Here is a 266,077-nt window from a genome sequence, read left to right as displayed (position 1 = left end):
TGGGTTGCAAGAACTCTCTACCTGTTTTTAAGCACCTAAACACAATGGCTGTTTTCTTGACAGTGCTCTTCACAGCTGAAGAGTGACTAGTAACTGAAAAAGACATACTTTAAAATCTGCTAGAGTCCCATTCAGGTAACCCAAGCATTCTCTTCCTTGTCTCTTGCTATCCAGTCTGAGGCTGTTATTTAACTGATGACATGCCCATCTCAACTATAATGAATTGCTTTAAATGTTGGCTAAAAAAGTGCTGCTTCTATAAGGCAATATTAAAAAATCCCAACTCTAGAGAGCTGTGGTTTGGGCTGAGTTTAAGAAAAGCATTCTGCAGCGAGATGTCTCCCAGTGCCTGCTCAGGTAACTGCATCTCCTGACCTTACCTTGCTGCTGGGGGACCTGCAGAGCTGAAGACTGTGTTGCGGGAGAGCAATTTGCAGTGGCAATTTTCTGGCTTCTCGTTGTCGGTACTTGTGTGCGAACCAGGCTGCTTTGCAGTTCAAATCCCTTGCCGGTCTGTTCTTGGGAGGGAAGGAAGTACTTGAGGGAAAGGCTGCCTGCTTGCCTGTGATGTAAGTGAGCTCCGGTTTTAATAGGAACCATTTGCTAAACCTGGTAGCTGAACTTGCAGTGTCAGGAGGAACAACCTGGGATTTCCCTGTCTGTGACAAGCCAGCTTCACCTGGGCTTTGCTTTTGTGCAGAACAGCACTTGGCCGCACTCACCCACAGCCCTGTGGAGTCCAGAACTCTGCTCCATTTCCAGAGTCCTCTTCCCATCACAGAATTTAAAAAAAATCATGTAAATTTGAAAATAACGTGGTGATTTTCTATCTCTAAAATTCAATGTACATTTGTTACAATGTACAGTGCTTTTTAACTACACTTGTATATTAAATTATTTAATAGTTTTTGCTTTTCAGTATCTTTTGTATGTAGCAGAGATTAAAACAAGGACCTCATAACTGAAGTTCTTCCTAATTTTCAAATGCCTATGTAAAGTTGAACAGAAAACTAGAAGTTTACAGTTTACAAATAATGTTCTGTTAAGTGCTTGGTCTGTCTAACTTGATTTGAACAACATATTTCTAATCTTTCTTGTCCAATCATTTAATTCTCTATAGAAACAAACATGAAGTCTTTTATGAACTTCTAAAAAAATTATTCTTCTAAAGATGTAATTTAGAGAACTGTACAGTTTTTTCTCTAGTATTTTTAAATGAGTAGCAAGAACTTACACAGAAGCATCTAATCACTGTTTTGTAGATAGTGTAAAAACTTATATATGTATAGAGAATGCAGTCTGAAGAAGTGTTTGCCTGTTGTATTTCATTTCCTACAGTATGAACATCAGAAAGGCCCACACACACAGGAAATCTAGATCAATCTGGCGGCTGGGGAATTTAAAATAAAATAAAAATCATGAACTTCATCCCCTGTCATCCCATATGTGCACTCACTGTGACACCACGAGCAAAAATTGGCATTGATAAAATGTTAGGGCCTTAAGTTGCTATGCTGTCTGTGGACACATGGAGTTCAGCACAACATATTCTGTGTTACTTCACTGCTTTAATTTTATTTAGTTTTTCCAAATTCTCCAGCAAGTAAAATTATGATAGGAGGAGTTCGGTAATGTCCCATTTTATTTTTGAGATTACTGACCTCTCCAAATGATGCTGAATAAACCCGTTTCCGTAATGTACGGCAGTTCTTGCCACAGTGGTGGTGAGTGAGTGAGAAGGAAATCATGTCGGTAGTTTAGGCTGTACAGAACACTTGGAGAAATCAGGATGAAATAACACCTGTCTGTGCTCTTCTACTGTCTGTCTTAGCAAGTGTATTTAATTGTTTCCCGCAGTGAACCTTTAAATGTTATGTCAGGTTTGTACAATGTATTGTTAAGTGTTTGTAGTTCTCCATAAGTAGCAGGACGTGTACCTTCTGCCAGTGCTCCTTCCTGAAGCTGTAAATACAGTAACTCATGTAATGAGATGGAACTGGGGGCATTCCTTTGTTGCCTTTGTTTCCTCTCGTTTTCTATATTAGAAGAATTTTTAAATAAAGTTTAATTTTACTTCTTCTAGCAGTTTGTAGAATACTAATTCCTTTAGTTGAGCTGCAGGCAATCCTGGCTACAAAGGAAGCATTTTATGTGGCAACAGTGACTTACCCCATCGCCCAGCCCAGCGTTAGAAGTTGTTTAAGGCCCTGTCCTGGCTGTGGGACAGGAGGGCAGGGAGCAACAGACGGTGCGTGCTAGTTGGTGCATGAACAGAGCACTGCGGCTGCCTGCGGAGGGGTGCCGGGGGGCACGTGGGGAGCGGGGATAGATCGCTGCTCTGCCTGCAGTTGGGCTGAAGGCTCCTGCCTGGAACGAGAACCAGAATTTCCTGCTTGAAAATGTCCACCTGACTGCTCGCCTTAGCACGCTGGAGGTGGCTGAGGGTGGCTGTGAACCTGCTCTGGAGATGTCTGGAACACCGGCATGTGTCTGGGATAAAACAAGACTTCTGTGGATTGGTCAAATACCTGGAATTCTTCTTACTTGGTATAGGACAGAAGTATTTTTCACTGCAGTTGTGCAGTCAAGAAGGATGCTGACTACATTTCATCTTCACAAATGGGATCTGGTTTAATGGAAGATTGCTTTTTTGTCTTTTTATCCCAAAATTTGAATGGTTCTGGCAGGTATTTTTACATTTTGAGTTTCAATTTAAAAGGAAGAAAACTGCTGAATTTATTTGTCTGCAAGTAAAACTTCGAAGAAACTAAAAACTTGAAAACTTGCTGCATACTGTCCCTTTCCAAAACGTCATCTGAGCTGCTAAGCTAGTCCCTTGAATTTCATCATAGAAGCCGAGTAGGTTCTGTTCCAACAAGTTACTCACTATATGAAAATTTTAACCCCAATGGCAGCTTCCTTTCTGTTGAAAAGAAGACTCAGCTATGCTGACACTCCAGTCTCCTTACCCTGGTTATGTGCAGTTCCTTCCTCAGAAAAATATTGCATCTGCCATAAACTGAGCTATCGTCACCTTCTCCTCTCCGTTCTGCCTTGTTCGTCTGCTGTCGGGGCCGACTCTGGAATCACCTCCGAAGCAGCTCCTTGCAGAGGATGTACCTAGTGGCAAAAGTCCACGTGAAATGCATCTAAAATACATTAGCAAGAGGTACAAAAGTTTGGTACTTGCCTAACAGATCCGGAGATGCATCCAGAGTAGATCCTCTTTGCGTTTTACTGTGTAGAGGCTTGTCATGAGCTGACAATGCAAAATTAAGATGCCAGCCTGCTGCAGAACAAGCGACTGTCTGTTTTCTTTTGTCGAGTATTTTTGCTCTTATTTAGCTTGTTCCACGTAACCCCTTAGCATGGTTGAAACATAAAGGAGAAAACAGATCTTCCAGTGTTTGCTAGGACTGACTGCTGGATACTGCCTTTGCAGATGGCAAAGCTTGCTATCACCTCGGTAAAATTCTGCCCAACCAGGACAAGGAAAAAGTTATTGAAGAGATTTCTGGAAATAACTTCACCTAGCTTCTCAGTCATAAAATGCATCTTGTGCTAGACCTGTTTTGAAACTCTCCTGATGACACAGCAAGTGAAGCAAGTTGAGATGCATGCATCCGTGTGGATTAAAGCATCTTCAGAAGGATCGAGCCCTTAGTAGTTAGCCATGAGGTTTTGAATGGCCTGAGGTGAAGCCCGTGGCTTTTAGTGCTTTGGGAGAAGTCATTAACCAGAGTAACAACTGGTTGTGAGCTGTGCTATTAACCCTTAGTTATTTGTAGCTAAAACTGTCTTGTACAAAAAAAGGGTGGAGGAAGGTACTTTGTAACAAGAAAAATGGTGTTCAGTCTTACCTAAAGGATGTTGAGCACAAAGTTGTTAACAGAAATGGTGAATCTTTGATCTAGAGTGGAAAACAGATCTGAAAAGTTGAACTTTCCTGACCATAGGCTGAATACAGCTCAGGAGCAGGAGTGCTGGAGAGGGAGGGGTGAGGCCTGGATGCTAGCTCTGGTTCTACTGCTTGTTTCTTGCAAAAGCCTTGATTATGTGCCTTCTGCCTTCCCTACCTGAGTAAAAGGGGAAGCATACCGGTTTATGCTTATTAACGATTATGGATGAAAATAATGAGCATTATCTCACTTTTACTTTTTTGAAACAAGCACCTAAATAACCTGATAGGAAGCTGCATCTAATGCTATAATAAGCTGTATGTAGAAAATGATTGAGGAAAGATTGGTGCTGGCATTATAAAGTGTGGTTCCTGTCACTTTATTTACCCTTGATTATAAACTTGCTTCACCCGAGATTTTTTTTTTTTTTTTCCTTCTAAGAACAAGCTCACTTGCAGGTGTCTAAAAATGCTGAATAAGAAGTCCTGAGGCTCATGTCAGAAACAGCGAAGGTAGGTTGCAAGCTGGCAGCTCAGAAGATGTTTTTTGTATGAATACAGTTGCTCAGAGAGTCTCATGCGGAAAGTTAATTTATTAATTCCTTTGTTCCCGTTTCTACGTGTTGGCTTGACCAGGTGGATTTAGATAATCCCACCCGCCGTGATGCCAAGCACCACGTACACCCCCAACACGCCGAGGGACCCCCACACACACACCTCTCCCGGGGCCCGTCTCGCAGCGAAAGGGTTAACACCCCCTTCGCCAGCTCCTGCGGGAACGATCGTATCGGCCCCCCCCCCGCCCCGAGGTACGGCCGGAGAACGTCTCCGCACCCCTGACCCAGATCGCCGGAGGAAGCGGGGATGAGTCACCGCAACCGCGCTCTCCTCCCGCGGGCTGCGCGGACCCCCCGGGGGGGGGGGGCCTTCCTGCCCCGCGGGGACGGGGTCCGCGATGCTCGAGCGGCTCGGGGACCGCCAGAGCCCTTCCCCCCGGTGGAGGCCACGGAGCCCCCGCCGAGACGCGGCCTACCTTCCCCTCCCGCCCCCCCCCCGCCTCACGGAGCGAACGACCCCGCCGCCGGCCCCTATCTGAGGCCCCAGGCCGGCCTGCGCGGGCGGATAAGGGCCGCCGACGGGGCCTCTCAGCGCGGCCGGCGGCTCCGGCCCCTCCCCGCGGGCAGCGCATCACCTCAGTCGGCCTCGGCGCGGTGCCGGGCTTGGGAGAGAGCGGGGCGGGGGGGGGGGGCGGCGAGCCCTGCCCCGCCGCGGTGCCCGGGTCGCGGGGAGGGGGGGGGCGGCCGAGCTCCGCGCCTCACAGCCCGGCCCGGCCGCCGGCCACGCCCCCTCCCCGTGCGCCGGGCCGCGCATTGGCTTCCGTTCCTCCACCCACCGAGCGTCGCGCGGCGCTTACTGGTTAAGGCTGCCCGTCAATCAAGAGGCCGCCCCGCCTCTTTTCCTCACCGCTTAGTACGGGGGGGGCGGGGCCGAAGGAGGGCGATTGGCTAGCGGAGTGGGCAACCCCAGGTTTTCATTGGGCGTCGCGGCCGTCCGTATCTCGTTTAAAAAAAAAAAAAAAAAAAAGAGGAAAAAACCCCACACCACACCACCCCCCCCCCCCCCCAAAAAGCCTGAGCAGGAGGCGGGGCGAGGCGCGCGGAGGCGCAAGTTTGTCCAAATCTGCCTAGCAACCGGGGTGGGCGGGAAAAGCGTCCCGAGGAGGTGACGGTTGGTGGCGCGCGCGCCACCCCGGGAGTCCCGCGCCGCCGGGCGGCACGGGGAGGGGAGGGGGAGGGGAGGGGAAGGAGGGAGGGGGGAAAGAGAGGGAGGGAGGGAGGGAGGGAGCCCGGCGCGAGGCGGGTCTCCCTGCGCGCGCAGCCCCCTCCTCCCTCCCTCCCTCCCTCCTCCTGTCAGTGGCCACCTGAGGGAGCCGCCTCCCCTCCCCCCACGGCCCCAGTCCGGCCCGGGCCCCGCTGAGGAGGAGGAGGCGGCTCTGAGGGGGCTGAGGAGAGTGAGTGACATCCCCACACCCCCCCGTAGCCCCTGGGGACCGGGGGGGGACGGGACGCTCGGGGAGGGAGGGGGGGGGACACACCCCGAAGGGGCGAGGGGAAGGGGGCAGCGGGGCTGAGGGGAAGGGGCGAGTGAGGAGGCGAGGAAGGAGGGCGGGGGGGAGGGGAGAAGGCGAGGAGGAGGAGGAGGAGGGGGGGGAGGACGGGGGTCGCTACGCGGGTGGGGGGGTCGCGGACCGGCGGAGGAGGAGGAGGAGGAGGGAGGGGTGGTTGTGAGGTACGGCCGCCCCCCCCCCCCGGGGGTACGGGCGCCCCGCGGGCGGCGGGGACGGGGCGGGTAGGGCCCGGGCAGGGCGGGGGAGGGGAAGGCCCGGAGGGACGCTGGGGAATTGGCCTGAGGAAGACCGGGCCTGGGAGGGGCGCTCACCAACCGGGGACGGAGGGGGGGGGGGGAAGGGGGAGGGAAAAAGGGGGGGGGGGGGTTAAAAAAAAAAAAAAAAGGGGGGTTGGGGAAGTACCAGCGGAGGGTGGGCAAGGCTGAGGGGGTGCCAGGGAGGAGCGAAGAGTGCATCCTGGGAGTTGCCCGATAGGCACAGCTACCAGAGCATGTCAGCAAAGCCAGATTATTAGTCCCAGAGACTTGGGAAGGCGGGGGAGGGGAAGTGGGGGAGGGGAGGGAACTACCGATGCTAAAGATGGGGCATCCGGGAAAGAACTTGGGGCCACCGGGCCGGGCTGGGTGTAGCCAGCTGCGGAGCAGGCGGGGAAGGGGGCATGCCGGGGGGAGAGGCCGGCGGCTGGCGAGGGAAGGGTGCTGCTAGGAACGGAGGGCAGCTTTTTTGGTAATGAAGGTACCAGGACTCCTGAGAGAAGCCTCAGTGGTGCGTGCTTCGGGGGGAACGAGACGTCCACTGCAAGAGAAAGTGGTACTCCAGAAATGGACAAAGTTCTGTCACGGGGCAGCAAAAAAACGAGGGTCTGCCGTGGATGAGGCGTCCCTGGGAAGAAAGGGTGAATGCAGGCAGGGTGAGGCCACTTACGGAGGGGACCTGCTAAGCAGGAACAAAAAAACTGGTTGCTTGCTGGAGAGTGCCAGATGGGTTGAATTCACGACAGGACTTAAGATGGAGGTGTTTTGTGGGGCTGATGCCAAAGAGGAGTCCTTATACCCCTGTGTCTAGATGTGTGGAGGTTATGTGCGCAAAGATTGAGAACCAGGCTCATTTTCCCGAATTTGAAAACACGACTATTGCGTTTGCCTCGATCGCTTTCTTTTTCTGGCGGTGTTTTATCTCTGTACTACTTTGGGGGGGGATTTAGTTTGTACGCAAGACAAGCTCTATTCAAAATAAAGTTATATCCTGTCTGTGGTCTACCACCTTCTACTCACCCCCAGCTATCTGCCATGTTTCACAGAACATATCTAGAGGGCTTCTTAAAAATCTAATTAATTATTAATTTTCTATCTGTCTTCCACTTTTTTCCCCGTCTTTGTGATAAGTGTGGTGAAAAGCTAGAGAGAGTGTAAGGGAGTATACGTACGAGCTGCGTACTCTGTGGCAGTTGCTATAGGTAGAAGAATATTGTCAGTTTAAGTATTTAGAAGTAACTAACTTTACAAATCTTGACTTTTCACAGCATTTTAGGAGCAAATTCCAAACAGCAAAAAAGTGTAAGGGAAGAAAAAGCTTTTTTTTTTGCCTTAACTTGAGAAGGACCCTTATAAGTTCTAAACAACTTAGAAATCGGTGGTACAAATACTTATTTGAACTAGCTGAGTACAAAGCACTATTAAATGCAAAGAAAATTCTGTGAAATACTTGAGTATTTTTCATGACTGTACCAAGCACGAAGTTTTAAGAAAGAAAACGTGTTTTTAGTGAGCAGTCTTCTTTTAAGCTGTAGATTGAGCTTTTCTTCTAATCTCAATGGTACAGATGACTTCTTTTTTTTTCAGACTTTCTCAGGAGTTTAGTGACATCTCTTACATGAACCTGACTATGCATACTGTTCAAACAGTGACTAAATCTTCCAGAGAGTAGAACAGATGATGTTACCACACAAATACAGCTGAAATTACGCCTGTGTACCAGTGGCCCCTAAATCCTGCTGTCCAATGGGCTACTATCTGAAGCAAGCAAAATGCTGCAGGCTATTTCATGTTCTCCCAGTTGGCTTCATTTTAAACATCTTAATTTCCTGTTGCCATGAGCAATTTCAGAGGGTCTTGCAGGAAGAAACTTGTCTGTAAGCAACGAGTTGGGGACTACAAAAAAAAAAATTTGTTTAAAAAAAGTACACAAACACACTAGCTTTGCTTTTGAAAGCTACTTGAAGAATGTGAATTAGCTTTCATCCAAAGTTAATTACCCAGTTTCTATCATGGCAGACTTGAGTGCTTCAAGGATTGTGTCTAAGAGGCAGAACCGCTGAATGTTCACCTTACTGCAGCGAAAAATAAAAGGCCATTGCTAGATTTAGGTCTTTTATCTTGATAAGAGTTCAGCTGTTTGGGCCGAAGGGAGATCGACTGCTTTCCAACCCGGTATCTTCAGCATGAATTTAAGGGAGTCTGTTGAGTCTCTAGAGAAACTGGCTTGCGTGTTGTCACAGTTTCCCAAAGGCAGGTAGGGAATTTAAAAGTAATGGTGGCGACTTACTCAGTGGGTCACAGCCACATTTTTAGCAGCACTCCTGAGGGAACAGGAGAGACAACCCTAAAATGTCTCGTAGTAGTGTAATGCTGTGGAATGAGGACTCAGAGCTTTTTTACTGCTAAGGCTGGAATGAACTGGAACAGTGAATTACAAATTACAGTTTTCAAAACTTTTGGACCACTTGCATCCCTTGACATACACATTTCCACTTCAGGAACTGAGCAGTATCAGTGAGCCACAGCCATAGTCTGAAATATCTCTATGGCATTCTTGCTCAGAAGAAAACTCTTCAGGAAGATATGTGAAAAGTATTAACCTGTTCTGGCTTGCTGGTTGGTCCTCTGTTCCTTGCAGAACGCTGGGGTTCGATCTCACCTAGGTTTCTGGGCTGACTCAAGAGTACCTAGTTTCACAGTTTTGGTGTGCAACCAAAAATATCAATGGATGTTGCAGCCAAAGAACAATGAGAGAAGACACACTGTAAGACTACCCCTTTTGCTGACTAATTCCCTTTTCTTTGGAGCAAGCTGGCATGTATATTTTTTGAATACTTACCAGTGCGGTTAGTAGCCCAGGTCTGAAAACTGATGGCATTTGAGCTGCCATACTATGTACATACAGGCAGGCTGGCCATTGAAGAGCATCAGAGTATCTCCAGAGGCCAGCGGTCTTACCTGTTTGGTTGGTTACCTGTAGAGATGCCCTAAGTTACTTTCAGAATAGGATAATAAATATTTTTAACCCAGACAAATAAATCGCATCAACCAAATCCATTGACCCATCTTAAGCACAGGAGAAAATACTACTCTTTGGGTCTTCAGCAGAGTTAGAAGGGAAAGCTCAAAATCAGCATGGAGAGGAGGATGAGAACCACTACTGTATGAGTGAATCCTCCCTGCCTTTTCACTTGAGTCGTTACTTTTAATCAAATAGGTTTTTAGATTTGCAAAATAAGCAAATGAATGCGGCTGTGAAGGATACTCTGGAAAACACAATTTCCCTAGAAACAGGTACATGGACGTGTATGAGCTATTGTGTCTTTATCATAGTTTCATTTTACAACAGGTTCATTATGTCAGCCGTGACATCAGTTCACCCTTTAGCTTCCGTGGTTTAGGACAGATCTATACCTTGCTGCAAATGAATAATCAGGGTGTTAGTGCCAAGCCAAAATATTGGAACAGTACCTGCAGCGTTTGCTTTTTGGTTGCCTGGCATAGTAAAGCAGTGGCCTTATGCTCACGGAGCTACCAGAGGTATTCTCAGGATTTTTCCATCTTTTTATTGTTGTTTTTGCAGCCTGTGGTGCAACTTTCTCTTTGCCAGAAAACTCCATCTTCTAATCCACTGCCCCTGCTAATAGTCTCCTTTAAGTTTATGCAACTGAACCCACTTGCCCAGCTGGTACGACATGGATGTTCCAAGGAGGCTGGAGAAAATGTGAGGAGGATGGTTGTTGGTATTTGGTGACAGTATCTAGGCTTTGCGTCCAGAGGACCCTGACCAAACAGCTTCACAGTCGGGGAACAAACAGACTTGGCATCATGACTGCCAGTATAAAATCAGGCAGTCTTTTTTCCTAGCTATTAGATTTCACCATTTTTTCAATGTACATGCATATAATTACTGATAAATTACAAAACATTATAATTTTAATTTATAAATAAGTATCTCTAAAGAGCATCTGAGCCCAAGTGCAGTTGCCTTGGTTCCGATGCGCAGACCAGTTAAACTATCCTTCAACAATTGATTTATATAACTGAAATAGCTAGGGAAGTGAGAAACTTCCTTCCTTTTAGGATACAATGCCAAGGATGTCAAATCTCCAGGGAGCCTGATGATAAGAATTGGGCTGTCCTTTTTTTGCAGTTATTAAACAAGTATATGATTATTCATTAGAGCACTGAAACCGTGGAATGCGGTTCTGTGGCACTCTCTCTCCTCCCTCTTGGTTGCTTGTGCCTCTGCACCCGGCAGACCCAGAGCAAGGCTCGGTAAGTGGTGATGGAGGACCAGCCTCCTCTTCAAAGGAAAACAAAGGGTGCTTCAGCTTTTGGTGACACAGATGTGATTTTCTCCCCGAGAGCCTTCTCTTAGCAGTGCATTGGGAGCGGCACGTAACCAGTAGCAGTGTCTGATGTAACCAGTAGCAGTATCTGATGGCTGTGAGGGATCTCCCCCACTGCCTTTTCTCAGTGGAAGTATTTGGATTTATTGTCCAGGACAGATTTCAGATTGGAAAACAGCTTACCGAAGTCTGCCCGTTGGCACAACTAAGCGTTCTTCTCTTCTTCCTCAACTGATTCTTGTTCCTATTGGACAGCCTGTATTTTCTAACATAAAGACTAGAGGACACCACATATGCAATTTGTGAAGTACTATTAAAATAGAAGATTATTTTGGAAGAAGAAAACCCCTAATCTTGGTCTTCCAATAAAAGCTCTATGTTAATTCTCTGAAGGTGGTCTCAGCAACTAACGCAACGAACGCACTGAGATTTATAGTTTAGGACTTCCGTAAACTGTAAGCAAGAAGCGGTAGTTGCTTTATGAATACTTTTCCCTTGAAATCTGCCTGAAGAAATAAGACCAGTCATGACTGATCCCATCAATCCTAAATTTAGAAATGAATCTAATTTATAAGCCTTGCTTTTCAGCAGGAAAGCAGGTTATGGAACTGACCTAGTATAGTGCTGTTGGGGGAAGAAAGGCAACTTCATAGAACTGAAGTTAGAATTAGCAGTCGGTTAGGGGAAAAGACTGGCGTTTTTTATGTGCTGATAATAAACATCTTATTACCACAAGGAACAATGTTAATAAATGCTTACAGTAAACATGGTATAAGACTCTTACAATCCTTGTGAAACTACAGAGGTTTTCAAAACGCAACGTACTCCAATAACAATCTGCCTAGTCGACTTTATTTAGATCGGTAAAACCGGGCTGTGCTTTCTCAGACCTTTGGCTTTACATCAATGTGCCCGTGATTGCTTGTAACCTAACTTTATGGCAAGGCTCTGCTGGCATCTTACAAATAACACAGTCAAGTCCTTGAGAATTACAGGTAACAAAGGACTCAGAGTATTCATCTTTTACAAATAACAACATGAGTTACAGCAAACTGAGGTCATGTTGAACTGTCACACTTTCATTCACCAATGAAAGTTTAAAAGAAAGTTGTTCAAGAGGTACAGATAACTTGCTTGGCATGCTACATGATTTTAATAAATTTAATTATAATCAAGGAGATGATTTTGAAGTGAAATTGCACAGTTGTCTTTGGATGCAATGCAAGTTTCAATGCAATGCTGATCTCTGGGTGGATGCCTTGAGAAACCAGGAACAACTGGGCACTCCCTTTCACAGCTCTAAGTAGAATGCTCAATTTTATTGAAGGCACAGTATTCTGCATGTATTTTGCTCCAAGTTCCTACTTTTTGCTCTTTATCTACCTTTTATTGCAGTCCCTTTTAAACCAGGATTGTACTAAGTTCATTTCTTCTCTGTTGCAAGATTTCTGCATTTGATTTCAGTTCTCTGCCTGGCTCCCTCCAAGTCTACCTTGATTTTGGTCCTGGAGATAATCGGCGTGCTAAGGTTAATCACAGCCTGAAATTTAACCTCTCATGCTGATCACCTCGCTCGATGCTTTTGTCTTGTAGCCAACCAGTAGTCCCACTCTTTGGGGTAAGAAGGGCTTTACTTGCAGTAAAAAAAGAAGTTAAACCTGAAGCTAATTCAGTTAAAAGATGATTTTATACACAACCAGCCTCAGTGTTCGTACACAGTATGGGTTTTAGCAACAGGGAGAGCATGAATCCTTTGCCTGTCTGCATATTTAAAGGAAGAGTAACCTGACAATGTTTTGGAGGATCTCATACCCATTTTCATCAAAACCGTATCACCATCAACTCTTTATTTCTCAGTTACCCCATCCTTAAGGATCTTTAAGTCAGAACTCGTCTGTTAAACCGCAGAGAACTGTCAATGTCATGGCATCCACAGAGACAGATATCTGATTGTGTGAGCATTAATCTCCGTTAGGAATCTAGTCTGATGCTGGATTGAGAGAATAAACTACTGGGAATTGCTCAAATACAGCTGTGGAATTTAGGTGGAGTTCTTCAGGCTGCAACTACAAACCCGTTTACCTTGTGAAAGACATTCCCTACACGCTCTGAAACCCTTAGTTTGCAGGGTCTGAACTGTAAAAACAAATCCTTCCTGAATCAGGCTTTTCTGTGTCCAGTTTGCCAACTGGTAAACACTGACTGGGGGGTTGTTCAAATCTGATTAATAACGATGTATTATTAACAATGACAACCCGGAGTCAGTAACAACCACCTCCTGCAATTTTCAGGACATTTTGGCAGATAAACACAAATCCTACTTGAAAATACTTTTGAACCCTTTCAGTTTTAAGTTTGATAACCTGAAAATTCACAACTTGGCTGAGCAGCACAATCTGGCTTTCAAAATCAAAATCTTTGGTTCCTGAAAATGGCACCGTAGCCCTGTGCAGGGGCATCTCACATGTGTCAGAGAGAGAGAGCATAGTTTTAATCATGGCATCTACGATACTGTACGACTTTCAGATCTGCTGCTTAATCTTCTTGAGAAAGGAACCATTTCAGCCCAAAGTATACCAGGCAGCCTAGTTGGTCCCCTCAAGGATAGAAGCTGGTTTTCTAGAAAATGGGGTAGGTACAAATAGAGCTTTTGGTCGCTTCTCTTCCACAATTGGTAAAAACTATTAGTTATTGAGGTCATATTTATATTTCCCCCATTACCTCTAATTTGGAGGGCAGTAAGGACCGAAACACTCTCCACGCCAGAGGAAATGCCGAACACGTTTTAATTCTAAGAGTACTTCATAACAACTGTGGTGCGTCAGCTCTCTTTTCTCCCGCCTTCGCTGCTTAGGGTTTCAGCGTATATGGACACAGATACTAGTGTGAATTAGTAATTTAAATTTTTTTTTTAATCAGGAGTCAACAAAATTATACACAACTGGAAGTGTTCGTTACTGCACTCGGGAAGCAGTTCATGCTTAAAATTACACAGTTTAATAGCACAGCGGTCCTGCAGCACTCGGAGTGCCCCCACCCTGAGAAGCTTACCCGATAGAGGCGGCAAAATGCAGTGTGCGTGTGTGTAAGATGAGAGGAAATTAGCAGATAATAATAAAATCATCTGATTGCATATGCGGACCGTGGCACAACCCTGTTTTCATTTAAAAAGGACAGTGTTAAGTGATCAGCAGTCCAGCTGATGCAGAACAAGCCGCTGCTGGTTGGCAGACTTCTCGTAAGCAGATTCCCCCAGTGCCGAGTATCCCATAGTCTGTTCTGGAAAAGGATTCCACGCTAGAGAAGAGACTCACAGGCCGAGCCTTATGTCTTGCACAAAATGATGAAAACAGTGAGGTTCATGAGGGCCCTGGTTTTCTTTTGGTGTATCACACTTACAGGCTGCAGATGTGAGAGTTAAAAATAGGCTGGCAGGTCCAGATGAAAAAGATTCTTGGGAATATTCAGTGATTGATAAAATCAGCAGGAAGGGAGCCTGAGGTCTTTTTGTAGGTGTGCACCCGCTGATTTGAGCTCCTGCTTCTCATAGTACTGTTTGTGGCAGTTAAAACTTACAGAAAGTCCAATTATACAGGAACTCTGTAGAGTTTTCTGCAACTAGATAATTCTTCTTTTAATTAGGGACAAGTACTGATGAGCCACGTGACAATGATCAGTAAACAAAGCAAGAGGTGCTTGTTTACAGCCATTCCCTCAAGTAATGGCTCTGTGGGTCTGACTCAGTGTTTGCCAAGCAAAACATTTGTGTCCGAAGTTGCAGATCACAAGATGAACTGAAGTGATCTGAGACAGTCTGTGGTGGACCAGTTTTCATTGCAGGAGGTTGAGATGTTCTTTGGCAGATCTTTAAATAACAGCAATGCTGGGTGAACTTTGTTCTCTCCCACTTCCGAGCAAAATCGATAGTCCATGAAGCGCTTGTTGAATTGGAGCAAAGCTCCTAATGTATCCTCTTCCAACCATAAAAGTGCTTATTAGAGACAAGGTCAGATAATATCACACTGAAGGCACCATCTTGGGCCAAGCACTATTTGCATACATCTGCTGCTTTCCCCATTTCCTCAGTAACTTACAGATCTTTAATTTCTTTCAGTTCCAGAAAGATTAATTTTCATTTCTATTTAGGGTCATTCACCTCACTGTTTAGATCATGGAATTTTGACTGTTTCCAATCTCATGTCCTGCTTTGCTGCAGAAAACGTTTCACATTTAAGTGTTACTCCCAGTGGGTGGGAGACAGGCAAACAGACCCGGCGGTACAGATTATATAGTGACCCTGAAGTGCCTGAGTCTTCTTGTCAAAAAGCACCAGTTTACCATCTCATTCTATTCCTGAACTACTTAGCAGAAATTCTGTCTCGAGCAGCTGGTGGGAGCTGCAACTTGCACTTGCATGAAAATAGTTCACCAGAAAATAAGTAAAGGACCATCTCTTGGTCTCAAGCCTGTGGAATTCCTTTCATCCTTAGCATAAGCCATCTTAAAATTGTATTATTAAGATTTTAAGCACTATTGCAGCATGCTTACAGTTTTATCCTTTTAACTATTTAAGGATGTAGTCTGTTAATTTCAAACTCATAGGCAGCGGAGTAAAAGATTAAAAAAACCCCATCTTTTACAAGGTGCTGGGGTATGATTTTTTTAAAAAATAGAGGATTGCAGTGTCAGACTCCAGGTCAACACAGCAGTAGCCCTAGCTTATCTTCTGAACAGCGGAAATTGGGTGAACATGACCCATACAGACGCTCATCTGAAGCAGCTTTCAGAAATATCTGTGCTCCTGATTTCTTGGTCCTCTAAGACCATCAAGTGACTTTAGAGTCGTGCTCTCTACCTCTACTAAAACACATATCGGCTATTGAGCTTAAGAACTTGTTTAGCCTGTTTAGTATGCCAATATTAGCATGTTCCCATGCGTCTTACCTCTGACATCTGCTGTTGGTTGCAGGAGGATGACCAAGTCTACCAGATCTGGCTTGAGCTTTACTTCTTGTTCTTTGACCTACATTCTCATGTGCATTGAGAAAAGGCTTAATCTAATTTTTCATTCTTCCTTTAGGGACACTTGTGAATTTTGCCTGAATTGTTGGGTTTTTTTCTCACAACCCAATACCAAATTCTGCTATTGTTGCAACAAAATTAATGTCCTAGTGTATGCTATATTGGGTGGTATTTTTATGAAGAGTGTAGATAGTGTAGTATTAAAATATACAGAAAGGATGAAGTATTTGATCCATATTATCTATGGACTTCACATTTGGAATGCGGGAAATACTCTGGGGGAAGAACTTAATAGTTGGACTTTGTGGCTCCAGCAAAATTTTGCTTCTGTGGTGAGATGTTCAGCTTTAAAGTAGAATCTAGGCTACGTAACATCAGTTTTGGTTATCAGAACAAATATTTACACAGCTTTCTGGGTTTATGCCACATTCTTAAATGAAAATCATGCGCAAGTAAGTATTCAAGGCAATTTGCTAGGTTGGATCTCTGTAATACACCTTTACAAAAATGGAAAAGACTGATACAAACAAACGAAGTGGGTGCCTGCTGCGCAAAGGCTGATGGGGACGGCTTCCCTCCGGAGCCACCCAGGCAGAGCCAGTCCAGGCACCAAGGCACCAGGGAGTGTCATTAGCACCGTGCAGCTGATGCCCTCCGCTGAACAGTGTCACCTTAGTGACACACCCAAGACAGCCAGCTGAATTCCAGCTTTTCTTCTCCCATTTGGCCACGCAGGCACGGTGCTCTGCTTTGCGCTTAATTGAGTAGCTTTAGTCAAGGCCCAGGTGAGAAATGGTGAGGTAATACTGTTCTGGTATTGCTTTACTTACTGTGCATCATCTGATTCATAACAAGGAAAAGATCTGCAAAAGTATAGCTGTTTGCTTACATAAATGGCTTCTCTAATTTTGAACTATTGGATTTTAATTTAAATGTAGTATTTAATTCAGATTAAAATCCAATAATGTTAATAATATAATGTTGCCTATTTTAATAAAGGTGTAATATGGTGATGCGTAGCACCCAAGTATTTAGTTAGAAGGTACAGAGTCCCAAAAAAGAGAATATTCAGATTAAGGGAATATACTGACACTTGGCTGTGAAAATTTTAGGTGCTATTTTAAATACTGGCAAATAGTCTCTAACTGGCAAAGATGTATATATATTAAAACAGGGATAAGATACCATTTATTAATTACTGTTTCAGATGTCTGGTTTGCCTTGTTTGGACCAAAGTAGTGTCAGTTTCATTTTCTTTCTGAACACAAGATGGAACATACCCACAGAATTCTTCCCCAAATCCCAACTCTTTCAAAGCCTGACAGATACAGGTAGATTAATTAGCTTTTTTCCTTAATTTGCTGCGGTTTCATGGAACTTTCCTCCTGCAAGCAGCTTAGGACTAGTTTCACTTCAGCAGTTGACATAAACATGTTGTGAACAAGTTACTTCACGGCACATATGTATTTCTAGGAATACACAATTCTGTGGTATCGGTGTTTCTCTTGCTGATAGAGCCACTGACTTGCCACACTTGATTGTCATTGAAATAACATCAGCTTGTGTCTCTGTTAAGCAATTACAAGACTAATGTGCCTTCCAGGTGACTCAGTCCCTCTTGATGCTACACCTGGACCATCCCCCAGCAAGATCTTGTTGCTAAAATTTGAACTGTGCCCTCAGAGAGAAGCCAGTCTTTATTAAAAAATAAAAAAATCAGTTACTGGTCTTAAACCACACACAGTTCTAAAGTAATTACTAAATAATCACTCACTTGGATGTTTTCAGTAAGCTGATGAAACAGAAAAAAGCATTCTCTTCAGTCTGCGGTAGTATTTCTGTGCATCACGTTTGAAGGACTGTAGACGGGTGGTTTGGTTTTCTAGGCTTATGGTTACCTGCCCCGTAACACCTAAAACTGAATTTTCCCTGGTAGTCTTCTTGTGAAAAGGGACTGGAGGGAGGTTTGCCGCTTGGTCTCACTGCTGGCTTCCAGTGGGAAGGCGGAGAGCATGCTAGCCGTCGTGGTGACGACATGGCCTTCCCTTCCTATGCCGGCTCTCCCTCTGCATTTCTTTGAGAGGGCACCTGCAGTCTTTGACAAGGGGTTGTCTGTCATTTTTAATGTAAAAAAAATAATAGGCAAGACTCTGGATGATGTGCTGACTGGGAGGCAAAGTAATGGTGCAGACGAGTGAGCCGTCAATGCTGGAAATCCTTTGTGCTTGAATATGGGGTATGATTAGGGGATGTAACCCACAAAAAGGCAGAAGAGGGCCCCTGTCTTTTCACAGGACCTATAAAGTAACTTTCAGCCTCAGAATTAAGCGATCAAAATGTGGGGAAAAAGCCCCAAACCACCATCGCTAATTATTCTGCTTCTAAATCGCTTTTAATAAGTATCGTGCTTGGAAGCGTGTTGTCAGGGAGCATTCACACACCAGGTCGGGCAGAATATTGCTTTTGGGGTAACTTTCTTCCCTAACTCCTTGTGACATCCCTCCCGTTTTTAACTTCATGCTTCAGCTAGGTTTTAGAAAACGTGTCAGAAATATGACTGCAGGAGCCAGAAGCTTCCTCCTCTTAGGGAGGAAGGAGGACCCTGAAGTACGGGGTATGGCCCTAGTGAAAATTATTAACCTGAGACTGACTTACTGGGCTGAGTGAAGATGATGTAGTCAGGCTGGTGGCTTAGGAGCCAACAGACCACATCCAAAAAATAACCTGTCTCCAGAAACGTGGCAAACTGGAGGTCTTAAGGCTTGTTGGCATTAGTCCGCTACACAAAATCTAGAAGAATTTGGATCTTTTGGTAACTTGGAAAGGTTATTCATATACCACCCCCCCGCCCTTAGGCAGACCTGCACGGGGATTACAGCCCAGTGAGAATACTTAACAGACCAAAGAAATACGAGGGCGAGAACGGCGTTCAATGAGCTGCCTCTGCTGAAGGACAGGAGAAAAACGGCAGTTAGTTGGAAAACCACACCAGAGATCAGGAAAGTGTGTTAAAGGGATCGGTAATAAAAAAAACCAAACAGTTCAGACTTTCTTCTGCTATTAATTTGGTCTCAAATAAGTTACCTGCTGGATTTAAGATCTGGTGAACGTGGCTTCAGAAAGCCCTTCTAAAGTATTCCTACAAGAAGATGGACAGGAGGAGAGCAGGACTACTCCACAAATGCTGGTCTCCCATCCCACCGGCAGCTCTGCCCTCCGTGCCAGGGAGGTAGCAGGGCTCGCTGCGCTGCCTCATGCCCTCGGGTTTGGTCTACGCCTCGGGAATCGCGCTCCTCGTGCACGCCACGGCTAAGAGTTGGGTTTCTGAGTACTTCCAGATATTTTCAGGCTGCTTTCTGCTACTCACTGACCCACTGTGAGCTATCGGCAGCACTGGTAGGAGCTACCCTGAGGCTCTCCGGTGTAAGAAAATAGCTATTTCTAGCGTTGGCTGCTTAGAGCGTCTCTCTCCCGAATCTGTGAAGCTCAGACCGTCTCAATCAGACTTTGCTGTCTTCAAGACAGATTTCAGAAACGAGCCGAGTCCGTGCCTCCCCGCCGCCCGTCCGCACTCGCTAGCAAGGCCTCCGAGTATCGGTAGCCCTGCCCGGAATACGCGATCTGCCCCTCGGTTCGCTCCCGCAGCCGTCGTACTGCTCTTTGCCCGGTATCCTTCAGCAGGCTGGAGCGGCCGAGCCCGGGCAGCCGCGGGAGCTGCGCGCCGCTATCCGTTTCCTTCATCAGCGCCTGCAGACGCTCAGGAAGGAAAAAGATAAGCGGCCCCGAGAACGATCCGTGTCAGCGGAGGTCCTGCCGTCGGACCGGACCGCAGGGCCTCCCGGCAGCTCCCCTGCGCCCGGCCCGGGAGGCGGCGCCGCGCCGAGAACAATACCCGCCCGGCTCGGGGCACGGAGGCCGCGGCGGGGCCGCCGCCGCTTCTGCCGCTACCGCCACCGCCGCCGCCGCCGCTCCACGTGGCCCCGGGCGCCGCGGCGGGACCCGCGCACCCCGCGGCGGCGCCCCCAGCCCGCGCCGCAACCAATCCCCGCCCGCCTGCCATGTGCCGCGACCCCCTCCGGCCAATGGTGCCCCGGGTCACAGACCTGCTCCACCATTGCCCGGAAGCGGCGCCGGGCCCCCGCGCGGCGCGGTGTGGCCGCCGCTGCTGCTGCTGCTCCTCCCGCCGCCGCCGCTGTCCCCGCGGCGCCGCGCCAGCCGCCGCCGCCGCTGCGGCGCAGGACGGGCCGCCCTGTGTTTCGGGGACCGCCGCGCGCATGCTCCGCCGAGTGACGCCGCGACTCCATGTGTGAGAAGCGCATTATTTGGCAAGGGGAGCCGCGGCGGAGAGGATTAGCCGGGGATCCCTGGCGGCGCGGAAAAGGGGGCGGCGAGGAGCGGGGGAAGCGAACCGGCGGCCGGGGAGCGGGAGCGGCGGCGTCCGGATGCGCGGGGACCGGCGGGGAGGTGCCGCGGCGTGTGAGTTCCCAGATGAAAAGTTCTCGTTGGGTTTATTGTCTTGGGGAGGGAGAGGCGGCGGCGGAGTTATTTGCGGGAGGCGGCCGCGGGGGATGCGTGTGCGCTCCCGGGGAAGTTCCGGGAGAGCCCGGCCGTGCGGGGACGGCGGGCAGCCCTCGCTAAGCCGGGAAAAGTGCAAAGTCCCGCTCTCCGGCCGCCGGGCTCCAGCCGTCGGGCGGACTGATTGATTAATGCCTGCCGGCGAAGGAGTCCGTGCCCCTGCCTGCGGCGGGTAGGAGAGGGGCAGCGGGGCTCCCGGGCTGCATCCTCGCCGGTAAACGAAAAGTTTGGCGGCGCGGCGCGCCCCCCGAGCCCGGGGCCGAGCGCCCCGGGTCGCCGCCGGCTTTTGTTCGGCGCTGGGACGGCAGCCTGCGAGGCGTTTGTTTCGGAAAGTTGTTACGAGCTTTCCGCCGTGCCTGCTTCCTCTTCCTCCTCCTCCTCCTCCGTCGCCGCTCGGGCCGGCTCGGGGCGAGGGCGCGGGGCTGGGAGCGCCCCGGACCCCGTTGCCCCCCGCGCAGGGCGGCACCGCCGACCCGGGGGCACCGGCCCCGCGGGGGCCGCGGCGGGGGAGGGGGGGGGGGTGTGGGGTGTGCGTGGGGGGGCGAGCGGCCGCCCCGGGCAGCCCCCGCCCCGGGCAGCCCCCGCCGTGGCACTGGCCCGGCTGGCGGCCGGGCTGCGGCCCGTGTCACAATAAGAGTCCCCGCCCGCCCTTCCTTCCTGCGGCTCAAGGTGCACCGGGCTGTGCCCCCACGACCCACCCCCCCCCGAGGGGGTGCGAGGCAACCGCCGCCTCCCCCCGGGTGTCGTGTCGGTAACGGGGTGGTCGGCGGGGGCTGCGGGTGAAGGTCTCGCTGGGCGCCGTGCCCAGCTGCCCCGGTTTCTCCATTACTGCACGTTCCCGGTGACTGCGGGAGGGGCCGGGCAGGATTTGGCCCCGGTGGGGATAGTCCTCGCGAAGTGGCACTGCCCAAGCGCACGAACGCGTCGAGCTCCCGAGAGTCGAGGAATCGCTGCTCTCGTTTGTGGAGGAGCGGGGGGTCGGTCACTGAAAACTGTCCGGCATCGGTTACTGCTTTTGAACGACGAAGCCAGGGAAGCCTGCAAGTCGGGATGCACACACTTCTCTAGAGCATCTGCTTACTTTTTTTTTTTTTTTTTTATTTTACACTCTCTATACGTCTGAGGTTTTACTTTCACTTGTCTTTTTTCTGGCTGCCCCACACTCTTCTATTTTTATACTTTTTGCCATAAACCCCCTTACCCAGGACAGAGGTTCCTAAGCTGATGCATAGAGCGGTGACTGTCACGGAGCACTAATTTGCAGGCATGGCCCTAATCCTCCTTTCCAGCTTCTTTTGCAGGTGTTTGACTTTCATGTTTCTCTCTTGCTTGCCCGTCTGTGAATGCAGCTGGAAGCAGAGGTAGCAGAGCTGCTTGTAGAGGCAGTCACACAGGAAGTGAAACGAAGAGGGGCCTTTGGGAATAAGAGACATGCCAGTAGGCTGGAAGCTGCCATACATCAGCGGGAGAAGAGAACGAAACCCTGCTTTCTTCCAGACAAACTATTGACCAGTGTCTCAAGTGGAAGGAGATGTGGGTAGGAAGAAGCAGGGGCGTGAGAGATGTGCTAGTGGAGAGGATGAGGTGGTAGGGGACCAGAGGCAGGAGATGGCAGAAGAAAGTAAGAAATCAAGGGATATGTAGCATGTGGAAAGCTTTTTGTGTAAGTGAACTGAGTGATGGCTTTCTGGGCATTGTGTTGCTACACATGCACTCCGCGGGCCAGGCTCTGGTGACAAATGGTCGGTCCCACCAGATCTTGGGATGGTACCTGCTGGGATGTGGCGATGATACCGCACTGATGCCTGCTGGCATTTGGGCCATGGGGAGGCTGATAGGCCCTCGAGGGCTATAAGCAGGGACCATGCTGTATGTGGGGAGGCAGAGCTGGCTCTCGGGGGGGGTGTGTGCGTGTGTTACCCCCGAGTGCCACCTCACAGCCATCTGAGATTGCGACACGTACAGAACGGCATATTCCTGTACATCACGCTCCATTACTCGCTGCTGGCGTAGCCTTCAGTGCGCCTGGATTGTCAAGCTCTGGACAGAAAAAAAAGGGTGTGATATCCTGGAGGCAGCGAGGCTCTGTGGTTAAGTATCTCAGATAGGATCGCAAAAGACACTGGTTTCAGGGCTGGGGACTGTTTAGTTTGGTTTTTTCTTCCCCCCAACTATCTGGTTTTGAAAATGAGGAGGGCTGTGCAGCTTGGCATGTGACATTGAGGCTGTAAAAGCTCACCCCTTTATGCACTGTGTTTAGGTAAGCAACAGGCTGATGCTCTTCTAACTTTTACTTGGAAAAACAGTGAATATATTGCCTGTTAGCATGCTCTGGCTGAACTTCATGTGAGTGTAAAAAGGACCGAGTTCTGTGCTTGCAGTAAAAACCGCCTTGCTGAGTTTCACTGGGAGAGAGAGAGAGTTGTATCTCTGTGGTCACTCGGTATCCAGCAGTGGAGCAGGATGGAGGTAGCCAAATCTATTTCTCTTCCCTCAGAGGTGGAAGCACAGAGGAGTAGCTAATACCATCCCTAACAGCGTTACATAGTCATGAGGTTGCATCAATGGGTGATGATGCAACACTGTTGGCATATGATGCAGTGTCAGTATGCTAATACTGTAACTTAATATAGCTGCGTTACGACTTTTTTGTAGTAATTACAGGCCGGTAGTCATATGTGGAGCTGTTTAAAATCATTGGTTCAGATTCAGACAGTGCTGGTGTATTGTGTGATGTTTGTGAGGCTTATGCAAGGCAAGATGAAGGATTTGGATCGCTTTTTGAGCCTGACAGCAGCACACGTACATAGGTACGTTTGGCCCTTTTAGGGACCTCTCTGGACAGCCTCGGGTTTGAACTGGAATTATCCCTGTGCTGTCAAAGGAACTATAACTGTGGAAGGAACTCTGGGCTTACTGTCTTATGGTCTTACACTTCTATTTCTGGGTGTGCTCTTCGTTAGCCCTACCCATCTGTAGGGGCTATAAGCATTCTTACTTTCTTACTGAATCGCTCCTGCTATGCTACTTTAAGGAGGGAAGAAGAAGGAATGATGCTTGGGATAAAGGAAGTCAACTTCTGACATCTTTTGGATAGTGCTGGAAGTATTTTAAAAATGAAGTCTAAAATTCATTCAGATGTGATGAGGCCACGTTTCAGATCATCTTACGTTTTCAGTGGTACCACTTGAAACAGTGTCCGTGTTGTGAAATCCCTGGCCGGTCACCAACCAATGAAAAGTCATTGGTACAAGAAATGGGGAAGGACAGAATCGACAACGTGCTGTAGCGGTCAGCAAAGCTCAGGTTTTCTGCTTTGATGGAGCACTTGCTTTATGTGTAACTTCGAGTGGAAAATGCTGTTTTGATGACTAAATTTAGAATGTTTTGAACCATAAACTTCTACATGCAGTATTTAGATGTTACTTGCTGATAGTAGGTATTAAGTGTACTTATGCATTTAAAATTTCAAATCTTTGGGCATCAGAACTTTTTTTTTTTGATACTTACTGTGCACGTATGAACTGTGAGCTCTTCCCCAGGCTTTAATACTTTGGTTTCTTACTGCCATATTCTGAGGGGAGTAGTCGTGTGCTTATTTTGCTCGTGTTTCACAAAGCGCCGTGTCTCCCTTTTATGTGTCTTGTGAGGTAGGAAGTTGTGTGCTCTGTACAGAGTTCATGTGTGTGATAATGTACCTGTGCAGGTACCGGCTTTTATCCTGAGTATAGGTACTGCTCAGATAGGTCGCAAGAAAAAAATTGGAAAGAAAACAGGCAGTGTGTGCATTCCCCTTCTGAATTAAAATACACATGCTGAGCTCTCGTTAAAAAATAAAAGGAAAAATGAACTGTGCTGTGGAGGGTTTTTTTTTATTCCTCCTCTTAGAATGACCAACAGTACAGCCCTGTTCCAGGCACTTCTTGACTTACAATTTGTATCTCTTTCAATAATAATTTAAGTAACGTAGAACTGTGTAGTAGGTTTGGTTTTTTCCCCCCCTCCAAATGTTCTGGGAGACTGTGGTATCTGAAAATATGGTAGACTTATTTTTAGACTTGGGGAAGTAGCGTTTGCTTTTGTGTAATGCTATTCATGTTTGAGGTATCACAGCACACGGTCTGTAGACCAGTATGTGAAGTGCAATGTAGTTAGCATATTTTGTTGACTGGAGGGGGGGAAATGGTACGTGAGCACTCTTTCCTCTTCTGGCATTAAACAAAATAAATGTTAAGAGAAGAACGTGCCACTGATGGACTAGAAAACTCCAGGACAGCCTTTCAGTTGTGTTCTTCTTTGAAAGTCTGTTCTTGATAGTTTCATCAGGCTGTCCCTGCTCTCCCTGTGCTACCCATGCCGCTTGTTTTAGATTTGTGCCCTTAAAACTTAACAAGCTAGAATTTGGCACTTTATATATAGACATTGTGCTTATTTATGCATTCATACTATGATTGATTGGTGCAAAGACTTGCTTGGGATCCCTTGTTTTTTTAGGGTTTTCTAGCCTTCTTCCCCCTCCTTTTGTCTCTGCATTTCTGTGGCATCCCTTCACCTGGGGAACTGGACATCTGTTGAATATGTTGACCCTTGCTAGGTTAGCGGTTCTTGCTTTATTTCTTATGCACCACCTGGAATTTCTGAGGTTATTCATTTCTTTGTGATATTTTCTATATGCTTAGCACTGCTCAGTCTGAATGACCTGTGTACGTCAGTGAACCTCAGTGTCAGATGAATCATATGTCCATTGTCAGGTGGGGAAAAGGAGAGTGAATTGCCCGAAGCAAGCATTATAGGACAGGGACAGAACAAAGGTTAAGGTTTATTAATATGCAGTTTCCTATGTTGGCTTTTTGCTGTTCAGCACTTCTCCTCTTCCTTCCCCAACTGCTGAAGGTACCGGCATTTCTACCTTTCATTGCCTTTAATTGCGTTCTTTGGTATTTGACTTCTTGGTGTGTCAGGTCTCGGGACTCTCCAGCGGGGCACCAGTAAACAGCTGGTGTTTACCTGTGAGCATTTGTGTGTGTGTCTGTGTGACCTGTTTGGCATCACCTCGGGAGACTGCGGCTTCCACAGGGCAGGGAGGAATTGTCCTGTACAGCTTTCCTATGTCTTAATTACAGAGCACCTCTTCATTGTGCTGGGGCTTTTTAACCTGTGGTCCGCTATGCTCCTCTGTTTCTAGTGCAAGTGAGGCTGGAAAGCAGCGTCGTGACTCTTGCTTCATGAGCACAGCTTACTCTCTTGGAGTGACAAGGGCATTTGGAGGGAAAAAGAAAAATTCTGATTAGGCCCTTTGGACTGTATGGGAGAAAATCAAAGTTTAGCAAGAAAGTTTTGTCCGCTTTTGATGTGTTGACTCTGAAGCAAAAATGTTTGAATGTATTGCTGCTTCAACATACTGAAGTAAGGCAGAAAGTGGAAAACCTTTGCTATGTGCAGCTGTAGCAATGCCCTTTTCTCTCCTCCTTGTCCTTATTACCAGTAGGGTTTGACACAGTTCAGCGCTGCAGCTTGAGTGCAGAATGGTGCTGGTCAGCAGCGGGTCAGTGTCTGGCTGGAGCTGTTGGATCCAGTGCAGCTTGGAGGTGGGGTAGGCAATGCCAGGTGTTTGTCCCTGTTATTGCATCTTGAAATCACACTGCTCAGGACAGCTGATGTCCTGTGTGCTGTGGTAGCTTGTTCTCACCATTACGTTTGCCTCCCCATCCTCCCTGGAGGAGAAGTTTTATATTGCATTGGGTAAGTCACTTAAACCTCTCTATGCCTTGGCTATCCCATCTGCAAAATGGGTATAAACGTGTGTTACAAAGGAAGCATGCAAAACGTGGCTTATAACAACAGTTCCTTTTATTTTAGTCTTCATCTTCTTTAGCTTTTATCTCTGAGATTGTTTAACCCATGCCATCTTGTTTTTCAAATGGGAATTGCTGGTAGGACTTAAGATGAAAAGAGGGTGAAAAGGGTCGTCAGGTTTACCTCATGATCTGCAATGCCAGTTTGTTGTATTAGGAAATCCAAACATTTGAAAGGTCTAGGAGAGTAAAATTTAACAGCCAGCCACAGATGCTGAAGGCCAGACAAATACGGGGAAGGAGTGTCACATGTCTAATGGGGAGTTGGCAAACCCTAGACTGAGGGAAGCAGGGAGTTCGCCCCTGACTCTCATGTTCAGGATTTTGTGTGTTTGTAGGTGACATACACAAGTTGGGTGAGTTTTCAAGCTCTGCAGAATTTCTTCCTCTACATCCCTTATAACTGGTGGGTCTCTCCTGGCAGCAGGGTCAAGTCTGTGTGCCTTTAACTAAGACATGCGGAAGCTTGTGATCAGGCATGTTTATTTTGTCTTTTATTTTTAAGAAGGCTCAATTTCGGCAGGCTGTTTCTCCTCCCACCGCTGTCCTTCCTGGAGAGCCCTTGGGCATCGACTGGACTCCTTGAGTCCTCACTCCGACTCCTGGTTTGTGCACAAAACAAACTGATCTGCTGACCCAGACCTGATGGGGGTCCTTTCCCATTTAGAAGTCTTCTGTGACTCAATCTGGTGCTGCTCACATTAAGCAGAATATATCAAATGGTCTGTATCATGGAAATGATTGGAGTGTTAAAGCGTTCCAGGAGTTTCAAGTCTTGTTTAGGTATCAAAGAGCTATTTAACATGCACATCTCTGAGTTTATATCAATCTGTTCTGTTTGTATTCATTCTTACTAAATTCTGGGTTTGACTTTATTTTTTTACTCTTAAGAGTGAGTTAAGCATTTCAGCCTCTATTCATTTTCCTACTTCTTTGTTTCTTTTCCTTCTCTTTCCCCTCCCTCCCCCCTTTTTCTCTCCCAAAGGAAAACCAAACCAAAAAAAAAAAAAAAAAATCAGTGTTTGCAAGAGTAAAGGAGTTTTCATGACTGTTTTTGGGTGACTCTCTAGGTGAGGTAGTTTGGCCGTGACTTGCCTCTTTGGAGATGTTGGCAAGTTTGGTATTCCAGATGATCTGGCATTAAGTTAAAGCTCTACCGGAAAGGCTTTACTCCTGCCATGTTTGGAAGAAGAGTTGGTCTCCAATTCCTTTAACAATTATGAGGTGACTAATAACTTGAATGCAGTTTCCCTGCTAATTTGCAGTGCCCTGTAGTGAACTCTGCTGCAGCATGAAAGGGATCAGTGTGTGAGCTCTTCGTCTTCTGGTTTTGGTGTCTTATGCGTCACCTTCTGACTTGGGCTTATTCCTGTATAAACACGAATCAAACTAAATTAAAAAGTTATACCCAAATCACTCTGGACCCAGTAGCCCAAGCTGCATGGATCCACAGTCGGGAGGCAGTCCACTGCACTTCCAGTCATCCATAACAATATGCGCTTTTTGTTACCCTCACTCCAGCTGTGTGAATGGGAGCTAGAGGGATGGGAACAAAAAAAAATGAAGCCTATAAAAGAGCACTCCCCCAAGGCAGGAGATAAGCCCTGACATGAAGTAAACACCATTCCTCCCCCTCTCCCCCCACTTCCAGTATCTTCAGCTGAATATAAATGGATATTTAAAAAGTCAGGTACCTGAAGAAGTTTCTAAAACACCTAGTAGCAAGTGACACTGTATGATATGTTCTTATTTTTGCACACCATGAAGTGAAAAATAACTCATCGCTGTTTCACTGTGTAAGTAATGTGGGTAGTTCCAGCAGAGAGTATGGAAATAGATATTCTGCCTTGCCTGCCGGGAAGAGGTTCCGCTAACTCTTTTTATCATAATTACTAATTCTTTAACAGTAAATGTTGTTACTCAAAGTTCTGACAAAAGTGGGTAAGAACAACTAAGAATGTTAGATGGCATCTCAAAAGGGTGGCTTTTTTTTAATCGTATTTGATGGGAGACCAGATGAACATGGTCATAGGTATATAGGTAAGAGTGAGCTGATCTCAAGGCAGTCTGGTTTGATGGGGTTTTTCCCCTTCTTTGTTAAATATCAAAATAAGTAGGAGTTTATGATGGGGTCTTTGCATTAAAGTGGCAGATTGCTGGAGTTGAGGGAATAAAGGCTTATTTTGTAGCTTTTCAATGGAAGAAAAAAAATGAAGCCTTGATTGAGTTTTCAGTTAGTCTTGAAATTGATTTTGACATGACCTGTCTCATTCACTTTGGGGTATAAATACCCAATTTTACTACCTATAAGACTATAGGAGTTGGCATTCAAGCAAGCTTTTCTTTTTTTTTTCCTTGTGTTTTTTTTAAATGCAATAGAACGCTTCCAATTGAGTGATGCTGGTTAACTTGTTTCTTGTTTCCTAACTTCACCTAGATGGAGAGACTTTTGTCAATGTTGGCTGCTGAAACTACATCTCCTGCACACCAGACAATTACCCCATGGCTGAGACAGGTGTTAGCAGCAGGTTTTCTTAAAACAGTTTTGTAAATGCCCAGAGCGTGGCTGGACTAAACGGAGCCCAGCACCAGTGTGGGATGCCATTGAAGCAGGGCAAGCCTCATTGCAGCAACAGAGTCACTTTTGTGACTCTTTCATAGGGAAAGTATTGCTGAAGATGGTCAGTAATGGCTTTTCTCTTAGTCTGTTTTATACTACAAATACTGAAGACTTTCCAGGTACTAAAATGAGTCAGAAAATGGAATCATTAGATCTCATGCTAATACTGATTTACCTATTGCTCTAAGTAGGAGCAACTTCCTTGCCATAGCCTGTGAGCTATGCCCACTATGTTCATTTGCTGAAATAGCCATGTGATCACGAGCTTTGAAATGCTTGCAAGAATTAGAGGAAGTAAACTGAAGGCATTCATATTTAATAGGATCTTAGAAAATCCTGTCTCCAACAGAATTAGGTACTGCAGTTGTGCATGTGTCCCTAGTGTTGTGGTATGTACAAACACGCTGAACCACCTATTGAGATTTGTACACAATATAAATCTAAAATTTTCAGGTTTTCATTGTAAAATAGTGAAATTACATATGTGCCAGTTGCAGGTACGGTGCTAGCATTATGCTCTGTAGGATGCTGTGGAGTGTGGAGTTCCAATTTTGCTTTCTGCTGGCTTGCTTGTTTGTTTTTAAGGATTGAGATGTAGTCTTTGAAAGCAAGCGCTTAGTTATTTCGGTAGTGGAAGAACTCTTGCCTCATAGTAAAGCTGCTTGCTTTTGTTTGGTATCTATGGAGGGTATCCAGTGCAGCTTTGCTCCATCTGTGCGTTGTGCTCATGAAGAGCTGAGGATGCTCTGTGGGCAGTATCCTTCCTTTCTGGGCCATGCATGCACCAGGGAGAAGTGTGCCTTTAATGCCTTGATTAACTCTATAAATGTGACAGGAATTTGATGTCATAGGCCTTTTTAAAATTCAAATTCACTTTTGCAGTTGCGGGGGGGAAAGGAAGATGACATTTGTAACAGCTTTTCTATACCTGTTCCTGAAAGCAGATGATACTGCAAGAAGACTGTGGCTCATGGTGTAGCTTTTTCTGAGAGGAAAGATCCCAGCAAGGAGATGACATTCTCCATAAAACTTGAAAAGTAATCCTTGCATAACTTTCAGAAGCTCAGCTCGAGACTAATCTGGGTTGGCTACACATAATAATTCTTATTTTCATTAAAGTTATGCTCCAAGATAGTAGGTAGCCCTTACGGTTAAGGCTAGCACTAAATTAATGTCTTGCAGTTCATGAAAGATTGCTAATATGTAGGTACTGTTACTGCTGGCAGGATCGAATAGGAGGATCACCAAGAGGAACTTCTTGGTTATTATATTAATAGGTTGTAATATATTTTGCAAATACTGTTTGTGGGAAAGTTTATTAACAGTCAAAAAGGAAGCAAAACTAATCAGTAAGGTAGAATAGGAGGTGGAAAGCACAGTGTCTTTGGGGGTGGTCTGGTATATGGCACATACGTAAGGTATTCTGTGGCGGGAAAAGCTCTATAATTCTTAAATTTTGAAGAAGGTAAACTTGTTATGTGACATCTTTAAATAAATACTGCAAACTTTGTGATTGTGACTGTACACTTCTCTGCTCTGCAGGAAAGCTGGGATCTGGGAGGCAGAGTACACCTCCAAACTTGTTACCTGCAATCTTTATTCCATTAGTTTCTGTTGAAGGTCTTTAAGATTCCTCTGCTGCTTCTCCTTCCTTTAGCAAAGGTATCCAGAGAGGGATGTATTAATTCCTTTTGCTACCAAAAAGTGTTTTTAAACCTGAAGATGATGGTTTAACAAGCAGCCAGGACCTTTAAGTGATAGAAGTGGCTTGGGGAACGAAAGCATGTGAATCCTGTCAGTTAAGACCTGATGGGTAACTTATTTCTGTGAGGTGCCTGAGAATTATGATGATGAAGACTATAGAAGTAATTAAATAAGACTCATTTTAATATTGCGCATGTTATTGATCCCTTAGGACATTTAGATATGCAAACCAGATAAGATCATCTCCTTTGCAAAATGTGGTTTGGTGTAATTGTGACACCTCTGGTTGTTTTCTACCCAAAATGCCCTCATGTTTTTGTGGAAGTTAGATGTTGTTTTACATAAAGCCACTTGAAGTAACCGAGAGTCTAAATCTTGTCTTGCTCATCTTCGGTATCCGTTTGCCTACTGCTTGTTCTGGGTTGAGGGACCCTTACAGGTTTCTTACCAGTAGTTAGGCTTGCTCAAGATTAAAAATCCCCCTAGATCCCATGGGTGATAATGACAATTTTTGTTTCCTTTTCCCTTCTAACTGCAGGACCAGGGGCTAAACATCAGCCCCACAGCCTTCCTTGTTTTTATGTGGACATGGCTGTGTGCAAGCATGGCTTATGATGTTCAGCGTGCAGTGCTCCCTTTTGATCTCAGGTGGGGGATGCAGTGTGCATCCAGATCAAGTTTTGTGTGCCGAGGCTTCTGAATTAATTAATGATGGTGGCTGTGCTCGGCTTCCCCTGTAAATAGGTGTGGCCACTGGGTCCCTGCCAAGCTGCCATTTCATTCCCTTATTTGGATTTCTGAACGGTGTCATTCTCTACACACACCCTCGGTTAGGTTTTTAAATAATATAGTTGGGGAAACTAAAATTGCTGCTACAAAATTATTAGCTTATGGGTTATTACTGTACTCCTACAACTGAGATCAAGAATGTGTCATTAGTGGAGGATGGTATCTTGAGCTCCCCCCAAAAAATTTAAAAAAAAAAAAAAAAAAAAAAGGTTACTACTGTGTTTCCAGTAGCTGATGCTAAAGCCAGGTAGGCACAAACCAAATTATTCAGGAGGAATCAAGTTATGTTTTAGTTGATGCCAGGTTGCCCAATTAAAGTCACTGGCACTTGGTGAGCACAAACTGCCTGCAGAGCACAGCAAAGCCTCATTGCAGCAGTGAGCATCAGTGAAGTAGATGAAAGCAAGCCCCCAAATATGGCATTCCTGAGCAAATATGATGCATGCAAAAAGCACATCTTACTTGATGATGAAAGTAGAACCGATTTTTATTTTTTTTTCACCAGAGCTAGAAATAACAATTTGCCACCTGCTTTTTTTTTTTTTTTTTTTTTTTTAAATTGAACATTGCCACTCATTTCCGTCTCTATGTCTCCTAAGGAGAGATCCAGAGCTTTCCAGTCTTCTTCCTTGGGGTTGTTGGACACTCAGTGAAGGAGGTGATAAATTCATGCACACATCCCTCTTACCCTGTTTAATATTCTGCCAAACAGTTCTGCAAATGCATTTCATAATGCTGCCTCTTTGCATAGAAAAGAGACACCCCCTTCCTCTGTCAAAAATATATTCTACATCTGAAAACAGAAGATAGTAATTCCAGTTCTTGAAAAACATGTTTATACAACAATCCACAGAGACCGGCACCATTAGGTGATTAGATTGCACTTTGATTAAAACCAGTCCGTTGCAACTACTCGCTGTGGATGAAGGATAGTTGGACAGGCTCAGTCATCTTGAAGGAAATGTCTGTCCTGCAGTGTCAGAGTCGCAGAGCTGGCATTGTTGATCTGGATGATGAATATTCCGGTGGTAGGAACCCTTCGTGCTCACCCCGTGAATCCAATAGATCTTGGCGCTGGGTGAGGATCAACATAATTGGCCATAAATACGGAGTAACTGAAAAACAGTTCAAACTGGGCTATGTATAAAACAAAGAACCCCCAAACCAAAACACTTGAATCTATTTTTAGCTCTTCTTGGTGTTCTCTCCTTTTGCTTAACAGTAGATACTATAGTTCCTCTTCTTGAAACGGGCACTGCTGCTTTGTTCATGTCTGCTGCTTGGCTGCCGTCTCTGACATGCAGGGTGTTTTTTGTTGTTCCTGCAAGTCAGCTTCTTGCAAAGATTTTGATTTAATGAGTCAGGTCTACCCATATAGTAATTACAAAGATTAACTTGGATAGATGTGAAACAGATGTATAAAACTGTTTGGACCTGGCTCCAATGCAGCCTCTTAATCAGTGGTTTCATCCTTTCTCTGACTTAACTCCTGTTTCACAGTTTAAACTACTAATTGTAAAATTAATGAAAAAAATAATATTTTTCTCTCTGTTTCACTCATGGACTTCCCTAATTCTTTATCATACATCTTTGTTCCTTTGAGTGAGGACATTGCTTAAATGCTTCTGTACAAGGGAATATCGCTCTCAAAACCAAAGCAAAACAAAACTGGTCTACCCAAAGGGTTGCTCTAAGGTTAACTTTATCTAGAAAGATCAGCTTTTGTAGCTCACTTTATAATACATTGTTCTTACCTTTATGAAACTCAAGAGTCTTAGAGCTGTTTCCTGTGGACTTTTTGAGGAATAACTGTTTTTTCAGAGGTTTGCTGGGGAACCTGCCCCCCCCCGCCCCCATTTGAAGACATAAATTGTATTATGAGTGAAAAGCAAGCTGCATGCTTGTGTCTGCTAGAGCCCGTAGTGGTGCAACCCTAGACAATCATGGGTGTTTCTATTCATGAGTAGCCAACCAAATCGTGATCTGGGTATTTTGAGCCTGCCTGATCTTCTGAATCAACCTGCAGAGAAATGCACTCCATTTTGTGCTGACTTGGGACTCCGCGCAGGGCTAGCCAGTGTTGCATTTTCCACGTAGCATCTGTAAACTGTTGCATTTGCTGTGGGCGCTTCGCTTCGGTGTTGTGAACTGCTGACCAGGACAGCAGTAATTGGGTACTCCAGGCTCTGGTTACAGAAAGCCAGATTTGCAAGGTCTTGAATAGCAAGGCTTCCTGGAAGAAAAAAAATTGCAGTTAGTGTTGATTTTTCCTTCTGAACTGCATTATTGGAGCCTCTTTATCTTTGCATCTTCCAGGTATCCACACTTGACTGAATTCTGGCTAATCTCAGTAAAAGCACAGGTAGATCATGGGGCTTGTTTGGGGAGGAAGGAGTTTGCTAATGTAATTACCACTGAGATACTCTAGACTAAGGAACGAGAGAAGTCGAAATGCACTTGCACTTTGGTCTCAAAACAGTAAGTTTTGATTGCAAGAGGTTAGATTATACCAGTGTTTTTCAAAAGGTTCAGGCTGGATTTTCTGGAGAAAATTTACTCCAAGATTTCCTGTTTTCCTGCACACTGGTGTATGTGAATGGCAGGGTTTGAGAGGGCAGAGTAAAGCTGAACTCTAGTTCTGCTAAATTGGTGTCAAGATCTGTATGGAGTGCAGTGCAGCTAGCATAATTAGTAGATCATACTCTCCCAGATCCAGAAGTAAAGGCAGGGCTTCTCCTTGAAGGCCTGTGTGCACTTCCATGTGATTTGGCAGCCCATGGTATCCACTTGGTATCCAGTAGAGAACAAATGCTGGAAAATAAGCGTTCTCCAAAAGAAGGACGTGCTGGGGTGACATGCTTGAAGAACAGCTGTTGCCAGTAAGTAGTTTTTCTATATCTGACTTTCTGCTGCTGTCTCAAACGATGCCCTCGCCGGCTGGCGCAGCGTGTGATCCCCGTCTGCGGACCGGCTTAACTAAAGGGTTACTACAGGCCCTGGTTTCCCTGCCCTGCAAACGCAAGCATTGATCTGAAGGGTGTAATTATAAATGCTGTCGATGGCCCAGGAGGGGAGTCGTATGTTTTATCTCTGGCACAGGAATTCAGGAGTGAGTGGGAGAGACTCTTAATTTGTAACAGGTTTTATTTGCAATCTGACTTGTACACAATAAACGGGTAGCGGTGGTATTAATGAGCATCTGAAAGGAGCTTTTTTTCCTTCCTACAAGGTGGTACTTCACTGTAGAGAGGCTAAAACTGAAGAGCGGGTATGCAGGGTGTTTCAGCAGCTTTCACCTGAATCTTTAGGCACACAGGAGTTAAAAAGCAATGCTTGAATATTTGGAGAAATACCAACGGTTAAACCACGACAGTATGCCAGGTACAGAATGGATCGGCACATTCGTAAAAAGCCGGAGAAGAGCTTTTCCACTCCATGATGGTTGCTTACACTGTAGTGAAAATGTGCACCATGACTATTATTTCTATACAATGGCTCTTCCTATAATTCTGTTGAGATGCGTGCAGGGAGGAGCCTGTGTTTTTGGAGCATACAAAAATGCTTTCAACTGATACTTAGGTGCTTAAAAAAAACTAATTTGATACTTCGAGTTTTCCTTCTAGACCAGTAAAGTCTTTGAAGACTTTACTCTTGTATTCAAAAATGTTCATGGAAGTAAAGCCTGAACACATGAGACAGAAGCTAGCCCCTTGACTGTCAATATTTAAATTGAAATGTGACTCCTTTTTTTTTTTTCCTGCTGACCACTTCACTCAGCCTTCCAAAAAGTACAAAAGTTTTCTTATCTCGGTTGTTTGAGGAGGTATGTACAGCAGTAATGCTAAACTGTGGTACCTGTGTCATAGTTTCCATGCCTTAATCTTCTTAGAGAATCCATAGCCTGTCTTATTCTGAAAATGTAATGTTTTTAAAACCCTGTTTTGCGGGCTAAATCTCTCTTGAATTTTACTGGATCATAATTTTTCTAGGTAGTGTTGATGGGATTCAGTAATGTTGGTAAAAATGTGGTCCCTAGTATTCTGATCTACAACTTTCATCATCATTTCATAGAGAAGAAAAACTTCATGAGTGACAAAGTAGGCTCTGAGCAAATAAATCTGATTTCTGTTCTGGCGAGTTAGCAAGAGATACTGTTCAGTCCAGTGCCTGTTTAATTTCTTGAACATTTCACTTACTAGTTTTAAAAAGTTGCTACATCAGAATGAGAGCCAGGGTTCTTTTTAAATGAAACATGCAACCTTTGAAAGAAATTGCAGAGTGATAGGATACTAAAGACTTAGTTTTCTTGGACAGTGGAGGAGCCGATGCAGGACTGACAAGACAGGTAGTGTGTGGTGTCCCCAAGTGCTGGCAGAGCCCTGTTGGTGTCCTTGGACGACAGCAGCGTTGCACCAAGCACACCGTACCTGCGGCTCGGGTGCCCAGCTACGCACTCTGCTTCTTCTGCGGTGACTTTTTCTTTCTGATGGAAGTGCTGTCAAAACTTTAGAGCTGCTGCTTGGACAGAGTTTCACTTCCGAGTTTTAACTGTTTATTGCCTGCTTCCTAGGAGGTTCTGTGAACAGATGCTTTAAAAATTAATCTTTCAAAATATTTTTATAAGCGTTTTAACCTTTTTTCCTTAGTGGCGTGTGCCACATAAAGCGAACTTCCCATCTTGGAGATGCAGGAGAATGCTAAGCCGTGGATGGAGCCGGCCGCGGAGCGACAGAGAGTGGGAGCCGGAGCAGGATCTGGGGCCGTGGCGCCTGCTGCATCCCTGGGCAGCTCGTTGCCGGCGGTCTGTTGGGTTTCAGTGGAAACTTCCACGTGCTGAATGTGGGTCAGCATGAGAAGTGGCCCTGGTCCTGCGCCGCCAGCGTCCCGTGGCAGTGAAGCGGTTAAACTGCTCTTCTGGTGTCCTTGCAAGATGAAAACTATTTTAGTCCCATGACACGAGCACTATGGGAGTTTAATGCTACAGTTCATTAAAAATGGAGGCTGGCCAGAGCCTCAGAAATACGATTCGGTAGCTTAGGCTTCCCACGTCCAGAGCACGTCGGAAGGAGCGATCTCTGCTGAACTCCTCCAAAACACGGGGAGCACTCTGATGTGAGGTTGCTGCCAAGCTCATTCACGTACCTCTTTTTTGGGGAAAACTTTTTGTAAAACGCAGGCTTCTTCTGTGCTGGAGGTGCCTTGTGGGCTATCCTCCTGGCAGAGCTGAGCCAGCTTCAGATGGAGCCGGTGCAGAGCTGATACCTGGAGGATCCTCCCCTCCCACTGGGACCTTTACCAGTCCTGTTCAGCAATTATCTCTACCAGGCAGAATAATTTTTTTTTTTTTTTAATTTATTTCCCCCCCCCCAGCAGTGTTACAACTTGTGGCTTCCTGCTTGCTGCAATAGTGTCCTAACTACCAATTACCGTGGTTGTGCCATAGTGCTTGTCACGACCCGGTACGCGGTGTGTGTTGTGTGTGTTGCTTTTTGTCATCTTCGGCGATGAAGAACTGTTTGTTTGTGTCCAGGCCAGATGCATGAGGAGCAGCATGGAAGTCCTGCTGTATCGGTCGAGTTTTATAGCACTGTTGAAGATACAGAAGTAGCTATTGCAGTGGTTTTCAATGGGCTTCTAATTAGAAAAGCATTGGACTAATAGGATGAGCTATAATTAGTAAGACCTGCCCTCTAGATAGCTAATCAGGGACCAGAATACAGTTGCATATCCATTCATTAAGTTTCTATATCTGCACTTTTGTAGCAATTTGTTTAACCTATTGGAACCTTTTGGGGTGCTTAAAATAGTAAAACAGAGAAGATGGACTGGGCACAATCTCCCAGCTTTTGGGACAAGATGACCTCTGAGCTTGCTGGAGTTTGGTTGAGGCAGGGACAGTTTGATCCTCGGGTGGGTGTCAGAGGGGTGACCCTTTATAGCCCTTTTCCCCTGTCCAGAGAGGAGGACTAGAAGTCAGTGAGCTATTGTCCTGCCTTCTGGACAAAACAAAATAACTCTGCAACTTTTTGAGGAGGGAAATGACTCAGTTCTTGGTGGCTTAGCAGAAATAAGAGGCCGAGCTTCCAAGGAGTTGTCTTGGCAGCTAGTGTGCATCAATTACTGTGCTCCACCTACAGCCCAGCGCCTCTTGCCATCTGCCCCGAGAGCTGACACGACGTTGTGTCAGTGTGCAGCCCTGTGCAAGACCCGCTGCTAAAATTGTGGCTGTCAACTGATTATTTGCTATGTGCTGTGTAAAAGCAGGCTGTGATAAGAGGCATTTGACTCGGCATGTGCTGCTGGTGCAGGTACCTACCAATCCACTAGTATGGCAAAACTAGTTGATTTTTCTAACTGACCAGCGTGCGCTGGCTGTGGGTTTCTTCCCTCAGTGTTTCCCTAGAGAGGGAGAAGGAAGGTTTGGATATCACACACTGTATGTACAGGCTCATAAAAGGATTTTTGTAAAGCATAAACAAGCATCGGCTGTCAGAACTCTTTCTGGAGTAAGAAGCAGATAAAACACATGAGCATGTTCTTTTAGAATTATTTTTATATGCTGTCCTACAGGACAAAAACTTCTCTAAAAAGTTGTTTCCCCCTTCATTCTCTGCTTATGTGCAACTTCATGGAAGCTTCTGCAGCGAATGGTGATGTGGTCTCAAGTGGGACCAGGAACAGGGGTACAACTGACTTCATCTGTGTTATGGGGTGCCGGTGGTGGTGTACCCCAGCAAAACCTCCGACTGTATTTAGCCAGTGAATCCAGCTTGGCGGTAAAACTTGCTCTGATGTCCCTTAAGTGAAAATATCAAATTGTCACTAAACTGCTGAACTGAGCCCATGTGTGAGCGTGCGTGTGACTGCGGTGTCACTTCCAAAGATGACTCTCTTTGTTTGCATCTCTTAATGTTCCTGCTGCTTAAGTAATATTACTTTCATGTAGGTAACATTGGACAAATACTGCCTTGTTGGCTGCATCTTACTAGCTATTAAAATGCTTGTCCAGGGGCCTGCTGGCTTGTTGGACAAATTAAAAGCAGCAAGTTTCTTTCTGAAGATGTGTCTTCAAGTGGCATTGTCCTGCATGCACGCATGGACCCGTGCTGCTTTTGTCCAAGAAGTAAAATGGGGAGGCGGCACAGTGACTGCTTTAAGACTCGCCTGGAGCAAGCTCCTGTGGTACCGGCCATTAGGACAAATGCAGGTCTTGTAGATCTCTTCCTCCTTGAGGGAAACTGTCAGTTAGAAATGGGAACGCTGGTTCCAGCAGGTGTTTGGGTCAAACCAGAAATATCAAGAAGCAGTTGGTTTCCCCCTAGAGTTTTAATGTAAGAAGTAAAGACTAAAGAAATACGCAGTAAGAAAAGCAGTAACTTTAAAATATTTTTGTGTGTGCTTTTGTTTTTAATCTGAAAGCATTTGAACACAAGCCTGACTTGCACTTCCTTTCCTTAAAATAATAGGATGTAGTCTTCTCATCTTTCACATGCGCGCCAATGTTTAAGGACGACTGTCTCATCCACGAGCATGTTTTGGGTGAAGGTGGTGGGCATGTCACCAGGTATACTAACCAGCTTGTCTCTTCCCTCAGGATCCTCGCTGCAGTCACTTTCAGCCACTCGGCCTGGTCGGGATCCCACCTGGAACCCATGAACTTCACTGACAGGTAGGAGTTGTGTATAAGATAGAGGACGAGTCTCTAATATTGCACAGAGACCCCCTCTCCCTCCATTCAGTACTGCAGATGGGGAGGTGGGCTGGGAGGGTGGAATTGTCCTCTGGTCTTTTGCACCATCAGCTCCTGCCTTGTCCAGGAGGACAAGGAAGAGCTGTAGAGGGGCTCTGAGTTTAAACTTGGATCAGAATTCGGTTTCTGTGCCTTAACCAAAAGTGGCCTTTCACTTGACACTTAATCCACGCTCTGAAGTAGGTAAATCTCCCTAGCTTACTAAGGGACAAAGAAGTTTCACTTCTTTTAACTGGGCAGTCACAACAGCTGCACCATATTGTTGGTCTTGAACAAGAGGAGAAGCAAAAGCAAGCACACAGAAATTCCTTCCTTGAGACTTTCTGTATATTTTGATCATTTGTGCACAGAAGAAAAACTCTGAATGGAAGTGAAATTTCTGTAGATATTTTGTAGCTCTGGCAATGCTCAGTGGTGTAGCTAAAGTAAAGCTATCTTGATCAGCTGTCGTGTGTGTGATGGTGCTCACCTGTCGCACTGTATTGTCAAGTGAAGAATTTTATAAATAGCAATTTCAGGATTTATCCTCTCCCTGCCTCCCCCCCCCCCCCCCCCTCCCCAGCATGTATTGCCAAGGCTCTGGTGATCAATTTTAAGCATTTCTGGTCTTCGCTTTTCTTCCAGTCTCAGTTTTCCTGGTGTAGGTGTTGATGTCTCTGCTCATAGATTTACTCATTTGATGTACTGTGTTTTACCAGAGTCAGCATCAGAACTAATGTTGTGCAAGCGATGAGCACCACTGATTTTTCTTTTTTTGCTATTTGTTACATAAGTTCCCAAATCTTGCAAAGTAGTGCCATCTTTCATGAGACCAAGAAGCTAAATGAAATCATAAAAACACCTTTCAGAGGTGAAGGAGTAGGCATGACAGTGAGAGTAGCAGAGAGTGTCACACTTGGACATCTTGACCATAGTCATGGAAATTTCTTAATCTGCTTTCTTGTTCAGTGAGTTACCACCATAAAACACCTGAAAAACATAGCTCTGTGCAGTTGTAGAGCAGTGTGCATAAATACTATCTTATTTTGCCAATTCAACTTGTTATCCAAATAGTGCATTTTGAACCATAATTGAAACTGGTATTTAACGGGTATCCTGCACTGAGGAATCTCCGTGACTTCTTTGGTAATACAAAGCCCAGACATAGTCATTAGCAGACTTCCTGCCCAGTAGTTTTAAGACAAAAATAGATCCATAAAACTTGGGGGAGAATTCAGGTCAAAAAAATCCCTTGTGTAGTAGCTGTACCCTCTAAAAACACCTCTTTAAACCCAAAGCAGTGGACCTTAGAATTAATACAATTTTAGCGTTCTCTTTAAAAGAATTAGAATATTGATTGGTAAACAAGAAAATTCCTTAGTTGTTTTGATCTTTCTTTTGGTACCTTGTCCTTTGTATCCACTTACACCAATTCCCTCTATAATTATACTGAGGCTGTATTAAATAACTTGTATTGGGTTGAACATGAATCCAGAGCACAGCACTTCTTGGAGAGGAGTGATGCTGAAGCCAGTTTGGATGGTCTGTGTGCACAGAGAGCCTCCCTTCTCTTTAAGTTTTTAAAATGCAGAAAAAAACCCAAGGAATTGCCTGTATTATAATATGCACAGCATGTGGTGCTGGAAAAGCTGATTGTTGTTGTGACTGAGTATTTAAAGATGCTAATTTTGCTGCTCTTGCATTAAAATAAATGAACCAACCTAGATCCCTCCTCTAATAAGAAGCATACATTAAATGGGGACGGGGGTAGAAGAAGGGGAGAGGATCTGCTTGCAATCTGTGGTGCCGTTACTTAATATTTAAATCTGTTCCCATCAAATAAAAGTTTAAATCAAGTTGTAGTCCTTTAAGTGGAAGGTTTTATTTTTGAGTCAAACACTAGATAAACAGTTTTTAATGATTAGTTAATATCTGTGAGAATCAATGTGCCTAGAGAATCCACACCTTGAAGAAAGGCAGGCTTTCTCACCGAGGCGGAGTCAGACCATGCGCTTCTGATAATAGCTGGTGTCTTTTAACAAAATGACTTTGATTTCATTCTTCTTCTTTGACTGCCTCGTGTGAGGGTGGTTGAATTCCCCCAATAAGCTCAGGGATGACAGTGAACCAACTCCATACTGAACTGTGCAGTTCATTCCTGAAAACTACAGCTATGAATCACGATCACAGAGCATGCGAAAAACTGGCATCGCTTTGCAGAGCGAACCAGGGAATCTGTGTCATTGTGGCAGGACTGAGAAGGGAGGGTTGGGGTTTGTGTTTTTTGGTTTTTTTTGTTTTGTTTTTTTTTTTTTTTTTTTTTTTTTTTGTTAGGCTGGATGCTCCAAGTAAAGAATAGCAACACTAGTAAAAGGTATTTGGAAAAAACCCTGATATTTTTATGCAGTCTTTTTAGTTGCTTTATTATAATTTTTTCTAAGATCACCTTGATAGTGAACAGTTCTCTGAAGTTCTTACAAAAAAATTAGCAAATTACTAGATTGATTTTTACAGGCAGCAGCTATTTGCCATTTACACAGCTACAGGTTTAATAGAATCTGTGGCACATTGAGCTTTGTGTTAAGAGCTGTGAATGCTTCTCTCTCTCTGTTACGCAGAGCCCTTAGATGGTTGTTAGACTCCACATTAATAAATGGAGCCAAACTCAGCCCTGATAGGGATTTTTAAGGTGAGTTGACACAAATACCATGGAAAGCAGAAGGGTGACTCCTAGTGCAGTGGGACTTCAGCTACTGAAGTCCCGTTTCTGGCCAAATACAGAACTTCATGTTTGTGGTGCTCCAAGCTTGACTTCAGCGCCTTTCTACAAATGTTTATCTGTTCATTTTAGTAAATATTTAGTCAAACCCAGGCTGAATTGCTTCCTACTGCACTATAATGACCGCGAGCAGTTGCAACATGGGCACGGCGTGTGTCTTAGTGCCTGGTCACTCGGATGGAAATAAAAGCAGCTTCTGCAGGGCTTGAGGTGCAGAAGGAGCTGCTGCAGGTGCTCCCCTCTGAAGCCGGCCGCTGGGAGCAGCCGTGGGGATGTCGTGGCTGTTTTCAGGGCAGCGTAGGATTCTGGTACCCCACATTTTGGCTGTTTTCCTTCAGTGATTTGTTGGGCTGGTGTCCCTGAAATGATGCTTTCCTGCTGGTGGACCGCTTTGCTGCTGTCCCCTGGCCAGCGGAGAACTTTCCTCTGCTGCCTCCAGATGCCCGACACTCGTGGCACGGAGGAAACTTCTGTGGGGCTCCGTCTCCTTTTAATTGCAAGTACTTAACAGTCCTAAGCGAGCTCATTTATTTTTCCCTGAATGCTTAAAGAAGGGGGAAATAATAATAATAGTAAAAAAGAGAAGCAGGACTGCACAGCCGGGAGGTGCTGTGGTGGCCGGCTGGCGTGAGCACATGCAGCTGAGCAGCGTGGGAGCCCGGCGAGGGAAGGGTTAAGGGCTGCCATTTTGTTATGTAACACCCTTAATGGACATATCAGTGAATGGCACCAAAATGGCAGGGCTTAACCCTTGGTGGGCTGCAGTGCTCAGCCAGCCAGGGGCTGGGAGCCTCTCCCCGCTGGGAGCAGCGAGTGGGCTGCAGAGCAGGTACCCTCCTCTTGTCCCTTCTGCTGAAGGAGGCTTCAGCACTTGCAGTTGTTCTTCTTTTTAGGTCTCGTGGTGTGGAAGTAATGGCTGAGATAGCAAAATGATCAACCCACCTCTGGCTGCTGTCATGCTTTTTGTTGCCTTCACCAGGGAAGGGATGGATTTTTGGTTGCCCAGTTGAATTCGGGTGCGGGATGATTTTTTTTTTCCCCCCAAACCTACAAAATAACCAGTGTTCTTGTCCTACTGCTGTTGCATTAGTTTAGTCTTTAAAAAAATGAAAACTAGTTCTTACTTTGGTTTTCTAAAGTTTATTTTTCTAAACATCTACATGATAAGGTCATGAACTTCTGTGTGTGTGCATGTGTATGCACGTTTATATGCATGCACACGTGAATACACAGGCACACAGTAGTACACAGGCACACACACACATATGTAAAAATTTTGATGACTTTTTCCAGGACATCTTACTTATGGCTTCGTGATCAGTGTATACATAGGAAAAAACCCCACTTACGGCATAACAAGAAAATAAGCTCAGTTGAAACAGTGGCTTCTCATTGAAACTTTTTACATCCTGCTATGAGAAACTGATTTCTAGGCATTGTGGGCAGGGTGCGTGGATGATTCAAGGTGACTGCATGGGCTATGCTTGCAGGAGGCCTGTCTGGTGTGCACATCAGATCCATGCTGGGTGCGAGTGACTGTTCAGAGTCAGTAAGTTTTTGATCAACTACCTTTAGAAAATACTCACCGAGGGGCATTGAATGTGTCTTAACCTCCCTGTTTCCTTCTCTGTAACCTTGTCGTCTTTTTTTTTTTTTTTTTTTTTTTTTTCCCCCTCTTTTGCTGTAAAAGTTTCCAGATCACGCTGGGGAAGAAGGCTGTTGATACTTGCTTTTGGTTTCCAAAAAGAGCAAGTATTGCATAGCTGGATGGGTTAGTGTGCGGCTGCAGTGGGATTCGAGCCTGTTTGCAGATGGTCTGCGCTGAACCCGTATCTGCTGCTGGCACTCGCCAGCACTGCTGATGACTCTAGCATAGCGTCAGGATGTAATTTTAACTTCAGTCCTTTTAACTTCAAACCACCGAGTTGTGCTAAACGGTGAAAAGTAAGCAGAACTACTTCTCTGTGAAGGAATTGCTTGGAGTTTGTATGAGGAAGTTGTAAATCACAAACAGGAGAGGAGGTGATATGGATAACTCTGAATGTGATGTGGGGAAAAGTGGAAGTGTACATTACAAACAGCAAGCAAAGTGTGCTTTTTTTTTTTTATTTTATTGTTGTTTTGTCTTTGTGTACCATGTTGGTGTTCTCTGTGTGCTTGTGCATCCAACCTGTTCCGGCTGCTGCCCCAGTTGCCTGTTCGTGCCCTGGTCGGGCAGCAGCCGGGTGAGCCGGGCATGGCTTCTGCAGCTGCTTGGGTTTATTCTGGACTGGACTGCACATCTGGAAAAATCAGCATAAAGTAATTCATTTCCCAAGTCTTAAACTGGAACTTTGTGAGTTTTTTCCTCTTCTGTAACTTTTCCCTGCAGCAGCAAAAGCAAGCAAGAGCAGGTGATTGCTGCAGCACCCCCAGCCCTTTGCAAGGGATTGGGCGGTATGTCACGGTGTCCTACACATCCCTGCTGGCAAAAACACTGGCTGAGTTAAACCAGGTTTGTCTTCTTGGTCTTGCTGCTCTGCTCTTTGGAGGGAGGAAGGGTTTGGAAAATGGCAAGAGAGCTCTCTTGACCCTTTTCCCAATGGTAAGCATCAGGTGGCATCGCAAGCATACACGATGTTTACCAGGCTAGCATAAATAGGTGGTGAACTCAAGAGGTTTTGGGTTTTTCCTGTTGTCAGTGCGCTCAGAGGGCAGTGGAGCTGCATGGAGGAGTTTTTGGCAAGGCTTCAGGGTGACCAATGTAATGGCCTGCAGTCCAAGGAGTTTACTGCATTTTATATGGTATACTAAACTGCCTTTTGAATTGATTGTAGTAGTTAATCTGTTACAGTGATAGCACTTACCACTGAGTATTTGCTGCTTCGGTCCCGAGCGTTCCGCCCCAAGCTATGCCATTCCTTGTAATAAAAAGCAGAACCTTCCATAAAACTTAAAATTTACTGTGTCATCCCTACTTTGTCTTCCTTCTTTCAAATAAAAGGTATAGTCAAGTTGAACCAAAGCTGTTTACTGTTCATGTTCATCGGTTCCTTTTGCTGTTGACAGTGGGGAAGCAGAAGTGGGGATTTTGGGAGTAGCTTCCGAAGTTATAGGTTTTCCTGGAAACAGCCTGAATGTTCTGAAACATCTAGCTGATCTATTCTCATCTAGTGGAACCAACTGATGAAGGGGTGATCTCAATAAATCCAGCAGACTTAAGGGCTGGTCACAGAGTGTACTGGTAAGGTGCTGTTTAATAGTGCTGGGAAAGTCTCATGTGAGGACCGGCATGCCATCCTCGGGTGCTGGGGATTGCCAGATCTGCCATCAGGAGAGCTTTCTTCCCAGGTGGTTTTGGGTTTCTCTTACCTCCTCCTGTCACACAAGGAGCTGCTCGCGTCCTCTCCGTGAACGAGGACACCGTCCCTGCTGGTGCAGGTCTCTGCAGGTACCCTCTTCCTCCTCCTCTCTTCCAGGGCACCTGTCTGGTTTTAACCTTTTCCTACAGACCTTGAGTTTAGGCTGCTTTGGGAAGCGTTTTCTAGTCTGCTGTGTGAAACGGATCCTGCCAGGGACTCGCCTAAACTGTGCACTTGCTTCTGGATGCCCTCTGACTTGCAGGAGATAGGGCCCAGTAACCCAGGTGATTCCCATAAAAGACTCTGATGTTACCAGTTTTCATCTTTTTTCCTGAAAAGAGAGGCAGAATAGGCTTTTTAAAGAAATCCTCCTCATTATTTTCTTCCCCTTCTCTCAGTGCCACATTAATTTGCCTTTATTTCTCTCTGCATCTGTATCCATGTTAGCAAATTGTTTTCCAGTACTATTTCCTGAAAGGGTTAAAACTGTTTTAGGGAGCTTGGTTTTAGGGCTCATCTACAATAAATATGATTTAATCACTGTTGTGGTGGGGGAACTGTGCAACCAGATCTCTCTATTACAGTGAGCCTGCGCTTGCAATTTTCAGATTTAGCTGTAAAAATCTTAGTGCAATCTCATCCCAAGGTCTTGCCAGTAACGTAGATCTTCACAACACACTGTTTCGGTTGTGCTACAGATACTCTTCTTCTCTCTAGCAATCGCTGTCCCCAGTTGCTGCTTTCCAGCCTACATCGTTGCGACAAGACACTGTGAATTTTTAACAAAAACTTGGACTGAATTGTGATTTGCAGAAAAGTTGTTGTAGCAGCAGCACTGTTCATCAAAGGAAAACGGAGATGTCGCTTTCTGACTGTGTGAGTAGGGAGTGCACAGGGAAGCTGAGGCCATTTCCAAGTAAAGTTTGTTGCTAGTGTCTGATAAGGGGACGATGGTGGCGTTACAAGGAGAAATGGCTGCTGCTAGTTCGTAAAGGAACTGCAGGGTGCAAGACACGATGTCCTTGAGAATTTGTAATAGGAGAGGGTTTTGTTGGAAAGGGACATTGTGCATTTTCATCAAGGTTGTTAATCTGTTCAGTCTGACCTTTGTAAGGAGTTTGTGTTCAAAGGGTTTGCCCCTGGAAATGCTCTGAGTGGGGTGCTTAGTGCCTGCCTGCCTCCATCACTCCAAGATGAGCTGTCTTGGTTAGCTAGAAAACAGCTGCTTCGTGAAGTATTCAGCATGCATAACCCGTTTCTACGTTAGGATTTTGACTGCATTAATTTTTAAAATAAAACTTAGTGTCGATACGAGATTTAGATCATTTCCACTGCTTGTGATGTTTATTCAGGTAAGCAAGATTCCACCATGAGCGCGCAGAGTTCTGCCTGGCAGCTCTGTGTGTGGTGTATGAAATATCCCAGTACATCTGAAGATACTGCCTTTCCCTATCCCAGTCAAAACTGGGAAAACGAAGGAGTAGAAATACAGTGTCATGTAAACGTTCTTAAAGTTTGGAGCCTGAGTGCCTGAAGGGCCACTGTAGCTCTTGGATCAGCACAGGCTTCTGGAGTTGCTGCTTCTCATCACTGCGAGGTTGGAGAATATGAAGATACTGAAAATAAACCCAGATCAGGGTTTTAAGGAGGTTTCCTACTGACTAAGCAGTCTTGCTTCAAGAAAGTCATTGTGATTAATAGCGCATCTCTGTATTCGTAAGCTGGGCGGTAGCTGGCCGGTCCTTTGTTTTAGCCCTGGGTTCAGATGCATTTGCACCAAGTTAATAGGAATAAGATTTGTGATTCCTGGTCAGGCTGCCTGATCGGCTCGTTCAGGGGGAGAAGCAGTTGACATGCTGCCGTATTGTCAGTAGAGATACTTAAACTGAGGTGCTATTGCAGTTAAAAGCTGTGCTTTCAGAGGACTGTCTGAGGCAGAGTGGGGTTTGGAAAAGGCTGCTGCCTGTCAGCTGGGGTACGCTGAGCTGCGCCGAAAATCTCCGTGCTGCTGGCTGCCTGCCTGGGCTGTGCGCTGTTTACTTGCTTTCATAAATACCAAAATTAACTTAGCCTTTCTGTAAAACACACCTTTCTTCCATTATTGTAAGTTCAAGTGTGGTCACACTGTAAATGCAGATCAGCCGAGGGGAGCCACTTTGTGTATTGACTATGATTTTAATTCCCCCCCCCCCCTAAAAAAAAAAAAAACACCATAGATTTCATCGAACACCGTGCAAAGAAACTTGTGGTCACTTGTGTGGGGCTTACACTATCAAAATGGCAATTTCACATAATGCTTATGTGACATTGTTGAATAACGGGGTGGTGGGGGTGAGCAGAGGTTACTTATGTTGCATAATTATGTTAATCTCTCGCTGCTAAAAACATTTCAAAGACTTTGTTCAACTACTGTGTGTTGGCCTTACTCTTGAAATCCATTTTAAAAGGAGGAGGAAAAAAAAAAAACTGGGATGGGAGGAACACTTAAAATTAATTAATTAATTAAAAAGATGAAGGGGGTGTGTGTGGTGTGTCTTTCTCTCCCTCTTCCCCCATGCCACCCCCTTGGTGCCTGGTGTCCCCAAGCACCCAGAGGGGAGCAGTGGGTGCCCGAGGAGGCGGAGGAGGGATGCTCCGGGGTGCCTGGCCGGCGGCAGGGTTAGCCCCGCTGCGGGTTGCCTGCCGCCGGCTCAGACTGGTTTCTGGAAAGTGCTTTGTCTCGCAGGCTGCATCCTGGGAAGGGTCATGTGGAGCCCAGTGATGTCATGGGATCAAAGCCTGACTCAGCTCCGCGTCTGATGGATGGGTGTCCGCAGGTACCGAAGTGCGGGCTGAGATGTCAGAGCCCACCAGGAGCAGAACTTCCTGCGCCTCTGGCAGGCGAGGAGTTAAGCCTGGTTCCCCTGAGCCCGGCGCTTCCTCTGCCGCCTGGAAAAGCCTGGCTCCTTCACCAGGAGGGGAGAAAGTCTCAACTTGAGTATTACAATGGCAGTGCCTTAGCGCCTGGCGGCAGGCTGTCAAGAAATATGGAAGCCTCTCTTCACGCAGGGTGTGGTGGTCCTTTTCCCCATAGTGTCTGATTCCCGAAACTTGCAATCAGGCTTAGGTCCTCAGAAAGACATGGCAGCAGTCCCAGGGAGATCCTAATCTAGAATTTAGTAATTGCATTTATTTGCATGTGAGGCAAATACATACATTCTTCCTGCCTTTTGGTAAAGAGCCAAACTTTTTTCGTCGTGGGGGTTTGTATATTCTCCTGTGCTCTAATGCAGGGGTTTTTGGGTGGTTTTTTTTTTTTTTTTCCTCCTTGGTGATTCTAGTTTATGCTTAGTGAGGTTTGTGTGTGTGTTCTTGTTTTGGTTTGGTTTTTTGTTTGTTTTTGCGTAACATAAAAAAGTGTAAGTACAGTGATGCTGGGTGCTTAATAGCTTCAGACTGAGATGTATTTTGGAGATAGGGTAAGTGAGCATACTGGCAAAACTTTTATTGCTCTTTCTGAACTTCTTTTGCAGTAACCGCTGTACTTTGCCCTGTTTTGAAATTAAGGTGTTTTGTCCAACTTACTTTTTTTCCAGTGTACTTAACTCGTTTGTGTCTCCTCTCTCCCCAGAGCCTCACAATGACAGAGGAAGCATGCAGGACACGAAGTCAGAAACGAGCATTAGAACGTGAGATAACGCATAACGATGTGGACAGTAAAAAAATAAAAATGGAGAAAGGACTATTAGGAACAGATATAAATGCTGAAGGTGACATGAAAATAAAAACAGATCCTGGAGCTGGAAAAGTGCAAGGATTATTAAAAAGTGGAGAGGTGAAAGCAACCATTAAAGTGGAGGTTCAGACGGGAGATGAGCCTGTGGACATGAGCACCTCCAAAAGGTGAGTTACGACCTACGTGCTGCAGTTGCACTGTAACATTTGGGATACCAGCACAGTAAAATGTGGTTAGATGGCACTAAGAAGTTGTTCTCTGCATCTTCAAGGTAGAGAGAATTAAAATTTTACGTGTCTGTTGCAGCTCTGGCTCTTCACGTGAGATTCAACAGCTACTTCTGTATAACTTCCTTACTGATTTTTCTTCCACAAGCTTTGACAGCAGTGGCAGCTGTGATGAGCAGCTGAGTAAAGAAATGCAGTCTTGAATAGAAAAACATACAAGTTATAAAGAGGATGCACCTTGAGCTACTGATTGAGATTTATGTGAGGAAGAGTGGTTTGGATTTTTTTTTAATTGAGCTGTGATATAGGAAAAATAATAGATTATAATTGTCTAAACAGAGGAGTTTTAATTGCAACTTGATTCTTCCTGACAGAGCAGTTTGTATGGGTAAGTCTGACTTTCTTTTCAAAGTAACTTGTGGATTTTGACACTAGAAGTGTTATGAAAAGACAGCACCTGTCTGCAGCAATTCTCTGTAGGACAAGGTCTTAATACTTTTTTTAAAGTCCAGCCTTCTTAAGATGTCTGAATTTTGACATCTGAAAGCATGAATTCAAAGGTCCTTATCACTTTGGAGATTTTTATTCCTACAAAAATGTAAAGCTTTTCCTTTGACTTGTATATGAGATACACACATGAATTGGGTGGTTCTGACATACAGATTTATGGGCATCACTTTAAAGCCAGATTCCAAATATTCTACCATATTTCTAACCACGGATTCTGGCTGTACCAGCATAAAAATTCTGTGGCCCTGATGTTGGCCCTTCAAGGTCTTGCTTTTTTCTCTATAGTGCAGTAAGATGCAATACATTGAGCAGGAAGTTAGAAGCCTCGTTTATTCCTGGTTCTGACACCAGCTGATGCTGGAGTGGTAATACGTAAGAACTGAGACCTGCCTGTCTGTGCAAAATGGCTTAAACAGCTCTCGGAGTAGTAAATCTGTGTTCGCTTGGATGTCAGGTATTACAGCAGTGCAGATTTGAGGTGTGAAACTGAAAACATGAGATCCTTATCACCTGCGCGGGAATTATTGGGAGGAGGGGCGCTTATGGGTGCTACTAAGCAAATGGGTATCTTTGATGTTTAATGGCAATTCATCTGTAAACTTTTCCAAACTTTTGATGCTTTTTTAAAGAAAAATTTAGACTGCAAGAGCCTGATTACTTTATCCAAATACTGCTTTAGTAAATGTAAAACAAGACCTCTTCCATCAGCGTGACTGAGGGAAGGTGATAGTTTTCAGCTTTCTCCATAAACGTTCTGCCAAAGGGACAATTATCTAAGTTGCTCAATTTGATATTTAGGAGGGTACTTATGTCTTGCACAGAAGCAGTTAATTGGGGTAATGGATGACTTCCATGTCAAGCAGTTGTATTGTGCTGACTAGGTGTAAATCTCTAAAGGTGTCTTTTGGTGTAATCGCTGCCTGCTAATTAACACAGGTATGCGTGCTCTTTTTTTGAAGAATATCTAAAAAGATTGCTCATACCAAAAATTGAATAAATTAGAATCAGGTATTCTAACTCTTTTGTTGCAGTACTTGCCCCCACATGCATGTGCTCTCTGTGAATTTATAGTATTTTTGAAATGTGTGCCAGTGTTTCTGCTCTGTTGGTGTCCGTTTCTGTTGCAAGATGCACAAACAGGATGATGAACAAGGGGCTGTACACTGAACTTCCCAGAGAGCATCTGGAACAATAACACCTATTTACATGAGATGAGAGAACATCCTCTCTCCGTACAGCGTTCTTATTTCAGGTGGTAATATGATATTGTTGTATTCAGTTTCGGCAAGGAGGGAGAAGAGGCTTCCCCATACAAAAAAGATGCTTGCATAAGGAGGCAGTCTGATATCAAGTCTGCTGAAGTCTATCATAATAAGTATAATTAAGAATTTCATGAGGCTTTGGATAAGCTCTTTGGATACTGTTTGTAAGCTGGAACACCTTTAATAACACGTGTTTGTATAAAACTCTTAATAGAGAGGAATTAAACCTTGGGTCATCTCAAATGACAAAAATGAGCCTGAATGATTCTACAAACTTCTGGAAGTAAGGCAGCAGCTTCCCAGGCTCTGGGGCTCTGCTCCTGTGTCATGGCGGTGCCCGTGGTCCGTGCGTGGCTCCGCTCCCGGAGCATAAACGTGGCGCTGAGCAGCTGACCGGCCTCAGGATGCAAATATCTCCAAGCAAATGCAATCTGAGTCTGGAGATGCCTGTGATACAGAGGAAGCTTGTCTCTGGATGAGTCTGATCCCTTGCATGTATAAGAATACAATCAGCATTTGTAGGGAAGGTGGATCTTAATTTCATAAGGATTTTTTTTTTTTTTTTTTTTTTTTTTTTTTTTTTTTTTTTTTTGGTTAAGTGTAGGACTTACCTTTCCGGACCTTTGATCTCTAGAGGAATTTAGCTCGCAGCTTTCATTAAGACCTGTGTCTTTAAAGCAGTAGAGCTGATTTTCTGAGGAGATGAAAAAAGAGCTGTTGCTTAAAATGACTGAACTGCTACAAACTTTTTTGGTAAAATTCATGCTTAGTGATGTGTGGTGTTTTGGCTTTTAAACTTCCTTAATGCTTTTAGAATTGAAAACATAATATTTTCCTTGGAAAAGGTGGCCCAGCAATAATCACAGTTTAGCTGACATAAAGCTGATTGAATGGATTATCTTTCTGAAATCAGTTGATTTTCAAGATTTGAAATATAAACCTGGCAATATCTCTGTGTTAAACTTAAAAATGTATTTCCTTTAATATTTTTTTTTTTTTCCTAAACCTTGAAGTTAAATTTAAAAATAGGATCTGGTTTGAGCACATTTTCTGATGCCAGAAGAAACAGGAGAAAGTCTGTAGTGGTAGAAGAAGTCTTTGATGAGAGGTCACACAAGGCCAAACCAAAATCTTGCTCCTCTGCCTGGCGTTTTTGCAGCACTGGGAGCTAGCTACACTGGTGTGTAATTATCCTAGACCTACTGCGGAGAGGGAATGGGAGGAAGGAGAGTCCTCCCCCCTTGATAAGGACATGTCTCGTTTGCGGTGGGATGGTAAAATAGTGTAACATAAATCGCTTTGCTTGTGAGTACCCTGATTTACATGAGTATGGGTGCTGGAGGGAAAGAACATTTGTCAGACCTGGTTGAATCCTGACATCTTACTGTGCTTTCAAGCTCTGCTTTCCCTTTCCTCTGTTCTTCATCTCTCCTCATTTCTTTCCATCCCCTTAAATGCATGAGTTTCCTACCACATTTGCCCTGTGTTGAGCATCAGTTGCTTCCAGCTGAGGCTGGGGCTTTCTCCTGGAGCCGTTCTTGGATCATACTGCCTGCTGCATCACGTTGCATTTACTGTACTCCAGATGCAGCTCCCTTCATCTATGGTATATGTTCTGACCATCTTCCAGGTTGTTTTTTTTTTCTAGTACTATTTCTTGAATCATACAAAATGAACTAGTTGCATACACAGTACTGGTTAAGCTCATGATTTCTTGTGTACTCACAGTTAAGGTTTGGCAGAGACCACAAGTGATCTTTCTGGACACAGTCGTGTAACTGGCTGTCTGGATGGGAGCTGCTGTCCTCAGACAGGTCTACGAGGACAAATTGTCCTCTCTTCTGGACCAAAAGTGTGAGGATCCTTCAGGAGCAGCATACTGTTATCCCAATTGTAGGAAAACCTTGCTCATAAATAGAGGTGTGGGGTGTTTACGGGCAAGGATACTACTTGACCCTGTAAGCAGCTGTGTTGTGCTTGGTTGTTGAACTGTGCTATCTTAAATCCTCAAAATTATAGTAACTCTCCAAATAGATAACCTCAAAATATGTTTCACTTTAGAATTCCAAAAAGCGAGGCTTCTCAGTCATACCAGGAAAGCAAGTGAGAGAGAGAAAATGGTTTTGTCACAGCACACAAGTGTGATGGCAGTGGTGAGGGTGATACTGTTAATAAAACACAAATATAAGAATTGGCTTCTATCTATCTATCCCCGGTTCTTACTTAGTCTTGATAGCAATCTTGGGATGAACTTGTCCTTTGTAAAGCAAACTGGAAAACTTTTTAGGCAGTTGAACATCTTGCAATTTTTCCTGTCTTTTCTCTATTTGCCAAGAGTGATAAACTAGCATATTGTGGCTTGATCAAAAACAGTTTAAGGCTGGCTGATAAACGAAATTATTCCTACAGATTTTGTATCATTTGGGGTCTTATTTAAAAAAAAAACAACAACCAAAAAAACCAACAACAAACAAACAAAAAGCCCTGCATTCCAAACCACTATATGTATTGTGTCATCTTCTCACATTAAGCTACAGAGTCTGGATTTTCCTTCCAATTGAAATAAAAGTCTGGATAAGCCAGAAAGTCTGTATTTGATACGTTTGGTTTATTTTCCACAAAAATTGCTTGCACCCATCTATTGTCTCCTGATGTGTGGTATGCGCAAGTATCAAATATACCCACAGGTTTAAGATCTTGCTTCTTGAAATTACAAGTGAGCTGGCCTGACTTAAGCCACTGCTTGTTTGCTTAAATGAAAACTGTCAGGAAGGATGAGAGTGAAGAGTTTGTAGGCATCCCTATAGTTAGTGCTCTCAGACAAATAATCTATCTGAACTCCTTAGTTCCTTTAATTTTAGGTCTTGCTGGTTATGATTTGTGTGCTTGACAAATAATGCACTGCTCTGGAACCCCAGAATCATCATATTCTCCTTTTGTTACACGGGATAATTAAAAATAACATCTAATAGAAATTGTTCTGAAATTGTATGAAAGTTGGCCTAATGGCTGTGCTCTGAATGTTCGTGTTAGGGTTTTGATGCTAAATTTTGGTGCTTTGAAGGATTTTAGGTTGGTTTGGGTTTTTTTGTTTTGTTGGGTTTTTTTATTAATCTGGCCAAATCACATTGAAACCTTACTAAATGAATATATTTGACTCTGAAATTCTAACATGTTCCGAAGCACATCAGGATGCAGCCTGTGTTGGCTGCCCAAACTCTCCACTTTACTGGAATTTACTGGGAACAGCTTTCACAGCAGCACCAGTGAAGAGCAACAGGCTCCTCTCTTGCCATTAGTAAGCCTGGAAATATGGCACAGCCCCATGCTCAAAATCTCCTTTTCAGCTTATGTACGTTGTGTCTATGCCTCCTGGTATGTGTTGTACTAAAGGATATTGTGACAAAATTGATGGCAAAGTTTCTTGGGGAATTTTAATGTTTTATTTTAAATGCAGACATAGTTTGATTAAAGTTTCCTTCCTTTATGTTCAGAGGAAGGGATGAAGTTTGTTTTGCTTCAGTTTTGCACCACAGTCACTAGATCCATTGCAACTTCTTTAATTCATGTAGATAAAACATCTCCAGGAAAAAAAAAATTCCCCACTGCATTGCTTTTTCTTTCCTTGTTTGTCTTCCTTCCTTGCCAAATATTTTTGGATGAGAGTATACAAGAGATTGTTAATGGACTGAGGCAAAACTGTTGCATATTTGCTAATGCAGATTAAGCTTTAGTTTGAGTAACAGTTGTGATGTTTCCTTCGGTTACCTGCAGATGGGCAGAATACTTTGGGATACCAGAGGATGGGGCTATATAGGTCTCTCTTGCTCTGCAGTGGGGGATTTCATATTTTGGGTCAGTAGTTCTGTAACTTTAACCAAGTGAGCAGCATTGCATTGGTGGCTTTTTTTGGTGTTTTTGTTTTGGTTTTTGTTTTTTGGGTTTTTTTTTCTGGAAGAGTGATCAAAAGGGCATTTTAGAGCATGGGTAAGATCTGGTCTGTAAAAGGAAGAGTATTTTTTGTGTAATGCTTCTGGATCAGTATGAATGAATGCAAAGGCTGCTTGCTGAGATACAGGAGCTCTTCTGTTAATGTCGTGAAGCTCTCTGTAAGCTGCAGCACGAGTCCTCTGAAATTAAACCCTCCACCAGAGCCAGTAGTTCCTGGGTGTCTGTTTTTCTCTTACTAGTGTTAAGTTTAAACTTTGTCTTCCTTGGTCATACTTCATTGAAACTTCTGTCTCGCAGGAGGGTGAATCTGTTAGAAAAGTTTTAGTCCATCTCAAGATACCTCAGACCTCAGATGTATCATCTTCACAACAAAAATTTAATTAATCTTCCTCTGGCTCAGCTAAGTGGAAGCAGACCTCCAAGGCTGGATTCAGCCACCTGACCCTCTTTTCTTCAACAAATAAATACACAGTGTCCCCATGGGAAAGTGGCTTTTTTGTTTGGTTTGGTTTTTTCTGGAATAGTTGTGCTCTGAATTGCTACAGGATGCTCCAAGACACTAAGGAAAACTCTTGAGTAGCGTGACGCGTCTGTCCTTATGCTTTGAGATTTTAAAAGAGGATATTGGAGGAAGCATGGCCTTTTTCTTAGGGTACTTAGGAGGCCTGCATTTGATTCCTTACACAAACTATCTGCAAGGTCTCTGTTGAATTGTGTTTTATTGCTGTGGATGCTTAAATGGGTGTACGTAACTGGGCAGCAACCCTGCTTTCATCTTCTAGCGTAGAGTCCAAATGATTGAGACAGCAACACTTAGGAAAGCTGAAGGGAGAATAATGGAACTATGTCTTTATTTAGCTAAAGGATATGCCTGATGGCTTCAGAGGATAAAGGTCATAGTATCGGGGCAGTTATCCCAAATTATTAACTGCTGGTGGCAGTATTTTTCTGAAAGTGGTGATATTTCCATTGTCTTTCTTATTTTGAAACATCTGCTTTGAATTTTTTGCTTTACACACAGGCTAACAAAAGAGTAAAGCAAACTCCTTTTTGAAGGAAGATTGTTTTGCAGAATTCTGGTCTACATTTCTGGAGTTCAGTCTTGTGCCGCCTCATTCACTATGCAGTTGGTCGTGCTGCTGAGGATCTAAATCCTGTAATACTGAATATGAGTCAACTTGGTTGCTGTGGTCAGTATGTGTTGCCTCAAAAAATATATAGTCTGTCCCTGCTGCAAGAAGGGTTTTCCTCTGTGAGGTTGCATGTCAACAGACTCGAGGTTGGTTAGATAGATGGTCCTAAATAGATATGGCTAATGCTTTTGTGAAAATACATGATTTTAAAACTCTGAAGTTAGTGGTTTCTAATGCAGCTTTTATTAGATCAGCATCTTATAACATAGCTGTATGGAGTATCATAATGTATCTTGCAAAATGGAGAAATTGCACGGGTTCGGGGAAGCCCTTAGATGAAGTACCGTCAGGCTAGCGACCGGCGATCCTGGTCTTGTCACCTCCTGCTTCACACCCTGAGTAAAAGATGGGTTTTACTGCAGAGCTGTTACGGGCAAGGTTGTATTTCCTAGTTCCAGATTTCATATTGTGGTCCTACAAAATGCCCTAGGCAGCTTTTTTTTTTTTTTTTTTTTTTTTTTTTTTTTTGTGAAAGCAGTGGTATCTCGCACAAGTGCAAGGAGGTAACTAGGGGTACCCCCTGCAGCAGAGGGGATCCCTGATCCAGGCTGCAATAGCTCCTTATTGGAGGTGCTGTTAGTCCATCTCGGGAAGGGCCTTGGGGGAAGGTGCGTGTGGTATCATGGCTTGGCCAAGCAGCCGCTGTTCGCCTTGGCTGGGCAGACAGACCTCCATCCCGAGCTCCCGGTGCCCTGGCCGAGGTCTGTGGGCTGACGAGAAGCGTTTGGAGCAGCTGCTGGTGCTTGGTCCTGCATCAAGAGCGTGAGCGGCCGCTCTTCCTCCACGCTGCCCGGCTCCCCGGCCGAGCGATCCCAGGCTTGGATGGCGGGCTGCGATGTGCGCTCCCCCTCCTCCTAAATTTTGGTGTGGTTTTTTTTTTCAAAGATCAAGAGTATTCAGATTGCTGACGAATGCAAACTGGTGTTGATCGCACGTTGCTGCAGATGCCTTGTCATTCTGTTCTCGGCATGCGTCGTTGGAACTACTTCAGGATTAAGATTTTCCTCCTTGCCGTATCCTGGGAAAGCCCGGGGGCTGGCAGGCGTCGTCTCTCAGCCTGGCCTTCCTCGTCCAGCCTGAAAATAAACCGAGGAGGACTCCACGACGCAGTCCAGTGACTCTCCTGGGGCTGCTTTCTGATTATTTTTTCCAGCCCCCCCCCCCCCCCCCCCCCCCCGCCCCGTTTCCCACTTATTTTCTTGAAGAATGCCAAGCGACCCTCGGCGCGGGTGCCCGTGGCGGGTAGGCGGCGGGGACCCCAGGGGCGAGGGGGGGACCCCCGGGCACGGCCGCTCCATTTTCTCTGCCGGCACCTGAGCCCGACCTCACCTCACAAAATGAAGGCCGGGCAGCACCGGCTGGGACCGGCCGTTGCCATGGTTTTCGCCGTGGCGGGTCACGTGCCCGGCGTGTCACGTGACCCGGCGGTGGCCCCCGCTCGGTGCGGGAGGGGAGAGCCCCGGTGCCGACATCCGAAGCGGGTTCAGACGCTGCCGCTTCGCCCGGTGAAAAGCCGGCCGGAGCGTGGCGGCCGTGGCTCCGGCGTGGCCCCGTTGGCAGCTCCCGGGTTCCGCCAACCTCCCTGCGGAGGACGGCCCGGTATCGGCCGGGCTGCCCTCGCCGCTGCTTGGAGAGGGGGGCGAAGCGTCGCCGATGGTAGAGTCGTCACCTGCAGCCGAATAAAATCCTTCACGCCGCCTTGTATTTGCGGATGCGTTCGGGTTGTAACGTGCCTACCCCGTAGCTCTTTGCAGCTTCCCTGCCTGCAGTCGTCTGGGCTGGTTCAAGGGTGGAGCTGGTGAGAAGAGCCCCTGTGATTTGGGAGTGGGCTGGTTCGGGTCGCGAACACTGGCTGCTCCAATCCCCGTGTTTATGCAATTCTCAGCTTTTTAGGTAACTTAACTGTCCATGCTTTTCATGAGGGATTTCACCTTAAAGTTTGAGGAGGAACAGCCAGCGCCTGACTCCAGTTGAGTCTCAGTCTTTCACGTGGAGCTGCTCCAGCTGTCACCTGAAAAGGGCTCAGCAGTGATGAGCTCAACACGTCGGTGCGTTCGTGCATGCCTGCTGTTCACCGCTGTCGGGAGAAGTGTACCGAGCCAGTTAGAGCTTGGCCCGACCCAGTTACTACCCTGCTAAGAGTGACCTGAGCCAGCTTGGTGCATTTGGATACAGGAAAAAGCTGGAAATACTTCACCTGTGCCACTGTTAATTTTGAAACAACCCCAGAGTTTAAACGACTCCAGTTTACTGGCTTGCTGTGCCCTCTAGAGGACACTCTACTTTTTTCTTTATTTTTTCCACTAACATGGAAATTGTATTTTAAAAGCTGTTTTTTCAGTATGAGGCTGGTTTTGCAGTATCCATAATACCGTTTGACCTGCCCTCAGCGTTTACTGAAGGTGTGTGTTTCACAAAGCTTATTAGGGTACACAGCTTTTCAGTGCTGTTATTTGGTGTGAATATTCTTTGCATCACTAAATAAGATAATAAGGATTAATTTCTGTTAGATCATTGAATTCCCAATAAATGTGGCATATCAGTTAAGTCTAGAAATTGTTGTTTAATCTAAAAGGTAATTGCCTGATACTTGAAAGTACAAAGCTCATATGCCACATCTCTTACTTGTAAAGTTGCTTCATCTTGCTTGATACAAATTCTTCGTGCATTTTGTCTAATGCATAACTGTAAGCCAGAAGGTTCTCACTGTAAATTTTAACTGTTCCTGCTTCTGGCTTTGGGTTACAAGAAAACCAAAACCATTGCTTGTGTTACATTCCCCTAAAATTCTTGCTGTTGGCCCTTTCTCAAGTACTGTCGTTGTTTCCTGGGCAGTGCAGAAGACTTTGCTGTCCTGTTCCTGTGAAGCTCCTGCTAAACCTCGCTCCTGCTAAACCTCTCGGCAATCACGTGCCACAAACGTTGCTCTGAAATACTTACGCTTTGTATTTTGAAATCCCAAATCCTGGTACCAAGGGTGATCTGCCAGTTACCAGCTTGTGCTGGCACTGGCATCTGTTGTCGTGTCACATCACCTCTGTCCCTTTTGGTTCACATAGTTTTAAGTTTTTGTTCTCGTATGATAATCGTAGGTAATGGAGCTGAGAGGTGATTTATTGTCAGGAATTCAGGTGGAAGGTGCAGCCATCACTCAAGACACTGAATGTTAAAGCCAAATAAAGAGTTAAAATCAGTGTAAGTCTAGACATGTTTCAGTGGTTTCCAGTGAAGTTGTGTGGATCTGTCCATCTGTGTTGAGACTGTTACGGGTTTCCACTGTTAATAGCAGAAAAGAATTTAGTAGTGTTGGTGTAGAAAGAAAATAATGCCATGAAGTGCTTAAACTTAGGTAAGTGAATAGGTGTGAATTGTTTTGTGCTGGGTTTCCTTCAGATTCAGTATCTTGAGTGATGAAAAGCCACAACTTACAATATTTGCATTAGGAAAGGAGAAGGAAAAGGGGAGTACGGTTTTGCCTTTCAGCCCATTAAAGAGAAGCAGCAAGAGACCTGTTTGTTCCTGGATTAGGGTTGGATGTGGTCTTCCCGCGGTGCAAGCAGAGCCCTGGAGAGACTCTGTGTCTTCTAAGGGGGGGTGAAGTGGCTGATGGAAAAGCTTCTAATTTGAAGGAATTCACCATTGGTATGTGTTGTGGCTGAATCTTGCCTCATGGCATGCTTTTGTACTGGGAAGCTTGATATCCCCAAGGAGAACAGAAATTGATTGAGCTCGTCCATGTTGCATTTATTCAGAATTTGAGAGATTTGGGATTAATCTAGCACAAGGTTGTAAATAACATTACTTTGCAGCATGAAGTAGTTGTTTGCTTATTTTTATTGACTGGTTCTCTGTCTTTTTCTTTTGATTGGCAGTGAAATAAAGAGAGAAAAGAGAGTCCCCTCACCGGATGTTATAGTGTTATCCGACAATGAACCTTCTAGCCCTAGAATGAATGGTTTAACAAAAATAGCATTAAAAGAGACCAACACAGAGGCACTCATGGTGAGTAGTCTTGTCTTGACACACTTAAGTTGTGCCATCTAGAAAGAAGAAAACACACCACTTGTTCCCACAGAGGCACCTGCGATTACAGGGTCAGGTGGATACGTGGTTTTATAAAGATGGACTTGCAAGCAGGGAATCCTGAAGCTGTTAAAGACTGATGTCTTTTTTTTTATTTTTTTCAGGCTCTTAACTCCTTGATTTTTATATGCTCAAAAAGTGCACCTTTTTCAGAATTGGCTTTTTAGTAGACACAATGTCCCTTACTCAGCATGGCATAACACAGATTTGTTGCAGGACTCTTCATTTGACTTTGTTTACTTGTTTTGCTAATGAAAATACCTCAAAAACTTTTTGCCTTTGAGTTCTTTCTCCGTACTCAGTGTGTGTCCATATACTGCAGGCATGTTGATGATATCAAGACATACATGACAATTATAACGCTGTAAGTTCTTGCTGTAACTTGTATGGTATCTATTTTTTCCCTTTCCCCCCTCCCTGTTTTCCCACCCTCTATTGCCTTACCTGTCCCTACAGAAAAGCAGTCCAGAAGAGCGTGAGAGAATGATTAAACAACTAAAAGAAGAGTTACGGTTAGAAGAAGCAAAGCTTGTTTTATTGAAAAAGTTACGGCAAAGTCAAATCCAGAAGGAGACCACTACTCAGAAGGTATTTATTTTCCTACAGATACTTACCATCTCATCTTTTGAAATGGAGCGGAAAAAATGTAAAGAACTGTGGCAGTTGCCTTAACCTATGGAACATAAGATAGCTTTCAAATAAAGCATATCTCGCTTCTCATAAAATCTTTATGAAGTTTATGGTGGTTTTCCTGTTAACCATTCCTTTTTGTGGAATTCCTTTTTTTGTCTTGCCAAGACCAAACAACAAGACAGTTTATCCTGTCAGCCATTTTCAAAAGCTGGAGGCCTTTTTGTTAAAACTCAGATGCATTTATGAGGGTAGTATACTTCCAATTATTAAACACTCCGTCCAGTCCTTAATGCTGTGTAGAGATTGCTGAAATACATTTGGAGGAGGTTCTTGCGCATAACAGATGTGCTGACAGGTAGAGTTAAAAGTGTTTGAACCCCAGGCTCTGGGAGCTGGCGGCCAAGGGCTGCGTTTTGTGCTGCGTGGCAGAAGCCCAGGTCTGGATTCCAGGTCTTACCAGGTGAAGTAAGTCTGCGGTTAGCTGCATGCTTTCATCGTCTAAAAAATCCAGGCAGCCCCTGGAAGGAGTGGTTCAGCCCTCCCACCCTGAACTCCTTTCCCTTCCTCCTCTCCCCACCCCTCATCTCACACAACCACGCGCAATATCCAGAGTCCTGGGAGGAGAGCTGTTTTCTTCAGAAACCAACCCAGCAAAAAAAAAAAAATCTACCTTTTTGTCAGAGCGGTTGCCCGTTCTGCTCGCTATGTGTGCTGTTCATGCTGGCACTGAAGGGTAGAGGTGGAGGGTGGCAGGAGAAGAGCAGAGGAGATTGGGAGGCGAGGGGGCGTGCGAACACCCCACGCGCTGCTATCAAGGCACAGGCTAAATTTCAAGTATCTGTAACAATAGCAACTAAACAATTTTATTTTACAGCGTGTGATGCTGACTTGATGGATTTTGTGATGGGGGCGATGTGTAGATTTAAGTGCACTTCACGGTGCAGATGGATGTTAATACAGCTCTCTTGGCTGGTTTTGGTTGTTTTATTGGCATCTTTCTCCCGGACTTCTGAGTGCTTCAGTAGATGGGATTAAAACTAATGCAAGTACCTGCATCGCTGAACTCGCTGCTGAATGCTGAGCAAATGACCTCTGGATGTTTGAACTAACTAGGGTGAAATGGCATATCCTAAACTTTAAACTTCTTAATATTTGAAGTCCTTTTCCTAAACGTTTTTTCACTTTGCATTATGCTTGAACCTAGTTAGTTGAGACTAGTAGTAATGGTGGATAAGACTGAAGTGGGCTCTAAGCTGAGACTGTTAAAATAGATTTCCCTATTGCTCTGCTTTTGGTGTATAGAATCTTTTATTTTCCTGGTATCTATACTTACCTAATAATTTCTTCATTTAAATACGCATGTTGAGATGCTTGGAGGAAGAAAGGGATGGGGGAGGGGGGGGAAGAGTGCAGTCTTTGAAGATTCTCTTACTGAGGCGCAAGGAGGTAAACGCTTTTATTCCCTTAGCTTCTGTAATTCTGCTTACACCCTTACACTCGTCTGCTTTCTTTCTGGTTTTTCCTCTTCCAGCCTGCTGGTTCCTCTGGGAGTGCTGTGGCCACCCCTCCGCCCTTGGTGCGGGGACCGCAGAGTGTTCCTGCTGGCAAGCCGTCCCTCCAGGTCAGTGGGGTGGGCCAGGCTGCCAGGTTCAGGGCATGGAGCAGAGAAGAAGGTGCACAACACAGGAAAGACAGTCCCATCACATTAATGGCTTGGAGCCAGGTGGAATTTTTTTTTTTTTTTTTTTTAACTCCCAAAACCCCACTATAAGCTTTTTAAGAACGATTGGGGTGGGAGATAAAAGTAGGATGTCACATGGAGATAACTCTCATAAGCTTATTTTTCAGTGGCTGATCATCCTGATCCACTCTGCTGACAAATACATCCATACTAGTACTAACGACCTTTGGCGAAAGAGGATGCCATGGAGTTATGTCATAGAAATATTGTGGCGGCGTGTTGCCGTACCCTCAAGAGACTTAATTGTGCCCTCAGTATGATTAATTGTAAGAGCTGAGTGAATCATGTGATTTTCTCTTTTGGCTTGGTGACTGAATGGCACATGATGGTAGGAAAGATCTTGGTTTAGACTAAATTAAAACGAAATGTTGGAAAGCCTTGGGGAATAAAAAAAAAAAAAAAAAGAGCAGAGGCAATTGACATCTGTCAACCTAATCTTCCTCTTGAGTCTAGTGTCTTGTTTTGCTTTTGGATTTAAAACATTTCTGGTTATTTACCTTGGGCTAATTCAAAACAAATTTCAAAACTGCTTCAGCACAAAATGCTTTCACTTGGAAAATGGCAACTCTTCATTTCAAAATCCCCTAGAATGCTATACTTGATGGAAGGAGTAAATTTGCTACCCATTTAGGAAACATTCACAAAACCTAAAGCAATATGTCAGTTGGAGTAATCTCTTCCTTGAGGCAAGTTGCCTTCACTGAAGACAGCACTTTCAGAGGAACTGGACCACAAGTTAAATCAACAGCGATCAGACAGTGAAACTTCGGTTGGACAGAGCAGAGAGCTGGGAGCTAAGAATCCAGAACTGAAGTTATTCTCTCTAATTTGCAGTGTTTGGGCAAATTAACCTAACCTCCATCTGCTTTTGCTTGACTGTAAAAACTACTAATTCCTGTGTGTAGGAGTTGAGTTAACATTTGGTCTTCACTTGAAAGGCATAACAGAAGTGGATAAAACTTCCCACCTACCTAAATATGTATGTGTGTGTACACGTGGTAACTCATGAAAATGGGCGCTTCAGTGTTTTTAGAAGTCTTAATTCACAGATGATGGTCAGTTTGGGGCTTGAGTGAGGGAAGTGGCAAGGTGTGTAAAGCCACATGAATAGGATGATAGGTTTGTTGCTCTGGAGCCGTGAGTGCTTCTCAGGCTTGATTGCCTAGCATTAGTGGTCCGCAGGAATGTAAGTGATGCATGAAACTGTATCACCTTTTTCTCATGACAATATAACTTTGAGGATTTAATGCAGTCTGCAGCCCAAAAAGCATGGGCAGCAATTTTTCAAATTTCTTTAGCCTGACTCCTTTTCTCTTTCATTTTTTCTAAAGCTTTCCCCTTTTCCTGTCTCTTTTTTTTCTTTCCCACATACATGTACATGCCCAGTCTGCTCACCTCCCCAAGTTCTTGCATCGCCAACTTCTGTCTGCCCCGTGCCTCTCCTTGAAGACAGCAGTTTGTATTTCCCCATTCTCTGACTCCCCCTGCAAAATACACTCTTTTTTTTTTTTTTTTTTTTTAACATTTAACTGCACCAAAGCCAGCCTGGCCATCTCTTGTCCTACAGTCTTTCCATTGGCTCGAGACAGATACTGCATCCGTCATACCAGCCAGAGAGGAGAGCTGCGCTCGTGTACCCCTACTCTTGTACTCGGGTTATGGCGTGCCTCTTTGGTGCTTTGGTGTGTCTCAGTACAGCAGTTCTTGAGCTATTGTCTTTCAACGGTGGGAGGGCAGATGAAACTGTTGTTCAGGACTGCTCTTTACCTTTCAAATTCTGTGCAGGATGAGAGAGAACAATCCCCGAGTGTGTAGCCAGACTGCCATCGCGTCCTTACGTATGTCCGTATTGCTGTGTAAGATTTCAGATACTGCTTTATTGGCACACTAAGCAGCAGAAGAGAGCGGGCATATAAATACACCAGAGCAAAACAATGCGAGTAAACTATTTTCTGTTTTGCAGACCTCTTCTACACGTATACCAGGCACTGTTATTCCTCCTCCCTTGGTCCGTGGAGGGCAGCAGACTTCTTCAAAATTAGGAACTCAGCAAAACACGCAGATAGTAATGCCACCTCTTGTCAGAGGAGCACAGGTAAGTATTTACCTTGTGGTAGATTGACTCCGTTTTTCCTTAATGCATCTTAACTATTTTCTTAGTCATCTTTGTGCTTGTCTGGAGGGAACCTATGAAGCTCTTGCTGAAATTTCTTAGTACGGCTAGATGTATTGCTACTGAAAGGTCCTGCATCATTCCAGTTTTGCATATTGTGCTCTCCAGTAACGCTTCCAGTGAAGCATGAGAAAGTCCTGTGATGATGCAAGATACTGCCTTACCTGTGTAGCTGCTTCCCTTAGCTGCGCCAAAGCAGTTTGTTTGCCTTTATTATGAAAGTTAATTTACAGGCTTCCAGCTTCACCCGCTTTTTAGGAGAGCGGCAGCAGAGGAAATGAAACACAATCCCTCGTTCTTCCATTTTTTTCCCCTCATTATTCTTCCTGTCATATCAATTTCACCTTTTCAAATGCTAAAATTCAGGGTTTCTTTCCTCATTGTGTCTGTCTTGCAATTGAATAAGAGCTGCTGAAATGAGATAGTTGACTGGAAGTCTGAAAGTGCTGCTTTGCAGGGTCTTTATCACCTATAACAGAAAATAGTGGTGTCACTAAAGGAGTAGGAAAGCAATGTTCAATTTGATATGGTCTTCTAAAATTATGACTTCCGTAGGATACCAGGAAAAAAATATTTCCTTGTTAAATGAGGATTTATTTTGCAGTGAAAGGTCTGCTTTTATTTGTTGCATAGCCAGCATTAAGGAGGAAGGTAGAGATTTGGTATTTCATTTTCTTTCTATTCTGGTTATGGAGAAAACCTCATTCTGAGAAATAACTTTCCTAATGCCTTTAAAATGAAACAGGCTTAACAACTATACATTTTGAAAGAAATTTGACTCAGAAACTTAGATTTTTGGCACAGCTGTTTTGGCCGTAATGCGATGGCCTCGCATAGAAGCATCTCTTCACATTGCCTTCTACTTGTTTCATTTTGACAGAGGGAAAGGGAAAAACATCACATTTTGGCGTGGATGTTAATTATCACGCTTTCTTTGCGTTCCCTGCCTTGCCTCATTTCCACTGTCTCATGTCATCCCATTCGACTCCACCACTTACTTCCTGCTATCTAATCCTCCCCATTGTTCATGGCACCATTGCATCAGCCCATTTCTGTGTCTTCCCAGCAAATCCACAACATCCGACAGCACTCCAGCACGGGGCCGCCTCCGCTGCTGCTGGCACCGCGAGCATCGGTCCCCAGCGTACAAATTCAGGGGCAGCGAATTATCCAGCAGGGTCTGATCCGCGTCGCCAACGTCCCCAACACCAGCCTGCTTGTCAATATCCCGCAGGTGAGTTCCATAAGATTCTGTGCCAAACATAATATTCAGAGGAACAGAGATGAACAGTTGTAATTAATGATCATTGGGTTACTGTATCTAATTGGTGTGGCCTGCTGTCATCTAACTGATGTGGTCGCTTATTACTGCTCCTTGTTCTTCCTATGCAGTCCCTTTCTCTGTTCACATTCACCTCCTGTACATAGGAATGAAGAAAAACATTACAGAATATTGGAAAGAAATACATGTTTCAGTGAACTGAATGTTGCTGTCCATTAGGATATCTTTTTTTCTTTCTTCCTTAAGAAGCGTAAATGAGTGTTCTTGTAAACAGAGCTGAGAATGGGCTAGTGCTCCTATTTGAAACACCAAGAGATACTGAAGCAGCAACTTAACATCTAACACTGATATTGCCATACAAGCGCTGTAGATAAAGGAAACAATTTAAAGTCAGTGCTTTGACAAAATCATAAGGAAAAGGACTCCTTTTTGTTTTTTTCTTTAGAATTTCTAAAAAAATTATAAGAATAATCAGTAAAGAAAAGTGAAGGTTTTTAGAAAAAGAATTAGTGTTAGATGACAGGTAATATTTGTAACAGGAGGTACAAAGTCGCAGTAAACATATGTATTGTGATCTGTTTGGTCACATGCGAAAATGAGATTTAGAAGCAGACGGTTCAGTCTAGTCCCAAGCAGCCAGCCTTCATTGCACACAAACACCCCACGCAGCGTTGGAGCCAACGCTGCTTCCCTCCCTCTCGTCCCTCTTGGTGGAGAGAAGCACGTGTCTCAAAAGTGCCAAACCATCTGGCACTTGTCACTAAGCTGTGTCGTGTTTCCTCCCAGGCTTCACCAACTTCAATCAAAGGTACAACCGTGACATCCGCTCAGGCTAATGCTACTACGACCAGCGCCGCTTCCATCGTCAACTCCAACGACTCGCCGGCTAGCCGGCAAGCCGCTGCCAAGCTCGCCTTGCGGAAGCAGCTGGAGAAGACGCTGTTGGAGATCCCTCCTCCCAAGCCACCTGCACCAGAGATGAACTTCCTGCCAAGTGCAGCTAATAACGAATTTATTTACTTAGTCGGGTTGGAAGAAGTTGTGCAGAATTTGCTGGAAACTCAAGGTGAGATAGCGTTAAAAATGTTCCTCAAAGGCAAGGAGAGCATCTTTTCCATCTGGACTTTACCTCAATAGCAGGCAGCAGTGAGTTTCAGGTGTCGCAGGATTAAATTGTCATACTCTGTCAAATCTAAGACTCACTTCCTTTAATAATTTTCAAACTTTTATTTAAAATTGTAAAAAAGGTCTAAAAAAATTCTAAAAGAAATGTTACGATTTCTCATGGGCTCGACACTGGTTGAAAAGATTTCTCTAAAATGCATCCAGTTCTCCCCAGAGCTGTTCAATTCCTATCACTTGTTTGTCTATCACCACTAAATTCTCTAACCAGAGTCTAAAGAAGTATCTGCTGGATACCTACGCACACATTCTCAGAAGTAAAGAGTTTAAAGATTTAGTAATGCAAAAGGCTTCGGACTGAGAAGAGTTAAGGGTGGAGGGTTTGCTTTGGGTTTTTTTTTTTTTATGCTGTAATATTCCTGAGGTTTCTCAAGTATTATTCATTCATGGAAGCCACAGGTGGAGCTGAGCTAAGCTGGTTGTGTTCTCCAGGTAAAGTTTCGGTTGCTGTATCGTCTCGCGAGCCCTATATGTGTGCTCAGTGTAAGACTGACTTCACCTGCCGTTGGAGGGAGGAGAAGAATGGAACCATTATGTGTGAAACCTGCATGACATCGAATCAGAAAAAGGCCTTGAAAGCTGAGCACACTAACCGACTGAAGGCTGCCTTCGTAAAAGCACTGCAGCAAGAGCAGGAGATTGAGCAAAGGATACTGCAGCAGACTGCGTCTCCTGTACAGACCAAGTCAGACCCTATAGTGCAGCACCACTCGCTCAAGCAGGTAAGGCTTCGTCCACCAGAAGCCAGATCTTGGTGATGATGGGGCAAGGGTCCCGTGGCTCCAAGCGCAAGTGTTTGATATCCTGACATGAAACATGGACTTGCTTTATTTAAGCTCCACAGTGTGTGTGTTTGAGTGTAAGCTTAAAACCGGGCTGGTGAAAGTGTTTTTTGTCATGTGGGGACCTGATACTCGAATTACGTTCTCTATACCTGAAGAACAGAAGAGAGTGGTGTTTCTCTGCAGTCATTGTAATTATCCAGAGTTTTTAACTCCTATCCTGCAAAGTCTGTTCCTGAATTTTTTTTAGGATGTACCAAATGGAAAGAGGTGCTCCAGCACCAAAGGCAGAAGAGTAAATTGACCTAAGATAGAAAAAAAAATTGGCTTGAGCCAGGAACACGTAATGTTGCTTGTAAAGTTTAAAGGTGATGGTAGCAGCCAAGGTCTCTCACACCTTGTAAAACCACCTTTCAGTTGGAGGAAGACAGAAGCTGCTTAAGTGCTGCTTTGAGTTGAAATAATCGAGGTACTGGTTATTTAGGTCAGGGAAGTAGTGTTGCCTGTGTATGGAGATGCTTACACCGCACATTTTTTTGCTGCTTTGCAGTTATTATAATCTCTCATCCTTACAGGTGCTTTCAGAAGTAGAAAGCTGATTCTTATTTTGTTGTAGAGATGTCTTGGAAGTTTTCAGCCCTGAAACTATAGTAATGCATTCTAGGCTTGGCAGACGAAGCCAAGAAAGGAGAGAAGAGCAGTAAAGATTCATCAAGGCTATTGTACTTGAGAGACAGAAAACTGCTACACCTGTCTTACCGTTTGCTCTCTTGCCAGACTTCTAGCCAGATGTCTCGAGGTCCTCCTGGAGCTCCACGAGGAGTGTTGCATGCATTTAGCCAGTCACCCAAGTTGCAGAATGCATCGTCTGCAGCAGCACTTGGGAGTAGGCCAGGTAAGCATGCTGAGAGACCTGTCAGCAAGGGCAGCGCTGCCGCCTGGAAGAAGACTCCCATCAATACAGGTAGATTTTTCTCTAAAGTTTCTTTTCTTTGTACTTACTAGCTGCACTCTGTCCAACAATCATAGTTCTTTGGGTAAGGATGCTTTCTCTTTGACACTTCCTGCATGAAAGCCCGACGATAGCGAGGCTTTGCTCTTAGTATTGGTGTTGGCACTTGCTTTTGGTGTGGTTTATGCTTGTCAAAAGGGGCAATCAGGTGGTGCTACCAAATAAAAACTACTGCTTTACACATTTATAAATAGACTAAATAGATGTAATGTCAGACTGTTCATCACTGAGTCCGTATGCACAGCCAGTACCATGCTGCAGGAGTTTGTCATTCATTTCTGGGAGTTTTAGTTCAGTTGTTTAATTTTGACTGGTGTTTTCTCTTGCTGAAAGCAACATACAGTAAATAAATGTTTTTGCTCTAGGTAAGGCTACAGTGCACACTCCCAGCGTTCCTCAGGTTTTGAAGTGATAAAAGCTGTTGCTTTGGATAAATGGAAATTATAAATTCTAATCTAATTTTTTTTATATATAAGAATCTGACTGGAGAAGTGTCATTTGTTTTCTTAAATGATAATTAGGATCTCCAGGAGGGAAACACTGTAGCAACTAGCTCTTCTGTGATCTACTTTCTTGCCCAGTACTGAATGGATTTCTTTTGATTTTTTGTATTCCTGACAGATTAATTTATCATTTAAAATGTAATTTCATTGTAGAGAGCTCTATCTAGCCTGCTCAAATCTTCATTTCTGGTACAAAATCTTGCTCCTGTTTGTTCAGATGGTTTTGGAAGCTTTCATCTTCTGAAGGTGTCTGACTTCTGTGGCCAGTAGTGCCCCATATTTAGATGATCCATGCTTAGATGATCCGTTTTCACGTGGGTGAAACGCGAATAGTGTGTTTTTGCCACTGTTTTGTCTCCTGTTTGTGTCATGCTGTGACACTTGTTCTCTCTTCTCTTTTATATCTCGTCAGGTGGGGCTTTACCTTTTGTTAATCCTAGTTTAGCTGTGCACAAGTCATCTTCAGCAGTAGACCGCCAGCGTGAATATCTCCTGGATATGATTCCCCCACGGTCCATCCCACAGTCCGCCACGTGGAAATAATGCAGAGGAATGCCCGAGAGGAAGACTTTCCTGTTTCTGCCATCCTTTTTATACCACAGTACAGTGGAATCTGCTTTAATCCCAGCTGGATATGCCCCAGGCTTTATAGGATGCAAGAAGACCACTCCTCATCCCATCGAGTGCTGCTGTCCCTGCTATGAGAAAATGACACCACGTGGGTGGGAAAGACTTAAGCTCATTTGGTTCTCAGATTCTTATGATTGACTGATGATGAAGGCTGTCAGGGAAGGGGAAGAATTCTTATTTTTTTTGGCTTTATGTATTTAGTTTGGATTTTTTTGTCACCAGCACAAAAGGAGGACTAAATGACTCTCTGCCTTCGGTTTCTTTATTAATAACTACCCGTTCACCAGGAACACGGTGTTCGTTTGCGATCGAGCATGGATGTCAGTTCAAGGAGAGAGGAATTTCAACCTGATCTTGCAGATGCATTTAGTGAGCCAAGTTCATGTTTGCTTTTCTTCCCTGCCCCTCCTCTAGCCAGGAAGGCAGTCTACAGATTATAATGTTTCAAAATCTTCTGATGATGAGCTAATGATAAATAAGTGCAAACTCAAATTCCAGTTGAGTATGGTTTGGTTTTTTTTTTTTTTCCTAAGGGACTGGCTGCCACCAAAACTTGTCTGGCAGGTGGGAACCAGTGCAGGAGTCTCTCACTTTTGTTGGATTCTGTTTTGAATAGACTTTGAACTGTTGGTAGTCTAAAATCTAATTTACTGAATAGACAAACACCTTTGTTCAGTCTTTCTAATTCAGCGAAGAGCAGTTGGGCCTTTCATATGTTCCCAGAGACTTAAAAGTGAAACTGTTTTTGATTATTTTCTTTTTGGAGGGTTTTTGTTGTTGTTGTTGTTTTGAGCAATTTTACTCAAAAAAAAAAAAAAAAAAAAATAGGAATTCCAGAAGCTGCACGCAATCAGAACGGGCAAGTGGAGGGAGCAGAGGACCAGGAAGCTGCTGTCAGGTCGCAGGCTCCTTCCTCTGCCGATACCCGCCGAGAAGCAGCCGTTCCCGGTCTGTGCTGCGGTGGCCCGATGACCGTGCCAGCACGTGTTGGGCATGTTGGGGGCAGGACTGCCTACCTTGATCCCTCTAGAGCTCCGTTCTTCCAGGCGTACCAAGCATGCTCCTCTGTCCATCACTTCAGTATTTCATTTTTGATAGAGCTTTAGGTAACCCTGCTTTAAGGACAGGTTTCTACGTGGTTTTAATATATTTTGGGGATTCCACAGGTTAAACCCAAATCCATCAGGTCCAGTTTGATTTTTTTTCTTCTGTCATCTTCCCTCCCTCTTCCCTGTGCTTCTCCCAAATTAAAGTTGAATTCAAGTGGCAGAAATACATGCCTTACTACTTGTGTTGCATATCAGTACTAGAAGTAGTGCTGATAAGAATTATTTGCAAAATTATATATATATATCTATATATCTATATATAAAAGAAAAGGGGGGGAGGGGTTACTATTCAGTCTATGCTGAATCTATTTTCTTAGCAGTTGCTGTTAGATCTAACTTTAAACCAATAACTGTATAGGGTTGTCCCCCTTCAGATCTAACTATTGCATAGTGGAAAAAAAAACTCGTTCATTTTAGCCCCTCTTCTGTTGTGTGAATATCAGTATTTAGATACTTTGAAAACTGTTCAGTAGTATAGAAAACCTAGTTTTGCAAAATGGTATTTGTTGCTGTATAAAGCCCTAGAATTTCAATTTGACTTTGTTTTTTGTTTGTTTTACAAATGTATATTAAGAGCTAAATGGGGATGAGAGGAATTGGTTTGAGTTTTTAATTTTTCTTTTCATTCCAAGATATTGTGGATTGGGAGATGTGGAGAGAGAAATTGAGTGCATTTTATTTTTGCACTTTGAAATACTATGAAAAAGTTTCAGTTCCCTACCTGTGTGGAGTTTTTTGGGTTTTTGGTTTTTTTTTTTTTTTTTTCTCTCTTCTGACAAATTGCCTGCGTTATCTTATCATTGATGCAAATGTCTGGCACTGTTAAATCACCTGAGGGGAGTGCATTTGTTTAAAAAACACGCAAAACTTCTCAAACTAAAATGGAAATGCCTTTTTGGAGAGCCTGGACAGCGTCACAGTTTCTTTCCAGTGTTGGAGTAGCTTTAGCTTCAGCTGATGCTGGAAAAAAGGGGAATGGAAAGAGAAGCAGAAGTATTAAACCTGCCTGTTTTAAAAGCTATGTCAAAACCTTTTTGGATACCGCCAGTTCAGTACAGCAGCTTGTAAATTTTAATTTCAGCACAATGGATAGGGGAGACTTCAGATAAGCCTTAAAATAATCGAGAAGACTTATTTCAAGATTTGGAACTGAAAATAAAAATGAGGCTGCACATACTGTCTTACAAACGTTGCTCCCTCAGCAATGCTAGACCGCGATCTGTTCTCGTTTAATGTAGAACAAAATCACGCAAATACTACCTTACATATTGGGGTAGAATTATTTTGAAGGCTTTGTAACTGAACAGAGAATACTACATGGATATTAGGCTGTCGGGATTCAAACCAGTTTTGACATTGTTTTTAATCTCTGGTTCTTGGAGTGTTGCAGGTAACTTAGAGGATATATTTATTCCATATGTGTTTCTGCAAAGTTTTAGATAAATGCACCAGGGAAATATTTCAGTGGTATACATGTGTTAAATGCCAGAAGAATTGCTTCTTCCTTTGTAGTCAAAACTGCGTATTCAGCTGAGTAGTGTTGAACTGGGCTAGTTAAGGTACCATGCCATGTTTAGATAGTCCTTAAAACACTTGCTACAGTCTTTCCAAATCTCCTCCTCCCCATCTGTATGTTCCCCTTCTTGCAGAAAAAAAACCCCTAAAAAAAACAACAAACAGAAAAGCTCAGTTAGATGGAATATTCACATAATGGTGTTACACCCTAAAGGTTAAATAATTTGGGATTTGTGAAGGAGGGGGGTTTAGACGACGCTCTTAAGAACAAATCTTTGGTTTATTTCTACTGCTGTCATGTTTGGGATTCCTGCCTCCGTAAGGGCTATTAGTTCTGCCGCAGAGCTGTCTGAAAGTCACCTCATCAGCCCTCTCCTGGAAAAAGACCATTTTACTTAAAGCTCCCTCAGAACAAGAGACTGAACGTGCTGCTCAACAGTCTAACCTGTAAATCGGTATCATTCAGGTGGAGTATCTGGCATCGTGTCCTGTTTCCCCGACCCTCCACTGCTTCGCTGCAAACTGCTGCATGAGCTGGTTTGACATTGCTCAGATGCTGCTTGCTTCCCCCCTCTCCTGGGGAGAGGGTTAGAGCAGCGTTGGTTCTTGCAAGCCATATAACCTTTCTTTGAGACGTTGCGACTACAAGATTTTATAATACAGTAATAATGAAAATGACTATTGTACTTAGATTTTAGCAACTTGTGAAATAAACCCCGGATTTTCATTTGAAACCCGTGTTGCAATTTGGGAGCTGTGTGGTTTTTTTAATTTTATTTTTTTATAACCTAATTTATTATCTGTTTGATTTCTGAGTGTTGGCGAGGTTGCAGTCCTTCGCTCAGAAACACGACGAGTGGCCTGGTTGAACCTTTTATTTTTATAGCGCAAATGACTTGGACAGTGTTTCCAGTTCCTGTAAAGGGTGACTTTGCTAATTTTTGTATTCTAGGGATTCCTGTACATGGCATTCCAGCTCTAATAGTGAGGAAGGCTCTTGGTTAATCTTAAATTTGAGATAGTTTGGGGTTGGTTTTTTACTGTAGATATTTTTATCATAGTTTTAGGGAACCATTCATTTACCTCTGAATTCTCAGACCTAGTTGTCACTTTTTTTTGCTTACAAAGGAAAAACAAAAAAAAAATTACCAAAGTACAGTTCAGAATGGAATGTGGGGGGCTTGGGCTGCAGGAGTAGAGCAGAGCAGGCTTAGGCAGGTCTCATCAGAAACCCTATTTGGCTCATTTCTCACTTTCTCCTTTTGGAAGGAGGGGGCACAGAAGGCTTTTTTTTTTTTTTTAATAATAAATATATAAATATATAAATATATATATAATGCAAAAAGACCTCAAGGAACCGCAGTAGTGTTTGTCTGCTTAAGGCAGAGTTATGCTGTATATTGCATTTAGCGAAATAACTTGCTTTGTGCTTTTTTTAAAACAAGAAAAAAGAAAAGAATTTATAATCATCTAACAAAGGAGTGTAACAGAGTAACGTTACGCCAGCGCAGGGTATGTTTTTGTCACTCGTATTTATTGTGACTCTAAATCTTTGATAATAAAACAAAAATTTAAAAAAAAAAATTCCCACTAAAACCTGATAGTCTCAATGGCGGAAGAATCTGAAATCAATAACTGTACATTGTATTGTGAGGGATTTTTAGTATTTGAATGACAATAAACAAATGGACAAACTCTTGGGTCTGCCTTTTATTTCAAGTATATCTGTTTTGAGATACCTTTTGTTTCGCACCACTCGCTAACAGGTGAGGATGCTTGAGATGAGGTTGCGGTCCGCTCCTTTCCTCTGGCAAGGGCACAGTTTCTTCCCCCAAAAAACAGGTTGATGGGAGAACAGGAAAGGAAGAAGAGAAGATGAAGTCTACATGGAATTTCGTGGATTGAAATTAAAAGCCACAAATGGATTAAATGTCTTCACAGATGCCATCTCTGGACGGGGCACACATGTTCTCCAGGCCGAAAAGAGACACAAACACCTCTTCAGCCCTTTTCACCCTGGAATTGCTGCTCTCTGCCACTCGGTTACCCTTTGATTTTTATCCGTTGTACGTGTCCTGTCGTAAAAACCTCACCTCCCAAGTAAGCAAGCCAGAGAAGATGAAATAAGCTGCCTGTGTTCTGCCTGTGTGCCCTGGAGCGGGCTGGGAGCTGGAGAGCTGCAGTTGTGGTTGTTCTGCAATTCCAAAACTAGAAATTGAACCCTGTGTTCCTCAAGTTTATTTAAATACTGGAGGATAGCTGAAGAAGCTGGTGGATCGCTACCTCCTGGGAGGAGAAAGGAGATTTAGATTCCAAACTTGAACAAGAACGTTGCCAGAATATTTTTGGCCCCAATTCTGGATAAAAAAAGCCTTTGGGGCATTGCACAGCAGCCTGGGAAGTGCTGCAGACGCGGTGTGTAGCAAGTCCCATCACACCTTACTCTCTCGTGGTACCGGCAGTTCCCCGAAGCCATGCATTGTTGTCTTTCGGCTCACGGTGATTTGCAGCAAGGCGAAACGTGGCTTTGCCAACAGCCTGTGCTCCAGAGTCGCTGGTTTGGGAGGAGAGAGGAAAGAAGGGACATGGTTCCTGCTCTAGAATGAAGGCCAGCTTGAAGGCAGGGGAAAAAAAATAGGTGGGGTGGGGTTTTTTTCGGCTCATGTTTCCATATGCAGTGTGTGCATTTGTGTTGTCAAGGGCAAGACCACAGCGGTAACTCGGGATTTGTGCATGTGTTGGATCAAGCCCTGGGCTTTTGTCTGTCTCTGTAACTCGTAACTCCTCGTCCCTGGGCAAAGCTGGAAACTCATCGAGCATCCCAGCCTCATCCTGCCAGAAATACTCAATCACCATTTCCAGACCTGGTCCTCTGCTGCAGGCTGAGCCGCTGTCCTATGGTAAGTGGGAAGATGGAGTTTCAAAGTGATGGTTGCTGTCTGGCTGTGCTCTGGCGAGCCTTCCTGATGGAAACGCCTGAAATTGCTGAGGATGAAAAGTGGTTTAGCCTGCGTGAAAGCAGGAACGACTCGTTTTGGCGTCTTAAAACCTGGTTTTGGAACTGCAAGCACCGACGGGATGGGAGGAGTGTTCTGCGGGTCCTGCTGACAGCGTGCGGTGGCAGAGCAGTGAGGAGGAGGTTACAGCGAGGGGCAAAGCCCCTTCCCTGCAAGAGCAGCCTTGTTTTACGAGCAGATCTGCACCGACAGCCGAGAGCAGCGTGGGCAGACCCAGGTGCCCCCCAGTCCACCTCTCCCGGCACTGCTGGATGTAACTGGGTCAGCTTTGACCTGAACCCTCCTCAGTGTTGTTCACAGATGGTTTAAATGTTTGGGCTTTTTTGGGTCCTTTACAAGCTGCTTCTGACCTTCTAGAATTGGAAGAATCTCTAAATTTCTGAATATGCAAGTTCAGGAACCGGTTTAATTCAGGCTATTTCATTTTCCTCAAAGCTATTTAATTGCTGTGCTGGTGAAGGCTCTTCTCGAGAAAGTCTTTTTATGCAAAACTGCTGAAGTGAAAGCTATTAACGCTAGGCTATTTTGGTACCAAAGACTTGAAGCTACTGTGGATTGAAGTGGTAGAAGAAGATGGCAATACCTGAACCTGGCAGGCTCCGGGGGGCAGCTGAACCAGAGAACGTTGTAGAGGGGTCCTGTACTGCAGGTTAGCATCTCAAAAGTCACAGAGGTAATTCTATTGTGCTAATTGTGTGTGCTAATTTAGATATTGCTGGCATCTGAAGGGTTAAGTCCACTACACTCCACCCTGAAAAACTCCCAGTTTAGGGGCTGTGTTAGGTAATATAGCCACTGGAAATTACAGGTCTGCTGCTCCCAGCAGCCTGGGCAGGGGCTGAGCCCCTTGGGAGGACAAGGAGGAGGAAGAGGAGGAGGAGGCAGCCCTGTGGGTGTCGGCGAAACCCATCACCTCCAGAGCCCTAACAGAGCCGGGAGGATTTGAACCACTCCTGATAACCATTGCAATTCTGTCCACAACCTCTTTTATTCCCATTTCTCATCAGCTACAGCAGAGCCTTCCCTCCTCTTTGTCGGGGCTGCCCCATGGCTTGACCGGCCCTGAACCCCCAGCTCAGCTCCCCACCGAGGGGATCCCCTCGGGAGCAAAGAGGCTTCGAGGTTCGTTTTGATCTTACAAATACTTGGCCCCGACCCAAAAGCGGGAGCGTGATGCGGCAGCCGCGTAACAGCGGGGCGGGATTGCATCAGCTCCTGCGGGCTCCCCTCTTCGGAACCGGCTGGGGGGGGTCTCGCCTTGCTTGGGAAGGTGGGAGCTGCTCCGTCCTGTCCTGCACCATGATGTGCTGGCCTCGGCCACAGGGAAAAAAAGAAAAAGCTTAGGCTGTGATTAATACGGTCAAAGAAGGGAAAGTTTGGCTCTTTAAATACCTTCTTTGCTGTAAATTATAAATGATGAACAAGGGAGCCCCTCTTCATCATTACAGCCGCAGTAGGTTTCAGGTGTACCAGGGAAAGACGTATAAAAACCCTTTTAAATACAAGTAAAATATTAAAAAGCTGGTTTTCATGTCAGTCCCCCACTCCCCTCTCCGGACTTCGGTGGTGTTGGGGAAATGAGGCAGTTTTAGGCCACCCCAGACTGGAACAAAAGGGATGGTTCGGTTCAGGGCAGGGAGCGGGTGGGCGAGCAGATGCTGGAACCAGCCAAGCTCTCTCCCTCCAGGTGAATCAGATGGGAATATTGAGCTATTGCTTAGCAAAAGCCTTAATAATTGCCTTAATAATGAGTATTTGAATAAGGAATTCCACTCCTAAGGATAAAGGTTATTTATTAAAAAGGAAATTTGTCAGACAACCCAAGCTGTGAAACAATGACTTCTGAAGAACAGACCAACTTTTCTTTGTTCCCTTTTTGCAGTAATAAAGCCTCGCTTTTAAGTCGGGCTTAAGAGCAGGAGAGCGCTCGGCACCCCAGCCCTCAGGTGCTTTTCCCGGTGGCCATTGAAAGGACCGACTCCTTGAAGTCTGCTGCTAAAATTAGGGCCAGGTCTGAGCCTCCTGCTCTGCTAATTACAGGTCTGGGAGATCAGTGGGTTGGGGGCATGCTACGAAACCGGCTTTGCCCGTGTTTCAGAATGGCTGGGTGGAGCTGTTTGATGGGATTTATGAGGTTTTGAGCTGACAGCCCTAGAGAAGGGTAAATCAAGGTTTTGGGGCTCAGGTGGTACCAGAAACCTCATCAAATGTGTTCCTTCCCCCTACGACGCAGAAATAATCCCATTTATGCAACCCTCAGTCCCGGCACTCGGCACTGCGCCCATCGCCTGAGCTCGGGGTGGGAGCCGCCGTGCTGACCCTCGCCGCGGTGGGGCAGCCCTGGGGACTTGGTCCCCCGCTCGGTCTGCTCCAGAGACCCCAGCCCCACTCGTGCCCAGTCCTCGGCGTCAGCCAGCTCCTCCTGAAGAGGATGCCTGCGTGGTACCCGCATCACCGCAGGCTCTCGGGATTCGGGGGGATTATGACCCCCCGTGGGTGTAAGCCCCCAACCCGAGGCAGCCCCTCTGTGCTGGGCAGCTCTTTCCTTGCTATCACGGAACATTATTCCCAGCAGTTCCCATATCACGGTGCTGTTCCTGCCTGTGCTGCCTGGACCAGAGACGTGGCTTTTCGAGTGAGCTGCCCGTGCCACAGCGATGCATCTTGCAGGTAGGGTGATGGCATCATGGATTTTGGGGGTTTTGTCGGTGCACCAAGTTTGTAATGCCGGGGTGTTGCTCCAGCCCGTCCCCCAACTCCCTGCTGCAGAGGAGGCAGCAGAACAAGACCCGATGGGTTTTGCATCTTCTGGTAATTAGCAGGTAGCATGAAATATCCCGGGATGCCTTTGCACAGAGCTAGCGGCCGGACAGGGCTCTGGCCTCAGAGTTCCCTGTGGATGGAATCTCAGCCTTGAGCTCCCCAACCCGGAGGGTCTCAGGGTCCTGCAAAGCCACCAGACCCGGTCAGAGTTAAACAGAAATTTGGCTTCCAAGGTGGAAGGGAGCTGGAGGCTTTGGGCTGCTCAGGGACGGGGATTTCTCTCTGTACACGAGCTGACTGATCTCTCCTGCTTTTCTTCCTCCCCCTCCCTGCGCACAACCAGGCTGGATCAGGGAATGCACGTAGGTGTCCTGCCAAAGTCACGCCGGCTTCGTTAGGATAATTTGCCAGCAGAAAAATCCACAGGTAAGAGTTAAACACTCCAAACCCAGGAACAAAGCCCTGCCTGCTGGGAAATGAGGCTGAATTTCTTCCTCTTCCCCTCGTCTGGTGTGTTTAATTCAGCCCCTGAATCATAAGCCCTTGTCCCCGAGACGTGGCTTTGGGGGTTTGCTCCAGCCTTTCCCTGGTGCGTGTAGTGGGGCTGGAGTATCTGCAGAGTCCGGAGCCGGTCCAAGCCGTGCCCTTGGTGATTTCCTGCTTACGTTATGTCCTCCCCCACCAAAAAAGAAAAAAAAAAAACCCTGCTGCCTCCCCATCCCCTCCACACCTTCATTTTTCTGGCTTATTAGCTCAGTGAGCTTAATCATGAGCCACCGATGGCTTTCTATCTTCTCAGAGCTGGGAAAACAAAGGGAACGGGAGGTTTACATCAGCCCAGGCATGATGGGGAGCAGCTGCCGCAGGGGTGGCCCCCCCCCCGGGGGTGTAGCCTCTTCTCTGGAGCATCCTCAAAGGGAAAAACCTCAGAGTCCTGGGGGAGCTCGGTGCCTGACCCTGGAGCACACAGGGCCCGTGGAGGTGATGAAGGGACCACATGGGAAGTGGGGAAACAGCTCCTGGCGTGGGAATGTGGCCGGGGAGCGGGAACCCCCCCAGGGAAGCTGCAGCTCGAACTGTGGCAGCGGAGGGGGATGAGGTTTGACTGTGCTCTGGCCGGGCTCCCTGCCCCAAGCGTGAGCGAAACGAACAGCGAGGGAATGGTTTTGTTTTCTCAATGGGCCAAGTAGCTGCTGGAGACCTGGATCTGTGGTTGTGCCCAAAGGTGCAGCTTATTCCAGGGGCACCCACCGGGAAAGCACTTGGATGGGGAGAAAACACCCGTGTTTTCCCCTCCAGAGGCGCTTTCCCGAGGGATGTCGGTGAGAATCATGGGTTGCCGTCGGGTTTAACTCCCATCTCTGCCAAAAGTGGGGCAGGAGGACGAGGCCCGGGGGCAGCGAGCAGGTCAGGGGGGGCTGCTCATTCCACCGCAAGGGTCTTTGCCCACCTCTCAGCTCGGTTCTCCTGCAAATTCGGTTGGAATGAAATGATTCGGTACTGGGGAAGCCAACCAAGTTAGTCTTCTCCTATAAAGGCTGAACGAGCTGCAGTGGATGCAGAGGACGACCCTGGTTCTGGGTGCTGGTGCTAACGAACCCACGGGGTCGCTCAGGATGGGGCAAAGAGCAGGAGCCTTCCCCGTGTCCGCCGGTGCATCCCGTAAGGACCACGAGCATCCCTGGGCTCACCCGTCCCCATGTCCTCCCTGTTCCCCTCACCCAGCCGGGCAGGCAGCCCCCGGCTCTCCCGCCTGCAGCGGGGCCAAGCCTCCACGGACAGGATTTGGGCCAGGAGGCAGCGATCCTTCCCCCATCCCACGGCTCCCACGGGTGGCCGGGAGCAAAGCGATGCTGGAGAAAGCAGGGAGCTGCTGCCCGTGGGGCTCAGCCCAAGTGTCCCCCCTCCCTGGGGTGTCCTTTCCCCCCACCCAGCACCCCGGTGGGCGCCTGCCCGGCGGCCTCGGCCGTGCCATCTGCAAAGTTATTAAGTCCCTGCGGCAGCAGAGGGATTACGGCCGCCGATTAGAGCTTAAGACAAGAGTGACCTTGATTTGAAGCGTCCGAGGGCTTACAGAGCCGGGGGGGGTGCAGGGGAAAACCATCGCGGGGGGTGCAGGGTGCTGTGGGGGTCCTCGGTGCTGGGGCGGTACAATTGGGACCCCCAGGGCTGGGGTGAGGGGGGGGTTGCACAGATAAAATGGTGGGTGCTGGCTGTGTTGCCACCCAGAGCTGGGGGGGGACAGCACGCAGCCAGGGTTGGGGTGCGAGGGGCTGGGGGAGGGTGGGCATGCTGCCAGGGGCCTCTTCACGGGTGGGTGCACGCTCCAGCATGAGCACGCTTTTTGGTGCACGCTTGCACGGTTTTTTGCTGCATGCTTGCTGGCAGGTGCACGCTTTTTAGCGCACACTTGCCAGTGCGTGCTCACCTGTGTCCGCACTCTTGGTGCACGCTTTCCAGTGGGTGCACGCTTGCTGGTGCACGCTTAACCGTGGCTGCGCTCTTGGTGCACGCTTTCCAGTGGGTGCACGCTTGCTGGCGCACGCTTAACCGTGGCTGCGCTCTTGGTGCACGCTTTCCAGTGGGTGCACACTTGCTGGCGCACGCTTAACCGTGGCTGCGCTCTCGGTGCACGCTTTGCAGTGGGTGCACGCTTGCTGGCGCATGTTTGCAAGTGGGTGCACGCTCGCTGGTGGGTGCACGCTCGCTGGTGGGTGCACGCTTGCTGGTGGGTGCATGCTTTTTCGTGCACGCTTGCTGGTGGGTGCACACAGCTGGGGGCTGCCTGCCATGGGTGCACCCCCCCCCCCTTCCATCCCCCCTCCGCCCCGTAGCTCCCGCCGCCGCTCCCCACCGGGGGTTTGGTCCCCGGTGCAGGTGGGGGGGGCGCACCGGAACGGAGTGTGCAAAGGGGGGGGGGGGGGGGGGGGCTGCATGCACCGATACGGCCGTGCACCGGGAGGAGGGGGGGGTGGTGCAGGAGCCCTGCCCCGGTACCGGCCGTGCACGGAGGGGCTGAGCACCCCCGGGTGCAGGATCTGTGCACCGGGAGCGCAGCAGGTGTCCCCGCCCTCACCTCCTGCCCGGTTGCTCGGCGATTCCTCGCAGCCCCAGCCGCCTCGCGGCGGGAGGGAGGGCGGGCGGGCGGGCGGGCGGGCTGGCTGTCCGTCCGTCCGTCCGTCCGTCCGCCGGGCTTCCCCCGCCGCACCGGGACCGGCGGAGGTGGGACCCACCTCTGCCCTCCCCCTGCGTTGCCCCTTTAAGGCGCGGCCGGCGGGGCGGAGCTGTCACGTGGTGTCCCCTAGCCGAGCGCTTCCTGCGAGCGCGGCGGAAGTGACGTGGGGGCGGCCGCCGGGATGGCGGCACCGAAGGTGAAGCAGGACATGGCTCCGCCGGGCGGGTACGGACCCATCGACTACAAACGGCACCTCCCGCGCCGCGGCATCTCAGGTGGGCGGCGGACGGCGAGCGGAGCCCGGACGGGCCCGGGAGGCTCCGCGGGGGAGGCCCGGCCCGGCCCGGCCCCTGCCCCTGCCCCTACTCGCCCCCCTCCCCGGTGTCTCCGGTGCCGCCCCTCATCCGTCCCCCCCCCCGCAGGTTACAGCCTCTTCGCGCTCGGTATCGGCAGCCTCTTGCTGGGCTACTACACTCTCATCAAGTGGAACCGGGAACGCAGGTGCCGACCCCCCCCCCCCCCCCCGGTCCCTCCCCGGGACTCTCCGCTCCCCCCGCCCCCGGTTCTCCCGTTTCACCTCCCCGCGATCCGCCTCCTCCGCGTCCGCTGTCCGGGACTCACCCTGCTCTCCCACCCGGGGGCTCACCGGTTCTGGCACCCCGGGATTCCCCCCCCCCGCCCCTCAGTGCTCCCCTGAAGCGCAGGACACCCCCCCGGTGCCCCGCTGAGCTCTGACCCGCCCCCCCGCCCCGTTCCCGGTGCAGGCGGCTGCTCATCGAGGACCTGGAGGCGCGGATCGCCCTGATGCCGCTGCTGCAGGCGGAGTCGGACCGCAGGTAACGGGAGGGGGGACGGACGGACACCCACCGGGCATCACGTCCCCAGGCGTGGGGGCTCAGCCTTCCCCCCCCCCCCGCCTTGCAGAACCCTCCGCCTGCTGCGGCAGAACCTGGACGAAGAGGCCAAAATCATGAAGGACGTTCCCGGCTGGAAGGTTTGTGACTCTCAGATGCCGCCCGGGGGGGGGGGGGTTAGGGGGGGCCATGCCGGAGGTTGCCCCTCGGTTTATCCCCGACCTGGTGGGTTTGGGTCCGTGTCGGATCTCTTGGAAAGCTCGGATCGCCTGGGTTTGAAGAAGCTCCCCCCCAGGAGCCAGCAGCGTGGGGGGGCTACACTGAGGGGTAAAAGCTCGTGTGTTGTCATCGTCGTCGTCCCCCCGTCAGGGCTTAGAGCCGGGGAGGGGGGGGGACACACGCCGATCCCCCTCCAGCGCTCTCTCCCCGTCCAGGTTGGCGAGTCCCTGTTCCACACCGACCGCTGGGTCCCCCCGACGTTGGACGAGCTCTACTACCTGCGCCCCACCAGCGAGTTGGACAACGAGAAGTTCGGGCTGCAGTACTACGTCTGACGCACCGGCACGGCACTTCCCGGCCTGCCGGCTTCCCCCGGCGCTGCGGGGTTTGGGGGGGGGGACCAGCGTGGGGGCGGCTGTTGTCAGGTGCTGCCTGTTCCAGTGTCTGTTATTAAAACCACTCGGATCCGCAGTGTTGGACACGGTGTCGTGCCTGTTCCTGTACGGTTCTGTATCCCCCGGTGGGAAATGAGGTTGTTCTCGGGGTGCTTGTTGCTTTTTCCCTGCTCCTGCTTCTCTGGGGGTCCCAACTTTTGCTCCCCGGGGCTTCGGATCAGGGTGGGAGCACGGGATGGACCACGAGATGTGGCCGGTCACCGCGGGGCTGAGCCGGGCCCCGTTCCAGCTGCCAAAAGTGCCGGAACAGGGCCGAGTACCTGCCTGTCCCCTGCGGTGGGGACCGGTCCCTCGGTATCGCGGTTGGGGGGCTGGCGGGGGGTGGGGGTTTGGGGGGGGGCAGTTTGGGGGTAGACTCTGAGCTCACCCTGTGGTCGCTGATGCCACAGGTGCCAGGGCAGGACAAAACCCACCGATTTGGGGTCTTTGACATGTTCCCGTTGCTCAGGGGAGGGAAGGGGCTTCCTGGGGTCGCTGCGGGGTGCAGGCAGCTGCCCCCCCCCCCCCCCGCTGCCTGCGGGGCCGGGGGGGGGGGTGGGGGGCGTGTCACAGACCCGATTTGCCCGTGTGCCGGTCCCCGGCGGCAGCACCGCCCGCGGGAGGGGGGGGGGGGGCGCGGGGCGGGCCGGGGGCCGGTGCGATGCTCCCGGGGGGGGGGCCGGGCGGGGCGGGGGCAGCCGGAGCCGCCTCCCCCGGGCGGCACCGAGAAGCGCCGGGGTTTGGGGGGGGGGGGGGGGGTAGTAGGGGGTCGAGCCGCCGCCGTTCCCGCAGGGCTCCGCCGTCCCGCTGCCCGGTATGAGCTCCGCCACCGGCGCCGGCCGGGAGCCGCCCCGGTACCTCAGGTAAGTCCCGGCCAGCCCCCCCCGGAGCCCCCCCACCACCCCGGACCACGCGTTGGGAGAACCGGGAGCCCCGAGGGGGAGCTGGGGTCCCGCCGCGCCTGTGCCCATCACCGTGCGCCCGCACCGGGGCTGCCGGGGTTTGCCTCCGGAACGGCCGGGACCCCCCAGCCGCTGCCTTGCCCCCCCCCCCGCCACCACCGGTTCACCCTGGGCTGGTCCCCGCTGCCCGCAGGGACGTGGCCGGTGCCGGGTCCCCGTGGGACGTGGTGAGGACCCCGGGAGGGTCCTGGGGGTTCCCGCGACCCCGGTGGTGCGGAGGGACCGCCCCCCCCCCGCCGCTGACCCGGGACCCCCCCCCCCCCGGGTCTGCTGGGAAGCTCCCGGGCTCCTCCGGGCAGGGACACGGCGTCTCCGGTCCCCACGCGTGTCCCCCGGGACAGTCGGTCCCCCGGGGCAATCCCACCCCGGGCTTCTCGCACCCCCCGAGCCGCGGGGGCGGGGGGGGGGGTTGGTACCCAAATAGCCTCGGTTGCCAGAGCAACTGCATCCCGGGTCTCCATGGCTGCGGCAGGGATGTCTCCGGCAGACGCGTCCCCAGCGCGGGGAGCGGAGCTGGGGGGTCCCACGGGGTGGGGGGGACACCCCAATCCCGAGCAGGGCTGGTGCCTCCGGTGTGTCCCCCCCCCCGCCCCGGCTTGCACCCCGGTGGGGGTGGTCCCGTAGCCGAGCTGTGCCGGGGAGGGACGAGCGGTGGGCACGGAGCTGGGATGTGGAGCCGGGATGCAGAGCGGGGAACACGGAGCTGGGATGTGGAGCCGGGATGCAGAGGGGGGGACACAGAGCTGGGATGCGGAGTTGGGGTGCAGAGCCCGGGGTGCGGGAGGGGGCGCAGGAGGGACCCTCTCGAGCCCCTCGGCCCTTGGCCCCTCTCCCTCCCGCTCCCCGTAAGGTCTCTGCCCTGTCAGCGCAGCAGCGGCCCCGGCCATCCACCATCCCCTCTGGGAGAAACCAGTAACTGGGTTGAACTGGGTCAGACTGGGCTTTGCTGGCTCTCCCCTGGGCGCTGAGGGGGACAGGAGCCCCATTTCCCCCACTCCGCCGCATCCCCAGGCCCCATAGCAAAGCCAAACTGCAAAGCCCGGGGAGGGCTGGTAGCGAACGTGCACCCCGGAGCATTTTGGGGAGGGGGGGACACACTGCTCCCTGGGTGGGCAGCGAGCCAGGACCCAGGGAGCTCCGTGCTGTGTCCCCCCCCTGCCCGGGGACGATGCCAGGACAACGGGAGCCAGCCCGGGCCGGGGCCCAGGTTTCCCTGCCAGCAGTGATTACGGGCAATGTTCTCCCCTGGAGCAGACGTGGGGAATTTTGTCAGAGCCGAAATGCGCCTTTTGTTGGGTGACCGACAACACAGCTGCGCTGGGGCCCGCTCGGCTCTGCCAGCCCTGGCACGGCAAGGGGGGGACCGGGGGCTGGATTTGGCCCTTTTTCCCCTCTATTTGCCCCCAGGATCCTGCTGTGGGGCTGGGGCCGGGCTGGGACTCACTAGAGGGCACCAAAGGATTGGGGACTGGGATGGGATGGGCTGGGGATGGATGGGATGGGAAAAGATGGGATGGGGCAGGATGAAGTTTTTCTGGGGGTCTGCCAGGATGGCCAGGGCACGGGGCTCTTGCGGGATCAGCCAGGACATGCAGGGGGCAAGGGGGGTGTCTATGGGATCAGCCAGGCCAGCCAGAGGACGTGGGGTCAATGGGATCTGTCGGCACGGCCAGGGGATGGGGTCTGTAGGGTCTTTGGGATCTGCCAGAGTGACAAGGGCATGGCAGGTCTGCGGCCAGACATGGGGGACATGTCCCCCAGACACCAGGGGATGTGGCCGGTCCGTGGGGTCAGCCTGGACGGTGCGGGGCCACCCCACAGGCAGGGACCCGGCAGGACCCCGGCCCAGTAACGCCTCCAGTTCCCGGGGCCGGTAGCACCACACCATTCCTGCACGTGGCAGTGGGCCAGCGGGTCCCCATCCCTGCGGCTGGGACCTGACGAGGTGTGAGTGTGCGCCCCCAAACCGGGAGCATGGCCCAGTTGCCCCCACAGGGCCACGAGTTTTCATCCCCGGGCCGCCGGGATCCCGACTCCGGCCTCTCCCCGGAGCCAGATTTCACCGTCCCTTCCATAACAAGCGCGGCGGCACGCTGGAGCCGGCACACGCTGTTCCCATCCGCGGCGCAGGTGAGCCAACAGATGTGAGCAATTATTGTCCAATTTGGAGGCTCCCCGGCCCTGCCAACTTCTGGGCTCGGCAGCGAAGGAACAACCGCAGCATTGTTTGCCTTTATATAACAGCCCGATCCCCACGAGCCGGGGGACGCTGCCAGGGCCCTGCCTCGCATGAAATACAGCCCCCACCCCGCAGTGCCGGGCCCCCGAATGTGCCGGCCGTGCACGTCCCCAGCCCCCAGCTGCTGGCCGTGCCCACCCCCAGCCCTGCAAGCCCCCAGCCCGCTCGCCCGGTGCCCCCGAGCATCCCTTGCCCCGCAGCCTGGGGACGGAGCGGGGTCACGGTGCTGGGGGTGGGGGGGGACACGTCCCCATCCTCACTGCTGTCTGCTCCCCCCCCCCACCACAGCAAGGCGGAGGCAGAGGCCATCGAGAAGGAGCTGCTGGAGGATTACCGGTTTGGGCGGCAGCAGCTGATCGAGATCTGGGGACATGCCTGTGCCATGGCCGTGACCAAGGTGAGGCGGCCAGTGGGGCCGGGGACACCCCACCGGGGCCGGGGGCTTCGCTGCCGGCTGCTTTCCCACCCTCGTCCTGTCCCCCTGCGTGGCTTTTCCCACCCCGGGCTGCGGTTTCCCTCCTGCCCCAGACCAAGGCATGGGGACGGGGGACAGCCAGGGCTCGTGGCAGAGCCGAGCGGGAAGCGATGCTCTGGCCGTGCCAAGGCTGCAGCCTCTCCCTGGGTGGGTTTGGGGTTTTTTTTGGTTTTTTTTTTTGCATTCCTCAGCCACCCTTCATTATTTCCCCTGGGGTGAACTGGGCTCACCTGGGGCCATGGGTTACACCGTCCACGGGAGGGGGATGCTCAGCCCTTCCTGGGGTGTTGGCACTGCCGGGTACCGGCTGCCCTTGCCCAGTGTGGGCAGGAGGGTGCTGGGGGGGATCCCCGGGGCTCCCCATGCCCTGGCAGTGCTCTCCTGTTGCTGGGAGCCCTGGGCACTCGTGCTGGATGTGAGGAGGAGGAGGAGGAGGAGAAGGCAGCAGCCGGGCTCTGGGCAGCGCGAGCGGAGGTGCAGCATCAAGGGCAGCTTTGTGCCTCGGAGTCCGGCGAGCTCCGCGCCCGCCTGTCTCAGCTTTTCCGTTGGAGGTGTCTGGACCGTGCTCTGCCATCCCCTTCCCTAAGGGCAGAGGAGTTGCCTGAGGAGGGGAGATATTTGGGTGTTGGAGCCTCTCTGGATCCCGGGGCTGCCTCGGGGCTGCTCCTGGTCCCATGGCACGGGGCTGCCCACCCCTCCAGGGACCCCCGTACCGCAGCATCCCTGGCTCCAGCGCCAGCCCCAGCTGGGGAGAACGGAGCTGAGCATTCTCCTCATGGGGCCGAGCATCCTCCTTTTCCTCATGGGGCTGAGCTAGGGAGAGCATCCGCGGACCCCAGCTCAGGCATCCCCCCCACCCAGCCAGGGTCCCCAGCATCGTCCCCTCCCGGCACGTCCCCGGGAGCCACAAGGCAGCTGGCAGCGTGGCAGGTTCTGGGGCAGGGCCAGGGCCAGGCAAGCGCGGCTTTGTCCAGTGCCCCGGCGGCTGCGAGCAGGCCGTGCCGCTCGGGTCTCTGGTGGTTGGATGGGACCAGGAGCCAGGCTCCGTGAGCAGGAAAAAATCCGTCAATGGATAAACAGAGCCTCCCTTTGCAGGCTGCTGGTATGTGGAGCTCGTGGCCGCCTCCCTGCAGGCTGGCGGGGAGCCCCGTCCCACCGCGGGCATCGTCCCTCTCCTGGGCATCATCCTCAACCCACCTTGGGCATCTTCATCCCACTGTGGGAGCTGTCGGCATCCAACCGCGGGCATCGTCCGCATCCCACCGTGGGAACCATCTGCATCCCACCGTGGGCATCATCCGCATCCCACTACGGGCCCTCTTCTGCCCTGGGTGCCATCCAAGTCCTGCCACGTGTGCCATCCTCATCCTGCTTTGGGCATTGTCCCCATCCCACCACGCACCGCGCTGCCCACCCAGCAGCACATCCCCACCGTGGGTCCATCTGCCCCTCGAGCCCTGTCCCTGTCCCTGGGTGCCATCCCCAGGGCCAACCCGGGGGGGGGGGGACGGGGCTCGGCGGTGCCACGACGTCCCCGTCTCCTCTCGGCAGGCCTTCCCGCTGCCGTCCCTGCCGCGGAAGCAGCCCACGGTGCTGGTGGTGTGCGGCCCGGCGCAGAATGGGGCCATCGGGCTGGTGTGCGCCCGGCACCTGCGCATCTTTGTAGGTATCTTCCTCCCTTCCTCCTCCTCCTCCTCCTCCTCCTCCTCCTCTTCATCCCCGAGCGGTGCCGGGCTCCAAAGCCGCATCCCCGCTCTCCGCCGCGCAGGACTACGAGCCCACCATCTTCTACCCCAAACGCTCCCCGGACCCCCTGTACCGGGATTTCACGACGCAGTGTGAGAAGATGGACATCCCCTTCCTCTCCTACCTCCCCACCGAGGTAAGCCCCCCCTGGAGCCGCTGCCGCCGCGCTCACCGGCTGACGTGGTTGAGTTTATTATTCTTTTTTTTATTCCTTCCCCCCCCCGTCCCCCCCCGTCCCCGCTCCCGCCCCCGGCTCTGCTGGGAGCCCGGGGATGCCATGAAATCCAGCGGCGGCTGCCGCGGCCCCGCCAGCCACCGGCTCTGTTGTTGTTGGAAGCGCCGGGCTCAGCGAGAGGAATGTGACCCGAAAACGTTGCCCTGGCCGGGGCTGCGCGTCTCGGCGTGCCGGGTTCTGCCCCGCCATCGGGGCCTTGTGTGTCCCCCCCCCCCCGCTCCCTGCCTCGGCTGGGACGGGGAAGGGGGGGCATTTTTTGGCACTAGTTGCTGGGTGAGCCTATTTATGCAGGAAGACGGGATCCCTGCGTGGGGCTCGGTGCCTGTCCCATGGAGGGGGTGGCCAGGGGACGCCCCCCCCCACACACCGTGTCCCGTTTCCCCCCCCCCCCACAAGGTGCAGCTGATCAACGATGCCTACAACGCCGTGGTGGACGCCGTGCTGGGAGCCGAGGCGGAGGCGGGCGAGGGGAGGGAGCCCTGTGCCGCCATCCTGGCCACCCTGAAGCATGTCCGCATCCCCATCGTCAGCCTGGATGTGCCCTCAGGTCCGGCGCCATGCTCAGCACCCCCTTCCCGGGCAGGATGGGATCCCCTCCCTCCAGTCTGGTGCTCCCCATACCCCGGGCTTGTCACGCTGCCCACCATGGCATCACCCTGGGCTCAGTGCCTGGGTGTCCGGGGAGCCCCCGCGGTGCCCTCCCAGGGTGGGGACAGCCCTGGGGAGCCCCCACTTTGCCCCCCCCCCCCCCCCAAGCCTGGCAGCATCCCCGCCAGGAGCCAGGGCTGGCGGCCGCTCTCTGTGGATGCGTTCAGGGCATCCACGATAAATAACAAACTCCCTGAACTGAGACATGATGTAATTTGAAAACACCCGGGTGTCTGGTGGCCAGGCCTGGAATTGCCATCACACACACCCCCCCCCCGCTGCGTGTCCCCCCCCCCCCCCCGCCCCGCCACAGGAGCAAACAGGAGCCCTCGGCACGGCTGCCGGTGAATCCCCACTAAGAAAAACCCCACGCGGTGCCAGGACGCGGCCAGAGCCGCACAGGGCGGCAATACCGGTGGGGGGGGACATGCACCCCATCCTCCCTGTGCCCTCCCCATCTCCGTCACCCCAGAGCATCCTCCGCCGGCGCACCAGCTCGGAGCTGCCGGCAGCACCGCGTCCCCTGGGGTCACCCCCTGACCCTCTCCCCGTGGTTTTTTTTGCCGTCGCAGGGTGGGACGTGGAGGCTGGGAGCAGCGGTGGGATCAGCCCCGATGTCCTGGTGTCGCTGTCGGCGCCCAAGCAGTGTGCCCGTCGCTTTTTGGGCCGCCAGCACTTCGTGGCCGGTCGATTCCTTCCCTACGACGTGCAGAAGAAGTTTGAGCTCAACCCACCCAAGTACCCCGGCACCGAGTGCGTGGTGGCCCTGTGAGCCCCCCCAGGAATAAAGCGCTTGGTGGCTCTTCCTTGGGGTCGGTGTCTTCCTGGGGACACGGGGCGAGGGGACGGTGGTCTCCCGGCAGGGTTTGGGCTGGGGGATTGTGCCGGGACTTGGCCCCACACTCCATCCATGCCAGGGGACTCGGCCCCCTGCACGGCTCAACCCCCCCCCCATGCTGCATCCCCTGGGACCTGTCACCAACCTGCTTTTGGGGACAGACCCGGCGTGACCTCCTCTATCACCCACCCCATGGGGACGTAGGCAACTGCCAGGGTCCCGTGGGTGGCTGCGGGGTCCCCGGTGCTGCCACATCCCCCCATAGCCTGAAACCCTCAAATGTGCCGGGGAAGGGCTGCAGGAGCAGCCCCCTCGTTATGGGGTGTTTAATTAACAGGGAGGGCAGTGACAAGTCACCGCTGCGGACCGTCCCCACCTGTCCCAGCAGAGAGGGTGTTCTTGACCCTGCAAGAGCGCTGGGAGCTACTTCCCCCCCCACCCCCGCCGGGGAGCTCCGTGCAGCCGGAGTTTTGGGGAATGCAGGGAATGCGCCGGGATTTCTGCCGGCTGGGCTGCGGGAGGGGGCTGTGGTCTCCAACTGTGGGCTGCTGCAGTTTGGGGGTGCCCCTGGGGGGGGGTCCCCACCCGCCATCACACACCAGCACCACTGGGCGCTTTGCATCCTGCAGCCCCGGGGTGGCAGTTGGGGCCATGGGTGCACCGAGCTCTGCCCGGCCTCAGCTCCAGCTCGGCATCGGGACACGGGCGGCTCCGGCACACCCACGTGGGCCAGGTCACGGCACGGGCGCCCACCGGCCCCCGCCAGCCCGCCGTGCCCCAAGGCAACGGGTGCCAAGGGAGTGCTGGCACCCCGACCCCAACCGCAGGAGCGCCGAGGCCGGGCTCGCTCGGCTTTTTCCCTTCCCTCCCCTCCGCATTCCCAAGCGCATCCAATTTTAGCAGCTCCTGCAAAAACAAACCCTCAAGTTTCCCGGGCTGGAGCGGCGAGCGGCAGCGTGCGGCCGGCTCGCTGGGGAGGGCTCCTTCCCGCTTCCCTCTTGACACCGATCCAGCCCCGGCAGAGCCGACGGCCCCGAGTGCCAGGAGCCGATTGCTGCTGTCTGCCGGCGCGAGGGGGAAAGGCCTCATATATAGACCCACGGTGCCGCCACGCTCGCAGTCGCCGGCCGACCTGCCGCCGCGCGGGCAGCCATGGGGGAGCTGGTGCTGGCCCTCCTGGCTCTCGCCGCCCTGCACGGTGCCGGGGCGTCAGGTAAGGCCGGCTCTGCCGTCTAACCGTGGCACGGCGAACCCATCCGTGCCGCCCTCCCGGGGGCTGGCGGCGGCGATACGGGGCAGGATGGGGATGGGGCTGAGCGCTCGCCAGATGTGCGCCGGGGCCAGATGTGTGCCAGGGTCAGAGGTGCGCCAGGGTCGTGGCCGTGGCCGGGAGCGTTCCCTCTGGCATCGGATGGTGGGAGGATGCATCGGCGAGGCGCAGGGCAGCTTTGCCCTCCCTGTGGCCGTGTCACCCGAGGGACGGGGACGTGTCCTGCGCTGTGTCCCCGTCAGCCCTGCCTGCTCCGGCGCTGGATGGCCGAGCACCTGCGGGAAGCCCTGGCTGGCTCAGCAACGCCAGCTGCTCCATGGGGCTTTTGCCTCCCGGTGCTGAGCCCCCTCCAGCCCCGTGGGGGTCTCTGCAAGGTGCCAAGGGCAGCGTCGGTGCCAGACTGAGCCAGGAACATCCCTGGACTGGGGACAAAATTCATCCACCTGCAGAAGAGGGGCTGCGAGGGGTCCGGCTGTCCCCCAGCTCCCTGCCACCTGGGGAAGGGACAGGAGGTGGCAGGGTCGAGGCTCCCCTTTGCCGTGGGATTGCTGCTGGTGGAGGGATGGTGCCCACTGCATGCCCGTGGGGTACTCACAGTGGTCCAGGCTGCACAGGGGTGTCTTGAGTGTTCGGCAGCATCCCGTCCAGTGCCTGTCAGTGTCAGGGCACCAGGGGCCAGGTTTCTCTCCAGGGACCAGATTTCTTTCCGGGGACCTGCTCCCCGCATCCATCCCCTCCAGCACGGCTGAACCCTCCCGTCTCAGCACCCCGGATCACCCGCACGAGGGGCAGGCAGGGCTGCCCTTAGAGACCCCGGCTCACCGGGGTACACTCCGGTGGGACGTGGCCAGCCGGGCTCGGTGGGAGCTGCCGGGGGGACACCCTCCAGCTGGGATGCACGGCGAGCCCCGCTGCACTGGCCACTGCCGCGGCAGCGGCTCCGCTCGCCCGGCTGCGGTTTTACAGCCCGATATCCTCCCGCCTCCCGGTTTGGCTGGTGGGGCTCGGTGTGACGCCAGGTTCGTGCCGTGGCCTCGGGATGGCGGGTGCGTGCGTGGGCACCCTGGCTCCTCTCCCCATCCCGTATCACCCCTGGGGCCGAGCTCACCCCAGGGCAGCCGGGAGCTCGCGGGCAGCATTTCCCCGGTGTGCAGCCTGTGGACACAGCGTGGGCCCCGGCGTGGCCGGACTCGCCACACGGCACCACCTCGGCTGCCCCTCGGTCCATCCCTGGCCAGCCAGGAGGCTGCAGCCTGTCCTCGGCCACCTTGGGTGGTGACACCACCAGCCTGGTCCCGTGGAGCCGGTAAATCCTGCCCTGAGCCCCTCGCCCGGCTGATGATGCGGGGCTGGGGGGGCTCAGGGTGGGGGGGTCCCCATCCCCGCTGGGACACGGAATGTCCCAGCGCTGGCTGAGCTTTCCTTTGGTGCCCGCAGCTTAGCAAGGGACCAGCTGGGCACCGCTGGGTGCCCTGGGGAGAGGGTGCCCCAGCGCCAGGTGCTCTCACCCTGTGCTTCCCCCAGAGCCCCTGGAGAACGACTCGGAGCCGGGCAAGAGCAGCACGGCGGGGAAGCCCTGGAAAGCAGCTCCCAGCCTGGAAGACCTCGACCTGGACACGGCAGGTACGGCTGTCCCTGAGCCCCCCGTGTCATCGGGTCCTGCAGTTGGGACACCCCAAAGGGGCTGCACGGGGCAATGCCCACCATGCCAGCCCGGGAGGTGTCATCTCCCCCCCGTGGCAGTGTCCCCACGGGACCCTCGCAGCAGGGACGTGGTGTCCACCCTGCGCTCCCCAAAGCTCCGCATCACCCGGTGCCCTCCACCCCCACGTGCTTTCATCCGTTCGTCCTTCTCCTGTGCAGCCCTCAATGTCCCCGAGCTGTCCCCAGCCCTGGTGACCCCCCGGGGTGCTCAGGGACCGCAGGGCTGCTCCCCACCCGCACGCTCAGGGCTCTCTCCGTCCCAGGCAAAGGAGCCGAGTGGACGTCCTGGTTCAACATCGACCACCCTGGGGGGGACGGGGACTACGAGAGCTTAGAGGCCATTCGCTTCTACTACCGTGGACGCGTCTGCGAGCGGCCGGTGGCCATCCAGGCCCGCACCACCGAGTGGGAGCTGCCCGAGGACGTGGGCGAGGTGGTGCACGTCAGCCCCAAGAAGGGTTTTCGCTGCATCAACAAGGAGCAGCCGCAGGGCAAGACCTGCTCCAACTATCACATCCGATTCCTCTGCCCGCTGGGTGAGTGCCCGTCCCCGCTGCGTCCCACCTCACCCCCCTGGACCCCGCTGGCATGTTGAGGGGGGGGGCCATACCCATTGCTTGCTCGTCATCCCCCTGCTGCCGCATCCCACCGGGTGCTGCCGGAGCTGCGGCTACACCAGACCCACCCGCTCCAGCAGTCACCCCTCGGGTGCATCGTCCCGGGGGCAACGTGTCCCTTACAGAGCTGGGTGCGAGCGCTGGATTCCCAGTTAATGCCTTTGTCCCACCACCCCCAGAGCACATCTACTGGTCGCACTGGTCCTCCTGGAGCCCCTGCTCGCGCAGCGCCTGCGGCAGCAGCGGCACCCAGACCCGCACCCGCCGATGCGTCAATGCCCGGCTGGTGGCCGCGCTCAAGGAGCTCAAGTGCAAGGGCAAAGCCGTGGAGCGCCGGCCGTGCAGCGCCGGCCCCTGCCCAGGTAGGGACCCCGGCATCCCTGCCGGCACCCACTTGCCCCCCGGCCACCACTCGCTGCCTGGTGCCGGTCACCTCCGGCTCCTCTCCCGGTCCCTGTTGCCAGCGGCACGAGGGGTCCCAAGGGGCCGTTGGCGTGCAGCGGCTGCCCCCCGCGCCGACGCGGCAGCTCCGCGGGCGAAGCAGCCTCCGCCTGCGCATCATCAGCTTAATCGCAATAACAGAGGCCGTGTTGGTAAAAATAGCTTGGCAGGGGTGCGCGGGGGTGAGCCGGGGCTGGCCGGGCACGGGTGACTGGATGGAGCCTCCCCGGTTGGGGACCCCCTCATGTCCCCGTGGTGGGGGACCACCCCGGGCTGGGGGCTGGGGTGGAGCGGGGTGCCCGATCCCTGCCCGGCGTCTCCCCCGCAGAGCCGGCATGGATGGAGTGGGGGACCTGGGGCCCCTGTTCTCGCAGCTGCGGCAGTGCCGGGACGCGTGTCCGGCGCCGGAGCTGCAAGAAAGCCAAGAAGGTGCCGTGCGCCGGCCGCCCCACCGAGGTGCAGAAATGTCCCCCCTCGCCGTGCCCAGGTACCTGCCCTCGGGGACGCGGGAACCCCCTCCCCGGTGTGTCCCCCCCCCCGACCCGCGTGGCCCCACCCGCCGGCCGTGGCCACGGGGTCTGAGCGCCGTGCCACCCCGCAGCCTGCCCTGAGCGCACGCTGCAGGGCACCGTCGTCTCCGCCACCGGCGCGGCACTGCCAGATGCCCGCATCTACCTGGAGGGCCGCCCGCCGGTGCTGCTGGCCCGCAGCGATGCCGACGGGCGCTTCGCCGCGGCGGGGCTGTGCGAGGGCACCGCCGCCAACGTCAGCGCCCACCGCGAGGGCTTCGCCCCGGGACTGGCACCCATCGTCTCCGACGGCTCCGGCGTGGCGGTGGCGAACGTGACGCTGCAGAGACTGGGTGAGCATCGCGGCGCGGGGCACGGGCCGAGCCGTGCACCCCTCGAGGGATTTCCCCGAAGGATGCGTGGTGGGGGGGAGCGGTCCGGGGTTGGGGGGGCAGCCACGGCTCGTTGCACCCTCTGCCGCCTTCCTCCCCTGCAGAGAAACCCTACATGGTGCTGCACCCCAAGGCAAAGGTGCGGGTGGCCGGGCAGGAGGTGACCTTCTGCTGCAAAGCCTCGGGCACCCCAGTGCCCAAGAAATACTACTGGTGAGCAGGGTCCGGGCGGCAGAAAGCCACGGCTGGGGACGGTGGGGAAAGGCAGCGCCGGCCACGTCCCCGCTGAGCCCGTCCGATGTCCCCACAGGTACCACAACGGGACGCTGCTGGAGAGGAAGGTGCACCGGTATGGCAGCCACCTGGTGCTGCGGGGGCTGGCACCGGAGCAGGCTGGCACCTACCACTGCAAAGCCAGCACTGAGGCGGGCGCCATCAAATCGGCGCCGGCGCAGCTCACCGTGCTGGGTGAGAACGGGACGGGCTTCGTTAGCGGCAGCATCGTGCCGGGATGGGGTGTGCGGTGGGGAGGGTCACCCTAACCGCCTGTCTCCCCTCGTCCCCCCCAGCCCAGGGCCAGCAGAGCTGCAAGCCAGAGCCCGAGCCGAGCCTCGTGGAGCTGCCCAGCGAGTGCCCGCAGGATGCCGCCGGCTCCCGCTACTACAACGTGGGTCGCTGCGCGCCCACCCTGTGTGCCGGCGGCTCGGCCGACCGGTCGGGGTGCGGAGCGGACACGGGGCACTGCTGCGGGGTGCGGAGGATGGAGATGCGGGAGATCCCCTGTGCCGGCTTCATGCTGCCCATCAAGGTGGTGGCCGAGTGCGGTTGCGGACCCTGCACCCAGCCCCGCATCCTGGTGCAGGGACGGGTGACGGCGGCCGACACCGGTGAGCCCCTGCGCTTCGGGCAGATCTTCCTGGGTGGGAGGAAGGTCGGCTTCACCGGCTACAAGGGCTCCTTCACCATCGAGGTGCCACCGGACACGCAGCGCTTGGTGGTTCGTTTCGTGGACCGGCAGCAGAGGTTCGTGGATGCCGTCAAGGTCCTGCCCTTCAACCGCCGTGGCGGTGCCGTCTACCAGGAGGTCAAGATGCTGCGGAAGAAGGAGCCGGTGGATCTGGACGGCAGCCGGAGCAACGCCATCCCGCTGGGGGAGGCGAGCGGCCAGGAGCCCGTCGGGGAGCTTGTCCTTCCCGCCGGCGTCTTCCTCCGTCCCTCTGGGGAGGTCTTCAGGGGCACAGTCAAAGCCAGCGTCACCTTCCTGGACCCCAGGGACATGGCAACAGCCAGCGCCGCCTCCAGCGACCTCAGCTTTGCCAACGCCGAGGGGGAGATCGTTCCCTTGCGGACCTACGGCATGTTCGCTGTAGATTTTCTGGAAGGGGAGAGCGGCGCGGCGCTGCAGACGGGGCCGGTGGAGGTGCGGATGGATGCGGGGCAGGTCCGGATGCCGGAGCACCTGCAGAAGATGAAGTTGTGGTCCTTGAACCCTGAGACAGGCTTGTGGGAGGAGGAGGGCGTCCTCCGGCCGGCCGGGGGGAACCGGGGAAAGAGGGAGGAGAGGACCTTCTTGGTGGGGAACCTGGAGATCCGGGAGCGGCGTCTTTTCAACCTGGACGTGCCGGAGGACCGCCGCTGCTTCGTCAAGGTCAGAGCTTACAGCAATGAGAAGTTCAACCCCTACGAGCAATTGGAAGGGGTGGTCATCAGCCTCATCAACCTGGAGCCCCAGCCCGGCTATCCTGCCAACCCCCGGGCGTGGGGTCGCTTCGACAGCGTGGTGACAGGTCCCAACGGCGCCTGCCTGCCCGCTTTCTGTGACGGCCAGCGCCCCGACGCCTACTCGGCGTATGTCACTGCCACGCTGGGTGGGGAGGAGCTGGAAGCCGTGGCCTCCAGCCCCAAGCTCAACCCCAATGCCATCGGGGTGTCCCAGCCCTACCTGGGCAAGCTGGGCTACCGTCGGTTGGACCACGATGACCCCAACTTGAAGAAGACGGCTTTCCAAATCAACGTGGCCAAGCCCGACCCCAACAACGTTGACGAGACCAACGGTCCCATCTACCCTTACCGCAGCCTCGAGGAGTGCGAGGAGGCGCCGGTCAGCGCCAACCACCTCCGCTTCTACCGCGTGGAGGTGGACAAGTATGAGTACAATGTGGTGCCCTTCAAGGAGAGCGACCTGACCTCCTGGACCGGCGACTACCTCTCGTGGTGGCCCAACCCTCAGGAGTTCAGGGCTTGTTTCATCAAGGTGCAGATTGAGGGGCCGCAGGAGTACATGGTGAGGTCCCGTAACGTGGGGGGCAGCCACCCCCGCACCCGGGGGCAGCTCTATGGGCTGCGTGACACCCGTAGCGTGCGGGATACGCTGCTGGAGAACACCTCAGGTGCCTGCGTGGAGTTTAAGTGCAGCGGGATGCTCTTCGACCAGAGCCTGGTGGATCGCACCTTGGTCTCCATCGTCCCCCAAGGCAGCTGCCACCGCACGGCCGTCAACAGCCTCCTCCGGGACTACCTGAGCCGTCACCCGCCCGTGGCGGACAACAACCACACGGCCGCCTTCACCATGCTGGCACCGGTCGACCCGTTGGGTCACAACTACGGCATCTACACGGTGACGGACCAGAACCCGCGGTTGGCCAAGGAGATCGCCATCGGCCGTTGCTTCGACGGCACCTCCGACGGCTTCTCGCGGGAGATGAAGGCGGATGCGGGTACGGCCGTCACCTTCACCTGCCAGGAGCGGCCGCCGGGGCGGGAGAGCTTCTTCCAGCGCCTGCTGACGGCCCCGGCCGAGGCGCTGGCCGAGATCCGGCGGGAGATGGGGGCCAGTGAGATGCGCCGGGCTCCCCCCGAGGTGATGGACTTCGCCTCCGGCGCCCGAGCCCCGGGCCCCACGGCCACCCGCCGGACCCCCAGCAGCCGCCGGAGGATGGGCCAGATCCGGGGGCAGCCGTGAGTGCCACAGCCCCCCCCCCCAGCGCCCCCTCCCCGGCTCAGCTCTGCCCTCCCTTTCCCCGTCGCTTTTACCCGCGCTCATTTATAACGACCAAGGGGGGGGGACACGCACGCACGGGACACGTGAAGTGGGACCCACCCGCCATGCCCCCGGGGGACAGTGGGGCAGGGGACCACTGGGACGCGGGGAGGGGGGGTGACAGTGGGTAGCCCCCACCGGCCTCGTCAGCCCCCCCCGGTGCTGCCCCTGCCCTCGCCCCCAGCCCCGCGCGGGGCAGCTCTTGGTGCTCAGCCCCGGGGACCGCGGTGCCGGTGGTGCCGGCAGCGGGGCCGCGGCCCCACGGGGGTTATTTAAATAAAAAAGAATAAAAGAGGGGGTGGAAGCAAATAGGGGAAGGGGCTGGGATGGGAAGGGGTCCCCTGCCCGGCGCTCCATCCCGTGCCCAGCGGCAGGGCTCCCGTGTGCCTGTGCCGGGGCCGGCGTTGGCTGAGGGTGCTGGGAGCACCCGCTGCATCCCTGCCCTGTACCCCACAAGGAAACATGGGTTTTTTTGGGGGGGAAAAAGCCCAAGGACGTGGAGAAAAAGCCCTCCCTGCGCTCTCTGCCCCGGCATGGTGCGGTGCCAGCAATGTGACCACAGTGCCAGCTCTCCGGCCGGGTGCGGGGGCTCGGCGGTGGGCGGCGTGCCTGGGATGCCGAGCTCAGTCCCCGCGCCCTTCATCCGAGCTCAGCACAGAGCCCGGCCGGGCCTGATCCTGCACCCATCCTGCTGCCACCAACCCGGCTATTTTGCCCTTGGGGAGCGTTTTGCCCCAACTACCTTTATCGCAGGCAAAAAAAAAAAAACCCAAAACAGGCACTTCTTAACCCCCTTCCCCAGCACAGGGAACCCCTCTCAACTCCTGGGGTGCGCCGGGGCCAGGGAAGCGAGCGAGAGGCGATGGCAGGATGCGACCCAGTGGCAGCGGTGCCGGCACGCACCGAGGGCACGTGCGGATTTGTACATTATTTATTACAAAATATAAGGTTGTGTGTACACCTGCCTGGCTGCTGGGCTTCTCCGGGGGTGCCCAGACCCGTGTTCCCCCCCCCAACTCCTGTCCCATCGCCTCCCGCCCTGCACGGTAGCACCGTCCCGGCGGCTCCTGTTTGCCTTGGGCCCGGTTCAGCCGGCTGGCGGCGGTGCGGGGGGAACCGCGCCAGCTCCCCGTGGCTGGGGGACGTGGCAGCTGGGGGGGGGGACACACACATCCATCCAGCCCCTCAGCCCCCTCGGCACAGGGATGCGCCCAGCACGGGAGCTGGGCACCCACTGGGTGACCCCAGCCAGGGTGAAGGGCAGCGAGTCCGTTTTTGACGTCTGTCTGTCCCCCCCGGCTTGCAGTACTGGGTGGGTTTCGCAGGCATCCCCCCCCCACACCCCACACCCCATCCCACCCGTGGCTCCCGGCGGATGCTGTAATGGAACAGGCTGCATTTACGGGGCCAAACCCCCCCCCCTGCTCCCGGGACAACGTTTCCCTTTTACAACATGGTTTGGCCGTGACGCGGCATTTTTTCACCCTTATACTGGCTGCGGCCGCTTGCGAGATCAAATGGGACACAGGGCACCCAGGGGGGCGGGGGGGGGGGGGGAAACGCGTTTGCCAAACCAGCTGCCAAACCCCAACCCCTCCTCTCATCCCGCCTGGACGAGAACCCACCGACGCCGGCACGTTGGGTGGGCGACGCCGCGGCACAGCACGGGAGGAGGCGCTGGAAAGGATGGGACCCCATCGCGGGGCTCCCACCCCCAGAAAACCTGGGTGCTGCCCGTCCCTGGGTGCTGGGAGCCGCCGCACCGGGAGCCGCGTCCGTCTTCGCGGGGGAAGGCCGGCGGATGCTCCCCCGCGGGCACCGCTGGCAGTGCCGGGGGGCCGGGGGGGGGGAATGCCAGCGGGCAGGATTGTTTTCCACCATCTGGTTGGCTTGGTCGGAGGCAGCTGCGCAGGCAGGGCAGATGGAAGCGGCTCCTGCAGCTCTGCTGCTATTTATGGCGTCGGGAAGAAAAATGGGGCGAAAAAAGACAAAAAGCAGCCACGCAAAAGGGCCGGTCGGACGCCCCCGTTTGCAGCCCCTTACGGTCACAGCTGCGCCCTGCTCCGTCTTGCCGGATTCCATCCCAGCGCCGGCTGGGACCTCCGGCATTGTGCCACGGGGTTCTCCCGGGCACTGGGGGCTGGAGGGGGATGGAAGCTGGGGAGAGCCAAAGGGGTGGCCGGGAGCTCCCCCCACTCCCACAGACACAGAGAAGGAGCCAGGGGCACACGCGGAGGGATGTGCCAGGGTTGCGGGAGGTCCGTGCTGGGTGTCCGGCCCAGCCCCGCATTCCCGAGGGCTGGAAACCTGCCCGGGGTCAGGGGCTGGGCTGGGGGCTGCAGCCAAAATCCTCCTGCTGCTCCCCCCCAGGTGTGGGACTCTCAGCTCAGGAGCCGAAGCCGCGGTCCCCGTCCCAAGGGTCCTGCACCCTCCAGCCCCAGGGACGAGGAGCCCCCTGGTCCCAATCCCGGCCCCAAATGCCCCCTGCGCTGGCCAGGGCCGGCTGGACCCTCAGCCCATCCGTGTGCTGCGGAGCATCTTTGGGTACCAAAATAACCCCCCGGCCCCTCCCAGCTTCCAGGCGATGCTGAGCCTGGCAGTCCAGCCCAGGGCTGATTACACGGCTGAGCGTCCAAGGCTGCCAGCTGGGATGCTTTTGTCTGTAATTCTCGTAATCGTTAGCAGAAACCACCGGCACGCGGCTCCGCGTGACCCATGGCGGCTCCGGAGGGGGGGTACCCGGCGGGGGGAGCCCCGTGGGGACCCCACACCGGACCCACAGGCTGCAGGATGGAGAACCCAGAGGTGGTTTCTGCAATACAACAGCTTTGGGGTCAAAACCACTGTTTTTTTGCCTTCTCAGCCCCTTGGCACGGGCGATGCCCCCAGCTCAGCTCCGTGATGGGCAGGTGGGAGGCTGGGGCTGGAGCGAGGATCCCCTTGGGTCCCCCACGGCTTTGGGCAAGCGATGGGGTGCGGTGGGTCCCGGCCGTGGGTTTTGGGGGGGGTGATGTGTGGGTGCTGGCGGGGCCATCCGGCTCCGACAATGCCTGGGAAGCAGAGACAGGGATGGAAGAGGGAAACATCCCGGGAGAGCTCCTGGATGGCAGGACCATGGGATGCAGGTGAGGGGGCACGGCGAGACCCCGTCTCCGTGCGGGATGCATATCCCCGTGGTGATGAGAAAGGCAGGTGGGGGCAGCCGGCGGGGCCAGGCTCAGCTGCTTCTTGTTACCCCCGGACCCCGGCCAAAAGGGAATAGCAAAGCAGGGAAGGGAAAAAGGAGCCCAGGAGCCGGCAGCTCCTGTCCCGCCCCGCCAGCAATTAAGGATGGCCGGAGCCCAACGTAAATGAGCAGGACGGTGCGCCGACGCATCGGCACGTCCTTCGGTGCTGCCGGGGCCCCCACAGCAGGGATGGGGCTGCCGTTTGCTCGGCTCCCCACCCGACAGCATCCCCACATCGGGCTGCATCCCTCAAAACCCCCACCAGCCCCACAGGGAGGAGGGAGCCAGGGTACGGGCAGTGGGAAGGGGGTGCAGCTGTGCTGCACCCCACAAGCACGTCCTGGCACTGGCCGGGAACAAAAGCTGCTCTGAACAGCAGCCGGGAGCTGGAAAGTGCCTTGGGAAGCTGCTCGCTTTCTTTTCTTTTCTTTTTTTTTTTTTTTTTTTAAATAATGGAAAATATAATGACAGTGCCTAAATTAAAATAATAAAAGAAAGCAACCAAGAAGCCAACTGAAAATAGGAGAGAAACCAATGTTTCAGGCTGAAAGGGAACAGGCGCAGGCAAGGGATGAAAGGGAAAAGCTGAGGCGCTGCACCCTCCTGGGACCCTCCTCTCAGCGCCCCCCGAGGGGCTGGGGGGGCCATGCTACCCCACCACCTCCCTGGGGCCAAGCCATGGGGTGAGCAGGGTGCAGAGCATTGCTGCCACGGCAGGAGCTTCTCCTGTATGCCGGCCCTGGCCCCTGGCAGCCCAAAATGTGCCCCTGCATACCCCATCCTCGCTGGCTTTGCACCGTGGTCAGCACTGCTGCTTCAGGGGCCGCATCCTGCCCAGGGCTCCAGCCCCAGGGGATGCAGAGGTGTCTGCTCCATCCCCTGCCCTGAACCGGAGCATCCCTTTGGGCCCCAAACCAGAGCATCCCTGGGGATCCCAAACTGGAGCATCCCTGGGCATTCAGAGCATCCCTGGGCACCCGGAGCATCTCCAGGCATCCAGCCGTGGGGGGACACGGGAGGTGCCAGCTCCCCGTCTCTGCCACGATGGCAGGGCCAGGCCAGATCCAGCTGCCGAATTCCAGGCCGTCTGGCCAAGAGACGCTGCTCTGTTCCCGCCGGTCCCTCCGGACAACCTGCCGGAGGAGGAAAACAAATGGTCCTCGAACACGGAGGAGCTGGAGGCAAAAGACCCCAACCCCTTCCAGAGCGGGGGCACCAGGGTGGGTATCGCTGTATGGCTCCCAGGAAAGGGGCCACTGGAAGTCAGGATTTGGGGGAAAACAGTGGAAAGAGGGAGAGGGGCTGCTTGGAGCACTAACACTTGCTTTGCAAAGCAAGCCTGAGCCGGGACGCCGCGGGGACGGCCGAGCTCCACCGCGCCAGGGCGGCTTCGGGGCAGCCCTTGACAATGCACATTCCTCTCCCAGTTGCTTTTTAGATATATTTTTTAAGAGTTGCATCTCAATATCTCGCTGTTCAAAGTGAGCTGGTTCTGGAAAAAACATCCATTCCCGTTTTTCAAGCTATTTTTGAAACCTTTGGCCTTCATTCCTCTTCAGGCTCCAGACCATAAATAATAATAACAACATACTTAAAGCCTTTACGCTGACAGCTCACCGAATCTGCCAGAGCCTTTTAATTCTCCAGATGTTGAAAATCTGACTCAAAAACTTGAAGTTTGGTAAATATTTTGTGTGTTTTTCATTTTACAGCCATTGCTTTTTCTATCACATGAAGCAGCAGAATAAAAATACTAAAAGTGGAACAACTATTTCTGGAGCTGGGGGGGAGGAAAGGTGAGGCGGTGGCCGCTGTGTCTGCGTGCCAGGATGCAGCCGGAGCATCCCTGGGGTTGGGCTGCCCGTGCCAGGGCTCTGTGCCAGGGGTCTCGCCTTCCTGGCACAGTTGCGGTGGCAGGAGCAGTGGCACCAGCAGCTGGCTGTGGACACACGGTGACTGCAGGAACTCCCCCAGCCCCCTCAGCCCCCCAGCTCCAACCTGGCCTGGGCTGCTCCTGGTAGGCACCACCTTGGCTGGACTTGGATTTATTTGGGTGATCATCTCTGGTGCGAAGGGCGGTGACATCCCCAGCTGCAGAGTGTCACCCCAGTCCTGCATCCCTCACTCTGCATCCCACTTCCCCTATCCCACATCCTGCATCCCATAGTCCATATCCCACATCCAGCATCCTATATCCCGTATTTCATAATCCCATATCCCCATATGTGCATTCCACATCCCATATCCTAGATTCTGCATCCCATATCCCATACTCTGCCTCCTATACCTCACATCCTACAGCTAGCATCCCATATCCTATATCACGTATCCCATATCCAAATATCGCATCCCACATCCCATACCCTATATCCCCACATCCCGTGTCCCCCATCTCCTCCCAGCCCCACAGAGTGGCAGGGAGAGGACCCGGCAAGGCAGTCGTCCCGGTCCCCCCAAGTGCTTCGGGGTCCTTCGGGGCCACGATGGACCGGCTGGCATTGCCTTTTCTCAGAGGACATTTCCCTGCTGAGAAACACCAGCAGGAAAAGCATTAAAAAAACCCCAGGATTTTAGCACAACTCCTGGAAAAAAGAGCGTTTCGAATTTCTCCCCAGTGCTGGCTTAGCCCCACTCCCGGCCTCCCAAAAACCAGCCCATGCAGTGGCTGGACCACGACGCTGCTCCCTAAGGATGGGAGCGGAGGGCTCGCAGCCCTTCCTCCCCCTTTAACCCTCCTCCTTCCCTCGCCAGCTCTCCCCCCACACAAAAACCCTCCCGAACAGCAGCAGCCAGGAGCATTCTGGACGGGGATGTCCCGTGAAAGCCTGAACTGGCACGGACATCACAGGGCCAAGCGCTTGCCAGAAGCCAGGGCTGGATCCTGGCCCCAGAAGAGCCCCTTTGCCCAGGCAGAGCCAGGGCAGCCGTGCTGGGCAGAACTGGGCTGGGGGGGGAGGCTGCGCTGCAGAGGTGTTTGCAGACTGGTACCACCTACCCCAGTAACCCCACACCCAGTTACCCCACACCCTGGGTACCCCTGTAGCCCAGGTACCCCACACACCAGGTAACCCATAACCTGGTTACCCCAAACTCCAGTCATGCTCTACCTAAGGTAGCCCTGAGCCCAGGCACCCCAAACTCCAGTTACTTTATACCCCAGGGACCCCATACCCCCATTTCTCCATACCCCAAGTACCCCATACCCCTAATTCTCCATACCCCCAGTACCTCATACCCTGTGTACCCCACACCCCTATTTCTCCATACCCCTGGTACCCCACACCCTGTGTACCCCAAATCCCTAATTCTCCATACCCCCAGTACCCCACACCCTGTGTACCCCAAATCCCTAATTCTCCATACCCCCAGTACCCCCCACCCTGAGTACCGCTGTTGTGGTTGAACCCCCGCCAGCAGCTCAGCTCCACGCAGCCGCTCGCTCACTTCCCCCCGGTGGAATGGGGGAAAGAATCGGAAGAGTAAAAGCAAGAAAACTCATGGGTTGAGGTAAGGACAGTTTAACAGGTAAAGCAAAAGCTGCGCATGCAAGCAAAGCAAAACAAGGAATTCATACACCACTTCCCATCGGCAGGCGGGTGTTCAGCCATCTCCAGGAAAGCAGGGCTCCATCACATGTAACGGTGACTTGGGAAGACAAACGCCATCACTCTGAACGTCCCCCCCTTCCTTCTTCTTCCCCCAGCTTTATATGCTGAGCATGACGTCGTATAGGATGGAATATCCCGTGGGTCAGTTGGGGTCAGCTGTCCCGGCTGGGTCCCCTCCAACTCCTTGTGCCCCCCCCAGCCTGCTTGCCGGTGGGGTGAGAAGCAGAAAAGGCCTTGACTCTGTGCAAGCACTGCTCCGCAATAAGGAAAACATCTCTGTATTATCAACACTGTTTTCAGCACAGATCCAAAACATAGCCTCATACCAGCTACTATGAAGAAAATTAACTCTATCCCAGTCAAAACCAGCACAACCCCGTACCCCTAATTCTCCACACTCCCAGTAACCCATACCCTGAGTACCCCCTATCCCTAATCCCCCATACCCCAGGCACCCCACGTTCCGGGTATCCCATACCCCATTTACACCTCCTACACCCCCATTACCCCTTGCCCTGGGGGACGCTCTGCCGTGTCGTCCCCCCCCCATGGGCACTGACCCCACTGGCAGTTCCATGGGGCTGCATGCATGCCCACAGCCCCCCAGCTCTGCCCCCCAACTCGCTGGGACACAGGGCTGGGGTCACCCCCCCCTGCAGTGGCGGGGTCCCCCACAGCATCTGCCCGAGCCCTGCCTGTACCAGCCCCGGTGCAGGCAGGGGCACAGCACCAGCCCCACGAGAGACCTCGGCAGCCCAGCAGCCATTTAGCTCCCCCGGATGCTGCCCTGTCACAAACCACATGATTTCCTGGAAAGTCCCACTCTTTGAGAAATGAAACTGTTTGATTTTAGAGCAAAACTCAAGCTCACTCCCAGCCCGGTGTGTTTTTGCCTGGACAGGGCAGCACAGGCAGGATGGAGGGCTGCAGCTCACACCGGTTGCCCCGAGCCAGGCAAGCTTGGAAGATATACATGGCCGTGGTCTTCTGCGTGGTCGTTGTGGTGCCGGCGGTAGTCCTCACCACCATGTTCTGCCAGCCCACCGCAGACTCCGCGATGGCGGGGAATTGCTCGGTGAGGCTGGAGTGGCTGGAGGAGGCGCTGGCTGTCACCAACCGGTCCCTCACCGAAGCCCACCAGCAGTGGGAAGTCTGCAGGAATAAGCTGGTAGGTGCTGGGGTTCTGCTGGCAGGTGGGGGACTGGGACCCTACGGGGAAACCTGCAGCCCCCCACCTTGAACTGGGTGCTGTTGGCTGGTGCGAGGGAGCGCCCGAGCCGGAGCCTCCAGCCCCTTCCCTCTGCCGATGCTCAGGGTGAGCTGGAGGGGCAAGCCTCGGAGCTGGAGCAGGTGCTCGCCAGGGTAACCCAGCTGCAAGGTGAGTCCTGGGCAGGGTGAGGGGTCCGGGGGGTGGGCGTGGGCACAGACAACAGCCCCTGGGCTACCCTGACCCCCACCCCTGGGTGACCCTCATCCCCATCCCCTGAGATACCCGGATCCCTGTCCCCTGGGTCACCTTGATCCTCATCCCATGAGACACCTTGATCCCCGTCCCCTGGGTCATCCTGATCCCCATCCCCTGGGCCACCCTCATCCCCATCCCAAGACACTCTGATCCCCATCCCCTCAAGTCACCCTCATCCCTGTCCCCTGGGACACCCTGATCCCGGTCTGCCGTCACCTCCCTGCAGAGGAGAACGGGAAGCTCAAGGCAGAGGTGGCCCAACAGCAGAATCAGTTGCAGGACCTGGAGAGCATCAGGTGAGCCCCACGCTCCCCCTCACCACCCCCAGCCCCACGCTCTGTCACCGACTCTCCCTGTCCTCCCCCCCCAGGAACGAGCTCCAGCTGCAGAACGAGCACCTGCAGAAGGAGCTCCAGGACATGAGGAGCCAGCACTCGGGTGGGAACAGGTTCCCGGCCGCGTCCCTCAGCCTCCTGGTTCTCCTCCTCCCTGGGATGCTCCTCCTATGAGCCCAAAGCAGCAGGAACATGGACCTCCGTGATTCCTCGTCCCCTGACGTGGGGCGAGGAGGGACCATCCTCATCCAGCCTGGCGGGGTCTGGGGGTGGCAGCGGGTGCAGTGTCTGCTGCAGGAGCCCGGTGCCCGCTCAGCCCTGTCCCGGGACCGCCTATACCTCCTTTCATGCTCTGCTCACCAAATTCACCGTGGGGAGATGATTTCCCTCCAGCCACCAAGGACTGTGCCCAGGGCAAGAGAAGGGGACTGGGGCATGTGTTGGAGGGCACAGAGACATGGCAGGGCTGCCCTGAGTCGAGGGGTCCACAGGCACCTCACGGTTAAGTGATTTTTTAATAAAAATTTAAAAAAACCTTGTGGAAATCCAGCATTTTGTTGCTCCAGCACCTCTTGGGGACCCAGAGCCCTGACCCTGCTGCACGGTGGGGGTAAGGGGGTGCTGCAGATAACCCTCAGGTAGACTGCAGCCTCAGCATTCCCAACGTCCACCGGACCCCAACTGCATCCCTGCTTGTCCCTGCAGCTGTGACCTACGGCCGGGCGCCGGGGCAGAGCATCCTCCCACCTCCAGCACAAACAAAGTCTATTCTGGGCCGTGACCTGCAAGAAACCACAGCCCAAAGCCGTGTTTGGTGAGAAAAACCCACACGCGGTAATTACGGCAACCCAGGGAGCGACCTGCCCTGGGGATGCTGGCACATCCCGGGCAGCCGCCGCCGGAGCGGGCGAGCATTCCCATGTCCCCCTCCGGCATGGACCCTGCGGTGCCCAAGGCCACCCTGAAGGTGCTGGGACTGTGCGTGATGCTGCTGGTGCTGGTGGCGGCGGTGACGGTCTCGGTGGCGGTGATGGTGTGGCGCTCAGAGGCGGTGGGGAAGCTACGGGGCTGCCGGGAACGGGCGGCCAACGAGAGCCGGGAACTGGGGAACCGCGTGGCCGAGCTGGAGCGGGAGCGAAGCCGGCTGCAGCGGGCGGCGGCGGCGGCCGCGCGGGAGGAGGATGCTCTGCGGCGGGAGCTCGCCCAGGCCCGCGGTGACGGCAAGAAGCTCAATGTTAGCCTGGCGTCCTGCCGGGAGCGGGCGGTAGGTGCTGGCAGGGATGGGGGACAAGGGGGGTCCTCGGCCAGCCGGCTGCATGCACAGAGGAGGGGGGGAGCGACGTTGGGGCGGAGAGGGGGATTTCTGGGAGAGCTCAGTAGCCAAGACCAGGGTGATGCTTCATCCCTTGGGGGATTTTGACCAGGGTCGTGGAAAGCCCCGGCACTGACGGGAAGGATGCTGCAGATGCGCAGTCCCCGGAGAGCAAAGGCTGGATGCAAAGATGAGCCGGGAAGGGGGAGAAGCAGCCCTGGGATGGGTGGACCGGCAGCACCCCAGGGGTGCATGGCCACCTTCCCGCAAGGGACACCCCAAGAGGGGACCCCCGGCTGCTCCCGGTCCCTCGGCACAGCCCGGGTCCTGCCGTCCCCCTGCCCGGGTGCCCGTGCCCAGCCAGGGGCAGCTATTCTTAGCTGTGACCAAGCTGCTCCACGCACATATAATTACCCCGTCCCAAAGCAGCAGCGGAGGCCGGAGCCGGTGCGGAGCTGCCATTTCTCTCCTCCCAGGTATTTTTAGCTGCGGCCCTGGCTGGGAAAAGACCTGGCCCCAGCACCGCGGCCGCAGCCCGGAGGAAGAGCCGGGTCCCACCGCCCCTCCGGGGCTCATCCGGCTGAACAATGGCCCAGAGAGGCTGGAAAAGTGCTCCCACTTCCCGGGGCTGGCGCCGGGATTGGGGTTGGGCTGTGCAGCCTCTTGGGGACCCGACTGGGGGGGAGCCCCATCCCCTCTCAGGCACTGGGGATGCCATTCACGGGGCGCTTGGGTGACCTGGGGCTCCTGTGACATCCCTGGTGCGCCAGCATCCTCACCGAGCTCAGGCTGAGCCATCCCTCCAAGGAAGAGGGATTTTCCCCAAATCCATGTCCCTACCCCTTCGAGAAACATAACAGGGGGACCTAAGGCCACCAGGAGCATGGGGCACAGCTTGGGGACATGGGGCCGTGGTGAGGAGGGTCGGACCTCCAGCAGCAGACGAAGAGACGGGAGAACGCTTCCCACCCCTGTCCCCACGCCGCCGTGTCCCCTCTCCCCAGGCCAGGCTGGAGGCCAACGTGACGGCGCTGGGGAACGAGGTGCTGGCCCTGCGGCGTGAGCGGGCTGAACTGGCCCACGGCAAAGCGGCTCTGCAAGGTGAGCTCCATCCCCCCCGGGAGCGGCGGCGTGGGGCGCAGGTCCCCCCGTCACCCCGCTCAAGCAGCTCACCCGGGGGTCCCCCAGCCCTTTGGGCAACGCCTGGCAGAACGGGCTCGGGTTTGGGGTGCGCGGGTGACCCCCCCCCCCCGCCGTCCCCTTCGTCCCGCAGAGGAGTTGGCGCAGGGCAAGGAGAAGGCGCTGGGGCTGCGGCAGCGGCTGGAGGCGGCGGTGGAGCAGCAGCGAGCGCTGCGGGCGCGCGGGGAGCAATGCGAGGCCCGGCAGAGAGAGCTCGAAGCCACCCTGTAAGGTCCTTGTGTCCCCCCCCCCCTCCATGGGCCGGGCACCCCCTCCATCCTCCTCAAACCTCCAAGGGATGGTTTCCCCCAGAGCACCCACCCTCCCAAACCAACCCAGCCCCACACCCAGCCCCTCCGCCACCCTGCCCTGTCCCTCTCTGCCCATGGGGACCCTCCGTCCCCCCATCCCGGGGACAGGGACACCCCCTCACGCGACTCCGCTCTCCCCACAGACGGGACTACGCGGCCGAGGTCGACGCGCTGCGGCGGCGGCGGGCGAGGGACCGAGCGACCGGGCGCAGGTGCCCCCCGTCCCGGTACTTTCTGGGGGTGCTGGCCTACCTGCAGGGCTTGGAAAGGGGGGGGGACGACCCAAGCATTGGTTTGGGGAGGGGGCTTCGCCGGTGCGGCCAGCCTGGCTGCTCATGGCCACTCTTCCCGGCAGGTGCCATCGTCACCGGTGTCCCCAGGGGAGCAGGACCCGGGGGCTGTGTGGGGACTCACTCATTCCCTGCTCTCTCCTCTTTTGCAGGAAGGGCTGAAGCCCCACAAGCCCCCCGACCCCCTCCCTGCTGGGGGCTGGGGGCCGGGCACCCCCCCCCCCAACCCCAACGTCGAGCCCATCATTCCCAGTCCCACAGCGCCCCTTAGCACTGGGACCCAGCAGCGGCTCAGCCCTGACTGGAGCCAGCGTGTCCAGATGAACGATGCTGGTGGTCACCGTGTGCCTTCATGCCACCCTGTGTCCCGATGGCACCCTGTATCCCGATACCACCACGTGTCCCGATCCTGTCGCCTATCGTGATGCTGCCGTGTGTCCCGATGCCACCGCCGGAGCAGGACGGCAGGACCGGAGGGGTCGGTTGTCCGGCTTTTGGGCAGAGTTTTAGCTCAACCGAGGGATGGTTTCCCCCACCAACTGCTTGGAGCTGCTCCTTCATCAGCTCCAGGGTTCAATGCCACGCTCCCAGCACGCTCCAGAAACTGGGAACACTGGGCAGAGGTGTTCGGGCAATAAAGGCTGCTCTGCTCACCGGGACGTCTCCCTGTGCCACCAGCTCAGCCATCCCCAGAGCCCTGCTCGGTCACCACACACCCCCCAGGACTTTAACCGCGCTCTGCCACCGCGGTGCCAGCGGCTGCCAGGACAGGACCCGGCTCTGCCAGGGACCCCACAGGCACCCTGGGGCGGGGGGGGAGCCCAGCCAGGGATACGGGGCCGAGGCGGGGAAGAGGGGAACGGGGATCATCAGCTGCTGCTGTTTTGCAGTCGCTTCCCGGCATCTTTGATCCGCTTTGAAGAAAGTTTCCAGGAAAGTTGCAGATTTTCCTGCCGTCGCGGTATCCTGTGCAGAGGGCAGGCAGGCTGCACGCAGGCATCCGGCCTCCTCCTGCCTGCACTTTCCATGGGACATTGCCCCCCGTGCCCCTCACTGCCCCCCGTCCTGGCTTGGGGGCCAGGGAAGGTGCTGGCAGGCGGTTTTCCAGGTGAAAGTGCCTCTGCGAGATGACCCCCGGTTGTGTCGGGGGGTCCCCGGGCTGCAGAGCCCATGGAGGGGGGACAAGCCCCATTCCCACACCCCAAACCCGGTGGTCCCAAAGTGGAGACCCCAGTCCCCCAGCAACTTGGGACAGGGAGGGGAACCGGGTAGAGCCATTCCCATGGCCCGACCTCAACGCAGCACCAGCCCTCAGCATGGGAAAGCTTAATTATAGCCGGGGGGAAAATGGGACAGAGGCAGGGTCTGCAGCCCGGGGCGGGGGCGGATACCCCGTCGGGATGCCCGGTGACCCCGGGAGGCTGCGGGGAGCCCATGGGGTGAGATGCCAGAGGGAGCATCTGACCAGTAAAGCCACTGGCATGTCGGGGTCCTGGGGTCAGGGGTCCGGCAGAGCCCCGGCAGTGTCCCTGCTGTGGGGCCAGGGGGGGGCCGGGGGGTGACTCACCGTTATTTGCAGCTCAGGAAGGAAACGGCAGTAGCTGAGAATGGATTCAGGACCGACACCATCCCGACCATCGCAGACACTTCCCGGTCCCCAGGGACCACGGCACAGCCAGAAGGCAGGAAACAGCAAGCGGCTCGGGGTCAGCGCCTGGCGTGGCCCCACACCTCGGCCCCCCCCCAGCCAGCCCCCCCCCCCAGCCCTGGCTGGGCATCCTGCAGAGCTGGGGGGTGTCCCGGGCACAGCCAGCCCCTCCACCGCAGCCCAGGGCTCCCACGGGATGGGGACGGGGTGGCGATGGCCACGGCTGAGATCCGAACACGGTCCGTCTGCGGTCACCAGTACGGAGGGTCGGATGGGCACCGTTCCCCCTCCCTCCGGTCCCTGCCATGGTGCTGCCCGCTCCCGCTGTGACCCCTTTTCCCTGCACTGAGGAGCCCCCTCCATGTCCCCAGCCTGTCCCCAAGCCAGCCCTCACCCCCAGGCTCCCCCCTCAGCCCAGTGTGGGACCCAGGGGACCCCAGACCTGGAGCGGGAAGGGGGAGATGGCTGCAAACCCACGGCTCTTTCCATCCGTGCCCGGCTGGGCTGAGCCACCACGGCAGCGATGGTGGCACGGCTGGCCGTCCTCGCACGGGGCCAGGGCCACCCGCGCTCCATGTGCTCGGCCGGGGCTTCCTTGGCAGCCTGGGGATGTGGCAGTGCCGCAGGTGGGCACAGAAATGTCTGGATTTGCCCCTTGCTCCCTTCCACCGGCTGCTCTCTGCCCAGCAGAGATGTCCCCGGCAGGGAACAGAGACCAGGAGCGGCTCCCCGGGCCCCGTGGCAGGATGGTGGCTCTGTGGGGTGACAGCACCCACGGGAGCCGCAGCCACAGGTTCCCACCAGTGGCTTCACCCCACGGCCCCACGTCACCCACCCCAGCCCACTGCCAACCCTACTTGCAAGCCAGGGCCTGGCCGCATCCTTCCCCTGCCTGCAAGCTGCAGGAGAGCAGGCGTGGAGCATCAGTCCCTGCGTGCCACCAACCCGGCGAGCAGCGGGGTCCGCTGGTGACTCGCGTGCCACCATCCCACCACGAGGACGCGGTGCCAGGACCAACCCCGGGGTACCCGGAGCAGGCGGTGGGATCCTCCTCCATCACCCCACCAGCGAGCGCAGGCAGCCGCAGCCCACCCTGCCTGCCCCTGGGGACTCATTCCCTGGGCATCCCCAGTGCCTGCCGTGGCGGGGGCTGTTTTGGGGTGAGAGCTGGTCCCCGGGGAGCGCTGAGCCCCGGCACAGGGAGGGGGAGCAGGGTCCCACGCTTCACCCGCCTCTGTTAGCAATCGGGAACAATAGTCCTCCCGCAAACAGAAGCTGCATCGTGATAACCCGGGAGGTCTGAGGCATCCGGAGAGGCAGGAAGGAGCCCAGCAGAAGGAAATATTAAATACAGCAATATAAACACGGCGGCGGGAGCAAGCTCCACCCCGGCGCGGCCCCGTTGAAAGGGGCTGTCGCGGGGTGGGGTGCGCAGAGCATCGGTGGGATGGAGAAGAGCAGCTACGCCATGGCCAAGTTTGGTCTGGAAGCCAAGGAAGCGATGCCCAAGCGGGACTGTGGTTTTTATGTGAAGTATATCTTTCTCTTCACCTCCCTCATCCAATTCCTCATCATCCTGGGGCTGGTGCTGTTCATGGTGTACGGCAACGCGCAGGCGGGCACCGACACGCACCTTCGGCTGCTGGAGGAGCAGCTGCAGGATCGCTACAACAAGATCATCACCCTCAGCGGGAGGAACATGAACCTGACACGCACCCTCAACGCCACCCTCAAGGAGAAGCAAGGGCTGCAGGTCCTCGCCCAGAAGGTGCAACGGGACCTGGATAAGTGCAATAGCACCCAGGGTACCAACCCCATCCCCAAGGTGAGCCCCCCGCCCTTCCCCGGGGAAGGAAGGAAAAGCCCCCCGGGAACTGGGGGCAGCAGCCCACCCATGGGTGCTGGGGGCTGTGGGGAGCTGGGACCTTGCTTCAGCCCCGCAAGCTTCAGCAGGGATGGATGGGGGGGGGGGGGGCAGAGCCTGCTGGCCACGCTGACATGCCCCCCCAGCCCTGGGGGGGCTCTCAGCCCTGGCATTCCAGAGGCAGCCACTGGCCGAGGGGGTTCCATTCTCACAGCCCCCCTCCTCATCCTCCTCAACCCCCTGCCTTCACCAGCCCCCAGCGCTCTCACCACCGCCTGGGGGGAATGAGGCGATGCCGGCGGGGGGGGGCCCTTGCGGGACGCTCTGACTCCCCCTCCTCTTCCTCCCCTTACCTCAGCTGCAGGAGATGATGAAGATCATCTTCTACCAGAAGATAAAGCTGGACGAGTGCCACATGACCATCAGCGTCATCAATGCCAGCTGCAGTGGTAAGGGACCCCCCCCCGGGCTGTCCCCCCACCCTGGGCATCCCCCTCCCAGCCCCCTGGGGACCCCCAGCACCCCTTGGGGACCCACCGCAGGCTGTACAGGGGGTCTGCCCCCTCCCCGGGCCAGGCAGGGGTGTCACCCCATGATACAGGGTGGGAGTTAGTGTTGGTGGGGGGAAACCATGCACCCCAACCCTGTGCCTCCCCCCCCTCCAGCCGAGAAGGCGCTGCTGCGGAACCAGCTGGACCAGACAGCCCTGGCCAAGAAGGAGCTGGAGGAAAACTGCCGCAAAGCAGGTGCCACGCTGACCAAAGCCACCCAGGAGCAGGAGAGCTGCCAGCGGGACCTGCTCAACACCAGGATCGCCTGCGAGCCCATCAAATCCAACCTGGACCTGCTGAAGCACGAGTGCAGATCCTTGAGGTCCGACATGAACTACTACTTCCAGCGCATCAAGGGCTTGGCCGCCCCATACAGCTGCAGCGACATCAACGAGCAGGTCACCAGGTTGACGCAGCAGATGGAGGGGCTTTTCCTCTGGCAGCAGGAACGGGAGACCAAATACATGGGGAAAAGCGTCTGTGACATGAACATGCTCCAATGTCGCATCAACTGCTCCAGGGAGAAGCAGGACTTGGACAAGCGGCTGCAGGACGCTGAGAAACAGGTCAAGGGCAACCAGGAGGAAAAGAAGAAGCTGCTGGTGGAGAAGGAGCAGCTCAGCAAGGAGCTGGAGGAGAAGAGCAAAGCCGCCGCGCAGGCTGGGTACTTCAAGGACCAGCTCAACATCTGCATGGGCTCCAAGGTGAGGGAGCTGCCGGGGCATGGGGACATCCCTGGGCACCCTCCGTGGCCGTGCCGGGAGCACACGAGGCTGGGTACATATCTTTTTCTTTTGCATGCGCCCTTCTGCAAACGCACCTCGGCACGGGCGTTTTCTTTTGCGCGTGCACTTTCTTTTGCGCGTGCACTTTTGCACACGCATACTTTCTTTTGCAAACACACTTCTGCACGGCTGCGAGTACACCCCAGGCACGGACAAGCCGCTGCAGCACCCTCGGGCCCCTTTTGCCCAGAGGTGCGGTGCCGCGGGGGCCAGCGGTGCCGGCACTGACCACCACCGTCCGCTCTCCTCCGCAGATGGACACCTTCTTCGACATCACGGGCTCACGGGTGCTGGGCAGCAGCGGGCGGCCGGGACCCTTTGCCAGCACCGGGTCCTACGCAGATGCTCTGAGGAACCAGGGCATCTTCGGGAATATGGGTGAGTCCTGGGGAGGGGGGTGGGGGGACTCGCTGGGAGCCACTGTCCCCCCCCACACCGGTGCCCAGCCCAGCTCAGGGCCCGCTCCTCCGTCCCACCAGGCAAAATCAACGTGGAGGAGATCCAGCGGACGGTGCAGAAGATCATGGAGCAGTACACGTCCACCCTGAAGAACGCCAGGTGAGGGGGGCCAGCGCGGGAGCCTGCGGGCTTTGGGGGGGGGGGGCTGAAGGCGGCTGGGGGCACTGGGGGCCTGATCCTGCCCTCTCCGCAGCGGCTAACGGCCGAGCGGCGTACAGAAAACGGCGGCGAGGGGCTCGAGGACAAGCCCAGGAGGTGCTTCCCACGGCATGGATGGCAAAACCCGACCGGGAGCGAGTGGCCGGCGCCACTGCCATCCTCCCCCCGCCCCCGGGGGGGCCACCAGCATGGCAGGAGCCAGGGCCACCCTCCCCTGTCCCCTTCCCCGAGCCCCCACGTACGTCCTCTCCCATACGCTCGCCTCCCCCGCGCATGTACCTGTATGCTTGGAGACGGGGCGGTCGGCAGCTGTAAATAGAGCCGGCCCTGAGCACCGACACAGCTCACCGCATGTGTGTCTAAATGCCTATGGGGGGGATGCAGAGGCCACGGCCGGGATGGGGAGCGGGAACATCCCGTCCCGGCTTCACGCGCCCCTCCGGGGCGGGAAGCGTGCGAGGCCGAGCGAGCGGGAAGCCCTTGGCCGCCGAACCCTGGCAGCCGCATCCTGCCACCGAGGCCCCTCCGCATGCCGGGACATGGGGCCGGGGTGCAGCGGCGGGCACAGGACGCGCCGAGTGAGGTGATTAATCACCAGCTGCCGCTTGCTGATTTATAGCCGTGCTTCCCACTCCTTCCTGTTGAAAGAGCTTTTCCTGCCTGCCGGGCTGCCCGCACGCCATCCCCTGCCAGCACCCCATCGGCGGCACATAGTGCTCCAGGGACATCCCCGTCCCCATCCCCATCCAGCGCCCCCAGATCTCACGTGGGTCCCCCCAAGTCCCATTCGGGTCCCCCAGGCTGCATCCCTCCCGGGATACAGGCAGCCACATGCTCCTGCCACCCTCCACTGCCGGAGGACGGGAATGCCACCCGGTCTCTGCCCAGCCCCTGGAAGAGCACGGTGCCGGTGTGGGATGGGGGGTGACAGAGGGACTCCCCCGCTGTCCCAGCTGCCCCCACGCAGCCTGGCTGTGGGACCGGGGAGACCCGCTCGCTGCCAGAGGATTTCCTGGAGCTCCGCTATAAATAATCTCGGAGCACCAGGCGCTTCCAGAGCCTGGGAGAACCAACTGGGGGGCGGTGGGGGGGGCAGGGAGCGGTCCCTGGGGAGCCCCCACCTTTGGGGTTGCAGTGCCCAAAGCTGCCAAGTGGGTGCAAGAGCCGGGGGGAATCCCATGGCTCCCCAGACTGGGGCTGTGCCCAAGGGGTCCCAAGACCCCCACCGGGGCCGGGGGTGCACTCGGGGTGCCAGGACGGACCCACCAGGATGCTGAGCCCCACATCCCCCACGCCACGGCATGGGAAGGGATGCCCCAGGGGGGAAGCCCGGGGTGGCTTTTCCCTTCCAGACACTCCAGTTCCTTGTTTGTCCTCCTGGCCAGGAAACGGGGCCTCTCCCAGTGTTTTTTTCCATGCCTGGGGCTCGGGACACGCTCCCCCCCCCCGCGGCCAGGAAAACACTGCAGCCCGGCACAGGGACGCCGAGCCCCGCAGCACCGGGGACCAGGGAGGGGGAAGGACGCCAGAGCCGCCGAAGGCACCACGGTTTAATACCAGGACGGAGCCAAAAGCTCCCCTGCTCGCAGTCCTCTCAACGCCGGTGGCACCGCAGCCGGGGGACCCCCCCCGCCCCGTCGCTGCGCCCCTCACTTGCCAACGCAGAAGTCCCTGAAGATGATGTCGAGGACATCCTCGGCGCCCACGTGGCCGGTGATCCGGCCCAGATGCCGCCGCGCCAACCGCAGCTGCTCGGCCGCCAGCCCCAGGTCCTGCCGGCGTTCCCGGCCGTAACGCGCCAGCGCCGTCACGCAGTCGCCCAAGTGGAGGCTGTGCCGGCTCTGCGTCAGGCTGGGAGAGCCTGCCAGGGGGTCTCCGCACCTGGGGGCCGGGGAGGAGGGAGAAACCAGCCTGGAGCACCCCTCCGAGCCGGGACGGGGCGGCCGACGTCCCCGCGCCTTCTCCGTGCCCCCGCACACTCACAGCCGCGCCAGCTGCCGCGCCAGCAGCTCCAGGAGGTGGTCGAGCCCCTCGCCCGTCTTGCAGGAGAGGAGGGCGGCGGGGGGCAGGGGGTCTCCCTGGGTGCAGGCGTCGCGTAGGGTCCCCCCGCCCCCCTGCAGCAGGTCGGCCTTGTTGAGCACCAGGATGCAGGGGGGGGGCAGTGGGGGGCAGCAGGGACCCCAGGGCAGCCCCCAGCCCGGCCGGCTCGGCGGGCACCGCCGCGGCGTCCAGCACGGCCAGCACCAGGTCTGCTTGCCGCAGCCTGAGGGGGAGGGAGGGCGGCAGGGTAGGGCAAGGGGCCGCATCCTGCCACCTCCCAGTCATCCCAGCCCCTGCGGTGGGGGGGTACCCCCAGCCCGTCCTCCCCCAGCCTCACCGGTCTCGTGCGCGGCTGACCCCCTCCTGCTCGACGGGGTCGGTGGCATCGCGGAGCCCGGCCGTGTCGCTCAGCACCAAGGGGTAACCGCCGACGTTCAGCGCCACCTCCACCACGTCCCGCGTCGTCCCCGCCACCGGCGACACGATGGCTGCCGGACGCTGGCCTGGGGGGGAAGCAACACGACACAGGGCTCAGGGGACGATGCCAGGGACCCCCCCTGCCCTCTTGGCATCGGGGACGGTGGCTGCCGTCCCCGGGGAGGGGGAACCTCGTCCAGGCTGCGCGCGGCCCCCCTGCGCCCCACTCACACAGCAGGTTGAGCAGGCTGCTCTTGCCCACGTTGGGGGGGCCGGCGATGACGGCGTGAACCCCACCGCGGAGCAGCTCCCCGCGGCGCCCGTCCCGCAGGTGGGCACCGACCTCCCGCTCCAGCTCCCGCACGGTGGCATCCACTGCGGGGAGAGAGCCGGGGGGGGACGTGGTGGTGGTGGGGGGACAGGAGGGACAGGGTGTCCGACTCCCACCCCCGACCCTGCCAGCCCTCACCTTGGGACAAGACCTCTTCCTCCACGTTGTCATCTTCACTGAAGTCGATGTAGGCTTCAAGGTGGGCAAGAGCCTGGGCGGTGCGGGGGGTCGGTGGGGACAGCCCAGCCCCATGTCCCCAAGCCACCGGGCACCAGCGGAGGAACCGAGGCGGCCGGATCCGAGCCCACACCCCGACGCCCTTACCCGGGTGAGGGTCTCGCTCCAGCGCTGGTAGAGCCGTCCCAGCTCGCCCTCCATCTGCCGCAGCGCCTGCCGCCGCTGGGCCTCCGTCTCTGCCCGGATCAGGTCCCCCAGCCCCTCGGCCGCCGTCAGGTCCAGCTTCCCGCGGCGGAAGGCTCGGCGCGTGAACTCCCCGGGCTCGGCGGGACGCAACCCGGGCAAGCGCCCTGCCAGCCGCGGGGTGAGCCCCTTTCCCTGAGCTGGGGGTGCCCTCCGGTAGGACCCCGGGGAGCAGGAGCGAAGGGGGAGGCGGGGGGGGGGGGAGAGGGATGGGGGGAGCCTCACCCAGCGCCCGCAGCACCCCGCTCACCACCGCCGGCCCGCCGTGCACGTGCAGCTCGGCGCAGTCCTCCCCGGTGAAGCTCTGGGGACCTGCAGAGCCGGGGGCACGGCGTGGGATGGGCACCGGCTGATCCCACCGCCGCGAGCTGCCCCCCCGGCCGGATCCGGCGTACCCCATCCCTTCCCCTCCCGTGGCAGCATGCATGCCTCTGACCCCCAGGGGTTTTTGGGGGGGGGCTCGGTAGAGACCCCCTGCTAGCAGCTGTACTGCAGCTATATACTATCGGTGCACGGGGGCCAGCGTCGACCCAGGACCATCCCCACCGGCATCCGCACTCAGCCGGCTTCACGGTGCCGGGGAAGCCGAGAGGGGCTGTGCCGGGCACCGAGCCCCCCACCGGGCACCGAGCCACGATGTCACCCCTACCTGCGAACCAGACGACGAGGCCGCGGTCCAGGGGCTCGGCGGTGGCGGGGTCTCGGATGCGTCGCAGGGCCAGGACGCGGGGTGGGGGCAGCTCGGGGCGCCCGGTGAGGCTCTGCAGGGCCCCGCGGCTGCCCGGTCCGCTGGTACGGATAACGGCCACCCCACAGCGCCCGTGTCCCGAGGAGAGGGCGAAGATGGTGTCCCCCCCCGCCGCGGTGCACAGGCGCTGCGCCCACCTGCGAGGGGGCAGGCAGCCCGGAGAAGGGGTGCCGGGGTCCCCTCTCCACACCCCCCAGATGGGCCAGAGAGGGTGCAGGGATTTGCAACCCCCCATTTACCCCCCGGGACCCCTCCCCCTGCACCCCACAGACCCAAGGGGGCTCCCACTGGGCTCTGGGGTGCAGACCCCTCCTGCCTATGCCCCCCCCCACCTCAAGGGCCAGGGGTGCAGCCCTTCTTTCTACACTCCCCCACCCCAGCTTGCACCCCTCCCCGCGCACCCCACCAGGCCCAGGGCGGGCAGGCAGGGTGCAGGGGTGCACCCCTCTCCCCCCGCAGCCCCCCCTTCTCCCCCCGCAGCCCCCCCCCCGCGGGCAGGCAGGGTGCAGGGGTGCACCTCTCTCCCCCCGCAGCCCCCCCCCCCCGCATCTCCCCCCCCACTCCTGAAAGTGCAGCCCCCCCCTCCCTGCACACCCCCTCCCCATGCGCACCCCCCTCCCCTCTGGGGTGCATCCCCACCCCACACACCCCCAAAAGCATCAGGGTGCACCCCCCTTTCCCTCTGCACCCCCCCCCCCCCCCCAAAATAAGGGTGCAGCCCCTCCCCAAGCGCTCCCCCTCCCCGTGCACCGCGGCTACCCCACGGTACCTCCACCCCCAGGCGCACCCCGTCCCGTGGACCCCCTCCCCAGAGCCCGGGGCACCCCCACCCCGGGGTACCCCCACCCCTGGGTGCTCCCACCTGCGTCCCGCCGCGCTCAGCGCCCTCCGCAGCGCCATGAGCCCCCGGCGGCCTCAGCGTAGGCGCCTCGCCCCGCCCACCCTCGCGCGTCGATTGGCCAGCGCTCCGACGGGGGGCGGGCTTCATGGGGGAGATCCCGTTTCTGATTGGTCAGTGCCCCAGGAGGGACGTCGCGGCGCTTGAAGCTGGGTAGGAGCCGAGCGCTTCCGCCCGGCTCGATCGTGGGGGTCCATGTGCCCGTCCCCGTGTCCCCCCCCCGGGCTCCCTCCCTATCCCCCCCCCCCCCCCGCGGGGTTCCCCCAGGTATTGCGGTGCAACCCTGCGGGTGCGGGGCCGGGCGGGAGCCGGACACCCGCGACCCCCGGCTGTACCCTAAAAATAACACCCAGCACCGCAGGACCCTGAGCTGGGGGGTCCCCGTGTCCGGGGCGGGGGGGGGCAGCACCCGTGTCCCCCCATGGCAGAGCCCACCCCTGCCCCGTCCCTGTCTTATCATCCCCTCTGCACCCACTGGTGTCCCCGTCCCGCGGGGGTGGGGGTTCCCTTGCCCCCCCCCTCCCGACACAGGCTGTCCATGAGCATTTGGGATTTTTGGGGTCCCCCGCTCACCCTGGGGGGGGTCCCCCTGCGCTGGGCACCCCCACACCCCGAGGTGACTTAGCCCCGGCTCCGCACCCACCCAAACCAGAGCTGCTCTTCCCCCAGGGAACCCCCACCACATCCCGGGGGTCTCACCCCCCCAGCAGGGGCCAGGGCTGACCCCTGACCTGCGGCCCGGGGGTTCTCACAAGCTGCCCCCCCCCCCCCCCGTGTGCACCGGGAGGGGCCCGCAGCCGCCCGCGGCCTCCCTGCTCCGTGAACCATAGAAATTTTCCCCGAGCAGCATCACGGCGCGGTACCCACTCCCCATCCTGCCCCCCCAAACCCCCTCCATCCTGCCCCCCCCATCCCTGCCCGGGGCTGGGGGTCCCCATCCCTGTCCCCATCCCACCCCCTCCTGCTCAGGGCCCAAGGCTTTCGGGGGGACACACACAAGCCAGCTGATGCACAGGAGTTGGGGTATGAGCAGGCAGGACAATGGGGTCCCCCCTGCTCTGGGGGGTCTCCCCCCACGGCCCCCAAAATCTCGGCTCCGTATGCAGTGGGTTGGGGTCGGCTGAGAGCCTGGGGAGGGCTGCGGGTCGCTGCGGTGGTGGCGGGGGGGGGGACATGGGGGGTGGCCATGCAGACAAAGGCGCCGGAGCAGGGAGGAGCGAGCAGCAGCATGGCCGGGATGCTGGCAGGGATGCAGGCAGGGATGCAGGCAGGGATGCTGGAATCCCTGGGATGCTGGACACCCCTCAATGCTGCCTCCTCTGCTAATTCCCTGCGGACACCCCCAAACCCGCTGCCCGCCCCCATGCTCTGTGGGTCAGGGATAAGGGACGGGAACCCAGAGGAGGGGCTGCAGCAGGGAACGGCCCCAGCTCTGGGGCTGGGGGGGGTCTCCCCGGGGGGTTTTGGGGTGCTGGGGTGCACGCACCCCACGCGCACAGCCCTGCACCCCCCTGCAAGGCCCCGGGGTCAGCCCCTGGGTGACCAGGCCAGCCCGGACCCCCTCCCCGCCCTAGGGTGCAGAAGCTTTTCCTTGTGCCCCCCCCTCACCCCCCAGCTCTGAGCGGCTCAGCCTTCTCCTCCCCACCCAGCAGCTGGACCCGACCCACGGGGGTCCCAGGAGGGTCTCATGGGGGTTCAGGCTCTGCCGGGGCGGGGGGGGGGGAGCACCCCACCCGTGCCCAGCCAAGGCAGGGACAGTGGCCAGGCCTGGCCTGGGAGATGTGCCAGCCTGTGTGTGTCCCCCCGTCCCCCCCCCCAAGCTGCCGAAGCAGAGATGCCAGCGGAGGGGACGGCTCCTTGTGGCACCGTTCATCGCTGGCACCCAGCCCCTGCCCCAAAATAGCCGCGGGCGTGCGCGGAGCTGGGGGGGGGGGCTGGGGGGGGGCCGAAAGGGACCTGGCACCAGGGTACCCCCTCATCCCCACCCCAATGTGCGCTGCGCCCCAAGACCCTCCGGTCCTGGGGCGGGGGGGGGCTGGATGGGGCTGTCTTCCCCCCCCGAGTGAGGGGGGCCGGGCTGGAGGGGGGGGGCGCAAAGGAGGGCTCCCAAAAGGTCAGGGAGGCAGCGTGCAGCCCCGGTCGGGTTACCGGCCTGCCCCCCCCCACTCCAAAAAAACACACACACACCCCCCCCCCGGCCCGCCCCAGGCGCTCCAGGGAACAGCCTGACCCGCGGGGCTGGGCGTCGTGCCGGGGCCGGGGGGGGGGGACACGGAGGGGGAAGACACACGGGGGATGGAGGGGGGGATGCGGGGGACATGGGGCAGCCCCGGGGGGGGGGGGGGGGGTTAGGGGGCAGCTCTGGGGGCAGGCAGGGTAGAGGGGGCTTGGGGATACAGGGGGCAGCCCCGGGGGGGGGGGGGCAGATTCGGGGGGGACGTGGGGCAGCCCCGGGGAGGGGGGGGGATGCTGGTGACACCCAGCCCCGCGGGGGCAAGATGCTCCGTGCCCCCCCCCCCCCCACGGGGGGGGGGGGTGAGCCCCCGCCCCCCCCCCCCGCTCCCCGCAGGACCACCCCACGGGGCGCGGCCGGACACGCGTGGCCGGTGCGACCGGCGCTGGGGAGACGGCGGCCAACCAGACAATTAAAGGGGCCGGGAGCGCGGCGCTCCGCTCCGCCGCCTTTGTCCCTCCTCCCGCCCGGCGGCGGCGGCGGCGGCGGCGGCACCGGCCCCGGTCCCGGCCCCGGTCCCGGTCCCGGTCCCGGCCCCGAGCCCGGAGCCCCGGCGGCCCCATGCACCGATCCCCGCCGCCGAGCCGCCGCGGAGCTCCGCACCATGCCCGAGCCGCCGGTAACAGCGCAGGACGGCGACCGGCCCCGGCGGGTCCCGGTTGGAGAGGAAAGAACGGAACCGGCGGCTCCCACCGGCGTCCTGGGTAAGGTGGCACCGGGCGGGAGCGGTCCCCGCCGCCGGGGGGGGGGGTCGGGTCGGGGCTGCGGGCGGCGGCTGCTGGGGGGGGGGGGTAGGTGGGGGGGGCAGCTCCCTGCGGCTCGATGCGGATGTCGGCGGGATGCGGCTCCCCGGGGACGGGGTGGGGGGGCCGTGCCCCCGGGGGGGGGATCTGAGCACACACATACACACCCCCCCCGGAGGGCTCCGTGCACCCCCCAGGGTAGCTCCGTGCCCTCCCTGCACCCCCCCGGGGGTCCCATCCCTGCACCCCCAGCGGGGTATGTGGTCCTCCAGGGGATCGGGGCTGTGCCTGCCCCCCCCGGGACTGGTCCGTGCTCCCCCCCCCAGGATGGGGTCCAGGCACAGGTCTGTGTCCCAGAGGATGTAGCAGTGACCTCCCCAGCACCAGGTCCACGCACCCCCCCGTGTCACCTCCGGGCCATGCAGCCCCCAAGAAAGGTCCGTTTGCCCCCCCAGGACAGGCCCATGCCCCCCCCCCCCAGACCGGCTGCCTGCCCCCCCAGGACAGAGCTGGGCAGCGGGTGCAGGACAGAAGCTTTGTGTTGGGGTCCCCAAACTGGGGTTGGGGTCCCCCCACTGTGGCCCCGGGGGCAGGTGACGTCCCCATGGCCACGGCCGTGGCCGGGTTGGGGTCCCCAGGACAAGGCAGCGCAGGCAGGGCCTGCTGCCCGCCGTGCGGCCGAGCAGGACTCCTGCCTGCGGGAGGGTGACCCACTTTGTGTCCCCCCCGGGACGCGGCCGCCCGTGGCAGGCGGCATCGCCGCTCCCCCGAATGCCTCCTTCCCCGGCGGCCGCGGGCTCCGCTCGGCGGCGGGGCAGCGGCGTGCCTGTCCCCGGCACGCTGCAGCTCCCGTGACCTTATCCCGGAGAGCCAAGGTGAGCGGCACGGCCTCGGCGTGCCGGGGGAGCGGGTGGCCGCGGGGACGAGCGGGGAAGGGGGGGACGTAAGGGCTCGGGCGTGGGCTGGGATGCTGCCGGGTTCCATCCCGGCGCTCCACCGGCGGACCCCTCGTGCAGGTTTGGTGATGGCACCGGGTGCCGGGAGGGGGCTGGGGGCTGCTTTTGCTGGCAGCGGGGCGAGAAGGACCCTGTGGCCGGAGCGGGGTGAAGGCAGGATCCGGCCCCCCCCGTGCCCAGCCAAGGTTGGGGGGGCAGGAGCGGCGCTGGGGACCCCTCTGCGGCTCAGCCACGTCTTTTCCCGTGACCTTGGGTAGGAAAAATCCTCCTGCACCCGGAGCCGAGGCCTCGGGGTGGGCGCCCACCCAGCATTGCCCCGGTTTGCACGCTGGCACACACGCGTGTGCAGGCTTCGCCGGCTGCCTCCGCCGCTGCCCGGTCGTGCCCGCCGGCTGGGCCCCCGCGGTGCCCCCACCCCGCTGCCCGCGCTGCCGGCTGGGTTACACCGCTCCCGGCAGGGTGTAAATAATTCAGGGTGGGTGAGCTCACCCCGCCGGTGTCGGCGAGCTGCCCGGCGAGCGCGGCCGAGTCACCGCCGCCAGCACCGCGCACCCGCCCCGGCAGCACTGGGCCCGAGGTGCGGGACGTGCCTTGGGGTGCAGGATGGGTCCCGCTTCGGGGGCGGCTGGCTGGCAGCCTGGCGCCGTCCCCGGCTTTCGCCCACGGTGCCAGGACAGGGCGGCCTTTCAGAGCCCCGGCGCCGCGGCCCCTTGGTGACGGCGGCTCGGGCGATGAGTTTGTCGGGTCTCAGCCTGGCTGGTGGCGGGGCCCTGCTCTGCTCCCCCAGCCCAGGGGGGTCTGGGGGTGCCCGGAGCCGGGGTGCATCCCCTGGGATGAGCTGCCGGAGCAGGTTTGGCGTTTCCTGTTTTTCGGGGCTGGCAGGTCTGGTTGTGAGGTGTGAGCAGTGTTTCCGGAGCCCCGGGACCTTCCCAGCCCTGGGGCAGCCGGAGAGGCCATGACGTCCCCCCCGGGGAATCGGTCCACCCACCCCATCCTGGCTCTGCCGCCCTGGCTTAGGAGGGGAAACTGAGGCAGGGAGGTGGCTGGGCGCACTGCCGGTGTGGGGCAGGGAGAAAAGGGGTCCCGTGGGGGCACCCACTCCAGCACCATCAGGGAGCCTCATCCTGCCCTCCCTGCCAGCTCCGGGCAGCATTTTGGGATGCACCTTGTCCCCATCCACCCCGGGAGGCACGATGGGGACGCTGGGCACGGCGGACAGCGTGTCCCCGCGGCGTGAGCACCCTGCAGCAGGACGGGGGCCGTGTCCCTGCACCGGCTCCCGCTTTGGGGGGATGAGGGGACCCTGGGGACCGTCCCCATCCCGCCTCGCCGCGGCAGTACGGGGCCTCCCCGGGTTTCCATGGAGACCGGCTGCTTTTTCGCTCTCCCCATTTTTCCTGCGGTTTCCCATCTCCCGGAGCCGCGGCCCTGCCGGATCCCGGCCCCGCCGAGGGGCTGCGGGCAGAGGTGAGGGGTTTGGGGGGGGCTGCAGGGGGGCACCCCTGGGCATCCTGCGGCAGCCAGCACCCCGGGGATGCCAGGACACGCTGCCAGCTCCTCCCCGGCAGCTGTCGGGGCCTTTTTGGGCACCCTGAGCTGCCGGAGGAGAAACGTGAGCCAGGGCCAGCGTCACCAGGAGCGGGGCCGTGACCTGCTGCCATGGCCACTGTTGGGGACAGCCACCGCCGGGAACGTGCCGGGGTTCCCCGCACCCATCCCGTGCGCCGGCAGCTGAGTCGTCGGTGCTTCGGGGTCCGGTTCCCAGGGCTGTGGGTGGGGGGGGGGTGCTCCATGGGGTCCCACGGCTGCTCACCCCCTCCCTCCCGCCGTCTCCCCGGCAGATAAGCTCTTCGGGAAGCGGCTGCTCCAGGCTGGGCGCTACATCATGTCCCACAAGGCCTGGATGAAGACGGTGCCCACGGAGAACTGCGATGTGCTCATGACTTTCCCGGGTAGGGAGATGCCCGGGGTACCCGGGGTGGGGGCCAGGGCTGACGGCGCCGGTGTGGAGCACCGGGATGGCGGCACGGAGCTGCAGTGGGGATGGGGGATGTGGGGAGGGATGGGGACCGAGATGGGCTGTGCTGGGAGACGTGGACCGCGCTGACCGGTGCCGTCCAGACACCACCGACGACCACACGCTGCTCTGGCTCCTGAACCACATCCGCCTCGGCATCCCCGAGCTCATCGTCCAGGTCCGGCACCACAAGCATACCCGCGTCTACGCCTTCTTCGTCACCGCCACCTATGAGAGGTAGGGTCCTGGCTGCATCCCCAGTCCCCGTCGTGTCCCCCGCTGTGTCCCCAGCTGTGTCCCCTCTCCCTGCAGTTTGCTGCGTGGGGCCGATGAGATCGGGCTGCGAAAGCCGGTGAAAGCCGAATTCGGCGGAGGCATGCGGAGCTTCTCCTGTGAGGAGGATTACATCTACGAGAACATTGAGAATGAGCTTTACTTCTTCACCTCTCAGGTGGGATGCGGGGGGACGAGGGACATGGGGCGGGGATGCGGGGATGCGGGGATGTGGGCGTGCAGGGCAGGGACATGGGGCAGGGAAGGCAGGTCCTCTCCCCCTCCCCAGGTGAAGAAGGGGATCAGGGAGCCCCAGCCCAGCTGGGGATCAGTCCAGCCATCCCCCAAACTGGAGACAAGGCGGATCTGGGGAGGGAACAGGACGGTGGCAGGGGCTGGGGACGCAGGTGTGGCAGGAGAGGGGCCGGGGACCGGGCAGTGGGACCATTGCCCGGGTCTCAACCCCACTGCGGTGCCGCAGGAACGGCAAAACATCATCAGGTACTGGCTGGAGAACCTGCGCGCCAAGCAGGGCGAGTCGCTGCACAACATCCACTTCCTCGAGGGGCAGCCCATCAGTGAGTACGGCGCGGCACGGCGCGGCACGGCACAGCACGGCACCGCCACCCCACTGCCCCATCCTGCGCCCATGCCGTGCCATGGTGGCCCTGGAGGACATAAGCCCGGCGAGGGTCCCCTGTCACCGCGTGTCCCCATCCCCGGGGCTGTGTGCCGGGCAGGGTGGTGGGCGCGTGGTGGCTGTGCCGTGCTGTGGCCGGGCAGTGCCGCGGATGGGCACAGAGCCCCCGACGTGCCACGGTCACCCTAAATCCGTCCTCCCCATTGTCCCTGCTCCAAACCCCGCCACACCAGGGCCATTTGGGGACACCCGTGGGGGGGGGCCGGGGCAGGCTGGCAGCGTCCCCGCAGCCCGTCCCTCACCCCGTGCCCCGCGGTGCAGTCCCGGAGCTGGCAGCCCGCGGCGTCATCCAGCAGGTCTTCCCGCTGCACGAGCAGAGGATCCTCAAGCGGCTCATGAAGACATGGGTGCAGGCGGTTTGCGAGGCCCAGCCGCTCGGTAAGGTGTTGAGGGGGTGGCATGGGGGGGGGGTCTGGGAGGTCCCAGCCCCGCTTACGCCACCGTCGGCCCCCGCAGATGAGATCTGCGACTACTTTGGGGTGAAAATCGCCATGTACTTCGCCTGGCTGGGCTTCTACACCTCGGCCATGGTGTACCCCGCCGTCTTCGGCTCCATCCTCTACACCTTCACCGAGAGCGACCAGGTGAGAGGGGTGGGGAAATGGGGTAAATCCCTGCATTTGGGGGCCATGGGCGGAGGTTGTCCATCCCTCTTTGCTTTGGGCTTTCCCTGTGATGCTTTAATACTGCAATTGCTGAGCTGGGAGGCACCCAAGCCCACCGTGTTGGGGCTGGAGCAGCACCGTGCGGCTCCCCAGGGCTGCGGGGGGGGTGTCAGGGACAGGAGGGGACCGACCCCGGTGCAGTTGGTGCCATCCGTCCTGCAGACCAGCCAGGACATCTGCTGCGTGGTCTTCGCCATCTTCAACGTCATCTGGGCCACCCTCTTCCTCGAGGAGTGGAAACGCCGCGGGGCCGAGTTCGCCTACAAGTGGGGGACGCTGGACACCCCGGCCGAGTCCATCGAGGAGCCCCGGCCCCAGTTCAGGGTAAGCCCTGGCAGGGTGGGTTCCCATGCCTGGGGGGGGGTCCCTGGGGCTGGGGTGCAGCTGAGCCCCTCCCTGACCCTGACGAGCCACCCGCGGGGGTCTGTGCTGGGTCCCACCAGTGCTGGGGTCACGGAGGGATCCTGTGGGGACGGTCACACGCTGCCATGTCCCACACCACCCCCACCCCCCACCCCTGTTAGGGCATTAAGAGAATCAGCCCCGTGACCAGCGCGGAGGAGTTTTACTACCCACCATGGAAGCGCTTGCTCTTCCAGTGCCTGGTCAGCCTCCCCGTCTGCCTCGCCTGCCTCTCCCTCGTCTTCCTCCTCATGCTGGGCTGCTTCCAGCTCCAGGTGGGTCCTCATCCTGCCCGCGCCGGGCTGCCAGCCCCCTCCGTGCTGACCCTGACCCCGTCCCCGTCCCCGCAGGAGTTTGTGCTGAGCATCCAGGAGCTGCCCCGGATCATCCGTTTCCTCCCCAAAATCGTCCTGGCCGTCATCGTCACCGCCTGCGACGAGGTTTACAAGAAGATTGCGTATTGGTTGAATGACATGGGTGCGTGGGGGTGGCACCCGGAGGTGCTCCCGGCAGGGCTGGGTGCTGGGACCCCCCGAGCCCCATCCTGAACCCCCCTCCTCTGCTTTGCAGAAAACTACCGCCTGCAGAGTGCCTACGAGAAACACCTCATCATCAAAATCGTCCTGGTGAGAAGGGGCCGGGTGGCCCCAGGAGGGGACAGAGGGGACCGGGGGGGTCCCGGCGGCCACCCCGCGCTCACCCGCCTCTCTCCCGCAGTTTCAGTTTGTAAATTCATACCTGAGTCTTTTCTACATCGGTTTCTACCTCAAAGACATGGAGCGGCTGAAGGAGGTAAGGGGCCGTGCCCGGGGGCGGCGGGGCCGGCCTGAGCCCCCCCCTGGCATCGCCCGGACAGACAGACGGATGTCCTCCACCCAATCCTGCCACCGTCCCCCCCGCGCCTTCCCGGGGAGCCGGTGTCCCCGCATGCCCCCGCCACGGTCCCTGGCTGCTGTGCTCCCGGCCGGAGGCTGCGCCGGGTCCCCAGCTCCTGCTCCTGCTCACGGTCTCTCTCTGTCTGTCTGTCTGTCTGTTCTTCTGTCCCTTCCACAGCTCCTGCTCATCTTCTCTCTCTCCCAAAGCCTCGTGCGTCAGCTCAAAGACGCTCTCCTTCCCTCCATCCTCCTCCACCTCCACCTCTCTCTCATCTTCTTTAAGGGCCTCCTGGGCTTTTGCTGGAGACTGGGAGTATCCAAAGTAGGAGCGGGGAGGGGGGGGGGCCGGGCATCTCCCCGCACCCCACCCCTTGCACCCCACCCCAGGACCCCCGCTGCCCCCGGGAGGGACACGGGTGTCCCCAGCCCCGGCTCTGCTCCGGCTGGCGGTGGCACATGCGACTCCAGTGCCGCTGAGGTCCCGTCCCATCACTTGTCACCAATGGGAGGGGGGGGGTCACAGGAGGCGGCGGGGGGGAGAAACCAGGCTCGGGTGTCCTGCTCCACCAGCACGGCCACGGGGAGGAGCAGGGACCCCGCGGGGGGCAGGTGATGGGGATGCAGGGACACACAACACCCCCCCCCCCCCGCCCCAGGTGCTGTCCCCCCTCCCCGGGTGACAGCGTGCACCCCGTGTCCCCGCGCAGATGCTGGCCACGCTGCTCATCACCCGCCAGTTCCTGCAGAACGTCAGGGAGGTGTCGCAGCCCCACTTGTACCGCCGGCTGCGCCGGGGGGACCTCAACCTCTGCAGCCTCCGCCAGCTCGCCCACGCCGTCCTCCATCTGCTCGCCCCCCACCGCCACCCCCCAGCCCCCCCCGAGGGGTCACGGGGGGAGAAAAAGTGTCTGAACGGGGGCTGTGGGGTGCCGGAGGAAGAGGAGGAGGAGGAAGAGCGGCGCGAGTCGGATTCGGAGGAGGAGAGCGCCCTGGATTGCGGGTTGAAGCTGAAGAAGGTGAGCTTCATTGAGAAGGCGGAGCGGCGCGGCGGGGAGCCCGGGGGCCCCGAGGACGAGAGCTTTCTTGAGGAGGGCAGCCCCACCATGGTGGAGAAGGGCATGGACCCCGCGTCCGTCTTCGAGCTGTGCGAGGATGAGGAGGAGGCCGAAGGTCCCCCCGGTAGCCCGGTCAAGGCGGCGGAGCCGGCGGTGGTCCCACGGGCCGGCCGGAGGAGGCGGGCGGCTGAGAGTCGGGAGGAGGAGGATGGTGAGGAGGAAGGGCGGAGGCGCAACCGGGCGTCGTGGATTGACCCGCCGGAGGAGGACTACTCCACGCAGCTGACGCAGGCGGAGGTGGAAAGCTGCATGAAGAAGTACGAGGTGAGCGGCCCCAGGAGGGCACGGCCCCGGTGGGGTGCAGTGTAGCCCCCACCAGCCCCATTGCAACATGTTCTTCCTCCTCCTCTTCCTCCCCAGGACACCTTCCAGGACTACCAGGAGATGTTCATCCAGTTCGGCTACGTGGTGCTCTTCTCCTCCGCCTTTCCCCTGGCTGCCATGTGCGCCCTGGTGAACAACATCATCGAGATCCGGAGCGACGCCTTCAAGCTGTGCACGGGGCTCCAGCGTCCCTTCGGCCAGCGGGTCGAGAGCATCGGGCAGTGGCAGGTGGGTTGGGGGTGGCGGGGGGGGCCCGGTGGGGCACGCGGCTGGCCAGGGGACTCATCCCCGGCACCATCGCTCTTGCAGAAGGTGATGGAGGCCATGGGCGTCCTGGCCATCGTGGTCAACTGCTACCTGATCGCCCAGTGCGGGCAGCTCCAGCGCCTCTTCCCCTGGCTCAGCCCCGAGGGAGCCATCATCTCCGTGGTGGTGCTGGAGGTACGGCGCTCGCGCCCGGGGCTTGCACCCGCTGCCCGCTCCACGGTTATCTGTTATTGTAGGGTCTCCTGGTACGTGACAAGGCGTTGCCTTGGCTCAGACAGCCAAGGGCTGCCGCAGACCTTCCCCTCCGGGGATGGGGTCCCAGCCCTAAACCCTCCCCTGCAACCCCAGGCACCTCCCTGCAGGTTGTGGGTGCTGCCAGGCACTGCAATGGGGCCCAGAACCCCCCAGGCTTTTATTGTAGGGTCTCTCTGGCCCCCCATCCCTTGCAGGGTGCATTTTGGGAGGGGACAGCGGTGCCCACGGGGCTGGGGTGGGGATGCTCAGCCGGACCCACGTTCCCCCCGCAGCACTTCGCCCTGTTCCTGAAGTACATCATCCAAGTGGCCATCCCCGACATCCCTGCCTGGGTGGCCGAGGAGATGGCCAAGCTGGAGTACCAGCGCCGCGAGGCCTTTAAGGTAGGTGATGCCGGGGCGGGACCCTCCTTGGGGCCGAGCACGGAGCTGGGACCCCCCATCCCTGGGGCGGGTGGGCTTCGCAGGGTGTCCCCAAGGTGTCCCCAGGGCTGACGTGTTCCCCCTTGACAGAAGCACGAGCGGCAGGCGCAGCACCACTTCCAGCAGCAGCAGCGGCGCAAGCGGGAGGAGGAGGAGAGGCAGCGGCACGCCGAGTACCAGGCCCGCAAGGAACGTGAGTCCAGCCGCGACGAGGCCAAGCCCGAGGCCGCCGGGCAGGACCCGGCCCACGAGAAGAGCCAGAGCAAAGGGAAGGGCTCCGGGGGCACCTCGCACGGCTCCGACAAGCCCAAGCGACCCAGCTCCCTCCTGGCCACTAACAACGTGATGAAGCTGAAGCAGATCATCCCTTTGCAGGGCAAATTCCTCTCCGGGGGGACCGGGGCTGGCAGCACGGCCACTGCCAGGTCCCCCCAGTCCCCCACCGGCAGTGAGAACAAACTCCCTGGCTTCCTCAGCTTCAAGTTCCTGAAATCCCCCGAGACTAAGCGGGACGCGGGGACTGAGAAGGTCCAGTCGCCCACCAAGCCATTCAATCCCGGCAAGCTCTTCAACTTCGGCAAGTCCGAAGGGGCCGGGGGCAACGGCACCGCAGCCACCGCCTCCCCCCAGCCCCGGCCCGGCCCCTCGGCGGACACGGGCGAGCGGCTGGTCCCCAGCAAGTCCCATCTCAACGGGGTGCCGGAGGAGGGGGGCCGAGAGGAGCCGGAGAGCCGGGCGGAGGAGGAGAGCGGGGGCTATAAACTCTAACCGGACCTTTTGGGGGAGCGGGAGCGAGCGGGGCTGCCCGCTCCCCTCTTCGGGCAGCCGTGGACATCGTCACCCTCTCGCCTCCCCTCGCCGTCCCTTGCTGCAGGGAGCACAGGGCTGGGCTGAGCCCACCGGGTGCCAGCACTGGCCCCTCGCTCTGCACCGTCCCCCCTCTGCCGCGTCCCCTCGTGTCCCTCCAGCCCCTCCGCTGGGACCCGCTGCCGCCCTGGCCCCAGCTCCGGCAGGGATCCGGCCGCATCCTGCACCAAGGACACCTGAGCAAAGCGCCGTCGGTCTGGCCGCAGCTTCGGACAGAGCATCCCGACAGGTTTCCCTCCTGTGCTCCTCCGCACGCTCACGGGTGGGAGATGCCCCGGTCTGGCTCCGCGCCGTGAGCCCGGGGTCCCGGCTGCCAGCACCGCACTCACCACCCTGAGGAGTTGGCACAGGGAGATGCCGCGGTCCGGCCTGAGGAGACGCGGGAGCTCGGTGCTGCCAGATCCACCAGGACCAGGCCGCCAGGCTCAGCCCCGCGTCTCTGATCATGGAGGGACGAGACTGCGGCGCTCGCAGGAGCAGTGGCGAGAGGAGCCCGATTCACCCGTGCCTACAGCCCCCGCCATCATACAGCCATCGCCCAGGGTCCCGCCGGCACTGGGGCCGTGCCCTGCTCCGTCCCGCTCCCGGCAGCCTCTGCGTGGATTCCTTCCCAGCACCGGGACATTTTCCTGCCCAAAGCCTGGACAGCCGGGAGGGAGGGGGGTGAGCGGCAAGCTCCAGCCACCTGGATTCCCATGCATGGGCAGCATTTCTTGCACTAAAACTGAAACAAAACCCAACGCAAGCGACTCTCTCCCCTTCTTCGTCTGACGGCTCGAGGCAGCGGAGGCGAGAGCTGGCACCGGTGCCGTGGTTGGCAGAGCCCGGCCAGGTGTGGGCAGCAGCCCCAGCGACTGCAACGCGAGCCGGGACAGTCCCTTCCCCTCTCCACTTTCTTATTTCGTGGAATTATTTTGCAATAAGACACTCGCAGACGGAGATCGTGCCGGAGCCCGGGAGAAGGAGCAGGGCTGGGTGGGGGGGAAACACAAGGTCTCCGCAAGGGCAGGGTGGGGGGTGGGAGCAGCTTCGCTTCTGCCGGGGTGAAGGTTTTGCCATCGCTGGGTCTAGTCTTAGTGCTTTAACAGCCGCCGTCCTCGCTCTGGCTGTGCGGGGAGGGGGCTGCAACACAGCTGCTCCTCGCTTTTCAGTGGCTCTGCTCGGTGCTGCTTCGCTTTAGGGGCCAGGACAGGGTGGTGGTACCCCAACACGGTGCCCACAGGTGACCTGGCTGGGGACATCCAGCCCTGCCAGCTCCCTCCTGTCCCTCACCACCAGCTCCGCTCTCTGCCCACCAGCCACCAACCATTTCCAAAGCAAGCAGGGGAGAGGCGGGGGGCTGCCGGGAGCCGGGGGGACGCCTGGGTGGCCGCCCCATCACTGTGCCTGGTCCAGGCCCGGGCGGTCACGCGGGGTCTGTGCACCCCTCTCTCCCCAAGGCCTGGGCTGTAGAAAACGTCAGGTTGTATTTTTTCCCCCGTCTCTTCCCACACATCATGTAAGTTTTTTTTTGGTTTTCGAATCAAGCCATTTTATACAGCAATAAGGGCAGGAGAGAGCAAAGGCTTTATCTGCTGCTCCGCTCACCTGTGCTGCCAGCGCAGGAGCCGAGGTGCTGCTGACGGTCCAGCGCAGGCAGGGAGATGCTCTCCGGGGCCAAGGGCACCGTCCCCACCACCGGGGACAAGATCCCCACAGCAACTGGGGACAGCCCTGAGCTTTGCTGTCCCTGGGACCGCAGGGGCCAGGGCTGGCTCCCGGCAGACAGCCATGGAGGTCAGGCAGAGCCCTCTCCCCGGGGCTTACAGGGCCGGTGGTCTCCTCTCACCCTCCCACACCAGCCATGCCCTCTCCTGGGTGCGAGGAGCAGAGGATGAGGGAGAGATTTCTGGGGCGAGGGCAGGGAAAAGGGAGCACTGTGCTCTGTGGTGCTGGGAAACTGGGGCACACGGGCCCTCAGAAACCCACCGAGACCAGCACGGCCATGCACTGGAGCGGGAGCAGCAGCACGTTAAGTGATGGCAGGAAAAAAGACCCCAGCCCGGCTGGGGGTACCAGGTAACCCAAAACACCCACCCCTGCTGCACAGCTGCCTGGCCCTCGGGGCTCTACAGAGCCCAGAGCTCACCCCACACCTGGCTGCTCTGCCTGCCCTGCCTGCACACATCCCAAAATCAGGCAGGGCCGCAGGCAGAGGCGCAGAGCGCTCTCCCTTTCTCCGTTTCATTTAGTTTCTCTGCTTGGGTTTGGCTGGTCAGGGCCAGCTCTCATCTCTGCCACTCTTGAACACACGCTGGTCTTAAAGGGAGTTTCTTTTATCCCATTTCCCTCCTGAGAGTAACAGTCCTGGTACCATCTATTCCTGCACCGCTTGCCGGAGGAGAGGGCAGGGTCCCGCTGCTGCCAGGATCCCACAAGTCCAGGGCATTTTTAAACATTTCTCTATACAAAGTATTTCTACAAGCGGCCGCCTGTCTGGCATCTCACTCTTCCAGGCAGTTACTGTACAAAGGAGGGAAGAGTTAGGTTGTTTTAGGCTTTTTTTTTTTTCCTTGCTGTGTTTTATTTCTTTGGAAATTAAAAGAAACGAAGGGGGTTATTTATTTCTTTTTAATTTATTTTGTCATATTTTTGTAAAACCTGCAGAAATGCAATAAAAATATATTTCAACAAGCCTGAGGTGTGGGCTAAATTATTGCCCGCAGCGGCTTGCATGGCACATCTGCTCAGGGGACAAGTCTCGGGTCTCCTGACCCTGGGAAAGGTGGAAGGGGACGTTAGGGATGCTGTCACCCTTCACAGTCCTCTAACACAGGGCAAAGCTCTGAGAAAGTGACACAAGGACAAGCCCCACCGGCACGGTTTGATGCAAAGTGCCCTCCGGCAGCCACGCCGCAGGTCTCGCACGTATTGTCAGGTAGAGGAAGAATGAAGAAAGTTATAATCCTCTAAATTCTGCAAATTTATTATACACAGTATCAAACATGGAATAGTTTAAAAATAAATGCAAAAAAAATCCAATGGCCATGACATTCGACTAACAGTGTATTTACAGTCACTCCACGAGGGCAGCCCTTCTGCCAACATGCAGCTTTCAGGAAAAACCACTTTCTCCCAGCCCCACAAGACAATATTTTTGCAAAAGAGGAAAATTCAAGTTGCAAAGACAGGTTGGAAGTAACACAGACTCAAAAGCTGGACGTTGCATTGCAAAAACCAGCCTGGTACTGCATGTGCTGAATGAACCAGAAGAGTTAAAAGCAGTTGTGAACGACAGAAAGCTCTGAGCTGCTCTCAGACACCCAGCTGTGATGTGCAACTGGCCAAGGACGGGGTGGTTTAACTAAAAATACCCAATAAAGCTTGTTAATGGCACACTGTGCGCTGATTAATAAGAAATGAATGCATTTGGAAATCAGCACAACTGTAGCACAGACAACGCAGTGACTCAGGTCTGACCATCCATTCAGATTTCGTGCTATTTCTTACAGTAAGTGATTAGTCATCCCATGTCCCTGCATCCCCGAGAGCCATCGTTAAGGAACAAACCAGACAGCTAGTCCTGCTCTCCACCAGCTTACTCCACTGCCTCGATGCTTCCCAGCCCCTCACCCCTTTTCACGCTCACACACATGCTGCTTCTATCAAAGCAGGGGAGAGGATTTGACCTGTTAAGACTGTCCAATATCGTGTCTCTCAAAAAAAATGAAAGCACTGTGTGTTTTTAACACCAACATCCCAGGGACTGCAGCACTGTGATTCACTGAAGAGCGAACAGGGACAAGTCGTCCTGGGGATGTTTATGGATGGAGCTGGTAGCAATGAGGCAAAGTGAAACACTACTGCTAGTTGCTAGCCAAATAAAGTTTGCTTCAGTCACAAAGGCAAGGAAATTAAAAACAGAGTTATAGCACAAAGAGCACAAATTACCGTCCTCGTTGTGCACAAGGCAGCTGTAAGGCAGCATCACTTTCCTACAGGGCTGGTGAGCCAAGGAGTGGGGCCGTCTCTCGCCTCCGAATGCTGCCGAGTAGTTGGTTGGGGAAGGAGCACCAGAGCAGGTGAAGACCTGTGGAAACCCTCGTCTGCAACTGCAGTGTGTGCAGCAGCAAACGCTGGCCCCCAGGTGTGCCCACTCACCCTATGCCACCCAACCGATTCAGCCAGCCACCTCCAATATGAAAAAAATCCTGATCTGAAAGAGGGTTAAGTTTTAACAGTGCTGCCCTTCGACCTCACCAACTGAATACTTACTTTCGGGTTTACATCAGCAAAACTTGGAACTCTACCACAAAGGTTAAAGCCACCCAGACTCCTCAAAAAACATTAAGACCACCAATAAGATGGTTTTTTTTTAAATTCCTAGAACAACCCAATTCTAAAATCACACACGTAGGGAGCCTTAGTTCTTCATATTTGGGGACACGCTAGGGAATTTTTGCCTTTAAAAACAGACTCTCAGTGTTAAAGAGAATTTGAAAGCTGGTATTTCACTCCCTTGTTTCAGTTACAAAGATGTATCTTCCCTGCAGGCCAGGTTCAGCCTTTTCAACACCTAAAAGATGTTTTTTTCCCAGTAGTTAAAAAAAGATGAGGTTCTAGAAGTCCTGCCTCCTCCCTGACATTAAACTCTCAAGATGACACACATCTTTTATATAAAACATAACTCAGCTGCCAGCGCACGCATTTCAGGACGAGCTCTGCAAGCCAATGCTGTGACAGTAAGTCATTTAGTGCAGGCTGGATGCAGCCATCAGACCCATAAGTAAGCTGTCAGCTGGCATAGCCAGTCCACCTGGATAGCCTGCTGACTCAGCATTTTTAGGTGATTACTAGCAGCAAACATCCCAGATCAGCTGTTAGATGAGATCCTGGGGCTGCACTCTCCGCTGTCAGGGCACAGACATTGTGAACCAGCAGCAGAGAAACCCAAAAGCGCAGTCAGCACGGCATGAAGGTCACTCTGTGCTTAACCAAAGCCATGATGCAATACCCCCTTCTGGGCACAGCAGCCAGCACATCCTCTGCACTGCTCCCAAAAATACCCTTTGCTGCTCCCAGGTAAATGCAACCCTCTCTTCTTTAAAGAGAAGGATTTCCCACTCTCTGTTACACATCAAAAAAATATAAGATAAAACATGACACAGAGATCAGCTGGAAACCCTCTGGTCACGGTCAGTGTGTCGCACAATTCCCCTGCTGCCAGGCTGACGTCATTAATCGAGGAAAACAAATTAGTTTTCCTATTATAGATATGCAGGTCTTTTTAAAAATTCTTAAAAACAAAAAATTAAGCTAGTGGTTTACAAACAAGCCAGAAAACATTAAGTGGTAACATAGCTGATAGCTGCAGTGTTAGAAAAGACTCCTGCTTAGTCTTTGCCCTTAAGACCAGTGACAAGGAGCTCACCAAAAAATAAGTTTTGAAGTTATACCTGTTATAACTACCTAGTACAGAGTGAAAATTTTAAGATTAATGTCCAGCATGTTCAAAATTTGCCTCATAGGAAACAGTCCAAACACTGACAACTGAATTGCTGCATAAGGCACGCACTGGAGAGGGAGGGAAACCCATTTTCCAGCCGATCCTACTCCAAAGCCAACTTCACAGCCTTCCCCACACAGAGATGTCGGTAAAACCCCAAACAACTGCACGCATGTGGAGTTCACTAACAGCTTGGCACATTTACCAGGATGACAGAAAACAGCAGTCGGGTTGAGCATGTCCTTTGAATTCATCACAACCCGACCTGGCAACCAGCTCCCAACAGTCACTGGGACATGCATCCCAGACACTCAAACCAGATCGCTGCTGGTGCTTCATGTCTTGCCAAGGCTAAGAAAACAAGTGTTTTGTTTTTTTTTTTTTTTTAAATCAGATCTAACACATCTAAATTACTCTAAAAGCCTGTCCTCTTACAGTGAAATGCATCTAAATGCATCTTGTTAGTGAAATACATCTAAAAACTTCTGCCCACCTTCAATACTCCTGTGGTAGAGTTTAGACCCACGACAGCCTCGGTCCAGGCTGAGCTGCAGCGTCAGGCAGATGGGGAGCTGAACGGCTCCCTTCCTCCCGGCTCCCTTCCTCCCCTCCCGGTCTCAATCCCCATCCTGCCACTCGCTGTTCTTGATAGCACAATGTGGTTTCAGGGCTTGTCAAAAACTTTTGCACATGCTTGCAGACTCCATAAGCCTTGCTAACAGTCTTCCACAGCTTGCCAGCTTCATACAAAAACAAACCTTCTAGCCACAGGTTCTGCTGCATTTTGCACTTGCCAGTGTTTATCAGTTGGAAAGAACCCCAGGAGGTTGCTTCCAGCCTCCTGCTCAAAGCACGGGCGACACCAAACGCAGAGCAGGTTGCTCAGGGCATCGTTCGTCAGGGTCTCGAAAAACTTCCACAGACGGAAACAGGAAACACCTTGAAAGCTGAACATGCCAACGTTACCTGACTGAACATACTCTGACATAATAAACTGACCCAGCACACTCCAGGAGTCAACCATCAATGCAAACAAACACAGACTTTGCTGCTCAGACACAGTTACCTGGCCCCTCAGCTGTGAATTCATAGAACATGTTAAAGTCCATTCTTTCTCTCAACATTTTTCCACCTCTTAACTCTTAATGTGAGGAGTTTTTTTAAACTATTTCTCCCCTAAAAAGTGATCATACAATATCAAGAATTAACCTAACCCAAACTTTAGTTTCCCTGCACATCAGTCACTAGTGTATTTTTATGTTAGAAAAAGGCAGTGCCCAACTTTTTAATATTCTAAACGTACCCAGCACACATCTAATTGCTCACATTGGGCACAAGCTCCAGCGCTGTTTAATACAGGACAGACGCCTGAGAACAGGACAGTCTGCTGGAAGGGGCTGCTCCTAGACGGACTCATCGTCCCTTGATATCAAGAAACATGTTTCTGCTGCTTCGAATTTTGAGAAAAGATGCGCTATTCAACTAAAAAACCAAAATTCTGATCTCTGACAAGTATCTTAAGTTTTCATTAAAAAACCCAAACCTTTAGTATACACTGGTAACAGAAACAATAAAAATACCGCTATGCAGACATATAGAAAAACCCCCTGAGGGCCACTAAATCTCAGTCACTTTGTAACAAGAGAGTTGGAAGGAAGTCAGAGGAGCTAGGTATTATACAAACAGTGCAGTCAGCAAAAACCCAGGGTTTGTTTTTTTAAACATTTTTTGTTGTTTTCAATGCACTAAGGCACCAGGAAGTCACAGTTAGGCAAGTAAGATCTTCCATGCAACATTCAAACCCAATACACTTACCATGTATTAAAGAGACGTGAATACAGGATCAAAGTGCAACAGCTCGAGGACAGCACTCTTGAGGCAGTAGCAGCATGGAAAGTGAGTTGGAGAAGGAAGAAGAAAGGGAGCTCTCGCTTCAGATTGGATGGGGTGTAGAAAAGACTCACTGTGGGTATCAGAAATCCATACTGCTTGTACACAGCCACCAATGCAAAAAAAAAAACAAAACCCAACCAGTTTGACACTTAGAAGTTACATCGCTTTGAAGACTTGTTTCTCCATCACTTCAGAACTACTTTAAAAGGCAACTGTCTTTTACCTCCTAAAAATATCTGAAATATTTCAAAGGCTCCCATAACCAACAAGATCATTTTTAAAAGACACAGAGGGAACAAAGACGGGGGTTTACAACAGGAAGGAACTGCCAACTCTCTTTAATAGTACATCACTCTGTCTAGCAGAGAAGTCAGCAAAGCTCAAACCTTGCCATATCACTCAAGAATTATACAGCATTTTACAACTTTAAAGCACTGTACAAACATTACTGCAAGGCTGCAGCTCTCAAGCTTTGCTAAACACACAAATTGGTCACACTTTACCACCAGCTGCACGTCCGTTTCCTCTTTTGGTATCTCACAGCTCTTCAAAGGATTCTTCAGTTTCAGCTTCAGATAATCCCTGCGAAGCTGGATGCTAACACCGCATCTTCAGTCAATGTCTTGCACTTTGCACAAAAGCACTTTTTGACAGCGTAACTCGGTGAGGAGTCCTCTTGCAATCGCCAGTAAATCACACAGAAACCCGAGTATATTTTATCTTCACCAACACAGTTGGCATTTTCAAAGACATTCCAGTAATTTGGAGGTTACTGCCATAGCAAAAGGTAACGTTTTTTGAGGCAGATACAAAGTTCTAAACTACTCAGTGTTAAATTCACTCACTGCATCAGAAACTTGGTGCCTAATGTACATTTAAAATTGCAACGTTAGCTGTGCCCTGCTCTTCCTAAGGTTCTGCCTTGCAACATGCTGTCCTCAGCATCAGTTTATCACCCTTCGCGTTCCCTTTGCCCCCAAACCTGCACACGTGGCATCCCCTGGTTGGACGGGGATGCTGTGGAGAAGGGGACAGCAGAAACCCTCAAAGCTCGCTGCCACTGCGGCCACTCAGAACAAGCCTTATCCAGGATCTCTAGAAAAACGTTCGTGCGATTTCTTGAATTGGTGTTTAGGATTTGTCAACGAGGAAAAAACACAGCTATAAATGCAACAATTTAAACTAACACAGTGTGAAGTCAGCTTCTTACGTTAAAGCAGACAAGACATCGTTACTAAGCTACACCTTTCCTGTCCCCTTCAGGTGACGATGCTCATTTCCTTTTAGTCTCTGAACCTCTGAATCCACCTAGACGACTTACAGGTCTCCATTTTGGCTCTTATTGAAGTCAGCGAAGGGTAACAGGCAACAGGCACTGAACTGTCACAGTCCAAAAGAGATTGGTCTTCATCAGAGACCATGGAAGCTCACATTTTGATCAACTCCAAGTCCTGAACTCCATTCCAGACATGCCGATATCGCAGGAAAATACAACGTACCATTATTCAGAGCTGGCAATTGAGACAGAGAACTAGATCTAGTTGCCGAGGTGCTCCCAGACTTAATCCAGCCACGCGCTGCCTGCAGGATGCCTACCCGACTCCATTCCATCAGCTGCTGCTTAAATACACTGTTGATCAAATACTCAGAATAGGATAAGAGTATCCTTTTATTCCAACGGAGAAGTTGCACATATCAGTCCGTTCAAGACCAAGAGACGGTTAGAATTTAAGAGCAACAAAAGCAACACACCTTTCACTTGAATTCTCCATGACCACTGGTGCATGAGATAATGTACGCTGCCAAATGACCGTGGCCCTTACAGAACAGACCAAAAGAATACAACTGATATATCAAGTTGACAACACGTTTGCTAAGATCAACATAACCCTAAATGACACCCATGATTTTTTTAGTGCAGTGCCAGTTTCAAGGTATTTGAGAAAAATAGTGAGGCCCCACACTTATGGCTGGACTGGGCACATCCAAAGAAGAGTTAACGACTTGTAATATGTCAACAGGTACATGAATCGGAGAGCCTATATCACTGACGGGTTCTGTAATAACCCACATCTCCTACCCAGGCTCCAATAGCTAGACCTGGTTGATTAGGTAACAGATTCAACAAAACCTGTGAAAGTGACAGTGTATATTTTTAGAAAGGAGGAACTAAGGTTATACTACACCATTTACTGAATTGTTCCACCACTGCTCCGTAAGTTTTACGGCATAAATAAAAAATGGAGAGAAAAAAAGAAATAAATATGTTGGCTCCTATAAAGTCAGAAGTGGTTTGGGCTGCGTAGTGGAGGGGTGAGAGATGGGGGCAAGGGGCAAACTTTACACACTTTGAGACAAAACAGGAAGCGCCTGCAAAGTAGTAGAGGAGAAAGCCAAGAGTTTAAGTGTCCTCATTCATATCCTGGCTGTCTGTCCGAGCGATTTTCCGTGGCGGCGCCGAATTCTCACCTTCTATTTCCACTTGCTCTTGATCTCTCTTCTTTGCTGCATTCTGTTTGGACAGAGAAAGCCACAGTGAAATTCTCGAAAGCCTTAGATTCTGGTGGGAGCTAGTGTCAGTAGAACAAGTTTTTATTTGTAAAAGTTTTCAGATGCAATGACCTAACTGACACACTGGAAGAAACACTCAAGAGGATTTTACCCAAAGCTGAAAGGTACTCCTTCTAGATTGTTCTTCAAATTTGAGGGTGGGACTAAAATACCATTGATCTCAGCACCTTTTATTTATAGATCTCAAATACTGCACAAACATGAGTAAGATCCTCTTTCCCTCTGCTCTGAGTCAGCCCCTGAACTTACCAAAATCTCCCAAAGCCTTCTGTCACAAATACTTTCTTTTCAGCTTCAAGGTTTCTTATCTTTTTACCTCTCTCCAGGTTATTCTCCAACCTCTGCTCTGCCCATGATTACACTCACTGCTTCGATGTCTCCACTCCTAAGTCATTGCCTTGCTCTGAGTACTCCCAACACAGGTATCCCAGCTTCCTAGTCTCAAACGCTAGCTAGAGCATACTAGTTTGTGTGTTCCTCATATGAGAACTCAGATTTTGTACCCAAGGTACTTACACAGCCTCATTAGTGCATTCACATTCTGCACAAGCTCATCTGTCTTCTCCTAACAGTCCTGGGAGGTAAGAGCAGCTTTAGCCTAGCTGTAAAGCAGATGCTGAGGCACAGGGAGACCAATTTGCCAAGGCCACAAAGGAAAACTGCAGTAAGTAGGAAACGTAACTGCAGACTCCCAAGTTTAGACTAAACATTGAGTTAATGTCCCTTACATTGAAAGGGAAGAAAAAGTTGTTTGTTTTTAGAAAGAAGCATTGTGCAGAGACAGAGCCTCCTTGCACTATCCTTTTGCTGAAGTGCAGTTCGCACTTTCTTTTAATTGATCTTCAATATTTTGACTGTGATTAACTTTCAGCTCAATTAGCCCAAGTCAGCAAATCAAGACAAAATAATATTAAGAAAACATGCCCATACCTTTTTGTCCCACTGCTGATGTAAATAACGCAAAAGTATATTTGTCTTTTCTGTTACTATGACTGCCAAAGAAAAGAGAGAGAAACATACTGAGGTCATTTTAAAGATGACTTTTAAAATGGTGCAGTGATCACCACATTACTTCACATACTAAGCATGGTCTTTTTTAATGAAAGGACAGTATGCAGGAACACTGATCACTTAATAAGGGTAGAGGAAAAAGCACAAAAAACAGTAACTGGACACATACTGCTCATCACAGTGGTGACAGTTCAACAATATCACCTTATCTGAAGTTTAAAATATGGGAGATTATATGTACACCAGATTTTTAATATTAGAACACAATAAAGTTATTAAAAAAACTCAAACTTTAGCAGGGCAGACTTACTTTGTTCAGATGGATATTCTCTCGTGGGAAGATATACCGATGGTCTTCTATTCTGTAGAAGAATTAGAACAGTTACAGAACAAAGACAGCAAAAAGGTGATTTTTAACCCAAGCACAGCTAAATCAGCCAAAAGGCTTTCAGGACATAAGACTACTATTAAAGAATGTATATACAAAGAAAGCACCACAGATGTGGTTTGGCTGTCATGAGGACACATTCCTCACCAAAGCAAGCAGGAAGTTTTCCTTGCCAATCTCAACTCACGAACTACCAGCTGTGATCATACATGTTTTTTAAGAAACAAAATACTCATTTCAAGTTTATTTCACTCTAGCATCCTTTGAGCCAAGCAAGACAACCTTCCCCCAAAGCACCAGGATGTGGCAATACTTACTGATGCTTTACATACAGAATCCGCATGGAATCTGCTGAAGTTGCTTTTGTTATAGACCGGTAATCCTTTCAAAAAATCTGCCTAAAAAGACACAGAATACAAAGAAGTAGGTGAGGAAAGAAAGAGTGATATTCCGTTTGTTGTTTGCTTTGTGCTGATTCTCAAAGGAGTTGCTCAGGTCATTAAAATAAACAACTGCAGGAACTGAAGGACGCTGCCAGGTCCCAGCTAGCGAGATGGCTGTTGGATACTGAAACCCCCCCAAAACTGTTTTTATGAAGTAAGCCAATCCCCAGGTTCTGCATTTGGCTTGTTATATCCCCAAAGTTCAGTAATTCAATTAGAAAGATGCTAATTAAGTATCGTTTAGCATATAGGTAATTAAAAAGAGGTATGTTTCCAATTGGGTGAGCTCTGACAGAAGGAAGATTTGCACCACACAAACACCACTGATGTAGCTGACCAGAATTCACAGTAATTTACCAGCACAAATCGCAACATCACATGAGAAATCTGCCACAGCTACGCTGATGTCTGAAGTCCTTGAATACAACACCATATCAAACTAGTTGCTCTTTTGCCTTCCCAGTTAACATTCTTTTTCAAAGACCAAGGCTGGTTCCACAGAGCAACAAAAGCCTACGCGGCCTCAAAAGCCCAATCCTTATCGCATGCTTATCTGCCTGGCCCAACTTTATTTTTCTTTTTGAAGGATCACATCCCTACACACATCAAGGCTACTGGTACCTCAAAAAAAATAATCCCAAGTTTTGCTGGAAGTGGTTAGATCACCACTCACAACAAAACTGTTGATCACACAGGCCAGCAGAGCTATTTGCTAAACAGCCACGGGAACCCTGCAGAGCCCTCTCAGTTTAATTAAGCCATAGCAGCATGAAACAGGAATTTCCTTCTCCAAAGTGAAAAAGGAGGGCAGGAGGAAAACACTATGGGGTCAGGAGAAAACCGAGCTTAAGAGTGTGTCGGAGCCGCTCTACTCACAGCAGAGACAAAGGAAGATGCCCGGCAATGTCTTTAAAGTAAAGAGAAGATGGGTAATAAATGCAAGATGTACCTGTGCAATAAGCAGAAGAGAGAGAGGCCCTGAGACATCCCTTCTAAATCATCAGACCAGACACCTGTATCGTAATGATACTTGCTTAAAGATTCAAAGTCTGTTATACTGAACACTAAAGGATTCTACTCCAGGACACACATCACCTTATAAATAAGCAATTTTAAAAGACAGTAAAGCAGCAGATGAGAAGTCATTTAATTTCAGCGTTAGAAGCAACACATAAATGGACACTATTGCTACAAAACTGCTAGGCTGGAAGACATTGTTTTCATTTAAATAGAAGCCATTATTTTTATTAACGCTGCAACTTTAATTCAAAACAAAGAGCTATAATTAGCCAAACCAGAAAATATTATTCATACTTTTGTTCTTAAAAAGAACTCTACTGACATTCTAGTTTCCACATTCGACCCTTCCTATATGCCTGGTTTTAGAAATAATATTGTTAAAATACTGGACTGGGGTTCAAAGAGCAAATTGCAAATTTCTCTTGCCCGTCTTAGCCTCCACAGGACCAACACTACTTCCCTGTGCCTTCACTGCCTTTGGTCGCAATTTCTCCAGGACAGAGTCCATCACTCACTCATCTGCATAACGTCTATATCACGGCTGAGCTCCGGAATTAAGGCAGGATCTTCTGGCTCTGCTATCACAGAAGCACTTGGTTTCGGACCACGTTGTGCTCTTCCCACGCCTGCCCCAATGGATTTCTCTGTTCATCTGTTCTCACCGACTTCCACAGTCGGCACCGATTAGCGAACTAATTATATTACTCTGTTTAGAAGGATTGAGGATCTTTAAAAATATCCCGTTACATTTCAAAGCATCTTGCCTTCTCATTGCATTAAATTTGCAGGCTTTTTATGACAAAATAACCTGCTCTGCTACACCAGCCTAATGCACAAAGAGACAGACATGTCCTTGATTTCTTTTATTGCAGCAAAAGCCTGACAACTGCTTGGTTTTATTACCACTTGCAAGAATGGAAAATAACTGGTCTTATTTAGGAGCACACAGCTTCAAGTACCTCTTCAATAAGCTACAGCTCACCCCAAGTTCCTCATGCTAGACTATTCCCTACTTTCCAGTCGGGGATTTGGTCTAGCAGAGCCCACGTTTCCCTGGAAAACGGCTGGACGAGCAGGATCACAGCTCTCACCAGGGATTCTGCAGTCTTTTGACGGACTTTTACAGCAGTGTGAGTTAAGTCCAGTAAGTTGCAAAAATACTGTTAAAATTATCAGTCAAGATACAATTTAAATGGTGAGCATGGTTCCCCCCCCGCCCTCCAATATAAATACCTGAAGCAGGATATATACCAGGTAAGTGCAGACTCACAAGCAGGAGGGCTACTACACTCAGACAACACCTGGAGACCTCAGCTCTAACAGCCACGAGCATCCCTGGCTCTTGGCCACCACCTTTCCTTCCTCAGGCCAGCAGTCGCTTGTGTGGACCAGCTCCAGCCCTGCCAGCAGTCCCCACTGCTCAGCCATAACTTAGCTAGAGCAGAACAGGGACACTAAAATGACTGAGCACAGACATTTCTCCAACCTAGGCTCCAGTCAGCCCGTTAAGCACTTATCACCAGTTCAACTGAGAAATCTGGCTGTCAGTGACACAGACCATCCCTCTGATAATGAAAATCCTGCCTGCCGCATACAGGCACATTTCAGCGCCTATCTGCTGACACGATCTCAGAGATCATTGAAAAGGCCCCCTGGGGGAATTGCCTGGAGTCATATTCCTGGATATTCAGAATCAGACAATACTCCAAGTGCAATGATCCTTATCTGCTCCAAGGGCACCAGATAAATAAGCCCCAGTAGGTCACTGCCATGTTTACACACCTATCGCACAAGGCACACCGAGTCATACCTCCCTCATAATGTCGCATGAAGAAACATTCCCCCTGCGTGCCTTCTGCCACTCTTTAACCAAAGAAAGCGCACCCTAGCCAAGCTAGTGAAGCTGATGAAGCGTCCTGCGTGGAAATGAAAAACCAACACCCAAACTGAGCAGATGCCTCATTTCCTTTGGGGAAAAGCAAACCCAAAAAACCAAAACAAGTGCGATTATGCAACCTCGGAAGACAACACTGGTTCCTTCTATGATTTGGGAAGTAGAGATAAGATGCATCTACTGTTCCTGTGTCAACAAGGGTGCTCAGCTTCCTAGGAAGACGACAGTCCCCATCTAAAAGCAGAAAGGTGAAAAAAACCATACACGCGTGCCCCATTCTCAGCTTTTGAAAGGAACTGCAGTAACAACGCTCAGAAAGACAAGGCCCAGCACACGGATGCTGAAAGCAGGGCTCTGTCCCAGCACGATGCATGCACACATGGACACGGGTTAGAGGAAAACGACTAGCACAGGCTTGGGAAGGGCTACCTAAGCTCTTGGCCACAGTACGCCTGTACACGGAGACCACAGGGACACCACTGCTTTTCCCATAGTTACTGAGCTTGTGGAGGGGCAGAAGGAAAATCCTCTTTTTTAAAAAATTATTACATCACTACAAAGGGAAGGAGGGAGACTGGAAGCCTCTTGGCTATGACAGCCACCACCGAACGCTCAGGCAGCAGACCAAGTGCCTGTTGCTGCTTAGGGGGCACAGAAAGGATTGAACAACCCCCCCAGCCCCCTTAGTGCACATCAGCCCTGGGGACAGGGGAGCACCCCACACCCCAGAGGTGCTCCAATTTCCCCCTTCTGCCCCCCAGCCTTGGGGGCGGAGGAAACACCCTGCACCCTGGTAATGCCCCAGCTGCTCTCAGCCCCCCATCCCTGAGGGTGGGGAAGACCCCACACCCTGGGGGACCCACACCCTCCAGCCACGGTGGGGAATAGCCCACACCCTGAAGTACCACAGCCACCCCTCAAATACTAGAAAGGGGGAACCCCCCCAAGCCTGAGGTGTCCCATCCCCCCTCACCCCCCCCCACCCCAAGAGAAGAGGTGCATCCCCAGCTTAGGGTGTCCCTACCCGCCTTATTCCCCCATCCCTGGGGGTGGGGAGCCCCGCCATCTTGGGGTGCTACAACCCTCCACCCCTTGGGGTGCGGGACACCCTCGGCTCGGGGCGTAGCAACCCCCCCCCCCCCGCACCCCTCTATCGCTAGGGACGCGCAACACCCCCCCCGCCCGGGGTGCCCCGGCCCCCCGTACCCCGCCCCAGAGGGTGGGACACCACCCACCTCGGGGTGCCCAGCCCCGGACCGGGGCTCCCTCAGCCCCGCTGCCCTCCCGCCTCCACCGAGGCCCCGGGAAGGAACACCGGAGGGTGAGGGCCTCGCAGGGCCTGAGGCGGCCGCGGCCCCCCCCCCGCACCTTCCCCGGCCTGGGTGGGGCAACGAAACGCGGCCGGCGGAGCTGCAGCGGCGGGGCCCCACGGGCCGCGCTCCCCTCACAGCACCAGGCCGGGGGTGCCGCCATTTCGGGCGGGGGGCGCGAGGCACCTACCATCTTCGCCGCCGCCAGTCGTGAGGAGCCGCCCCTCCCCCGCCGCTCGCCGCGCCTCAACCCACCCACTGCCTCCGCTGCCCGCCCCGCGCGTCTCTATTGGCCCACGCCTCGCCACCCTCGTCTCTTATTGGGCGCCGCGCCCGTCACTCAGCGCGGCGCTGAGGAGCGTAGGGTTAGGTTGAGGCAGGAAATGCCCGCTCGGAAGGCCGGGGGGGGGGGGGGGGGGGGGTGGTGCAAGGCGGGAGGACCCGGATGTAGCGCCGGCCGCGGGGCACGCTGGGAGATGTAGTCCGTGCCTCTATTCCCCTTGGCCCGCGTTAATGAAGGCGCTGTTCATTAACCGCAATTAACAGCGCGGGGAGAACAACGGCCAGGAGAAGGCAATTCCTCCCCTCCACCCCCTCCCCAGTCCAGAACCAGGACCCCGATCCTGAAGCACCTCAGGGGGGACAGGGGAGCAGAGCAGGCAGAGATGCTGCTGGCCTGGCCAATGCGAACTAAACCCCAAATTCCCTCCACCCTCAGCCCCAATTCTGCGCTTGTGCCATCCTTTCAAAGGCTCCCTAGCAGCCGCGACCCCCCCGAACAAGCCCGCTTTCCTCTCCCCGTTAAGCATCGCATTAACAATTAGCGCCAGAAGTTCAAGGCCAGTCGCTGAGGCTTTAATTACAGCTTGTGTTTTCACAAGTTTATCTTTGAATCACACCTACAAAGCAGCAACAATTTTACGATTTAAAAAGCAGGCCATTAAACAAAGCCCTCGGAGGCCAGCCTCAAGCCGGCGCCGTTCCTCACACATTCCCGACACGAGAGGGACAGTCGGTCACCGCTGCTTGGCACAGACCCTCGCGCTGGCTCAATTCCGAAGCCGTGGCAGCTCGCCGGGGTCTCGATTCGGGCTCGCCTCGCACCACATCCACCTCGCAGGCAGAGCTTTCAGTGGCTCAGGGACTTTCTGCCCTTCAGCATGCGTCGGAGGATAACCTCGATGCCGGCCGGCGTGCTGATGCGCTTGATCCAGCCGTGGGTTCGTTTGCGCTTGCGGTTGTTGGGCTGATACTCGTTCCCACGCGCTTTTGTGCGGATTTGTTGGTGGTTCCAGGAAGACGCCAGGCCGGCACTGATGCATGCGGGCTTGAAGGAGAGATGGCTTCCAAGAGGCAGCTCCAGGGAACTTGAGAGGACCGAGGCTGTTCGGAGCTGGAAAGGGCAGGCTGCAGCTTGCTGCAGCAGGAAAAATCTTCGGGAAAAAGGAAAAAAAAAAACCAAAAAAAAAAACCAGAGAAGTGAGAAGAGAGAGTAGGACGCTGCTGCTGACAGGAAAATAAAGGGCTTTTTTTCAGCCGTGAGGGAGGGGGCTGACCCTGTCGCGTCCCTCCCCCAGCCCAGGGCCCGCTCGCCCCCCACTCCCCGGGGTTGGGGGGTAACACCACACCCCGCCCGCCCTCAGCCCTCCCCGGGCAGACGGCGACCGCCGTTACCTGCCGCCAACAGCCCGCGGCCAGAGGCGGCCCAGCGCCGCCATCGCCCTCAACCCGTCCTGACAACACCGTCCTCCCAACAACACCGCCTCCTATTGGCTCCCTCCGCCCCGGCCAATCACGGCCGGATAGGAACGCGCATGCGCGCTGAGTGGGGCAGGGGCCGCAAGGGCCGATGGGACTTGTAGTCTTGGGGAGGGCCTGGCCCGCCGCGCTGTTACCGTGGCAACGGCCGCGGGGTACGGCCTGGGCTTGCGAAGCGCCGAGGCCTCCTGCAATGGGGACGGGGCTCGTCCCTGTCACAAGCCACCAACAGAGCAAAAAAACGCCTCTAAGGACTAATTTCTTCCTTGCCAGAACGGTTCTGCCAGCGTCGGCTCTGGCGTTTGGGCCCCTCCGGGGCGGGAGGGCCAGGCAAGGCCCAGGGCCCTGTCACCACACAGGGCCCACACCGCCGCCTCCTTCCCTGCCCGGCTGCCTCACCCATGAGGGGTGTGCTCTGGCTATCCCCAAAATTGTCACCACAAGCAGTGTGGAGCACAGGTATCCATTTTTGGAAGCCCCGCCGGGCACCGTGACGGGCCCGGCAGAGGTTACACTGGTGCTGGGACCAACACCGGACTCTGATCACCTTCCTCCTCTAACATATATACATGTATAAGGAGCAGCAGCATGTAGGATGTGCCAAGGCACGCACTTACAGAAAGGTTCAGCCTCTGCCCGTTCCTGAGTAGGTGAATGTGATTATCTGCATTTTATAGAGCAGGGAAATGAGGTGCAGGAGGAAGAGCAGGACCACTGGCTAGGGGGGTCAGAGGGTGAGTCACCAGTAACCCACAGGATCTCAGTCATCCTCGCCGTCTACTCTGATCATCGAAAAGATCCTTCAGATCGCTTTGCTGGAGGCAAGCCCAGCTGTATCGCCAAGGGCAGGCACCAGCGCTGGGGTTTTTTCTGCACTGGTTTGGTGTGTTCCCACCAAAAGTCAGTACCGCCAGTCCGGCAGGGTGAGGGGATGTGACTCCAGCCCTCTGAAACCCACGGCTGTGAAAATAAACCCAAGAGACATTCGCCATTTTGTATTTGTCCTCCTGTCCCGGTCCCTGGGGGCTACGAGTTCACGCTTTCGGTGCATGGTCACCCGTGCTGAGCTCCAACACGCTCATGGCGCTGACACGCTCGTGGCCTCCGGGAAGCCACAAATACCAGAATGGTGAGAAAACGGTAAAAGGTAAAAAAGGAATTCGGTAGCTCATCCCACTGGAAGGGGCAAAAAACCAGGGCGAGTCCTCCGGCTCCCCCAGCCCCTGGCAGGCTCCCCATGGGCGGGCTGCGGGGCTGCGCTGGGTCTTGCTTTGACTGGCAAGTCTCCTTGTCTGTCACGTCGAGAGCCCTCCTCTTTAGGAGGGATTTAAGGGGCTTTCTATGGCTATAGACTACAAGGACAAATAGCACCCCCAAACCCCCGAGCTCAGTTATGAAGCTGCTCATGGGGAGAAGATGGAAGGAGAGATTTCGGTCTAAAGCAGATGAGCTGAGCTGAAGGCATTGCTCCATCCTTCCCACCAGACAGGCGGAAAAATGTAATCGGAGGAGCTGAAAAGCTGAGCAGCCTGCCAGCGCTGGCACCCTGCATCCTGCACAGGCTCCCGCCGCCTCGGGCATCTCTGCCTCTCCCCCTTTGCCTCCTGCAAGATTTAAGCCTTTCATTTGCAATCTCGACTCCTGACAATCCTTGTCAATAAATGAGGTGAGCATCCTCTTCGGTCTCTCTCTCTTTGTGCGGAGGACTCGGAGCACAAGCTGTGATGTAGGGCATGCGCTGAAACAGAGGGGAGGAAGGTGCTCTGCACGGGGAGCAAAATGGCCAAAAGATGTGGTTTTTTGAAGCTGATGGTGGGAAGGGATTTGAGAGGCGTTAGATGGGGTTGCAGGGGGAGAAGGCGACATGGTAGCCTTGCAGCGGCACGGCATTGCTTGCGCTTAAATAACCCTGTTACATTGAGCATGCTTTGAGCACGGGGTTATAAAAAACTGCCCAGCAATAAAACTTAAGGGACGGCTTCTGTTGTGATGCAATTGCAGTAAATGATTGCTGGCTCTGACTGAAGACCCGCTGTTGCTATGTGCGTGTCAAATCTGCTTGGATTTTCGGTTGGAGACCGAGGGGGCACCTGCACGCATCGCTGCCCGGTGGAGGGGGCAGGGTTTTCTCCTGCCTCCTTGCAATGGTTTCTTCCAGCTTGCTGCTGGAGGACGTTTGCTGCTGGAGGAATCCAACCAGCTTTTCTGCAGCTATGCGGTGGGAGCAGGGGCGATCCCCTTGGAAATCCAGGAGGTTTGGGAAACGGAGGGGGTTAGGCGTGATTTTGGTGGCGGAGGTCAGGCACAGGTTACTCCGCTATGCATTGCATAATCTTTTGTTTCTCAAGGTCTTCTTCCTTCCTAAAGAGAGACGTGTGGCAGGCAGCCAGCTGCAGCTCCAGGCTGCCGTATGTCTTGCAGACGCTCTGCTTTCCCTGCCATGCCGTTTCTTGACTGAATACAATTTGTCTGCGTCCTGCGGGGCCCTCGGCAAAGTCCCACTGCCCGCGGACAGGGACCGGTCCTCCCCCTCCTGGGAGGCTGCATCCCTGCCTGTGCTGAGGATTTCAGGGCTGCCTCCTTGGTTTTCTATTTGTACGACTGATAAAGCCTTCCTGCCTACTTACTCCTGACTGTCCTGATAAAGCTGCTATAATTGTATCAGGACGGGGAAGCCAGGCGTAGCAGGATAAATCCAGGTGCTTGCCACCAGCTGAAGTGGCTTTTTCACATTCCCCCAGAGGGAAGTTCACTTTGCAGGACTGAGACTAAGTGACACAAACATTTTCTTGCATGTATCTGAGATCAGTGCTTAAACAGACATTCTCTTTATGTGTTTCTTGATGCTGCAGTTTCTCCACTTTGCAGAGAGTGAATGAACTGGGGGAGGCTGGGAAGAGCATAATAATATTTGCCCATTTCTCAGGAGTGTCGTGTGTCATCATTAATACTTGTGAGCCCCGGAGGGAAGGGATTAGAGCTGAACAAATTATTATGGCAGGTCGGATTCTGGCTGCAGCACATCTCACGATCCTCTCTGGCACCTCTCCTCTGAGGATTTGCAAGGAATTAGCAGATATCAAGTCCCTGCTACTCCCTGTGAGGGTCCAGAGCTCTGTGCAGGGAGGGGGATGGAGGTGCTGAGCAGTGATGGGACTCGCTGGGTTATGGGGAGGTTCATGGCCATCGGCTCCGGCGCTGAATCCCGCTCACGCTGCCCCTGCTGTAAACGATGCTCTCGGCTCGCTTATTGGGACCAAATATTTACCAGGACTTCTCTCGGCAGAGGTGGGCTCACTGCTGCCGTGGGGGCTGTCATGGAGAAACGCTCCTGCCCATAATTCAAGGTGTCCCCAGTGGGCACAGGACAGGAGGAGGAGATTTTTGTCATTCCCAGCACCCTGGATGTTTGGGACATTGGCTGTCCCCAGCAACCCAGTGGGGATGGGACCACTGTGGGAGGCAGGAACCAGGAGGCTGTATGGGGCAGGGGAGACCCTCTTCTCCGCAGGGATGGCAAGGGAAGAGCCAGCTTGGCTGGCCCGTCCTGGTGTGGGCATAAGTGTGCCCATGCCATGCTGTCGCATCCCTGGGTCAGATGCGGCGTGAGCACTGCCCTGATATACCCCCCCCCCACCGGCTACATGTCAGCCCCATGTGGCTGCCTGTCATGTTACCCCATTGGGCTTTCTGCCCTCCACCCTGCCACATCGCATCTCGTCCTGTTTTTCTCCAGCTGTGACATGGTGCCATCAAGTTGTATAAAATCTGAGGCGCTGCAGCCCGAAGTAGGTCAGTAAGTTGTTTTTCCCCAGCTGGGTTATTTATCGTGGCAGCAGGGAGGGTGAAGCCGGAGAACCCCGCATGGGTGCTCCGGGACGAGGTCTGGACCTGGGCAATAAATCATCCTCCCGGGATTAATCCCCAGCATCCCTCGAGCATCCCCTATCTGCTGGGAGCAGTTTCCTGGGGGCAGCCATGATTTTGGTGGGGAGCGGGATGTGGGCATCAGCTTGGGGCGATGCCATCCGCCTTCCCAAGCCTGCGCCGTGTCCTCTGCCTCACGGGACACAGGGGCCGATGGCAGGTTCACGCCGCGCCTGACTCATTGTTGTGCCTGGCCTTATGTAACCGGTGCCGAAATCTCACTCTCTGCCGGGGGCGGCAGTGGAAGGTAGCCGGGATGGGGGGGGGGGGGGGGGGGGGGTAAAGCAGCTCATCACCATGGTTACCAGCATCTTTGCAAAGTTCTTCACATCCATCTGGTTTCATTTTCAGACCTTTTCATCTCACAGAGGGAACATCCCTTGATGTTTCTGGCTGCATCAGCCGCGGCAGACGGTGTGGTGGGTTAGAGGAGGCGCGTGGGAGGTGGGAGACGGACGAAGCCTGACATTGAGTCGAGTCTCTTAACCTCCTGTCCCTCCATTTCCCACCTAGTCGCTGAACGGCTCGACCGCGATGTGCTCGCTGATGGGATTCGGGTGGTGTTTTCTGAGTCTGATACCCAGCAGGGACTGCCACGTCCTGGACCACGAGCTCCAGCCTGGGCGTATCTGAGTGCAGGCATCTCTGCCCTCCTGAACAGCCCCTCTCTTGCAGCAGGATCCGGGCTCATACCCAGAGCCGATGAGGCTGGAGGGCAGCTCCATGGCCCGAGCCCGGGCTCCTGGATCTGCCTGCAGAGCTCCTGACTGCCAGAGCCTTCCAGCAAATCAATTCTGGAAATGAACAGGATGGACTAATTGAGTTAATCCTGAGAAGTTAATCAATGTTGAGGCGGTTTGGCCAGAAGTCCTGTTTATAATCCATATAGAGATCATTAGTACCTTGTGAAATGGAGGCGCAGCGCAAAGCCAGGCTTTATGAAAATCAGAGGCAGACTCACATCCAGGTCGCACAGGCTGAGCCCAGGGGACCCGTACCCAGTGCAGGTGCAGGATGTGGCCTGCCAGCCATGGGCAGAGCTCACGGACAGCTCACAGTCATGCTCATGGGGACTGCGAGACTCGGGGTCTGCCTGGTTTCTCCTCTCCCCTCAGATTTTCCACCTGCCCCATCTCTCTGTTCAGCATTAGCAGCTCAGAGCTGCTCGAGGATCAAGAGCAGCCCAAGCCTGGCACCAGGCTGGTGCTCCAAAGCACGGCAAGAGCAGTGGTGTGTCTGTCCCAGTGCAAAGGCAGCTGAGCATCTTCCAGCCAGGGCTCCAGCCAGTCTGGTACCCAGCTCCTCAGGCTCATCACCCATCTGGAATTGTGGCTCAGCAATTCCGCTGGCCCCGTGCCAGCGAGGTCTGGATTTGGCTTCTCCTTCCCAGGGCTCCGAGACCTCCTTCTCTTGCTCATCAGCTCGGATGGGTCCATCCCCAGAGGAGCAACGGGTGCCCAGCGGGTGACATAGCTGTTTAGCACAGTGCTCGGCCAGGCTGCAGGGAGCAGGGGACTTCTGGAAAGCTCATGGTGCAGCCAGATCCTGAGTGGATGTGCTTGTATCCAGAAGAGAGACTGACAATGCGAGCCCAGGCACCAAATTGCAGAGAGCTGGGACTGCCATGCCCCATATCGGGGGAGCCCCTGGGGAGCTCCCCGGCCAGCAGCAGGGAGAAGGAACACCCGGGACCAGCTTTGCTGCATTTCCAGTCCCTACAATTCAGCACCCAGAGCCTTACACGGCATTTGCGTGGGAGTCGGGCCACTGTCCCCGGCAGAGCCAGGCGAGAATCAAACACTGGCTGCTGTCCTGAGAGCTGGCAGCACTCCCCGGATAAGCCGCTCCAGCTTTGCCAAGGGAACCGTTACCCGGATCGCCTGCCTGGAGCAAACAGACTGGTTTCTCCCGGGGAAACCCGCGAGCCGTGCATTGGGCTGGGGCCGGAGTGCCTGGGCTCCTTGCCGGCCGGCAGCTCTGGGCAGAGCCCGTCCGGTCCCCGGGAGCGTGCGGGGGCCAGGCTGGGCTTGTTGGGGTCTGTGGGGGTCTCTGAGGAGCGCATGGCGTTGGCTTCCCCAAATGTAGTGAATATTAAACAATGCAGAGAGGGAGCCCTGCGCTCTCAGCCTGCCTCCGTCCCTTGCTTTGTTTTGCATGGTCTGGCAGCAAAGTGCCCGTAATCCTGCCAGATGCACTTGAAGGGGTTGTTTGGGAAGCTAAGGGGGCTGCTCCTGACAGCGTCACTGGGATTTAGACGTTAAATTCCTTCCGGGAACATGCTTTTCCTTCTCCTCCCCCTGTGGGTACCTGCAGCCACTGCTCGGGGGGGCAGCCGGTGCCCCCTCCTGCAGGGACAGCCCCTCTGCGCAGCGCCCGCTCCGACTCTCTTTGCCCATCGGCATCAATAATTCACCGTGTTTAGCTTCATCAATAATAAACACACATCAGGCTGCCAGCCAGGGGAGGCAAGAACCTCCCCAGCCCCCGTCAGCACTGCCAGGATGGCATCAGGCTGTGGTCCCAGCACCGATGCCCCTGGTGCCACCAGCCCTTTCCTACCTCACATCTGCCTTTGCTCACGTCTGGCTTCGCTTTTGGCCAGGCTCGGCGGTCCCAGTATCCGCAGCCCCCTCGCAAAGCCACCCGAGCACATCTGGAAGAGCAAATGTCACGGAATGAGCCTTGGGGACAGCAAGGACAGTGCCACATCCCCCCCAGCCCATGTGGTGCCGGGTGGGGATGTGGGGAGAGGGTTTCCCACCCCCAAGCGGACGTTGGGTCACTGCCCACCTCCTCCCCGGTTCCCTTGCCGTATTATTTTCAGCCTTGGTTTGCGGAGTGACTTTAATTAAAACCTTCATCTCCAGTCCCTGTAATTTCCATCTCTCGCTATTTGTATTGGTGGTTTAGACTAGAGAGAGATATATATATTTAATTGGTATAAATAATGCATTTTCATAGCTGAATCTTTCCTTAGCTCCCTATTTGGTGCCAGAAATAGCATTTTCATTTCAAACAGGCTTTTCTTTGCATGTTGCTTCCCTCGGCCAGAGCAGATTCCCTTCTTGGAGGCCCGCGGCTGTGTGCCAGGGACTGCATGAGTCTGCAGCCACTTGAGTTCATCTCTGCTGGGCATGCATACATCACACCAGCTCGGTGACAGGGACGTGGCCCAGACAAAGCTGAATGGGGAGTGCTGGGTCCATCTTTGATCTGAAACAGAAGCCCATTTGCAGGTGGCTGAGGAGGATTCTGCATTTGGGGAGCACCACATTCAGCCCCCGATGCATCCCCATAGGCACGTTCTGCCCTCGCCTGCGCTGCTGCAGCTTTGCCCAGGGCTGACAGCAAAGCAGGGGGGGACAGGGCTGTCCCTGGTCCCCTGTGCTGCAGCCAGGACCCCCAGCAGGTCCCCACTGGGCACTGGAGCTGGTGACTAATGCCCCCTTCTCCCGCCCCCCCCCTCTTGCCTTCATTGCAGGGAGCATAATGCTGAACAGCATCACCGATGGGCTCCTGTGCTGCCTGATGGGCAAGACGACGAACGCCGTGGGGCCACTGGACAGCGTTGAGTCCAGCAATGGCTACAGCTTCATGGAGGTGAAGCCGGGGAGGATCCTGCGGGTCAGGCACAGCATGCCCAACCGCCCGGCCCCAGAGGGGCCCGAGGAGACCCAGCCCGGCGGGCCGGAGCGGGGCACGGTGCACTGCAAGCGCAAGATCACCGTCTACCGCAACGGGCAGCTGGTGATCGAGAACCTGGGGGACGCCGTCCGCTCCGAGATCCTGCACTGCCAGAACAGCTCGGGAGAACCCAACAGCACTGTGGAGCTGGAGCTCTCCGACCCGGCCGGCCAAGCTCCTGCCCAGGGTCCCGCTGGCACACCAGGATGCGGCACACGGGAAGCAGCCGCTGCCCCTGGCAAGCGTCGGAAGCGTAAACCCAAGAAAGTCATCAACATCGACTGCAAGAAGCAGATCACGAGCTGCAAAGGGACACACAGCGATGTGGTCCTCTTCTTCATCCACGGTGTGGGCGGCTCGCTGGACATCTGGAAGGAGCAGCTGGACTTCTTTACCAAGCTGGGCTACGAAGTGGTGGCTCCTGACCTGGCCGGCCACGGCTGCAGCTCGGCTCCCCAAATTGCCGCCGCGTACACCTTCTATGCGCTGGCGGAGGACATAAGAGCCGTTTTCAAGCGCTACGCGAAGAAGAGGAATATCTTGATAGGACACTCTTACGGGTAAGGGACCAGGGGGTCCCAGGAGGGAAGGGCTAGATTCATCCCCCCTCATCCTCTCCTTGGCAGCAAATGCCCAATAAATCCTGCACTTCAGGGGCTGAGAAGCAGAGGAGGGGTGTGGGGTTTCCCGTTCTGGGTTTATCCCTCAGCTCTGATCTCCTACGTCCTCTTGGTGTGTGTCCCTAGGTCCAGCTAATCCCAGAGCCCATCCTCCAGCAGGGAAGTTGACAGAGCACAGGCTATAAATAGAGTAAGCCCAAGAAAGTCAATTAGATGGAGACTAAGCAGTGCAGAGAGCAGGGCTAGGAGGAGAGGGAGCCAGAGCTGGGCAGGATTAGATCAGAAGGACAAGGCTGGTCCAGGCTGGCAGGCACCCAAGCGGGTCCCAGCACCCTGCTTTGGTCTGCGCAGAAGTGAAACCCCAAGCTCAGCCCCTCTGCCCGGGCGCTGTGGGGCACTGGCTGGGTGTTTTGACTGGGGTTACCCTGCACCAGAAAGGGGGGAGCACGGGTCAAACAAGGGGGTGTAGTCTGGGCTCCAGCCATGGATCCTTGGGATCTGCCTTGGGATGCAGCATCCTCCAGTGCCGTGCAGTCAGAGCATGGCTTCCACGTCTCTCTCTCCCCGCAGGGTGTCTTTCTGCACCTTCCTCGCCCACGAGTATCCAGACCTGGTCCACAAGGTGATCATGATCAACGGAGGGGGCCCAACAGCGCTGGAACCCAGCCTCTGCTCCATCTTCAACATGCCCACCTGCGTGCTGCACTGTCTGTCCCCGTGCCTGGCCTGGAGCTTCCTCAAGTGAGTGGCTGTACCGGCACCACGGCGCTGGGGAGGGTTGTCCCCGGCCAGCCTGGCTTCCAGCCACCGTGGGCAGGGACACCGCGTCCTGCCAGCAGCGTCCCCCACACTCCTGTCCCCCCAACGCCGAGGCACCGCGCTGGGCTAACCCTCTGCCCGTGCCGGCTCTGTCCCGCAGGGCTGGCTTCGCTCGCCAGGGTGCCAAAGAGAAGCAGCTGCTGAAGGAAGGCAATGCCTTCAACGTGTCCTCCTTCGTGCTGCGCGCCATGATGAGCGGGCAGTACTGGCCGGAGGGTGACGAGGTTTACCACGCGGAGCTGGCCGTGCCCGTGCTCCTGGTCCATGGCATGCACGACAAGTTCGTCCCGGTGGAGGAGGACCAGCGAATGGCTGAGGTAAGGGACTGAGTGGGGCTGGAGGGGTGGGGCGAGGGCTGGGGTCCGCCTGCCAGCACGTGGCAATGCAGGCAAGGGGCTCGTCCCGGCACCAACGCCTGCCGCTGCGGCCATCTCCCTCCAGATCCTGCTTATCGCCTTCCTGAAGGTGATCGACGAGGGCAGCCATATGGTGATGATGGAGTGTCCCGAGACGGTGAACACGCTGCTCCACGAGTTCATCCTGTGGGAGCCCGAGACGCCAGCTGGGGACGGGCAAGGGGAGAAGAAATAAGGCGGCGGGACGCGGTGACCGGGCTGCTCCGATGGGAGAGATGTTTCGGAGCGGAGAGGGGTTTGCGAGAGCGGAGGGGTGCGGCGGAGGCTGTCCTTGCCGGGAGCTCAGCCAATTTTCTTTCCCGGCCGCATCGGAGGCTGGTGGCGGAGCACGGAGGCTCCCCAAGGCAGGGGTGCGCGGGGCCGGCAGCGGGAACACGGCAGACCTGGTCCCCATCCCCTCGGGGATGGCATGGCAGCCGCTGGAGCGTCTTCATCCTGTTTCTTTGTAGTATTATTTTCCTCACGCAGCGACCCCCCGGGGATGGAGAGGAGGCAGCTGCGTGGAGACTGGTCCCAACTGCAGCAAAAGAGGAAGAACTTGGAGGGGTTCCTCCAGGGAGAGTGTGTCAGCTCTGGCACCTTCCCAGCCAGGGCTGGAGGAGCTGAGCTGGGATTGCTTTAAGGGGAAGCCAAAGGCTCCTCAGCCTCAGCAGCAGGATTTGCCTCTCCGAGCCCCGCAGTGCCTCGCTCGAGCCATCTGTGGGGCTCGGAGGACAGGACCACCATTTTTGCCAGCAGCCGCGCACATGGCATCCAGCAGCTCCTGCCTGGCGCTGGCGAGGGTCTGCCTGCACAGCTCATCTCTGCCTGGCCAGGAGATGAGGACGAGGAGGTGACCTGCTCCAATGGGCACAGCCAGAAGGACCATCAGCTCCCCCGCCGTTGTGGGACTGGCTTGGCTGTGGTGGGGAGGACAACGCCAAACCTGAGCTCTCCTGCGGTCCCTGGTGCCACCATCCACGCAGTCACGTCCCCAACAGCCATCGCTTTAGGTACCGCAGCACTGGCTTCTGCAGAGCTCTCTGCTTCCCTCCTGCTGCCACATCCTCGAGATGCTCAGAGCCATCACCACCACGCAGCGATTCCCACAGCTTCCAATCCACTCGCCCTTCCCAGCTTCCAGCTCCTCCGTGACTCTGGGACCCACCACCCACTCCCGGACCACATGCCCACAGGGATCACACCCGTCCCTTGTGCACTGGGGGACCAGCAATACACCATCCCGTTGCCACTGTGTCCATCCTTACCGATGACTCCTGTATGGATCCGGGGGATCTTGGAGCAACACGGGAGTGACAAAGCAAACTGCGACCATCTGATTGCAATGGACAACAGCTCGTTACCTGCTGATACCATTCTGTACATAACCCATCGGTCCCATCATCTCCTCCCCTCTGCGCTTTGCATCCCGCTGCCAGGAGCCAGGCAGGACCGAGAAGGTACACGAGAAGTGACGAGTGGGGACCCGGGTGCCGTTGTGAGGTCTGGGAGCTCCTGGCCGCACCGGGATGGGTGGGAGCCCGAGCGAGCCGGGAGGATGCTGTGCTCAGGGGATGGCCCCAGCCTCCCCGCTACCCCAAAGAGCGGAGCCGCTCCCTGCTTTGTTTCCCTCTTATTTACCCCCATCTAAACCAAAGAAACAACCAGTCCCACAGAAACCTCACCCTTGGCCCACGTCCCACCCAGACCCCCTCACCCCAAACGGGGCTGGTACCACACCAAGGCACCCCAGGTTGGCTTGAGGGGCTCCTGGCTGGGCAGGGCTGCTCCAGCCGGAGCTGGCACCCACCTGCAACGCGCCTTCCCCAAGGCTGAGCCCATCTTTCTCCCCAAAGTGAGCGATGTAGAAGAGGAAGGGTCCCTCAGAGCCAGCCCCAGTGTGACAGGGACCCTGCGTGATGAGTGTCCCCAGGCAGCCCCCCTCCGTCCCAGCACTGGGGCAGAGCTGCCCCTCTGCCAGCGCCTGCCCCTGCCCACTGCTGCCACAACCTGTCTCATAATGAGAATTTTAATGACGCTGGGTTCAGATCCTTTCCATGAGCTTTCCCCTGCAACACCCCTCCCACCCCATCCCAGGCAGGGGAGACTCCGCAGCACGGCTGGGGTCTGCAACGAGGGTACCCAGAAATGCCACCATACCCCAAAACACGGCTCGGCCCCTGCCGTGACCCCCCAGCCGGCTCCAGGCAACTGTCGGTGCCCAGCTGCGGGCCACAGCTCTTCAACCTCTGTTTGCCACGGAGTCTGTGCCGCTTGTACCCACATCGCTTATGCTAAGACCAAGGCAAACCACGCACCATAACCCCGCCGCTGAGCCACGCGCTGTGTTAGTGCCATTTCATACAGTAAAGCCGTGTTATATTCTCAGCCATGTCCGACTCGATGATCGGGAGAGATGTGCCGGGCACGGGGTCTGTCCTAGGAGCACGGCAGAGCAGGGAAGCGAAGCCAGAAATCACGTACAGCTTGGATTTCTTAGCAAAAGAAGGCCTGCAGTGATTTTATTTGTCACCCTTTAGGGAAATACAAAAATAGAAAAATTCTAGCCAGTGTTCACGACATAAAACCCGCACCCGGAGTGCATCTGCCTCCTCGGACAGGGCAGAGGGGAGATGCAGGCGGGGGGTGCCCCCCAGCACCCCAGGGTGCTCAGCGCCCACCCTGGATGTCCGCCGGCCGGAGCTGCCGCTCACCCTCAGCCAGGAAGATGCGCATGGCCCTGTGCAGCATGTGAACACCCAGGCGCCGGCGCCGCTCCGCCGGCCAGCTCGCCGCCACGCCGTAGCAGTTCCCTTTCCTCTGGTTGGTGATGGTCTGCAGCCCTGCAGGGACAGGGTGAGCACCCACAGACCCAGCCCCCTGCTCCCCATCAGCACCCACAGGGATGGAGGCAGCCCCCCACCCCAGGCAGTTTTTTCCCCCGCAGAAGATGGGGGTTTGGGGGATCGTGTCCAGACCCTGTGCTGGCAACCAGGGACCCCAAAGTCCCCGTGTGCCCCAGGATGGGCCGCATCCCCACTCTGCGTCCTCCCAGCTCCTGCATGGGGTGGGAGAGAGGGATGCAGGGAGTCGGAGTGACGGAGGAACCGATGCCAGGAGCTGTGGCAGGGGACCGGAGCAGCACCATTTCCCCCTGCCCAGCCCTGCTTACCCAGAGCCTCCACGAGGCAGCCCTCCCGTGTGTAAGCCTCCGCCGGGATGGTGTTCTGGAAGCAGTGCACAGAGATGACGCCCTGCCCGCTCGCCCAGATCTCCAGGATGCGCCGCACCTTGGGGCAACCCTACGGGATGGGAGGCACCATCACCACGGCCTCGAGCTCCCCGATGCAGCCCCCCATGCCCATCACCACGGTCCCAAGCCCCCCCAGCCCATCCCACCTTCCGTGTCCCAGCGCGGTGCTGGCTCAGCGCCTCGGCGAGGTGGCAGTAGGGCCGGGCACGCGTCCCCTTGCCCACATAGAAGATGGCTTCGATGAAGGTCCTGAAGCACTCGGCTGGGCTCAGACAGTGGGAGCGGAGCGGCAGGTTCTGGGTGGTCCTGAGGGTGCAAAGCCCCAGCTTTGAGGCTTGATGCCTCCCAGGGGTCCCCACTCAGCCCGCCCCCCCCCCAGCACGGGGGACGTGCGGGGCAGTGGCATGGCCCTACCTGGGGTCGAGGAGGAGGTAGTTGAAGCTGCACTTGACCAGCCCTTCCCGCCAGTGCCGGCTCCGGTCGGGGCGGTCGAATTGCCAGACCAGTGCCAGCTCGTCCTGGGCGCAGTCAGGGACACAGCCGGTCCGCAGCGCGGCCGCCAGCTCGGGGCTGTGCCCTGGAGCGGCCGTGCCGGCATCGGGGAGCACCATCAGTCTCACGCCGGCACTGTGGGGACCGGCCAGCCAAGCGGTGGGGAGGAATCGCCGGGACTCACCTGCCGGCCTCCCCCGGTGTCCCCTCACCAGCTCCTCCAGCCGCCGCAGGTACAGCCGCCTGGTGAGCTCCGTGACGGGCCCCGGATCATCCCCCAGCGCCCGCAGCCGCCGGCGCAGAGCTTCATCCGAGAGGGGCCGCGGCGGTGCCGTGCGCGCTCGCCCATCCTGGGCCGTGGCGTCCTCGGGGCTGGCGATGGCCTCTGTGCCGGGGCTGTGCTGCTTGGTGGGTACCCGTCCCCGCTCTTCATCCTCGAGGTGGTCCGTGGTGTGGTGAGCACCGCAGCCGGTGGGCGAGAGCGGCACGGCCGGGGTCCCCAGCTCCACCACAGTGCTGCCTGGCAGCCGAGGGGCCGGGAGGCGGCTGAAGCTCCCGTGGGGCTGTGGGGGCTGGCGTGTCCCCAAGGGCAAGGGGTCCTGCCACCCAGAACCATCCTCCAGCACCCTGGGGTTGGGGCTGCCGGCAGCATGGGGGGAGTCCCAAGCATCTGATGGGGAGTCCTGGGGGTGGCCATGGTCCCCAGCGGCCACCAGGACCGCAGGGCTAGAGCTGGGGGAGCCCTGAGAATCTGATGGGGACTCCTGGGGATGGCCGTGGTCCCCAGGGACCAGCAGGACCGTGGGGCTAGATCCAGGGGAGCCCTGAGCATCTGATGGGGACTCCTGGGGATGGCCGTGGTCCCCAGGGACCAGCAGGACCGTGGGGCTAGATCCAGGGGAGCCCTGAGCATCTGATGGGGACTCCTGGGGATGGCCGTAGTCCCCAGGGACCAGCAGGACCGTGGGGCTAGATTCAGGGGAGCCCTGAGCATCTGACGGGGAGTCCTGGGGGCAGCCACGGTCCCCAGGGACCAGCAGGACTGTGGGGCTAGATCCAGGGGAGCTGCTGGCCCCTGGGGGAGAGCTGGGCTGGCTGGGGGCTCCAGGGAGGATCTCGGTGTCATCCAAAGAGCCTGTCCCCTCTCCATCCCCGCTAGACACATCCTCACCCCCCAGGGTGATGCAGCGCCCTGAGGTGGTGACAGGGTCCTTGGGGACACCCCGGGGTGCTCTGAGCCTGGGGGGCCTCCGAGGCATCTCCAGCGTCTCATCGAAGAGGGACGAGGAAGAGGAGGCACTGAGCCGTGCTGCAGAGGCCCGGAGGCGGCTCTTGGTCCTGGGGGTGACGTGGCAGTGACTGTGGGGCTCCTGGTCCCAGGGGGTGTCATCCCCAGCGGTGAGACTGGCCAGGCTGGGAAGGGGTCTTGGAGTGCAGGGGGGGGGAACCCTGGAGGCTGCACCCCTGGAGCTGGGCAAGCAGCTCCCCTACATCACCCACATCTGAGCCATCCTTGCAGCAAGGGGCTGCCCTTGAGGTGCCCCAAAAATCCTCACTCTGCACCCGCTCTGCGTTTGGGGGGCTGGCAGGGGGCAGCTCCCAGGTGGCAGCTCCGGCTGGGGAAGGGGCTTCGCCCAGCTCCGACCCTGCGGCTGCCCTGGGCTGGGGGGAGCGGCGGTGCCAAACCCCCGGGCACCCCCCGGCCTCGGTGGGCTCCAGGGTCTCCACGGCGGTGACGAAGCACTCGCTGGCACTGCTGCTGTCCCCAAGGCTGCTGCGGTCCCAGTCCCCAGCCCCAGCCTCGAGCACTGCCGTCCCCAGGTCGGGGGGCAGCCCAGCCCAGTACTGGCCCAGTGCTGGTCCCCGGGGGACACCGGGACGGTGCTGAGCTGCAGCACCTGGGATGTCACCATGCGGGATCCCCGGGCTCCGGCAAGCCACGGAGCAGCTGCTCAGGCCACCGTGGAACGGGGGAGCTGTGGGAGATGCCCTGTGTCCCCCCAGGACCCTGCTGCAACACTGGGGCTGGGGGGAGTTCAGCGACCCACTGGGACCAAAATCCTGCTGGGGACAGGGGCTGTCCCCAGTGCTGGGCTCGAGAAGAGCCTCAGGGGGACCCCCCGTCCTTCCCCCCATGGTCTGGCTCTGGGGTCCCTCCCCGAGCTCATCCCTGGCCGAAAGCAGCGTGCTGGAGGCGAGAGGCTGCGGGGGGAGAGCTGAGCCCCTGGGGTCTGCCTGGGGCCATGGGGCGAAGGAGGGGATGGAGAGGGAAGGGGGCTCTGGGGGACAATCCAGCCAGAGCGGGGGGTCCCCCAAACCACAGCTGCCCCCCAGCTCCAGCTCCTCCAGCTGGGACCTGCGGGTGCTGCTCAGGGGCCCGGTCTCTGACCCATCCTCAGGGAGCTGGGAGAAGACGCTGTCTTCGGTGCCGTCCTCGGTCAGGAAGGACAGGGAGCGCCTGGGCCCCCCCGGGTCTGGGGACAGAGATGGGAGTCAGCATCCAGCCCCAACTGGGGGGCTGGATCAGCCCCCCTGACACTTGCCCCGGCCACAGGGGCACCCTGGGGACCTCACCCTCCATGGGGGCCCAACCTCGGGCATACTGCAAGTCCCGCAGGATCTGCACACACGCACGGTGGCCCTGTCCCAGCACCAGGTCGATGGCTCGTTTCCCATCCTGCGGGGAGGGGACATTGCTGTCACCGCTGCCAGGGCCACCACGGGGTGACAGACACGGCCCCGCCGGGGCCAGGAGGACACCCGCTGCTCACCCACCCCACCGATGACGGGGGTCCCAGCCCAGGCAGCATCTCCAAGGTACCATCCTCATCCCCAAAGCTGTCCTCGCTAACCTGGTCTTGGAGCTCCGGGACCCCCCATTTCTTCAGCAGGACCTCGAGGCACCTGCAGCACCCCCAGGACGTGGCGACGTGCAGCGGCATCAGCTCCTCGGCGGGCCTGGAGCTGGAGCAGGAGAAGGAGCAGGAGCAGGAGCAGGAATTCACCCCCAGCCCACTGCACACCCCCGGCTTGGCCGGCACGTCAGGGTCGTGGCCGGCAGGTCAAGGGCATGGCTGTCCCCTCTGGGTCACACAAGTGCCACCGGCCCCGCAGCCGGGTGCTCCAGCATTGCTGGGGGGGGGACACACACAACACTGCGTGGCCCCGGCAGTTACGTAGCGTTGGGGTCCCTGCCGTGGTGCAGCCCCCCCCCGCCCTAAAAGGGCCCCCACCGCCCTGCAGCACAGCTGCAGGTATAAATAATGGCTCCCGGGTCGGAGCCACACACTGGGGCACCCAAAGCAGGACCCCACCAGTGTGAGGACACCCCTGTGCCCCCCCCCGAGCCCCCCCCCCCCCGTGCAACGCACCCAACACCCCTCTGCCCAAGGCAGCAAATGCATACACCCCCCCCGCCCTGCTCCGTGCATGACCCCCCCCCCCAGGGCCACATGTGCTGCACCCCCTCCCAGTGCCTGCACCAGCCCCCCCCCCATACCCCCAGTGCAGTGCCAGGGGCACCCCCCTCCCCAGTGCAATCCCCCCCCCCCGGGGGGGGCAGCGCATACAGGGCTACCCCTAAGCAACTCCCCCCCCCATTCCCCCCAGGCCCGAGTTGCAGCACATGCAAGGCGCTCCCCCGCCCGGTGCAAGGCCGGTATTGCAAAGCTCCCCCCCGTGTAATGTCCCCGTCGTGTCCCGTTCCGTGTGTCGTCCCCCCCCCGCGCAATGTCCCCTTACGGCTCGCGCCATCCCGCGCTGCTCATGTCCCGCGCAGGCGCGCGGCGCCCCGCCGGTTCGAACCCCCCGCCGCACCGCCGCTCATTGGCTGGGCTAAGCGACCAATAGGAGCCGGCCGAAGGCAGCCACGCCCACCCCGCCAGATGTGGTGGCAGCTGGAGGGGCGGGGCCGCACCGCCCAGTGCCTCCCAGTAATTGCACCGGCTCTGCCCAGTGCTTCCCAGTAACTGCACCGGCATCACCCAGTGCCTCCCAGTAACTGCACCAGCACTGCCCAGTAACTGCACCAGCACCTCCCAGTGCCGCCCAGTAACTGCACCAGCACTGCCCAGTACCTCCAACTAACTGCACCGGCACCGCCCAGTGCCTCCCAGTAACTGCACCGGCACCGCCCAGTGCCTCCCAGTAACTGCACCGGCTCCACCCAGTGCCTCCCAGTAACTGCACCAGCACCACCCAGTGCCTCCCAGTAACTGCACCGGCACCGCCCATCGCTCTGCCCCGCTGTTAGTGGCAAGAGCCCCAGTGCTGCCCCAGGCACCCAGCCGCCCCTCGGGGTCCCCACGCCAGCACCGCCGGGCGCAGCAGGCGCAGGATCCCCGTCCCCGTGCCTGAGGGTGGGGAGAGCACAGGGCCGGGGGGGGGGGTGACGCCCCCCCACGTTTCCGATCCCGACGCAGGAGCCGCAGCATCAACACGACACCCGCTCAGGAAAACGCGTTTCTCTTTCCCCCATCCCAAGTAACACCGTACGGCCACCCGCGGCAGCCCTTCGCCGGCCACCCCCTCGCCGCCGGCAGCGGCTTCTCCGCCGGCCGCCCCCCTGCCCCGGCTCAGACGGTGGCTTCGATCTCGGGGGGCTCGTCCTCCTCCAGCAGGCTGTACGCCGCGTGGGTCTGGAAGGGCCGCTGCAGCGGGTGCGCCAGCAGCTTGGCCATGCAGTTGTGCAGCTCCACGGCCGGCCCCGTCAGCGACACCTCGTACTTGTAGTTGGTACCTTTGGTGTCCAGGCTGCTGAAGAAGGCGTACATCTCCTGGGGGGGGGGCACGCACACACGCACACACACACACAGAGGGACGGGCAGTGAGGGCAGGGGGTGACACAGCCCCCAGCCGCGGCGGTGGGGGGGACGCCCCATCCCGTATTTACCTTCCAGCTCGTCTCGTCGTCCTTCTCCTCCACCCCGTTGTGGATGTAAACCACGTCAAAAAAGAAGTAGGGACACTGCAGCATTTTCTGCAGGAGAAGAAGCCCGGAACGGCACCAGGAGGGTCTTCCATGTGCCGGGATGGACCCGGAGCCACCGAACTCACGCCATGGGGGGGGGCACAGTGGAGGGAACTTACCTTCATCTGCTCCGACATGGAGAACTGGGGCTGGCAGCCTGGGCGGCCAAACACCAGGATGGTCCGGACCACGTAGGGCGGCGGGATGGTCTGCACGTTCTCCGTCACCGGCAGCTCGATCTTCTGCTGGCTGTGCCGGGAGGACGGAGGCAGCTTAGGGACCCCTGTGTCACAGGCAGGGCTGCCTGCGGCTCAGGGACAGTCCCCCCCACCTCGTTAAAACTTCATGACAGTCTGACAGCTTTGGGCTGGGACTGGGAAAGCAGCACCCACCCCAGGAGCTGTTCGGGTTAAAGGCTCGTGGTGCTTTTACAGCGAAGCAGAGAATTCATAGCCAGGTGGGAGCTTCACCCCCCCGCCCCAGCAGGCCCCATCGTCCCCCCCCCAAGCCCTACTCACATCAGGTTGAAGAGTCCTTCCAGATCTGCAGCCCCAGGTAAGGACTGATCCTAGCACACAGACCCCTGCCCACCCCCAGGGACATACGGGACCCAAACCCGGCGGCCAGGCTGGGACCGGGGCACCCAGGAAGCTCCCGCAGAGGGAGGCGACGCCGCCGGGCACTGGGGATGGACCAGGGTGGGGAGAAAACGCCAATAAACGGGTGTTTGGTGGGTCTGGAGGGTCCGGGGTTAAACCCTGCCTTGGGGGATTCAGGGACCCGGTTCGACCCTCCAACCTCAAACGCTGACACGGCTCTGTGCCGCCGCCGGCTCGGCTGTGCCGGGGATGCCAGCGAGGCTGCGGATCTGCTGCCATCTGCAGGCAACAGGCCCGGAGGGTCCCCGCTTATGCTCAAGGGACCCCGTTTGCACCCAAGGGACTTTGAAGGGTCCCAGCCCCCCCATCCCAGCCCCACAGGCGGTGGGATACTGAATGACTTGCAGATGACGGTCTCCAGGTCATAGAGGCAGCTGCAGACCTCGCGGGGGTCCGAGGTGAACCCTGAGAGCTGAGAGGAGCCGGGGTGAGGGGGGCACAGAGCTGTCGCTGTCCCCGTCCCCCCCCCATCCCCGCGGCCCCGCTCACCCACGTGGCGTCGTTGTTCACCACCACCAGCGCGAACTCGTGGCACTTGTCGATCTTGTGCTTCGTCCTCACGAACATCTCGATCATCTTCTGGGAGATGTTCAGCGCGTTGGTCTTGGACCTGCCGCGGGGGCCAGAGCTCAGCAGGGACCAGCGTCCCCCCCAGGCACCAACTACACAGGCCCCCGTCCTGGCTGGGGATGGCAGAGCCGGGGTCCCCGGGCCAGCCCAGCCCCCAACACTCACCCGTTAAAGGATTCCAGTTTGGGCAGAGCCATCTCCTCCGCCAGATCCAGGCAGATGATCTGCGGGACAGAGCCACGACTGAGCTCCCCGCGGCCCCTCACCCTGGCGTCGGGGCTGCGCCACCCCCCCCCCCGCAGACACTCACCACCTTCTCGGGGCAGTTCACCCGTGGCGTCTTGACCTGGACTTCGGTGGGGGGTGCTGGACCGGGCCAGGCGGTGCCGTCGGGCGCAGCCGTACCCTGCGGGCTGTCGTCGGCGCTGGCCGCTTCGCCTTCCCCCTCGCTGCGGTTGCCCACGCTGGCCTGGGCGCTCAGCGCCCGGTCCTCGGCCCCCTCGGGGTTGGAGCGGGTCCTGGGTCGCGGTTCCGTCGCCTTCTCCTCCTCCTCCTCGGCGGCGCTGCCCGCCTCCGACGTGTCCATCACGCAGCCGCGCTCCATGGCGGCTCCAGACCCTTGCCTGGGGGGGGGGGTGGCTGTGGGGTGTCGGCGCTGCCGCAGCCCTGTGCCCCCCGGCCCCTCGTTCTATGCGCCCCTTCTTCATGTCCTCCCTGCACCCCCCCCGCCCCATGTACCCCTTGCTCACGTACCCCCTGCCCCTCACCCCCCTTGCCCCGTGCACCCCCCCACTCTGTGCACCCCCTGCTCACGCACCCCCTGGACCCCCCCGCTCTGTGCACCCCTTGCTCACGCACCCCATGCACCCCCCCCCACACTCTGTGCACCCCCTGGACCCCCCCCTGCTCCGTGCACCCCTTGCTCACGCACCCCATGCACTCCCCCACTCTGTGCACCCCATGCACCCCCCGCACTCTGTGCACCCCCTGCCTATGCACCCCCTGGACCCCCCCCGCTCTGTGCACCCCTTGCTCACGCACCCCATGCACCCCCCCCCCCACTCTGTGCACCCCCTGGACCCCCCTGCTCCATGCACCCCTTGCTCATGCACCCCATGCACTCCCCCACTCCGTGCACCCCCTGGACCCCCCCCACTCTGTGCACCCCTTGCTCACGCACCCCCTGGACCCCCCCGCTCCGTGCACCCCCCGCCCCACGCACCCCCGCACCCCGTGGACCCCCCCCCACGTTCCCCTGCCCCACGCCCCCTCCCGAACCCCCCGGCACCGCGCACCCGCTGTTCGCGCCCCCCCCCACGACCCCCGCGCCCCCCCCCCGGCGCGCGCTCACCCGCTCCGGGCCGCACGAGCCCCGCCCGGTACCGCCCGGAAGCGGCGGACGCGCGGGGGCTGCTGGGATTTGTAGTTCTCCGGGGTCCGGCCGGCCACGTGGGGGCAAGAGGACACCCCCGGCACCCCCCTGCACCCGTGCACCGCCCCCTGCACCCCAAATCCTCATACGCACCCCCCTCCGCCCATGCACCATCCCTCTGCACCCCAAATACCCACGCGCGCCCCACTGCACCATCCCTCTGCACCCCAAATATCCACGCGCACCCCCCCGCACCATCCCTCTGCACCCCAAATATCCACGCGCGCCCCACTGCACCATCCCTCTGCACCCCAAATACCCACGCGCACCCCACTGCACCATCCCTCTGCACCCCAAATACCCACGCGCACCCCCCACACCATCCCTCTGCACCCCAAATACCCACGTGCACCCCACTGCACCATCCCTCTGCACCCCAAATATCCACGCGCACCCCACTGCACCATCCCTCTGCACCCCAAATATCCACGCACACCCCCCACACCATCCCTCTGCACCCCAAATACCCACGTGCACCCCACTGCACCATCCCTCTGCACCCCAAATATCCACGCGCACTCCCCCCCGCACCATCCCTCTGCACCCCAAATACCCACGTGCACCCCACTGCACCATCCCTCTGCACCCCAAATATCCACGCGCACTCCCCCGCACCATCCCTCTGCACCCCAAATATCCACGCGCGCCCCACTGCACCATCCCTCTGCACCCCAAATACCCACGCGCACCCCACTGCACCATCCCTCTGCACCCCAAATATCCACACGCACCCCCCACACCATCCCTCTGCACCCCAAATACCCACGTGCACCCCACTGCACCATCCCTCTGCACCCCAAATATCCACGCGCACTCCCCCGCACCATCCCTCTGCACCCCAAATATCCACGCGCGCCCCACTGCACCATCCCTCTGCACCCCAAATACCCACGCGCACCCCACTGCACCATCCCTCTGCACCCCAAATATCCACGCGCACCCCCCACACCATCCCTCTGCACCCCAAATACCCACGCGCACCCCACTGCACCCATCCCTCTGCACCCCAAATATCCACGCGCACCCCCCCGCACCATCCCTCTGCACCCCAAATATCCACGCGCACCCCCCCGCACCATCCCTCTGCACCCCAAATACCCACGCGCACCCCACTGCACCATCCCTCTGCACCCCAAATATCCACGTGCACCCCACTGCACCATCCCTCTGCACCCCAAATATCCACGCGCACCTCCCGCACCATCCCTCTGCACCCCAAATACCCACGCGCACCCCACTGCACCATCCCTCTGCACCCCAAATATCCACGTGCACCCCACTGCACCATCCCTCTGCACCCCAAATATCCACGCGCACCCCCCGCACCATCCCTCTGCACCCCAAATATCCACGTGCACCCCACTGCACCATCCCTCTGCACCCCAAATATCCACGTGCACCCTCCCGCACCATCCCTCTGCACCCCAAATATCCACGCGCACCCCACTGCACCATCCCTCTGCACCCCAAATATCCACGCGCACCCCACTGCACCCATCCCTCTGCACCCCAAATATCCACGAGCACCCCACTGCACCATCCCTCTGCACCCCAAATATCCACGAGCACCCCCCTGCACCCATGCACCATTCCTCTGCACCCCAAACACCCCTGCTCCATCCCAGCACTCCGAACACCCATGCGGCACCCTCCAGCACCCACTCACTGCCCCCCCCCGCACCCCAAATACCCCTGCAGCACTCCTTTGCACCCCAAACACCACCCTCCAGCACCTAAACACCCACGCGCTGCCCACGGCACCCCTGGGCTGGCTCCCTCCCAGCCCGGCACACCCCAGCACCCCATGCAATGCCTCCTAGCACCCCAAATTCTCATGCACCCCCCCCAAGTGTTCTGCCTGCCCCCCCCCCCACACAAACTCCAGGGGATGCTCAAGGACTCAAAGCTGGGTGCATCCACCCGCGTGGGCGCGAGGGAGCCCGGGCACACGGGGAGGGTCCGGCGTGGGGCTGAGGTGCCGCGGGGCAGAGCAGGGAAGGACGATGTTGGGGGGCAGAGCCCCCCGAGACGGCTGCGCCGCCCGCCCGGGCACGGGGCAGCGCAACGGTTAAGCGCAGGAGGTTGCGCCGGGGCTGCCGAGGAAGAGGAAATCTCGGCAGGAACAAGGACAGGGAAAGGCCCAGGGCAGGGGGCCGGCGGCGTAGCCGGAACGTGCCGGGACGTGCCGGGAGCCCCGGTTGTGGAACCGGGACGAGCCCCGGGAACGGGCGCTGGCTGGCGCGGGGCGTCGTGGGCAGGAGGCGGCCGGGATGGAGAAGGCAAGTGGGGTGTCCCGCGGGATGGGCGCTGCCAGGGGTTGGTCCCACGTGGCCGGGACCCTCCTCGTGCCCCCCACGGGCATCCCCCGGCCACAGGCACGCCCGGTCCCGGTGCCAGGCTCCGGTACGCGATGGTGCGGCGGTGCCGGGTCCTGCCCAGAGTGCTGGGCAAGGCGCTGCGGCCGGTCGGCTGGTGCCCAAAACTCATCCCCCCCATCCTGGCAAATCCCGGCGGGTGTCAGCCTCTCCGTCCCCTGGTGCCGGCCGGGGCCGTGACAGGCGGTGACCTCTGCTCCCCGCAGCCCCCGCCAGGCGAGGAGGAGGATGAAGGCGAGGATGAGGATGATGAGGAGGACATGGCGGGGGACGCCGACGACATCCTGTGCTATGAGGAGCGCATTGCTGGGCTGCTGACGACGGTGGCCCGGCTGCACCGGAGAGCCGAGCAGCTGCAGCGCCGCATGGGCAGGTACTGGCACACGGCGGCTGCGGGGTACCGGGGGCCGTCACCGTCCGGCCCCCTCCATCTCTGGTCTTCACCGCCCCACAGGGAGGATGAGGAGGGCTGGGAGGGCACCGCCAGCCTCCCTGCTGCCGACCCACAGCCCCGGCGCATCGACGGCACGCGCGACGCCGCCGGCAGCCTGGAAGGTGGGCGCGCCGTGCCGTGCCGTGCCGTGCCGTGCCGTGCTGTGCCGGCAGCTGGTTGCCTGCTGCAGGGACCTGACCCCGGCCGCGGTCCCTCTCCCCAGCCCGCGGCCCCGACCTCTTTGCGGACCTGCAGCACGCCGTGAGCTCGCTGGAGCGCGCCGTCTTCTCCCGGCACCGGTGGGCACCGGCGCAGCCTTTGCCCGGCGAGGAGTGGGCGCGGGCAGCCAAGGTGAGGCACACCGGCACGGTCAGCCCAGACGCCGACGGGATGGGCGCTGGCTGACCGGCCCTGAATTCCCAGAGCCTGGAGCAGCTGGATCGGACACCGGGCTGGGCCGGGAGGACGACGTGCCGGGGCCTGGAGGAGGGAGCAGGCGAGGGGCTGCCGGCGGAGGAGGCGGCGGTGGCGGCGGCATCGGCGAGGAACGCGGCACTGCGGGCAGCCCTGGGGCGCCGGGACGAGGAGCTGAACCGGGTGACCACCTCGCTGCGGGCGCTGCGGGGGGAGCGCGACCGGCTGCAGCAGAAGGTGGGTGCTGGGGACGCGGCAAAGGGGGGGGGGGGGGCACTGCCCCCGGTTCGGCCCTTGGGGTGCCACCGGAGCGGCTCCCGGCGCTCAGCCCGGTGCTCGGCGCAGGTCCAGGACCTGCGGGATGCTCTGTCCAGGCTGGAGGAGCTGGGGGGCTCCGGCAGCGACGGCCCTGCGCTCGGCAGCCCCCCAGGGCAGGAGGACCCCCGGCTGCCCCAGGTGAGTGTGGGGCTGGGGGGGGGGGGCCGCGGCCGAGGCATGACGGGGGGCTCGGCGGGTGGGATCCTGCCCCGGTGCCGGGCTCTGCCTGTTCCCTCTGCAGGACTTGCCCCAGTGCGGCGATGGCGTTCAGCCCCACGGTGTGCCGCCCCACAGCCCCCTCTCCCCCCAACCCTCGGAGGGTCCCAGCCGGGAGCAGGAGGAGCGGGTGCAGCAGCTGCAGGGGTGAGTGCCCCCCCCTGCCCCGGCCCCGGCTTCTGCTGAACCTTCACCGGTGGGGAAACTGAGGCACGGTGCCGGGCCCTTGCCGTACGGTTAACGGCGGGTGCCGGCGGTGCCCAGGTCCCTGGGGAGGCTGCAGGAGGTGAACCGGCAGCTGGCGGCCGCGCTGCAGGAGTGCAAGAGCGATGCGGAGCGGCTCAGCATGGTGCTGGGCCAGCACGAGTCCCGCAGCACCGCCCTGCGCCTGGCCCTGCGCTGCAGGTGGGGACGGGGACGGGGATGGGGGGGGGGACAACCCGCCGTGCCATGCTGAGCCCCTCTCCCTGCAGCGAGCGCTGCGGGGGGGCCTACGCCGCCCTCCTCGACCTGATGCGGGCAAAGCTGGGCAGGGAGGAGGATGGTGCCCGTGGCGGTGAGTGCCAGCTCAGGGGGCTGTGGGGTGTGTGTGGGGGTACTGGGGAGTTTATGGGGAGGATGCTGGGGGGATGCTGGGGAGTTATCAGGGAGTATGCTGGGGGGATGCACGAGGGACGCTGGGGGATATCAGGGATGCAGAGGGGATGTAGGAGGGATGCAGAAGGGATACTGGAGGGGTATCAGGAGGATGTTGGGGCGATGCAGGGAGGATGCGGGGGGATATCAAGAGGATACAGGGAAGGTGCTGGGAGGATGCGGGGCAGATGCTTATGGATATCAGGGGGATACAGGAAGGATGCTGGGGAACCCCAGTCCCCAGCACAGCCCCTGTGGGCACATCTGGAGAAGGGCACCCGCCTGAATGCTGCCTCCCTGTGCCTAGGAGCCGGAGGGGAGCAGAGCCCGGGACACGGATGGGGGTCCAGCCCCACGCCGACGGAGGGGCCGCAGTTCCCTGGCCGAGCAGAGCCAGATGGCCAGGAGGAGAGCGGAGAGAGCGGCTCCCCCAGGCTGCAGAGGTACCGGGGGAGAAGGGAGGGGGTGTGATGCCGGGCCAGGGCTGAGCTGTTCCTGGGGTGACACCGTGCCCCCGTGCCCACCTCCACCGCCTCCCCATCCCCGCAGCATCCCGGCACCCCACGGGATGGAGGAGGGGGCCCTGCGTGAGCACATCCGTCGGCTGCGTGCGGAGCAGGCGGCCGTGGAAGCGTCCCTGCACGACGCCCCGGGACCCACCAGCACCCACCGCAGCGAGGACGCCCGAGCCCGGGCTGAGCGGGTGCTGCGGGAAGCCAGGGCTCTCCTGCCCGGCTGGAGGCGACCAGAGAAAGCGGAGCTGTTGCAGGATTTGGCGACGCTCAAGGTGAGATGGGGAGGGGATGGGGGGGGGGGGGGCGGGTGGCTGGGTCCCTCCCTGGCTCTCCACGGGGTCCGGGCTTTCAGCGGAGCAGCTGGGAGAAGGGCAGGGGGTGATGCATAGCGGGAGGGAGTGGAGCCGGGGGGGGTTGGGGCCGTGCTTCAGTTTCCCCCACCTGGCGATAACGCCGCTGCCCTGCCAGGAGGCCATGGCTGACCTGAAGACTCAGCTACAGCTGGCGGAGAGGGAGAAGCGGGGCCTGGAGGTGCTGGTGGCCGGGCAGGGGCCGCGGGAGGCTGCGCTGCGCCTGGTGCTCCAGCACCTGGAGCAGGAGCGGGACAAGGGGCCTAGCCACCCCCCCAGCCCCCCCAGCAGCTCCAGCAGCAGCGAGGAGGTAAGGATCGCTCTGACCTCCCCACGGGGACCCTCCGCGGGGCTGGGGGTCTCCCCAGGGATAGGACCCACACTCAGCCTCTACAGGATGCCCAAACTGGCCGGGTGGGAGCGGCTGCTCCCCGGCACCCTCCGGACCCAGAGAGGATGGGGGAAGAACTGCTCCGCACCCTGGCCCGGTAAGAGACCTCACCGGCATGCCGTGGCCCTGCCACGGGGAGCCGTGCTGGCGCTGGGCAGCGAGCCGGGCTGGCTGCCATATGGGTGTCCCCAGGGTGGAGGAGCTGCGCACCCGAGCACAGGCACTGGTGCTGTCCCTGGAGCAGAGCAGCGCCGTCAGCCGCGCGCAGCAGGCGCAGTGCGTCACCGTCACCGCAGACTTCTTCCACGCTCACAGGTGGGCAGGAGGCACCCGCTTCTCCGCTGGGCAGGCGTTGGGTGCCTTCCTGCATGACCTGGTTGCACATCCACCCCTGCTTGCCCCAGATGCACGGTCCCTTCCTGCACACCCCAAAGCTACGGTCCCTTCTTGCACACCCCCAATGTGTGGTCCCTATCCGCACACCCCAAAATTGCAGTCCCTTCCTGCATACCCCAAAAGCTTGGTCCCTTCTTGCACACCCCAAAACTGTGGTCACATCTTGCACGCCCCTGATGCGCGGTCCCTTCTTGCACGCCCCAAAACCGTGGTCACATCTTGCACGCCCCTGATGTGCAGTCCCTTCTTGCACGCCCCAAAACCGTGGTCACACCTTGCACGCCCCTGATGCGCGGTCCCTTCTTGCACGCCCCAAAACCGTGGTCACATCTTGCACGCCCCTGATGTGCGGTCCCTTCTTGCACACCCCAAAACCGTGGTCACACCTTGCACGCCCCTGATGCGCGGTCCCTTCTTGCACGCCCCAAAACCGTGGTCACACCTTGCACGCCCCTGATGCGCGGTCCCTTCTTGCACGCCCCAAAACCGTGGTCACACCTTGCACGCCCCTGATGCGCGGGTCCCTTCTTGCACGCCCCAAAACCGTGGTCACACCTTGCACGCCCCTGATGCGCGGCCCCTTCTTGCACACCCCAAACCCACGCTCCCTCCGGGCCCTGGTGCACACTCCCTCCTGCCTGCACGGTCCCCTCGGTGCCCTCGGTGCCCTCGGTGCCGTGCCCTGGGCCGGGATGCTGAGCGTGGTGCCCGCAGCGCGCTGGCCCTGGCGTACCGCGGTGCCCGTCGGAAGCAGGCAGCCCAGCTGCGGCGGCTGGAGGTGCAGGCAGGTGCCCTGCGCAGGCAGCACGCCCGGCGGGTGCAGGCACTGACCCGCAGGCTGCAGACCCTGGAGCAGGGGACGGCCGGCAGCGAGACCTGCATCTAGGGACCCCCCCCCGTCACCCCCGAGACCCCCACCCATGCCGGGAGGCGCCTGCTGTATCCCCAGGGAGAATAAACCACTGATGCTCGTGGCTCGGCCAGCCGCACCGTGGTTTGGGTTTGGGGGGCTTTGGGCTTGGGGAAGGGGGGGGTCGGGCAGCCGGACCCCCAACTCGGCTCATCCCAGCGGGGCCGGGAACAAAGGCCGTCCCCTCCCCGCAGCCCCCGCTATCTCCCGGCGCAGATGAAGCCATTTCGTTATCCCTGACGTGGGATCAAAGGTGACGGCGATGGCCGTGGCGGCTGGGGCCCATGCATATTCAGGAGGGAAGAGGAGCAGTGACCCTGCGCTGGGGGCATCCTCGTTGGGGGGGGGGGGGGGGGGGGGCGGCAGCGGGGCTGTGCCAGGGAGCTGCCGAGGGGAGCTGGGGGCTAAATCCGGCAGCCTGAACCCCAGCACGATGAGGCACTTTGATAGTGGGTGCTGGGCTGAGTGTGGGTCTCCGGTGGGAGGATGCACAGGGCTGTGGGGCAGCCCAGGGCTCAGACACGCTGCAGGGTGGAAGGGAAACTGAGGCACGGAGCTATATATAGGCTAAAACGAGGCCTGCACCTCCCTGGAGAGATCCTGCAGCAGAGTTCAAGGCTCAGTGGATCAATATCCAGAGCTGTGGTGATGGAGAGGGCAGAGAGAGGGCTGCAGGGCAGGGCTGCGGAGGGGCAGGGCTGCGGAGATGCAGGGATGCAGGGATGCGGGGATGCAGGGATGCAGGGATACAGCTCACCCCCCCTCAAGCTGCCCGTGCCCTCCACCCCCACCACCTCACCGCCACCCAGGAGCCCTCCGAAATGGGGGCAGCCCCGTGTCCCCGGAGGCGGCGGGGCTGGATCGAAGGACAACTTCCCCAGGCCCTGGGGAGCAGCCCCGGCACGAAACAGGAGCGGCGGTGCCACGGAACCCAGCCTCGGTCGGTGTGGCAGGTCCTGCCGCACGCCCGGCACGGAGGGGCAATTCCCCGCACCCACATACCGGAGCGGGGGGGCTGCCTGTGCTGCCTGCTCCCAGCCCCTGTCCCTGCCTCCGTCCCCTGTGCCAGGCTCCGGTGGGGACCACGGCTTGGCTCCGTCCGGCACGGCTCGTGGGGGGGTCCCGGGGGCCGGTGGCAGTGGCGTGGAGGGGCTGACCCGCAGGTTGAAGGTCAGGGCTCTGCGCTCAGACCCCTTTTCAGATTCAAATGGGTTCCTGGGGGCTTTGTGCGGGGTCAGGCTCCACCGAGAGCCGCATGAAAGGGCTGGGGCGGCTTCAACCCTGGGTGCCGGCAGGAGGGGGAGGGCAGGTGGGACCCACCGCCGCCCCCACCCCGGCTGGAGGGGTGTCCCCCCCGTTGCATCCTGCTGACCCCGGGGCCAGACCGGGTCCCCCCCCCCCCCCAGGGGCACCGGCAGGGACGGGGTGCCCGAGGCTGCGGCATCCCCACCGTGCCCGGGGGCTGCGGGGGGCTCGGGGCAGGCTGAGGTGGCCTCGGCTCCCCGTTGCCCACCGCTGCGCCGGGTCCAGCCACGCTGCCCGCCTTGGCACACGCCGAGCCTCTGGCGAGGACAGAGCGTGCCGTGAGCTCGGGGAGCGGAGCCGGGGGCCCCTGGTACCGAGCTACCTGCCAGGCTGCCGGCACGGCACGGCGTGGCACGGCGTGGCACGGCGCGGCACGGCGCAGCGTGGCATGGTGTAGCATGGCGGCTGGGGGTAGCGGGACCCCCCTGCTTTGCCCGCTGCTCACCCCCACGTGCACCCAGAAACCCGCAGCTCCCCAGGGAGGGCTCCACGTGCCAGTTCACCATTTGCAAGACGCCGCCATTCTGGCCCGCTCCCTGCCTCAGTTTCCCCTCTGTGGAGCAGCGTGGGCTGCTGGGAAGCAGAGGGGCCACAGCAAAACCCCCTGGCCCCCTCGGGTAGCAGGGCCCACTGTGGGACTGTACCCCATTCCCTGGAGAGTGGGTCCCGGGGGGCTGCGAAACACCGTCCTGGTGGGGGCCAGGCTGTGCCGGGGGGGGGCATGGAGGTGAAGGCAGCGGGGAGAAGCCGGGAGCGATGGGAGCAGGGAGGGTGGTGGGGCGATGGGAGCAGGGTGTGTGATTCATGTCCCGTTCCCCCCCCCCCGGGAGGGTGCGTCTGGCCGTGCCTGGGTGGGGGCCAGGGGTGTGGGATCTGATATCCCGGGAATGCAGGGCAGGGAGCGGCCCTCTCCGGCGGGGTGGAGGGGTGTTGGGGGGGCAAAAGGGGGGCTGGGGGTGATGGGATCGGGTCTCCGTCTCTGCAGGGCTGGGGGCAAAACTGTGGCATTGGAGGGGGGGCGAAACCGCCCCTCCGTGGGGTGGCCGTGGGGGGCACGTGGGGGAGAGAGAGCTTGCGTGCGTGTGCGCGCGGTGACCCCCGCCGCCACTTGCACACACACGCGTGCACCCCTGTGCGTGGGGCCGCGTGTCCCGTGCACACGCGTGTGCACTCAGCGGAGGCGTGTTTGCCGCGCGGGCACGTGACGGGTGCTCCCCGCGCCGTCCCGGCGTGGGTGCCCCGGGGCAGCCGTGGGGCGCAGGGCCGTGCCGTGGGGCAGCCGTGGGGCGCGGGGCAGCCCTGCCCGGGGAGCCGAGGAGTCGCGGCACAGCCGGCCTCGGCCTCCCTTTGTCCTTCGCCTGCGGCGGCGCGGCTGCGGTTCGGCCCTGCAAGGTCACGCGCTCCCACAGCCGCTGCAGGAGGGTCGGGACCCCCCCCCCCCGGCCATGAAGGCCCTTTTGCCCCCCACCCGCCAGCTCCGGAGCAGTTCAATGCCTGCTCTCGCCGCCCACGGCACGCGCACACATGCCCGCACACCCACCGGCAGAATCCGGCCCTTGGAATGCAGCACCCTCGGCCCCACGGCAAAGAGGGGCTGGGAGCTCTGCAAGCTGCTCCAGGGTAGAGCGGGGCCGGATCCTGCCCGACGGCTGAAAATCAGGGGATTGACCTAAACCATGCAGGGCTGTGCTGGGCACAGCCCCGTGTCGGGGTGCAGGTCCCCATGGGGGTACGCTGGGGCCTGGAGGGGACAGACAGACAGACGGACAGGGTGGTATCTATCTAAGCCCCAGGAAGCACCGCTGCCGGCAGCTCTCATGTGGGTTCGGGAGACGGCACGGCTGCCCCGCAGCCCAGAGTGATGCTAACCGGGATGCCGGTAATTGGGTCAGGGCTGGTGGTGCCAGCATCTGGCTCTCCGGTGCTGCTGGCAGCTGGCTCTGCATTGGTGCTGGCACCCAGCTCTCTGTTGGTGATGGCACCCTGCACTCCAGCGGTGCTGGCACCCAGCTCTCCATCAGTACTGGCACCCAGCTCTCTGTCAGCGATGGCACCCCACTCTCCGGCGGTGCCGGCACCCAGCTCTCCAGCGGCCCAGCCACGAACCCGGCCGAGCCCCTGCACATTTTGGCAAGGGTTGCTCAATCGTCCTCCAGCCCAAAGGCTGTGGGGGAGCGGGGGGGACACCACTGCCACCCATCCTCGCACTGGATCTGGGTCCGACACGGAGCCCAGAAACCTCCCCGAGCCCCGGCGGGTGCCTCTGCCATGCCGGACCCTTCCCGGGGGCGTCGGGGCGGCACGAAACGCGCCGGCAGCTCCCGGCTCCCGGGGGCCCTTTTGTGCGGCGGAGTCAGCGGAGCAGCACGAGGAAGGAGGAATTCCTCCGGAGATCAAACGCCTTCGCCAACTGGACACCGACGTCAAAACAAACCCGGCTCCCACCGCGGGGCCAGGAGCCGTGCGGGGGAGAAGATCCAATTTCCTCCTTTGTTCCTGGATTATTATTTTTTTCAGGGGGCGAGGAGGCGGGGGAGCGGCAGGGAAAGGGCCATAAATCACGGCCTGACAGAAGAGAAAGGAGAATCGGGGCCAGCTGCAGGTGGGGGTGACCCCCCCACTGCCTGGCCCGGGACCCCCCCCAGAGCCTGGCCCCTTCTCAGCCACGCATTGCTCCCCTGACCGCGGCAGCCCTTGCCGGGCACTTCGGCGTGGCCACGTTAGCAGGTACCTGGTGAGCAGAGATCCCTCCAGACAGGAGGAAATGGAGGTTTTATTTATGGCCGGAGCCGTAATCCATCCACCTCTGCTGCGCCCCGGCTCTGGGCTCGGTGCTTTGCTGGGGTTTTTTATAGCCAGCCTGCTTTGCTTCGCCTTTCCCTTAACCCCCCGATGGAGACGCCGGCCCCGGCGCGTGGGTTGGGAATGCCAAGGACGGTGGCACGAGGCACCGCGAAGGTCCCGGCACCGCTCGGTCCGAGCCGGTCCCTGCAGCGTAGGCATCGCCGGCTGCTCCGCTCGGCATCGGCATCCTCACCCGGCCCGAGCTGGGAGCGCGGCGTGGGGTGCCCCACGGGGACAGGCCTGCCCCGAGGGCACACCGAGGGGGGGGACAGGGGTGCGTGGGGCCACCCAGCCCGCCCGTGCCCCAGCTCCACGCCCTGCCTGCCGGACTTTGCCCCCAAAGTCAAGGTGAAAGGTGCGCTGCCGGGAGACACCGGGGCCACTGCGGCATGGCCAGGAGGAGAGTTTGGCCCCCGGGGTGAAAGGCGAAGGCAGGGCGATATCGCAGGGCTGCTCCCGGGTCGAGCACCTTTCCGCACAGTTTATTTCTTCGTTAATGATTAACAGGGTGGCAGCAGGCGGGCGCTGCGCACCCACAGCCGGCACCCCAGCCCGTCCCTTCTTGCAGGGGCCGCCGACAAGCTCTTACGGGTCCAACTTGATTAACCACATTACGAATGGATTTTACGGGGCTGCGGGCAGCCAGTCCCCGGCCGCATCCAGCCCTTCACCCCGTTCCAGGGCGGTGGCACCCAAGGGACCCCGGGTGCCACAGGAGCACCGCACGGCACGGCCCCGGCCCTCGTGCTTCGCACGAGACGGGGAGCCGCGGCCTCGTGCCGCTTGCAGTAATTAAAGATCCCGCTGGGGCTGTCGGCAAGAGGAGGGGATTGCCGATGCCGACGGCTTGGCCACGGGCCAGGCGTGGGGAATGGTTTTCCCATCCTCCCGCCGTGGCTCCCGCAGCCCCCAACGGCATCGCACCATATTGTGCCGCGGCAGCCAAACTGGGCTGCAGTGGGACCGGGACTTGGTCCCCGTCCCCAAGGGCAGCGCTCGGCGGTGAATGTGCCCGGGGGCTTCCCGTTGCCGCACCTCGTGGCTTCGAGGTCACTGGCTGGGGGGAACGGGCCAAGGACCGCAGCCGTACCGGCAGCCCACGGCACGCCGTGGCCCTGCACGTGGGGCTCCCGGTGCCGCCCGATCCCAGGGCCAGCGAAGGGCTCTGGGTAGCCCAAAGGGCAGCGGGTGGGCCACCTCCAGCCAACCACCTCCGTCGGCCAAACCACCGGCTCCCGCCGAACCGCATCGCCCTGCCCGTACCCGGCACCTCACCGGGACCGTGCCCGGTTCCGCCACGACCGGTACCACCGGCCCAACGGTGCCGCCCAGCTCCTGCCGTGCCCGGCTCCGGCTACCGGCTCCGGCTCGGGTGCGGCGGGGCTGCTTGCCCGGTTCCTCCTTCCCCCCCCCTCCCTCCCATCCCTCCTCCTCCGGTTCGGCGGGGCCGGGGCCGGGGCCGGGGCCGGGGCAGGACCCGGCGGGCGGCTGAGCGGAAGGGGAGGAGGACGGGGAGGAGCATCCAGGGCGGCCACCGCGGCAGCGGCTGAACTTTGCTCTTTCGCGGGAGGCGGGGAGAGCCCCGGGGCTCGGCGGAGCGGGTCCCGCCGGACCCGGACCGGGCTGCATGCAGCGGCGGCGGCGGCGGGGCCCGTAGGGGCGAGGGCGGGCCGGGGCAGCGCCGCCTTCTTCTCCTCCTCCTCCTCCTCCTCCTCCTTCCCTGCCGGTGCCGCGGAGCGGAGGAGCCACCGGGGGCGGGCAGCGGCGGCGGCCCCCGCATGCGGCCGAGCCCCGGGGCGGCCGCCGCGCCCGGAGCCGCCGCTCCCCGCGGGGGGATGCTCCGCGCCGCGCCCCGCTCCCGCCGCCGCAAAGTTTCCGTGGAACCCCCCCGTTAACGTAGGGGCGGGGGGGGGGGGGAGGGGGGGGAGGAGGGAGCCGTGGGATAGGGGAGAGGGGGGGGACAAAAAAAAAAAGGAAAAAAAAAAAAAACCCAAACCAAAAAAAAACCCCTAAAAATCCCAAACCGGCCGCCACCCCCCCCCCCCCAAAAAAAAAAAAAAAAAAAAACTTGCTCAACTCGTTCCGGGAGGCGCCGGGCGCCGCGGACCGGGCGCCGCTCCATGCGGCGGCGGGGCCGGTGCTGAGCCCCGGGGCCGCGGAGCCATGGCCATGGTGGCCGGTGGTTGGGGCGAGCCCAACGGCGGCGGCGGTAACGGCGGCGGTAACGGCGGGGAGGAGGCGGCGTCCCCGGCGGGCGGCGGCAGCGACGCGGAACACGGCGAGGAGGAACGGGCCGGTGCCCCGGTGGACTGCGTGGTGTGCGGGGACAAGTCCAGCGGGAAACACTACGGGGTCTTCACCTGCGAGGGCTGCAAGAGCTTCTTCAAGCGCAGCATCCGCAGGAACCTCAGCTACACCTGCAGGTAGGGGCTGGGGGAACCGGGGGGGGGGGGGTCGGGGGGTAGGGTAGGGGGGTGGGGGGGGTGTAGAGCCCTGGCCCGATTGCAGCTCGAAGGGTGACCCCCGGTGCGGTTCTGCAGTGGCCCCCGTGCAGCTCCACGCCGGCCCCGCTGCAGCGCTAACGGGGCGGGGGGGGGGCCGATGCGGCCGCACCGTGGTCCTCGGTGCGGCGTGGGGTCCCCCGGTGCGGCACCGGGGTTCCCTCCGTGCTCTGTACCCCACAGAAGCAGCCCCTCTGGCCGGCACGTCCCCAGCCGCCCCCCAGGAGGGACGGATGCCCTGGCTGCCTCGTCCCCTGGGCCGTGGGGCACAGCCGGTGTCCGGGCCCTCGTCATCGCCGGGCTCTGCTCCGGCATTAATTACCGTTCCAGGCTAATGCCTGAAAACGCGCTGTGGTTGTGAGTCACTTCGGTCACGGCCGCTCTACCCGGAGAAAACACCAGTGCGGCAGCGAGTATAATTTTAACCGGAGGTGTCAACAGCCCGGCGTGCTGCGGGCGCCGATCCAGTTGAGATGCCGGGGAGAGGGGCTGCAGCCCCCGCCGGCCCCCGGTGCTCGGGCCGGCGTTGCAGGAGATCCGGGCCCACCAGCAGAACCAGGATACGACCCCTGCGAAGTTTGGAGCTGCAAATAACTCTAGAGTTTCTGTTGGGCTCGAAACAAGCGTCGGGCTGGCTGGCACGAGTGGGGGACCCCCAGCTCTGGGCTGTTACCAGGGGTGTAAATGTGTATACAGGGGCTCGCTCACAGCTCTGGATCCACGTGCAAGTGCTTCCAGCGGCGTTTCTTAAACCAGTGAGGGTGCTGTGAGGATGGCACCCGCATCCCAGCCGTGGGCACCCCACAGCCGGGCTGGGAGCAGGACACCCCCCCTCCGCACCCCGCTTTCTCCCCACCCAAGGCGGGCCGCCTGCTTTGAGCTTCGTCTCGCGGTGCTGAGATGCCACGGGAAGGGAAGGGACAGAGCTGCTCCTGCGGCGGGAACCATCTCCGAGCCGTCTTGCTCTCGTTTGGGCGGCCTAGATTCGTCCTCCCCCGTGCGCAGCATCTCTTCTCCCGGCAGCTCCCGGCACCGGCGCTGCCAGGTCCTGGCTGACGTCAGCCGAGCTGCTCGTGGCCGTGGAGCGGGGCCCTGGAGCTGCCGGCGCGGGGCAGGGTTCAGTTCCCGTTGCCCCTGGTCCTGCAGCATCCTCCCCGTCGCCTGCCGTGGATGCAGCGTGTGCGGATGCAGCGTGTGCCTCAGCCCTGGCCCTGCCTCAGTTTCCCCATCTGATCAGCAGGATCCGATCAGCAGACTCAGCCGAGCGGCTGCTCGGGATTAATGATTTGAAGATGGCGAATACATATGGCTTTTGAGAAATTCCAGTTTCCTGGAACAAAGGAAAGGCCAAATCACGGCTCCCCGGGAGAGGGACGGACTCTGCATCCCAGATGCCGCTTAGGTGCAGGGGTGATGGAGGGGCTTCGCCCAGGCTATGAGCATCCAAGATTTTATCCTGCGCTTGTCACTGGTATCTGGGCACCTACTTCAGATGTTTGGGGTTTTTTTCCCCCCCTTTGTGCTGGGAAGTGGTTTGGTGCGATAGAAAAATGTTGGTTGGTTTTCCGAGTAGGGAGTAAAGTGTTGGAGGGGCCAGAAACAATGCTCCCCCGGCAGCCCTGGCATCTGCTTTGTTCAAGGAGTCAAAAGCAGCATCGAGCCAAGATTGCTCTAATTTGAATATTAAAAGTGAGTTGGATTCAGTTTAGTTCTTGCACTAAATAATTACATGTTCTAATTACATAATTAGCACAGTATACGCCTTTTGTATTCTCACAGTTTCCCAGGTCGCTGCAGCCTATCAGTTGGGAAACTTGCTATGAGCCGCTGGCAGGAGCTGAGATGATTTTGGGGTTTTCCCAGTGCTGGGGACGGTGTCCCAAGGCCATGGTGAGGGTCAGCCAGGCCCCTGCCGGGAGGTTCGGCCACGGTGCCGGGAGCTTTGCCCCTGCTGCGGTGCAGGCAGCTGATGAAGATGTAATCTGACGTTTTGATTAGCTATCACTTCTCCGCTGGAATAACTTTTTATCAGCAACACGTTTTAAAATGTGCTAAGCGCAGTGGTGATGTTCGGGGTGAATTAATTCCGGTTTGAGCGCGGTGGGAATCCCTGCCTGTCTCGCCTCTGGAGTCGTGTAGGGATGAGGAGATTCGTGTCAGGATTCCCAGGCAGAGCCGAGCTGCTGCCGGATGCTGGTGTGCCCCAGCCCTGCCTGCGCTTTCCTGGCTGCTGCTTTATATGCCTTAATTTATCGCTGTTTTGCTGATAACCCCTTTTCCTCCTCGTTTGCCGTGACAGCCTTCGGGTGGGATACGAGCGCCCGGTGTCACCCGTGCCCTGCCGCATCCCTCAGCTGTGCGGGGACCGTGAGCGCGAGCGGCCCCTGGGAATTGGGGCTGAGGGGTTTGGATGCTAACGATGCCGTTCGGGAACGTCTTCCGCAGCCTGTCCCAGCGTGTCGCTCCCCGCCATGCTGCAGGAGTAGAGGTCGGCGGCTGGCTTTGGTGGTGGCCGGTACCCTGCTGCATGGTGCGGGGGCTACCCGGTGCCCATGGCTCCTTGCCCAGGGCAGGACCCGTGTGCCGGGGGGTGGGCACGACCCCCTTGCAGGTTCTGAGGTTTCTCAGGGGGGGAAAGCATCCCTCTGGCCGGTGCAGACCCCACACCGGGGCTGGGGGCGCGCGCACCGCTGCTCCGAAGCCGCCGGGTTTTGCTTTGCCACGCTCGCAGAACCCGGTCGAGGCCAGACCGGAGCACGGAGGATGCGGCGCCGTGCCACCGCCATGACGGAGGCCGGCGAGCGCTCGTGCCCGAGGGGTCACGGGCTCAGCACCGCGGGGGCAGCCGCGGCCCCGTAGGAAATAGTTGAAATTCCTTGAAATTCCTCGCACGTCTGGCGGGGAGGCCGGGGGGCTGCTCCGCCGCTTCCCCCCCCGCCACGTGCCGGGACACGGGGCGTCGTTCCCCGGCACCCGTCCCCATGTGTCCCCGAGGATGGGAGCCCTGCACCCCGGGGGTCTCTCCAGCTTTCCTACAGCCCTGGGCATCGCCGGCGAGGCAAACTGGCAGCCCCTGCTGTAGGAAATCGCTCTGTTTCCATAGCATCTGCGTTGCCGCCCGGGAGCGCCTGTGTCTGCACGCCGGGGGCCGGCGTGGCACAGCCGCGGCCGGTGAGGAGGGGGCCGCGCTCGGAGGCGAGGGGCTTTGCCCGAGGGCGGCGAGGAGGTGGGTGGCGGAGCGGCTCGGCGGGGTGCAGGGACCCCCGGCGACATCGCGTCGCTCTTCCCCGGCACCTCATCTGCCCGGTCCTGTCCGCAGGTCCAACCGCGACTGCCAGATCGACCAGCACCACCGTAACCAATGCCAGTACTGCCGCCTGAAGAAGTGTTTCCGTGTGGGGATGAGGAAGGAAGGTAACGCCGGCGCCGCGGGGACGGGCACGGTTCCCAAGGGGTACCGGTGAACCCCACCACCGCAGCGTGGGGCTGCTGCGGCGCCGGCCGAGGGCCGCCGGTGCCCGCTCTGCTCCTGGGTTCCCGGTGCTGCCGGTGCCCGCTCTGCTCCCGCTGCAGCCGGGCGCTCTCCCACCTCTTTGGGAACCCTGTTTGCATCGAAACCCCCCGTTTGTCCCCCCCCTTTTGGTTTTTTGGGTTTTTTTTGTTGGTTTTTTTTTTTTGTTCTCCTTGAATTGCCCTCGGTGCCGGCAGCGCAGGTGGTGTTTGTTTGGAAAAGCCGGAGCCTTGAGCTGATAAGGTGACACACCTGGAGCCGGGATGGCCTCAGTGCCCCAGGCGCGGTGGAGGTCGGCTGGGACGGGCTCCCGGCACTGCCGGAGCCAGGCAAATCTCCTGGCCGCTTTCTGGTCACTCCCCGTCACCCAGGGGTGTGAACCCCAAATGCTTCCCCGGCTGCTGCAAACGGGACGAAGGGTTTAGCCCAAAATCTCAAATCCCCGTGGCAGGATGGGGCTGTGCCAAGGCACGCGCGGGGATGGAGATGCCGGGGCTCAGCGTGGGCTCTGCCGCGGTGCCGGGGCTGCTCGGCGGCAGGTGGCATTAATGCGAGGAGCAAGGGGGGAAGGCTACTGGAAGCAGGACAGTAATTCCCTCCTTTCCAGAGGAGTCGAGATGGCATTATTGCCACTTAGCATGATTTAGAGCTCTCATTTAAGTGGCTCATGAACAGCCCATAAATTAATTACTAGGGACTGAGCAAATAGTGGGCGCTAATGGGAGAGGGGGGGAGCTGAAAAATGGCTCTCCCTGAATGCAATTAGGAGGGGGAGTGCCCCAGGGTTAACGACGCTTCCAAGATGGACGTTTTATTTGCAAATAAATGATTGCTGCCATGCAATGACCTTGGGTAGCAATTGCCCTGCTCCGCTGCAGCTGGCGTGGGGGGGCCGTGGTGCCGGCGGGGCACCCGGTCTGGCACGGCATGGCCGGAGCTGCAGCCGCTCCTGTGCCGGGCCCTTGCAGAGGAGGAGGTGGCACGGATGCTGTCCCAGCCCGGCTGCTGGTCGGAGGCCATGGCCAAGCCACGGTGCCGGCAGCCTGGGAGTTGCTGGTGAATCACCGGGATGCTAAATAGATTAGTGTAGCTCTCGCAGGCAGCTCGCCGGCGGGCGCAGCGGGTGGCACGCACCACCTCCCTCTCCCCGAGCGCCTGAAAGCCGCCCATTGTTCCCCTGGGGTGGCAGGATCCGGCCCTGCTGGGGATGCCGGGATGCTGGGTGGGTGGTGGGAGCATCCCCGTCCTTCCTCACCCTGCTTGGGGCAGGGGGAGCGGGATGGGGGATGCAGCGGGATGCAGAAGCAAGCAGACACCTCCTCTCCTTCCCCCCAGCCGTGCAGCGGGGCCGGATCCCCCCCACCCATTCCAGCACCAGTCCCAACACCATGCCCAGCGGGGAATACTTCAACGGGCAGCCGGTGTCGGAGCTCATCTCGCAGCTGCTGCGGGCTGAGCCGTACCCCGCCGCCCGCTACGGCTCGCAGTACGCGCAGCAGGGCAGCGTCATGGGCATCGACAACATCTGCGAGCTGGCCGCCCGCCTCCTCTTCAGCACGGTGGAATGGGCCCGGAACATCCCGTTTTTCCCCGAGCTGCCCGTCTCCGACCAAGTAGCCCTGCTACGGCTCAGCTGGAGCGAGCTCTTCGTCCTCAACGCGGCACAGTCGGCGTTGCCGCTGCACATGGCCCCACTGCTGGCCGCCGCCGGCTTCCACGCCTCCCCCATGTCGGCCGACCGCGTCGTCTCCTTCATGGACCAGATCCGCATCTTTCAGGATCAGGTGGAGAAGCTCAACCGGCTCCAGGTGGACTCGGCCGAGTACAGCTGCCTCAAAGCCATCGCGCTCTTCACGCCGGGTAGGTTGGTGCTGCGACCGGGCTCTGTCCCCATCTCTGCCCCACGCAGTTGTGAGCCCCCAAGGAGTATCTGTCCTCACCTTTCCCTGGGTTTTTGGGGTCCAGAGACCATCGCGTGGCTCTTGGGGGAGATGGCAGAGAGTCCTCATGCCCTGGCACTTCTTCTCCGCCGTGGTTTGCAGCATCCCGGCTTGTCCGTCTGGGTACAGGGATGAGCTTCCTCGGGGCAACAGGAATGAGAGCTGCAGGAACACGAATACCCCGCCATGTACTGGGGGGTCTTGGGGAGCCCCGTCCCTCGGTCCGTCTATGCTCATTTAATGCCTGGTCCTTCCTGGCAGGGACAAGCCTGCAGCAGCCCTTTGCAGCTGGAGCGGTCCAAGCCATGCTCTTGCACCGTGCTGCAGCCGGGTGCGTGCCCTAATTCAGCGAGGAGAGTGGCCATGGCAGCTGGTTAAGGAGGAGGGGGGGCTCGCTGGGGATATCGGGGGGGCTCCAACCACTGACCCCTCTCCATCCCATCCCTCTCGTAGACGCCTGCGGCCTCTCGGACCCGGCGCACGTGGAGAGCTTGCAGGAGAAGGCGCAGGTGGCCCTCACCGAGTACGTGCGCTCGCAGTACCCCTCGCAGCCCCAGCGCTTCGGCCGGCTCCTGCTGCGGCTGCCGGCTCTGCGGGCCGTGCCGGCCGCCCTCATCTCCCAGCTCTTCTTCATGAGGCTGGTGGGGAAGACGCCCATTGAAACACTAATCAGGGACATGCTGCTGTCCGGGAGCACCTTCAACTGGCCCTACGGGACGGGGCAGTAGGGGACAGAGCCTCTCCCCCCACCTCTGCCGCCGGGGACACCCCAGCGACCCCCAGCAGCCGGACCTGGATTCCCTCCAGCACCCTGAGACGGTACCGTCCCCGGGGAGCCCCGAACTGCACCGGCCCCCCCGCCCCGCAGCCGTCTTGTAGCTCGTCCGTCCGCCGCAGCGGTGGGGGCTGCTCCCCCTGAAAGCAGTGGGGTCGCGGCGTTAATCCTCCTAACCCCGAAGGTACTGGCCGTGCCGCCACTGCCGGACGCTGAACATTCCTGTACCCCCCTGAAGCGGAGGTCCCTGGACCCCCCCGGTCTCCTCCGGGGACCTCGGAGCATCCCCGGGGCTGGTCCCTCGCTCTGTCCCGGTGTTGGAGCCGGACTGGAGCCTGGGGAGGGGGACGCTGTGCTCTGGCTGCCCCTCCAAATCTGAATTTCAGATGGCAGAGGCTCGGACAGGAGGTGATGGGAGGTGGGACCGGCCAGGCTGGGATGTGGGGGGGGGGCCCCTGGCTGTGTAGAGCCCTTCTCTGGGGGGTCCTGCTGCCTCTGCCCCCCTCCTCAGTCCTGGCAATCGTGGAAAAAGGGTCATTTGAAGCCCCTTTGTGCTCTGCCCAGGGGCTGCCCCTGCCTGCTCGGGCCGTATCCAGCCTCAAGGACTGAAGGGCCAAGCTTGGAGCAGCCCCTTTTTTGGGGACCAGGCTCATCCGTGCGTGGTCCCAGCCCCCCCTCCCTGCACTTTCCACTGAAGCATCTCCACTGTCGGGGCACGGGGAGGGGTACACGGGAGGGGACGGGGGTTCACAGGAGGGAATGGGGGTGCAGGGGAGGAGATGGGGGTACACAGGTGGCTGACCGGGGCCATGCACCATGCACGGGTGCAAACCAAGTGGTCCTTTTTGGGTGCTGCACAGCATCCAGCCCAGCCCTTCTCCCCCGGGCTTGTTCCCCGCTGCCTCACTTGGTGCTTTGCCTCACCCCGGGCCAGATCCAGCACCCACCACCATCCCCACACTGGGGGAGATGGGTGCCAGCATCCCCCTCCCCATGCTCGCTATGTTCCTGTGCCTCATTATTTTTTTTTTTTTTTTTAAAGCCAGGTTTAGGGGAGAGAGGAGATGTTGGGGGGGACCAAAATCAGGCTAGGAAGGGGTGATGCTGCCGGCAGGGGGGTCCTTGTCCCCAGGGCAGAGCTGTGCTGGATGAAGGGGCACATGGGGAAGGGGGGCAGAGCCACCACAGAGGGATGGGGGATGCCCCACAGCCTCCCCCCCCCGGGCTCTGCTTCTCAGGGGTATCCACCATGCAAACAGACGGAGGCAGGATTAGCCGGGGATTTGTCATTTAGATTGATTCACTGAAAATATAATCCTTGTTCAATGATACTAAACAAATTAACTGAAGTCAATAAAAGATGTTTCTTACAATGCCAGGGATCTGCTGTGAGTAGGGAAAGGGGCTTATCCTGCAGTGATGCTGAAGCCCACCCTGGAGTGAGGGGGGAGATGAAGCAGAATGGGAGCTAGAGCTCCAAAAAAATTAAGCCCCCATAAGGTATCTAAAATTGGATGGGTTTTGGAAATCCTGGGGATTTGGGGGGGGGCCTGGGTGATGTTGTTCAACGCAGGGCGGGTCCCTCAGGAATAAATTGTGTTGCCTGCGGTCTGCTAGGGAAAGGATCAGCAGCATGAAGGGAAGCAGGAGCCAGCACAGAGGTTAGTACCTGGTCTTTGGGGGGGGTGGGTTGGGGTCCCCCCTCCCAAGATGAGGGGTTTGGGGGTCCCCCCATCATGAAGGAGCTGGGCGTGGGGTGCTGGGGTGTCTGGACCAGCCTTGGGGAGAGGGGGATGCAGGGGGGTCCCCCGTGTGGGGTCTGGGCAGCGTGGGGGCTGCTGCAGCCTGGGGCAGGGCTGGGGGGGCTGCCTTGGGGAACTGCAGCTGCTCCCCACAGCACACGCAGGGGTGGGGGTGCAGGATCCACGCGGCACCCATCGCACTCAGGGCTTGGGGCAGGATCTGTTCGGCCCCACGGGGATGTCGGCTCCACGGGCACCGGGAAGCGCCGTGGCTGTGCCAGGGTGACCGTGGATGGAGACAGCCCCCACATCCAGCCCGGGCCACCCACCCACCAGAGGTACCGCTCCCACGCACAGCTCCGCCGTGGCCCCTTTCACATCGGCCCTGCTTTAAAATCAATAGATACAGTTTATTTCTTTAAAAAAAAAAAAAAAAAAAATTACACAGTTTCAGCCAGTTCCTTAAAAAATATCACCCCTGCCCAGGGCTGCTCCCCCAGGGGCAGCCCTGGGGGCTCGGGGGGCTGTAGGGCTCTGCCCGGCCAAGGGATGCTCTGCCCCGTCCAGCCCAGGCAGCACATCCCTGCCAGCACCGGGCTGCAGCCACGGTTTGGTACCCCAAACTCAGGGCTGGCAGGGTCAGCCAGGGGCTGTGGACTCTCCCCAAATATATTTACAGCAGCGGGAGGGGATGCAGGATAGGAAGGCACCGGGGGGCCTTGCTCCAGCAGCCCCCTCTGGCCCCACACCCTTGGCACCGACATCACGGGGTGGCTTTGAATCTTGGGTTTGGGGTTTTTTTTATACAAACAAAGGTACAAAACGCACCAAAGTCTTTGCAGGGGTGGGTGAGGAGCGGGGAGCCCCTCGTGCCCATCTTGCCATGGAGGGGGGGGGGTTGGCACAGGCTACCCCCGCACCTTGTCGTAGTCGCTCACCATCCGCTTGATGTGGAAGAGTTTGTTGCGCAGGGTTTTAGTCTCCAGCTTCTTCGTCTGGTAGTCGGGGCTCTGAAAGGCAGCACAGGACCGGCCTCAGCTGCGTGGGCTCTGGGGAGGGGGCTGCAGCCAGGGGGCAGGGGGCACGGTTTCCACCTCCCCCAGCTACATCGCGCCAACCCAGCCCCACTTCAGCTGGAAACTGAGGCCGGCCGCGCTCCGCACACTCACCCGCTTTAGATCCTTCAGCCTGTTGTACTCTTCTGCGACGTCCTGCGAAGAGAAGGGGTGGGAGGGGGTGTCACAACCGGCGGGCACCACGGCCGGGGGCCACAAAGGTGGACACCCCACGGGGACAAGTGCTGCCCTGCAGCGTCCCCGATGCCCTGCAGCATCCTGAGTCCCCACAGCATCTATTCCTGATCCACCACAACATCCATCCCCGATGCCCTGCAGCATCCCGAGACCCCGCAGCATCCATCCCTGACCCACCGCAGCATCCATCCCCCCACGTCCCACAGTGTCCCGGTGGCCCCACGGCTCCCGGAGAGCCCTGACCTGGTACTTGGGACTGTCCTCGGAGATGCTGTCGAGCTGTTTGCTGAGCTGGTTGAGGCGGTCGTTGACGCCGTCCATCTCGGCGCAGAGCTGCTTGTAGCGCTTCAGGTCCGTGTCGAACTCCTGCTTGTACTTCTGGCGGGTGCCGTCCGAGGTGATGGGGGGGTAGAGGCTGCGGGAGAGGGGCAGGGTCACCCCCCAGAGAGGTGGCTCTGGGTGCTTGGGGGCTCCCAAGGGTCCCCCCCCGTCCCTTACCTGGCCCACTGGTCCTGGTCCCGGTCCCGCTCATCGCCGGACTCCACGGCCGTGGTGTAGTCGGTCTCGTACTGCGACTCGTCCAGCTCGGGGTTGCGCCGGCGTCGGCGGCCGCGGCGAGCGGGGGGCTTGGTGGGCTGCTCCCGCGCCTTCTCCTCCGCCGGGCTGGGGCTGACCACCCGATCCGGCTGGTCACTGCGGGGGATGCGGGAACGTCAGCCAGCTCGGCATGGCGGGGGAAACGGGTGCCCAGGGTCCCCCCCCCCTCCGCTCCAAGCCCTTCCACCCCTGCCCGGCCACTCACCCCCGGCTGCTGTAGGTCCCCGAGGGGTAGTACCCGTTCTGGGGGGGGTAGCTGTAGGAGGGTGGGCTGTAGGGCGGCGCAGCGATGGGGCTCGTCGGCTTCTCCGAGTAGGCGAGCGTGGCCGTCTCGTCCTGCATGCTGGCCCCATCCGCCACGTTCTTCACCTGGAGCAGGAAGAGGCGCTCAGCCGTGTGCCGGGACGGTGGGGACGCTCGCCCACCCTCGAGCGGAGCACGGACCGTGGCACATGGGGACACTGGTCTCCATCCCACGGGGCTGGAGACACCCCGGAGCAGCCGCTGCAATCCTGCCTGGGGGTCCCGGCAGAGCTGCAGTGGGGCGTCCCGCATGGCTATGGAGAACAGGACGGGGGGGCAAGGGATGGGTCCCCCCCCGTCCGGCAGAGCAGCGTTTGGGAGGGGGGAGGCTGCAGGACGTGCCCCGGAGAAGGGCCCACAGAGCCCAGTGGGCAACACCGCCCTGCGCAGAGCCACCATGGGGGTCCCACTGGGAGACAAGCACAGATGGACACACAGCTTGGGGGGTCCTGGCACCCTGCTCTGCACCCCCAGGGTGATACCCCCTCCAGGCTTTGCCGGGGGCTGCACGGTCGCCCCGTCCAGCATCGCCCACCCCCGGACCCTCGCTGCTGCCCCGGCACGGCCAAGGCTCCTCAAGGAGGACGTGGGGCGTCCGTCTGTCCCTCCCTCCCCCTTCCTTCCTGGCCTTTGTGGGTTGTTTGTGTCGGAAGCCGGTCCCTTCCCCGGGACGGTGACCCTGGGGACGTCAGCTGCGAGCTCCGGCCGGCGGAGCGACTTCCTCCGGCACTTTTCCCGCCCTGACTAACGAAGACACGGTTAATCGGGGGCCGCTCTCGGCCCCGCTCTGCCTGACGGGGCCACCAGGTGAGACGGCCACCGGCAGCCACCAGCACGGGGACAGCCACGTCCCCGTGCCGCGTCAGGACGGAGGCAGCGGCACCCGGCAGCTCACGCCCGCTCGAAGGTCACCCGTTTATCTCAGTCCAGACCGTAAACAGGGAACGAGACGTGCCCGGAGGGTTTCACACCCCGGTACCTCCCCACGGCTGCATCCCCACCGAGTGGGGACGTGTCACCGGTGGGTGAGCCCACCCGGCTGGGACGGTGGCACCCGGCAGAGCGGGGACCCCCCAAGGGGCAGGTGAGGGCAAGGGGGAGCCCGGGTGTGCGGGGTCCGGCCCCCCCCCCCAGCCGGCCCAGCCCCCAGCGGGCCAGGAAATGCTTTGCAAGGGAGGGACTTTTAACAAAAATAAATAAAGGAGAACAAAGGTATTTCTGCAAAATGAAAAATAAATATTAGACCTACACACAGAGCGAGGCGTGGGGACACATGCACGGAGCAGAGCCGAGCTTTCTGGGGCTTGAGAGCAACTGTTGTGCTCGACTCTGGGTTTGCACTGAAGGTTTGGGATAAACGTGATAAATGTCCCCATCCCAGGCTCCAGTGGGGACCCCAGTGCCTGAGCCCCCCCCCCCGGGCTGCCCCGGCCTCACAGGGATGGGGACAAGAATGGGATGGGGACAGTGACAGGGGACAGGGATGCAGCTCCTGCCCATGCAGCGGTCCATTGCTGCCCGCTGTCCCAGCTCCTATGGGGGCCTGGGCAGCCCCTCCTCGGCCAGGGCACGGCAGCACCCCAAGAGCCACGCTCCAGGGCAGGGGCAGATTTCAAAGGCTCCTTCCCCATGGGATGCTGCAGAATTCCCGCACCCTCCCCAGGCACCGGCTCCCATGGAGACACCGGCTCGGGGAGCTGCAGAGCAAGGGACAGGACAGGGCACGTCCCGGCACGCAGTGGGGCCAGGCTGGGACCAGCATCTCCCTGGGGCCGAGGGGGCTGAGCGGCAGCGGGGGGGTCCCCAGCATCCCTCACCCAAGGGACACAGGCTCGTTCGAAGCCCAGACGGTGCCGGTTTGGTTGCTGCAAAGCCCCTGTCTCCCTCCACGGCAGTGGGGTGGCACAGTCCCGCCGAGCCGAGTTAATCATTGCCAAGATTGAAACCAAACGGTGTCAACGGGCAGCGTCTCATGGCCGGCTTCCCCGAGCACGGGGCGAGCAAAGGGGAGAGGAGCCAGAGCCTCGGTCTTGTTCTCCTGGCACCCGGCCCATCAGATCCCACCCTGTTTGTCTTTCAGGGAGCTTGAGACCAGCTCGCCCAGCCCGGCACCCTGTGCAAAGCCTCACAGTGCCAGGGAATGGTACCGGCTGGGAAAAAACACAGTGCCTAAATGGGGTGACAGGGAGGGACCCGGCGAGCACCGGGCACCGCGTCGCACCGGTGGCAATAACACCGCACCCCGGGAGCTGCCTGCTGTGGTGTGCAAACACGCCGGGACCAGGCACCGGCATGGCACAAGGCAGGGAGAAAGAGGGTCCTGGCACAAAGCCCTGGCCGGATTCGGCACAGCCCCGGCGCCGGGAGAAGCCCCAGGGTCCCCACGCAGCGCCTGTGCTCGTCCCGGCACATCCCGACCCAGCGCTGCCTCGGGCACGTCCAGCCCTGTGATCAAGGGCAGGCAGGGAGGATGCTCGGGGGGAGGCGGTGGAAGACCCCCCCAGCCCTGGGTGCCCACCGGCACCCCCAGCCCACGCTCAGACTCACCCACTCCTCCACGTTGGGACCCTCCTGGACCACCGGCACCTTGTCCCAGTAGATGTTTGGTTTCCCATACTTCCAGATTTTGCTCCGCGTCTTGTGAGCGAAGAAGCAGATGAGGCAGAGCAGAATGACGATGAGGAACCCGCAGACGATGGCCACGGCCTGGGAGAGCAGAGGGAAGGGGCTCTCAGGGTGGGGGTCCTGTGGGGCTGCGAAGACCCCGTGCTGGGGGTCCAGGTACCCCGCACCTCCCTGGGCTGAGCAGGAATTGCTCCCCTCATCCCAAAATCCTCCTGATGTTGGACCCCCCACCAAGGCAGGGGGAGAGAGGCAGGACCCCCCCATGCCCGGGCAGCCAGGATGGAGCCCATCAGGGGTTCAAGAGATTTTGGGGCCAGCTCTAGCAATGGGGGGGGGGGGTTTGATTTTCCCACAGGGACAGGACAAGTTTGGGGCTCGGGGAGCAGCAGGGAGCTGGCACCCTCCAGCATCTGTGTGCAGCACCCCGTCCCCACTGCCGGCTCGACCACGGGCCAGCTCCTGCACCGCGCAGCCGGGTCCCTGCCCGGATGGTTTCCCATGAGCCAGATCCCTGCAGCTGCACTGAAATTGGGGCCGGGCGAGGACGAATTAGGCCACGCTTGGCCTTTGCATGGAGCAGGAGCAGCACGGGTGCCGCAGCTCCCCCCCGCTCAGGGCACAGGAATGCGGCACGGCCAGCCCAGCAGGATGGGAACCGGCAACGCCAGTCCCAGCCCATGTGCCACGCAGGTTCCCCACCGGCCTCAGCCGAAACTGGGGCTGATGAACTTTGTTTTGAGGGCTCTCGCTGCCCCACTGACCTGTTGGGCTGCCGAGCCAGGCTGGCAGCATCATGGGTGCTTGGGGAGAGCTGGCACCCAGCTGGCACCCTGACCCTGCACCCAGCCTGGCACATGCAGCCCGCCCCGGCCCCAACCTTGTTCAAATACTTTTACGACTGGGGAGACCAAAGTACCAGAAACCGGGTCTGTGCTAGGATGACAGCCCATCCCCTCCCCGAAACTTCCCGGCACGGGCAGCCGGCTCGCCCCAGTTCCTCCCGCAGCCCCAGCTCACTCCGGCAAACAGCCGGGCTGGGATCCGGCACCAGCAGCCACCCCCTGCCCTGCACGGCCACGAAACGGTCACTGGTACCACCCAAAAAATTAAAGACGGAGGGGAAAACCCCGGCTGGCCGGGGACCCGGCGCTGCACACCCATCCCAAGGGCAGGACGCGTGGTCGCTGATGCTCTCCCTCCCGCGCTGCCCTTACTCGGCATCATGTTTAAAGCAGAGCAAGGGGTTTGCGCTGCCGGTTTGGCTCAGAGAGGGGGGGTCTGGTGTGCACCCTCACCTCCTGGGGGTCCACGGTGCAGTAGTGGTAGAGGTACTGGTTCAGGTAGTTGTTGCTGCTGTATATCTGGCTGCACATGGTCAGCAAGGGGTTGTAGTAGTAGCTGCCGGTCATCTGCGCCTGGGGGTTGACGCCCACGATGTAGACGATGGAAGCGATGAGCATGATGAAGGCCAGCACGGCGCAGACCACGATGACCACCAGGTAGAAGCGACGGGAGCGAGAGCCGCTCGATTTGCTGACGCTGGCAACGAAGAGCCCCAGCTGGGCCAGGAAGCAGAGCACGGCTACGGCGATCATGAAGCCGTTGGCCGCCCGCGGGTTGGTGACCCCGCCATAGTAGCCCCCGTAACCGTAGCCGTAGTTCAGCCCGCTGCCGTAGTAGCCGGAGCCGTAGTAGCCCCCCAGCCCGTTGCCATAAACCCCCCCAAAGCCGTAGCCGTACTCCCAGGCCAGGGTGGAGGCCACGCAGGCGAAGATGGCGATGCAGAGGAGGATGACTATGGCCTCCAGGATCCTCACCACGCCGGGCGGCGAGGTCCACTTGTAGAAGTGCTGCGGCACGTCCTCGATGTAGTAGGAGCCCGGCGGGGGCGAGCGGGCACCGTAGTCGTAGCCGTAATCGCCCGCGGGCGGACCGTAGCCCGTGGGGGGGCCGTAGCCCGCGGGGGGGCCGTCGTAGGACTTCTTGCTGAACATGGTGGCGGCGGTGGAGAGCCTGGCGGGGAGATGGACGGAGCCGTCGGAGCTGATCGTGCACCGGGAGGTGCCGGTGCCAGTACTGCAGCCGTGCGAGGCGGCACTGCCGGGTTTCTACATCTCCGCACGCGCGGCAGGGACTTTGGTCCCCCGTCACCAGCCCGACGGCACCGTCAACAACCGCCCGCCCGTGCCCAACACCACGCCACCAGAGTCACCGCCGCTCATGGGGAAACTGAGGCACGGGGAGAAGTGACTCACTGAGCATCTCCCGGCAAAAGCTGCCAGGTCGCACCCCAGCCCTGCTCCACGCACGAGACCCTGCCATGCCAGGCCTCCCCAGCCCCCCCAGCCGCGGCCACCAGACACCACCTGAATGAATTGGATTGTTTAAATTCTAATTAAAGCAGAAAACCTCTTACCCAAGGCTAGTGCTAACCCCGAGGGTTCCTCCGTAAGCAGATCTGGCTGGATTTAAAAAAAAAGAATAACAATACAGGGCACATTAGCAAGCCCAGTGCAAAGTGGCAAACTGGGTTTCAAAAATTTGTTTTTTTCAAAACTGATGCAGAGACCCCCCCCCCGGCCCGGAGACCCCCATCACGGAGCGGGGAGCAGTGCGGCGGAAACCTGAACCCTCGTGGGAAACCCAACCCGGCCGCCCGCTCCTGGCGGTGCCAGGGCTCAGCGGGCAGGATCAGGCCCTTGGGGTGGGGGTCTGCGGGGGGGTTGGCACCCCTTGACCTGCAGCAAGGGTGGGCACCAGGGGTCTGGGGTGCAACTGCCGTCCTGGGGGGGGTCTGGGGCAGCACCTCCCTGGGGTGCCCAAGCCAAACGCCCCCCCACCCCGCTTCAGGGGGTCCCAGTCAGATTAACCCCCGGGGCCGTGGTCTGACCCCCCCTGCCCCAGCAGGAACCCCCACCTGAGGGGCCGCTGGGGCAACGGCAGCACCGGGGGCCCCCCCACCCCCCCCGAGCGGGGCTGGGGGGTCTCAGGCTCCCGGAGCCATAACCCGGGCACAGCCACCCGGAGCATCCCGGTGCCGGCGGGGAGGACACGGGACCGGGGGCTCCGGGGGTCCCTTCCCTGCTGCGGGGGCACCGGGTGGGCAGAGGGACCCCCGGCCCCGCTCCCCCGGGAGAAGCCGCCGCCTCTCGCTTTCCACCTGCCGGGGCTCCGGCTCCGGGAGCACCGGTGCCGGTGGGGACCCCGGCGCTGGTACCAGTAGGGAGCCCGGTGGGGATCCCGGTGCCGCTGAGGAGCCCGGTACTGGTACCAGTAGGGAGCCCGGTGGGGACCCCCGGTGCCGCTGAGGAGCCCGGTACTGGTACCAGTAGGGAGCCCGGTGGGGACCCCGGTGCTGGTACCAGTAGGGAGCCCGGTGGGGAGCCCGGTGCTGGTACCAGTAGGGAGCCCGGTGGGGACCCCGGTGCCGCTGAGGAGCCCGGATAACTGGTACCCAGTAGGGAGCCCGGTGGGACCCCGGTGCCGCTGAGGAGCCCGGTACTGGTACCAGTAGGGAGCCCGGTGGGGACCCCGGTGCCGCTGAGGAGCCCGGTACTGGTACCAGTAGGGAGCCCGGTGGGGACCCCGGTGCCGCTGAGGAGCCCGGTACTGGTACCAGTAGGGAGCCCGGTGGGGACCCCGGTGCTGGTACCAGTAGGGAGCCCGGTACTGGTACCAGTAGGGAGCCCGGTGGGGACCCCGGTGCCGCTGAGGAGCCCGGTACTGGTACCAGTAGGGAGCCCGGTGGGGACCCCGGTGCTGGTACCAGTAGGGAGCCCGGCGGGGACCCCGGCGCCGGTGGAGAGCCCGGTACCGGTGGGGACCCCAGTGGGGACCCCGGCGCCAGTGGGGACCCCAGTGGGGAGCCCAGTACCGGTGGGGAGCCCGGTACCGATACCGATACCGGTGGGGACCGCGGTGCGCGCAGGGGCGGCGGGGAAAGACAGCCCCCCCCCCCGTGCGCGGCGGGGAACGCGGACCCCCGGTACACCCTCCCGTACCGGGAGCTCGCTCGCCCCCCGGTGCCGGTACCGGTACCGGGGGGGGGGGGGGTGTCCCGTCCGCCGCGGAGCCACTCACCTGCCCGCACCTCCGCCTCTTTGTTCACCTTAAAATGGCAGCCGGGATCGGCGGCACGGCGGCGGCCGGGCGCTGCTGGAGACCGGCCCCGGCCCGGCCCCGGTTTCCGCCTCCGGGGAGGGGTGGGATGGCGGAGGCGGACGGGGGGGGGAAGCCCCGGGGGCCGCCCCCCCCCCTCCCGCCGCCGGCTTTCAGCGCCGCAGCCCGGGCGGCTCCGTCCCGGTGTCTCCGGGGGGGGGTCGGTTAAATTGCACGGGGGGGGAATTAGGGGGCGTGGGGGGGGGGGGCACCCCCCGGCTGAGGTCCCGAAGGGTTTTGGGGTCGGGGGTCTGCTCTGCCCCCTCCCCAGCACCCCCCCCCCGCCTTGTTTTCCTTGGGGACGGGAGGGTCCCACGGGTGCTGGGGTGGGACGCGTTCGCTGGCTGCCCCAGGGTGCGCATTAAGACCCCCCTCAAAAAAAACATCACTGTGTTTTATTAAAACCAGTTCTGGCCACTTCTGCAGCAGTAGCACCCACTGCCCCAGGGGGGGGTGCCCCCCCGCCCCCCCAATTCACATGGGGTAACGGGGGGGCACAGCCAGGGCTTGGCTCCCACGCGGGAACAGGCAGCACCCACCCAGCGCCCCGGGCAGCTCCCAGGGGACCCCAGACCCACGAGGCTCCCCGGGACACAGAGCACCCAGAGGACCCCAAAACCAGCGGCACGAGGAGCCTGCGGGTTTGTTCTCCGTGCCCCGGGTGGGTGCAACGGCTGGGTGGGCGCCGGGTGCGTCCCCGCAGCATCGCCACCCCCTCCCCAGCACCCAGCCCCTGGGGTCTCCCCTGGGGTCCCCCCCGGGGTCATCGTCCCACGGCGTCGGTACCGGCCGGTGCGCAGGCTCAGAAATAGACGGCGCTGTCGCGGGCGTCGCGGTCGTACTCCTGGATCCGCGCCTTGATGTGCGTCAGCTTCTTCTTCAGGTATTCGCAGCGCTGCTGCTTCTCCAGGAAGGCCGAATCCTGCCGGCCGCACCGTGCTCAGCCGGGAGGAACCCTGCCACGGCACCGGGGTCCTGCGGTGCCCTGGGGACCCCCCCCAAGCATTGTGGAGGGGGGAGAGGCACTGTGGGGAGGCCGTGGGCTTGCAGCCCCCAGCACAGGGAGCAGAACCTGAGCCCTTCCCCTGCTCACCCTCTTCTTCCTCATATATTCATGCCAGACGTGGGCCACCTTGCTCCCATCCTGCGGGGCAGAAACACACGTCCTGGAACCCCGGGGGTCTCAGCCTGGCCAAGCACGGCCCTAACGAGGCAGCTGGAGCTAATGAGCATGGGGGGGCTCCAGGGCAGCCAGCCATCTTTCATGCCACGGGGTGAAAACCTCACCCAGGGCGTAGCCGAGAAATGCTGCCGCTTATTAATTTTCTAGCAGCTGCCCGATGACTTCGAGCATGGCTCGTGTCTCTCAGCCGCAGAGGCCTGGGTGTCTGCACGTCCCCTCCTGTCCCCCCCCCCACCCCGCTGCAGGCCCCCAAGCTCATCCCCAGTCCCTGCAGAGACCGCCCAACTCATCACACCCAACACTGCTCGCAAGACATATGGTGCCCACAGCCGGTGCCCACCGAGGGACCCACCGTCCTACTCGTGGCGTGCCGGGGCAGCCGGCCCATCGCCGCCTCCGTCTCCCTGAGCCTCCGCTGTGCGGTGCGGACCTCCCCGAGCAGCTCCGTGTATTCCGCCAGCTGGTCCTGGAAGACGCCCTTGTAGCCCTCCCGCTGCCGGGGGCTCCGGATCGCCGGGTACTTTCTGCACCGCCACGAGGCCACGAGGCTCAGGGTGCGGGAGGGAGAGCCCGGGCGCTGCCGCCGGCGCTGCCCGCACGCCCAGGCGGGCAGGACCCTCTCGGTTGGGTGTCGGGGGTCCCCGGGGTTCTGTGACACCCCATCCTGTGGCCGTCCCCATCCCCACGGGAGTCACTTACACTACGTAGTCTGGGACAGCACGTGGCCGGGGTGCCAGCCCGGGGGGGATGGACCTGGCCCCCGGCTTCTTGCCCTCCTCGGCAGTGGGGACCCTCCCTGAGGGTCTCCCCGATGGCATCACCTCGTCCTCGAAGACAACGCGCCTGGCTCGGGCTGACGGAGGCTTCAGGAGGCAAAGGAGGGGTGTGAGGCTGCATGACCCCCATGCTATACCAGGGGGGCACGGGGTGGGGGGGGACCACCGGGGCTGTCCCCGCTCCTGGAGACCGTGGGACTCCCGGAGACCTCCGGGTGCTTCCAGACCACCTTGCACCTCCACATCCAGAGGGACAGGAGGCTGCCGGCCAGGCAGAGCAGCGCCGTGAGGAAGAGGAAGATGAGAGCGGCTGCCTGCATCCCCGGCCAGGCGGCAGATGCCGGCGAGGAGGGGGCCGTGGCACAGCCCCGGGAGGATGGCGGTGAGCAGCCAGGCCAGGCCGGCTGCCCCCAGCACCCCCCCGGCCAGGACTTCATGGAGGCAAAGCGGGGGCCGAACGCCTCCAGCCCAGCCTGGGGGTTCGGCACCCCCACACCCAGCTCCATACCCGGCAGCCCCGGCTCTCCGGTGGGACAGGTGGGCTCGGCCGTCGGCTCGCGGTGGCTTCGGGGTGACGGGGGTCCCCTGGGTGCATCCGGCGGCTGCTTCGCTTCCCCACCTCCGGGCTGAGCCCCGCTGGAGGAGAAGCCCCAAGATGAGCAGGGATGGGAGCAAACCCCACGGCAAGCCGACACAGGTCACGGTGCTACCAGCCCTTTTTGCGTGCCTCAGTTTCCCCCACGGGGCACACATGCAGCCTGGCCCCGAGCCACCTTCCTTCCCCATCGCTCGCCAGGGATTTACGAGTGGCCATGGACATGGGGACCCGGCCATGAGCTCTGACCGTGCCCCGGGATGTCACCTCCCCACTGTGAGCTGCTCCTGGTGCATGGCCCAGGGCTGCCACCCCATCCTGGTTCCCCACAGCCTGGGCTGGAAATGCCCGTGGGCGAGTGGGAAAGCACCCACTGGTGCTCCCAGTACCCAGGCTGGGTGAGAGCAGGGACCAGCTGGAGCCCCTCCGGGCAGGAGGAAAGGAAGGGTCCCCACTGCATCGCTTCCAGCCATCCCCATGACCACCAAGGACCCCCCAGATGCTGCTGGACTCGTGTCAAGTGGACCAGCCCCGCGGTGTCACTCCCGAGCTCCGTGTCGTCCCCCCTGTCCCCATGCCAGCCCCTGCAGGACAGCATCTGGCCCCTGAGCCCCTGCCAATGGCATTACCTGCCCGTCTCATGGTGGGACGCGGTCCTGGGGCTCACCGCGACGTCCCTCAGCCGCTGCCCACCACCACCAATGCCCACCACCGCCCACCACCACCACCCGCCACCACCACCGCCAGGCACCAGCAGTTAAATATTAACAGCGCCGCGCCGCCCCGAAGCGTGGCACGGGGCCCTGCGTGGGCAGGATCCGGCCACTGCCCACCCCAGCCTCCCACCCCGGCTCCCACACAACCTCCACCCTGCCCGGTGCCCACGGAGGGCCGCATTCTGCACCCGCCTTCTGCAGGGCCCCAGCACCGGACCCTGGTTTTGGCTTTGCAAAGGGCTGGGGGCTGAGCAGCACCAACATCCTGGGGCTGCGTACGGGGAGCCCGGGTACCCCGGCACGGCCAGGGATGCTCTGAGCCCAGCCCCATCACCGGCCCCCGCCCATTCTGCTGCTATGAGCCCCCCCAAACCTGCCCCAGTGTCAGCAAGTGGGGGGGGGCTGCAAGCTCCCAGCCCTCTCAGTGCCCCCCCCCAGGGGGTTTGAAGCCCCCATGTCAGCCCCATCCTCCCCCTGCAAGGTTCCCGGGATGGGGGGAGCCTCTGCAGTGAGGGGAGCTGCAAAGATCCCTCCCAAGAGCAACCCCCTCCTCACAATCCCCCCCACCCCAGGACCCCATCCCACCCCTCCCGCCGGGCAGGGGTCCCGCTGCCGTGAGCAGAGAGCGACGCGTCCAGTTCAGCCTCCTTTAATGTGCGCCTCAGCCCCCCCTGCCCCCACCCCCCCCACCCGAGGGTCCTGGCTGGGGAGCAGGACTGGCCCCCGGGGGGTCCGGGGCTGTGGGGGTCCTGGCAGAGGGTCCTCGCCCACCCCGCTGGGAGGGGGCTGGGCTGAATATTGCATCCAGGAATCTCACAGCACTTTACAATGGTCGGTACCGTTGCCCCCCCCTCCCTCCCCACCCCATCCCCATTTTACAGATGGGGGAAACTGAGGCACAGAGAGGTGACGTGACTTCGCCAAGGTCACTTCGTGGCAGAGCCAGGAACAGAGCTCCCCCCCCCCGCCAAAATCCTCAAGCCCCAGGGCTCAGCCCTGCTCTCACCTCGGGGGTCTGCCCCCCCACTCCGCACCCTCCAGGCAAGACCCCAGGCGTCCCCCCACCCTGTCCCCAACCTCCACCCCCCCCAAACCCGGGGGGAAAGCCCCCAGACCCCCCCCACAACGCTCAGGGCTCCTGGCTTCTCCCCCTCTCCCTTTCCCCCCCCCTCCCAGCTCCTGCCCCCCCCCCAGGGCTGCTCCATCCCCCCTAGAGCTGCTCCATCCCCCCTGGCGCAGCGGCTGCTGCATCCCCCCCCACCCCTAAAAAGCCCTCCTGGAGGCTGGGGCTCACCTCCCGCCTGGCCGGGAGGGGGGCACGGGATGGCCCGGGGGGGGGCTCCAGCCTCACGCCAGCACAGTGAACGCAGGAAATTTATACAGGGCTTTACAGAACAAAGCTACTGAAATCAGCCACACGATGGCCAGACATAAGAGGGGCCCCGGCCTCCCCCCACCCCATCACCCGCTGTCCGAGGAGGTGGGGGGGGGCGGTGGAAGGGGACCTGGGGGTTCGGGTGGGGGTGCAAGGGGCCGTGGCGGAGCAGAGACGGGGGGTCCAGCTCCCCAGGAGCTCACGCTGCTGCTGCCCCAGGGCTTGGCTGACCAGCCCCGGCAGCGCCAGCAGGCTCAGCCCCAGCGCCTCCATCTTGCTCTCCAGGGCGCCCAGCCGCTTCTCCAGGTCCTCGTTACGCTCCTGCAGCTCCGAGACCATGTCGTACATGATGTTCTGGGTCTGACGGGAATCGGGGGACACGCCGGGGGTGGGGGGTGTCTCAGCGCCGGGAGCCCCTGCAGCGGGGTCCCCCGGATCCCACCCCGGCATCGCTCACCTTTGCCAGGTCCACCAGCGTGTTGGCCTGGTCGTTCAGCTTCCGCTGCTCCATCTTCACGCTCCTCAACCTGCAGAGACATGGGGGAGCAGGGTCAGGGTCAGTGACACCCCCGTGCAACCCCCCCCCAGCACCCTAGCATGCAGCCCCCCCCCACGCCGCAAGCACAGCCTCTGCCCCTCCATCCTCGTCCCAGGCAGCCCGGGGGGGGGGGCTGCACCGCCGTGTCCCCCACTCCCCGCGTTTTGCAGCGATGAGCCCATGCACACGGGAGCAGACGGAGGAGAGGAGCAGCCCCGTGGGGCGACTTACTTCTGAGCTCTGCAGGGACGGGGCAGAACAGAGACAAAACACAACAGCAGGTTTAATACCACCACGAAGAGCGCAGCGAGACGACAGCAGCCGCAGCACGGACCCCCCCACCCCGGGTGTTCCCCCACCAAGCCGGGCACCCATAGGTTTCCCCCCCCCCAAAGTAAGAGGCAGCCAGGGGCTTGCAGCCCCCCAGCCCTGCTCCCCGATGCGGGTGAAGCCGGACGGCAGACACGGTCACACCAAGCCTCATTGATCAGGTACCCTTGGCGTCACCCCAGCATCACGGGGGTCCTCACACGGGAAAGCATCCCCACAGCGGGGACAGGGACAGGGGACGGGGACCACCTGGCTCCCAACCCGGGGGTCCAGGCAGCACGGGTGCAGAAGGGGAGAAAGCACCCGGCTCTCCTTCCGGAGCCACGACAGGGAAAAACCTCCTCGTAGGAAGCAGGTAAAGGTTTGGCACTTACTGATGGATGGCTTGGAGGAACTTACGCTGGTGTTTCCGAACTTTGGCATGGTCGATCTTCTTCACCAGCTTGGTGTGTTTGTAGATGAGCCACGTTTCCCTGAGTACGTTGGCAGCAGCATTTTTCACCTGGAAGCAACAGAGCACCGGGGTCAGGGGTGGAGATGGCTGGTCCTGCACCTGGCGATGGGGTTAGCGGGGGGACGGCACCGGCGGGGGGGGGTCTTACCCGCTTCGTTAGCTGCGTATCCATCATGAAGTTGTGCACGTGTTTCTCCGCTTTGGTGAGCTCTAGCTTTCTGGCAACGACAGCGACGACCAGAGCGGTGCAGCCGGCACCCTGCGGGCAGAGAGCCCCGCGGTGAGGGCAGCGGCAGGACAGGGGGGTGCAGGACTCGTCCCCCCCCCCCCGCCCCGCCTGCCCCCCTCCCTGGCGCTCACCATGATGCCGGTGAGCAGACACACGCCCTTCCCGCAGTAGGTGTGCGGCACCATGTCCCCGTAGCCGATGGAGAGGAAGGTGATGGAGATCAGCCACATTGCCCCCAAGAAGTTGCTGGTCACCTCCTGCTTGTCGTGGTACCTGCCCGGGGCCGAGCGCAGCCACTGTCACCGCACGGTCCAGGTCCCACCACGTGCCCCCCCCACGGCGCTACTGGCTTTGCCACATGGTTTTTAGCCCCTTTCCCATCCGCTGGCTGCAGCCGGGAGAGTCCCCAAGCTCCCAGGCGCACTGCTGGCATGTGGGGCCCCAAAGAAGCTGGGGACACCCTGGGGACACCAGGTATGGCCACTCTGGACATGGGTGCCAGGGAGGAGGAAAACCTCCAAGCTGCGGCCCCCAGGAACAGGGCTGGCTCGGGGGGGGGCTGCTGGACGAGGATAACGAGGTGACGGGTGCGGAGCAGCAGCCCCCACGCAGGGATGGCAGCGACATCCGTCCTCCTGGAGCTCCCCCAGAGATCTCAAAGCACAGGACACAGGTGTCACCGCTGGACCCCCCAGGGAGGGGACACCCCGCCTCTGCAGAGCGGGGGACGGTTGCACAGACCTGGCTGGAGCGGAGCACCCCTTGCCCCGCGAGCCCCTGGGAGGCCACCCTGGTGAGCTGCCCCCCCCCCGCCAAGCAAGCCCAGGGCTACGAAGGGTCCCGAGGCCACCACAGGCATCACTGTGGGGGGAGTGGGGGACACTGTGCTTTGAGATTCCGTGGCCAGCGCCGATGCCACGAATGCAGACAGCTGTGCCCCCCGCCCCCCCTCGAGGGACTCCCAGACACAGCCCCCGCCACTTGCCGGGACAAGCCCGGCTGGGGGACGGGGACGGGTGCTGGGTGCAGCCAAGCTGGGCAGCGGGATGAGGGCATGCGGGGAGCAGCGGGGAGCCGGGAAATCCGGGTGCCGGGGGTGAGAAAAGGGAAGGAAGGAGACAGGAGCGAGCCGGGGTGGACTCAAGCGTGCGGCAAGGAATTTAGGATTGCTGCGTCCCTCCACCCGGCCCCCCCGGGCACAGCCATGCGGTTTGGCCTTGGAACCTCAGCCGGCACCGAGGGATGCGGCAGGGCAATGCTGGGGGGGCACCGCGTGGCCGGGGGGGACCTGCACCCTGGGCTGGGCTGGCAGTGAGGGCTGAGCCTGTCCCCAAAAGGCTGGCAGCCCGAGGACGTCACCCCAAGACAGCAGGGGCTGCGGTGCTCCCCGCTCCCCTCCATCCTCCCAAGGAGCACCCAGGACTCCAATGCACCCAAACTGTGCACGTTAAGGAGGGGAAACGCTGAGCAACGGCAACCACCGGAGCTGAGCAAAAACCCTTTCGAAACTCAGCCGAAGCCTCTGGTTAGAAACAAGAAGAATCCAGCGGCTCCTTCCTGACAGCTCCGGCTCGGCTCCGCTCCTTGCCAGGGTTTCTCCCTCCGGGGCCACCCCAGGACCCACAGTGATTCCTGCAGCAAGCCCACCCCTCCAAGAGCACCCTGAGAGCCGGGGCAGAAGGAGCCATGCTCCAGCCCCCCCCCCCATGGTGCGACGGGACCCCCGGCTTGTGCCTGTGGCCAGAGTGGGCACCGTGGCCACCCCGGCTCGGGGGGCACAGCGGGGACAGAAAGCAGCTGCTGAGGTTCCAAGCGGAAAAGGGCTCCGGCCCCTTTCTGTGTCCGTGGCCTCTTTGCCTCCCTCCAGGCCCCCAGCCTTGAACCACCCCCCCCTAACCCGCCAGCTGCAGCTAATCCTAAATTCTGGGTAGCACAAGCCTGGGGCGGGGGGGACGCCCCGTGCAGGACGCGCTGTCGGTCCCTGGGGTGACTCACAGTTTGTCCCTGCGAGCAGCAGAGCGGTCAGGGAGGGAAAACAAGAGCAGTTAATGCGCGTCCCGGGGGAGCGGCTGAGAAGGGGCGAGCACGGGCAGGGCACCGGCACGGGCATCCCAGCCCCGGCATCCCGGCCCCGGCATCCCGGTGGGCGCAGCTGAGGAGCACGGGCCACATCCTGCGCAAGGGCTCGGTCCCCTTTGCGAGACCCCCAGCTCCGCCTGGCCGGACCCGCCGGCAGAGAGGGGGTCCTGCTGCGTCCCAGGGGGGGCACAGAAGGGCTTGGGGGGGATCTGGGGACAGCCTGGGGGTCCGGCTGCCCCCACCTCGCCTCAGCAAGCAGTTCTGGTTTGGCAAAACCATCCTGGCCACCACCCGGGGCACGAGGGTCCCACCGGGGAAGGTCTGCCTGGAGAGCGGGGGCCTCTTCTCCAAGAGGCCTCTTCTCCCTCCCCAGCCCCGCCGGGGTCTGCACCGTGCGTCCTCAGCTGCACCCCAGCCCCGCAGCCCCCGCCCCTGCCCCCCCCCCCCCCAAGACCCCCGTTGGGGAGCACCCCACGTACCTCTCGCAGACACGGACCGTCCAGGCGGCGATGATCCAGGAGGAGATGCTGAAGACCAGGAGGACGGTGCCGGGGCAGATGGTCATGAGGGTCTTCATGACGAAGCGGGTGTTGAAGTTGATCTTGTTGAGGGCACCGATGCTGCGGGAGGAGGCGTCGGTGAAGAGCTTGCTGTGCAGCAGCATGACGCGCCCGATCAGGTACAGCCGCAGGAACATGGGGATGGAGAGGATGATGTCTACATCGGCATCAGCCACCGAGGCGGCGTAGGTGAAAGCCAACCGCGCCGTCCAGGTGAAGAGGTACTGGCCGGGGATGGGGTGGATGGCGCAGACGATCAGCTCCAGGGCGATGAAGAAGATGCGCTCGTAGGTCATGGCGATGCGCCAGTCGTCGGCGCCATTATCCACCATGAAGAGCTGCGGGGGGAGAAAGAGGGGGTGGGGTGGGTGGTGGGACCCCCGGGGCGGCACAGCCCTGGTGAGCACCCACCCGCGGGTGCCCCTCACCTGGATCTCCCTGGCGTGGTACATGACGATGAGCCCCAGGAGGATGACGGTCGAGAGGCTGATAAGGCATTTCAGTGCAAACGAATACGATGACTCCTGAGAGGGGAGCGGGCAGCGTGAGCCCAGCCGGACCCCCCCACACGGGTCCCCCACCCACCGCGATCCCTACCTTGGTGTAGACCCCCCAGGACAGCTCCGTCTCCGTGACCATCACCACGATGCCGAACATCCCGAAGATGAGGGCGTAATCGCTGAGGCGCTTCCGCTTCTCGAAGAGGGCTCGCCGGTGCCCCAGCTTGTACCCGATGTTCTGGTTCCTCCGGGGTCCTCGCCCCCGCTCCTCGGCCACATCCTGCCCCGGGGCCGCCGCCGGGCCGGGATCCGGACCCCCGGGCTGCTCCGGCCGTGAGACCACCACCTCGAGGCCGGGGGGACGGTGGGGTCGCAGCGGCTGGGTCTCACCCTCCAGCGGGTGCAGGGTGCGAGCGGAGGCGTTCAGGGGGCCCCGGGGCCGTGCCACCCCCCCATTGTACCGGCAGCCGCTCATGGCTCTGGCGGAGAGGGGGCCGGGCGATCCCGCATGGCTCAGCGGCGCGGGGGCGACCTGCGGGAGAGGGGACGGTGTCGGGCGGGGGGCACGTGTGGGTTGGGGGGTCCCGGGGGAGCCGGGGTGGGCATCCTCGCTCCACCCGGTACCGAGCGACGCCTGCCAGGGCACATGGTGCCCATGTGCCGGCCTCAACGGCGGCGGGGATGTGCCCTGCCCACGGGGGGACGCGTCCTGCCCACGGGGGGACGTGCCCCCCGCCCGGGGGTCGGTGCCGCCGCAGCCCGGCCGCCCCCTCTGTACTCCCCCCCCGGGTTGGGGGCAGCAAGGGCAGGACGGGTCTGGCCCCACGGTGCCCCCGGTACCCGGTGCTGGCCCCTGCCCGCGGTCCCGGGACGGCTCCGGCAACGAGCTGCAGCTGCGCGTCCCCGCCGCCCCCCGACGTCCCCGCCGTGCCCGGGGCTCCCGGTACCGGGGCGCCCGGCTGGCTCTCGGCTCGGCTTAACCCCCCTCCCCGGCCCAACCCGGCCCGCTGCCCGCTACCTGCCGCCGGGCCGGGCCGGGGCCGCGCCGCCGCCGCCGCCGCTGCCGCCGCCGCAGCCCGGCTCGGTCCCGGGGGCGCGCGGCGGCGGGACCGGAGCGCTCGGGGGCGGGGCGGAGGCGGGGAGGAACGGCTCATTGGCGGAGACCGTCCACGCCCCCGGTGACGAACGCCGCGCCACGCCCTTTACCACGCCCCCCGAGCGCTGACCCCGCCCCTCCCAGCGCTCCCCCCCGCACCCCCCCCGGCCCCCTCCAGGCGCTCCCTGATACCCCCCTGCGCCCCCAGACCCCTCTGCCGCCCCCGCACCCACACACACCCACCCGGCCCCCCCTCCCCAAGCCCCCCCCAGGCCCCGCCCAGCCGTCCTACCCCCGGCACCCCCCCGCCAAGCCCCCCCCCCCGCGCCACCCTTAAGCACACCCTCCCCGCACAGCCCCCCCCATCACACCCTTCAGCCCCCCAGTGACACCCCCGGCGCCCCCCCCCACGACCCCCCCACCCCTACCTCACTGCGCTGGTCCCCTGCACCCCAAACCCCATCATCCCCCATGCACCCCCCCAGTGCACCCCCTCCATCCTCCCCAGTGCGCTGCCTCCAGCATCCCCAGCACACTCCCAGTACATCTCCTCCGTCACCCCCAGTGCACCCCCCCAGCACCCCTGTGACCCCCCCCCCCCGACACCGCAGCAGCTCCCTGCACCCGCAGCCCTGCCCGTCCCGGCCCCCCCCCGCACCCCCCCTACCTGCTCGGGCTCCCCGGGGCCGGCCGGGGGGGGGCCTCGGGGCGTTAGGGGCTGCGGGGCCGGGGCTTGGCGCGGGGGGGGTCCGGGGGTCCGGGTGCCATGGGCTTCCCTCCACACCTGGCCGGGGGGGAGACGCGGCATTAGCGGGGTCCCCAAACCCCCCCTGGCCGCGGTGTCAGGGACCCCCAGAGCCACCGCACCCGGCCGAGGGTCCTGCCCTGGCATCACCACCCGGGAGGGGGTCACCGTGTCCCCTGTCCCCCCACGCACCCCCGGCCTTGGGGGGCAGCGGCGGGGCCGTGGGCAAGGGGGCTGCCGGTGCCGCACCGAGCCCCCCCATCGGCAGCCAGGGTGGGCGAGCGGGGAGTCGGCGAGCAGAGCCGTGTTTTTCGGCTGTGGGCTTGTCACCAGGCCATGGGGTAAGGGGCAGGGCCGGAGGGGCACCGGGGGTCCGCGGGCAGAGCCCCCGGCCCTGCGCCGTCCCGCTGCAGGGCCAGGGCTGGGCTGCAACGGGGGGAGGCGACAGCCCGAGCGGTTCCCCCCGGCCCCGCTGCAGGGCTGGCCCTGCAGAGCCAGTGCAGCCCCCCCCCCAGCACGAGCAGCCCCGTCACACATGGGGGGTCCCACAGCGGCCAGGACGGACCCCACTGCAGGAACAGCCCCGCCGCAGCCAGTACGGACCCCCAGCACCAACGGCCCCGTTGCACGACTGGCCGCGTCGCACGACGGGCCGCATTGCACGAACGGCCCCGCTGCACGGACACCCCCCCCCCAGCACCAACGGCCCCATTGCATGACGGGCCCCAAAATCCCCACGCGGAGCCCACAGCGCCCACGGCACCCACAGCGCCGTCCCGGTTGGAGGGGCAGGTCGCTGCGGTGCTCCTTTCACGGGGGAGCTGGGGGGGTCCCCGCAGTCTCTCCCCCAGCCCTGCAGCGGGGCTGTACCCTGGGGGGGGGTGGCAGCTCCCTGGATTTTAGGCCTCCAAGCGCCGAGTCCTGCTGCAGCCCATCCCGGCTAACACCCTGAACCGGCATCGGCATCCCCGTTGCAAACACCATCACCTTGCCCGGTGCGGGGACACCCGGGAAGGGGCTGCCATCACCAACATCTCCCCCATCCGTGGGGGGCAGCAGGGCTTTGGGACCCCTTCGCCATTCCCAAGGGATGCACCGGAGCCAAGGAAGATGCTTTCCTGCTACCTATGGGAGCAAAGGCTGCGTGGCCGGGCTCCAGTGCCCAGCTGCTCCCCGGTGTGTATCCGGGGCTGCTGGCTCCCCTCCAGAGCCAGATCATTTTCTCTCCATTCTGCCAAATTTATTGCAGGAAAATGGGCTCCGATTTCTTTTTAATACTCGGTTGGGGAGAAAAATACGCAGCGGGCAGGGTGGAGGGGAAGCGGTTTCCCAGAGCTGCCGGCCCCAGGCCCCCTTCACCGTGGAGGTGCCGGAGATGCCGGAGCCGTGCCGGGGCAGAACGTTTGCCCCGTGGCCTGGCAAACTTTTCGGCACCTCAAATGGGGTCGGTGAAGCTGCCCCCAGAGCCCTCCCAGACAGATGACAGTAAATATTTTATTAACCATCACTCCGCGGTCATTTCGCTAATAGGTTCTATCGATGGCAACGTAAATGGGCCTTATTAAATCTTCCCCCTGTCAGGACATCGATAGGGACGTCTCCGGCAGGATTCAGCGCCCGGAGGGTTGATTAAAACTGCGAAGCCCCGAGGGGGTCCGTGTCCCCTGTCCCCATGGGGACATCATGGCCGGTGGCCGCATCCCTAGGGATGCTCGGGCGGGATGGGCAGCGCAGGGGGCACCGAGCGTGGTCCTCCACGGCCCCATCGCGGGGACGGGGACGTGGCAGGTCCCCCCAGCCGGGGCTGCCGGCCACGGCGGCCGTATGTCCTTGAGCAACGGCCCTGAGCGTCCCCGCTCTCGGCAGCTCCCGCACCGGGAGGTTGGCGGTGATGCGGCAGCAGGACGCCCACCGCCGCAGCCCGGGTGTCTCGGCACGGCCGCAGGGTGCTCCCGCCGCCCCCGCGGCAGCGCTCGGGGCTGGGACACGGGGACCCACGAGGGCTCACCTTCCCGGTGGGGTTGGGGGGTCCCCGGGGAGAGGTGGGGGGGGGCCTACCCTGGGTGGGTATGGGATGTCATGGGCTTTAAAGAGGAGCCGGCCGGGGAAGGACCCTCGGCTGGGGAGGGATGGGGACGTGGGCGAAGGGCTCCTAAGGGGGACCCTGGCCGGGGCAGCATCTCCTCACCCTGCATGGAGCAGGGACACTCGTGGGGGGGACACATGGATTAACCCCCGCAGGGCTGGGATGCAGCAGCCCCCGGTGCCCTGGGGGTGGCTGTGGGGTGGCGGTGGGACCCTCCGCTCCCCCCGTGCCCCAGAGCAGCGATGCTGCCTGGGAGCAACTGCAGAGGAGGAGGGTGCAGCTAAAAATAGAGGCGGGCAGCCGTAAGGCTCCCCGCTGGTGATTTATTTATTACCCGCTCGCTAATTCCTGCCTGGGAATCGCGGTCCCGGGGAGGGTGGGGCAGGAATTTGGGGGAGCAGCGGTTGCCACCGCGGCCGTGCCCGCAGGCCCCACGCCAGCAGCTGGGCGGCACGGCCACGGTCCCGCTGCCGTACCGGGGGGAAGGAACCGGGGAACCCCCCCCCCCACCGTGGCACAGGGGATGGGGTGCTTGGGGCGGCGGGACCCATGCCGTGCCCCCCTGTCCAGGGCCGCAGGAGCTCCCCGCTGGCCGGCACAGGGGCTCGGGGCTTGCTGGGTGCACAAAGTGCGTCAGACCCTTTGCAGCCCCCCCCCGTCCCCCCAAATCCCCCGTGGTGGCCCCGGTTCCTCAGGCGGCCACAGCTCCCGCTGCTGCCAAACCCCAGCCATATGTCCCAGGCTGGAGAGCATCTGTCGGTGCCGGCAGGAGCCCCCGGCCCCCGCAAACGCCGCTGCCCACTCGCCGGCACGGGGCTGGATAGGGGGGGGTGTGCCACTGCCGCTGCCCCCCGAGGGCAGGGCAGGGAGGGCTGAGCGTGGTTTGGGGGGGCACAGGACCATCTGAGGCCCCTGGGACTGGCGGAGGCACCGGCACGAGGCCACCGGGCTCCCGAAGAGCACCGGGGTGGCTCAGCCAAGCCCTGCCACCGTGGGACCCCTGGTGATGCCATCAGCCGGGCCCCCATCCCCCAGGCACCCCATGTCCACCCCGGCACATCGGGACCGGTGCAAAGGGGCAGAGCCCGGCGCTGGGGTGATTTGCCCCAGACAGGATCTGGCCCATTCCCACCCTTCGGGCTGCGGGGTGTCTGCGGGTCCCACGGCGCAGGGGGAGGCACGCAGGCTGGCACACATGCAGGGACATGCGGGGACATACGGGGACACCCGAACCTCCCCGGGCCCGCCATGATGCAGGGGAATCCCTGGCTTGTCCCAGGGTCTCCCTGAGAAAAACCCTCCCCTGAGCCCTGCTGAGACGCCCTGGCGCAGGGGCTGGATCAGGCCCCGGAGGGACCGTGGGGGCAGCGCCGGTGTCCCCGGGGCTGGTGGAGGCAGCTGGGGTCCCCCCAGACCCCCCCAGCCCAAGGGGGACCCCGTCCCCAGCCCTCCCACCTCAAGAGGGGACACACGGCCAGGGGACACCCTACCTGCACGGAGCCGAGCGGGTGCCCGGGGCTGGGGTGGGGGGTGCTGTGGGGTCTTTGGGGGGGGGGGGGGGGTGTTTCAGGGTCCCCACACACCCCCTCCACCGCCACCGCGCCGCCGTCCCCAGACAAAGCCGCTGCGCCGGGTTCACCCGCCGCCTCCCCCACGCGGCTCGGCTCAGCCGAAGGACAAAGCCGCTCCGCCTGGCTGCCCCCGCCGGGTCACGGCGGACCCCCCGCCCAGGGCTGGCTGGGGGGGACACACACGGGTGTCCCTGCTGTCCCTTGAACTGCCACAAACCCCTCGGGAAGGCGGGGGGGGGGGTCCCCCAAACCTCACAAGCACCTTTGGAGAGCACCGTCCCCGCACTGCGGGGCGGTGGTCCCTGCCACCGTGGAGGTGTCCCCACTGCCACCGCGGTCCCCAGCCCTGCACAGGGTCCCCAGGGGCGGCCCAAGGTCATGGGGAAGGTCGGGAGGGGCAGGGAGGGCCCCGCGCCCACAGCCTCGACGGCTGCACCCGCGCCATGCCGGGCACTCCCCGGCACGTCGAGGCCACGAGCACCGCACGGTGCCAGAACCTGCCGGGAGCCCCGGGAGCTAACCCTAGACTTTGCACCGGCAAACACCGCGCGCACGGCCATGGCACCGTGCACGGCCCGAGGTCCCGCCAGCCCCGGTGCCTCGCCGGCCGTGCCACCCCGGCACGGCCGGCTCCCGGCGTCACACCTGGATCGACCGAGGCTGTTTGCAGCGCAGGGTCTCCCTGGTTTCAGTGGGTGCTGAGCTGGGTGCAGAGTGGGGCTGGTACCCCCGGCCGGAGCCATCCCAGGGCTGCGTCCCACCGGGGCTGTGCCGGCAGCCAGACCCCGCCACTGGGGAGCACCGAGGACCCCCCCGGCCCCTCAACCTGCTCGGCCACGCTCCCCTTCGCAGCTTCGGTCCCCGCGGCCACGCTGTCCCCAAGGATGGAGACACCCCCCCCCCCCCCCCCCCCGCGGTCCCCTGACTGCGGCGCAACCGCAGGCAGGGCGTCCCCGGTGTCCCCCCACTCAGGCACCCCGCCACAGCCGGGGAAAGCCGTCCCCGGGGTCCCCACCGCCGCCGTCCCCGGGGTCCCCACCGCCGCCGTCCCCGCGCGCCGCTCACTTGCCACGGCCCCGCGCTACGGGGAGCATCGGGACGAGCCGGGGTGCCCGGGGAGCGGCGGGGGCATGGGCCGGGGTGCAGGGGCCGCGGGCGCCGGCAGTTCTCTGTGCGGCGGAGCAGCGGCGGCGACGGCAGCCGTGCCCGGGCGCGTGTGGGAGCTGCGGCACGGGGGGGGGGGCCGGGGGCTTCCCCGCCCCACGCCCCCGCGTCCCCCCCCCCCCCCCCCCCGGCCCCGCCACGGCGGGCAGTGACCTTGAGGCCTCGGCGCTGGCAGAGGATGGGGGAGGAGGATATTTTTAGCCAGGCAGAGTCACTCCCACCGCGTCCTCATTGTCACCGCCGTGGGCTGACTCCCGCGCCCCGCTGCCCCGGTCTTGCCCCCCCTCCCCGGCTCCCCGCCGCGCCGGGGGGGTCCCCGCCAGCCAGGGGGTCCCCACGAGCCGGGGGGGGTCCCCAGGAGCCAGGGAATCCCCGGTAGCCAGGGGATCCCCAGGAGTCAGGGGGTTCCCCAGCACCGGGGGGGGGGTCCCCAGGAGCCAGGGAGGGGGTCCCCGGCCCCCCGCCCCCCCCCCCCCCCAGGGTGCACCCACCTGCAGACAGACCTTGGCCTGGGCTCCCCTCGAGCGCTGTCGCCGGTGACCATGGCCTGGCGTCGGCACGTGCCGGCGCGGCGGTGAGCCCGGGTTGCCGGGAGGCTCCGCCGGCGCAGCCGGATGAGCTGGGGGCCGGGGGCGGCCGGGTGCCTCGACTCCGGCCCCACGGTCCCGCCTGGCCCCACGCCGCCGCTCTGTGCCTCGGTTTCCCCAGCGCGCAAGGCGGAGGGCTCGGGGCTGCCGGGGCGGCGATGCGGCGGCGTTGCTATTCCGCTCACACGCGCAGCCGCGCACACCCGCTCCCGGTTCCTCCCCGCCGCCCCGGCCACCGCAGCTATTGTCTGCAGCTAAATTTAGCCGCCTGCCGGCTCCCCCACTTTAATTGCCACATCTGCGGGGACGTGGGCGATCGCCCGCCCCGCGCCTCCCCGAGCACCCACGCCGGCCGCCGTGCTTCTCCCTCCCCGGTGCCCAGCACCATCCCACTCAGGGCAGTGGAAAGCTGGAGCCGCGGTGCCCTCGGTAGCCCCCGGTTGTACCGAAAGCAGCCCCGTGGCTGGCCTGGCTCGGGCGCGTGAGCAGGACCCAGCACCCAGGGTGGCACGGGGACCGCGGGCCCCCAGCCCTCGGCGTTGCACCCGGTGGGTGCGCGGCTCCCGGGGATGCGATTGCCACCGGTGGGGAACCGGGACCCCCCCCCCCCCCAGGCCCGGGAAGGGGGGTGTCGAGGTGGGACCCGTGAGCAGGCCCCCAGGTTTGGCGTGCGTCGCACCCACGCTCGGCAGGCTGCGGTGGGCGTGCGGGCAGGGAGCAGCGAGGTGTGGGGCAGGGTGGGCAGCGTGGGGGTATCTGCGGGGGGGGGGGGGGGTATGTGGGTGCTGCCCACCCGCCTGCAGCCTCCCCCCAACTCCAGCTCCCTTTGTCAAGCCAGAGAGCTGCAGGCGGCAGCAGGGCCAGCTTGGGGGAGCTGGGCACACGCGTGTGCAAGCACCCTGCACCGGGGAGAGTGTGTGAATGTGCAGAGCGGGCCTTTGCACGGGGGCCACGTGTGTCGCGCGAGGAGGGCGCAGGGTCTGCGGTTGTGCATAGAACAAAACACGAGGGGGGTGTGCACGGGTGTGGGTGGACAGCGGTGGGTGCAATGGGGGTGTGCACAGGGGGCTGTGCACAAGGGGTGTGCACGGAGTGGTGTACGTACAGTGCACGGCTATGGGGGTTGCAGCGTGCAGGCGTGTGCGCGCACAAGGTGTGCTTTGTGCTGTGCGCGGGGGGGGGGGTAAATACGCGGTTGTGAGCGGTGCAGGACGTTGCATCGCTGCGTGTGCGTGTGCAAGAGGTTGCCTGCGCGGCTTTGTGTGTGTGCAGGGAGGGGGTGCAGCGTGCCCAGAGGGGCGCAGGGCTCCTGCTACGTGCACGCTGCTGCAGTGTGCAGGGGGGGGTACATGCTGCGGGGGGGGGGGGGGGGGGTGCCAGGCACGGCGGTGCCCGGAGGGTTGCATGGTGCAGGGGCGGTGCGTGGTGCAGGGGCGAGGAGGGGGGGTGCATGAAGAAGGGGAGGAGGGGGCTGCGTGGTGCAGGGAGGGGGGGAACATGCTGCAGAGCTTGCGTTCTGCAGAGGGTGTGCATTGTGCACCGGGAAGGGGGGGGCTGCGGGGGGAATGCCCGGTGCCCGGGAGTGCCCGTTGCGGCGGGGGGATGCCCGGTGTAAGGGGGGGGGGGGGCGGGGGGGGATGCCCGGTGCAAGCCCTGCGCGGCTGCGCGGGCGCTACGAGGATCCCGGGGCCGCGTGACCGGCCCCCCCCCCCCCCCCGCGGGTTCCCCCGCCCCCGCAGCGGAGCAGCCCGTTGCCATGGCAGCGCCGCCTTCCCCCCCCCCCCCCGGGGCTGCGCACGGCGCGAACGCGGCCCCCCCCCCGCACTGGGAGGGGGGGCGGGGGGGGGAAGGATGGAGAGGGAGGGGGAATCCCCGGGGGGGGGGGGGGCGGGGAATCCCTCCCTTCGCCGCCGCGCCCCGCCCCCCCCCCCGGCGGCGGGGACCCCCCCCCGCGGCGGGCACGGACCCCCCCGGTATCCGCTTCGTTGGTGGGAGACACACACACACCCCGGGACCCCCCCCGCCCTGCAGTAAGGGGGGGGGGTGTTTCCCCGTTAACCCCTTCCGTGCCCCGGGGATCCCTTCCCGCACCGCGGGATTCCCCCATATCCCGCCCTTGCAATGGGGGGGTCCCTCTCCTGCGCCGGGGGGGCGGGGCATTAACCCCGCACTTGCACTGGGAGGGGGGTCCCGTCCCCCCAACTGGGGGATTCCCCCCATTAATCAATCCCTTTGCAACTGGGGAAACCCCACCCTGCACTGGAGGGGTTCCCTGAATAACCCCGCCCTTGCAAGGAGGGATCCCTTCCCTGAATTGGGGGGGGGGCCAGCCCCCCATTAGCCCCTTCCACACACCCCCCACCACTGATCATAGCAGGGGGGGTCCCCTGCATCACAGGGAGATCCCCCTTCCCCTGGGGCTGACATGGGGGCTCAGCCTCCAGGACCCCAGGGAGAGGAAGGGGGGGCCCTGCACACCACAGCCCCCCCAGCCTGGCTGGACCCCCTCAGCCTCCCCCTCCCCGTGCAGTCACTGCCAGAATATCCCCCCCCCCCCCCCCCCCCCCCCCACGCCATGGGGACACCACAGCACTGCCGCAGTGCCGAGGAGGAGGAGGAGGAGGAGGAGGAGGAGGAGGAGGGTGGGCTCTGCTGCACAAAGCCAGGGCTGTGCAAGAGCTGAAGGCCTCTGCACCATGTGGGGAGCGGGTGAGGGCAGGGAGGGGGGACATCCCTGACCCCCCCCCCAGGGATGGGGAGGAGGGGGGACAGCCCCGGGAGCTGGGGGACACCAGGACTGGGGGGGGTTCAGCTCAGCCTAGGGACCCGGGTTGGGGAACACTCACGTGGGCTCGTTATTTCAGCAGGCAGGGCGCAGGCAGGAGAGGCAGCGGCGGTGGGCTTCACCAGTCAGGCGCAGGCAAGGGCAGGGCAGCTGCCTGCAGCCTCCTCCACCGCTGCGGCTGAGCCACGCACGCCCCACAACCTGCTGGGGGGAGGCGGGCTACCCCCTCCCTGAGAGATTCCCAATCCAGGCAGGAACCACAAAACAAACTCTAGCAGGATTTTTAGCAGCCATTTCAGGGAAAGAAACAGCCCACCCACCCCGAAGCAAGCCAGAAAAACAGAGCCCTCCACCCCAGGCCTTTATTCCTTCAACAAGTTAACAGGGTTTGGGGGTTTTAAATTTTTAATTGGGTTCAAACACAACAAACTTCTCACAGAAAGGGGAGACAGTGGGTGCATTCCTCTCTGCCTTTACCGGCTGGGGGGAGCAGGGAGGGGGGGGGGATGTTGGCAGGGGCCGGCCCAGCTCCTTTGGCCTGATTCTGCAAGCAGGGTGCCGAGAGGGCTGGGGAGAGCCCCGAAACGGCTGCAGGCTCTCGGCTTCAGCTTGAGCATCACCGCCTCATACCCCTTTATCACCAAAGTGCAAATGCCTCGGCAGCCTCGAAGACTCCTCCAACCCTCCCTGCCTGCTCGCAGGCAATCCTCCGCAGGGGTAGAAGCCACACGCTGCCCATCACCTGGTTCAGGATAAACCCTATTTGTTTAGTACCATCAGAAGAAACCCCAGCAGGACGCCAAGCCAGCCATGAGTTTGTCTCGGTTTGGCAGCCCCGGCTATACACACAGGTAAGCACCAACGGCAATGGAGCTGCTGCCTGGTCAAGGGTTTAGACCTTAGGAAGGAATTTCACTCCCAAAGGAGACCAGAAGAGATGTGAAAAGGGAGAGGGAAGAGAGGAAAACCCAGTGCCTGCTCAAGGTGAGGGGCAGGACTCCACCATGCCTCTCCAGCCCTGCCCGGGTGCTGCCACGGCCCTCCCAAGGGAGCTCACCGATTTCTTTTTGCTTGGGCCAGCGGACAGACCTTGCGGCTCCAGCTGAAGGGGAGCAGAGGTGCCACAGCCAGGTTAGTGCCCTCAGTCCAGCGGTGGGGGAAGCTGCTGAGCTGACAGTCTCACATCCCCTTCCACAGGCCCACAGGGCAACTTCTTGCCTGAGCCTGGGGGCAGGCAGGGGAAGAAGCGATGGGAGAAGTAGCAGCTTCCCTTCTTGGGGCAGTTCTTGGGTAGTGCGGGCTTGCAGCCCCTCCAGGAACCCTCTTGTCCCACCAGCAGCGTGTGAGGCTCTGGGCAAGGCCACTGGGAAAGTCACACAGAGAAGTCTGGCACCAGTGTCCTAAGCAGACAAGGAAGGAACCACACTGTGCTGTGTTATTTCTCCCATTCCTCCTTGAACATGGAAGGTTATTTTCTCTCTTCCCCACAATACTGTGCCGACAGAGCTTCTGCTCCTGTTGTGGTTCCTCCTCCCCACCTAACACACCACCAGTGGAAATCAAGAGGAGAGGTCGCCGGCAGCAGGCAGGGCCAACAGCGATCCCAGTCTGGAATCTCTTTGGGGACATCCCAGCACCAGGGATGACACAAGAAACAGAGGGTGGGTGCCTTCCTCGTGCCAGTTGCAAAAATTCACCCTACAGAGCATGAGGGTGCGGCACAGCCACAGTAGAGACAGGGATGAATGCAGTTTGACTCAGGTCCAGGCTGTGAGCAGGCTAACGCACGGTGCTAGCCAGTACGGGGTCCCTACCTCGGCAGGCGGCAGCGCTGACGTTGCACCTCGCAAGCGCTGCCCATGCTGAAGGTCTGGAAGCGAGTTAGTAGCTTTTTTCATAAGACAACAACCGAATTTGGAAGCACGAAGGTAGTGTTAGTCTGCCCAGGTCACTATGCACCAGCTGCCTGTGGAGGGGTGAGCACGGTGGGGGGGACAGGCCGTCAGTGAAGACAGCAGGACGCTGCAGGGTCCCAAGGTGAGCTGTGGCCTCGTGCTTATCTTAAATCCAAGAACACAGAAAGACAGAAAGTGGGGCTGGGGAAGGGAAACAAAAGGAGTGGAGGTTCCTTGTGTCTCCTGTTTTCATTGGAGCAGAGCCCAGGGGCTCCAGCCCACTGTCCGTGGGGATGATCAGCTCTAGTTCTACTTTTGGCTGTTGTAAGCTTTGTGCCTCTGGTTCATGGGGTTTTCTGGAGACTTCATCCACTCCTTCTTGAGGAGCTGCTTCAGCTGGGACAGGCGCATGTTGGGGTTCTCTTGCTTCAGGCGTGGCAGATTGACCTCTTCAAAAGCTGTGAAGGCAGCTTTCATCCGGCGCTCCGGGTGCCGGTCCAGATCATTGGCAACGCTGCCAGGAAGGAATTCAGAGAGAGACATGCGTCAGACACACCTCCCTGCAGGCACCAGCCACTCGCCCCACTCTGATCCCCTGTCAGTGCAACCAAGTGCATACAGAATAACGTGGGTGATAAAGCAGAAAACCCCGTGATACTTCCCCTACCCACTTCAAATACTCTCCACAGAACAACAGGGCAGGGGACGTGTCCTGTTCTTGCTGTTGAGATAGAAAGTCACAGTCAAAGCGTAAAAAGCAGCCAGTTCTGGGGGAGGGTGCGTCTACAAGAATTTCTCGTAAGGGAAGCAACACCTTCAAAGGAGAGCACCGCTATGATATGGTCACGCACCTGAGGACAGCAATGGCATCTTCAATCGTCCTGGCCTCCACTGATCCTTCCTCCAGCACCCTTCTGTTGATGTTCTCTTCCAAGGGCACCTCCAAGTGAGTCTTTTCCTTCTCCACTGCACAGGGAGGGCGGAAAGGGAGAGCCGTTAATGTCAAATCCAGGCTGTGCAAAACCCTCAGAAGAGGGTTTCCCAAAGCACTCTGAAGAAAATGCTGAGAAAGCTCAGCCAGAGTTCAGTTCCAGTCCTGCAAGAACAGAGTGCCTGCTCTGCAGCTCTGTTTCTCCGCTCAAGGTTACAGGGGGTTTCTTTTTTTCCCCGTTTGGGTGTTAGACACAGACACAGCAAAGCATGCAGCACAGAATAGATGCAGGCAGCTCTTGCTTTCCAAACACCTTGTCCTTCAGTGACAGTAGGTGAAAAAGGGTGAACAGCCCCCCTTCCCGCGCCCCAGCGCCCCATGGCTGTCAGGGCCTTTCTATGGTACCACCAAACCTGTATCTGCATTCTCCTTCTGCTGCTGGTCTTTTCTGATCGTCTCCTCAATTTGGGCCCTGGTGACTTTGCCTGGAGTGACCTGCTTGGGTGACTTCCCTTTCAGCTTCGAGTCTTCCTCCTCCAGCAGGCGCTGCAGCTCCTTCTTGCGCTCCAGCTGCTCCAGCCGCCGCTTCTCCCTCTCCTCCTGGAAGGGAGAAAGGACCGGGTCACCTCCACCCTTACACCTTTGTAAGGCAGAGGGATCCAACTATCCCTTACAGGAACAGGGAACCCTGCTTGGACAGAAACAGGCACCTCACTTCTGTAGCTAATGCAGCAGTGACCTCACCTTACCAGAAGGGATGTCGGCTGGTTCCCCCTGACCTCCAGTGAGACAGCGAGGGCCTAGCCTGTCCCTTCAGAATAATAATTCCCCTGTCCCTGGCCCGTCTGCAACCACACGCTGGCTCCCTGTGATGTCGGTACTGCGAAACACAACCCTGCTGTTGAGAAGGAGCGGGAGGTACCAGCCAGGACTGCTGACAATCAGATTAAGTTTTCCACTTTAATTTTAATAAGTGGTCGGAGGTTGAAAGTTCAGCAGTTGTTCGAGACAAGCCAGTCAAAAGGCTGAATTTGTTCTCAGGCCTGGCTCATGCTCTTCCTAAGAGCTGGGACGGGTGGTTAGACAGAATCCAACAAGCAATGCAGCTCTTGTGGTAATTTTAAAGTGCTCCAGAAGGAGTCTAAGACCCACTTTACCCACCAAGGCCCAGGGAAGAGGGTGACAAGACCATGCAACAGGCCCTCAGACGCTTTCAGCACTTTGGCTTCAAGTTTTTTTCCTCCTCTCCCAAAGCCTGTAAGGTCTGGCAAAACAAAAGAAACAACAACTGAACATCTCTGGGGCAGCATCACATGCTGCAAAGCATTTCTTATTTAGGTTAGTTACATGGACCCTTAATTATGGCTCTCATCCATTATTCAGAGGGATGGCACAACAGACTGATCGAGCGTTAACGGAACGGGTTTAGTCAAAGGCAGCTGCGCAGCAAAACCACCCCAGCAGTAACGCAACCTGCTGTCTTCATCGGTGTTTAAGGAGTAGGAACAGAATTACGCACGTTGGGGCAGGGCACGCTTTGGAGACAGTAAGCAAGGCTGGTGTCTGAGACTCTATTAAACAAACAAACAAAAAAGTAAGTTGCTCCATGGCTTAAGAGTTTAAAGAAAACTCATCAAAACACAGAATCAAAGCCCACAAATGCTGAATCAAAACACACCCTCGGGCTGCTGCTGCTTCCGTCAAGTGCAGCAAGGACCAGGCCTTTCAACCCAGCTGAGAAGGGAAGGGAAGGGAAGGGAAGGAAAGGAAAGGCTCGCCTCGCCTAGCTCCACTCCGAGCAGCTGGGGCCAAGGATGGGAAAAAAGCCATTAGGGATGAAGCCTTTATTACATCTGGCAGTCTTCAAATTCTTGGTCATTAAGTGCTTAGTGCCAGTGCCTTGAGACACAATGCCCCGGCAACTGGACCGTGCACGATTTCAAAGTGCAAACTTACTTATTTAAGACACCGGCTTTCCCTGCCTGCTGCTTTCCTGTCAGGCCTCTCCCTCTTCTAGTAAAGGTTGAGTAAACAAATGTACTTGGTCTCCCAGATTAGGAGGGGTTTTGGCCACTCCTAGAATGGGAAGGGTGTCACGAGAGGAGGGGGAAGACTGTCTTACCCACCCAAAAATTTATTCACAGGGATATACCTGAATAAGAGCAGTGGCAAGGGCTTTGCCCACCCTCACTCAGCACAGCGCAGGACAGCTCCAATTCCAGGTGGGATCTCTGGCTTGACCACCAGCCTCTGCTTGAGTATCAGCAAGAATGCAGGAAAAACCCCAGAACTGGAGAGATTAATGTGCCAAAACAGAAGGGGGGCTGCAGAAATCACTGAAGGTCCAGCAGTCAGAGTAAGCCACTTAATTAGATGTAAAGCACAGGCAAGTGAAGCAGCACTGCGTATTCAGGATACTGGTATTGTGCCTAGAACATGGGCTTGTGCAAAGAAACCGTCCCCATACTGCTCGTCCCAACTCTGAAGCTCAGGGGTGACTGAACAAGGTAACCCAGAGAAGGTGCTGGCACGGTAAGCACCTCAGCAAGGCTGCAGGCGTGGTTGTGGCTTGAATAATTCAGGAGACAGATAAGGAGTGGATACACAAGTACTAATGACCTAAGGGAAGGGAGCAAGACATTTCAGAACAGAAATGTTATTTATAGTTGGAGAAGATTATCTTTTACCCCCGCTTATTACAGAAAGGGAACTGTCCTACAAGGCAGCTAGCTCAGCAGCCTGTCTCACATCACACAGCCCAGCTGGGACGACAACACATCTGACAGCGCAGAAATTCAAGGATAATGCTCTGCTGCTGATAGCTCCTTTCAAACAAAACTCTCCAAAGAGGACACAGCCACTTAGCGAAGGAGAAACAGAGGCCCAAGTAGGGTGGAGAGCCTTCCTCCTTGCACTGCGTGCTGCAGGGGACCTCCAGCTACTCCTCTCCCCCAGCTGCTGGGGTAAGCTACTCCCTGCTCTCTGGCATTTACAATTGAGTTTCTATTTGTGGAAAGTAAATAAGCTGGCACCATTACTAATTTGTCACAAGACCTGCAAAATCTACGTGCTCAGGTTTCCCCAGTGGCCCGTCACATCCAGGTCTGCTCTGCACCTTCTGCGGTGCTCAGAAGCAGCAGCTCTGAGCTGACCCCAAAGCCCAAGGGGCCTGAAGCTGTCATTTTTGAAGACTTTTCTCAGGCTGGGCCAAATCAAACTAAACCTTTACGAATCAGCTTAAATGCCCTGATGAAAGAGAGGCTTGGATTTGTTTAAGTGAAACGTACCACAAAGCTATTAGAGAACTGGAAAGGAAATTAATAATTTTCTCCCTCAACATTGCTGCTCTCTGCAGGGCACTGGGAGGAGCAGGGGGTGAGATTTCTTTAGCTGGACACTTCTGTTCCCAAGGATTTGTGTGTTAAAATGCAAGTTTCCAGCCTTGCAGAGAACTGCCTGAGCAAGGAACAATTCATTAGCTTTCAGAACAGCTTCCCACCTGCTAGACAGAAGGAGAATAAGGTCCCACGCACACGGCTTTGAGAGCAAGCGGTCAATTGAAGCAGCAGCGCTCCCAATCAACCTCTTAGCGTGAGGCCCCGAAGAAGGCTGGAGAATGTGCCACCAGCCTGGCGAAGCACGTCGCTTCTCGCACGGCAGAAGGGCAAAGCAATGAAAACATGACGCAGTCAGAAAGCAAGCGGGGCCTAACTGACCTGGAGTACGTCTAAGTGCGCACTGGACACTTTGAGGTACACCAGAGCTTTGAGATGGGATCAAACATGCCCCTTCCATTGCCCACAGGCAGTCAAAGCAAGCATTGAAGGGATACTGGAGCCTGAAGAAGTTGATTCTGGGGTCTGAAGCCCAGCCTGGTGTCATCAGGCGTCTCTCCACTACATCTCTGTCCGCTGCATTGCTCATACAAGCCATCACATTTCAGTATTGTGTACCTGGTACCACACAGATGTCCTCCAAAGAAGGAGGAACAGTCATTTGACCTGTCTCGCATTTTATCTGGATAAGAGCTGGTGCTCACAGCTGAGTAATTCTGCACTGAATCAGAGGAGAGGGGGGAGAGAAAGTGACCACTCACCTGTCTGCATACCACTGCAGCTGGGACCTGTCGGTGCATGAGCCTGCCAGCCCACACCCCGTGACCGAGGCTAATGGGAACAAGAAAGGCATAAAACTCGCACCAAGAGTCACTAGTCCCTCACGCACTATTTGCGTTCTTCTAGCACAAGTACTCCCCCTGCATTTAAGTTGAATCCTTCCCCAGACCCTGCATACACAAGTACAAGAAGTCTCCTCGCTCCCACATCACCCGCAGGCTCTCCCTTCACCATTCCCACCAAGGGCACCGAGTGAAGCTGCGGGAGAGACCTCCGTGGGACGGTGCTGCCAATGCCACAACACGCCGGGCAGACAGAAAGGCAAAGGGGTTTTGAGCCGCTGCTGAACAAGGAGGAATTACTTTCCTGGCATACAGGCACTCAGCAAACAGAGCCCAGGCAAAACACAGCCTGAATGGGGAGAAGGGTTTGTCCTCCCTCAGCCAGACAGCCCCAGCGGGAGTTTGGGAAGGAGATTAGGAATTTGGCTGTGTCCTTCCAGCAGACACCTCAGCTCCAGCAGCAGTCCCAGCCAGCAAGGTCTTCCTGGACATACCCGCAGGGTACAGAGCGGCTAAACCCAAGGTCACTAGAAAGAAGGTCTGGCTCCATCTGCAAGACCTCTGCCCTTGACAGATACTCCACTGGTCCTTTCTTCCCATAATGCTCCAGCCAATTTAATGGTTTGTCACCCGTCCAAGCCTGCCTGCAGCTTTGCCCAGGACACACACGCGTCCGTGGCTGTTCCACCACCAGACACACTTTAGCTAATTGCACGGAGAAAACCACATTGTGATCAGGCTGATGAGCAGTGCCGTGCTTTGAGCTGCAGTCTAACTTTGCATAGGAAGAGTGGGATGGGACAGAAAGGATGAAAACACCTGAATGTTAAAAGAAAAGCAGTTACCTAGATAAAACCCTGAGCCTTCCAGCAAGAAGGATGTAGATTTTGTGCTTTCCAGCCAGAGCTCTCCAGGGAAGGTAACGAGCTATGACTTGTGCTGAAGTGCCAGAGGAGGAATACACACATCGGAGGCTAGCAATGTTAGCTCAGATGTTCCTTTATGCATCACGGAGCCACCAAATGAGTGTCAGTCTCTGTTAGCAGAGGACGGTTGCTCTCAGAGCAGAGGGGGGGCAGCATTTAAAGAAACCCCAAAACACAGCAAAAGCAACAGCACTGTCGTCTGGTGACAGTGAATCTCACAACAGCAGGTACTGCATTTTGAACATTAAGCTTCTCTACACCCAAGTATTAACACTAATGTGCATCGCTGCCCTGTCAGTGAGACCACCAGATTGCCACGCAGAGCCACCAAACCCCAGAGCAGAAACAGAGTTCTGCGCTCTCATTTATTTCACTGAGGGTCTGGCGGTCATCTGAGGGGAGGAAAGGGATTAAAAGGGGCGTGTGGGGTTTGGTCTCAGCACGTCCCAAAGGCTTTCTGCCATTCCTGCCTGCTGGCGGTGCAGGAATTCAGAGGTGCTGCACGGGTGTGCTGCGACGCCGTTAATGTGTTACTGCCATCGCCCGGAGAGCTGGGGAAGAGCTGGAAGAGCTGCTCAGCACTGACTGCGAGGTGCTGAGAGGATCCTCCTACACACACCACCATCCCCTCCTCCGGGTGCTGTAGCTGAGAGCGACACGAGTCCCTCCTGCAGCATATGGCCGTGGCCAGCAGTGCTATTTCCATGCCAGCACCACCCGCGAAACAGCTACTTCTCCAGGGACGTTTGACTCCTGTGAACGGTTTGGTTTCTGTCCTCTCTAGGATAAGGATGGAAAGTCATTTACAATCTGAGTCACACATTCCTTCCCTGCCTGGATGCGATGGGGCACAGGCAGCTGCTTCTGTTTTCCATGGGGATATTCCAGCCTGCCTGATGGCACTGGAGAAGCAGCTGAGGAAGGTTTCACCGATTTATTTTCCCCCAGCAACCCACTCATTCCTGTCTGTTGGCCACTTGCTCACCTACACAAAGCCCCAGCCTTCACTTAGGCTGTGGCAGCACCTGCAGGAGGCTCCTGCAGCAGGAAGAGTCCCTGTGCAGGCACAGTTAGACTCAGAGCCTTTCTGGCATGATAGCTCCCCACCTGAGCAGAGACTTTTGCTGCTGTGAGCTGCAAGGTCCCCAGGGGGAGGTTTGTGGGAAGGAAACAGGCTAAAACGCAGCATTCAGGTGAAATTCAGACCTAGAGACTACAGCTACGCTGATGCAGGGAGAGGGGATGGCTGAGGTGCCAAGTGGAAATGCCTCACTGGTTTCTCTAAAACCCAGTCTGAGGCTCTGAGATGGACTCTGGTTTTCCAGTTAGCAATTCCAGCTCATGACAAGCTCCCCTCTCCAGACTCCCATGCCCCTTGCCTGCAGGAGGCTGTTTTGGAAGCCCAGTCAAATGGGTCACTGTTGGCCAAGTCTTAAGTAAAGCAATAATAAGTCCTTGTTCCAGGAAGTAATTAGGCAGCATTACAGGATTCCATGGGGGAACAGCACACGGGACTCCAAATTCCAAACGTCAAGACACATATTAGGGGTGAACTCACACAGATGTACACAGCATGCAGCTATCAAGGTCACGGGGACGCGCTGGCTTCCTGCCTGCCCGGCCAGTGTGCTCGAGTACCAACACACAAAGTTCAGTGAGCACCGAATTCACAGAGCAGCACAAACCCAGTAACCCCATAAATCCCATTTATGTCATCAATAGAAGCCCTGTCTGGTTAGCACGAGGGTAAAGAAATCATTTCAGAAGAGGCAGCTACGTTAACACCAACAATTGTTTCTAGAAAAATCCACAGAACCAGAAGGTAGGTATGACTAACACTGATGCAGGACAACGTTAAAAACCAAATAACCCAGAAATGAGCACTAAAGTGCTCTGTTTGTTGAGCACCGAGGCAAACGGGCAGCCAGGGCAGAGCAAGCTGGTAAGACCTAACCAGAGAGAATTTTTTGAGGCACATGTCCTGATGTAGGGCACACCAAGTTGGGGAGAAAAAGCTTGTAACCCTTAACACTGACAATTTCTTTTTCCTTCTACAAAAATAAATTAAAAAAAAAAAAAAAGAAAGTAAGAGAAAAAAACAAAAAACTAAAGAACTGCTTGGTCAAAAATTAAGCCCTGCAGCAGAGTTCCTGATCTTTTACTTAATTCAATTTTAAATGATTCCAGCAATAAAGCTTTTACTGCCTCCCTCGGGAAGTCAGCTCTAAGATCCACCAGATTTCTGAATTACACATCAAAGCTTACACTTACTCCCACGCTCGGCTTCTTTTAGCTCCCAGAGAAGCCACTAGTCCCAGCTCTTCTGCCCAAAACTAAGTGCAGGACAATGTGTGAAGACACAGCTACAGCTGGGGGACAGAGGAGGAGAAGCAACCCCTTCTAAGCAAGCCTGGATCTCACAGGCTTAGCAAAGGACCAGCTAGAAGATACCCTTCTACCTGACTAGTCATTCACCTTCCTTTGTTCCTTCCTCATCACGTGTTTGTCTTCATCCTTCCAGTAGGCATCTTCCAGCTCCTGCTGACGTTTGGCATCGGCTGCTGCCTTTGCCTCAGCTTTCCTTGCGCGGGCAGCAGCCGACTTGGTATTTTCACCTTGGAACTTCTTGGGCATCACTCAAGGTGCTCTGTGGAGAGGAAAAGAGATTCAGATCCTTGTCCTGCCTAGGATCTCGGGCTAACCATCACCTCGGGAAGCAGGAAAAGCTGGAGTTCACACCATGAAAACTCCCTTTTCTTATTGCCTCACACTATTTCAAGATCCTGGGCAGAACAGATCTAGGAATCTCCCTGCTCAACCCAGGAGGAAGTCTGCTCACTCCACCCCAGATCCTCAGTGGGGGACAGTCCCTCCCGCCTATTTACTGTGCTGCAATGACACAACAAATCAAGCTGCTGGGTTCCTCGTACTGAGTCAAAAGCACCACTGTCCTGCAAGCCAAAACACTCTCTGCTGCTGAGTCAAAATGAAGCTGGGTGCTTTCGTTCTGCACCAGCAGGCTCCGAGGGGAATTCACGGCTGCCAGCAGAGCAGGATGAAGCAGCACAAACGTTGTATCAGGCCCTCTGACTGTCTGTACAGAAACGCAGTCCCATTGCCCCATTTAACCCAGATAAATGGCCACACAGATGTGCTGTATTAATTTCCCCTACATCGTCAGGGTAGGAAAAGTCCTAAAAGCTAGGTGCAACGGCACCCAGAAAATTAAGTAGGCACTATGAAAGGACCTTCTCCTCAGCACGCTGCCCACGCAGACACCACGTTCTGGATCTTATATCTTTACTTTTAATGGCCGATAACTATTTGCTAAACAAAAAACAACAGAGAAAGGCTGCTGTTTAGGGCTGGCTGCTCAAGTCCCGAGCTTTTCAAAGCCTGGGCTGGATTAAATCCCTTCTCCTCCCAGATACATGCTCTGACCCTTCCTTAAGGGCACGATCTGGGCTGGGCCTCGGGGCAAAGCTGTGGGACAGCACAGCAACGTGTGGGAGGGCGAGGGACACCTCACCCAGCCCAGGGACTGCTCCCACAGCCATAAGGGCCCAGTCCCGCTCCAGGTCCCGCACCCAAAGCCAGCCTGGCCCGAGCTGCCCAACCCAAGGGACGGCTGTCACCTGCCCAGGCTGAACCCCTCCCCCGGGCAGGGCAGGGCCGGCAGACCCCTGCACCACACCAGCGTTCCCAGCACCCCACTTCGCCTTGGGACCCTACAGAGGCCCCCGGCCCTCCCCTCCCCTCCCATGACAGAGCCCCCCCCCCCGGCTGTCCTTCCCCATTTGCTCAGGAAAGAGACACCCTTCCCCCTCCACTCCCTCCCCAAATCCCTGGCCTCTCCCCTCCCGCACCCTTCCAGCCCTTCCCCTCTCCCCTCAGCTCCTCTCCGAGCCCTCCGCCCCCTGCCCTCCCCCAGGGCCCAGGGCCCAGGCCTGCTCCCCCCACCCACCCCTCACCCCTTCCCCCTCCCCTCAAATCCCCCCCAGACCTCCCCGCCCCGTCACCCCCAGCCCTTCCCCTCTCCCTCGGTTCCCCTCCGTACCCCCGGCCCGTCCCCTCCCCTTAGGCCGGGCTCAAGGCCTGCGACCCGCCGCCCGGACCCGTTCCTACCCGGTCCCCGCCGCTCCGGCCGTCGCGCACGTTGCGCGTCACCGGTGCGCGCTGTCGCTCCCGCGGGAGGGGCGGGGCGGGGCGGGCCGAGCGGCGCCGGCTCGTCAGGGAACGCATCCCCCCCCCGCCGCCATCTTGGTCGAGGGCAAGGCCTGCTCGGCCCACGCCACGGCGCCAGGCCCAGCGGCGGGGAGCGGCGGACCGAACGACAGCGGCGGGCCGAACGGCAGCCCCGGTCCGCGGTAGCGGCCGCAACGCGGAGGGAAGGCCGGGGGAGAGCAAGCACGCCGCCACCGCCACCTTCCCTGCCCGGCACAAAGATGGCGGCACCCCCCCAGATAGTGGCGCGGCCCAGCGGCTCCTGCGGCGGCTGTGGGCGGGGCCAATCACACCTGGGAGGGCGGGGCTTCGGAGGGTGTGGCCCGCTGGCACCTGGGTGGGCGGGGCTTAACGATGGGGGCGTTGTCACCTGGAGGATTTATCAGGGCAGAGCCCATTGTTATCTGGGTGGGCGTGGCTCGGCAGGGCAGGGTCCATTGTTATACGGGTGGGGCGGGGCTTAGCAGGGTGGGGGTGTCGCCTGATGGGCGGGGCTTAGCAGGGCGTGGCCCATTGTCATCTGGGTGGAGCTGGGTTTAACGGGGGGGGGGGCCCATTGTCACCCCGGGGTGAGGTTTAGCAAGCAAAGCAAGGGACCTATTGTTATCTGGGTGGGGTGGAGCTTAGCAGGGTGGGGTCCCGTTGTCACGGGGGTGGGTGGGGCTTATCGGGGCAGGGCCCGCCCCCATGGGCACGGCAGGACCTCGTCCCCCATCCCCCCAGCACCCATGCCCCCCCTCCAAGTTTGACACCCCCCCCCCAGCCCAGCTGCATCACCAGAAGGGTGGGCAGCCCCCCCACCATGTCCCCGCAGCCCCCCCAAGGACAGGCTCCTCCCGGGGAACAGCTCCTCCTTTATTGGGGACCGCGGGACAGGGATGTGCACACCCCCCTGCCGCCCACGGTCCCCCCACGGCCACAGCCGGGCCACCCGCATCCCCCCCCCCCCCGCCCCAGCACCCTACACGTGGGTCTCCTGCAGCAGCAGGTCGGTGGCAGTGCCGGGCTCGGGGGGACCCCGGGGGGGGGCCGCCCTCCCCATCCAGCCTCGCCAGCAGGGCTTGGGGGGCTTCCACTTTGCCCAGGGGCTCCTTCCTGGGGGTCTTGGTGCCCATGGGGGACACCGAGGACGTCTGCTTTGCGATGTCCCACCACAGCATGCCCGGCGGCAGCCGCGTCCGCTTGGTCGGCCCTGCCGGAAAGGGGGTGCAATGCGGGGGGCGGCTGAGGGGGAGGAACCCCGGTGCTGGGTCACATCCCCGCCCGGCCCCCAGCCTCACCTGGCAGGGAGCTGAGCAGGACCCCCACCACCACCGTGGTGAGGGTCCCCAGCGCCCCGTAGTACAGGTAGGAGATGGCGTAGAAATCGCCCACGATGGCCGGCCTGCGAGGGGAGGGGGTCAGGGACCCGCCGAGACAGCGGTGTGACATCACAGTGAACAAGGAAAGTGGCGTGACATCACAAGGCACAGGGAAAGCGGTGTGATGTCACAAGGAACAAGGAAAGTGCTATGACATCGCAAGGAACGAGGACAGGGGTGTGACGTCACAGTGAACAGGGAAGCGATGTGACATCACAAGCAATAAGGAAGGTGGTGTGACATCACAAGGAACGAGGACAGTGGTGTGACATCACAGAGAACAGTGAAAGCAACGTGACATCACAAGCAATAAGGAAAGTGGTGTGACATCACAAGGAACAAGGACAGTGGTGTGACATCATCAGGAACAGGGAAACTGGTGTGACATCACAGTGACCAAAGCAGGCAGTGTGACAACCCGTGCCCCCAGGACCCCCCCCGGCTGCCATCCCCCCCCCCTCACCGTGCCGGGGCTGGGGGCTCCTCGCGGGGGGGCAGGGGTCCCAGGAGGACGGTGCGGTTGGTGCCGGCGGTGCGGTTGTAGAGCGGGCAGAGGGCTCCGGAGGCGGGCAGCACCCCCATGGTGGCCACGCTGGGGGGGTAGAGGGTGCCCCCCACGGCCACCCAGAAGGAGAGGGCGAAGCCGGTGGCCAGGCCCCCCAGCACGCCCTGCAGCAGAGGAGAGGGGTCCGCACGGCCCGGGGGAGTGGGCTGCAGCGGGACCCCCGGAGCCCCCCACCCAAATCCCCCCCCCCGCGGGACTCACGGCCGTGCTGCACATCGGCAGGAACATGCCCAGGACGAAGGCCCCCAGCAGCGGGCCGCTGATCACCCCCATGACGGTGAAGGAGCCCTGGAAGGGGGACGGAGAGCTCTGCCCACCGCCCCGGCTCGGGGGCTGCGGGGGCTCGGAGGAGGAGGAGGAGGAGGAGGAGGAGGAGGACGGTGCTTGGCTCTGCCCCAGAGCCCCCGGCCGCTGCAGCCCAGCCGGCTCGAGGGCTCTCCGGCAGCCAGCGGCGCGTGGCCGGGTCCCGCTCGGCCAGGCAGAGCCGGTGGGCAATGGCGGTGGGGGGGGGGCAGCGGGGTGACCTTGGGCCCCACGCCGGATCCGGCCGTGCGTGGCGGGGCTCACCTGCAGCACGCCGCCGCCCAGCAGCGAGGCCAGAGCCGCCACCGTGATGCACGAGGTGCCGTAGATGAGCGCTGCGGGGGAGACGGCAAAGGCTCAGCAGCGTGGCGCGGCACGGCACGGCGCAATGCGGCGTGGCACGGCACGGCACGGTGCAGGGCAGCACGGCGTGGCACGGCACCGTGCTGTCCACCATGGCACGGCACGAAACGGTGCCGTGCAGCGCAGGATGGGGGGAGCATGGCACGGCACGGCACGGCACGGCACGGCTCCTGTGCCCACTCACACAGCCCCTTGGAGATGAGGGTCAGCCTCCGCGGTGACAGCGTGGGCAGCCTGGGCTTGACGAGGTCCTCGACGGTGACGGCCGCCATGGCATTGATGCTGGTGGAGGCCGTGCTGGGGCGCAGGCATGCGGCAGCGCTCAGCCCCGATGCGGCAGCCTGCGGGGCGTGGGGGGGGGCCCCTTTTGCAGGGAAGCTTGGGGTCCCCATGGGTCAAGGGGTGCCCTGTCCTCACCTGAGGGTCCCGCTGTAGGCACAGGCCAGGAAAAGCCCCGGCACCCCCGGGGATGTCTTGAAGATGTCAAGGACCAGGTAGGGCATGTACTGCGGGGGGAGAAGGCTGCATCGGGGGGGTGGCAGGACCCTGGGGGACCCCAGCCCCCACAGTGGGGCTGAGACGGGGACCCAGGGGTCCAGCCCCTCCAACCCTCTCGCCATTCCACCTCGCTGCCCTCAGTTCGGTGCTCGAGAGGGCAGAGCCGGTGGGGGCCGGTACCTGGTCAGGGGCCGAGATGTAGCCAGCAAGGAGGGGATCGCAGTCCTTGTACAGCGCAAACATCACAAGGCCACAGGCCACCGCGCTGGAGACGATGCAGAAGAGCCCCACTTGATTCACCAGCAGCGCCCTGCAAGCACCGGACGGGAGCACACCCGGCTGAGCAGGGAGGCAGGGGCCCTGCAGGGTGCAGGGTCTGTGCAGGGGTGCAAGGTCCGTGCAAGGATACAGGGTCTGTGCAGGGGTGCAAGGTCCGCGCAGGGTTGCAGCATCCATGCGAGCATGCAGGGGCAATGCAGGGGTGCAGAGGCCATGCAGGGGTGCAGGGTCTGTGCAAGGTCCGTGCAGGGGTGCTGGGTCCGTGCAGGGGAGCTGGGTCCGCGCAGGGTCCGTGCAAGGTCCGTTCAGAGTCCGTGCAAGGGTGCAGGGGCCATACAGGGATGCAGGCACTGGGCTTCCCAAGGGGGACAGGCTGGCGTGCAGCCATCCCCCCACCCAGAGCAGCCCCTCGTCCCCGTGCACCGTCCCACGCAGAGCAGGAGCCCGACGATCCCCGTGGACTCACATCCTGGCCTCCCTCTCGGTCCTGCAGGCCACGTAGCGCTGGACCTGAGCCTGGTTGACGCCGTACATGGAGAGCCAGACCAGCGTGCCGCCCAGCACGAAGGTCCAGACCGTGTACCGGCTCCGCGGGTCTGGGTTGAAGCTGGGCACGCCGGGGACGGGGGGGTGAGCCTTGGCTGGCACCGGCCCCCCAGCACCCCCAGAGGCAGGGTCAGCGGGGTCAGCACGCAGCGGGGTGGGGGGACTCACTCGCCAAAGTTCACCCTGGAGCCGTTGGTGGCGATGCCCAGCACCCTGGCGGGACCCCCCACCAGCAGCACCCCCCGGATGATGATGGCGATGAAGCCGGAGAGCATCACGAAGACCTGGAAGACGTCCGTCCAGATGACAGCCTTCATCCCGCCCTGCGCCAGACGGAGCCATGGGTGAGCACCGGGGATCCCCAGGGACCCCAGGGGACCCCCAGGAACCCCCTGCTCCCTCCCTCACTATGGTGGTGTAGAAGGTGCAGATGACTCCAGTGGAGAGCAGGGATGCCCAGATGTCCAGACCGGTCACTGAAGGAGAAAGGAAGGTGCTGAGCAGACCCCCGGGGTGCAAACGACGCCTGGGGTGGGACAGGGCTGAAATGTCCCCAATGCAGGGATGGGGACGCGACGGGGAGCAGCCCCCACCTCCCCACCGCACCTTGGTTTAGGATCAGGGCTGGGGCATAGATGACGATCCCCGTGTACAGCATCTGCAGGAAGAGGGGGGGTCCGGTCAGTGCCGCGTCCCACCGGCACCGCAGGCGCCGGGCAGGTGACGGCTGTGTCCACGGGGACGGGGACGAAGCGGGATGGTGCCGCCCAAGCACGGCGTGCAGGCGCTGGGAAAACACTGGGGTTTTCATTCAAAACAGGGCTCCCACCGGGCGCTATTTACTTTGAGCCACAGAAAACACGAGCACGGGAATGAGGACGCTTCCCAGGGGCTCAGGGCAGCGCCGGCACGGCCGGATCCAAGCCCCTGCCGGGTGCCGCGTCCCCACCGTCCCCATCCCACCCCTGCACCGCGGACACGCACCGTGGCCACCACGTACTGCAGGGTCCCGCACAGCCGGACGCTCCGGCTGAACCGCCGCTCCAGGTACTGGGGACAAGGACAAGGACAAGGGAGCGCGTCAGGGCCGTCCCGGCATCGGGGCAACGCGGGGGCTGCTCCGGGGCAGGATGCGTCCCCCACCCCGAGCCCACCTCATAGGTGCTGGTGAGCCCCAGGCGGTAGAAGACGGGGAGGAAGAACTGGGCGGTGAGCAGCGTGTTGAGCAGCTGCCCCAGGCACATCCAGAGGAATTTGGCTCCGTACCGGTAAGCCTCCGCCGGCACCCCCAGCACCTGGATGGCCGACATGAAGCTGGCCGAGAGCGAGAGCCCCACGGGCAGCGCCGACATCCGTCGTCCCCCCGTGAAAAAATCCTCCGAGGTCTTCTGGCCGCCTTTGACGAGGCCGTGGAAGAGCCCGATGCCGGTGGAGATCAGCAGCATCAGCCCGAAGACCCCGTAGTCCCAGAGGCTGAAGGTGAGCCGCTCCGGCACCCACACCTCCAGGCTCCCTGCCGGGGCCAGCGTGGCGGCTGCGGGGGGGGGGAACCCCTGGCTGGGCACCTGCGGGTGGATGGGGACACGGCACGGGGACGCGGCACGCACGGCTAGGCCAGAGCACGGTGGCACCGGCGCGTCCGAGGGTGGCGAAACTGGAAGGGGAGAAAACTCCGTGCAATTATTGACCGACATCGGACGCGCAGCAGAAAGGATCGAGCGCAGAGCAGAGAGTGTGGCTGCCGCTCCATCCCATCCCGTCCCGTCCCATCCCATCCCGTCCCCCCACTGTCCCCAGGAAAATCTGTGCCAAGCGTTCGGCTGCAAAGGGCAGAGCCCAAGCGGCAAGAGGGAAGCCCGAGCTCAGCAGGGAAATTGCCCCGAATACCTCCTGGTTCGGAGCATACAGGGAGAGGAGAGCGGCAGTGCCCGGTCCAGCTGCTCCGTAGCGCACTGGGCACCGGCTCCGCGGCTCCAGGGAAGCACCGGCACCCGAAGGACGCGGCTGGAAGGGAGCGATCCCCCCCCCCCCCGCAGCCAGCACAAACAGGGAGGGTCAGAGCCGCTGCCGGAGCCAAATTTATCTCCAGCCGAGGGGACAAAACAAACCAAAGCTAAACCTTTACCCAGAAAAAAAAAGCCGCTTGTTTGCAGGCAGCTGCCCGCGGACCGGCGAGGACCCGGTGCCGAGGCGAGGAGAAGGAGAGCAAGGGGGCTGCCTGGGGGTCCCCGGTGACGCGGGGAAGCCGGCGGGTCGGAGGAGGCTGCCGCGACGTCCTCGGCAGGCGTTGAGGCGGCGGCAGGGCGAGCGGTGCCGCGGCGAGGGGCTGGCCGTGCCTCGAGCTCCTCCAGCCTGCGGGGCGGGCGCCGGCGGGAGGCAGGTTCAGGGCGTCGGGGTGGGACCCTCGGCGGGGAGGACAGAGCCGTCGGGGGCCACATCCATAACCCCTTCCCTCCCGCACACCCCGACACCGGCTAACCTCCGGCCGCCTCGAGCGGCGGCTCGGCACCCCGTACGCCGGCGGGCAGCGTGGCGAGGACGGGAGCCGGCCGCTGACCCCGGTGAAGGCAGGGATGGCGGGACGGCCGCGGCCATTGGAATACGTGGCTCCCGGGCGTGGGGCTGGCCCAGCTTCCTTGTTCGCTGGGACAAACACCGCTTTGTCTCGCCCAGCCCCTGGGCAGGTTCGTCCCACGGGGATTTCCTCCCCCTGCCCAGAACCCCGGGGAAGAGCCTGGGGTTGGGACCGGGGAAGAGCCACGGGATGGGGACAAGAGCTGCCGCGGGGGCACGGTCCCCTCCGAGGCATCGCCGCGAGGCAGAGGAGGGTCTCTGGTCCCCGGGGTCTGGCTCCAGCCCTGGTGGCCTCGTCCCCAACACCCGTCCCTGGGGAAAGGGCTGGGCAGGACCCCCTTCCCTGCCTCGCCCCTGGCTTTGCCTCCTTGCCGAGCTGGTTAGAGCAGCAGAAAGGGGAAAAAAACAATAAGCGACGGCTGCTGAGCCCGGCCACATCCGCCAGCGGGTGCGTGCGAAGCTGCACGGCACCGGGGTCAGGCGTGGGCCCAGCCCCACGGCAGCACCGGTGGCACCCCAGGGTTGGGCTGGCCGCGGCAGGATGGGGGCGAAGGGGCTGAGCCCGTCCCGGCGGGGCCGTGAGTGGGGCGGGGAGGGTCCCGGCGATGGGGTGCGGGAGTGGGGTAGGGGTGTGCGAGCAGCACCCAGCCCCTCGCCCTACGCAGTGGGGTGGGACAGGATGAGGACTGGGATGTCCCGGCAGAGCGTCGCCCGTCCCACGTGTTGTGGTTTCAGCTCAGCCGGCAACAAAGCACCACGAAGCTGCTGGCTCACTCCTTCCCCCCCCCAATGGGATGGGGAGGAGAAAATATAAAGAAACACTTGTGGGTTGAGACAAGAACAGGGTGGATCACTCACCAGTTACGGTCACGGGCAAAAGACAGACTCAACTTGGGGAAAAAACAAAATCAATTTAATTTACTACCAATCAAATCAAACCAAGGATAATGAGAAGTAAAACCAAATCTCAAAACACCTTCCCCCCCACCCCTCCCTCCTTCCCGGCTCAACTCCGTTCCCAAATTCTCTACCTCCTCAGTGCAGGGGGACGGGGAATGGGTCTTGGGGTCAGTTCATCACACATTGTCTCTGCTGCTCCTTCCTCCTCAGGGGGAGGACTCCTCACTCCTCCCCTGCTCCGGCGTGGGGTCCCTCCCATGGGAGACAGTCCTCCACGAACTTCTCTGGCATGGGTCCTTCCCATGGGCTGCAGTCCTTCAGGCACAGATTGCTCCAGCACGGACTTTCCCGTGGAGTCACAGCCAACTTGGGGGGCATCCCCTCCTCTGCCACACCTCCTCCCCCTCCTTCACTGACCTCAGTATCTGCACAGGGGTTTCTCTCACGTCCCACTCCCCGCTGCAAGTTTCACTTCTTACATCTGTCCTCCCAGAGGCGCTACCACCGTCACCGATGGGCTCAGCCTTGGCCAGCGGCGGGTCCGACTTGGAGCCGGGGAAGCTTCGAGCAGCTTCTCCCAGGAGCAGCCCCCTCCCCTGCTACCAACCCCCCCCCACCACACAAACCCAAAACACGGCGCTACCCACAGCACCGGGAGGTGGCAGAACCAGCAAGGTGCCCGGGTCCATTGGGGTGCCCAGCACCAAGTGGGGTGCCTAGGGCTCCCTGCCCCTTACCCCCTCCCCAGCTGGTCCCTGCACCCTGGGGCGGTTCCTTTCGGCCCCCCCCCCAGCCCCGTGCCCCCTCCCTCGTCCGGAAGCCACCCGCCGAGGAGGCTGTGGGCAGGAAGGAAGTCACCGAGGGGATTTTTTGACGCTGCCCTTCGCTCGCAGCCTCCGAGCAGCCACCTACGCAGCCCAGGAACCCCGACCCGCTGCCTGGGACCCGCTCCCCGGGGGCCGGAGCAGACGGGTGCCAACGAGGCCGCCGGCACGGCAGCAGGTACCACACCGGCACGGGGGGCTTCGCAGGGTCCGGCCAGCCCAGCCGGGCACGGGGATGGAGCCGAACATTCCCTGCCCACACCTGGGAGAGATGCGGGGCACGGGCGCTCAGCCCTGGGCCGGCTGGCGAGGAGGAGCGGCCGTGGGACAGGCTGGGGAGCGTGGATTTATCCACAAGCCCGGAGAAACGGCTGTGTGCCTCAGTTTCCCCTTCATCCTTCCCAGGAAGAGCTGAGCCCAGCCCTGGAGATGCTGCAGGATTGGCTGCGGGGTTTTACCCCAGGGACAATGCCAAGGAAAACGCATGGGGAAGGGCACGCATGGGGCAAGGTCCTGCCCCGCGTGGGGGGGTCACACTGGGGGGGGACAGTGCCACCAGCACCCCGGTGCTGATCCCCCCGCCTCGCATTGTTGCAGCACCCGCCATGGCCCCGCTGGGTGAGGACACCCCGCTGATCGGGGAGCGCTCCTGCAGCCTCTCCTCTGCCGAGACCGGTACCCTCCAGGTCTACCTGTACCACCGGGCACCCACCCCGCGCAGCCCCCCCCGGCACCACCGCCGGCATCCTCACCTTCACCTTCGGCGAGTACACGGCCGAGGAGCTGTGCATCCATGCCGCCAAAGCCTGCGGTGAGCATCGACCGCCGGCGGGTTCGGGGCACCGGCCGTGAGCTCGGGGTCCTGGCCGTGCCTGTCGTCGGTGGGGGGGGTCACAGCACCGCTCTGTCCCCAGGCGTGCTGCCCGTCTGCCACCCGCTCTTCGCCCTGGCCACCGAGGATCTCAGCTGCTGGTTCCCCCCCAACCACCTCTTCACCGTCGATGACTCCTGCAGCCAGGTCGTGGTGTACAGGATCAGGTACAGCCCGCGGGGACGCGGCTGTCCCAGCTCCAGCCTGGCTCCCTGGGGAGTCTCTGATGGCTGATAGGGGTTGTGCACGATGGGGGAACGCGGCGCTGAGACCCCCTCCACTTTCCCCGTCAGGTTCTTCTTCCCCAACTGGTGCGGGCTGGGACAGTCCCACCGCTTCCAGCTGCTGAACGACCGGGCCAGCCCCATCCTGGACTACCCCGTCATCGATTACCTTTTTGCCCAGGTGAGCCCTGCCAGGCTGGCATCTCTGTCCCCAACACCTGGGGCCACAGGTGGGGTCCCGTGTGGCTTCTTGGGTGCATGATATGTGTTAACCTCAGTGCAGCGATGCCCTTCACTGCCCTGGGCCATGCCACCCTCCTCCTCCCCCTCCAGCACCCACTGGCCTCTGGCCACGACATCTGCGGGATGTGGGTCCTGCTGCCCAGCTTGGCTGGAGCCGCTCTCCAGCATCCCGTGCCGGGCATGGGGCACCCCAAGGTGTTGAGATGGGGGGGTCACTGTGTCCCCGGGGTGCTGCATGCCCCAGGGATGGAGCCGGCTCCACTGTCCCCCAGGCAGCAGCAGGAAACCAGAGCCGGGGCAGGATGTGACTCACATGGGCACTGGGGCACAGGGCTGGGGCCAGAGCCACCCCACAGCCAGCCCAGCATGATGGGGGGGTCAGTAGGGGCCATCCTAGAAGCTCCTGTTAGCCAGGGGGGGATGATACCTGCCACAGGCTCATGCATGGACTGGGGGTCTTGGGGTGCATTGAGTCTCCTGGCTGCAGCACCCCCGGGCAGGAGACGCACCCAGTGTGCGGACCCCCCCCCACACCCAGCCCCTGCACCCTCCCCAGTCCCGCAGCGATTTCATCGGGGGACGCGTGGCGATGGCATTGAGCCTGCCCACGCAGGAGGAGTGCCTGAGCCTGGCCGTGCTGGACATGCTGCGCATCGCCAAGGAGAAGCGGCAGAGCCCCGACGAGGTCTTCAGCCACGTCAGGTAAGCTGGGGGCCGTGGGGACAGCCCAGCACCCATGGGGACAGCCCAGCGTCTCTGGGGACAGCTCGGCACCCACCGCTGCCTCACCTCCCCATCCCTGGCAGCTACAAATCCTGCATCCCCGAGCAGCTGCGGTGCCAGATCCAGCAGCACAGCTTCCTCACCCGCAAGCGCATCCGCCGCCGCTTCAGCAAATCCCTGCGGAAGATCGGCGGCTGCCAGACGGACGGACGCTACCTGAAGCTCAAGTACCTGCTGGACCTGGAGCGGCTGCAGCGACGCTGGGCAGAGGAGAGTTTCCACGTGCGCTCGCCCGGCTCTGCCGCGGACATCGTCATCCACGTGGCCGGCGAGAGCGGCATCTCCTGGAGCTGCGGCGGCTCCGAGGTGCGGGTGGGCGGCTGCGCCGGAGGGGGGTCCTATGGTGGGATGGATGGAGGGCATAGAGACCATCCCCGGTGGTGTCCCCCACAGAGCCGCCAGCACTTCTGCGACTTCCCCGACATCGCCGACATCAGCATCAAGCAGGCGAGCCGGGAGGGTGGCCCCGTGGAGAACCGCATCGTCACCCTCACCAAGACGGACAACCGGGTGCTGGTGAGCGGGGGGGGGGCCGTGGGAGGAGCCCCGGTGGGGGGGGGGGCCGGGGTTGGCATGGGGCTGACCCCCCCGGCTTGGCTCCAGGAGGTGGAGTTCCCAACGCTGCGGGAAGCCCGCTCCTTCGTGGCTCTCATCGACGGCTACTACCGTCTGACGGCGGACGCCCACCACTACTTCTGCAAGGAGGTGGCCCCCCCCCCGGCTCCTGGAGGACATGGAGAACCAGTGCCATGGGCCCATCAGGTGCGTGCTGGGACCCCCCCCATCCCCATCCTCAACCCACGGGTGATGGGGGAAGAAATCACCTGGGTAGGAGCCACAAGGGCGTCAAGCACCGGTCCCCATCCTGCCCGCTGGGCAGGTGATGCTCGGGCCACCCTGGTGCCCACCGGGTTTGGGGAGACCGTGGTGGATGGTGAGCAAGGGGGGTCCCCGGGGTCTCCCCGAGGGGGACCACGCTGCGCCTCACCCAGCCCTGCGGTTCTCAGCTCCGAGTTTGCGGTGAAAAAACTGAAGACGGCGGGGAGCTGCCCGGGGCTGTACCTGCTGCGCCGCAGCCCGCAGGACTTCGACAGCTACCTGCTGACCGTCTGCGCCGAGGTGAGACCGGCACCGGCACCGGCTGGGGACCAGGGTGCCGGCACCGCGCAGCACGGCGCAGGCTTCCGTGCCGGGCGCTGCCGGTGTCACCGGGAGCAGGGAGGGAAACGCAGGGCTGAGACCTGGCGCTCGCAGGGACGGTGCCACCGTCGATGGCCCTTTGGGACGGGCACAACCCTGGGGCTGCTGCGGGCACCCGCAGGGCAGGAGGGACTCGGGGGGGCTCCCGGGGAGACCCCCACGCCGCTGAGCCTGGCTCTCGCCCCGCAGACCCCCTCTGGCCAGGACTACAAGCGCTGCCTGATCCGCAGGGACGAGGACGGGAACTTCTGGCTCTCGGGGGTGGCCCGGCGGTTCTGCAGCCTGCGGGAGCTGCTGGGCACCTACGGGCGCTGCGGGCTGCAGGCAGAGGGTGCCCGCATGCGCCTGGCTGCCTGCTGCCCACCTCTGCCCAAAGGTGACACCGCCACGCCGCGGCGGGGGACCGGGCAGGGCTGCGCACCCCCATGGCGGCGTGACGTCACCGAGCGGGTTGGGTGACATCACGGAGCAGGCTGCGTGCCACCACGGAGCACGCTGTATGAGGTCGCAGAGCGGGTTATGCGAGAGCACAGGGAGGGCTGTTTGTCGTCACAGAGTGGGTTGCGTGGCATCATGGAGCAGGCTACGCGGCGTCACAAAAATGAGCTGTGCAATGTCGTAGAACGGGTTATATGGTGTCACAGAGCAGGCTGTGTCATCGTAGAGCGGGCTGTGTGACATCGCAGAGCGGGCTATGTGGCATCACGGAGCGGGCTCTGTGAGGTCACAGTGTGGGCACAGCCTGCCCCGGCCGCCCCTCACGGCAGGTCCCCCCCCCCCAGAGAAGTCCAACCTGCTGATCGTGCGGAACGGCTGCCCCCAGCCCCCCGGCTCCCCCGCTGCCCCCCGCCGCAGCCTCAACCAGATGATGTTCCACAAGATCGATCCCCAGAGCCTCACGCGGGTATGGGGGGGGGGGACCTGGGGTGCCGGTGGGACGGGGTGTGTGGGCAGGGCCCCCCCCCCCCCCCCGCCAGCATCCCCCTTCTCACGGCAGGGCGAGAGCCTGGGCCAGGGCTCCTTCACCCAGATCTACAAGGGCATCAAGCGGGACCAGGAGGAGGACGGGTACTACCAGACCGAGGTTGTGCTCAAGGTCATGGACGGCAGCCACCGCAACTGCTCTGAGGTGAGGCGACAGCAGCCCCCACAACCCGGCACCAGGGGGTCCCGATGGCCCCCCCCTGAGCCAGCCTCTCCCCGCTCCCAGTCCTTCCTGGAGGCAGCCAGCATCATGAGCCAGCTCTCCCACAAGCACCTGGTCCTGCTGCACGGCGTCAGCCTTGGGAAGGACAGTGAGTGCCCGTCCCCCTCGCCAGGCACCGCGATGCCACGGCCACGATGCCGGGAGGGCGTACGCCGGACCTGCCTGCACCGTCTCCCCCGCAGGTATCATGGTGCAGGAGTACGTCAGGTACGGGCCCCTGGACCTCTACCTGAAGAAGAACCAAGGCGAGGGCAAGGTGACGACGAGCTGGAAGCTGCAGGTGGCCAAGCAGCTGGCGTACGCCCTCAACTACCTGGTGAGCCGGCTGCTGGCACGGCACCGAGCATCCGCGTCCCACGGTCCACATGTCCTGCAGCTCCTGCGTGTCAGCATCCCACAGCTCTCCCGTGTCCTTATGCCACGGCTCCCTGCAGTGTCCTGCACCATCCGTGTCCTGCAGCTCCAATGCATCCATGTCCTGTGGCTCCTGTGCATCTGCATCCTTCAGCACCTGTGCATCCATGTCCCACGGCCCCCACGCAGCCGTGTCCCACGACTCCCATGCATCCGCATCCCCATGGCTACCACGCATCCCTGTTGGTTCACCCTGGCTGGCATCGGCTCAGCCCCGTGCGTGGGGCTGCCCCACGGGCCGGGGCTGCGCTGACGGTCCTGGTCCTTCTCCCCTTCCCAGGAGGACAAGAAAATCACCCACGGCAACGTCTCCGCTAAGAAGGTGCTGCTGACCCGGGAGGGGGACGTGGCCAGCGGCAGCCCCCCCTTCATCAAGCTCAACGACCCCGGAGTCAGCATCACAGTTCTGGCCAAGGAGAGTAAGTGCCTGGGCTGACCTGGGGTGGCAAGGCCCCCCCGGCGGGTGCTGAGCGAGGCCGTCCCCCTGTCCCCAGTGCTGGTGGAGCGCATCCCCTGGGTGGCCCCTGAGTGCCTCAGTGACCCCAAGAGCCTGGCGCTGCCGGCTGACAAGTGGAGCTTTGGGGCGACCCTCTGGGAGATCTTCAGCGGTGGCAACATGCCCGTCAGCCTGCTGGAGCCCCAGAAGGTGAGACTGCCCCATCCCGCTGCATCCTGACCCTCCTGCCCCATCCCTCCTGCCCTATCCTGCTGCATCCCATCACTCCTGCCCCATCCCATTGCATCCCGACTCTCCTGCACCATCCCGCTGCATCCTGACCCTCCTGCCCCATCCCTCCTGCCCCATCCCATTGCATCCCATCCCTCCTGCCCCATCCCATTGCATTCCATCCCTCCTGCCCCATCCCATTGCATCCCAACCCTCCTGCCCCATCCTGCTACACCTGGGCTCTGCTCACTCACCCACTGCCCGGAGAAGACCATGGGCTGCCTGTCCCACCCCAGGATTTCTCTGCTGGCCAGAGGTTCTGGTGACCCAGGTCACGCTGGAAAAGGGGCATCACTGGGGGGAGATGGGCAGCCAGGGCACCTGGAGCCGGGGTCTCGCAGGGCTCTGGAGCCCCCCAGTCCCGGTGCACGGTGGAGACGGCCGCGGGGTCCAGTGCCACAGGGACGGGCAGTAACTTAACGTCCTGCAGCCTTTGGGTGATGCTCAGGGCGAGGGGTTTGCACAGCCTGGTGAGGAGTGTGGGGGCTGTTCGGGAGCTGCTTGGAGGGGGGGGGGGGGCACAGGGCCAGGCACCTCACAGCCATCCCCAGCACCCTCTCCTACCCCCTCCTAGAAGCTGGATTTCTACCAGAGCAACCTCCAGCTCCCCGCACCAAAGTGGACGGAGCTGGCCACGCTCGTTGCGCAGTGTATGGACTACCAGCCCCGCCGCCGGCCCTGCTTCCGCGCCCTCATCCGGGACCTCAACAGCCTCATCACCTCTGGTGAGCCCTGGGATGGTGTGTGTGTGGGGGGGGACAGGCTCCATCCCCCCCCAGTGCCCTCACCACCTACCTCCCCCAGATTATGAGCTGCTTTCGGACCTGTCGCCCACGGACGTGACGCTCCGGGACAGTTTCTGGGGGTATGAGCCCCTCACCATGTGCCAGGACCCCACGCACTTTGAGGAGCGGCACCTCAAGTACATCTCGCTTCTGGGCAAGGTGAGGGGGGGCAGAGGGGGCCCTGTCCCCCAAGAGTACCCCCCCCTTACCTGCATTTTGGGACATGAAACATCCCCTGCTCATGGGGGGATGCTTTGCCCTCCAAAGCTAAGAACCGCTTGATTTGTGCCCATGGCCTCATCTGTGGGATCTGGGAGGGGGACCAGGGGCCGGGGACATAGTGGGGGTCTCTGAGACATCCCACCCCCCCGAGACACCCCAGCATCCTGCATCCCCACCCTGCTCTCCCTGGCCAGGGCAACTTTGGGAGCGTGGAACTGTGCCGCTACGACCCTCTGGGCGACAGCACTGGCGAGCTGGTGGCAGTGAAGAAGCTGCAGCAGGATTCGGCCAAGGAGCTGCGGGATTTCGAGAGGGAAATCCAGATCCTGCACTCGCTGCAGCACGACTTCATCGTACAGTACCGAGGCGTCTGCTACAGCCGGGGTGAGCACGGACGGCGTGGGGCAGGGAGCGGGCAGGGAGCAGGCAGGGCTCTCCGCAGTGATGCTGCCTGCACACCCGGACCCGGCTCTGCCCGCATCCCGGCCGGCGGGTGATGGATGTGTGTGCAGGGCGGCGTGGGCTGCGGCTGGTGATGGAATACCTGCCCAACGGCTGCCTGCGGGACTACCTGCAGAAGAACCAGCCCCGCCTGGACCACAGGACTCTGCTCCTCTACGCCTGGCAGGTCTGCAAGGTGGGACCGCGAGGGTCGGCAGCAAAGAGGGTCCTGCTCTTCTGAGGACGGGGACAGATGGGGATGGAGCAATGCCACAGCTCACCCAGGGGGTCGTGGTCCAGCTGGGATGAGCTCCTGGGGATGCTGCTGGGTCCCAGCACCAGCGAGCGGCTGCATCCCACATAGGGCATGGAGTACCTGGGAGCGCAGCGCTGCGTGCACCGGGACCTGGCCAGCAGGAACATCCTGGTGGAGAGCGAGACCCACGTCAAGATCGGGGACTTCGGGCTGGCCAAACTGCTGCCGCAGGACAAGGACTATTACGTGGTGCAGGAGCCCGGCCAGAGTCCTGTCTTCTGGTGAGGGTGGCACTAAGCGGGGGGCACATGGGGCTGCCGGCCTGGCTGGATCCGGCGCTCAGCATCCTCCTGCCGGCAGGTACGCACCCGAGTCCCTGGCGGACAACGTCTTCTCCCGGGCATCAGACATCTGGAGCTTTGGGGTCCTCCTCTACGAGCTCTTCACCTACAGCAACAAGAGCAAGAGCCCCTCAGAGGTGAGACCCCCCCTTCTCCCCGCCGGGGCTGGGGTCCCACTGCCCCCACCCCGGACCCATTACCTTCAGGATGAGACCCCGTCTCCGGCTACGGTGGCCTCGCGCTGACAGCCATCCCTGTGCCTGCAGGAATTCCTTCGCATGATGGGCGCCGAGAAGGCGGCACAGATCATCTGCCACTTGCTGGAGCTCCTCAAGGACAACCGGCGTCTCCCGGTGCCGGCCGGCTGCCCTGTGGAGGTGAGACCCCTGCCCGGGCTGGCGGGGGTCCCGGGGAGGGGGGGTCCCGGGGGTCACCCCGCTCCCCTGACATCCCTGTCCCTTGTTTCCCAGATCTACACGCTGATGCTGAGCTGCTGGTCCTTCACCCCCACTGCCAGACCCACCTTTGGGGAGCTGGCCCCCAAGATCGAGGCGCTGCGGGACGGCCGGAGCAAAGCCCGTGGGTAGCCACCCTGGGCCACTGGGACCCCGGCCACCCACCTTCCTCCCCAGCACCAGGCGGTGACGGACGGACACACGGCCGCAGCGATGCTTCAACGTGCCTTAACGGCTGCGGTGCCAGCGGAGGGGTGCAGCATGGGGGGGGTTGTGGTCCCCATCAACCCCACCGCCGTGCAATGCTGCTCTGCTTCCCCCCATGGCAGGCAGACCCCCCCCCCCTCCCGTGCGATGCTGCTTGTATTAAACCCCCCTTCTGCCTGTCGCCGCCCACGCCACGGTGGGATTTGGCCATTTTCTGGTAAAGTTTGGTAAATTTGCCAGCTGGGGTGAAATGAGAGGGGATGCACGGGGAGAGGGGACACGGGGGGGAGACACACGGGGGTCTGGTCACTGTGGAGCTGCTGGGGGACGTTGGCTGGGAGAGAGCGGGGAGGGGTGAGGGTGCCCACGGGACATCCCGGCAAGGGGGTCCCAGGCTCGGCACTCACCGCAGGCTTTCCCCGGGGCGGGGGGTGGCTCCAGTGGGTACCCCCACACGAGGCCACGAGGATGTGGATGACCTCACATGCCCATACAGCCCCTAAACTAGCTTTGCCACAATGGCTGCCAGCACCCAGCACCGCATGGCACCCACGGCACAGCACCCCGAGGCTTGGGCAGGTAGCAGCTGTGGCCACAGCATCATCCTGCTGGGCTTTGCTCCTCGCCCACTGCTTAAATCCTCCTCCCACGGCCCTGAGCCTGGCACGTGCCTGCGGCATGGCTTGGCATGGCATGGCACGGCACAGCACCGTCTGCTCCCAGGGCCGTCTCCGCTGAGGGTCATCACCCACCTTGCAGCTTGTCCCCCCCAGCCTGCTCACGGGACTGGGGACAGCACAGAGATTTTGGGGGCTCTGCAGAGGGACCCCCTGGGGCAGGGCCCTCTCTGGGGGTAAACACCCACCCCAGTGGGGTCAGGGGTTCCCCTTGCTCCCACCCTAAGCCCATGATCCCCCTCACGCCAGCCTCGTCGTCCCTGAACCCCCGTCCTCCAGGAAGGCTCTAGAACCCATGCCCTCATTAACAACACGGGTTCGTTTATTCTCCCTCCAGTGCCTCAGGGGTCCCCTGGCCACGGGAGGGCAGATTTGGGGTAAAAACCAGGCAGAAAGGGGCCAAGGGCAGGATGGGTGCATGGTGGCACGTAGCAGTCCCCAGGGTGGGAGCCAGGGCTCAGCATCACAGACAATTCTCTGCCCTCCTGGTGGGACAACGCTGGAGAGGGGGGGTCGGCCCTGGGGTCCCCCCCAGAGCTGCAGCTACCAGGAATCTGGGGAAAGCCACAGCCCGAGCAGCCCTCAGCTTGCACCAGTATTTCATCCTGGCTCTCAGTCCTCCTCGGCCGCCCTAGAAGATGCTCGCCCTCTTGCCGCAGAGCAGCTGGGGCTCGTGGATGGCCTGCCACATCACCGCCGTCTCGTAGGGCGCGAAGCGGTGCACCAGCAGCAGCTCCCGGTAGTAGCAGGGATCGAAGGGGTCGGTGTTGGCCAGCACCCCCACGCCCACGGTCCGGATGCCAGCGTGGGAAGCGGGCAGCAGCCCTGCCTTCTCCAAGCACATGCCCAGGTAGACGTCGTCGATGGGGAAGAGCTCGACGTCCCGCGACTCCCGGGAAATCACACGGGCGGTGAAGCCGGACATGAGCATCCCGCCGCCGCCGCAGTAGGGCGGGTAGCGGTCGGAGGCCAGGAGCTGCGTGGGCACGAAGTACTTGCTGCGCTGGAGCCGGACGGGGCTGTTGTTGACGAAGAGCTGCCCCACCATGAGGTGCTGCTCCTGGACGCCCATTGCGAAGCGGACGACGTTGTCCGTGTTGACGAAGACGTCGTCGTCCCCGTTGAAGATGAAGCGGACGCCGGGGCAGTGCTCCTCCAGCCAGGCGTGGAAAAGCACCTGCTTCAGCGTCAGGTTGAAGAAGGTGTCCCTGAAGCCCCACTGCAGCACGTCCCCGTGCTCCCGCTGCTCCAGCTGCAGAAGCCAGTTGAGTTTCTTGGCATCCTGGGCGCTGGGGGCCACCCCCACAAGGAAGACTCGGCGGATGAAGGCTCCTTCAAAGGTCTTCTCCTGCCCCCAGGTCTTGCGGATCACCTCCCGCCGCTCGTAGTTCACCGGTGATGACTTAATGGCCAAGAGGAGGAAGATGTTGGGGGACCCCTCGGGCCCCCCGCACTTGCCGGGGATGTTGAGCAGCGCCGGGAAGGACCGGCAGTGCCGGTACCGCATGAAGTCCTGCACGTGGCCGGGCAGCTTGGCGAAGCCGGAGATGTTGTGGACCGAGGCATTGGCCACGCACGGGGCAGGGGTGGGCAGAGCCCGGGGCGGGGGGAGCCTGGGGGCTGCCCGGGGGCTGGGGAGGGTGCTGCCCTCAGGGACCATGCTGGGCCACAGCTGGTCAACATGGTAGAGCAGGTAGCCGAGCCCCAGGAGCCCCACGGCGACCAGACCCCACAGCTCCAGCCTGTAGCACCGCGGGGACGTGCTCTGCAAGAGACGGGGAGCAGGATTTGGCACCGGTCCTCCCTGCAGCCCCCGGGCACCCACACCCAGAGAGATGCCCCAAGCTGGGGCACGGCATCCTTCCCTGCGGAGCTGGACCACGGAGCTCCCGGCACGCAGAGGGGAGCGGGGCGATCTCCCCGCACCAGACGGTCGCACCGTGCCGCAGGCAACCGCAGGGAGGGCTCAGGCTGGGCAGGGCACCCTTGGGTGCAGGGCAGCATCTGACTCCTCCAGCTGCGGTGGGAAACGTGCAGCAGACCCAAAGAGTGCAATAAACCACCGGTTCCAGGCCGTTCTCCTTTGGGAGAGCAAACACAGGGTGCAGCCCCGAAACCTGGGGATGGCCAGCAAGGCTGCACAAGGGATACCCGAGGAGTTCCCGCTGGCTCAAGGCGTAGGGAGGAGGTGGCAGGGTGGTCCCGGGTGCAAGGAGCCCACCCGGATTTGCTGCGAGCAGCCCTCACCCTCAGAGATGAAGCACCGGGACAGGAGTTCCCCCGGGCAGCACACGGGGACCCTGGCAAGACCCCGGCTGCCGCTCGCCCACCGGCACCGCGCAGAGCCCAGCGGGACAGGGACAGATCCATCCAGCCCTTACCCAAGGCGGTGGCACCGTCCCAGTGCCCAGGAGTGCCGGCATGGACCCTGCTGCACCCCAAAGAGCTGTGAGCCCCCCCTGGACCCCCCCCCCGGTACCTTGTTGCAGAGCCAGCTTGGGGCCATCCTCGCACCGCACCTCTCCCGGAGCCGGGAGCGCGGCAGCCCCAGCGGCACAGGTATCTCCTGCAGGGATTGTCCCCCTGCCAGGTTCTGCGAGGCCACCCGTCCGTCTGTCCGCCCACCCCTTTTTGCCCGTCTACCTGCCACAGGTGGGGCAGCAGCACCCACGGGCGCAAGGAAAGGGATCGGCAAAGCGCTGCCGGCTCCCTGCCTCGGTTTCCCCCAGCCCCGCAGCACCAGAGCCCCCGGGGAGCCGCGGCACATCGGCTGAGCCCCGTTTCCAAGGAGAGGCCCGGAGGCCCCGGGGATGGACGTCACGGCAGGAGGCAGGCGGGAGCCGGCGGGGGGGTTATTAGAAAATAAAGTGTTTAATAAAAGAGCAGCTCCTGCTCCCTTCACAGCACAGGGGAGGACGGAGGGGACCGGCCGCCGGGCAGCAGGAGACGACGCGGTGACAGCCATGGAGCGGGGAGCCGGAGGGAAAGGAGAAGGAGAAGGAGGGGGGCTCCCACCCAGCGGCACCCCCTCCGCAACCGGCCTCCATCCAGTGTTTCAAGTTCACACAACCAAGGGGGAAGCCCGGGGGGCTCGGAGGGTCCGGTGGGAGGTGGCTCAGGACCCTGCCAGGTAGATCCCTGCGGAGGAAAGGCGGTGAGGAGGGGCTGCGAGGATGGAGGGCACATGCCTGGCATGAGGAAGGGCATCACCGAGTGGCCAGGGCTCAATGCCGGCCCTGAACTGAGTTATCCGCACCCTCCCCGGGCTGGGCATCGCCGTGGGGCATCGCCCATTAAGGGGGGTATGGAGCTTGGGGTGGTAGGGAGGGGACCCCATACACCCCAGGGCCATGGGGAGCAGGGAAGGGACCCTGTACACCCTGGGGAAGGGACCCCATGCACCCCAGGGAAAGGAACCCATGCACCCGGGAGGGAAAGGAAAGGACCCCATGCACCCCAAGGAAGGGACCCTGTGCACCCTGGGGCCACAGGGGATGGGGAGAGGACCCTGCACCCCCCCCAGGGCCGTGGGGAGGGGACCCTGCACCCCCGGGCCCCGCCAGCTGTACCTGTAGCAAACCTCTTCTTGACCAGCGACATGCGGTACCCGGCGCTCGCCAGCTCCACCTCGACGCCCGACAGCGTGCTGCCCTCGCTGCTGAACTGGGCAGCCACGGGGCTGGGCTTGCTGGGCCCGCAGAGGGGCTCCCAGCTAGCCGAGAGCCGGCCGCAGCCTGGGGGGAACAGCACAGGGGTTTTCTTGGGGGGGTGGGGTTGTTCTGTGGGGGCCGAGTCTGGACCCTGCTCCCCTGCCCCGTACCCTCCGAGCAGGGCGGGCGCAGCCTCACCTCCCTGCCCCGGGGCACCGGGGATGTCCAGCAGCCTCCAGAGCAGCCTCTTCTCCTCCAGGTTCCTGCCAGGACACGGGCATGTCCCCAAGCCCCCAGACCCCTAAAGCCCACCCCGCTCTACCCCATCTCCCCCCTCTTCCCACCTCCCTGCCTTCCTCACCCCATCAGCACCCCCGTTCCGTTTCCCAACTCAGGGTCCCCCTCTCCCACCCCGGGGTGGGGGGGTGGTTTGGGACCCCTGGTCTTGTGTTTCCCCCCCCCCTTACCAGCTGGCCGCGGGCTGCAGCCGCAGGTTGGCGACGGGCTCGTCCACGGGCAGCAGGACGTGGACGTTGGCGAGGGGCACGGGCAGGGCCAGCGCGCCGGCGTTGTAGCCGTACTCGACGTTGACCCGCGTGGCGCCCGGCGAGCAGTCCCAGCGCACGCACAGCCGCAGAGGTGCCGAGCCGGGGCCCAGCCGCGAAAACTGGTGGTGGTGGTGGGGGGGGGGGGGGTTTGGGGATGGTTCAGGGGGGCACCGAGACCCTCCTACCCCCAGGAGCTGGGTGAGGGGACCCGGGGGTCCCAGCTCTCCCCACCTCCTCCCCAGGGCTCACCTGGTACTTGAGCAGAGCCACGTTGTAGTAGGAAGCGGCCGGACTCTGCTCCGCTTGTTTCTGCAGGTGCCCGGTCAGTGCTGCCATGTTCAGCCAGAAGTCCTTGGTGCTGGGGTCGCTCTGGGATGGGTCGCTGCGGGGATGGGGTCAGAGCAGCAGCGGTGCCTGGGCACCCTGGGAAACCCGGCACCCCGGTACCCAGCTCCCCATCGCTGCACCCACCGGCTCCCGAGAATGTCCAGACCCCCTAGGAACCTCAGGAACCCCTTGTGCCCCGGTACCCAGCTCCCCATCGCTGCATCCACCGGCTCCCGAGGATGTCCAGACCCCCTAGGAACCTCAGGAACCCCTTGTGCCCCGGTACCCAGCTCCCCATCGCTGCACCCACCGGCTCCCGAGAATGTCCAGACCCCCTAGGAACCTCAGGAACCCCTTGTGCCCCGGTACCCAGCTCCCCATCGCTGCATCCACCGGCTCCCGAGGATGTCCAAGCATCCCAGGAAACCAGGTACCCCATGTACCCCGATACACAGCTCCCTGTCACTGCATCCACCGCTTCCCAGATGCCTGGGCACCCCTGGCAGCCCCTGCACCCCAACACCAGCTCCCCATCACCGCATCCACCGCCTCCCAAGGTCCCTGCATCCCCCAGGCTCCCCCTGCACCCCAACACCAGCTCCCCACCACCGCATCCCCCGGCTGCCAGCCTGCCCAGGCATCCCCGTGCAGCCGGCGCCGCCGCGGTACCGCCGCGTCCCCGCACCTGTAGAGCAGCTCGGCGTTGGGCAGGAACTGCTCGATGGCACCGGCGTTGAGCAGGCGGAAGCTGAGCACCGGGGGGGGCCATGCTCCCGCTGAAGACGCGGACGATGCCGGCGGGGAAGGACATGGTGAGCTCCCCCGTCACCTTCACCAGGCAGCTGCCGGGGACAGGCCGGGGGGGGGGGTGTCAGCGGATGCCCCAGGCAGGACGCAGCGACTGGGGGAGAGGGGGAGTCCCCCGACCCCCCCCGGGACCCCCGTACCTGTCGGCATCGCGCCCTTTGAAGTACGCGTGGACGTACTCGGTGAAGGCGGTGGCCACGGGGAGCGCGTCCTGCGAGCCCAGCACCACGGGGCTGGGACCCCGCGACAGCCCTGGGGAGACAGACGGTGTCAGAGCCCGGATGGGACCCCCACCCCACGACCCCCCTCCCCAGCCTCCCAGGACCCACCGAGCGCCGGCTGGGAGACGGCGAAGAAGCCCCGCTCGCCCAGGCTGGCGGGCGCCGAGTGCGAGGGGCCGCAGCTCCAGGAGGGCGAGGGGCTCAGCGAGCGCGACTGCAAGGCAAGACGGCGTTGGGAGGGGGGGTCCTGGGTCCGGCCCCCACCATGGTGGTCCCGCAGCCCACCCCGCTCCCCCCCCACCGCCTCTCCAGCCACGCACCAGGTCGGTGTTGCTGCCTGCAGCCGGGCCGGCCGCCGGCCTCTTCGTGCGGGAACGGCGAGGGGGGGGCCACGAGCGGGACCTCTCGGGGGGTCGCACTGGGCCGGGCAGGGAGAGCATCTGAGGGGGGGCACAAATGCAGGGTGAGGAGAGACCCACCACAGCAGGGCTCCCCCAGGGGGGCTCCAACAGGGTCTCACCAGTGCCATGAGTTTGGCAGGTCTCAGCCCCGTTCTCAGCTGAGCTGGGGCTGGGTGAGACCCTGCACCCAGCTAGGGGGGGCAGAGTTAAGGGTAACGGAGGGGGTCAGAGTTAAGGGTAAGGCAGGGCAGCTCCTTCACCCCTGCCACTCACCCGGCTCAGGCTGCGGCAGGGGAGCCACCGGCATGCCACCCTCGGTCAGCCTCGTCCCGGACCCTTGGCAGGTCCATGGAGAGGGGCTGGAGGACTCCCCCCCGCTGGGGGGGGCCGGGGAAGAAGAGGAGGAGGAGGCCGAGTTGGAGGAAGGACAGGGCAGAGAGGGATGGTCCCCGCTGGGGCTGCGGGGTCTGACCCATGGCGGGGGCTCCCCAAAAGGGTCAGGCGAGGGGGCTTCGCGGGTCGCCGGGCCGCTGGGGCAGCGGCTGCGTCCCCATGGCGCTGACCCCACATCCTCCCAGAGCCCCTCGGCCCCGGGGCCGCTGAAGACGGCGAAGCCGGGGGGCTCGGGGAGGCGGCCGGCGGGGCTGCGGGGCCGTGGCACCCAGGCACCGGGGTCCCGGGTGACGGGCGGTGGTGGCGGCGGCGGGGGGGGGGTCCGGCGGGCCGTTCCGCTTGGGGAGGGGGCTCTGCGGCGTCCCCGGCTGCGGGGTCCAGGGTCTCGAGTCCGGCGAGGGTCCGGGCGCGGGGTGCGAGGGGTGAGTCCAAACCCGAGTCCTCCACGTTCTCCGGGGAGGAGGAGGAGAAGGGGGAGGAGGAGGAGGTGAGGACGTAGGCACGGGGGGCTGCGGGGAGACCCCCGTGTCAGTGCTATAAGGGCAGGGGGCCACAGCACCCTGGATGCCGGGGTTCCCCCCGCCCTCTCCATCCTCCCCAACCGCCCAAATCCTCACCCGGGAAATCCTCCGCTTCGAAAGCCGACTCCAGCGGGGGCCCGAAGAGAGCGGCGGGGGGCACCGTGTCCGGAGGGGCTTTCCCGGGGCCGCTGTGCCGGGGACAGAGAGGGTGGGTGGCTCAGTGCCCCCCGGGACCCCTCCCAAGGAGGGGGGGCTCAGGGGTGGCAGCACGGGGTGCACCACCCCACAGCACCCCGCTCCCTCCCTGCCCCGTACCTGTTCGCCTGCGCCGCCGGGCACCCCCTCCCTGCACTGTCACCTGCGGGGACAAGGGACGCGCTGGGGGTTGCAGAGCCACTGTCCCCCGCATCCCCGGGACCCCGCATCCCCGGGACCCCCCAGCGCAATCTCACCCGCTGCCAGCGTCCCCTCGGGGTCTGCGTCGCTCGGAGCCGGGGTCAGAGATGCCACGTGCCCTGCGGAGAGTCAGGGACGGGCAGCGTTAGGGGACACAGAACCCAGGGACCCCCCCCAGCCGTGGCCACGCTGAGCCCCCAGGGTGGCACTTACGGGACGACTGTCGCTTGACGGTGCCCTGCAAGAGAACGGGGACGGGGGGTCAGTTGGCCCTGGCACGGTCCCTGGGGACACCGCACCCCCCATCGTGTGTCCCCCCCTCCCCGAGGCTCACCCCAATGCTGGGGGGCAGGATGAGGTTTCCCACTGTGGCCTTGAGCTGCTCCATGGTGGCCTCAGCGCTGCCAGCCGCCTCCCGGGGCTGCACCGGCTTGATGTGGACGTAAAATTTGCGGGGCTCATCCTCGTCGTAGTCGGAGTCGCTGGAGGAACAGACGTGGTTCTCCGCCTCGGCTGAGCCCCCGTCAAGGCAACACCCCGTGCTCGGACCCCACCTCGGACACCCCAAAAATCACACACACCCCCCACTCCAGTACAAGGATACTGCGGGTGACGTCGGGGCGCACGGTGAACCCGTCCTCATCCACCTCCGGGCAGCCCTGCGGGGAGATGCTCGGAGAGGCGCTCGCTCCCCAGTCCTCCCAGTATGGAAAAAAAAAACAGCCCCAGGGCTGGCACTGGGATACTCACCACCTCGGCATCTGGGGATTCCCTGGGGAACGACAGGGGCAGGGTTAGATCCCAAAGCGGGGAAGGGATGCGGGATCCAGGGATGCGAGGATGCAGGGACGCGGGGACGCGGAGAGGGGGATCTTACACAGCATCACGATCCCTCTCCTTACGGCTCAACCCAGGGATACGGAAAGCTTTACTACGGCTCCTCTTGGGTCCTGGGGAGGGCGGGGGGGGGGCACAGAGCGGTGAGCAGCCCCCCCCCACACCCCCTAAATCCCCGGCGTGGGGCTGCTGGATGCAGACGTACTTGCCTTCCTGCGCTGGGGCCAGCCGGTACTCGTCAAAATCCAACGCTCCTGCCACCGAGAGCGGGATCAGCCCAGCGTCGTGGCTCCGTCCTTGCACGAGGGCGATGCTCCCCCTCCTCGCACGAGGGCAAAGCCCTTGTGCGATGAGGGGGAGCATCGCCCTCGTGCAAATGGGGGGAGCCCACCGGGATGCTGCCTACAACCTCACCTGGCCGCTCTCGCCCTGTGCCCTTGCTCTCGGCAAACCTCCGCAGCAGCATCTCGGTGCCGATGTTTTCCACGTTTTGCTTGAATTCCTCATGCACCTGGTAAAAAAGTGGGGGGGACATCACACTCAGAATAAAGGCGGGGGGGGGGGGGAATGGATGGCTCGGGGTTGTCCCCATCATTGTTCACCCCCCCGGGGACCCACCTGCCCGATCTGGACGTGGGTGTCCTCCACGGAGTGCGAGTAGGAGCCGATGAGACCCTTCATGTGGCGTAGGTGGGCTTCTTCCACCTCCTGGAAGCGCTGGGGGCAGGGGGGGGGACGATAAAGGGGGGGGGGGGTTTAGCCAGGGTGGCATGTCCCCAGGGGTCAGCGTGGGGACAGGGAAGGGGGCTTAGGAAGGGTGGCATGTCCCCAGGGGGTGGCAAGCCCAGGCAAGTGGGGGCTCAGCCACTCTGGCACGTCCCCAAGGACCAGCCTGCCCCGTGCCGCCGCTGCACCGCGCAGCCGGCACCGGGAGCCCGAGCGGCGCCTGTACAAGCCCCGTTCCTGCCCGCACCCCGGCGCTGCCCACCATGGCCGAATCCAGCATCCTCTGCTCGAAATCAGCCCGGGCAGCGTTGTACTTCTCCACCGCCCGCCGCAGAGCCTCGCCTGCCTTCTTGGACTTCAGCTCTGCCTGCGGGACCAAGCGGTCGGCATGAGCCGGTCGAAGTGGGTGGGTGGGGGGGACAGGGACCATCGCCGGGGTGGCGGGACAGGGACGGACGTGTCGGGGTCTCACCTTGTCGATCTCTTTCTGGCTGGTGCCCTCCTTGCGGAGCCGCTCGTACTCCTGGCACTTGCTGTGGTAGCTCTCTTTGGACTTGGGCAACAGCTGGGCCACCCCGTGCAGCAGCTGGACGGCCTCCAGCGTCCCCGACACCTCCTCCTTGGACTGGGTAGGGGTGGGGGGGGGATGGACACAGAGGAGGGTGGGCAGGGAGGGGGGGGGGGGATTTGCGGTACGGCGGGGGAGGACGGGGTGGGGACGCGGTACCTTCTTGTGCACCCGGCCTTGCTCCTCGCCGTAGCGCGAGATCTCCTTGATGAGGTCGTGCAGCTTCTTCATCAGCTCCAGGTGGCACAGGGCCAGCTTGTCCGAGGAGATGCGGAAAACCTCCCAGAGCGGCGCGAAGGTCCTGGCCGGGGAGGGGGGGGGGGGGACACGGGGAGGGATGAGCAGAATCCCCCCCGTGCCCCCAGCTCAGGGTGCTCCGGAACCCCCCCCCGGACCCCCGCTTACCCCAGCTGGGTCCCGTTGGTGGCCATCTTAGAGAGCTTCGCCATGGCTTTGGCGTAGTTCTCCTCGATGGCAGCCCTGGGGACAGCGGGGAGGGGGCGCTGGGGACGGAGTCCGGCGATGCCGGGGACCCCCCTGGTCGCCCCCCCCCCCCGCCAGTACCTCTCGCGGACGAAGTCGGCCAGCTCCTTGGTGGAGATCTGCCCGTGCTTCATGTTGTGGTAGAGCACGTCGAAGCCGTGGTTCTTCTCGCCCTGGCCAGGGACCACCCTCAGCTCCCAAAACCCAGCACCCCGTGGCGTGGGCACCCAGGGACCCCCACCCAGACCCCCCCCCCCGGGACCGGTGCCACCGCCGGGAGCACCAGCCGGCCACGGCACAAAGCACCATTTGGGGTGAAAACACCCCAAACGATGCACGGTGGCCCGGACCCCCCATGCATGGGGGGGGGGGTGTGGACCCCCCCTACCCCTGCCAGGGCGGTGCCGGCCAGAACCCGCCGGGGGGGGGCCCCGGACGGGGTGAGCAGAGCAGGAAGGGGTGGGCTGAGCCCTGACGCCGGGTGCTATTTTGGGTGCTGCCCGCTCCCCCGTAGCACACGGGGGTGGCTTCCCCCCCCCCCCCCCCCCCCAGCAGCGTGACCCCAGCACTGGGCCAGGCTGGGGGTGCCGGTGACCCAAACCGGAGGGGAAACTGAGGCAGAGGGAAGGGGAAGGTGCAGGCAGCTGCCAGACCCTGGCAGAGACGAACCAGGAAGCACCGGACACGCTTCAGGCCCCCGCGGCGCTGCCGACTTCCCCCCGCGGTGCCGGGACGGGGATCCCCGTGGAGGGGGGGGGGGACACAAGGACGGCACCGCGGCCGTGGGACCCACGGGTACCCGCACCCGTCGCTTCCCCCTCTCCTTTCCCTCAGCAATTAATTTGCAGCGTTAACGGAGGCGTCTGGCCTTGCAAAATTACCGACGGCAACGAACCTCCCCCCCCGGGGGTGGGGGGCCCGCTCTGCAGCGAGCCCCGGCGGGTGGGGGGCACCCATGGGTGGGGGTCCAGGCTTACCCAGAAGTGCTCGGTGAAGTAGGACATCTTGGAGTTGGGGGGGGGGGACACGACGGCGACGCGGGGACCCACAGCTCAGCTCCCGGCGCCCTGGGGACACACCTGGCCCTTACTGGGGTGGGTGGGTGGGTGTGGGGGGGTGCTCGGCAGAGACCCCCCCACACACGCACCACGCCTGCACCCTGCACACCGGTATTTATCGGTTTTGCCAGCAAAGCGCAGCCCTGTGGCCATGGAAACCGCAGGCTCCCCCGTGCCTGCCGCCGCCACCGCCGTGGCCCCCTCCTCACGGTGTACATGCACCCCGGGGGGGGGGGGGGGGGCCGAGGGTCCGGGGGGGGGCCGCCGGGGCGGCGCTTGGGCCCGACACCAGATACGCAGCTAAATAATAAATGAGCGGTTGCTGCACGGCGGCGGCGGCTGCTGCTCCCGCACCCGGCTGTGCCGGCGGCCCCCAGCCCCCCAAAAGCACCCCCCCATACACCAGCCCCCTCCCCACCCAGGGGAGCCCTTTGCCCCCAAAAACGGGGACCCAGGTGTCCGCCCGCCCCACCCCACCCTGCCTGAACCCCAAACGCACCCAGCCGTTGCAGGGGTCACCCACTGGAGCAGCCCCCCCCAGCACTCAGCAGGGGGGACCCCCAGGCTGTGACCCCCCCCCAGGTTGTGCTCCCCCAAGGCTGTGCCCCCCCGCCACCCCAGGCCTCGCTCCCCATCACGCGCTGGAGGAAAACAGGAAACCAAAAAATTGTGCATGGCTGGGGGTTGGCGTGACGGAGGGGGGGGGCCCCACTCACCCTGGGCTGCTGGGGGGCTCGCGGGGCCCCCCCTATCATCCTCGGCGTGCTGGGGGCCTGGGGGGGAGAGAGAAAGGGGTTAGGGCACGCCGCAGCCCCCCCAAACCCCGCTCCCGGCCCCCCCTGGATCCGACAGTCCCTCTGCACAGGCTGAGCCACCTGTGTCACGAGCGGGGCGGGCTCAGCGCGGCCTCCCCAGCTTCCCCCTGTTAGGCTGGAGGGGAAGTGGGGGGGCTGAGGAAGGGGGGGGGGGGCAGACATTGTTGGGGGGGGGGGGGGGGGGTTCAGGGCCTGGCCGGACCCCGACCCGCCACCAGTCACGAGCGGCCGCAGACACCATGAACCCGCCGCCCCATCGCCGCCGGCCAAAGTCCCGGAGGTGGCAGCGGCCACCGAGTCCCCGAGCGGGATGGGGGGCATGGGGGGGGGGTGATGGTGGCCGGGGGGGGGGGGGGGGGGGGGGGGGGGGCACAGCATCCCACTGGGCTGCTGCAGGGCCACCCCAGGACCCCCCCGCGCCCCCCAGCCGGGCAGTCCTGGCCACCCGCAGCGGTGACCTTCACCGGTGTGGGGTGCGGGTGGCCCCCCGAGGGCTGCGGGGGGGGAGGGGGCTCCGGGGGGGGGCCCGATCCCACCGGGCTCGGGGAACGGCTGCACCTGCCCGGGCCGGGGGATGCTCAGTGAGGGAGGGGGACGAAGCTGTGCACCCCCCCGGGCAGCGGGAGAGGCACCGCGGGGGGGTCGGGGCATGCACAGGGGTGCAGATGTTCCCCCCCCCGCAAAAAAAAAAAAAAAAAAAGGAGGGAAAGCGCCGAGCCCTGCACCTGCAGCTGGGGGGGGGAGGTCGCGGGGGGGGCTGCCCGCAGCACCGGGAGCGGCGTTTTGGGGAGGGGGGGGCTGCACTCGTGCACGGCGATGGGAGGGTGGGGGCTTTTATTGAGGAGGGGGCACCGGGGGGTGCCCGGGGCGGGGTGCGCTGCAGCGGGGAGCCATGCACAGCGGGGCGGGGGGGGGGTCTGGCCGAGGCGAGGAGGGGGGGGGTAACGGGGGGCTGCACCCCAGCCCCGGGGAGGTGAGGATGCTGCAGCGGAGGTCGGGGGGGGGGGGGGGGGGGGGGGGGGGGGTGTGGGGTGGGGGTGCGCTGCACCCACGCACCGCGCGGGAGCTGCACGGCGGGGCCGGGGGGGCTGCACCCTATCCCGGGTACGCGGGAGTCGGTCCCTGCTCGCTGCCTGTTCCCCCCCCCCAGCGGGTGGGATTGGGTCCCGATCCCGGTGCCGGTGGGACCGCACTCACCTGCGGGGGCCGCCCCCGCTCCCGCTCCGCCGCCGCCCCGCGCCCGCTCCGGGCCGCGCGCTCCGGGCCGGGACCGCGCCGGGGGAGGTGGTGGTTGGCCACGCCCTCTCCTGCCGCGCCGCTTCGCTATTGGTCACCGCGCCCGGCAGCGGTTACCGCAGCCAGCGGTTACCGCTTGTCATTGGCCGGACCGCCGCCGCGCCGAGCGCGGGGAGGGGGGTGATTTGCATTTTTAAAGCGGCCGCCGCCCCCCCCCCCCCCACATACACACACATACACACCGCAGGGGGGGGGACGGACGCGATGCGGGGCGGGCCCAGAGCCGCCCGCACCGGCACCTCGGCCGCGGGGCTCCCACCGTTCCCGAGGCTGCCACCCCCCGGGGTTGCTAACGGTGCAACCGCTCCCACCCTGCACTCCCCCCCCCCCCCCCCCCCCACGCCGTGTCCGACCCCCGACGGCTACAACCGCCCCCCCCCCCTCCCCGGGGCCGGCCCCCGGTGCAACCGGCGCCGCCGGTGCCACCCGGTGCCTCGCACCCCGCTGAGCTCATGCCCCGGCTCCGGCTGACACCGGGGCGGCCGCGGCGCAGCTGCGAGTGCGGGGAGCGGGACACGGGCAGCGGGGGCTGCCCAGCGGGTGTGGGGGGGGGGTCGGGGCTTTAGCCCCCGGGAATCATCCACAAACACCCCCCCACACACACTCCCCGAAACGGGGACCCGGCCCCACACGGTGTTGTGCCACCACCACCGGTGCCGGTGGCGGAGCTGTGGACGGCGGGGGCCGGTGCGTCACCCCGAAGCTTCGGTTACGTTCCCGCGCGTCCCATCGAGAGGTGTCCGTCCCCCGGGGACGGTACGGCTGCGGATCTGCCAGGCTGAACCGGCCGGTGCCACCGAAACAGCCCCGGTGCTACCGAAACAGCCCCGGTGCCAGGGACGGAGGGGTCCGCGGGGATCAGGCTGGTGCCAGTGCCCCCACCGCTCTCACGGGCATCTCTGTGACCCCGCGGCATCCAACGGAGCGGCGAGGCTGAAGAAGACCCCGGTGCCCCGCCGGGAGAGGTCCTGCCACCCCCTCCCCACGCCCACGGGCCCCCTCGGCTCACGCAGCCCAACGCCGACCGGGACCCTTCACCGCGCCGGCAAAAAACCTCGTCCTGGGGAGCTGGGGGCTCAGAGGGGCCCGGTGGGACGGTGACAGCGGTGGCATTGGGAACAGCCCCGGCCCCCCCAGCCTCGACACTGGAGGTCACAACCAGCGAGCGAATCCCCCCCGGCAGCACCGGCGGAGCCCCCTCCCCAAGATGCTGCCGTGGTCCCGACACCGGAGGAAAGGGCCTGGCAAGGTCCTGGGAACAGGGAGGGTTGGGGGACGGAGAGATTTGGGGGAACGGGAGGTTTTGGGGGTAGCTGGGGAGGGGTTCAGTTCCCTGGTCCTGCCAGGCTCGGGCTGACCACGCAGGGTGGGGGCTCAGCCCCACAGCCGGGGTACAAGGCCATGGGACCCCCCGCCCAGCACCGAGGAGGTTCCAGACCCCCCCCCAGGACCCCTCCCCGTGCCAAGCGTGCGGGGACAGAGCGCTGCAGCCCCCTCCTCCGCGGGCCGGGGGCGGTGGGGATGGGGATGCAGTTGTCATGGCAACCCCGCATCCATCCTCAGCATCCTCAGCCCATCCTCAGCCGTGCTGGCGCACCAGCCCCGCTCAGCCCCACCGCGCAGCCACCCCCCCCAGCCCCTCTCCAACCCCCCCAGGGTAATGCCCTGGACCCCCCCCCTACCGCAGGATGCAGCCCCAGAGCACCCCGCACACCCCAAGGGCTGAGCCCAACCGAGCCTTCCCCCCCCCCCCCCCAAACCACCCTGCAGCATCCCAGGACCCCACACTGGCACCCAGCCCCCCCCCCCCCGCCCGCAAGGACCAGGGGAGCCCCCCAAACCTCCTCCCGCCCCCCAAACACAGGAGGCAGAGAGCAGCCGGGAGCTATCCTTTCTTTAATGCTCATTTTCAACACATTTGCCAAACGGGAACGTGGCGTGCAAGACGGGGAGCGTGCCGGCGTCCATGGGCAGGGGCTGGGGGGACCCCAATTCCCCCCCCCCCAACCTCCAAACCAGCTTCCAGCTAAGAAAAAATATATAAAGCACTACAGGTGAAACATTCAGTCCCCCCCCCTCCCCGAACACGTAGGACGATACAATCCAAGGTAAAAGCCCCCACGGCCACAAGCCAGTGCCTGGGATGGGGTGGGCGGGCTGGGGGGGTCCACAGATAAATAACCTCCCTCCAGACCAGGTTTGGTTTTGTTCAGTTTTCGCTTTTGTTTGTTTGTTTTCTTTCTTTTTTTTTTTTCTCTCCTTTTTTTCTTAAAAAGTCATTACAAAAAGAGCCAGCGAGGAGCCTCCTACAAAATGGGTTAGTGTTTGCCCCAGCCAGGGGGGGGGCAGATCCTGCACCCCGCCCCCCCCCCCCAGCCCGTCCGCCCCCGCTCTCCACTCACAAAACCCCTTAAAAATTGCACGTGACATTTGGTTTCTTAACAGCCTTCCAGCAACTTGAGGGCTTGGGGGTGGATGATGGGGGGGGGGAAGCTGCCTTCCCCAGGCCCCCCCCCCGCCCCACCAGCTGGGGTGCAGGGTCAGGCCCCGCAGCCCCTGCTGCCAGGGAGGGAAGAGCCATCAGTGCAGCAAGCTGCCAGGTCTCAGCCCGATGGAGAGGAAAGCCCCCCCCCCAGCTGCTGTACATGACGGGGCAGGGGGGGGAACACGACGACGCACAACCGCTCTCGGCGGCCACAGGGTCTGGCCGTGACCGGGAAGGGGGGGGGGGGGGGGGACGGTGCCAGGGACAAAGCCCATGGCTGTAGTGCCGGAGGAGCAGCCATCGCAGCCCCCCGAGCCTGGGCACGAGCCCCGGCGCTGCCCCATGGGGATGGGACCCCCACCCTG

The 266,077-nt window shown here is 59.1% G+C and overlaps 25 protein-coding genes and 3 long non-coding RNA genes across 45 annotated transcripts in view; 14 read left to right on the top strand and 14 right to left on the bottom strand.

Annotated features, from left to right (window-relative positions):
* MAU2 (MAU2 sister chromatid cohesion factor) overlaps window positions 1–2,082 on the top strand; it is a 20,204-nt gene extending 18,122 nt beyond the window's left edge. The window contains exon 19 of the mRNA XM_030034055.2: window positions 1–2,082. This exon is cut by the window's left edge and continues 2,603 nt beyond it. The gene's annotated coding sequence lies outside the window, so the exon portion shown is untranslated.
* LOC115349622 overlaps window positions 1–3,172 on the bottom strand; it is a 5,907-nt gene extending 2,735 nt beyond the window's left edge. The window contains exons 1-2 of the long non-coding RNA XR_005933708.1: window positions 2,970–3,172; window positions 2,170–2,367 (exon numbers count right to left, since the gene is read on the bottom strand). This is a non-coding gene — a long non-coding RNA (uncharacterized LOC115349622). The remainder of the gene's footprint in view (window positions 1–2,169; window positions 2,368–2,969) is intronic.
* Window positions 3,173–5,783: 2,611 nt separating this feature from the next.
* On the top strand, window positions 5,784–74,246 carry GATAD2A (GATA zinc finger domain containing 2A). 8 transcript variants are annotated; one of them, XM_030034068.2, is made up of 12 exons: window positions 5,784–5,909; window positions 38,795–38,869; window positions 48,660–48,931; window positions 59,780–59,909; window positions 60,447–60,578; window positions 62,155–62,244; window positions 64,328–64,459; window positions 65,583–65,771; window positions 66,606–66,885; window positions 67,434–67,723; window positions 68,561–68,747; window positions 69,711–74,246. In XM_030034068.2, the coding sequence occupies exons 3-12, from the start codon at window positions 48,669–48,671 to the stop codon at window positions 69,839–69,841; spliced, it is 1,824 nt and encodes a 607-aa protein (XP_029889928.1). In that variant the 5' UTR covers window positions 5,784–5,909; window positions 38,795–38,869; window positions 48,660–48,668; the 3' UTR covers window positions 69,842–74,246. The 8 variants fall into 8 exon arrangements, with proteins under 8 accessions (XP_029889928.1, XP_040983462.1, XP_029889935.2 ...); XM_030034069.1 differs by lacking the exon at window positions 5,784–5,909 and adding an exon at window positions 20,035–20,133; XM_030034070.2 differs by lacking the exon at window positions 5,784–5,909 and adding an exon at window positions 24,808–24,826.
* LOC121233679 lies at window positions 51,364–53,242 on the top strand. The gene is made up of 2 exons (XR_005933620.1): window positions 51,364–52,393; window positions 52,492–53,242. It is a non-coding gene; the product is annotated as an uncharacterized LOC121233679 (long non-coding RNA).
* Window positions 74,247–77,596: 3,350 nt separating the features above from the next.
* Window positions 77,597–80,422, top strand: LOC115349621. Its single transcript, XR_003926166.2, has 3 exons — window positions 77,597–78,239; window positions 78,676–78,758; window positions 79,132–80,422. It is a non-coding gene; the product is annotated as an uncharacterized LOC115349621 (long non-coding RNA).
* A 1,203-nt stretch (window positions 80,423–81,625) lies between these two features.
* On the top strand, window positions 81,626–83,051 carry NDUFA13 (NADH:ubiquinone oxidoreductase subunit A13). The gene is made up of 5 exons (XM_030034143.2): window positions 81,626–81,782; window positions 81,930–82,008; window positions 82,272–82,343; window positions 82,432–82,501; window positions 82,796–83,051. The coding sequence occupies exons 1-5, from the start codon at window positions 81,689–81,691 to the stop codon at window positions 82,913–82,915; spliced, it is 435 nt and encodes a 144-aa protein (XP_029890003.1). The 5' UTR covers window positions 81,626–81,688; the 3' UTR covers window positions 82,916–83,051.
* A 732-nt stretch (window positions 83,052–83,783) lies between these two features.
* Window positions 83,784–90,125, top strand: YJEFN3 (YjeF N-terminal domain containing 3). Its single transcript, XM_030034133.1, has 6 exons — window positions 83,784–83,877; window positions 86,504–86,612; window positions 88,242–88,352; window positions 88,459–88,572; window positions 89,068–89,218; window positions 89,892–90,125. Exons 1-6 carry the CDS (start codon window positions 83,831–83,833, stop codon window positions 90,089–90,091), a joined length of 732 nt encoding a protein of 243 aa, XP_029889993.1. The 5' UTR covers window positions 83,784–83,830; the 3' UTR covers window positions 90,092–90,125.
* A 1,097-nt stretch (window positions 90,126–91,222) lies between these two features.
* Window positions 91,223–99,088, top strand: CILP2 (cartilage intermediate layer protein 2). Its single transcript, XM_030034030.1, has 9 exons — window positions 91,223–91,370; window positions 92,952–93,050; window positions 93,395–93,667; window positions 93,928–94,110; window positions 94,518–94,676; window positions 94,791–95,051; window positions 95,195–95,303; window positions 95,401–95,558; window positions 95,660–99,088. Exons 1-9 carry the CDS (start codon window positions 91,310–91,312, stop codon window positions 98,050–98,052), a joined length of 3,696 nt encoding a protein of 1,231 aa, XP_029889890.1. The 5' UTR covers window positions 91,223–91,309; the 3' UTR covers window positions 98,053–99,088.
* Window positions 99,089–107,699: 8,611 nt separating this feature from the next.
* Window positions 107,700–110,511, top strand: LOC121233730 (putative ciliary rootlet coiled-coil protein 2). The gene is made up of 5 exons (XM_041128157.1): window positions 107,700–108,029; window positions 109,082–109,178; window positions 109,351–109,483; window positions 109,711–109,794; window positions 110,010–110,511. Exons 1-5 carry the CDS (start codon window positions 107,700–107,702, stop codon window positions 110,017–110,019), a joined length of 654 nt encoding a protein of 217 aa, XP_040984091.1. The 3' UTR covers window positions 110,020–110,511.
* Window positions 110,512–110,562: 51 nt separating this feature from the next.
* Window positions 110,563–112,281, bottom strand: LOC115349662. The gene is made up of 2 exons (XM_030034210.2): window positions 111,425–112,281; window positions 110,563–110,823 (listed from the first exon to the last, which is right to left on the bottom strand). The coding sequence occupies exons 1-2, from the start codon at window positions 111,866–111,868 to the stop codon at window positions 110,563–110,565; spliced, it is 705 nt and encodes a 234-aa protein (XP_029890070.1). The 5' UTR covers window positions 111,869–112,281.
* Window positions 112,282–112,692: 411 nt separating this feature from the next.
* On the top strand, window positions 112,693–115,661 carry LOC115349458 (plasmalemma vesicle associated protein). The gene is made up of 6 exons (XM_030033797.2): window positions 112,693–113,330; window positions 113,728–113,818; window positions 114,035–114,624; window positions 114,960–115,083; window positions 115,185–115,263; window positions 115,358–115,661. The coding sequence occupies exons 1-6, from the start codon at window positions 112,953–112,955 to the stop codon at window positions 115,362–115,364; spliced, it is 1,269 nt and encodes a 422-aa protein (XP_029889657.1). The 5' UTR covers window positions 112,693–112,952; the 3' UTR covers window positions 115,365–115,661.
* A 1,192-nt stretch (window positions 115,662–116,853) lies between these two features.
* GTPBP3 (GTP binding protein 3, mitochondrial) lies at window positions 116,854–120,246 on the bottom strand. Its single transcript, XM_030033796.1, is given in 10 exon segments — window positions 116,854–117,204; window positions 117,307–117,471; window positions 117,473–117,586; window positions 117,701–117,866; window positions 118,012–118,155; window positions 118,250–118,322; window positions 118,436–118,638; window positions 118,757–118,843; window positions 119,181–119,416; window positions 120,142–120,246. Coding segments are annotated over 10 exon segments (1,458 nt in total). The 5' UTR covers window positions 120,180–120,246; the 3' UTR covers window positions 116,854–116,972.
* Window positions 120,247–122,771: 2,525 nt separating this feature from the next.
* On the top strand, window positions 122,772–133,031 carry ANO8 (anoctamin 8). Of its 3 annotated transcripts, none has more exons than XM_041127765.1 (18): window positions 122,772–123,114; window positions 125,951–126,061; window positions 126,231–126,363; window positions 126,439–126,577; window positions 126,881–126,977; window positions 127,361–127,477; window positions 127,556–127,683; window positions 127,906–128,088; window positions 128,289–128,441; window positions 128,517–128,643; window positions 128,737–128,792; window positions 128,884–128,958; window positions 129,220–129,363; window positions 129,749–130,420; window positions 130,517–130,708; window positions 130,790–130,921; window positions 131,275–131,385; window positions 131,515–133,031. In XM_041127765.1, exons 1-18 carry the CDS (start codon window positions 123,015–123,017, stop codon window positions 132,190–132,192), a joined length of 3,348 nt encoding a protein of 1,115 aa, XP_040983699.1. In that variant the 5' UTR covers window positions 122,772–123,014; the 3' UTR covers window positions 132,193–133,031. The 3 variants fall into 3 exon arrangements, with proteins under 3 accessions (XP_040983699.1, XP_029888279.1, XP_029888278.1); XM_030032418.2 differs by having other exon boundaries at window positions 122,773–123,114; window positions 127,927–128,088; XM_030032419.2 differs by lacking the exon at window positions 129,220–129,363 and having other exon boundaries at window positions 127,927–128,088.
* A 2,209-nt stretch (window positions 133,032–135,240) lies between these two features.
* On the bottom strand, window positions 135,241–148,597 carry DDA1 (DET1 and DDB1 associated 1). Its single transcript, XM_030032420.2, has 5 exons — window positions 148,497–148,597; window positions 143,957–144,037; window positions 143,562–143,613; window positions 143,171–143,232; window positions 135,241–142,181 (listed from the first exon to the last, which is right to left on the bottom strand). Exons 1-5 carry the CDS (start codon window positions 148,497–148,499, stop codon window positions 142,071–142,073), a joined length of 309 nt encoding a protein of 102 aa, XP_029888280.1. The 5' UTR covers window positions 148,500–148,597; the 3' UTR covers window positions 135,241–142,070.
* Window positions 148,598–149,139: 542 nt separating this feature from the next.
* Window positions 149,140–150,101, bottom strand: MRPL34 (mitochondrial ribosomal protein L34). The gene is made up of 2 exons (XM_030034284.1): window positions 149,981–150,101; window positions 149,140–149,739 (listed from the first exon to the last, which is right to left on the bottom strand). Exons 1-2 carry the CDS (start codon window positions 150,022–150,024, stop codon window positions 149,436–149,438), a joined length of 348 nt encoding a protein of 115 aa, XP_029890144.1. The 5' UTR covers window positions 150,025–150,101; the 3' UTR covers window positions 149,140–149,435.
* A 1,283-nt stretch (window positions 150,102–151,384) lies between these two features.
* Window positions 151,385–161,897, top strand: ABHD8 (abhydrolase domain containing 8). The gene is made up of 5 exons (XM_030033212.1): window positions 151,385–151,730; window positions 157,473–158,235; window positions 158,866–159,036; window positions 159,215–159,431; window positions 159,556–161,897. The coding sequence occupies exons 2-5, from the start codon at window positions 157,481–157,483 to the stop codon at window positions 159,703–159,705; spliced, it is 1,293 nt and encodes a 430-aa protein (XP_029889072.1). The 5' UTR covers window positions 151,385–151,730; window positions 157,473–157,480; the 3' UTR covers window positions 159,706–161,897.
* Window positions 161,898–162,010: 113 nt separating this feature from the next.
* On the bottom strand, window positions 162,011–167,584 carry ANKLE1 (ankyrin repeat and LEM domain containing 1). The gene is given in 9 exon segments (XM_030033214.2): window positions 162,011–162,352; window positions 162,682–162,811; window positions 162,909–163,068; window positions 163,177–163,348; window positions 163,439–164,696; window positions 164,698–165,728; window positions 165,829–165,931; window positions 166,107–166,218; window positions 166,996–167,584. Coding segments are annotated over 9 exon segments (3,378 nt in total). The 5' UTR covers window positions 167,235–167,584; the 3' UTR covers window positions 162,011–162,179.
* Window positions 167,585–167,702: 118 nt separating this feature from the next.
* BABAM1 (BRISC and BRCA1 A complex member 1) lies at window positions 167,703–170,892 on the bottom strand. Its single transcript, XM_030033213.2, has 9 exons — window positions 170,804–170,892; window positions 169,763–170,075; window positions 169,618–169,676; window positions 169,372–169,492; window positions 169,216–169,294; window positions 168,742–168,766; window positions 168,343–168,472; window positions 168,146–168,232; window positions 167,703–168,029 (listed from the first exon to the last, which is right to left on the bottom strand). The coding sequence occupies exons 2-9, from the start codon at window positions 170,054–170,056 to the stop codon at window positions 167,829–167,831; spliced, it is 996 nt and encodes a 331-aa protein (XP_029889073.1). The 5' UTR covers window positions 170,057–170,075; window positions 170,804–170,892; the 3' UTR covers window positions 167,703–167,828.
* A 2,107-nt stretch (window positions 170,893–172,999) lies between these two features.
* On the top strand, window positions 173,000–177,902 carry USHBP1 (USH1 protein network component harmonin binding protein 1). 3 transcript variants are annotated; one of them, XM_030033047.2, is made up of 15 exons: window positions 173,000–173,165; window positions 173,459–173,632; window positions 173,714–173,814; window positions 173,916–174,043; window positions 174,116–174,343; window positions 174,452–174,562; window positions 174,666–174,787; window positions 174,905–175,045; window positions 175,114–175,196; window positions 175,584–175,719; window positions 175,826–176,063; window positions 176,260–176,451; window positions 176,538–176,629; window positions 176,725–176,847; window positions 177,643–177,902. In XM_030033047.2, the coding sequence occupies exons 1-15, from the start codon at window positions 173,155–173,157 to the stop codon at window positions 177,812–177,814; spliced, it is 2,052 nt and encodes a 683-aa protein (XP_029888907.1). In that variant the 5' UTR covers window positions 173,000–173,154; the 3' UTR covers window positions 177,815–177,902. The 3 variants fall into 3 exon arrangements, with proteins under 3 accessions (XP_029888907.1, XP_029888906.1, XP_029888905.1); XM_030033046.2 differs by lacking the exon at window positions 177,643–177,902 and having other exon boundaries at window positions 173,000–173,163; window positions 173,466–173,632; window positions 176,725–177,414; XM_030033045.2 differs by lacking the exon at window positions 177,643–177,902 and having other exon boundaries at window positions 173,000–173,163; window positions 173,457–173,632; window positions 176,725–177,414.
* Window positions 177,903–184,005: 6,103 nt separating this feature from the next.
* On the top strand, window positions 184,006–192,087 carry NR2F6 (nuclear receptor subfamily 2 group F member 6). Its single transcript, XM_030033049.2, has 4 exons — window positions 184,006–184,410; window positions 187,808–187,902; window positions 189,335–189,859; window positions 190,393–192,087. Exons 1-4 carry the CDS (start codon window positions 184,151–184,153, stop codon window positions 190,665–190,667), a joined length of 1,155 nt encoding a protein of 384 aa, XP_029888909.1. The 5' UTR covers window positions 184,006–184,150; the 3' UTR covers window positions 190,668–192,087.
* A 795-nt stretch (window positions 192,088–192,882) lies between these two features.
* On the bottom strand, window positions 192,883–201,452 carry OCLN (occludin). The gene is made up of 9 exons (XM_030033048.2): window positions 201,315–201,452; window positions 199,651–199,696; window positions 198,530–199,247; window positions 197,157–197,315; window positions 194,512–194,675; window positions 194,208–194,402; window positions 193,953–194,124; window positions 193,626–193,667; window positions 192,883–193,466 (listed from the first exon to the last, which is right to left on the bottom strand). Exons 3-9 carry the CDS (start codon window positions 199,226–199,228, stop codon window positions 193,365–193,367), a joined length of 1,533 nt encoding a protein of 510 aa, XP_029888908.1. The 5' UTR covers window positions 199,229–199,247; window positions 199,651–199,696; window positions 201,315–201,452; the 3' UTR covers window positions 192,883–193,364.
* A 316-nt stretch (window positions 201,453–201,768) lies between these two features.
* On the bottom strand, window positions 201,769–204,662 carry OCEL1 (occludin/ELL domain containing 1). Its single transcript, XM_030033745.1, has 6 exons — window positions 204,576–204,662; window positions 203,860–203,987; window positions 203,275–203,438; window positions 202,928–203,099; window positions 202,486–202,536; window positions 201,769–202,314 (listed from the first exon to the last, which is right to left on the bottom strand). Exons 1-6 carry the CDS (start codon window positions 204,586–204,588, stop codon window positions 202,195–202,197), a joined length of 648 nt encoding a protein of 215 aa, XP_029889605.1. The 5' UTR covers window positions 204,589–204,662; the 3' UTR covers window positions 201,769–202,194.
* Window positions 204,663–206,018: 1,356 nt separating this feature from the next.
* On the bottom strand, window positions 206,019–218,176 carry KCNN1 (potassium calcium-activated channel subfamily N member 1). 6 transcript variants are annotated; one of them, XM_030033743.2, is made up of 12 exons: window positions 217,881–218,176; window positions 212,491–212,607; window positions 210,825–211,259; window positions 210,656–210,751; window positions 210,147–210,565; window positions 209,584–209,592; window positions 207,720–207,861; window positions 207,508–207,618; window positions 207,280–207,407; window positions 206,807–206,815; window positions 206,495–206,564; window positions 206,019–206,397 (listed from the first exon to the last, which is right to left on the bottom strand). In XM_030033743.2, the coding sequence occupies exons 3-12, from the start codon at window positions 211,200–211,202 to the stop codon at window positions 206,050–206,052; spliced, it is 1,710 nt and encodes a 569-aa protein (XP_029889603.1). In that variant the 5' UTR covers window positions 211,203–211,259; window positions 212,491–212,607; window positions 217,881–218,176; the 3' UTR covers window positions 206,019–206,049. The 6 variants fall into 6 exon arrangements, with proteins under 6 accessions (XP_029889603.1, XP_029889601.1, XP_029889604.1 ...); XM_030033741.1 differs by lacking the exon at window positions 217,881–218,176 and adding an exon at window positions 217,291–217,477 and having other exon boundaries at window positions 206,019–206,358; XM_030033744.2 differs by lacking the exon at window positions 217,881–218,176 and adding an exon at window positions 217,291–217,475.
* A 2,933-nt stretch (window positions 218,177–221,109) lies between these two features.
* CCDC124 (coiled-coil domain containing 124) lies at window positions 221,110–232,949 on the bottom strand. Of its 2 annotated transcripts, none has more exons than XM_030033581.2 (5): window positions 232,816–232,949; window positions 231,166–231,337; window positions 224,001–224,187; window positions 223,508–223,622; window positions 221,110–223,170 (listed from the first exon to the last, which is right to left on the bottom strand). In XM_030033581.2, the coding sequence occupies exons 2-5, from the start codon at window positions 231,322–231,324 to the stop codon at window positions 222,966–222,968; spliced, it is 666 nt and encodes a 221-aa protein (XP_029889441.1). In that variant the 5' UTR covers window positions 231,325–231,337; window positions 232,816–232,949; the 3' UTR covers window positions 221,110–222,965. The 2 variants fall into 2 exon arrangements, with proteins under 2 accessions (XP_029889441.1, XP_029889442.1); XM_030033582.2 differs by lacking the exon at window positions 232,816–232,949 and adding an exon at window positions 232,748–232,812.
* On the bottom strand, window positions 232,920–239,538 carry SLC5A5 (solute carrier family 5 member 5). Its single transcript, XM_030032689.1, has 19 exons — window positions 239,309–239,538; window positions 238,955–239,181; window positions 238,717–238,833; window positions 237,984–238,483; window positions 237,814–237,879; window positions 237,436–237,487; window positions 237,238–237,305; window positions 236,998–237,152; window positions 236,750–236,890; window positions 236,185–236,314; window positions 235,924–236,012; window positions 235,691–235,803; window positions 235,408–235,478; window positions 235,042–235,128; window positions 234,739–234,944; window positions 234,195–234,298; window positions 233,867–234,106; window positions 233,208–233,284; window positions 232,920–233,120 (listed from the first exon to the last, which is right to left on the bottom strand). The coding sequence occupies exons 1-19, from the start codon at window positions 239,422–239,424 to the stop codon at window positions 232,920–232,922; spliced, it is 2,760 nt and encodes a 919-aa protein (XP_029888549.1). The 5' UTR covers window positions 239,425–239,538.
* Window positions 239,539–240,950: 1,412 nt separating this feature from the next.
* On the top strand, window positions 240,951–249,684 carry JAK3 (Janus kinase 3). The gene is given in 26 exon segments (XM_030032219.2): window positions 240,951–241,305; window positions 241,725–241,846; window positions 241,848–241,938; window positions 242,042–242,165; window positions 242,292–242,403; window positions 243,022–243,167; window positions 243,272–243,554; window positions 243,642–243,764; window positions 243,852–243,959; window positions 243,961–244,010; window positions 244,256–244,367; window positions 244,638–244,824; window positions 245,231–245,352; window positions 245,446–245,577; window positions 245,659–245,743; window positions 245,838–245,971; window positions 246,350–246,488; window positions 246,564–246,715; window positions 247,371–247,521; window positions 247,601–247,740; window positions 247,998–248,187; window positions 248,316–248,440; window positions 248,609–248,781; window positions 248,861–248,978; window positions 249,108–249,218; window positions 249,312–249,684. Coding segments are annotated over 25 exon segments (3,339 nt in total). The 5' UTR covers window positions 240,951–241,305; window positions 241,725–241,732; the 3' UTR covers window positions 249,429–249,684.
* Window positions 249,685–250,481: 797 nt separating this feature from the next.
* On the bottom strand, window positions 250,482–252,945 carry B3GNT3 (UDP-GlcNAc:betaGal beta-1,3-N-acetylglucosaminyltransferase 3). Its single transcript, XM_030032248.2, has 2 exons — window positions 252,120–252,945; window positions 250,482–251,945 (listed from the first exon to the last, which is right to left on the bottom strand). Exon 2 carries the CDS (start codon window positions 251,838–251,840, stop codon window positions 250,812–250,814), a length of 1,029 nt encoding a protein of 342 aa, XP_029888108.1. The 5' UTR covers window positions 251,841–251,945; window positions 252,120–252,945; the 3' UTR covers window positions 250,482–250,811.
* An 87-nt stretch (window positions 252,946–253,032) lies between these two features.
* On the bottom strand, window positions 253,033–261,981 carry FCHO1 (FCH and mu domain containing endocytic adaptor 1). The gene is given in 32 exon segments (XM_041128064.1): window positions 253,033–253,318; window positions 253,750–253,914; window positions 254,029–254,093; window positions 254,298–254,497; window positions 254,628–254,760; window positions 255,391–255,467; window positions 255,469–255,547; window positions 255,653–255,764; window positions 255,842–255,947; window positions 256,054–256,119; window positions 256,121–256,173; window positions 256,408–256,864; window positions 256,866–256,949; window positions 256,951–257,036; window positions 257,145–257,236; window positions 257,364–257,406; window positions 257,501–257,563; window positions 257,658–257,682; window positions 257,779–257,957; window positions 258,049–258,103; window positions 258,195–258,216; window positions 258,322–258,394; window positions 258,491–258,535; window positions 258,696–258,792; window positions 258,900–258,998; window positions 259,270–259,374; window positions 259,480–259,632; window positions 259,735–259,876; window positions 259,981–260,055; window positions 260,140–260,231; window positions 261,036–261,125; window positions 261,833–261,981. Coding segments are annotated over 31 exon segments (3,093 nt in total). The 5' UTR covers window positions 261,063–261,125; window positions 261,833–261,981; the 3' UTR covers window positions 253,033–253,295.
* Window positions 261,982–266,077: the final 4,096 nt, after the last annotated feature.

This window comes from Aquila chrysaetos, chromosome 12, assembly GCF_900496995.4.
Source record: "Aquila chrysaetos chrysaetos chromosome 12, bAquChr1.4, whole genome shotgun sequence".
Lineage (NCBI taxonomy): Eukaryota > Metazoa > Chordata > Aves > Accipitriformes > Accipitridae > Aquila > Aquila chrysaetos.
The sequence above is the reverse complement of the archived record's forward strand: the minus strand, read 5'-3'. Positions and strand labels throughout refer to the sequence as shown.

What these genes read in the sequence shown, in the direction of transcription:
- GATAD2A (XM_030034075.2), top strand. Translation starts at nt 19,960, where the DNA reads ATGTGTGAGAAGCGCATTATTTGGCAAGGGGAGCCGCGGCGGAGAGGA. An exon ending in GAATTTGCTGGAAACTCAAG is followed by an intron (nt 66,886 to 67,433) that starts GTGAGATAGCGT and finishes TGTGTTCTCCAG; the next exon opens with GTAAAGTTTCGGTTGCTGTA. An exon ending in GAAGACTCCCATCAATACAG is followed by an intron (nt 68,748 to 69,710) that starts GTAGATTTTTCT and finishes ATATCTCGTCAG; the next exon opens with GTGGGGCTTTACCTTTTGTT.
- NDUFA13 (XM_030034143.2), top strand. Translation starts at nt 81,689, where the DNA reads ATGGCGGCACCGAAGGTGAAGCAGGACATGGCTCCGCCGGGCGGGTAC. An exon ending in CAGGCGGAGTCGGACCGCAG is followed by an intron (nt 82,344 to 82,431) that starts GTAACGGGAGGG and finishes CCCGCCTTGCAG; the next exon opens with AACCCTCCGCCTGCTGCGGC. An exon ending in AGGACGTTCCCGGCTGGAAG is followed by an intron (nt 82,502 to 82,795) that starts GTTTGTGACTCT and finishes CTCCCCGTCCAG; the next exon opens with GTTGGCGAGTCCCTGTTCCA.
- YJEFN3 (XM_030034133.1), top strand. Translation starts at nt 83,831, where the DNA reads ATGAGCTCCGCCACCGGCGCCGGCCGGGAGCCGCCCCGGTACCTCAG. An exon ending in GTGCCATGGCCGTGACCAAG is followed by an intron (nt 86,613 to 88,241) that starts GTGAGGCGGCCA and finishes TCCTCTCGGCAG; the next exon opens with GCCTTCCCGCTGCCGTCCCT. An exon ending in CCCGGCACCTGCGCATCTTT is followed by an intron (nt 88,353 to 88,458) that starts GTAGGTATCTTC and finishes TCCGCCGCGCAG; the next exon opens with GACTACGAGCCCACCATCTT.
- CILP2 (XM_030034030.1), top strand. Translation starts at nt 91,310, where the DNA reads ATGGGGGAGCTGGTGCTGGCCCTCCTGGCTCTCGCCGCCCTGCACGGT. An exon ending in CAGCGCCGGCCCCTGCCCAG is followed by an intron (nt 94,111 to 94,517) that starts GTAGGGACCCCG and finishes TCTCCCCCGCAG; the next exon opens with AGCCGGCATGGATGGAGTGG. An exon ending in GTGCCCAAGAAATACTACTG is followed by an intron (nt 95,304 to 95,400) that starts GTGAGCAGGGTC and finishes ATGTCCCCACAG; the next exon opens with GTACCACAACGGGACGCTGC.
- LOC121233730 (XM_041128157.1), top strand. Translation starts at nt 107,700, where the DNA reads ATGGACCCTGCGGTGCCCAAGGCCACCCTGAAGGTGCTGGGACTGTGC. An exon ending in CGTCCTGCCGGGAGCGGGCG is followed by an intron (nt 108,030 to 109,081) that starts GTAGGTGCTGGC and finishes CCCTCTCCCCAG; the next exon opens with GCCAGGCTGGAGGCCAACGT. An exon ending in AGAGAGCTCGAAGCCACCCT is followed by an intron (nt 109,484 to 109,710) that starts GTAAGGTCCTTG and finishes CTCTCCCCACAG; the next exon opens with ACGGGACTACGCGGCCGAGG.
- LOC115349662 (XM_030034210.2), bottom strand. Translation starts at nt 111,868, where the DNA reads ATGGAGGGGGCTCCTCAGTGCAGGGAAAAGGGGTCACAGCGGGAGCGG. An exon ending in TTCCTGAGCTGCAAATAACG is followed by an intron (nt 110,824 to 111,424) that starts GTGAGTCACCCC and finishes CCCTCTGCACAG; the next exon opens with GATACCGCGACGGCAGGAAA.
- LOC115349458 (XM_030033797.2), top strand. Translation starts at nt 112,953, where the DNA reads ATGGAGAAGAGCAGCTACGCCATGGCCAAGTTTGGTCTGGAAGCCAAG. An exon ending in CATCAATGCCAGCTGCAGTG is followed by an intron (nt 113,819 to 114,034) that starts GTAAGGGACCCC and finishes CCCCCCCTCCAG; the next exon opens with CCGAGAAGGCGCTGCTGCGG. An exon ending in GGGCATCTTCGGGAATATGG is followed by an intron (nt 115,084 to 115,184) that starts GTGAGTCCTGGG and finishes CCGTCCCACCAG; the next exon opens with GCAAAATCAACGTGGAGGAG.
- ANO8 (XM_041127765.1), top strand. Translation starts at nt 123,015, where the DNA reads ATGCCCGAGCCGCCGGTAACAGCGCAGGACGGCGACCGGCCCCGGCGG. An exon ending in GGCTCCCACCGGCGTCCTGG is followed by an intron (nt 123,115 to 125,950) that starts GTAAGGTGGCAC and finishes TCTCCCCGGCAG; the next exon opens with ATAAGCTCTTCGGGAAGCGG. An exon ending in CCTTCACCGAGAGCGACCAG is followed by an intron (nt 127,684 to 127,905) that starts GTGAGAGGGGTG and finishes ACCCCGGTGCAG; the next exon opens with TTGGTGCCATCCGTCCTGCA.
- DDA1 (XM_030032420.2), bottom strand. An exon ending in AGAATATCCATCTGAACAAA is followed by an intron (nt 143,233 to 143,561) that starts GTAAGTCTGCCC and finishes TTTCTTTGGCAG; the next exon opens with TCATAGTAACAGAAAAGACA. An exon ending in ATCAGCAGTGGGACAAAAAG is followed by an intron (nt 142,182 to 143,170) that starts GTATGGGCATGT and finishes CTGTCCAAACAG; the next exon opens with AATGCAGCAAAGAAGAGAGA.
- MRPL34 (XM_030034284.1), bottom strand. Translation starts at nt 150,024, where the DNA reads ATGGCGGCGCTGGGCCGCCTCTGGCCGCGGGCTGTTGGCGGCAG. An exon ending in CCGCGGGCTGTTGGCGGCAG is followed by an intron (nt 149,740 to 149,980) that starts GTAACGGCGGTC and finishes TTTTTCCCGAAG; the next exon opens with ATTTTTCCTGCTGCAGCAAG.
- ABHD8 (XM_030033212.1), top strand. Translation starts at nt 157,481, where the DNA reads ATGCTGAACAGCATCACCGATGGGCTCCTGTGCTGCCTGATGGGCAAG. An exon ending in CTGGCCTGGAGCTTCCTCAA is followed by an intron (nt 159,037 to 159,214) that starts GTGAGTGGCTGT and finishes TCTGTCCCGCAG; the next exon opens with GGCTGGCTTCGCTCGCCAGG. An exon ending in AGGACCAGCGAATGGCTGAG is followed by an intron (nt 159,432 to 159,555) that starts GTAAGGGACTGA and finishes ATCTCCCTCCAG; the next exon opens with ATCCTGCTTATCGCCTTCCT.
- BABAM1 (XM_030033213.2), bottom strand. Translation starts at nt 170,056, where the DNA reads ATGGAGCGCGGCTGCGTGATGGACACGTCGGAGGCGGGCAGCGCCGCC. An exon ending in TGAACAACGACGCCACGTGG is followed by an intron (nt 169,295 to 169,371) that starts GTGAGCGGGGCC and finishes GGCTCCTCTCAG; the next exon opens with CTCTCAGGGTTCACCTCGGA. An exon ending in GAAGGACTCTTCAACCTGAT is followed by an intron (nt 168,473 to 168,741) that starts GTGAGTAGGGCT and finishes CTCCCGGCACAG; the next exon opens with CCAGCAGAAGATCGAGCTGC.
- USHBP1 (XM_030033045.2), top strand. An exon ending in GCGACCGGCTGCAGCAGAAG is followed by an intron (nt 174,344 to 174,451) that starts GTGGGTGCTGGG and finishes TGCTCGGCGCAG; the next exon opens with GTCCAGGACCTGCGGGATGC. An exon ending in GGCTCCCCCAGGCTGCAGAG is followed by an intron (nt 175,720 to 175,825) that starts GTACCGGGGGAG and finishes CCATCCCCGCAG; the next exon opens with CATCCCGGCACCCCACGGGA.
- NR2F6 (XM_030033049.2), top strand. Translation starts at nt 184,151, where the DNA reads ATGGCCATGGTGGCCGGTGGTTGGGGCGAGCCCAACGGCGGCGGCGGT. An exon ending in TGTGGGGATGAGGAAGGAAG is followed by an intron (nt 187,903 to 189,334) that starts GTAACGCCGGCG and finishes CCTTCCCCCCAG; the next exon opens with CCGTGCAGCGGGGCCGGATC. An exon ending in CATCGCGCTCTTCACGCCGG is followed by an intron (nt 189,860 to 190,392) that starts GTAGGTTGGTGC and finishes TCCCTCTCGTAG; the next exon opens with ACGCCTGCGGCCTCTCGGAC.
- OCLN (XM_030033048.2), bottom strand. Translation starts at nt 199,228, where the DNA reads ATGTTCAGCAAGAAGTCCTACGACGGCCCCCCCGCGGGCTACGGCCCC. An exon ending in GTCCCAACGTGGAGGAGTGG is followed by an intron (nt 194,676 to 197,156) that starts GTGAGTCTGAGC and finishes TTCCTGCTCCAG; the next exon opens with GTGAAGAACGTGGCGGATGG. An exon ending in GGCTGAAGGATCTAAAGCGG is followed by an intron (nt 193,467 to 193,625) that starts GTGAGTGTGCGG and finishes GCTGCCTTTCAG; the next exon opens with AGCCCCGACTACCAGACGAA.
- OCEL1 (XM_030033745.1), bottom strand. An exon ending in GGCACGCCACGAGTAGGACG is followed by an intron (nt 202,537 to 202,927) that starts GTGGGTCCCTCG and finishes TCTGCCCCGCAG; the next exon opens with GATGGGAGCAAGGTGGCCCA. An exon ending in AATATATGAGGAAGAAGAGG is followed by an intron (nt 202,315 to 202,485) that starts GTGAGCAGGGGA and finishes TGCGGCCGGCAG; the next exon opens with GATTCGGCCTTCCTGGAGAA.
- KCNN1 (XM_030033743.2), bottom strand. Translation starts at nt 211,202, where the DNA reads ATGAGCGGCTGCCGGTACAATGGGGGGGTGGCACGGCCCCGGGGCCCC. An exon ending in ACCACGCCAGGGAGATCCAG is followed by an intron (nt 210,566 to 210,655) that starts GTGAGGGGCACC and finishes CTCCCCCCGCAG; the next exon opens with CTCTTCATGGTGGATAATGG. An exon ending in GTCTGCTCACCGGCATCATG is followed by an intron (nt 207,619 to 207,719) that starts GTGAGCGCCAGG and finishes CTCTGCCCGCAG; the next exon opens with GGTGCCGGCTGCACCGCTCT.
- CCDC124 (XM_030033581.2), bottom strand. Translation starts at nt 231,324, where the DNA reads ATGCCCAAGAAGTTCCAAGGTGAAAATACCAAGTCGGCTGCTGCCCGC. An exon ending in GAAGGAGAATGCAGATACAG is followed by an intron (nt 223,623 to 224,000) that starts GTTTGGTGGTAC and finishes CTCCCTGTGCAG; the next exon opens with TGGAGAAGGAAAAGACTCAC. An exon ending in GATGCCATTGCTGTCCTCAG is followed by an intron (nt 223,171 to 223,507) that starts GTGCGTGACCAT and finishes CCTTCCTGGCAG; the next exon opens with CGTTGCCAATGATCTGGACC.
- SLC5A5 (XM_030032689.1), bottom strand. Translation starts at nt 239,424, where the DNA reads ATGGCCGCGGCCGTCCCGCCATCCCTGCCTTCACCGGGGTCAGCGGCC. An exon ending in GCCGCTCGAGGCGGCCGGAG is followed by an intron (nt 239,182 to 239,308) that starts GTTAGCCGGTGT and finishes CCCGCCCCGCAG; the next exon opens with GCTGGAGGAGCTCGAGGCAC. An exon ending in CCGAAGCCCCGCCCTCCCAG is followed by an intron (nt 233,121 to 233,207) that starts GTGTGATTGGCC and finishes TGTGCCGGGCAG; the next exon opens with GGAAGGTGGCGGTGGCGGCG.
- B3GNT3 (XM_030032248.2), bottom strand. Translation starts at nt 251,840, where the DNA reads ATGGTCCCTGAGGGCAGCACCCTCCCCAGCCCCCGGGCAGCCCCCAGG.